Source organism: Pezoporus flaviventris, unplaced genomic scaffold (assembly GCF_033815535.1).
Source record: "Pezoporus flaviventris isolate CSIRO_AGI_PZ_B2104156 unplaced genomic scaffold, CSIRO_AGI_Pfla_v1 ptg000046l, whole genome shotgun sequence".
Classification (NCBI taxonomy): domain Eukaryota; kingdom Metazoa; phylum Chordata; class Aves; order Psittaciformes; family Psittacidae; genus Pezoporus; species Pezoporus flaviventris.
This window is the reverse complement of record NW_026892594.1, coordinates 1289820-1573246: the sequence shown is the minus strand read 5'-3', so window position 1 is coordinate 1573246 and position 283427 is coordinate 1289820. Positions and strand designations below refer to the sequence as shown.

General features: G+C 49.1%; 8 protein-coding genes across 10 annotated transcripts in view; 5 read left to right on the top strand and 3 right to left on the bottom strand.

Annotated features, from left to right (window-relative positions):
* The window catches only part of SLC35B4 (solute carrier family 35 member B4), a 17057-nt gene extending 413 nt beyond the window's left edge, over positions 1-16644 (bottom strand). Inside the window, exons 1-10 of the mRNA XM_061467974.1 lie at positions 16452-16644; positions 11011-11124; positions 9911-10013; positions 8523-8572; positions 7313-7394; positions 5949-6009; positions 4884-4993; positions 4590-4665; positions 3588-3663; positions 1-2360 (exon numbers count right to left, since the gene is read on the bottom strand). The exon at positions 1-2360 is cut by the window's left edge and continues 413 nt beyond it. Of these exons, the coding sequence (XP_061323958.1) occupies positions 2114-2360; positions 3588-3663; positions 4590-4665; positions 4884-4993; positions 5949-6009; positions 7313-7394; positions 8523-8572; positions 9911-10013; positions 11011-11124; positions 16452-16528 (996 nt within the window). The 5' untranslated portion in view covers positions 16529-16644 and the 3' untranslated portion in view covers positions 1-2113. The remainder of the gene's footprint in view (positions 2361-3587; positions 3664-4589; positions 4666-4883; positions 4994-5948; positions 6010-7312; positions 7395-8522; positions 8573-9910; positions 10014-11010; positions 11125-16451) is intronic.
* A 26518-nt stretch (positions 16645-43162) lies between these two features.
* LOC133276786 (collagen alpha-1(VII) chain-like) lies at positions 43163-165070 on the top strand. Its single transcript, XM_061467946.1, has 84 exons — positions 43163-43376; positions 54904-55039; positions 63691-63851; positions 64970-65099; positions 66533-66649; positions 67113-67268; positions 67545-67661; positions 70768-70914; positions 71091-71210; positions 71829-71987; positions 72865-72993; positions 73719-73868; positions 74280-74417; positions 74860-75006; positions 75932-76051; positions 79252-79398; positions 79683-79877; positions 80205-80344; positions 81541-81664; positions 82547-82690; positions 82983-83173; positions 83653-83784; positions 84932-85006; positions 85339-85419; positions 85508-85534; positions 85825-85869; positions 86562-86630; positions 86747-86833; positions 87498-87524; positions 87684-87737; positions 87955-88026; positions 88404-88463; positions 88648-88683; positions 90322-90357; positions 91297-91332; positions 91616-91651; positions 92486-92518; positions 93596-93667; positions 94906-94965; positions 96015-96050; positions 97149-97229; positions 97979-98014; positions 98933-98977; positions 99189-99260; positions 99907-99942; positions 100365-100406; positions 101083-101136; positions 102457-102495; positions 102669-102704; positions 103146-103280; positions 105577-105705; positions 105979-106095; positions 112181-112261; positions 112362-112412; positions 113503-113547; positions 114294-114338; positions 114903-114938; positions 115735-115770; positions 116356-116415; positions 117146-117271; positions 118114-118200; positions 118375-118410; positions 118665-118724; positions 120539-120583; positions 121537-121572; positions 122477-122512; positions 125444-125500; positions 125642-125713; positions 127859-127930; positions 128437-128472; positions 134485-134565; positions 135713-135766; positions 136434-136487; positions 137197-137259; positions 137681-137743; positions 139168-139284; positions 141759-141836; positions 143020-143073; positions 143919-143967; positions 144802-144840; positions 146563-146730; positions 149773-149844; positions 150873-151043; positions 164970-165070. The coding sequence occupies exons 2-84, from the start codon at positions 54904-54906 to the stop codon at positions 165056-165058; spliced, it is 6933 nt and encodes a 2310-aa protein (XP_061323930.1). The 5' UTR covers positions 43163-43376; the 3' UTR covers positions 165059-165070.
* Positions 165071-170646: 5576 nt separating this feature from the next.
* Positions 170647-175605, top strand: UCN3 (urocortin 3). The gene is made up of 2 exons (XM_061467886.1): positions 170647-170959; positions 174937-175605. The coding sequence occupies exon 2, from the start codon at positions 174946-174948 to the stop codon at positions 175414-175416; it is 471 nt and encodes a 156-aa protein (XP_061323870.1). The 5' UTR covers positions 170647-170959; positions 174937-174945; the 3' UTR covers positions 175417-175605.
* A 3313-nt stretch (positions 175606-178918) lies between these two features.
* On the top strand, positions 178919-181173 carry LOC133276738 (tubulin alpha-3 chain-like). Its single transcript, XM_061467875.1, has 3 exons — positions 178919-179127; positions 179317-179465; positions 180196-181173. The coding sequence occupies exons 1-3, from the start codon at positions 178947-178949 to the stop codon at positions 181171-181173; spliced, it is 1308 nt and encodes a 435-aa protein (XP_061323859.1). The 5' UTR covers positions 178919-178946.
* A 3927-nt stretch (positions 181174-185100) lies between these two features.
* LOC133276784 (tubulin alpha-3 chain) lies at positions 185101-192212 on the bottom strand. The gene is made up of 4 exons (XM_061467943.1): positions 192056-192212; positions 188884-189127; positions 187278-187426; positions 185101-186524 (listed from the first exon to the last, which is right to left on the bottom strand). Exons 1-4 carry the CDS (start codon positions 192056-192058, stop codon positions 185541-185543), a joined length of 1380 nt encoding a protein of 459 aa, XP_061323927.1. The 5' UTR covers positions 192059-192212; the 3' UTR covers positions 185101-185540.
* Positions 192213-205682: 13470 nt separating this feature from the next.
* Positions 205683-261384, top strand: NET1 (neuroepithelial cell transforming 1). Of its 2 annotated transcripts, XM_061467950.1 has the most exons (12): positions 205683-205877; positions 233231-233297; positions 239009-239068; positions 253013-253120; positions 254132-254299; positions 255069-255131; positions 255585-255681; positions 255796-255872; positions 256329-256586; positions 257070-257240; positions 258604-258790; positions 259552-261384. In XM_061467950.1, exons 1-12 carry the CDS (start codon positions 205753-205755, stop codon positions 259941-259943), a joined length of 1773 nt encoding a protein of 590 aa, XP_061323934.1. In that variant the 5' UTR covers positions 205683-205752; the 3' UTR covers positions 259944-261384. The 2 variants fall into 2 exon arrangements, with proteins under 2 accessions (XP_061323934.1, XP_061323935.1); XM_061467951.1 differs by lacking the exons at positions 205683-205877; positions 233231-233297; positions 239009-239068 and adding an exon at positions 248662-248827.
* A 4819-nt stretch (positions 261385-266203) lies between these two features.
* LOC133276749 (calmodulin, striated muscle) lies at positions 266204-267074 on the top strand. Its single transcript, XM_061467885.1, has 2 exons — positions 266204-266792; positions 266989-267074. The coding sequence occupies exon 1, from the start codon at positions 266303-266305 to the stop codon at positions 266750-266752; it is 450 nt and encodes a 149-aa protein (XP_061323869.1). The 5' UTR covers positions 266204-266302; the 3' UTR covers positions 266753-266792; positions 266989-267074.
* Positions 267075-277665: 10591 nt separating this feature from the next.
* The window catches only part of ASB13 (ankyrin repeat and SOCS box containing 13), a 10977-nt gene continuing 5215 nt past the window's right edge, over positions 277666-283427 (bottom strand). The window contains exons 4-7 of one of the 2 annotated variants that reach the window (XR_009745991.1): positions 283407-283427; positions 281884-282075; positions 279691-279870; positions 277666-279346 (exon numbers count right to left, since the gene is read on the bottom strand). The exon at positions 283407-283427 is cut by the window's right edge and continues 114 nt beyond it. Coding sequence is in view for 1 of the 2 variants with exons in the window: in XM_061467942.1 (XP_061323926.1) it covers positions 279743-279870; positions 281884-282075; positions 283407-283427 (341 nt within the window). In the remaining variant the exon portion in view is untranslated. Of the gene's footprint in view, positions 279871-281883; positions 282076-283406 lie in introns of both variants that reach the window. The other variant, XM_061467942.1, reaches the window with a different exon arrangement.

Below are 283427 nucleotides of genomic sequence, written 5' to 3'. Positions count from 1 at the left end.
CAGCACATGGTTCAAAGGAGGGAACCCAAGTAGCCCCAAACCTACCAGGAGGACAGGAATTGGAGACAAGATGTGATCTGGAAACGAAGAGTGACCTGGTGAGTGGCTATGTACAGGTTACTCTCACTCAGGCACTGCTCAGCTATTGCTCTGCTAAAACCCCACCAGTTACTCAGTCCCTGATGCTGAATTTGTGGTGCCTTCCCCTCCCTGCCCATTGCAGCTGAAGCTCTGTGTTAACAGCTTTGAGGAGCAATATCCTTCATCCTGGAGCCCACGCAAGGAGATGGAAGGGGGAGCTGACCCACAGGAGGTGCTGGGAACCACTGTCCCCCTCTACTGAATCCTTGGAAACATCCCATGTCTGACACTCAAGAACCAAGAGGTTTTCCAGGCTCAGGAAAAATCAAAACCCTTCACAGCACCTCAGGAAGGAGCCGTGGGTCCCATCAGCATCATACCACTGTTGGGATGGAGTCAGGTCACTTCCATAGTGGTCCATAGACTGCTGGGCTCTGGGTCGGTGGCTAACACCATGCTGACAACACACCAGTGCTTCAGCACTTGCACTGCATCAAGGCTTCCCCTTTTCCACTCACCAGTGATTAGACTGTGGTGAGCAAGAAGCTGGGAAGGGGCATGTCTGTGACACAGGTAAAGAACAGCAACAAAACCACCAGGGAGGAGGTTTTGGAAAGGTGGCCATTGCTCAGGATGGGCTGGATATAGCTCTAACAGTGGGAGATGGGTTGGAAAGCTGTTGGGATGCTGGGTGGCGGAGTAACAGTCTGTCCTTGGCCAAGCTGGATGTGAATGAGGTTGACATTCTGGATGCTTTAACTATCACAGCAGAGCAGGGACAGCATCACGAGGATGGGAACAAGGTGCTCCAGGACAACTGAGGCAGCACAAAACAGTGCTCCTCGTGCTCCAAAGCTGAGACAACTTGCTCTGCCCAACACTGAGCAGCTCCCAGAAGAGCTGCAGCTGCTGCTCCTCAAATCTCTGGCCACACGTTGCCTGCACTCATTGGGACACACACCCAAAGCTCTTGGAGGCACCAATTCTGCACCAGTTGGATGCTGCTATGATGCACAGAAATGCCACAAGCGATGCTGATGCCCAAGGGGCAGGAGAAGAGATCCAGGTGACGGGAGAGCAAAACCAGCCCCCAGCAGAAGAAATAAGCTCAGCTGTACTGGCCCTGAAGTTCCTTGGCATCATTTGAACCCTGAGGTGGGGCTGGATCTGGGGGTGGGGGGGAATCATGGGTGCACTGGGGGCTCAGCACAGGCTGTTCTTAACAAAACCCACTGCACATGACTGGGATGAGGGGAAAAGTAGGAAGTGACTGGAAAGTGACCTCTACTGAGGACCTAACAGGGGCAGGAAGAACCCAGGACACCCTCTGGCTGGTGGAGTATTACAGCAACACCTGAGGACTCTGATCTAGTTGAAGATGTCCCTGCTCACTGCAGGTGGGTTGGACTTGATGAGCTTAAAAGGTCCCTTCCAACCCCAACTACCCTATGAATCAGCAAAGCCTCAAAGCACTTCAGCTACTCCCTGCTGCCACTGATGGGAACTCGTTGGCTTGGGAATCAGCCCCCTGAGTCACTCCCCAGTGAAGGACCTACTGGGCAGACTGGAAGGCTCTACAGGAGCAGAGCACAGGGGTAATAGGATCAGGTTAACAGCCAGGCCTGGAATCTCCAGTGTAACCAACAACCTGCTGCACACACAGCAGATCCCCTGGACATTGAAGGACGGCACCAAAGAGGCTCAGGGCCCAGCTCACTGAAGGTGGAAGAGTGGACAACAGCACCACAAGAAGGCTGGGCTCCTAAAGGAGAACTGAGTCAGCTTTTCCATGACTTTCAAAGGGTTCTTCAAATGGGAAAACGGGGAGAAGTTGGAAGCGGAAAGGGTTGCAAAAATAACCACATTGTCTCTCCATGATCCGTTTCAGTAGGTTCCCAGGGGAGGCTCCACGCTTCCCAGGAGCTTGGCACAGCCAACACCTCCCCTGTGTTATAAAACAACCCCTTCTGGGGCATTCCCTGCTGCTCTGCTCTATAAAACAAAAAGGTCCCTGCAGAGAGGTCCCAGGCTGTTACTCTTCCTTTGACCTCCTCCTCCAGTGAGCCAGGAAGGGCCCGAGGCTGTTCCACACCTCGGTGTACATGAGAGTCCCCATGAAGACGAAGGCAGTGCCCAGCCAGTGCCAGGCTGTGAAGGGGTTGTGGAAGTAGAGGATGGAGAAGATGAGGCTGACGAACTTGCGGAGCGTCACCACCAGTGTGACCGTGAGGGACGTGCACTCCGTGGTGAGGATGAACACGCCGCGGATGCAGACGTACCTGGAGAGGTGAGGTAAGGGGACATCAGGGATGAATCACAGAATGGTTTGGGTTGGAAAGGACCTTAAGATCACCCAGTTCCAACCCCCTGCCATGGGCAGGGACACCTCACACTAAACCACATCACCCGAGGCCTCATCCAACCTGGTCTTGAACACTGCCAGGGATGGAGCATTCTCAACCAACCTGGGCAATCCATTCCAGTGCCTCACCACCCTAACAGGAAAAGATTTCCTCCTTACATCCAATCTATGAAGAAGGAGGACACCTTGGAAAGCCTTTGGGAATGAGGACTGAGCAATGAGCAACCCAAGTGTGGTTATAGAGGGAATAAGGTTCCCGTCTCCACACACCAGTGTTTCCACAGCTGTGAACAGCTTCACTGCAAACCCCAAAGACACCCCAAATCTCCCACCAGCCCTGCCCAGGAGCCTGGTGAACAGTTGGTGGCACACAGGGTTTACAGTCCCTGCCATAGAGTAAGGGAACCTAAATCCAGACTAAGGAATGGTTTGGGTTGGAAGGAACCTTAAAGCTCCTCCAGCTCCAACCCCTGCCACGGGCAGGGACACCTTCCACTAGAGCAGCTTGCTCCAAGCCCCTGTGTCCAACCTCTGGCCTTGAACACTGCCAGGGATGGGGCAGCCACAGCTTCTCTGGGCACCCTGTGCCAGCGCCTCAGCACCCTCACAGGGAAGAGCTTCTGCCTTACATCCCATCTAAATCCATCAGCAGAAGTTCCCTTTCCCCTTGAGGGGTATGGGAAAGGCAGATTAAATAAGGGGGTTTCATGGAGGAGCCTGAGCAGCAACTTATGTTCTCTGAACAGTGAGAGGAAAATGGTAAGAGGGTCTCAGATGAAGGGTCCCTTTCTTGAGGGCATCTCAGCTTCATCAGACTTTCAGACCTCTCCTCTCTACCTGGAAGACTCTACACTGACGTATTCCAGGTAGCTCCTGATGTGTCCCTTCTACCTAGAGCTGGCTGGCAGAACTGTAGTGAGTTTACCCCAGTCAGCCTGTCCCTGGGTAGGCGGTGCCAGATTTCAGCTACCCTGGAAAAAATCATAAGCCCCAGGTTAAATTCCATTCCCTATTATCCAAGTTACACACACATCGGCTCCCAAGCGCAGGGAAGACCCCAAGGACTTTATATCCCCACCCCATTGCTCCTCTCCCACCCCAGTGCCATCTCCGTGGCGTCTCAAGCTGCGCTTTCAAAGGATACTGAGTGATGACGTTCATGAGGAGGTAGAACCACATGATTGGCAGGGTCAGGCCGATCACTGGGACCTGGAACGGCTCTGCAGGGAGAAAAGGATGGAGCAAGGTCACTGCCTCCTACTGCTTAAAGATGATGCACAGAGAAACGGCTCTATCCCATCCAGGACTGGCCACTGCAGCTTCAGGAGGCTGTTGTTGTGTTAGGCAGGATGAGGTGTGGGCACAGTTTGATTTTGGACAGTTATCTTGTTCCTACTTTGGTAAATGACAAAGGCCATTGTTTGCAGATACACTTTGTCTCGGTTTCTTCAGGGCTGTCCTACTGTTAAAATTGGATGAATCAACTGTGAGGCTCTGAGAGGGCTAACACAGCAAAGCCAGTGCAGCACCAGCAAAAGAAGAGTCAATGGGTCTCTGTTTACACCTGGGTCCTGCTGCTCCCACTCCCAAACCCTCTCACAGGGAAGAGCTTCTGCCTAAGAGCTCAGCTCAGTCTCCCCTCTGGCAGGTTAAAGCCATTCCCCTTGGCCTGGCCCTACAGGCCCTTGTCCAAAGCCCCTCTCCAGCTTTCCTGCAGCCCCTTTAGGCACTGGAGCTGCTCTCAGGTCTCCCCTTCAGGAGCCTTCTCTTCTCCAGGCTGATCCAGCCCAGCTCTCTCAGCCTGGCTCCAGAGCAGAGCTGCTCCAGCCCTCGCAGCATCTCCATGGCCTCCTCTGCACTCGCTCCAACAGCTCCACGTCCCTCTTGTGCTGCTGCCCCAGAGCTGGATCAGGACTGCAGGAGGGGTCTCCCCAGAGCACAGCAGAGGGGCAGAATCCCCTCCCTCAACCTAATGACAGGGTTGAGAGATACAGAAGCTTTCTGGTGCTGGAAAGCCTGTTGAATTTCACTTGAACACCCCAAGACAACAGTCTGATGTGCAAAACTGCTGGAATGAAAGCTTCCTATGGCATTTTCCAGAGGACAGAAAGGTGTGAAAGCAAGGATCCATCTGTGCAGCACTTACCTGACTGGCTGAAGAGGACTGCATGGTGGTAGATGTTGGGGGCGAGAAGCAGAAAGCCAGGGAGTGGTAACGCGTGCTGGAGAGAAAAGACATGATGTTAACAGGTTATGTGCACCCAGCCCACTTCTCATCCTGGGAAAGCAGCCTCACACATCTGGATGAGAGCACAAACTTCCCTGCTCCAGCTCTGCAGTGTGTCATCCTTCGGATCTGTGCTGCCTATGGGACGGGAAGGAATTCTCTCAGCGGTTCTATTTGCCCTCTAAAAGCAACAGGAAGGATGTGGTGACTCACATTGTAAAATAGGGCCTCTTTGGAGTGCTTCCCAAACCGCTTGTACAGGGTCTCCTGGAAAATCCCCATCCTGGCGGACATGAGGAGGGCGAAGGTGAGCGCAGCAATACCTGGAAGAGAAGCACAGCCTTGCCACACTGCTCTAGCATGGCATAGCTCAGGTCAATCAGCCTGCAGGCTCCCACAGGTTGGCTTTCAGTCAGTCCAGACTTGGTAAGACGGGTAACGGCCTTTGGGACACAGGCATCCAGTGTCTCACTCCCCTCCCAGGGAAGAACTTCTTTATATCAAACCTGAACTTCCCCTGTTTCAGTTTGAACCCATCACCCCTTGTCCTATCACTCCAGTCCCTGATGAAGAGTCCCTCCCCGGCATCCTTGTAGCCCCCTTCAGACACTGGAAGCTGCTTTGAGGTCTCCACACAGCTTCTCTTCCCCAGGCTCAACAGCCCCAGTGTTCTCAGCCTGTCTCCATATGGGAGGTGCTCCAGCCCCTGCTCATCCCTGTGGCCTCCTGTGGACTTGCTCCAACAGCTCCATGTCCTTCTTATGCTGAAGACACCAGAACTGCACACAGTGCTGCAAGTGGGGTCTCACCAGAGCAGAGGGGCAAGATCACCTCCTTTAAATACTGAATGAACACTTGAATCAGCCACATCCCATCTCCCTCTATGCAGTCTACCTCATAGCATCAGGTGTGTCAGGTAGGGCTTCTTTTGCAGAAAGAAGTCAAGAAGATACCTGCAAACATGCATGACTGCAGTCTCACTTTGTCACTAAACCACTACCTTGAAGAACTGCTTAGATGCCATATTTACCTCATTTGACAAACGAAGAGCATCTCCTTGCACAAAGCTGCTGATGGGTGCCCCAAAACCTATTTCTTTGCAAACCAACATCCACCAGATGCTCAGCACAACTTAAACCCAGCACAGGGACTCCCAGCACCATCTGCTTTACACAACCCACATAGAATCATAGAACCTACTAGGTTGGAAAAGACCTTTAAGGACGTCAGAGAGCTGAGTCTTGACCCAGCAAGCTCAGCTGGAGATGTGACACTCACCTAGCAGCCACCACAAGAAAACCTGGAATCCGTCCTCTTCATTTAAGCTGGAGTCAGATGCCTGGTGGAGGGAGACACAACACAGTCACATTGAGCCACCATGTCCCTGCTGCTCAACCTGCCTGTATCTCACTCTTGGTTTGTGTGTTGTATTCCAAGCCCTCATATTCTCTGAACAGAGGTGGCAGTGACTACAGCACGCTCTGCTTTCCATTCTGCTCAGGGAATGCACCAGATTCCAGCAGAAAGTGTAAATGCCTGACCAAGAAAGCAGCTTTTCTGAAGCAAACGCCCTAGCTTAGCAAAAGACTGAACTCTTCAACCACAAAATTGATCAATGACACTTAGAAAGCTCTCAGACAGCCCATCAGCTCATCTGTCCTCATCTCAGAGATGAGGGTGCAGGAAAGAACAAGGGGTTTGGGCAAGCCCCAGTCAGGTATTAAACCAGGGCTCCAACTTGCAGTGAAGACACTGAGGAAACCAGGCCTGTAGAGGCTGTTAGCTGAGGGCAAAACTCCAGGTAACATGACTTGGCTCGACTCTTTTCCACTGTAGTTTAGGGCAAATTAGATTAAATCACCTTTGCCACAACTGCCCGTGCTATCCCACAACCCCATGACTGCACATGGGTTAACATAGAGCAAAGCTGCACTGCACAGACCTTCTCAGACATTCTAAGGACATGAAAAGCAATTCAGTAATGAGGAACTTGGAGCTTTGACAGCCCTGGTTCACTCCCAGTCTCTCAGAGCTGGATAAAGTGCAACCAATTTTCACTTGACCACCACTTTATGCCATCTTCCTGTCTTCAGTTGACAAGATCAGGCTGTAGGTGCTGACCCAGGAACAGCCCAAAGTGGTGTTACACAGGGATTTTTTTCATTCCTCCTGTGCTCCAAATACAGGCACTTTATTTCAAGGGTCACAGAAAGTTACACTGGATGAAAGCAAGCCTGGAATAATCTAGCCTGAACGCTGACAACCTCTTTTGGGATAAAAAGAGCAAAGGATTAAGATGGATGAGTTTTGTTTAAGATTCACTGCTCCTACTGCAACACATCACAGTAAAACAGCTGCTAAGTGTTATAAATAATGGTTTAGTGTCAGCAAAAAGCAACCTAAACAGGTTAAAAGGCACCTGTAATTAAGCTAAACCACACATATGTGGGTATCCCTTCCTTCCAACCCACATGAAAATTAAACCAGGAACAAGAGCTTTTGGGAAGCAGATTTAGAGCCAGAATACATTTTATCTTTCCATTAATAGTCAAGCAAAGGGAATTAGTGATGAAGGTGCTGACAGCAGCTCCTCCTGTCAATAAGGTTCACAGCTCTGCCCTCAGGCCCTTTCCAATCCTTACCACTTGCTTTGCAGACATGAAAGTGCAGGTGAAGATCCCCAAGGACACCAGGGCTATGGATGTGTATTTAGATACGCTGTATCTGCACAGGGGGAGAAGAGAAATGTCAATGACCCAGCTCAGCCTTGTGTCATTCATCTCCTGCTCTCTTGCATCACATTTAGCTCCATTACACTGGTGTGAACATGGAGTAATGGGCACATATCCATTACCTAACACTGGAGGGAAGAGGGAAGGTCAACTCACTCCAACAGCAACAAAAAGGAGCATTTGGACCAAGATCTCCTTGCCTGTGGCAGAGGATCCCTCTTGGACATCTACGTAGTAATGGAGTGGCAGGGGATGTGCTCATGCTGGTCCAACAGCCAGACCCTAAAGTACTGGGAGGACCCTCCTGACCTGATGTGGGTAGGTTGACCCCAACAGCAGCCAAGCACCTACACAGCACCTACTCATTCCCCCAACCCCATGGGATGGGGCAAGAACACGAAAACTCATGGCTTGAGCTAAAGAGTTTAATAGGTGAGGGAGGAAACTAAAACCCCCAAAACATGCAAAAGCAATCACTCATCACCTCCCACAGGCATGGCCATCTTGAAGCCAATTCCTCCCAACCCTTTTCTTCCTCCACCCTGGTTTCTATTGCAGCACACATTAAGTGGCACAGAATATCCCTTTGGCCACGTTGGGTCATTTGTCCCAGCTGTGTCCCCTCTCAACTTGTTGTCCACCCCCAGCCTATTTGCTAGGGATGCAGAGTGGGAAAAACAGAGCCTTGACACTGTGTTAGCACTGTTCAGCAACAGCCCAAACATCAGTGCTATCAACACTGTTCTAGCCACAAATCCCAAACACAACACCATATGGGCTGCTATGAAGAAAGTTAACTCCATCCCAGCCAGACCAGTACAACCATCCATCAGGAGTGGTACTGGCCTCATTCAAGTGAGAGGAAAGAAGAGAACTAACACAGAAGGCTGCAGCAATGTGTTGATCTCTCTTTTCAATCCATGCTTGACTTAAATGAAGGAGTGAAGGGTGGTGGGAATGCAACAGGGAACTATTCCAGCCTCTAGTTCAGGCATACCTTTATGTCCCCAGTTTCCCCACCAGTAAACCAAGAATATTTAACAGGAAAGGGCACTAAGCAGTCAGGATTAAGTCAGTGGCAAAGCATTCCCTGGTGATGTAAAAAGAGGTTTTAATTTACCTTTTCTTCAAAATGATGATACCTAGAGCCATGCTTGCTATGAGAGAACCCTGGGGAGGAAGAGAAAGAGGATTAAAACAAAAGAGAAGGTCAGCATGACAAAATTCCTTGCACTGGGATGCAGAGAAACACCACAAACTCAATATAACTAATGCCAAAGCATCAACAGACGTGCCAGAACAGGATCAGCGAGACTGGCAAGGCGGGGACAAGACACAACAACTTCAAGTTGTGCCAGGGGAGGTTTAGATTGGAGATTAGGAACAATTTCTTCACCCAAAGGGTTGTCAAGCACTGGAACCTGGAAGAGGCTGCCCAGGCAAGTGGTGCAGTCACCATCCCTGGAGGGACTTAAAAGACATACAAGTGGCATTTAGGAACATGGTTTAGTGGTGGACTTGGCAGTGCTACAGAACAGTTGGACTTGATGATCCTAAAGGTCTTTTCTAACCTAAATGATTCTATGAGTCCCACTTCAGCTAGGAGGAGGGGAGAACTTGAGCTAGGTGGTTTGGGAACAAGGATGCTGGGGCAAACAGGCTATTAGGATCTTCCCCATTTTTGGCTCCCTCGTGACATTCAGTGTGTGCTACAGATCAGAACCTGCTGTGGTTTTAATGGGGAACAGGACTATGGCTCCACAGATTGAGTGCAGGGCTGCAACACAAGAACCATCCATTATGGTTCATGCAGGACAGGTCTCTGAATGTTGTCTGGTTTTCTTCTTTTTAACCTCTCCTTACTTCAGGTATCTCAACTCCCTGGTGTGTTGTGGGAGAACAGTAGATCTGCCCAGCAGATTCTGTTATTCCAAATACCTGGGACTTCATCTTCTTTGGTTTTAACAGATATTATACCCTGGTGCTCATCTACACTCAAGTAAAGATGCATTTTAATAGCACTTTCCAAAGCAAAGACAATGCAGTAACAGTGGAGGTGGAACTAGGCCAAATCCATGCTCTCTGACCTTGGGTGTTTAACCAAGACGCCTACACTAGGACATGGACCACTTGTTGCAGCTGTGTGAAGGAAGGGAAAGCTGGATGCCCTTGGCCAGGATTCAGTTCACTCAGAGGTGACAGCCAGAGTCTGGGCTTGGTTTTGTCACTTACTTCCCCATCACCTTTGGAAATATAAAGCCTGGTTGAGCCCCCTTCCTTGTCTATCCATTAAGCTGAAATATAATGATCAACACTGTGAAAGTTAGAACTGGAACTGAGCCTTCAGAGGAAAGTTGCTCTCCCCACAAGTTACATGGAGTTTACTATTTGCATAGGAGTTTGGTGCCCTTAGAGAAAGAGAGGGTGGCAAAACACATGCAGGGACAGTGCTTGCAGAGATAACCAGAAGAGATGTCACAGGAGGAGGAAAAGGATGACAGTACTCACTGATCTGAAGATCATGTGCAGTGGCATGGCGATATTTAAGTTCAGGGCATAGTTATTCACCACACTGACAGTGAAGAACATGGCCACCATGGTGAAATAGTACCTGAAACACAGAAACAACATAAGCCAGCTGGTAGCTGTGCATATACCTCCCTGGGATGCTGGGAGTCACCTTAGGAACAGATTCTGGGTTGCAAGGAAAAGTCTGGAGCTGAGCAGGAGCCCTAGCTCTTGGGGCTGTGACAAGGAGATCAGTCCCCTTTGGATGTAACAGGCAAGTACTTAGGACAGGAAGCAACCTGACCTGCAGTGACGCAAGCTGTGCTAACTCCAGAAGCAAAGGGGAGCTGAAGATACTCCACATGAGATCTTTTAGCAAGGACTTCCTCCGTACCCCTCTTTTCTGAGGGCAGTGGCATAAGACAAGGCTTGATCTGAGGGGATTCAATGTCTGCCAGCAGACATCATTACCCTGAGTGGAAGGAGAAACCATTCAAATCCAGGCTGAACACCACCTCCATGGTTCTACGCCTCCACAGACTATAGTTCCTCGTTGTGACACAGCCATGAATGGCACTAAACTTGCCCTCAACTTCCTGTAATGAGGATCTCTGTCCCAACACTCAGCTGCCCCAGGCAGTCTGCTAAGGCACCTCACTAAACCTCTTCACTTCATCCACTGAGTGCCAGGGAGGAGAGCAGGAACATGCCAGGCCATTGCCAGGACAAGATCAGCCCTGATGGAGAAATGCAGAAGTGAGTTTGTGTTTCCAGTAAACCTTTCCCTCCCACACTCATTGCACCAAGTCCCAAAGTCACAGCAAAGCTCTTCAAAACACAGACAACTCTTCAGTGTGCAAAACACTGCCCTACTGCTTGGACAGGGAGGTATCTGATGGCAATTTCCTATTGAGAATTCTCATCAAAAAGAGGAGTTCATCTTTTATCAGGCACGACAGGTTCTCAGTGTGGCTTCACAAATACCGCAGAATGGTGGGATTTAGACAGGATAAACTGATAAGCCATTTGATTCAACACTTTTGGAGATAACAGATAACTAGACAATTTGTGCCTAACAAAAGTGTTCAGAACAACTATACCTTATTGGTATGGCTGGCTTCTTCCTCCCAAAGTTGGTTTCGAAGATAAAGCCTTCCACTGCAATAAATAGGAACTGGGAGAATGTCACTATGTTCCCACATCCTGGAAACTGCCTGCAGAAAGGGGAAGAAAGACAACCATCAGAGCAATGCCATGGAGAACAAACACTGCATGGGGTTCTCATAAAAAGAGGCTCTCAGTTCATAATCACAGAGTGAGCATCAGCCTGGAAGGGCTTTACTGCTTTACCTATCCAGGTTCTCACACTGCCTTTGTTCAGCACCTCCCTGCAGGTATTATTCATCTGTGCTTGTAAATACATGTGCAGCAATCTCTTCCTCAAACACTACCAAAGAGGTAATAAGCAGCCACCCCCACTGGTGAGGCTGCACCTTGAATCCTGTGTTCAGTTCTGGGCCCCTCACTACAAGAGAGACATTGAGGTGCTGGAACGGGGCCAGAGAAGGGCAGTGGAGCTGGTGCAGGGCCTGGAGCACAAGTGTGATGGGGAAGGGCTGAGGGACCTGGGGGGGTCTCTGGAGAAGAGAAGGCTCAGGGGGGACCTGATGGCTCCCTCCAACTGCCTGAGAGGAGGATGGAGCCAGGAGGGGCTGGGCTCTGCTCCCAAGGAACAAGGGATGGGACAAGAGGAAACGGCCTCAAGCTGCACCAGGGCAGGTTTAGATGGAGCTGAGGAACAATTCCTTCCCCAGAGGGTGCTCAGGCATTGGAACAGGCTGCCCAGGGCAGGGCTGCAGTCACCGTCCCTGCAAGTGTTCACACACTGTGGAGACGAGGCCTCAGTGCCATGGGTTAGTGGTGGCCTTGGCAGTGCTGGGAATGGTTGGACTGGATGAGCTTAAAGGGCTTTTCCAGCCTGGTTGATTCTGTGACCATGGGTCAAGTGCTAAATTTGGTTTGGAAGTGAAAGATGAAACTGGTCGCACCTCAGAGCTCTGTATAACATCCTGCAGGGTGCAGAGTCTGAATGAGCAACATCACACACTTGACTTAACCATGGTTATGGATCTCCCCCTTTCTCATAGAGAAGTGGCTCTGATAGGGCTCTCTCCATACCTACAAGCTGCTGTACTTTTTAGAGGCCAGGTGAAATGATGAATCCACCCAGGAGGAAGGCAGCAGGATTTCCAACAGTGCTTACTTCCACTGCATGAGGGAAGTGCCAAGTTCAGGTCCGTGCCTGCAGAGCAAGGTGTAGTATCTGTGGTTCTGCTTGTATCATAAGCCACAAAGCAGTGTCTGACCTTAAAAGAGACCTTTTAGCTGAGCATCCTTCTTCTCCCCGAGACCCAGGCACTGCAGCCATCACTGCCTTTGTAGTGGAAATGACACCACCTCTGAGCAAACCAACCTCGTGTTTATTCTGAGGGAAGAACCATAGAATGGTTTGTGTTGGAAGGGACCTTAAAGCTCATCCAGCTCCAACCCCTGCCATGGGCAGGGACACCTTCCACTAGAGCAGCTTTCTCCAAGCCCCTGTGTCCAACCTGGCCTTGAACACTGCCAGGGATGGGGCAGCCACAGCTTCTCTGGGCACCCTGTGCCAGCACCTCAGCACCCTCACAGGGAAGAGCTTCTTCTTTATATCTAACCTAAATCTCCCCTGTTTAAGTTGAAACCAATTCCCCTTTGTCCTATCACTACCATCCCTGATGAAGAGAAACTACATACAAGCCCACAACAGCTTGACAATCCCTGCATGGTGATCCTACAGACATGTCCACTGCAGAGCCTGCCTCCTTCCTAAGAAGCTTACAGGCAGCAGGAGAGGATTTTGTGGAGACACACAGTCAGCTGTGGGCTCAGAGGAGGCAGTGACATGTCACATAATCAGAAAGCTCCCTGTTATTTGCAGCAGGAAATGGGAATTTAAGTGAGTACTTCCCCTGTCTCTGCTGCAAGACAGAAACTGAGGCCAAAGACTTAATGGAGAAGCTGCACACCACTGAGTTCTGATCCTCACCCTGGTGCACAAGCATGCAGCTTGCTCACACAGCACCCCATCACAAGTAGTTAGAGGCTGGGTCTAGACACAGTTTTGTAGAATCACAGAATCCCAGACTGGTTTGGGCTGGAAAGGACCTTAAGATCATCCAGTTCCAACCCCTTGCTATAGGCAGGGACACATCACATTAGATCATGTCGCCCAAGGCTCTGCCCAACCTGGCCTTGAACACTGCCACAGATGGGGCACTTACCACTTCTCTGAGCACCCTGTGCCAGCGCCTCAGCACCCTCACATTAAAGAACTTCTTCCTTATATCTAGAATACAGAATGCAAGCTGAGGGATGCACTGGAAAACCGGAATAAGCAAGCTGTCTCCTGGGTAGCAAAGCCAAAGGCCTGATCTCCAAAATCTCCTCTGTCACCCCCCAAGACTTCTCAGAAGCAGCAGCACTGGATAATGCAGAGCTGGCAAGCAGTTGCCACCTAAGAGCACTCACAAAGGCCACCTTCTCCCTGCATTTTCCATGGGGTAGGCACTAGCCTGAGCCCCTCTTCTCTACCCACCCGCCAATATTCACATTTTTCAGAGCTCAGTCCCCCATAAGACCTCAATTCCCGCTGTGCAATGAGGTTAAGAGGTTCGGAAGTGACTTGGGGAAGTGAAGAGATACTGAACAGTAGAGAGAGGCCAGGCTCCAGGATTGTAAACTTTATCTCTATAGGGGAATACAGAGCACGTGTAAACTTGGAATAAACCCAGACTGTTCCCATGCACTAGACTTTGTTTCCTCCCCATTTGCTGTACATATACCTCACATTATCAGGGTTATACGTTGACTGATAGTAAAAAGACAAACAAAGAAACCTCCAGGCTGTATCTGTATCTTTGACTCACAATCCTAACACACTGATAGACCTCAAAGGAGAGACAAGATGTGTGGCTGTATCAACCACAAGGATCCGCTTTAGCTGTAGCTAACTGATAACACGTCCTCCAGAAGCAACATGAAAACACTGGAATGCAATTGTCAGCCTGCCTACTAGGATGGGATTGCCTGGGCTGTCTCACAGCCCCAGCAGATGCTGGGATGAAAGACAGTGTAGAACATTCCATGCTCTGTAGGGAATTCCTTCAACAGCCGCTGCAAAAGAGCAACCTCCCCATTTGCACCACACAGGGAAGAACCCCCTGCATTGATATCCACCATGCAGAGCCTCAACTGGTCTTACAAAGGAGGCACCTCACAAGGACACAGCTTCAGGTGGTGAAGAGCAGATCATGGATCATGGGATGAACTGGATGGTGTTTCCTGCCCTGTCCAGGACTCCTTGGTACTCAGGGACTTAAGTTTAACTTGCTCTTTAAACCCCCCAACAAAGGCTTTTCCTGCTCTTTCTCTCACAAACCCACTTCACTACACTGAGAAGGAGCAAACCTGGTTTTGGCCTCCTTCAAATCCCCTTCATAGCAATTTAAGCCCCTTATTTCTTGTTCTGCCTCCAGAGCCTAGCAGAAAAATTTCTCTCCTCTTCCCTGCAGCCATTCTCCACACAGTTAAAGTCTTCTGTCTGTCCTCACGCACCTGTAGACTAAACACTTCTCATTCCTTTGCTCTATCCTCATAAATCCTTAACAAATTTCTCCCAATCCCCCTCACTAGACTTAGTCTGGTCACCACCTGTTCCTGTGATCCTCTTCCAGGACTTGGCTTGTTAGGAGAAGATTCATTTCCAGGAGAGACTTTTCCCTCCAGGTAACCCCAAGACCTAAAGAAATAATCAGTGTAACCCCAACTCAGGGACCAAAGGTGAACAGCACAAGTGAGGGGTACAGGAACAGAGCTATTAGGAACAGGGGAACGAGAGGCATTGCTTAAGAGAAGCTTTTATGTGAAAAGCAGCTTTTCCTTGAGGTCTGCAATTGAATTTCTGGAATTTGCTGCTCAAAATCCCTTCTGGGGTTCAGACACCTAATTCTGAATAGGGCAAAACGGCTCGGTTTTGTTTTAAGGTCTGGCTTCAGGATATACAAGCCTAAGTGGCAAGCAAATGGAAGAAGCCAGATCCAAAGCTCTCTTCACATTAGAAGGGCCCATTCCTCCTCCCTCACTGATGCTCCAGCACAAGCCAACAGGAAATGCAGAGGTCAGAGAAATCCCTGAGAGGAAACAGAAGTCATCACACAAGGTCTGTTCCCCCAGGAACCGCTTCTTGATTTATACAGGGATTGCTGAGGGATTGTGCAACCTTGTTTATGGTACCTGCATCCCAGCCTCCCACTTAGCCTCAAATACCCCCACTGCTGGCTTACAGAGGCAGGCTTCCTCTTGCACTCCCTTTTTCTCTGATCAAGCTGGGATGACGATGGGTGGGCAGGAAGTAAGGGCAGGTTTTACCTATGAATGATTGCCCAGAGAAGCTGTGGCTGCCCCATCCCTGGCAGTGTTCAAGGCCAGGTTGGACACAGGGGCTTGGAGCAAGCTGCTCCAGTGGAAGGTGTCCCTGCCCGTGGCAGGGGTTGGAACTGGAGGAGCTTTAAGCTCCCTTCAACCCAAACTGTGATTCTATGATGTGAACACAGTACGGAGCGGTCAGGGGACGCAGCTCCACACTGACTTACTATGACTGTAGGCACAGAACCAGTTTAATCATTACTTTCTTCCAGTTAGATCACACACTTTTTGCCTTTAACAACTTGCTGACCGACCCTGGACACAAAACCCCCGGACCATCACCTTTTCCAAGCCATGTCAGCCTTCCTCCATAAGGGCAAGGAAGGTGACACAGCACTTACACAGCACCCTAAACATCAGCCCTCCTCTCTCTGCCACCTGGGAATTCTCCTTGGCTCCAAGCCCCACAGGGACTCCTCACCATCACCACCTCGGCTCTGCGGCTGCATTTTGCTACCAAAGATCACATTTCCAGATGAACAACGTCCCCTCGGCCCCGCCTGCTGGCCCCAGGGATCCCTACCCAGCTCCTGCACGTCTTCTTCTTGGGATTTCAGATGTTACTTGGCATCAAAGTGGGGTTTTGGGCCGGATTGATGCATGTGGTGGTCCCTGTGTCACCAAAGACATGAGATTCCCAATGCTGGGACCATGACGGGACCAGGCTCGGCCCAAGCTGGGGGGGGGGGGACGGACGGACGGACGGACGGGACAGCCCCCCCAAAACCCCACCAGACACTGGCACAAGAAGGCCAGGGCCTGGCAATCCACACCCGGGCTCCTTCTGGCACCCTGGTGAGGAACCCCGGCATTCCTAAGCCATGAAGGGGACCGGCCACGCCACGGGGGCCACAGAGCCCATCACCCCAGACCCCACCATCACCCCAAATCCCTTCACAAACCGCTTCCATCTCCTGGAGACCCTCAGGGCCACCGCTGCCGCTTCCTCCCCTCACAAACCCTGAAGCCGGTGGGGGACACCGTGCCCCGACCCCCGATCCCATCGCTGCCCCCGCACCTGGCCAGCAGCTCCAGGAACACCACGTTGCTGCAGCAGCCGCCGAACACCAGCCCCACCGCCACAGCCGGGTGCATGGCGTTGCCTCAAGCAGGGAGACACCGTCCCGGGCCGCCACCGCATCCCGCTCCCGGGCCGCGGCCCCGCTCTCCGAGCCCGGCCCCGCTTCCTCCCGGCCGCGGGTAGTTCGGTCCCCGCCCGCTGCCCGTTCACCGACACCGCCGCGGCTGCAGGGCCGGGACTACAACTCCCAGCGTCCCCCGCGGCGCGTCTCCGCAGCCTCCAGCCAGGGGCGCTGCGCCGCGGGGCATGATGGGAGTTGTAGTTCCGCGGTGGCGGCGTGCGGTAATGGCGGCCGAGGGCTCTGCGCTGAGGTGGCTGGAGGAGGAGGGAGGGGGGCAGCTCAAACGCTGCTTCCCTGCGGAGAAACAGCCGCTAATTGCCGATTTGGGGTTTAGATCATTAAATTATCGCTTTGATGTGCAATCGAGCTTGTCTGAGGCCTGTGGTGGAGCCTCCCTGGAGGTCCTTCCATGCTCTCAGGGCCGTAGGCAAGTCCCGTATCAATGGCACCACGGCGGAACCAGAAACACGGGATACTGAGGCACCAAAACTGGGTTTGAAAAGCAATTGTGTGCTTGGAAGGAGTCGAGGGAGACAAGGAGAGTGTTGGGAAGGGGAGAAGGGAGGGAAAGGGACACAAATGGTGGCACTGGGGTGGTTTGGCGACTCTGGGGGTCTGACAGCACCAGAAGCAGCCCACTGCTTCAATGGGGAGATGGAGGAAAACACAGCGCGTTTAGAGTGATGGGTGAGGTGTTTCTGCACACATCAGGTGAAAGAGAAGGGCACTGCGGTGCTGGAGATGGAGGATTTGGGATTACTGGTGTGGGGACAGACTGCAGCCAGAGGCACCGATAGCATGTGTAATGATGCGTTTGTTAATTTGCTTTCATGGCAGGGTACTTCAGCTTCTCTTGTCAAGGTGAAGATAATGTCCTGTCTATCATGGTAAAGACATGAATTAAAACACCACAACAGCTCGCAAGGATCCAGCCCTCACATGGATCTGGCGTGGACTTTCCACAGGGCTTAATACAGTGTCTGTGGCACCTTCAGTTTTACTTTGTCCCTATTAGTTTTTGTTGTTTCCTTGTTACTCCTTATCCCTGTTACCTAGAGAGTGATTTTGCATGGAGTTGGAGCAGTTCATGCTTTCTGCTGTTAATGTAGCTACATATAAGTCAGCGGTGAACCATCTTCTAAGCTTGTATGGAGAGCCCTTTTAAGCACCTGCCAAAGCCCTCTGGGATCAAAAGAAGCCAAATTGATCAAAAAGTGGGATTTTCAGGCTGTAAATATTTCTTTTTGTTTTAAATAAATTTGTATCTGAATCAGACCCAAGTCTTTCTTTGAATACAAGTGTGAAATCCCATGAGCACGCTGCAAAGAACTATGGTCAGCCCCAAAATGAAGCACTTCCTTTTATGATTTCAAGCTCTTTCAGGGAATGTGACAGCCTTGGCAGCTTCTCTGCTGCTAAAAGCAGCTAATGACAGGGGCAGAACTGCCAGGAGTACCCATTTTTTCAGCTCACTGAGAGCGTTTCTAGGCTCTTTGACTCCAAGCTGGTGATCCCAGACTCCATGCATGGGGGCTGGAAACTCAGGGTGGATGCAGCATGTGTCCTCAGGGCTTCCAGGAGCTGAAAACCTGAAAGCTAAAGCAATGACACCTGGGAATCCTTGGCTACCTCGTGTGCTTTGGCTGCAGATAGAAACACTGAGGTGTCCCTGCCCATGGCAGGGGTTGGAACTGGATGATCTTCAGGTCCTTTCCAACCCAAACCATTCTGTGATTCTTGATAAAAGCATCATAGATCCAAGGGCTCTGGAGCCTCCATTGTGATATTTCCAGGAGTTTCAGCTTGGACATACCCTCTAGGAGGATGGTCTGCCAGAAAATACAGCCTTGGGGGTCCAAGCATCTTGGAGACCCTATTGGAATCCAGTAGTTGTGCTGAGGTCTGGCTCTGTATTTGGCAGAAATTCATTTTTCCCCTGTTTCACAAAGCGTGTTGGTGCTTTCTGAGCTCTGTCTCAGTAGAAATGCTTCCACTGCTTTCCTTGGTCTTCCCATCAGGTCCTTTTAAATGGTTTATGTATTATTAAAAAGCACCATGGCTCATTAGCAACAAACAAAGACGATGGCTCAGGCTCACTGGCACATTGTAACGTCTCCAGGGTTTCCTGCTTCCACATCCTCAGCTGCTGCACAGGTCAGAATGATCGATTCCTTTCTCTTCCCTTCACTAATAAGCTTTTCCTAGCTTGGGTGCTCACTTCTTCGCCTTTATTCACTTGCTTTGTGCTTCAAAAGGAGGGGGGAGAAAGGGCTGAAGTTGTTTTCCTGCCACAGTAAACTCACCGCACCTTAGTTCCTAAATGCATTAAGCCACAGAACAAATTGCTTCTTTTGAACTGCTCCAGTGTAACAGTAAACCCCAAATGTCAGCTCATAAAGCATTTCCAGCTGGTCATTGTAGCCTGGCACCTCTGGGAGGGCAGTTTTGTCTGGGCTTGTGAGTACTTAACATCCTTTCTAATGTTACAGCTAGGAGGTAGGTTCTGAGGACGCATTGTCTGGCTGAGGGAAGTTCTCAGTCTGGTGTGTTCATGGTCTAATTCTTAGGGGATGGGGGCTTTTATCGCTGCAAAAGCTTCCAGGTCACCTAAGTGTGAGCACAGGGATGTGGTTGCCAGACTTGCCTTTTATCCTTGGTGTGAGGTTGGTTTATCCTAGCTGTGATGCTGGACCAGCTCCTCGTTTGCAGGTTGGTGTGTTCTTCACAAGTGATCCTAATCACAGATTAAAGATTAGTAGTATCATTATTCATTCCCGTTAAAACAAAAAATGAAATCCATTCCAAATTGGACATCAGCTCCATGATATCAAAATGAATGACAAAGGTCAGAAAATAGAAAAAAACATTAATATATATATAAAATACCAGTTCAGAAGTAATTTAAAATCAGTTCACCTTCACTGTATCAAAAAGCAGACACCCAGCAGTGTGTCTATGAACATCCTCTGAGTAGGAGAGATTTCTTAGCCCTGTCTCTCTACTAGGAATGACAGCTAACACTTGGCAGTGCAGCCAGGTTGTCTTGCATACCGTGAACAGACAGCAATGCTCTTGAGGCCATGTTCTTGCAGTCAGGATGCTCTAAGGGCACAGACAAGATGAGGTTTGTAGGTTGAAATAATATAGCTGGAAAATTAAATAAGCTTTCAGCTATAGGACAAAAGCTTCTCTATCCTGCCCAGGGCTTATTTGTTTTCTAACAACAGCAGATGCTCTAATAAAAGATATTACTTCTACCTACAAACATCATCTTGCTTCTGCCAGGGTTATTTTGACTTTCTTCAGCAATGGCTCAAATAAAACAAACCATGTTTTCACATCATGGAAACATGGGGGAGTCTGTTTCTGCCCAAAAAGCAGGCTGGCTGGTGGTGGTGTCTACCCTTAAACAAATCTGTAGCACTTCAAGGTTTGAATAAGCCCTGGCAGCATTTTGAGTTCCTGACTTCTAAAATACAGTTCAAAGCAGACTGGGGACTCAGTCTGCTGAGTGAGGGGTGTTGTGTTGATTTACTGAATGCATCTCAGAATCAGTTGGGTTGGAAAAGCCCTTTAAGCTCATCCAGTCCAACCTTACCCCAGCACTGCCAAGGCCACCACAAACCCATGGCACTGAGGCCTCGTCTCCACAGTGTGTGAACACTTGCAGGGACGGTGACTGCAGCCCTGCCCTGGGCAGCCTGTTCCAATGCCCGAGCACCCTCTGGGGCAGGAATTGTTCCTCAGCTCCAGCTAAACCTGCCCTGGTGCAGCTTGAGGCCGTTTCCTCTTGTCCCATCCCTTGTTCCTTGGGAGCAGAGCCCAGCCCCTCCTGGCTCCATCCTCCTCTCAGGCAGTTGGAGGGAGCCATCAGGTCCCCCCTGAGCCTTCTCTTCTCCACACTGAACCCCTCAGGTCCCTCAGCCCTTCCCCATCACACTTGTGCTCCAGGCCCTGCACCAGCTCCGGTGCCCTTCTCTGACCCCAATCCAGCATCTTCCTTCAGCTCTGCCCTAGAACTGCATTGTGAGAGATCTTTCTCATGCCAGAACAAGGAATTCAGGAAGCCAGATTTTTTTCATAGCTGCCAGACAGTCAGGCCTTGATTCCCCAAAGAATTGTAGGTTTTGGGCTTTGCTTTGGGGCTGACTACAGTGATGGGGAAAACCAAACAGCGGTAAGCTCCTGCATTAAAAGTTCTTATGTTTCATTTCCAGACAGACATTTTTGAGCCTGTTAGGTGTGGCAAAATCTGACAGAACACCAGGGACTTTGACATTCTGACACGGGCAAAAGCTTGTTTTTCAAAGTTGAACTTTGCCAGAAAGGCTTTCTTGCTCTCTTGTTTTCTAAAGCATAGCTTTTTCTGAGCAGTAAAACCAGTCATGTTCTTAATGCATGGGAAGCAAATCAATCAAACCAATCTTGGCTGTTTTCACAATCAATACCCATGTGATGCATGCCTGGAAAAGGCAGGAGATTCTAACACAACACCTATGTGCAGTGGGTTTCCATAGCGCCTGGTCCATGGAGGATGGGAATCTGTCACAGAGCAGTTCCTGACCTTTGGCTCAGCTCGAAACTGCTTGTACTTCTAGTGCTGCAAATGCCTTTTCAAACCACAGGGTATCAGTGGCAGTGGTGCTGTCACACAGGTATTGTGTGGCTGTCTCTGAAGTAGATCTGCTAATGTTTCAGTTAAGTGTCTCAGAGACAGTGAATTCTGCAGCCAGGGCAGATTCTGAGAGATGCAAACAGAGCAAGCTAATGAAATGCCTCATTTCTAACTGCATCAAATGCATTATTTCACCTTAGATTTCACCTTTGGCTTCAGCTGTCGCTTCACCTCTGACTTTGGGGTCAGATGGAGATGCCACAGGTAAAAAGAACTCGTTTATTAGTCAGAATTACTGAAAATGGAGACATGAACAAGTTTTAATACATCTAAGCTCCACCTTGGCCTTCCGTTGTTTACCAGCACCTTTGGTCTATCTATATATTACACTGTTAATTCAAACTTCTCCGTTCCAGCAATGGTGTCTCTGCTCAAATGGAGTGTGATGTGTCATCTCCAATAACATCATTGTGACAGTTACATTTTTCCTGATGGATGATCCAAGAAGGGATTCAGAGCTGCCAAACTGGACTCTCTCCAATCCACATGGATTTGTGTTTCTGTGTGCAAGGCATTTCCGAAGAACATGAAAACTGGTGAAGAGGGAGATTGTGTAGTGATGGGTGGTGGTGATGGACTCACTGCCTTTTAACTGGCACCTGGGTTTAAACTGAAATGGGAGAGGTTCAGGTTAGATATAAGGAAGTTCTTCCCTGTGAGGGTGCTGAGGCACTGGCACAGGGTTCCCAAAGAAGTGATAAATGCTCCATCCCTGGCACCATCCAAGGCCAGGTTAGAAAGAGCCTAGGGCAACATGGTCTAGTGTGAGGCATCCCTGCCCATGTCAGGGGGTTGGAACTGGATGATCTTAAGGTCCTTTTCAACTTAAATCATTATGAGATTCTATGATTATTATTAATCTCATTTTATAGGAACAGTTACACTGCAGAGACAGAGACTTGGTCAGATCATTTGGGGTGAAAAGAAGGGAACAGATCCTGGGATTTAGATTTCCCTCTTCCAGTATTATGTATCACTATGTTAGGTGCATATTTGTGGGAGAGCAATGATAAGGAATAAATCCTTTTTGTATACCTGAAACCTAAACTCACCTAACCCAGGTATCAATGAGTGCTCCTAAACAGTCCTTACTGTGTCCTAAACCAGTCTGCTCTGCCAGCAGCCAGCTTGTTGCTGCGCAGCTCTCCCAGCCTTTCTATGTCAGCTCCTTCACCTTTGTTTTGGGAATGTGCCGCAACAGCAACTCAAGAAGTGCTACTCCACCTTCACCAGCTTTGTTTGAAGTGCCCCAAACCCCTGGACTTCTGCAGCTTTGGCTGAGGGAGGAGTCTTCTGCTTCTCTGTTGGGAAGCTTTGTGTGGTAGTCAGCGTTAGCTTGCCATTTCTTTTATGGTATCAGGTAACTTTAACTAAAGTCACTGATGTGGTTTTAGGTGCATTACAAGGGGTAAGTCTCTCTCCTCAAATCACTGCATTCTGTTCCATCACAAACTTCCAGGTGCCTCAGATATTCTTCCCACTCTCTCAGTAGATCCTTTCTCAGCAATCTCAGTTATTTGCTAAATGCATTGTGCACCTTCTCAGCTTGGCATTCAGAAATGGTCCCTGTTTCTGGATGGAGCAGGAGACATTTCTGCTGTCTCAGATGCTTTCTGAGAGGCACACACGCTGCTTTTCTCACTACAGATGTTTCTGTCCCTCACTAATGTAAAGCAGCGGGGCTCCCATGACATAGTAGATGCAAGAAACTCGCCTCCTTTCTCCTCTTTGTCACTTTTTAAACACTCCCCCCCCCCCCCCCTTTTTGTTTGCCTTCATTTTTCCTCTGCCAAGTTTTATTTGGGTGATTTCCAAAGCAGATCTCTCTGATCAAGCAGTGCTGGTGCTAGAACTGCCTATGTGCGTTGCTACTTGTCAAAAAAGGCTAAAAACTCCAGGCATGTTTTGGGGGGAGAGAAGGGGAAAATTGGAAATAGCTTCTTTATTCTTTTCTCTAACCATCTCCCCCTTCCTTCTCCTCATTCCTTACAATCGTTAAAGTTGACATCTCTTTAAATGAGCTGGAAGAACTTCAACCTCAAGCGCTTTTCCCTTCTGAAAGCGTCCCCGTGTTGGATATGTCTCTCCATGCTTTAGGCAAGTGAGCATGACTTTGCAGAGGTGATTGATGGCTTCTCATAGAAATGCTCTTTCAATTAAAGTAACCCAAATGCACACAAAGAGGAGAAAAAGAGGTTCTTTTTTCCTTATTTTACTCGTTTTATGCTTGTCCAGAATGTGAATCAGTTATCTTCATTAAAACCTGGGCATGTTTTCTTCTTTGCAGCCTAACACTTAACTGGCTTCTCTCTGTACGCTCAACCCTGATCCATGTTGCCCCTGGAAAGCAACACTGCTGAGCTCAGCTTGTTCTCCCTGCTCAGCTGTGCCAACACTCCCTCCTTGCAAAGCTTTCCATATTTCCTATGATTTAAGGCTGGGTTTGCCCCCTCCTTGTGCCTGGAGATGAAGAATTAATGCACTAATTCACTACACCCTCAAGGTATCAGAATCATTATCGTTAAACATCTAAACTATGCGTTCACCCCAGGTAGGTCTTGTTGCTTTAAAAGCCCTTGGTGACAGGGAAATTGAAAGGGAAATACATCTTTAGGTATTAAAGAGCTTTGCAAGCTGCAGCATCGCAGTCTGCCTCCCACCTTTGTTCAGCACTGGGTTTTCATTCAGTGTGTTGTCAGTTTTGCCCCCAAATTCACTTTTCCTTCAATGAAAGCCAGGGAAACGGTCACTAACATGTTTTTATCTAGATATTGTGTCCATTATTCATTTTACTCCAACCGTTGTTGCTTTTGGCTCCCACAAGCATGGAAATTAGAGTTCTTCCCAACCTCGTGGCACCAAGCTTTAGTTTCAGTGCGCTGCAGGATGTGGGATTTGGGAAATGGGACCTACCTGTCTATTCAGAAGTCTCATGGTCTAGCAAAGACCTTTGGAACCACAGCACTCCCAGAGTAATCTGTCATGACTTCACATGGGCTCCAACGAGGTTTTGGGAAGTTGCTCCAAGATCCCTTCTGAGAGGGCTGGAAACCTTCTACAATGCTATACATTTCCCACATGAAATATCCCCATGTCTGGTTCTTACCCATCTGTTCTTGTGTATTGGTCTTGCTTTCACTTTGCTTTTACTGTCTCCCAGAGTGTGTTGAGAGAACAGACATGGTGCCTAGGTCCAGCAGTTGTATTGCTCCACCACTGTGACTTTAGTTCCCCCCTGTTGTGGGGGATCTTTGAAATATCATGCTATAAGATTTGGGCTCCTAGATGAGTAGTTGGATAGTTTCTTCCACTATTAGTGGTGTCCCTCGGGGGTTGGTAATGGGACCAGCAGTGTTTTAACATCTTTGTCGGTGACATGGACAGTGGGATGAAGGACACCTTCAGCAAGTTTGCCCATGAAACCAAGCTGTGTGGTGTGGTCAGCACACTGGAGGAAAGGGCTGGGATCCAGAGGGAACTGTTGGAGCGAGGCCAGAGGAGGCCATGGAGATGCTGTGAGAGCTGGAGCAGCTCTGCTCTGGAGCCAGGCTGAGAGAGCTGGGCTGGGTCAGCCTGGAGAAGAGAAGGCTCCTGAAGGGGAGACCTTTGAGCAGCTCCAGTGCCTAAAGGGGCTGCAGGAAAGCTGGAGAGGGGCTTTGGACAAGGGCCTGTAGGGACAGGCCAAGGGGAATGGCTTTAACCTGCCAGAGGGGAGACTGAGATGAGCTCTTAGGCAGAAGCTCTTCCCTGTGAGGGTGCTGAGGCGCTGGCACAGGGTGCCCAGAGAAGCTGTGGCTGCCCCATCCCTGGCAGTGTTCAAGGCCAGGTTGGACCCAGGGGCTTGGAGCAAGCTGCTCTAGTGGAAGGTGTCCCTGCCTGTGGCAGGGGTTGGAACTGGAGGAGCTTTAAGGTCTCTTCCAACCCAGACCAACCTGGGATCCTATGAGATTATTCTACCTGTATCATTCTTTCCCTGTGACTAATGGCCTGTATCTCTGCAGGGAAATGCAGATTTGCCTGGCAAATACTGGTGCGTGCTGGTGTTCTCAGGCTACGGGTCTGGGGCTGTAATAGCACAGCAAGGCTGCTGCAGAGAGGACAGCAGGTTTCCTGGCACTGTCATAACCTAAACCCAAGAGGCCTTGGAGGCAGTAGATTGCTGCAAACCCCATGAATGCAAGTCTGGGTAGAGAAATGAAATGTTCTCTGGGCCCCCACTGACAAAACGATGCTGATATCTCGGCTGTTATTAGACCCAAGAGAATGTGAGCCCGAGAGGAAGGGCTGGGGATGACTTGGCTCTGTTTGCTCTGAGAAGACTCATTTTATTCTCTAGATGCTCCCTTGCCTGGAATTTTTCTGTGCCTGGGTCCTGTGTTCACTTGTGTGGGTTGGGGTAATAAAAGGGGCAGTCTAGATAGAGGTGGTCTCCTGAAGGCATCAATCCTCATTATAGAGCCCAGCAGCTGGGAGATGAGGTGGGAAAGGAGCTATCCCTGGGTTGCACCACATTTAACCCTTCAGCTTGCAGTGCAGCAGCTCCCTCCTATCTTTTTTTATGCTGAAATTAACAATTTAAGGTGTGTTTCCTCTTTCTGATAGGGCAGTTATGGTGGGGCTTTTGTGCTGGTGAGGGTGGATGGAATACGGATGATCCTTGTTTGTCTCAAGGTAGAGAACTGGGAGAGTGGTTTGGAGGCAGTGGGAAAGCTTGGGGGAATTCTCAGCAGGGATGTGATTGCTCCTAGCACAGAGCAGTTGCTCTCATCTACACTTGTACATGAATTATACTTTGCTCCCTGTCCCCAAGACTCATGGCAAAGCTTCCTTGCAGCTGTACCACAATGGAAACCTATTTTCTGACCACTCACCCTCATCTCTGACCCATGTGGGAGGCTGTTGAGCTCAGCTCTCTTGGGGCACCAGCCACACTGTGCTCTTATGGGCTTTTCTTAGCTGCAAAGGTCCTTGAGAAGAGGCTGATGCCAGGCAGACACTGGGGACTGGTTGGCATGTTCTTGTTGTGTATGGCTTCATGGAAGGAGCAGGACTCATTGTGTTGAGTTTATGGTTTGACTTGATGTTCTGAAGGGTTTTTTCCAACCTAAATGACTCTATGTTTTATTGCTGGGCCAAGGTCTGGGTGGAACTGAGCTGCCCTCTGTGTTAACAGATGCTCATGGGGATCTTCCAGGTTTCTTCAGTCTCTCCTTGGGCACAGTACTATGTAGGTTGCACCGTTAGTGCTTAAATGTGTTTCTGATATTGCCTCTGATGTACAACAATCATGTTCCCTAACCTTAGAGATGGTAGGCATCATATGGAAGAAATGGGCAATGTTTCTCCTAGGTTTTAAAACCTTTAATGTTTGTTGTCATACAAGAATTGAGTGGCACTATACGAAACAAGCAGGATTGAAGTTGAAAACTAGTGAAAGGATGTAACAACTTCACGCAGCACTTGGTAAACCTGTGGAACTCATTGCCACAGGACGTTGGGAATGCTAAAAGTGTAAATGGTTTCCAAAGTAAGAAGTTTCTTCAAAGTAAGAAGAAACATTTGGGAACAATTCCTTCCCCAGAGGGTGCTCAGGCATTGGAACAGGCTGCCCAGGGCAGGGCTGCAGTCACCGTCCCTGCAAGTGCTCACACACCTCAGTGCCATGGGTTAGTGGTGGCCTTGGCAGTGCTGGGAACGGTTGGGATGGATGAGCTTAAAGGGCTTTTCCAACCTGGTTGATTCTGAGATTCATAGAAGAAAAAATCATGCAGGGTATTAAATACAAAGACATTTCCGAGGTGCACTCTGTGCCTCACATTGTCCCTGCGCTATTGGTCACTGGAGACTGGAAGGATGGAGGTATCTCCATGTGCTCTTACACTCTGATGTTGGCCATTGTAGGAAGCAAACCCTGCACTGGATAGCAAGTAGGAATCTGATGTTGTCCATTGTAGAAAGCAAGCACTGACCTAATACAGCAGCTCTCATGTCTCTCTTCATACTTTGCTCGCAACATCTGCTATCTTTGCATAAATATTTCGCTGGCACCAGCTGCAGCTCTCTGGCAGAACGAGTCAGCAGGGTTGACTCTCAGCTTAGTTTTCCCAGAGTCTGCAGGATTTTCAGTGTGTCCTCCACAGAGGCTGAGCTTTTCATCTTCCCTTTTCCAGCTCCGTCTCGATCCTTGGTGAGGCTTCAGAGGAAGAAGCAAGTGTGAGATGCGTTACAGGTGCCGAGTCTCAGGTGCTTACATTTTACCTCTTATTGACAAGGTAAGTGAAAATGGAAGAGTTATATTATACTCACTGTGGGTCCCGGTCCGAAGTGAAGAGATAACATAACTCTGATTTTGATTTAGACTACAGCAAAATATATTGCAAAGGGGAAAGTGAGGGGCTATTCTGTACCTTGTTGTTGTCTCTGTGCTGGAGTTTTACCTTGTGACCTTCTAGTGAATTTTGGGGTTTGTTAAAATCTACTTTTAGCAAAATATATTTGGAAAAGGACAGAAAAGAGGAAATCTGTGAGGTTCCCTCAATATCCTTTGGGATGTTTGGATTCAGGAGATGTGTGCTGCGTATGATGCACATTTAGGGATAATTTGCCCTCCTTCCGCATTAGTTCTAATCCTGTACCCTAATATCTAAGGGATAGATAAAATCTGAAGTGGAGGCTTGAAATCTCATATATAGGAGTGGCTTTTATGATTTTTAACGATCCCTGGCTATTCTTTCTGTTCACATGTGTCAGATTGCAATCTACGTGCAGATCTCAGCTGCACTTGGCTTGCAGTTGGGGTCCTATACTAATGCTGTGTTAGTTAGGTGGCTGTCATCAAGGCTGTAATAGCACAGGGTTGCCAAGTAAGCAGGGTCCCCAGGGGGCAAGTCAAACCCATCAGTCTGCCCAGGAGCCTTTGGCATGCCCAATCTACCTGTGCCCTACTGAGGAGTGGTGGGAGGCCGGGGAAGATGAAGCAGTCTCCCACTCTTCAGCCATGTAACCTGTGTAGTCAAACAGCTCTTGACCATGTGGAGAGCTGGATACGTGGCACCTAGTTTTATACTGACCCATTTTTTTCTCTTCTAAAGGAGCAGTCTCATCCTGATGGTGTTTCATGACATAAATGTCTTTTATCCATCTTTTCATATCTACTCTCCTTTTAATGCACTGCAGAACAGCCACAAACGCTTCTTCCCTTGGTAGAGCAACACAGCAGTCTTTGAATACCTAAAGGGGGCCTACAAGAGACTTGGAGAAGGGCTTTGGACAAGGGCCTGTAGGGACAGGCCAAGGGGAATGGCTTTAACCTGCCCGAGAGGAGACTGAGATGAGCTCTTAGGCAGAAGCTCTTCCCTGTGAGGGTGCTGAGGTGCTGGCACAGGGTGCCCAGAGAAGCTGTGGCTGCCCCATCCCTGGCAGTGTTCAAGGGCAGGTTGGACACAGGGGCTTGGAGCAAGCTGCTCTAGTGGAAGGTGTCCCTGCCCGTGGCAGGGGTTGGAACTGGATGAGCTTTAAGGTCCCTTCCAACCCAAACCAACCTGGGATTCTATGATTCGATGACACCAGAGCCCTGCAATGATCCCGGAAAGGTTGGTAACAGAGGACACCCTTTCTCTATTCAAGAAACATAGACAAGAAGGCAAGAAGTCTATTAATATTCTTCCTCCCAGCTTCTTTTAATTCTGACAACATGATCCAGAACAGTGAGATTTGACCACATGCAGATTGGAAGGAACATTAGTTTTGCTGAAGGGTTTTGGGGCCCTTTTAGAGCATGTCCTCATCAGTCTCTGTGTTACGGCACCACTACTAATAATTTAACTTCTTGATGCTGTAGACATGCCATTATGCAGGGAATCTATTCACTCCTGCATGAGGGAGTGCAGCATTTGTCAGTCCACCTGATAGCTGACTTGTAGCCCTCCTTGCCAAGGTAAATTATCTGTAGATCGATCACTTTGAGTGTCCTGTTACCTTTATGTGCTTCCACAGCATCATTCGGTTGCTGGTGTGTATGTGTAAGTGTGAAACAGAAATGCCAGCCCTGGTGAAAGGTGAGGATTTGATCCTTTGGAGAGACACCTCGAGGGAATGCAGCTGTGGCAGGAATCTGCTGTGCTTTGGGGCTCCTTTTTGCTCCTGGAAAAGTTAATAGTGCCAAGCAGAGCTACCCAATGCGGTTTACTTGGGCATCCTTTCCTGAGTTAACACCTTGTCAGGCTGAGCACTGAAGGCTCTTTGCTCACTTCATAGGGGCACAAGTATTGAAGTTGCTCTTGGGATGCACTAAAAAGCTTTTCCTTTTCTTCCCTTGTAAACATTAGGTACTCTCCTGTGAGAAAAAAATGATGATGGTGGTTTTCAGGTAGATCTTTCTTTGCTTTTTAGAATACAAAGGGTTGCAAGCACTGCCCTGTACCCTCACTTACTCCTGCAAGGGCCTTGTACGCTCCTGATGCCCACAATTTTCCCTCTTTGATCCCACTTTTAAGTCTGTTATCCCACATCATTTGTGCTTCCAGATTCATAACCCCTTATGGAAACATTTGTCCTGCAGACACAGTTCTTGGACAGTCTTATTACAAGAGCAAGAAGCTTCCTGCTAAAGACACAGAATCCGCCTTTATTACACCATGGAAAGAAGATCCTTTGTTAACTCCTAGACTGCAATGGTGTTAGCTCCCAAGTACCTAACGGTCTGGGAAGGATGCTTCATAGCTGCAAAATGTAGTGTTTTATCCTGATTTGTTGTCATTGCCACCAGGTTAGACACCTTCAATCTGATGCTTCATGGAAGGGTCTTCATGGTTCATACTGTGACATAAGCCTGTGGTCAGAGAAGCCCATAAGGAGCAGGGATGGGACATCTGGACTGTGGTGCAACTGTGTCATAGAATCCCAGACTGGTTTGTGTTGGAAGGGACCTTAAAGCTCCTCCAGTTCCAACTCCTGCCACGGGCAGGGACACCTTCCACTTGAGCAGCTTGCTCCAAGCCCCTGTGTCCAACCTGGCCTTGAACACTGCCAGGGATGGAGCAGCCACAGCTTCTCTGGGCACCCTGTGCCAGCACCTCAGCACCCTCACAGGGAACAGCTTCTGCTTTATATCCAAACCCTGTTTCAGTTTGAACCCATCAGCCTTTGTCCTATCACCACAGTCGCTGATGAAGAGAAATGTCTCATGATGTATTTGCTGTGGTTGCCATCGGTAGTGGTTAGGGCAAAGTCACTCCAAGGTTTTCCAGGTAAATCTGTGACTGAGTGAAGTTCAGCGGGTGTTAATAGAGAACAAGGGTATGAATTGCTAGGATGCTAATTACCTATTTGTGGGATTGTATTTAGCCCAGTGGCTTCCAGTGCAACACCCTTGAAGGGTGAAGGGTTCTGTGCGCTGTCTCCCTTCAGATGAAAAAGACACTCATTTCTTCTATGCATGTTCTCAAAGTTGCATAAACCACTGGAACTTACCTAAAAATGAGCTGAGACACAGATTTTTTACAGAATGTGCTCTAAATAATGAAAAATTATCTAAATAGTGATCAACTTCCTTGGGAAGGCTTGTGTCTGAGGCAGCTCCGCAGTGCTTCCTGCCTGCCACCTTCCAGCCTTGGACTGATAGTTTTAAGCTGAAAGGTCCGTTTTTGAGTGACCAGGCACGCTACATTCATTTCAGCTTCTGCTCATGGTAGAGACAAGGTTTCCTTCATTCACCATTCATTTTGAGGTCTTGATGGATAAGGTCAAACCATCAGAGCTCTCACTAATATCTGGGGGGAATTGTGTGGTCTTGGTAGTCCGTATCACGTTGGAGATGTTTAGAAGTTGCTTCTTTGTGTTAAGTGAACTCAGGAAAGTGCTCCCCAAGCAAACCATGACCTACTGCCTTTTTTTACCCCCTGCTGCCTGTTGCTGTCATTTTTAAGACCCCTGGAGGTTTGTATTGGCGACCACAGGGAACTGAAAGGTGGTGACTTTCTGGACTTGAAGCACCTTACAAGACTGGGACAAGTGTTTGTATCTGAGTTAGAGAAGGTCTTACTTCTGCTTCTACCAAGTGTGTCCACGTTGGCTTGCTAAAAGCTGGATGAACAGTCAGTGCTATGCCATAACGACATCCTTATCAGGTGAAAACCACCCAACTGCTTTAGATTAGGTGTCCCTAAGAGAGAACACACCAGTAGGAAGCACAAAATGCTGTCATCACATGAGGAAACATCATGTAACGCTCCCTGCACTGCTGTCCCTGTGTAGTCTTGGGACTTCACTGCTGTGTTTCCTGTTTCCATCTGCCCTGTATCCAGTTGCCTGACGTGAGAGTGAACTGGGCAACCAGACGGTGCCAGTAATTGAAATGGGATGTGTGACCAGGACAACAGAGACTCCAGCCCAGCTTTCCCAGTCCCATCCTGCTGTGGTATCCTGATGGCAAGGGATATATCCCAGCAGGGTATTTCGTTGTACCTCCCACAGAGCATTCAGCTACGAAGAGGGAAATGTGTTCTGTGTTATTTCCAATGGGGGGAGGTCTCTGTTGCTTCTAATCGGGCTTAATTTCATTTATTTAGTGACTTCTTGTTTAGAGGACTTGGCTTGGTTTTAATCTTAAGGCATTTCTCCAGCCAGCATAGACACATGTGACTTCCACATTGTGGGATTTGGTGGAACAATTGGTTCCTAATCCATCTCTAATTTAATAAAGGGTATTTGCCCTCTGTGGTGTTCCAAGTGATATTGCCTTTGCTGTTGAGTTTTCCCTTCAGTCTAGTTTCTCTGGGACCTACATGCTGATTTTTCCTGTAGTTGGGATATCTGGGACACAGCACTTTACAGACTCTCCCTGGCTGTTGATTTCTGTGAGATTTGGCTTGGAATCTTGTTGGGAAGATGGCAAAAGCCCCAAGCTACAGATGTACAGATAGACTGACCACAGTTCATTTGTTTCCACAGCCAAATCATGCAGAGAGTGCTTTCAAAGATTGTGGTACTGAGGAAAGACTTGGACAGACATCAGGAAGGGATGGATAAGACATATGAATGTGTCTTTGCAGGTGTCTTTAACAGAAAGCAAAGGGATGGTCCCTCCAGCCCCAGGTGACACTGAAATAATAGGGCAGAGGTTGAGACAGCAAGCCTGTGGTGGGGAGGGAAGTGCAAGGTTGCCCATGGGAAGAGGGGGATCATGCTGGAATAGGAGCTATAGAGCATCCTGATGGCTTCCAGGCAGCATGTGGGTATCATCTCCAAAACCAGCCATATGCCAATCTGGAGATCTGGTTTAGTCCTTTTCTCTCCCACTGTAAACTCAGCAGCACCAAAAGATGCCTCGCGTTGCTACCCCAGGTAATTCACTGGAGGCCTGTTTAAGCCAGTGGCCCTTCACACTTGTCATCTCTCACCTTTCCAGCAAAAGGAGTGCTTGTGGTGACACTGGTTTGAAGGCAGAAAGCATTTCCCTGTGTTCCATACATTGTTCTAGGGGTCTGCTTTGGTCATTCCTGGTGGTCAGTGCTTGCTGGGTTGGTGTCATGGAATACGAGACGAGAGAATGTCAGTGCCCAAAGGTGCCTATAGGTCTGGCACTGAAAAGAAGGCATCTTTAGCTGGGTAACTATTGAACCTGATATAAGTGGAAGTTTTCAGGTGAAGTGTACCCACAAACCCTCCATAATGCTGTATTTTAGGCAGGAAAAAATATCCATGCTGTGTGGTGGTAGCCTGGATCCAGAGGTGACAATCCATCAGAGTCACTGATGGTTCAGGAAGGTCTGGTTTGACCCAGCATGCACCCTACTGGTGTGATAATGCTTTTGGCTCTTCACAACAAGGTTCTGCCTGGGTCCAAACATCATTTAGATGGAGAGCAGGGTGACCTCCCTTCCCCTTTCAGTGGCTCTGCTATAAGATACTGGGGGACCATTCCTCCTTGGTCCAGCACCACCTATATGCAGGTAGTATCCTAGCCACTGGATTCCCCTCCCATAGGGCATCAAATAGCTGATAGATGTATATGTATTTCAATTTTGAGAGGAGATGTTTCATGCCCCGTTATCAGCCCCCAAAGCCACGCTACAGTTGCTTTAATAGCCTGAACCTCAGCAGAAAGCTTACAAGAAGGAGCTATGTACATGCTGTGTTTTGATTGCTGCCTGTTGAAAACATCTTGGCTTCCCTGTGCCCTGGCACAGGCTGGAAGTGGTTGATTTGGTTCATGTGCTCCAAACAATGCCCAGGGCAGATCTGAGATACTGAGATGTTGAAACTCCCATTTTTGGTGGGTTTCATTCTGCTGCTTTCAGCCATCATCTCACCTCACCTCCCCTGTGCAGCGTTCCTGTGGACTGGAAGATGTGGTGCGTTGCCCTGAGGTGGGGCTGGGTGTGATTCCAAATATCTGGAGCTTTCCAGCCCTTTCTTCCTCAAAAGCAGAGCTCTGGGCAGGGATTACCATGAAACTTGGCAAAGGAATGGTAGAATTTTGGTGTTGATGATGAGGAAAAGTGGGGTATGAGGAGTCGAACCTGGTGGATGTTGCTGGGAGGGGGTGTGCTCCTGCTTCCAGTGGGGATTATACCCTCAACATCTGTTGGTTGCAGTCAGGATGCACCAGGCTGTGGGTGCTGAGTTAAGTATGAGGTGTCTCTGCACATGGCAAGGGGTTGGAACTGGATAATCTTAAGGTCCTTTCCAACCCAAACCATTCTGTGATTCTATGATTCACTGCACGAATTTGAGGGCAAATGCAGCTGCCCTCCCCATCCCACAAGGCCTGGCTTCTTGGTGAGTCAATTCCATCCCTCCTTCATATGTGAAGAAAGTGAGAGGCGTGACACTTCCCACCACTTCCATCCATATATGCTGGAACGAGAGGAGGCTATGAAGTCTCGGAGTATTCAGATGTTTAATACTTCCCTTTTAGGTGCAGGAATGGCACGGGCTGTGTCCTGCTGAGCTGTGTGTTTTGACAGGGAAGATAAATGAACTTGCTGAGCAGCATTAAGTATAAAGAAGCCCAGGAGCTCTCCTATTCCTCCCTGCATCTCCAAATTGAGTTTTGAAGCTGTGATTTTCAGCTGGCGTGGGACAGGAATGGATGGGAAGCTTGTCAAGTACAGGCAGCATCTGCTGCTCGAGGGGGAAGGAGCTGATGTAAAATGTGATCTCTGTGAATGAGGAGCCCTGGGCTGACATATAACACAGCAGCACATGCCTCCCTTCCAAGAAATACACATTAAAAGGTTGAAAAACCACCCTGCAGAATGAGCAAGGAGGGGTGGATGCTGAGCTTAGCAATGTGTCCTAGAAGCAAATGAGTCTAATTTCATCTTGGGCTGCGTTTTTAAGAGTGAAGCCAGCAGCTCCAGCTGATCCTTCCCTCTGTCTGGCACTTGTGAGATGGTATTTGGAGTGCAGTGACTGATTTTGGGCTCCCCAGTATGGGAAGGTTATTGATACACTGGAGTGAGTCCAGTGGAGGCCACTGAGGTGGTTGGGGGCTGAGATGTATGAGGAGATGCTTTGGGTCTGTTGAGCTTGGAGAAGGCAGTTGGCCCTCCAGGGCTCCTTTCCTGACCTAAACTGATTTTACCACACAGTGACAACCAATCCATCCTTTGGCTGTGCTGTATTGTCCATCAGAGCAAGCGCTGAGCAAGCAGAACCATGTACAGTCTCCATGTTCAGCCTGGAGAAGAGAAGGCTGTGTGGAGACCTCAGAGCAGCTTCCAGTATCTGAAGGGGGCCTATAGGGATGCTGGGGAGGGACTCTTCATTAGGGACTGGAGTGATAGGACAAGGGGTAACGGGTTCAAACCTAAACAGGGGAAGTTTAGATTGGCTAGAAGGAAGAAGTTCTTTACTGTAACGGTGATGAGGCACTGGAATGGGTTGCCCAAGGAAGCTGTGAATGCTCCATCCCTGGTGTTGTTCAAGGCCAGGCTGGACAGAGCCTTGGGTGGCATGGTTTAATGTGAACTGTCCCTGCCCATGGCAGGGGGGTTGGAACTGGATGATCTTAATGTCCTTTCCAACCCTAAGTGTTCTATGATTCTATGAGCTGTGTGTCTGCACCCTCTCCCAACTCTTTGGATGACTTCTGCTGATGGAGCCTAACGGGTCCCCCAGCATACCCAGTGCCTTTCCTTCTCTTCCCTGTAACTGAGTCTTAGTGGCTCCCAGACATCCCAAAGTGTAGCTCAGGCCACCAGAGATGATGAGATTGTCTTTGAAGCCATTCCTTTTCAGAAATGAAGGTGGGTCTGTGACACCTCAGAGCATCAGGCTCAGCAGTTTAGATGCTGTAAAGTGAAAGAGTGCTGCATGGCTGCTTTCTAAAAGGTTTGTTTTCATTTATTTGCTTTAAAATGACTTCAGTTGGCAGTATTTTATCAGATAGGAGAATGGATTCTGTTCTTCCATAAGAAAAACAAACGTTTGAAGTTGTGCTCCATCTGCTTTTGTTTGGAAAACTCTGGTTTGCAGGCAGGGAAATCTTGAAATGGCTCAAAATATGAAACCCTCCCAAGGAACAGGGTGGGGATAGCACTAGGTGAAGAGGCTGTGGACACTGCTCCTGTATGCACATGTATGTGTGGGGACACCAGGGGTCTGCTTTCTGCAGGAGCTCTTGCATGTCGCAACATCCTGATCTCCAGTGACCATCCTTGTTGCTGCTGCTCAGTCATTCACATTCAGCATCCAATGGCAATGGTTTTATTGGCAACATGGGCTCCTCTGCTTTTATTTTGATGACTTAAAGAGAAATGAAGCCCACAGCAATATGACAGACACCCGTGATCCATCCTGTGCTGGTGGTATAGGACATGCCAGAAGGGAGGATTAGCTGTCAGCGATCCCAGTGCCACAGGGATCAGACATGGGAATGGGTTCAGTGGCCTGAAGATGTGAATCCACTGTATTTTCAGGTTCTGGATTATCTCTTCAGGCCTCCAAAAGCCTGTTCAGGAGGAGAGCTCTCCCTTTTCCCTGATTCCTGGTGACACCTCTTACAGCACTAAATGCCTGGTTTTAGGCAAAGGCATCAAACCCATGGTGTCTTAACAAGTTGTTGGGCATCAGCTGGGCCTATATAACCATATGTGTTCCCATGTACATGATCCTACACTGCCCCTGGCCAGTATGATTTCACACCTCTTCCTCCCTCCTAAAAATAACACTTTTCCCCTTGCACATATACTGGCCTAGGAGCATTTTCTTGCTTGAAGGCTTCCTCTCTGCTTGTGCATTGTGCCTTGTTAAACCACAGTAAGAGCTAAGCCCTTAATCTCCCCATCTATACAACACACAGCTATTTAATGCTGTTTTGCTTAAAACACATGACATTTGTGCCTATTTAAAGCAGGTAACACTGCAGTGCTTGCATAAACATGGGGCAGAGTCAAGGGGAAGTTTTTGGCTGAGTCTCTGCACTTCATTGTCTGGCTGATACTTAGAAGCTTAACTTATAGGTACTTAGAGGCTTAACCACAGTGGGGCTCTTTGAAGGCTTTTCTTTGCTTTATTTCCTCTTTGATTTAGTAAATGGTGAAAAGAGGCAAAATTTGAGCATGGTTTTTGAGTCACTGCAAACGGCTTCACATAAACGGCTGCTACAAAAAGCAGGGCAGGCAAAAACGGCTGCTGAATTGGAAGCAAAGGGTCACCCTGGTCTGCAATTACAGCGGTCCCTAATGCACTGAATTGCAAATCATACCCATTCCTGGGGTGTAACACTAGCTGGCTCTGCCTGCTGGACTGAAATGAGCTCATAGAGCAAAGCAGCCTGAGAAAACAGCTTTCCCAGTGATGGGAAAATGGTCTGAGTCTCCAGCCTGAGTGGGAAAGTAATCAGGCTCCATTCCCTAACTCCGCAAGGAAGACCTTAGTACAGCAAGGGGCAAAGGTACCACTTGCAATTAGCGCTGTTGTAACAGCTCCTGGGCTGCGTGTTGCTGTGCTACACGAGGATGTTTTCAGGTACCCCAGTGGTTTCAGGATGGGAACATCTACAGATGAGGGATTTCACTCTCCTGGACTCCAAAATGTGCTTTGAAATGACAAATGGAAGTGATCACATGGATCGAACTTTAAATATTCCAAATCTTCTGATGTTTTTTCCTGCAAAGTTACATTATTTTGACAGCAGTTTTGCCCAGATTTTTCCTGCCCCTATGATGGAGTGACCCAAAGTGAGCAGCAGTCCTGGCAGTAACTAGGCTCCTCCACTGGATTCCTCATTGGAATGGGATGAGTCCCGTTGGAACGGAACGGCACACTCTGGCAGCATCTGTGGGTTCTTCATAGCTGTTTCGAGATCACAAATTCTCTTGAACTTCTCTTTTTATCTGTTATTTTGCTTCCCATGGAGGCCATCCCGAGAGGGCTCCACTGGGAGCACGCATCGAGACTAAGGCCAGGACCTCTTAGTCTACGAGCATCGCAAGCTTGAGAGGGCATGATTGGCTTGGACATTGAGAGCTCGGTCTGCTTCTGTCATCAGTTAGCAAAATGAGGTCTCCTTTTCATCCCTGACAGTACTTTTGCCACCTGCCCACTATGGGCATGTATCTTGGACCATATTTCTGGGTGAGAGGCTAGAAAGCTGCACACCACCACTTGGACCATATCTCTGAACTGCAATACAGCTCCTCAAGGGTAACCCCAGTAGATCTGGGCCTGACAGCAGCACATCCCAACCTGGCAGTCAGCGATGCAGATCTGCTGCTTCTTCTTCTGAAGTCAGTGCATCTGGATGCTACACCCTGATGTATCCACTGGTTCAGAGCTCCCAGGAGATTTGCCCTCTCTTTCTGCATGGTATGGTACAGTCTTGCCTTCGTTTTCCTGAATATGCAAGTTTGAAGGTTCCCTGTAGCACTGTAGAAGCTATTTCTGGTTCTTACAGAGAAAAACCACTTTTCCTGTGAGATTTATGTTGTCCTATGTTTAAAACACCTTAAGATGCACGAATGGTCGAAAGAAGATCATTTATATGATTTCTCTTTCTTTATTTTTAGGCTCATGAAGAATAGAGTGGGAACATTTAGTTGTTTGCAATATATCCTGCACAGGGCATAGGATGAGGGTCACGCTTTGATAAGTACCAGTGTCCCGTACCAAACCTCTGCCTCCTCTAGCTAATCTGTGCTCCCTTGCCCTGATACCCTGTGGCTGAGCTTGGTTTCACACTGCAGATCAAACACAGCTTGTTGCTGCCAACTGGAAGTAAGGTTTCCTCCTATCTTCTTGTTCTTTAATTACTTTTCCAAAGAACTGAAGCAATCCCCTTCTCCAAAACCACATCACTGCATGAAGGAGGAGTTGCTGTTGTCTCTCTGGGTACTGGTTTAATATTTCCTCTTGCTGCTGGTGTTTTCCTTTGCAAAATAAGCAAATCTCAGCATGGCAATGAATAAATGAAAGGGTGAAACGTGCATGCAGGGAGAACCAGGTTGAACTGCAGTGGTCGGGAGGACCCACTTCATGTAATGCCATTTACACCTGTGTTATGCTGGCTAGTGAGATTAAGTGTGTTCTAGTAAGCTTAAATAATAGGTTTTGCTGACCTGACTGCTGGAAAAGGGTTAACATTTACTCATATAGTAACTCCCCTGAGAGGATGGAGACAAAGAGGACTGGTGAAAGCAGCTCAAGGTAACAGCTTCCCCATCTGCCGGTGGAAGAGAATGGGAGCTGAGATACATCTACGCTGGCCATGGTCACTATAAAAGGGCTATAACCCTCCTGCCAGCTATGTGGAGGGTATTGAGTGTCTATAGGGTGTTAAGTGCCTCTCTTGTAGAAGTCCAGGGTCACCTCATGTCTCAGTGCAACCTCACGCTTTGGAGGTGATCCCACAAAGCTTCATCCAGAAAGGGGCAGACTTCAAGGTCAGCTTTTCTCCATTGCTATGTCCCTCTGCCTGCCTTTTGTTGGTCCTTCTTGAGAAAGGGGTTGAGGGTGAAATAAGGTTTATTCCCATCCAGGTATGTCTTAGAAGCACAAAGAATTAGGAAGTGAGTGACCAAGTCAATGTCCCAAATAGCTAAAGACATCTCAGGTGCCATTAGATGCCAGTCTTGCTTTCATCTGAATCAAGCTCAGGATGCCACCGGTGGCCTTGCCCTGGGGAACTATTTCTGCTGAGTTCAATGGACACAGGACCAGGTTAAGCTCTGGGGGACCTTCTGAAGGGCTCTGCAGTTGGGTGGGGATGTCGAAGTGCCCTGGGAAGCTGGGAAAAGGCAGTTAGAGAAAGGGAGGGAAAGGCCAAAGAAATGAAGCTGTTCAGAACCTTCATGCAAGAAGAGTGAAGTGGTGGATAAATAGGAAAGGAAAGGAGAGATCTGCAAGCGGTGATGGCATAATGGGAAAATTCAACAAGGAAAACAACTGGGAACCTGATTTTGGACAAGAGGAAAAGTGGCTCCAGTGATTTTGGGGCTGGGCTTCTCTTGGAGTGGGAGTGGTAAGAACCATCATGGCACAACTGGTCTGAATGAGACCTCATGTATCTTTATTCAAGCTCTCTTTTCCTCCAGGGACCATACCCAACCTCTCAGCCCCATGACAGCTCTGCTGTGTCTCTGCACCAGCCCCATCTCTGCTTTCTAGGCCTCAGGCTAAGGAAGGACAAGGGCATGAGCAACAAGGGCTGGTTTCCTTTCAATGGTTTCTTAAGGCAGAGGTGGTTGGGGATCAGCAAATACTGCTGGACCTCGCCCTGCCTTTATCTGATGAATTATGTGTTGGGACGAGACATTGTGCTAAATATTAAGCCTGAAGTTTAGAAAATGGAAAGTCTTTACTCCCCAGGAAGGTTGGCATTGAGGCGAGTGTGACTGCCCGTGAATGCTCCTCTTTGTTTGCCTTCCCTTACTCTCCCTTGATTGCTTTAAAATATTGCTGATTGCTTGAGTAGCTGAGAAGCCTCTCTTGGAAAGGTCCCAAATATGCTTCAGCACAGTTTATTTCTATGATTTGCACTTGGCCTTGTTTGATATTCCCCCCCCCTTTCCTTGGTTGACAATTAAAGAACCAATTTCATTCCTCAGCCCTGCTCCATCCCTTTGATGGAGGCTCTTTGGCTCTAGGGTTTGGTAACAACATAGTGGGTTGTTGAGCTCCAGGTGTTCACATCTACTGCTCAACAACCAAATATGAAACTACTACATGAACTGAGAACAGTTCCTTGGGGAAGGGTGGCACCCAAACAAGTTAGCAGCTAGATGGGCCCCATCTCTACGGCCCCACACTGAGATGGAGATGTTGGACACTTTTGGTTTCTTCTTGTTGCTCAGCGTGGTCATCCTTGCGGATTAGGACAGAGGAGCTGGATGTGGTCATGATGCAGGTGCCTGTAGATATCCCTGAGCCAAGCAAATTAGGCTTGAGAATGGGAAATTTCATTTCAGCTGTGCTGGCACAGGGCTGTGCTTGGTTATTAACTGAGCAGCACTGCTCTGCCACCCCAGCTAGCTCACTTATGTACCACATAGTCAGGTGTTAAAGATTTATCACAGAATCATGGAATGGTGTGTGTTGGAAGGGACCTTAAAGCTCCTCCAGTTCCAACCCCTGCCACAGGCAGGGACACCTTCCACTAGAGCAGCTTGCTCCAAGCCCCTGTGTCCAACCTGGCCTTGAACACTGCCAGGGATGGGGCAGCCACAGCTTCTCTGGGCACCCTGTGCCAGCGCCTCAGCACCCTCACAGGGAAGAGCTTCTGCCTAAGAGCTCATCTCAGTCTCCCCCCTGGCAGGTTAAAGCCATTCCCCTTGGCCTGTCCCTACAGGCCCTTGTCCAAAGCCCCTCTCCAGCTTCCCTGCAGCCCCTTTAGGCACTGAGAAGCCAACCAGGAGGTCTGGACACATAAGATGGCCAGCCTCATCATCGCTGTGACTTGGTGCAGGCTGTAGATGAGACTGACCCCCATCATGCTGCAAACTGCCTTATCATTAGTGACCCTGGAGACAGAAAAGGGCAAGAGAGCCCATTGGGTTGCTTCTTGTATTTCTTCTGAATACAGCAAGAAGCCACATACGCCCAGGAAGAACTCCAGTGGACCTGGATTAAAACCACAACTCCTGCCATAGTTTTGGGCACCTCCAAATGGCAATTGCAGCCCTGCTCTGCTGGAAAGGCACTTGAGCTGCATGGCACAAGCATCTCCTGATTGCCCCACTCAGGGCTTGTGAAAAGATTCAATTGCTGAATGCAGATACAATTGCAATTAAGCCTATTCAGCCTGATAACGAGGCATTCAGGGCTTTAGGGAGCTTTATATGGTTCAATTAGATTCAGTTGTTAAGCCTGAGCCTCAAGGAGTGCTCCTCTGAAGCCTGGGATTTGCAGGCAATCCTATTTCTTAAATCCTGCAGAGTTTTGGGTGATGTTCTCAGCCAGGAATGGTCTGAGTAGAGGGAAGAAGATGTGAGTATATATGGTCAGGAAGCAGTTAATTCCTGGGATCCTTTGCTGGAGTGGGAAAACGTCAACCTAAGTGTTCTCCCTGCGGGCTCAAGCTGGTGGGGAGGGATGGAAAGAGCTGCACTGCTCTATCCTTACTGTTAAACCTACACACCTGGAAGCAGACACTGATTTATGTCTTCTAGCAGCCGTTTGAGGGTACTCTTCTTTGCTGATGGGGCTGTGATGGTCCCAGAAGCAGTAATCAAACGTGGAGCCCTGGGGACGCTTTGTACATCCTCTTCATCTATCTCCCCATCCCCTTTGGCTTCACCTGGACCTCCAGGGTCAGGATGGGGCTGGGATTCCCTCCTGCTTCGTATCTCAACCCAGTGTGTTCCTGCTCACCCTGGGGGCTTCTGTCTTTCACTCTTCCCTTATGTCTTTGACCTCTTTGGCCTGTTTATTATCACTTGGCCAGAGGCTGGGAGGGATAGGACCTGCTGTGATATGACCTGTTCTTCACCGGATCTGGAGTTCTCAGGACCCCTGGCACTGCAAAACAACTGGTGGTGTGGGGAACAGCCCCTGTTTTGAGCACCAAAATCAGGATTTTGGATGTTCAGTCCCTGGTTCTTCCACTGGGTCTTTTCCTGAGCTGAAATCTCTGTTTATGTGGTGTAACCTCAAGGGGTGGCTGAAGGGGGTTTCACCCCACTACTGGACTGCCGCGGGGTGTATCTGGCTTTGATAGTGATAGATGTGGGAGGTGGTTGTGGATGGGGGTCCCTTATGCTCCATGAAGGTGATATGTTGCATGTGCTCCTCAGGCCCTCTTTGGCACTGATCTCCTTCCTAGTAGTAGGGGGCTTCGTCTTCCAGTCTCACCCATTCTCAGCCCTGCAAAGTGAGCCTACCCATCTCATCCAGAGCTCTGTGGTCACTCCACCATCCCCATGTGGTGCTGGTGTCCTTTATGGGGTCATTTCTCACATATGGTAAATATCATGGGGTCATTTCCCATATATCCAACAGGGTTTGCCTATCAAATACACCTGCATTCCCTTCACCACCTGTGCCTCAGTTTCTTAGTGTCACTGCTAACATCCTCCGTCTAAGAGACCATCTCTAAAAAGCTCTTTGCTGTTGTGAGATGAGACAGATAAAGTGAAATCATGATTTGAGACCTCTTGACTCAGGCCCCTCCATACCCTCCCAGCAATGTCAGACCCCTGAAGCAGACCCATATATCAGTTTTGCACCCCACTTCTGGCATTTCCCATCCTCTCCTGCTGCTAATATCAACCTGAGCTCTTTGACCTCCTGGAAACAGAGACTTCCCCTCCCCTCCTCCCAACCTTTTCCCCACACTGGCCCCTTCCTCTGCAAACATCCCAGTTATTTTATTACTATTTTGTGCCCACAAGGTAAGGATTTGTGTTTTCCCTCCCCTCCTCTTCACTCCAGCATTCCTATGGGGTGGCATCCCCTATCCCAGCCTCCCCTCCACTGCTTCCATCCCAGCTGCCGGCCCTCGGAGAAGGAGTCGGAGGTGGAAGAGGGGGGAACGCCCGGAGCAGCCCCTCCTCCTGCCTCATAACTTCTTCTTCCAAGCGTGCAGGGAGTTTCACTGCAGCCCGGCCGATGCTGATGCCTGTTCCTGGGGCTGTTGGACCCTCTCATCCATAGGGAGAAGCCAACGCGCGGTGGCGTGGCCCAGGTAAGCAGTGCTGTCTGTCTGTCCCTCGCTGCCTGTCTGCCCATCTGCCCTGTTACTGGGTTTTCTATGCTCTGTCATGGGTGTTTCTGCTCTCCCCATTCTCGGGTTGCAGTGAAATGAACCGTGGCATCAAAGGCGTGAGAACGGGATGGGGGGTGATGGGGAGGATGAGGAGGATGCAAAAAGCCTCCCAGCTTCCCTGTGCATGGCACAAACCCCTCGCTGCTGTTTCAGAAGTGTCTGAGATGCCCCAAACTTGCCTGAAATCTGGATTTTGGGGTGAATTTGCACTTCCCACGATGGGGGGTGGTTCAGGGGCATCAGCTGGTTGTGGAGGCAGGGAGAGGTGGTGAAGTGCTGTTGTGTGCAGCACATGGTGGGTTGGTTTTGTGGGGGGGGGGGTGTGATGTGTTGTGGGAGGAATTGGGTTCCTGTTGCTTCCTTTGATGCACACATGATGTCTGAGCATTGCAATGGGCAGACTCTGGCCCCAGTGAATTTCCCATCAGTGGAATAAGGAGCTATTCCTTAATACGGAGTTAGTTTTCTTCTAATCTTGTTCAGTTGGATTGCGAGAGGTGGATGGTGGTGAATAGCAAGAGCTGAAAGCAAATCCTGGATCAAAGCTTTAACAGCAGCGGGGCAGACCCCACTGGAACTGGTTATAACTCCAGACAGAATGGATATTTCAGTGGTTTATGGGAGAAGCAGCAGAAGGGGATGGTCTGGGACCATTCCTCTCTGGGAAGGAAGGATGATTTCAGGGGTGGGATTCTGCTTTCCTACATCTGGTCCCAGACTAATGGAGCTTTGCAATGAATGCAGTGATTGCTTGGGTGCAACCACACGTGTGTAGCTCCTGATTCGAGGGTCGTTACTGACCCAGCTTCAAGTCACACAACCCAGCTTTTCCTGCCTCAGTACTGGTTATGGTGACTGAGATCCTTCAGCACCAGCCCCCCCCCACCTCCCCCTGTAGATGCTGACATGATGTCTCGCAGGGAGCAGCAGTGATTACCAATTCCAGTTGGCTGCTCTCCATCATAGGCCCAAAATAATGTGATTTCTGCTTGCAATCAGGGATTACAAGAAAGTGCCTTTCTTCCGGGGAGAGGAGAAAATTGGCCACCAGGCAGATGATTCATGGGGTGTCTGCAGAGTCTTTGTGGCTCTAATGAAGTGATGGAGTCTGCAGAAGTCGCTCCATTGAATGGATCAGGAGGAGCAGAAATGGGATGGATGATGCTGTTTGGGCTCCCCAGTGCTTTGCAGACATCTCTCCTCCTGAATCTAGTTGAAGATGTCCCTGCTCATTGCAGGGGGGTAGGACTAGATGAGCTTTGAAGGTCCTGTCCATCCAAACCATTCTGTGATCATATGATTCAATGATTCCAGTGCTCCAAGCAGCATCATGTGCATGGGGAGATGTGTTGGGCCAGGAGGTGCTTAAGGCTGTGTTTGTGAATATGAGGTTGGCCCATGAATATGGGGCCGTGTCCCCACCTGCAGGTCCTGGCACTGTCCTCAGCCTGGTTTATACAATGGGAACTGGTGGGGTGGTATCTCCTCTCCAGAAGCTGTTTGGCACAGCAGCTACTCAGGGCTTTCTCACTGGAACAGCTCTGTCAGCTCTCCCTGGTCTTAAATATCAGTGCACTGGGGCTCATGACTGGAAATGGGTTTATGTGCGTGGAAGCTTGTCTGCTTTTTCCACCCAGCTTTCCCAAACATTGCTTATGTTTCAGTAATCCTCAGATCTTCCTGTCCCAAATAGTGCCTCCCCATCAGATTTGTTCTTCTGGCCCTGATAGTGGATAAGGGAAAAAGAGAAGAAAAGCAGCAGGCATCTCCAATTCCTTTGTCTGGCTACCTGGACCCTTGCTCCTGTTCATGATGTCCCCTTTCCCATAGGAAAGGTCACCCTGCCATGGTAGGGAGCAGACCTGCAACCACTGCAGGAGGAAGCCAGAGCTAAGATCTGGGGACCTTTCACACCTGTGCTTTGAAATAGAACTTCCCCTCTGCTCAAACAGGGAGCAGAGGTCTGTGTAAATGGGAAACCTGGGGAAGGATGGGTGAGTGCGACTGTTTGCTGGGGTGAATGGTGGTTTGAGTTTACTGTAGCACCAGGTGGTGGTGAAAGGTGGGTGATGTCTTCATTTCAGGCTCACCTTTGAGTGGAAGGAAGGCAATAAAGAAATGCATCTGAAAAATGAGAGATGTGGGCTTAAATCCTTCCACAGACCCCACTGGTTGGCTCCAGCTCATGGACTGGTTGCTCTTGCCCTGGCTGGGAAGTGGGTGCCTCTTTCCTGTTCACTGTCCATAAATCCTCCTTCCCTGTGTCTTGGGTGAACACAGACCCAGCAGCAACTCTGGGAGAGCGGGAGGAATAGAGAGGAATGTCCAAAATAGGTTTAGCTGCATCCATGGGAGCTTTGATTGGAGCATCCTGCTGAACAGGATGGACAGTTGGTCCATAAAACCCTGTCTAGATGGATACAGGGAGCCAGTTCTCAGTTCCTCAACCATTAACACCAGTTTATAGCGGGTATAAAATACGATTGCACAGAACAGCAGGTTTGTAGAGAGGTAAAAAATAATGGTGTATAGTAAAAATGGCAAGTTATGCCAGTGCTGTATGATCAGGGAGATGTCAGCCTGTCACAATTTGCTTCAATGCCGCAGCAATCCAGCCAGTACTGAACACGAGAGCTGGGAGACCAGAATAGTCCAAATCAAGATGTAAACCTAGTGGCACCATCTCAGCAGGATGCAAATGCCAGGGAACTATGGGTAGGTGCATTTGGGAAGGGTTTCACTTGCTTAATAGAACCTGAAGCTGAGATCTGTGGTGCTTCCATCCCTTTCAGCAGAGACTGTTAACACAAGGGCAGCTGGTACTTGCATTGTGACCATGTCAGGAGACAGCAGGGAACGTTCAGGGCCCATCCTCATCCTAGGAGGCTTTGTCAAACATGATCTGTAGGGGTCAGCTGTTATGGTGGGTTTGTGGTGCCCCGCTGAGGTTGGCTCCTGATCAGGGTGTAGATTTAGGTCGTAGGTCCTGGAGGGTGTCTGTGAGGTTGGATGGGGTTGAAAGAGTAGATTGGCAGGGTTAGGCTGCCTGCAATGGGTCCTGAGCAGATGGAGCATGCAAGTCCCATGCACAAGCCCTTCGTCCCTTGCTTGCTCCAACATGGTCCTTGTTCCAGCAAGATGGAATTGAATAGCCTGGAGGCAGTGAAATGGCATCAGCCCAGAGGCAACAGGGATCTGCTTGTGGAATTTACCCAGCCACAAAACCAAGAGGCTCACGGGGCATGCGGGACCTCAGGCTGGGATCTGTGTTTTCTTTGTCCCAGCTCCCAGTCCCCTCAAGTCCTGCTCAGCAGCACTTTGCAATGTGAATACTGTGGAAAAGATCCAGCCTAAGTGAGTAACCTGAGGAATGCAGCCTGGCTGCCAGCCCAGCAGTCAATCCCTTCATCAATTGACTTCCCAAGCCTTTCTTTCCCCACCAGCATCCCCACCACCATCTATTGATCTCCTTGTCTGGAAGTATTGCCTTTGACTCCATCAATACATAATCCCATGGGACCTTTCACCTGCTTTATGGGAAGACAGAAGCATCATCTCGTGCATGCCCCTGATGACAACAGGGTGAAAACCCCCCAAATAACACTTCAAACTGTGATACCCATTCAATGGGCAGCTCCTGTCTCTGTGCCACACGTGCTGAGGGATCTCCCATCACCTCACAGCCAAAAGCAGGGTGGCTCATTTAAAAGCTGAGCATTAAACTGAATGGAGGCAGCAGAAAGAAGCTGAAGTTGGTTTCAAGGTGTCTGGGAATGCACTCAAGTACTGTTTAACCACCATCACTTACTTCTCTTTCAGGTTTTTCTCTTCCAAGTGTATCACTCATTTTTAAGTAGGATTCACGTTGTGATGCTTCTCAGCTTGTGGATGCCCAGGTGATGCTATCAAAGGCTGTATTAGGATTGGAAGCCCAGTGGGGAGGTCTATAGGGTTGAAGCAGAGCCATTTGTTCCATGTAGACCTCTGATGAGCAGTGAAAACCCTCCTTCAGAGTTACCCACCCCGAACCTTCACTGTGCCCTTGGCATTGCTTGCAAGAAGGAGAGATTAGGGGTGAGCAGCAAACCCTCTGTTGCTGTTTCCAAGCAAAACCATCAATCCCCCTCAAAAGTGGGTCTCTGGGAGAGGAAGGAAGAGGCTTGCTGGAGATGATCTTCACAACCACCATCCAATTGTAACATTCAGCTTGGAAAAGTTTCCAAGTTTAGCTAGCAAGGTATTTTTCCCATTGTTAATCTGAAAACCTGACATGTGGGGAGTCACCGTGGTGTGGAGGAAAGGAGAGGAGGGTCCAGCTTTCCTTTACAGGACTCATAAGGTATCGTTGTGCTTTTCCCCTTGGTGCTTCTAAGATGCAGTGCTCCATCCAATGCTCCTGGATGCTGCTTGGGTAACTCCTGCAGGAAGAGGAAGGTGGCAAAACCAGCCCCGGTTGGACACTCCTCTGCAAGCTGTCCCATACTGGGGGAAGAGAACCTGCCAGTTACCTCCACCTGTTTGTCACCTTTCCATTAGCCTTGCTGCCCTCTCCCCAGTGGGGAATGGCCCAGATCCCAAGGAGCTCTCTCCTCCATGAAGTTTTGCCCTTAACTGTCTGTTTCCATCAGATCTGAGCAAATCCTAACCTGTGCTTTGCTCCTTGTTGTGTGACTCCAATATGAACGCTGCAGAAGCTGCGCCATAGGATATTGGAGCCTGATGGATGAGAAGAAGATGGGCACAAACCACCCCTTCGCCATGTCTCCCACCCTGGAGGAAAGCCATAGCCAACCCTTGCTGTGCTCTAAGGAGGCCTATTGAGATGTTAATCCAGCTGCTTTTATACATGATCCCCATCTCCCCACCACGTTTCCTATAGGAAGCAACAGCTCTGGGGTCTAAACCTCATGTTGGTGGGACTGGGAAGCCAGCAGCCCTTGTGAGTCACTGCCTTTGAACAAACCAGGCACTTTCAGATGGTTACCAAAGCAGAAAATAGGATTTCTCTGGGTACCACTTCATCTTTTAGTGAGCAGCCTCACCAGATATACCCCCATCATCTCTGTTAAACATTACTGCACAGTGCAGGCCATTTAAATCAGGAAATCAATGGGATTTATTAAAAAAGGAACAAACAAAACACTTTCTCAAAGCTTCTGCTCGAGGAGAGGGAGGGAAATCACTCGCCCCTTCTGCAAGGAGCAACGATTTCTTCTCATTGCTGACACTGCTGTTTAACTAGGCTTCACGCTGGAGAATGCAGCAAGGATGCTCTTTGGGAAGGTTTCCTTGCTTTAAAATCCTTGTGTTTCATGGCAGGATTGCCTGGAGCTGAGAAAGGTCCATCAGGAGAGGAAGGTGAATTGATGCGTCAATGAGAAGTGGGATGTGGCTATAGCTCTGAGGATGTGGTGCTTGTTGGATCTTCAAGGCATGCTGTTGGCCATCGAAGCTTCCACCCTTTGCACCACCGCCACCAGCTTCTGCTGTTTGAGCACTCTTCTGCATGAAGGACACCCAAACCCTTGTTTCTTTTGGGCACACCTTGACCCAGGATGGTGCTGGATAAGCAGTCAAGCTTTGGCTTAAAAAGCACATGCAGCCAATGCAGCCGTTTCCCTTCATCAGGGACTGTAGCAATAGCACAAGGGGTGATGGGTTCAAACTGAAACAGGGGAAGTTCAGGTTGGAGATAAGAAGCCCTTCCCTGTGAGGGTGCTGAGGCGCTGGCACAGGGTGCCCAGAGAAGCTGTGAATGCTCCATCCCTGGCAGTGTTCAAGGCCAGGTTGGACAGAGCCTTGGGTGACACGGTCTAGGGTGAGGTGTCCCTGCCCATGGCAGGGGGTTGGAACTGGATGATCTTAAGGTCCTTTCCAACCCAAACCAATTCTATGTTTCAATGGTTCTGTGACTGTGTTAGAATAATCCTGAGAGAAGGTGTCGAAGGGGCTTTCAGAAAGACAAGGGACAATCTCAGCCCTTTTGGACTTGATTTGAGCTCTTGCTTTTGGTACCATTTGCACCTCTGCTTGCAAAGGGACCGTCTCCTCCCTGCAGATCATCCCCTCTGGATGTTCCTGGAGAGCACCATGTGTTTCAGGAGTGTGCCTCCAGCCACCACCAAGTCGATGCATTCATGTTTCTTTGGAAACAGCTTAAACTTTGTATTCAAGGGATTTAGAGAGAAATCAATTACCATAAAAATCTATTAACTCCATTAAAAAGGAGGCTCTCAACTTTTGAATCCCTGAGGCCTATTGCTATCAAGCCCGAAACAACCCATGTTTAACCAGCCTTTTCCTGCCCTCCAAATCTACCATTGTCCTTGAGGCTTGAAAATGGCTTTAAATCCCCTGGTACCTAATCCCAGGAGAGGAGCTGCAGAGATGCCCTGACCAGGCTTTTCCATGGGAACATTTCGGAGCGAAAGGAGGGAACCAGCATTTCCTTGGCAGCAAATTGTGAACACACTTGCTTGGACAGACCCTCTAAACGACACCAGCTATTACATCTGCATCCTGCCTCCTGGATTTTGCATACATTGGTGACAACGTGCTGCTTTTGGATGAGCAACTGTTGGTAGCATTTGGGAGCTGACAGTTGTGATCTTTGCTCTCCATCTCTATGAGCATCAGTTGCATTTTTGCTGGTGTTTTAAGCCTCAAGCCCTTGGTTTTACTCTTCATCTTGCCACCAAAATTCAATGGTTTCAATGTGTCCTTTGTGTCAATCAGTGCAGTCTGTGCCCTGATTTCCCCCATCTAAATACCATGCAAAATTACATGTAGATGTGCTGGGATCTCAGTGACCTCTAATGCTGGTACCATCTCCACCTGAACCATCTCCATACCCTTTTTCTGCCAGTCTCTTTGATGCTTCCACATCCTGAAGCTCCCATCAGTTCACCATTCAGGCCAGTCTCTACATTTCAATTACAGATCTTTGCAGGGCTGCTGGGGTCTGTCTCCATAGGGTTTACCATAGAATCCCAGAGTGGTTTGGGTTGAAGGGACCTTGAAGCTCATCCAGTTCCAACCCCTGCCACAGGCAGGGACACCTTCCACTAGAGCAGCTTGCTCCAAGCCCCTGTGTCCAACCTGGCCTTGAACACTGCCAGGGATGGGGCAGCCACAGCTTCTCTGGGCACCCTGTGCCAGCTCCTCAGCACCCTCACAGGGAAGAACTGCCTTATATCCAGTCTTACATCTGGTCTTACTTTGTGATGGAGCATGGCAGTGCTCCATGAACAGGAGCCGTGTGGTGCTAAGTATAGTAAGTTGAGATGTAGCTGAAGCCTTGGCTTCAGCTGGAGTGTTCATAAGGAGGTGCCCTGTTTATTCTCTGCTGGCTAATATAAGGCTGTGCTCAGCCTGCAGTCTTTCAGAGGGAGCTGCAAACAGGATATCTGTCCAGTCCAGCTGGCTGCTTTCAGGAGGCTTGTATGAACACACTTGAGACCTGCTTCCCTATGCCAGATTTAGCTGATATTGCTAAGATCTTGTGAGGCAAAGGAGCTGTCTGCTCGTGCAACATATGGCACAGTGGTGGGATGTGGGTCTGCACAGATCCTCTGGGAAAGCTCTGCATGCCCAGATGCAGCTCTGAAGTGCAGTTCTTGTGTCTGTATGCAACAGGGATAGTTATTTGATAGATGGACTTAGCAGCATCTGGTGTGGGTGATGCTGGGGCAGTAGATGTGTGAGATCCAGCTGGACCCACAGGCAAAGGGGAGGCAGGCACCAACCAGATGAGGCTGCAAATCCCTTTCAGACAGAGCTTGCTGACAGGGGGTAGTTATTTATCCCAAAGGGGTTAGTTATTTATCCCCAAATTTGGTGGGAAATTAAAAGGAAGAAGAGTTTAATGCAAACATCTACCCAGGAAGAAGAGATGGAAGGGAACAGCCCAGCTGCTGGCATTACCACAACTGTGTAAGACATGATTTTCTTCTCATACCCTCTTGCATCTTGTCAGGCTTCCCCCAGCTCTGTCATCTGATCCAGACGAGGTAAAGGGAGAACCTGGTCCATCAGCTTTATAGGGTTTGAAGGCAATTTGTTCAAGGAACTGTAAACCCCGGAGAAGTTGCGCCTATAAATAATTTACCAGGGACAATAAAAGATCAAGGGAATTACTGAGATTCCTTGCAAAACCCTGAGGTTTATGGGGTCGTTTCCCTGCCCCTACCAGGTTTCTCTAAAGATCTCTGTAGAGGTTTTAAGACTTCTTTGATAGGAGCTGATGGCAGCCAGTGTCTGCAAAGATCAGTTAAGAGCTGCTGGAATGAAGGTCACCTATCTTGAATGTATAAAGTGAGCATCATGGTGGTATCTATGATGTGAACTGAGCTCTCCCAAGTTGGACAGCAATGGTAGAGCAACTGATAGTCCTCCATCAGCCTTATATAGAAGGCTATACCCAAAATATATCCTGAAAAGTGGAAGGAGGAAGCCCTAGTATGATCTTGGGCCACTTGTGGGCTGTGGCTGGAGGGAGGTGTTGGAGCAAGTATTGGAAGCTGCAGAGGTTATATACCTTATATACCTGTCTCACCTAGGGATATGTTCTCATCTAGGACTGGTATTTGATACCCAGGTGAACACTTAAATGCAGTGGAATTTGGGAAAGAATAGGGAAGGGCTGTGCTCACAGCCCAGAAAGCCAACTGTATCCTGGGCTGCATCAAAAGAAGCGTGACCAGCAGGTTGAGGGAGGTGATCCTGCCCCTCTGCTCTGCTCTTGTGAGACTTCACCTGGAGCATTGTGTGCAGTTCTGGGGTCCTCAACATAAAAAGGACATGGAACTGTTGGAACAAGTCCAGAGGAGGCCACGAGGATGATCAGGGGCTGGAGCAGCTCCTGTATGGAGACAGGCTGAGAAAGTTGGGGCTGTTCAGCCTGGAGAAGAGAAGCTGTGTGGAGACCTCAGAGCAGCTTCCAGTGTCTGAAGGGGGCCTATAGGGATGCTGGGGAGGGACTCTTCATTAGGGACTGTAGTAACAGGACAAGGGATGATGGGTTCAAACTGAAACAGGGGAAGTTTAGATTGGATATGAGGAAGAAGTTCTTTACTGTAAGGGTGCTGAGGCGCTGGCACAGGGTGCCCAGAGAAGCTGTGGCTGCCCCATCCCTGGCAGTGTTCAAGGCCAGGTTGGACACAGGGGCTTGGAGCAAGCTGCTCTAGTGGAAGGTGTCCCTGCCCGTGGCAGGGGTTGGAACTGGAGGAGCTTTAAGGTCCCTTCCAACCCAAACCATTCTATGATTCTAAGGGGAAAAACAAGAGACTCATTTTCAGTTCAGAGAACAGCGCCCTTGAATTTGGGATCATCTGTAACACGGATGTGCTGCAGCCATCCATTAAGGACCCACGCTGCCAGCGCAGCAGCAGGAGCTGGGTGGGTTTTCACCCTAAGCAAGCATTTGCAGCTCAGTGCTGGGAGGCAGAGCCCAGCTCTAACTATCCTTTGTAAAATGCATGTAACAAACAGAAATACTCAAGATGCTCAAAAATTGAGCACGCAGAAGTTCAGCATCCACACACATGAGTTCATGTCTGCCAGGAAACGTGCTCAGTTTGTGGCATCCAGGTTATAAACCCCTTTTGAACCCTCATCCTCAGCTTTGCGATGTGAATTCCAGGTGTGACTGTTCTGAGCTCCAGCCTTTCTGCATCCACATGGTCTTTGCTTTTTGTGACTGTTAACATTTACTCACTGAAGGCCTGTGGCTACTGTGCTTTCTCTTTGCCTCTTCAGAGCCTTGTAGGGTTTACTCCTTATGTGACCATTTTCCTGTTGCCTTCTTAATGTGCATTTTGCACTGTAGTTAGAATCATAGAATAAACTAGGATGGAAAAGACCTTTAAGATCGTCAGTTTTCCATGCTGGAGTGTTGAACAATAGCAGAGCTTTTAACCCATTGCTCAGATACCCATTCAAAGGGTTTGCTGCCTTCCTACTCCATGAAGGGTTGGTTATGGCGCAGGACAGACTCTGCCCTATGGAGTTGAGGATTAGGGTTAGGGAAAAGGATTGGGAAGGATTAGGGTTGGGAAAAAGGATTAGGAAGCGAAAAGGGGATGCTGGCAGGTTGGTATTGAAGGATGCTGGGATCTGAAGGGCAATGGGGTCATCTTCCCAAAGCTTGTAATACAACTCCTGCGAGGGAGGTGGAGGTAAAACCTAGTTTTCTTCAGCTCCGCACTTTTCCATTACTTTTTTTCCTAGAATCTTGTTTACTCCTGTTGTTTAAAAGCCTGAATTTGTTTGGTTTGGGTTTTTGTTGGCATTTTTGGGGTGAATGGGCTGGTTTTGCTTTGAAGCCCTCTCCGCAGCAACTAATAGCAGCACCACATAGAGATTTGGATGGGAGTTACAAGGGAAGGACACAGCCCAGGTTAACCACTGCACAGCAGAGATTCCGATTGCATCCAGCAATTAGAAGAGAGAGGGAAAATCAGGGACAGGAAACACATTCAGAGAACTGAAGTCCTGAGGGTCTCAGACGGGTGTAGGTCCATGATGGGCAAGGTGACCACAGCCCTGGTGCCCCTGCAGCCTAGATGCACACAGGCTCCCCTTATTTGTTTGGGGATTCATTTAGATGGGGTTATTCCAAGCTGGGCACAGGAACTCAGCCTTGTTTTCCAAAGAGGATCTGACCTATAACACAATGTGATTTCAAGGTTGCATGTTGTTAACTGGAAGGAGCAACCCAACCCTGGCAAAGAACTGGGTTGGGTGAAGTGGAGCTCATCTTTTCCCCACATCTGTAATTTGCAACCTGGAAGTAGTCCATGCTTCCCTGGGCAATGTGCTCAGCCCAAGATGAGCAGGAGAAGAACATTTTAATGCCCATTAAAAAGGATAAAGCCCCTTCTGGCAATGCCACTTCTGTTACTGTTGTTGCTTCGCAGAGGGTAGTCCCTTCTTCACAGAGGGAGACTTACAGAGCAATCTGGGGGGGTCACTAAACCACCTATGGGCGACAACCAGAACTTTCAGCCCCCTTTGCTCCATGATGGTGAGGTGGATTTCCAAGGGGAGCAGGTACAAGGCAGTTAATCCTGGATCTAGAAAACTGCAGGTTAGTTGCAGGGCAGGGTAATAAAGACTAAATGCAGTGATTGCTGTCTGCAGTGATGATCATTCCTGCATCACTGAGGCAGCAGATGCTTCCCTCTTCCCTCACACCACTCGTATTCACATTGAGGTGGTTGTTGCTTGAAGAAGGGTGCTGTTAGGGAAAGGCACTGTGGAACAAAGCCGAGCTCTCCCCTGTAGCATCAGCAAAGGGATGAAGGAATTAGTGAGTTTATGGACTTCAGTGCCAATAGTGTAAGCCAAGATGAGCCTTTATAGCTGGAGAAAAGCTTCTCTTGCCTCTGTAGGCAAATGGGATCATCATACTCAGGTGGCTTGTCTTAAAGCCTCTCTTCTCCTGCAGATGAGTGACTCTCCAGGCTGTGTGCCGAGTCCAGGAACCAAGAAGAATTTCTTCCCAAGGAAAAGAAAAATGTATGCCCAGATCCTTGTCCTGGCAGCAGCTGCAGTGCAGTACGGATCTCTGGCCATCCATGAAGGTATGGGTTACTATGAATACTGCATCTGTGGGTGATGGTGAGACACATCAGGGAGGAAAAGACCTTTTCCAAGCAGCACTTTCTGCTCGTGTCGTGGATACACACACACGGATACTGTAGTGCTGATGCCTTTAACTTCTGCATAGGGTGCTTTTAGGTTGGGGTCATCTGGCTAACAGAGCATCTCAGCTGGCCCCAAAAGGGAGGCAGGACCTGACTTGCTGCAGCAGAGTTTATGGGGAAATGAGGGCTTTGCTCAGTGTCCTGCCTTTAATCCTGTTGCACCTCAACTGCTCCAGAGGAAGGTGGAGAGAGAGGCAAAACGTGTCCCCTCCTGACTCCTCTTCTGATCTCCAAGGCCTGGTACAAGCCACCACACAGAGGATACAAGAGTAAAGACCTCAAGGAAGCCTTGAATTCTCTTGCTACTGTTTAGAGATGGTACAAAGGTTCATTTCCTCCCTGAGAAGCTCATTAAGAGCTTTTGGGGAGGAGAGACCAGAGCCAAAAGGCAGAAGGACCCCAGAGAAGAGCCTCATAGAGTTACAGCATAACCCATGGCTTATCTCTAGCGTGAGGATGGGGAAGCTCCTTGTGAGCATCCTACAGAGCTAATCCAGAGCTCCCGGGACTGTCCTGAGGCTGGGTATGAGCCAGTGGATCCTCCCTTTTCATATCGTTCTGCAGCAACAAGCCTCCATGTTTTGAAGGTGTAAATTCACCTGGACTAAGCTCAGTCAATTCACCAAGGAGTTAATGGAAGCTTTGGTGTCAGCTACAAAATTAACCTGATTAAGTTCCTGTCCATCAATTAAGCTGATATACTCGACTATAATGCTCTTTAATTCCAAGCTGGGAACAGGGCAATAAATCACCATTTACAGATGTCTCTGGCAAACCTGTGATTGATGGAACGTGGTAATTTGGGAGGTGTCTGGAAAATTTCAACTCAAGTCATATCCCCCTGTGATTAATAGAGCTGTCTGTGGTGGTGTTCTCTCCAGAAGGTACCAATCCAAATATGCTTAACATCACATATTTCCAATGACAGCTTCAGGTATCAAACGCTCTCAGGGTTCACTGCCGAGCTGGAAAGGTGCTGAGCTCCTGGCTCAGTGTCTTGCAGAGTGGGCTCTGGTTTTCCTGGGGTAATGGTTGGACTTGATGGTTGGTTTGTGTTGGAAGGGATCTTAAAGCTCCTCCAGTTCCAACCCCTGCCACAGGCAGGGACACCTTCCACTAGAGCAGCTTGCTCCAAGCCCCTGTGTCCAACCTGGCCTTGAACACTGCCAGGGATGGGGCAGCCACAGCTTCTCTGGGCACCCTGTGCCAGCGCCTCAGCACCCTCACAGGGAAGAGCTTCTGCCTTTTATCTAACCTGAACTTCCCCTGTTTCAGTTTGAACCCATCACCCCTTGTCCTATCACTACAATCCATGATCTTAAAGGTCTTTTCCAATCTAGATGATTCTGTGATTTGATGGCTGCCCCTTTATGGAGAAAGGAAACCATCCTGCCCTTCCTAATCCCATGGAGCTCCTGCTTATTGTCTTTCCTCTCAATATTCCCTGGGTGCAGATGAGGGCAGGAGCATTGTACCTGGTGAGCAAGACTCAGGCAGCAGGCACAGCTGGAGGAGGTTCTCTAGGAATTTGGGATATGGAGAGGAAGGTGTAGCAAACGTCTTTTGATATCCATGGCATTTTGTGCATGTTTCCCAGATCAGGGCCAAAAATGCAGGTCTTGCATAAAAGCTGCACTGCTTTGAGTTGCTCCAAGAAATGGGTGATTTGGAATGATTTGAGTGATTTTTACTTGGCAGTGCTAGGTTCATGGTTGGACTTGATGATCTTAAAGGTCTTTTGCTCTCTGCAAATTGCTCTCAGCCTTAATGATTGTATGGTTCTATGATTTTGGGAGGGCTGGTGGATGGTCTTCTCCACCTTACTGAACCTTTATTGGGATTTCCTTGTGGTAATGCAGGTTGTGGTTACTCTGAGAAGCTGTTGGATGCTTTACACCAGTTCTGAGCTCAGAGCCAAGAACTGGCATTGCCTCTGATCCAGGTCTTTCTAAGGGAGCAGGGAGATCAAGGGCCAAACTAGGGAAAAGGGGTAGATCCAAAATGGAACTGGCAGTAGGGCAAAGAGCTTGTGATCTGCTATTAGCAGCTGAGGTGCCTCCAAGACATCCTGACAGGGAGATCTCAATAGGGAGCTTTAGAAAGGACAATTTAAATCACTGTCTCCCATTTTTGTCAAGGGAAAGTGCTTTATATTCCTATCTGGGTATGAGTTACACCAAACTCAGTGCCACGGGTTAGTGGTGGTCTTGGCAGCCCTGGAATAATGGTTGGACTTGATGATCTTAAAGGTCTTTTCCAGCCTGGTTGATTCTATGATTCAAAAAGAGCCCAGTCATTATTTTTCTGCAGTAACGGGATTGTTTAAGTCTTCGGGAGCTCAGTGTCAAGAGGCACAAAGAAAGATGAAGAAACCAAAAGCCTTGGATAGCAAAGACACTTGGACTGCCATCCATCTGCACCCAGCAAATGATCCTCTGTCCTGCTGTGTGCCCACAGGGGATTGATCAGGGACACAGCAATGAAGAAGAGCACAAAACCTGCATCTTTCTACAAGCACTTTGGGAATCCTGCTCATAGGAATAGGGTAAATGTCAGGTAAATTGAAGGGATCAAGCTAAAACAGGCTTTCCATTTGCAGCAGAAGCATTAGAAACCCACCCAACATGTCACCATAGCAAACCGGAACAAATGCTGCAGCCCGGTTGGGTGCCAGTTGGGTCTCCAGACCTGCAGCTGAAGGTCAAGGCAAGGGCTGGGTAAAATCCAAAGCAACAGTGGCACAAAATGCGAAGGGATTGAGCCCATTCCTGGTGAGCAAGATACAAAAAGCCCTCCTCCAGCAGTCTACATGGCAATAACTCAACATCTATCTGCGAAGGAGAGAAACACCAAAGATAATACACATTTTGAACATCCCTTGTGGGGCCTTCATTAATTTAAGGTCCCTAAAAGTCATCAGACTGCTGACCATGAAATGTATTTCAAGACTAAAGGAAATTAGTTTCAATTGAGCCTGAGCACTGTAAAGGGAAATATGCCTTGATGTTTGTTAAGCTCATTTCCGTGTACCTGCCTAATGTCTCTTCCCTGCCAGATGTCATCAGATAGCTCTGCTTGTATAGAAAAACACTGAAAGTGTTCATTCTTTGCACAAGATACTGATGCTCCTCATGTTTCCAGCATGTCCTACAGACCTGCATGCTTTGATGGCCGAGTGCAAGGTCCTGCACATGGGTCAGGGCAATGCCAAGCACAACCACACGCTGGGGGAGGCTGGATGGAACAGCCTTGAGGAGAAGGACTTGGGGGTGCTGGTCAATGAGAAGCTCCCCATGACCCTGCTTCAGTGTGTGCTTGAGCCCAGAGCCCCCTCATGTGCTGGGCTGCACCCCCAGAGCATGAGCAGCAGCTCAGGGAGGGGATCCTGCCCCTCTGCTGTGCTCTGGGGAGACCCCCCCTGCAGTCCTGATCCAGCTCTGGGGCAGCAGCACAAGAGGGACGTGGAGCTGTTGGAGCGAGTGCAGAGGAGGCCACGGAGATGCTGCGAGGGCTGGAGCAGCTCTGCTCTGGAGCCAGGCTGAGAGAGCTGGGCTGGGTCAGCCTGGAGAAGAGAAGGCTCCTTAAGGGGAGACCTGAGAGCAGCTCCAGTGCCTAAAGGGGCTGCAGGAAAGCTGGAGAGGGGCTTGGGACAAGGGATGGAGGGCCGGGACAAGGGATGGAGGGCCAGGCCAAGGGGAATGGCTTTAACCTGCCAGAGGGGAGACTGAGATGAGCTCTTAGGCAGAAGCTCTTCCCTGTGAGGGTGCTGAGGCGCTGGCACAGGGTGCCCAGAGAAGCTGTGGCTGCCCCATCCCTGGCAGTGTTCAAGGCCAGGTTGGACACAGGGGCTTGGAGCAAGCTGCTCTAGTGGAAGGTGTCCCTGCCTGTGGCAGGGGCTGGAGCTGGAGGAGCTTTGAAGTCCCTTCCAGCACAAACCACTGTGTGATAGATCTGTTTGTGCTTCAAATGGGAAACTTCCCCTGAGTGAGAACTACAACATGGGGAATTAGGAGGAAAATAAAGAGATCAAAGCAGCCTGTTGCTCTGGTAAGCCCATCATTACCCACTTCATTGGGCCTAAGCATGGTCTCATTTCTTTAGCTGCTATATCTCGGGTATTTACATGACCCAGAGGGGTTTATCTCCTGTCTGGCTTGTGGCACGGTTGGGATGAGCCTTCCTGCCCCTCTTCTCCCACAGCATGCAGGACGGCGGAGGTGGCAGATGTTTTGCTCCTCGTGGGACAGTCGCAGGGCACAGGGAAGGAGAGCTCCCGCCTGGTCAAGGACTTCATCAGCAGCGTGGCCCGTTCCTTTGAGAACATGGTGATGGGCAAAGGAGGCGTCCGGCTGGCAGTGGCACTCTATGGGGAGAAACCAAGGTAGGTCCACCAACAGCACCATGGTTTCTATAGCCTCTTAGTTCTATATGGGCAACCATGCTCCTTCAGTGAACCATTGCAAGAGCAGAGCAGGAGTCTAACCCTCAGCAGTGTCACCAGAACCGAGAGTGCTCAGCCATGGGGAACACTTTCAGGACAGGGAGGATGAGATTTAACACTGCTAACAAGAAGTTCCCCCCACCACCCAATGTTTTATGGCAACAAGGAGCTGGAGCTCATACCCTGGGCTCCCCTGACCACTGTAAAGAGGACTTCTTGCCTGTATACAAGCTTAGAGTAACCAGCTAAATTAGTGCTGGTTATTGCCATTATCAGTGCATCCTTCTTGTAATGACAGTGTTTTCTTGCTCTTCATTCACCCATATTCCCCTCTTCCCAGGATGATCATTGAGCTCACGGATTATGTGACCATTGAGGAAATGCTGGTGGCAATTCAGGATATCTCCTTCAAATGCAACACCTTAAAAACAGGGTCAGCCCTGGCATTTGCAGCTCATGCCATGTCTCGCCTGGACACGGTGAGAGAAGATGCAGCAAAGGTAAGTGACCTTCTGTGATTGACTCCCCTGGTGTCATCCTCAGTAGAGACCAGATCTCTAACTTCTTTCCCTAAAGGCATAAGGAGGCCACGAGGATGATCAGGGGGTGGAGCAGCTCATGTATGGAGACAGGCTGAGAGCACTGGGGCTGTTCAGCCTGGAGAAGAGAACCTGCATGGAGACCTCAGAGCAGCTTCCAGTGTCTGAAGGGAGCTCCAAGGATGCTGGAGAGAGACTCTTCATCAGGGACTGGAGTGATGGGACAAGGGGTGATGGGTTCAAACTGAAACAGGGGAGATTTAAGTTCAGTATAAGACAGAAGTTCTTCCCCGTGAGGGTGCTGAGGCACTGGCACAGGGTGCCCAGAGAAGCTGTGGCTGCCCCATCCCTGGCAGTGTTCAAGGCCAGGTTGGACACAGGGGCTTGGAGCAAGCTGCTCTAGTGGAAGGTGTCCCTGCCCATGGCAGGGGGCTGGAACTGGATGAGCTTTAAGGTCCCTTCCAACCCAATTCTCTGGCCACACTCCTCCCGAGAGGGACTCAGCCAAGTTCTGGGTTGTCAGTGTAAAAATCGTGCAACTCTGTGAGCTCCTCATGTTGTTCTCTTTCATTCTCTGCCTCTCACACTCATTCTTGAAGGTGGTTGTTCTGATCACGGATGGGAAATCCAGCGACTCAGTTGAAGATGAAGCCCAGGTCCTGCAGGATGGAGGGGTGACAGTGTTTGCTGTAGGTATGTATGGACACACTAAGTTGCACAGAGCATCCCACCAACACACAGTCTATGCACTGGGGATGATTTCTGATGGACAACACCCCCCCACCCCCCCACCCCCCCCCCCACCTTCTAAAACAGCACCATCCCCAAACTCAACCTGTAGCAACTACTTCAAGTCCAGGAAAACCACATCTGTGCTGTGCTTGGGTATTTTGTGGTGTTGTCAATAGCTGATTTATTCAGCGTAAACCTGCAGTTTTGCATCTGTCAAAACTACTCATGAATTCAGGAGGAGTTCAATAAATAGTCCCATAAAAGTCAAAATGTTTTGATGTGACATTTTTGCAAGTGAAATGTGTTTGCTTTTGAAGGTTTTTCTTAATGGGGTTCAGAGACTGACTTTAGCTATGTTAAAAACGTCTATCACAATCATTCTGTAGGCAAGGAGAAGTTTCAGCACCCCTCCAAGTCCTAAATACAGACATTTACAACAAGTCAAATACTTCCTTCACCAAACATTTCAGTGGAGAAGAAGGGAATGGTGGTGGTGGTTCATTATAGAGAGCTACCAGGTTGGTTTGGACCAATATGAAGTGAAAATTAGGGGAGAGTTGGTTTGTTGCGGGGGTTCTTTCTTCTTTAGTTCTACACATTCTTCACAAATTCTGCAATTTCCAGACAGCCTCCCAAAGTCCTGTTGTCTGCCCATCCATCAGAAAAGCAGAAATGCCTCGGTATCCAATGGGAAGGATGAGGCCAGGTCCTGCCCTGCTCCTTTTCCCTCTCCACGTCAAGAGAGCTTTCCAGCTCTCAGCCCATAAGCAGCCAAAAACCTTGGGGCAATCTCTAACATACCTCTGGAGGAAACCTCCACCTCTTCTTCCTGATGGAATAGGTTTCATCTGCTTCACCACTGCCCATCCAGCTTGAGACTCCATTCCTTGTTTCATCCTTTGCTGTGGGCAGCAGGATTCCAAAGCTGTTTTATACCAGCACACGGCTCCCACTTGCAATTGACAGCCCTTGCCAATGCCTTGCCTGCCCTATGGATGGTGTTTGATGTCCTACTTCCCTCTTCTTTTCTTCATCTAGGAATTAAGGATGCTGACAGGAATGAACTGAACAAAGTAGCTTCAGAGCCCAGTACAGAGCATGTGCTTTATGTTGAAGATTTTCACCTGCTCAACAACGTGGCCCCCAAACTTTCCCGAAGACTCTGTTTCACTGCCTCAGAGCCACCACGGCCCATCAAGCAGACAGTGCAAGGTGCGTCAGGGTCTCCCTTTATTGTGCTTTCTGAACCAGTCCCTTCCCAGTCCCTGGATGTGCCAGCCACGGAGACAGACCTCCTACATCCTGTCTGTTCATGCCTCTACTCTGCCTTTGTGAGACCCCATTCGCAGCACTGTGTGCACTTCTGGTGTCCTCAGCATAAGAAGGACATGGAGCTGTTGGAGCAAGTCCAGAGGAGGCCACGAGGATGATCAGGGGCTGGAGCACCTCCTGTATGGAGACAGGCTGAGAACATTGGGGCTGTTGAGCCTGGAGAAGAGAAGCTGTGTGGAGACCTCAGAGCAGCTTCCAGTGTCTGAAAGGGGCTACAAGGATGCTGGGGAGGGGCTCTTCATCAGGGACTGGAGTGATAGGACAAGGGGTGATGGGTTCAAACTGAAACAGGGGAAGTTTAAATTGGATCTTAGGCAGAAGTTCTTCCCTGTGAGGGTGCTGAGGCGCTGGCACAGGGTGCCCAGAGAAGCTGTGGCTGCCCCATCCCTGGCAGTGTTCAAGGCCAGGTTGGACACAGGGGCTTGGAGCAAGCTGCTCTAGTGGAAGGTGTCCTTGCCCGTGGCAGGGGTTGGAACTGGATGAGCTTTAAAGTTGCTCCAACCCGAACCATTCCATGATCTTATGAAGAATCACAGGGGAGCTTTAGGGGTTGGATGACCCTAGAAGAGCAGCCAGCCCATGGAGCATCCATTGCCTGGGAACAGTGGTCCTGTGTGTTTGTGTCTGCATCTCTATGGTTTGTCTCGTGATAGTGGATCCTGAAAGTCTTGCAGATGGTTCAAACAGAAAGAGCAGCAATGGGCTGAGGCAGCGTTTATGCCTCTCGGGAGCTTTCGTGATGGGCTTCTCGCACAGTTCAGGGTCTCAGAATCACAGAACGGTTTGGGTTGGAAAGGGTCTTAACATCATCCAGGTCCAATTCTCTGCCGTGGGCAGGGACACCTTCCACTAGAGCAGGTTGCGCAAGGCCCTGTCCAACAGATCTTAATTCCTTACAAAAGATGTGAAGGGCGGCCAAAGAAATCTACAGAGAGATCTAGATCTGCCCCCTAAGGGGATATTGATGTTGGAGTGAGTCTGGAGGTGATGGCAACAAATTCCCGCTTGCCTCTTGGCACACAAAACTCATGAGAAGATGAGTTAAATACCTGGGGCAGAGAACTCCATCTGAGTCCTTCAAGGGTCTTCTTCTGCTTCCTCTGTGGTTCTGTAGGGGCTTCCTGTGACGTTTCATGTAGAGTTCAAGCTTTCTGGTACCCTTCTCTGGTGTCAGTAAGGAGAAAGGCAGGAGGAGCTGATGCCCTATGCATTAAGGAGGTCTTCACAGGAGGAATGTAGCCAGAGCCAGTTTGGTTTTCCCTCCTTGTGCTGTCAAGCAATTTGCCAAGAGAAAACCTGGTTGTGTGTCTTTGGCATGGAAACAGATCCCAGTGCCCCTGCGCTCTCAACATAAGTGAGTGTCATCTACACCCAAGGCTTTCTCTGCGTTGAACGTGTTGACTCCATCCATGACCAGCTTGCACATGTGCAACACTGGTACCATTGTAGTCCAAGCCAAAGGCCTTTCTTCTCTCTTTTTACAGCTGAGAAGATCTCTGGTCCCCAAGATCTGCACGTCAGTGAGCACAGCCACAGCTCGCTGCGCCTCACCTGGATGCCAGCTACAGGGAGGGTGATGGAGTACCATGTCCATCTGCATCCCTTGATGCCTTCGGGACAGCCGGTTTTGGAGGACCAGCAGCAGGTAGAGTTGCATTCCCACTTTTCAAAGCACCAATTACAGGTCCCAGTGTTCAGGTTTAGTCCTCTGGTGAGGCTGCTGATGGCTAAGCCTGCTTAGGAGATGGCACCATGCTCCTCAGCCATCCTTAGTCACAGCCCAGTGCATTGGCATGGATTCCTGAAGCTTGAAGTGAAGGTCTATAGATAGACCATTGGATTTGCAGATGTGTTGGTTGCTCTTGTGGTGAGGTGCAGTTTCTTGGAGTGACAGGAAAAGAAGGGGTGGAAGAAGGATATGGCATGAACTGGCACAAACTCCATTGGGACTGATAGGAACAGGTCAATGGGGCTCACTGCTTTGCTTCTGTCTGTGATACCACCTCTCAAATAAGTCCATCCAGCTTCCCTACCGTCATGCCCTGTTTCTCTTGCTGCCAAAGTTGTTCATCTTGGTAAGATCTCCACGGGTTTTGGTTTGGGGTTTGTCATGTCCTTGTGTGAAGGATGCTGCTGTATGTGCCAGCTCACTTCAGTATTCAACTTGGCCACGGCACAAACTTTGAGAGCAAGATTGAAGGATAGAAGATGTATGCCCAAGAGCTTTGATTCCTAATAATAGAACAAAGAAATGAAAGCATTAATTATTAAGGTTAAGAATATTTATTCTATTAATTATTAAGATTTAACAAGAATGATTATATTTGGCTGCTTCAGAAGCACATAAGAATATAGTGAAAACACAGACGTTATGTCTCCACTTCTCTTACCCTCAGGTTACACTGAAATCTCCCTTTATAAGCTTAAAAGAAACTTTCTTTATCAAAGGTGGTTGTCTTTCCTCCATGATCTTCAAGGGGATTGTGACCACTCTCACCCCTATGTCTTTGCCTTTATGGAGTTTTTCGGGGCTATCCCATGAAACCCGCTGTTGGCAATGTCCTGTGTCAGTCCTATGTCCATTGTGAACCTGGATATCCTTTGAGAATCACCATGTTTTGAGTTAGTGCATTTTAAAAGGCTTATGGTCATGGAACTCACCTTGCACTATATGTGAAGCCTTGTACTCCTAACTTGTTGCCAGCGTGGGGGTCTTCTATGGTCATGGAGGTGTAATGATGTCCTTTGTCCCCTCTGTGACAGATTGTGGTGGATGGTGACAAAAGCACCGTGCTTGTGACTGATCTGAAACCCAGCACCAAGTATGTCTTCAAGGTGAGGGCTGTCTATGGAGATGCCCTTGGGGAGTCAGCAGCTGTCAAGGGGAAAACAAGTGAGTGTCTCTTCTGCAGTCATCTCCATGTGTTCCTTGTCTGTGAGCAGAGGAAAACTCCCTCCCAAAACCATGTATGAAAGGAGTGAGGGATGGATGAGTAGGAAGGGGTCTTAGGAACATTTGTGTAGATGTCAATGGTGTGGGGTGAAGGGTTGTGAGTGGGTTCAGAGTAACCCATGTGGTTAACCCACTTCAAAGCAGAGGGTGCAGCCTGCTGGATAGCTCTCATCCTCTCATTAAATCAGGATTTAATGAATCCAAGCTGGGGTTCAGTTCGTGTAACACCCATGTACCTGGGATAAGAAAGCTTTTGAAGACCATAAGTTGAGAAACAGAGACATGAGTTTATATGGAGAGAAGTACATTCTAAATACCTCATTTCACAAGTGGATGGTCTAGAAGGTTTGGGTTGGCATATGCATGCTCTTAGGGCTTCATTTCACTCAGGTTAAACACCAAAGTGGTATGAACATGGCCTTTAGGAAATGCCCCAAGCAGTGATGTCTGGACCAATGAAAATGATGTAAGGTTCTTCTGGTTTTTAACCTGCCATGCCAGTTTCCTTTGCTGTCACATGGCTGGCTGTAATGACAAGGTTCTTGGAAGCAAAGGAGCAAATTCATCTTTGGCCAAACCCTGGAGTGTAAAACGCTGGGTCAGATGTGATGGATGGAGCAGGTTTTGTCCCAGAAGCCTCTGCACTGATTTGAGAAGGTTTAAGAGTTTAAGGGGTGGCTGCTTCCACTCCCTGGTTTGGATGAAGCATCAAATCTGCTTTGCCAGAGGGGTTTTGTAAAGAATTATTCCCTTTTTCCCTTGTCTTCTGTTTCTTCCCCGCCTCCTGCAATGTCTTAAGCTGTTTGTCTTCTTGAGGGACAATCTCCAACAGGATGAATAAATCTGAATGGGGTTGACTCATGTGGACTTGCCAGGAATAAGATTTAATGTCTTTATGGGTGGAAATGAAGTCATTTGATCTCTTCTCTTATTATCCCCAACATGAAGCCAGAGGCAGAAGCTATAAATCTGTCTGCCATGGCTGGCTGGACCAGAATGGGTTCCTCATTATAAGAGTGGCATCCATAGGTGCAAGTAGTGTTTGATTCACGCGTCCTTGCTCAGTCTGCATGAAACCACTGCAGAGTTTTCTCTGCTTAGGAGGAAGTGGGTAGATAATTCAGTTCCAAACACCATTCAAAGAGGAAGCATTGTGCTCTGAGGGGGTGGGGGGGGTTCATCTCACTTCTTAAGTGGACAAGGGTTTGGTAGAGGGTGAATGGTGGCATTTAAGGAGACCGCATGGAGAATTGATGCTACTCAGCTTTGTGTCTCCCTGACCTTGAAGACAAAACATTTCCCAAGGCTCTTTGCCATGGTACTTCATCCCAGCACTGTCACATCTATTTCTGCCATGTTTTTGTACCCCAAAGCCCCTTTGCCTCCGGTCACTAATTTCCGTGTGATAGAAGAAGGACTTTACAGCTTGAAGGTGGCTTGGACACCTCCACTGGGCAAACTGGAGGGCTACAAGATCTACATCTCCAAAGGTGAGTTCAGGTTGGATTCTTTTCTCTTGGAGTTTGCTTTAAAAGGAGCAGTGACCCAAGGACACGAAAGGTGCCGCAATGGACCACAAAGAAGTGTGGTTCCTCCAAAACAGGGCAGAGTTCATTGGAGGACTTTCTGTTGAAGAACAAGGTAGGGATGATGCTGAGGATGCCTTGTACCCATTTGCACTGTCACATCCAGACCATGGATGTTTTTCATGCTCAAGTGCCTGCTTTGGTGTGGATGGGGGTAACTTCAAGCCTTTCATATGGTCTGGAGGGCTGAAACACAGCCTTCATATATGTTTGGATATAGCTGCAGACATAAATCTCAGCAGCATCACATGGATTGGGGGACTTCAACCACACACTTGAACCTGCTCCTGTGCACACTTTTCATAACTATGGGATGTAGACAGGCAGTGGGAAGGCTTCACCATTGCTTTTCTCCTTGACTTTGCAGCCAACAGACCAGGAATGACCTACAAGAAGGTCCTCCGGGGTGATGTCTCTTCCCATGTGCTGGGTAACTTGCAGGAGGATAGAGAATACAGCATCAGCATCTATGCAGTGTATCCCCAGGGGCCAAGCCAGCCTGTGGCTGCTGTGGGGAGAACATGTAAGTGGTTTGAGGCTGTTGGTTGGTCCTTTCATGCCCTGGGTGCTGTGAACACCCCTTTGTTGTGGATGAGCACCTTACTGTTGGTGAGTGCTGCAGCTACATGTGCATCAAAGGGGCAGGGTTCAACTGATCCCTAACTCCAACCTTCACATGCATGGACTGGGACACCTTCAAACACCATTGTGCTCTTGGGAGGAAAGGTGGGAGCTCTGCAAGAGCTTTGCTTGCCCTCCACAACTCCACTGACAAGTTTGTTCCCTGTCCTCCTTCCAGTGAAGCTCCTGCCTGTGAAAAGCATCTTGCTGCAGAATGAAACCACCAACGCTCTCCAGGCAAGGTGGAGCCCTGTCCGGGGAGCAACAGGATACAGGCTCACTTGGACATCAGCAGGTAAAGACACAGGGATGGGGTGCATGCATCAGTGAGCAGGGGGATGGAGAAATGGGAGCTGTGAGGTCCCCAAGGTACTGGATGTACCAACACACTCTTTGTCCAGCCACACAGTTAAGAAGCTGGAGGGAAACAGGTTTTTGGGGATCCATGAATGAGGGAGTTAGAATCATGGAATCAACCAGGTTGGAAAAGACCTTTAAGCAAATCCAGTCCAATCTTTACCCCAGCACTGCCAAGGCCACCACTAACCCATGGCACGGAGGGCCTCATCTACACGGGGTGTGAACACTTGCAGGGGCCAGAAGGGTTCCAGCACTCACTCCATCCTCCTCTCAGGCAGTTGTAGGGAGCCATCAGGTCCCCCCTGAGCCTTCTCTTCTCCAGACTGAACCCCCCAGGTCCCTCAGCCCTTCCCCATCACACTTGTGCTCCAGGCCCTGCACCAGCTCCAGTGCCCTTCTCTGGTCCCGCTCCAGCTCCTCAATGTCTCTCTTGTAGTGAGGGGCCCAGAGCTGAACACAAAAACCGTTGTCTGTATGTGGGGATAAATCAGCAGCTTGAAACCAAGACCTGTGTCATGGATGTGGATGATGAACTCTGCCGTGGATGCAGATGATGAACTCTGCCATGGATGCTAAGATACCTGCTCTGGCTCTGCGTTAAGGCAGCCTAATGGGTATCCAGCCTTTTAAACATGGGATTAGTGCTGGATTTACTGGACCTGAGCAGTGTTGGAAGGGGTTAACAGCTGGATTGAAGCTTGTGAAGTGCTCCATGCAGAGCAGCACATTACACAGCCCCTGAGCATATGGGTTACCCCCCTGTTTGGAGGGACAGGTACTACATATTATAGACTGGAAGTGCCCGTGCTTGTTGCTTTTCTCTCTGCAGCATAAAGACCTGGCTTCATCCCCCAGCATCCCATAATTCATCCTTATTCTCAGGCAAACTTTGCTGTTTGAAGGCAGATCTGCCTCTGCAGCTGGAGCTTCTCCCATGCCCTGAACCCAAACATGTTTTCACTGCTGGTGTGGGGGAGCAGGAGTTAGAAATTCAGGTTTGATGGCATGTTTTGGCCTTGGGAGATGGATGTTTCTGTGGTTCAAAGAGGAGATGGGATGTCAGGACACCTGGGCTCCATCACAGGCTTTGAATAAACAGCACAAACCCCTCTGGCTCAGCTCCTCTGGTTATGAAATAAGGAGACATCTCCCACCAGGGGAGGGAGGATTAGCTGGAGAACAGCTCCAGAGGACATCAGAAGGGAAAAATGTTTACAAAGGAGATATAAAACTGCCTTTATTGCTTTGTAATGAATATCATTATTCATTAAATGGATATGACAGGGCCCTGAGCAACCTGGACTAGGAGGAGGTGTCGTTGCCCATGGCAGGGGCTTGCAACTGAATGAGCTTTAAGGTCCTTTCCAACCCAAACCACTCTGTGATTCTATCTCTTCAGTAAAGCCATATCCCACCCCAAACTTCACTCCTTGTTCAATGCCCCAGCTAGAAATGGAGCACACATGCTCATCCTGCCATGTCTTTGCAACAGGGACATCCCTTCTTGAGGGGACAGTGCAGGACATCCTCAGATGAAGCAACAAGAGCACATCACCCCATATTTGCTCTTTCTGAGCAGCTCTTTAAACCTGGTAGCACTTCACCACAAATCCAGGGGTGGCAAAACCCCAAGGAGCATCCCCCCCTAACTGCTGGGCCCTTTCAGGTCCTCCTCCGCTATTCCATCCCATCCTGGGCCTATGTGTTAGGATGCAGTAGTGTGGGGATCCAGGTACCTTCTGCCCATCCCTCCGCAGCCGTCCCGAGCACTGGAGGGGGTTGATCTTTCTTCTCTCGCTTTTAACAGAGAATGGATGAATATAAACGGCTGATGTAGGGGGAAGGTCCATGGCTGGGATGGGAGAAGGGGGATGGGGCTCAGGGTGCTGATGGAGCAGAAGATGGGGACATGGCACCCTCCAGTGACCAAACTGCAAATGGCAGCCTCTCCCCAAAACCCCAGCATCTGCTCCTTCACATCTCTGCCCGTCTGAAGCAGGGTGTGATCACAAGGGATTAGGTTTTAACTCTTTTCCTGCCATGCTGAGAGGTGTAGCTGAGCAGTTCCAAGTCCACAACAAGGATATATCATATGCTAGAGCATCTCCCATGTGAAGACAACCTGGAGAAGAGAAGCTGTGTGGAGACCTCAGAGCAGCTTCCAGTGTCTGAAGGGGACTACAGGGGTGCTGGAGAGGGACTCTTCATCAGGGACTGTAGTGATAGGACAAGGGGTGATGGGTTCCAACTGAAACAGGGGAAGTTTAGGTTGGAGATGAGGCAGAAGTTCTTCCCTGTGAGGGTGCTGAGGCACTGGCACAGGGTGCCCAGAGAAGCTGTGGCTGCCCCATCCCTGGCAGTGTTCAAGGCCAGGTTGGACACAGGGGCTTGGAGCAAGCTGCTCTAGTGGAAGACCCGTGGCAGGGGGTTGGAGCTGGAGGAGCTTTAAGGTCCCTTCCAACACAAACCAGTCTGGGATTCTGTCTTTTTGGGCATGAGTTGCCTCCAGTGTCCTGCAGGGAAGGCAAAATGACTCCAGCATTGAGTCACCCAGGGCTGAGGGGGGTGTGGACCCTCTTACGGGACTGCTCCCAGACCCATGTGTGGCCATTTGTGTGCTGCTACCTGATTTATCTTCTTTGGCCTCCAAAGCCCTGAGTGGCCTTGCTCTATTGGTGATCCCAGAGGTCTGCCCCAATGGCTGTGGGTTATTTCTACCTGCTTGTACATTAGCTCTTCTTCCAAGATTTGTTCTTGGAATCATAGAATCAACGGGGTTGGAAAAGACCTTTAAGATCATCATGTCAACTGTTACCCCAGCACTGCCAAGGCCACCACTAAACAGTGTCACTAAGGGCTGCCCTTTCCCTACCATCTTTGGCCTGAAGACCCTGCTGGTGCACATGCAACCAGGAGGATGGAATACTATTGAGTCTCACACACGGTGTAATGGTTGTTTGCATGATTGCCCATTGCCCTCCCAGACAAGGAGACCCAAATAGGGTGACCCAAAGGAACCCAGATATCATTTCCCTTTGCAGAGGGCAGCATCCAGGATGTGAACCTCAGCAGCACCTACAACTACTACATGATCCAGGGGTTGCAGCCTGGCACAGAGTACACCGTCACTGTCAACCCCATCTTTGGGGATGTCGAGGGACCAGTGGTGAGCAGTAAAGCAATGACAGGTGAGTAACAGCCCAAGTAGACATGGATGGGGCTGGCAGCATAGAGCTGGTGTCATTTGTTGTCACCACTCTGCCTTTCATCTGGTGCAGAAGGCAGTCTGGGTCATTATAATTTTGGGGGGCCACACAGATGCTGTTGGGACCTTGAGCAACTGGGCAACCCTGCTCTCTTGCAGTGGCATCAAGCACAGTCCAGATGCTGAAAGTGAGTGAGATATCCATCAACAGTGCTCTGGTTTCCTGGGACTCGGTTGCTGGGGCCACAGGGTACCGAGTGGCTTGGGGTCCTACACCAGGTGAGATCCAGCTCTCCTTCAGTCTGCATCACCTCTATCTCCTTCTGTAGCATGAGAGATGAGGCACTGGGAACCTCAGCGGTGGTGGGTAAAGGGGTGCAGATGCAGCTCATAATTGCTCTGAGCAGCCTCTTCCACACCTTCAGGCTATGAACTGAAACCGGAATGGACTTGACCTACAATGCCAGGGGCAGGGTGCCTGCAGAAACTACATTCAGCTTGATCCTGGCCCAACACAGTCTTACATCACCTTGCCTGGTCCTCAGGGAACAGGCGGAGCAGATGATCTAGCGCAGGAGCTTTGCAATGCCCTGCAGATGCTGGGGAGAGGCAGAGCACATGCCCATGTTAATGTGGGCCCTGGATGTGATAGCTGGTTTGGTTTCTTTGGTTCCTCTGAGCTGGTTTTGATCCTGTAGTCATTCAAATTCCCAAATAAATAGCCACAGGAAAACTCTTGCCCCAGTGCACACATGGGTGGTGTCCTTCAGCTGAGGTTCAGCTAAGTTGGAGATGGACTGCCAAGGAAAGCATGGTGTCCTTCCCAGCGTGCAGCAGAGCTGCTCTCCAGACTCTTCAGTCTTCACCCATTCCTAATTCATTTCCTCTCTTCCAAAGAGTTCTTTGGCAAAGACCGTCCTCACCAGCTGGCCCTCAACAAGTCAACCACAGCCTACACGCTCCGCAACCTGGCCCATGACACCGAGTATGTGATTTCCCTCTATGTGCTTTTTGGCTCAGTGGAGGGACCAGGGATCACAACTTCAGCCAGGACATGTGAGTGTGGGCAGGACCTTCAAGTAGCTACTACAGCACACAACAACTCTTCCACCTCTGGTTCAACCTTGTGTAGCCCTACAAAGGTCTTACACTGTACTTCCTGCATGCTGCTCCCATCATCTTCCAGTGCCTAAAGGGGCTACAGGAAAGCTGGAGAGGGGCTTTGGACAAGGGCCTGTAGGGCCAGGCCAAGGGGAATGGCTTTAACCTGCCAGAGGGGAGACTGAGATGAGCTCTTAGGCAGAAGCTCTTCCCTGTGAGGGTGCTGAGGCGCTGGCACAGGGTGCCCAGAGAAGCTGTGGCTGCCCCATCCCTGGCAGTGTTCAAGGCCAGGTTGGACACAGGGGCTTGGAGCAAGCTGCTCCAGTGGAAGGTGTCCCTGCCCGTGGCAGGGGTTGGAGCTGGATGATCTTAAGGTCCCTTCCAACACAAACCATTCTAAGTTCTCCTTCTCATGTTTAGCAACCCTGGAATACAGTATGGAGATAAGGGGCTGGCCTTTGTGAAGAAGAGCACAGGCAAACACTGATGTTCAGCACCCATGGGAGCTCTGGGCAGATCTTTCACTCTGCAGACAGTGTGAGGGCACTGGGATTTGGTTCTCACATCTCCCTGGATCACTGTACTGCCTGTCCTGGGCTTCCAGAGGTGTTCCCATATGCATCTAGAGCAGAATGTGCTCCTTGATGCCAAGGGAGGTAGGTTGTGCATGTGTGGCCCAGGCTTCAAGCAGGGTGTGATGATGAGACACTGAGGACAAGCAAAGATACCACTTTTAACCCTTTTATATCATTTTGGCCTCATTATACTGCCAATGAGGAGCCCCCGTTTCACAATAGTCAGGGCACTGTCTAATTCTGTCCTCACCTTGCAGCTCCTCTTGGCTATGTGTCCAATTTCAAGGTGACGTCCTACACCAGCACAAGCCTGTCTATAGCCTGGAGTGCCACAGCAGTGGCCACCAAATTCAAAGTCACCTGGAGCCCTGTTGGGGCAGGCAAAGGTGAGCAGAGAAAGGGTGAGCAGAAAGGTTGCATGTGTCTATGGCCATGGTAGACAGCTTTCCAAACTCCTCATCTACTGCCTGGGGTAAGAAAGTGATCTCACTATTGAGAAACATGGGCCTCAGCCTGCACCCACTGGCGATGGCACCTTCTTTCCTTGTATTCATGTACTTCTGTTTATGAAGATAACCCCCAAGTTTGTGAAGCAGTAATACAGCAAGGAATGGCTATTCTCATTACAAGGGAGACATTGGGGAATGGCTGAGGGACCTGGGGGGTTCAGTGTGGAGAAGAGAAGGCTCAGGGGGGACCTGATGGCTCCCTACAACTGCCTGACAGGAGGATGGAGCCAGGAGGGGCTGGGCTCTGCTCCCAAGGAACAAGGGATGGGACAAGAGGAAACGGCCTCAAGCTGCACCAGGGCAGGTTTAGATGGAGCTGAGGAACAATTCCTGCCCCAGAGGGTGCTCAGGCATTGGAACAGGCTGCCCAGGGCAGGGCTGCAGTCACCATCCCTGCAAGTGTTCACACAGCATGGAGACGAGGCCTCAGTGCCATGGGTTAGTGGTGGCCTTGGCAGGGCTGGGAACGGTTGGACTGAATGAGCTTAAAGGGCTTTTCCAACCTGGTTGATTCTGTGATTCTTGATTCTGTTTCTTTTGGAGGGATGCCACCAGCCTCACTGCAGAGCTACAAGCTCTGAAATATCCCTTTTCTTTGACAGAAAACCAGGTTGCCAAGACTCAATACCTGGGCAGTAATGTGTTGTCTTATCGGATCAACCACTTGCTGCCCAACACCCTGTATAAAGTCAGTGTTCGGGCTGTCTTCAGCAAGGCCGAGGGGCCAGAGGTGACCCTGACTCACCGCACAGGTATGTCCTGGTGGAGCAACCCTCTTCGTGCTGCGATGTAAAGGTTGGATTCATGGTCTTGTGCATTGCACGTTGATGGTGGAGTGATATGAGCAGCCCTCATAGCTGGTAGCAGTAATCTATGGCTCTTCTCATGAGCAGGAGTGGACACATCCTTCTGGCACGTTAAGCAGGCTCCATCCTTGGCAGTGTTCAAGGCCAGGTAGGATGGGGCTTGGAGCAACCTGCTCTAGTGGAAGGTGTCCCTGTCCATGGCAGGGGCTTGGAACTGGATGATCTTAAGGTGCTTTCCAACCCAAACCAGAAAGTAGGTGTTGCATAAATACCCAAATCTTTCTTCAGGGCCGTGAACCTTCTGTTGCGTAACTTGAACTGTTACTTCAAACATCTTACCCTGGATCATTTTTCCAGCATCTTCTGGAGACTCCAACCCCATCCGGACCATCCAGGATCTGAGGATTACTGACACTAGCATAAATAGTTTGAAGCTGTCTTGGAAGAGGCTTCCTGGAGTAACTCACTATAAGATATCCTGGGTGCCATTCAATGGTAAGCAACCTGGTCTCTCTGTCAAGCGTATTATAAGGACAGAGCACAAGGAACCCCCAAAATAGGAGCTTAGATGAGCTCATTCCTTTTCCCACAGATAATCAGGGCAGGTAAGAGCCATAGTGTTTACAGAGCCAGGTTGCAGCCCTGTCACTGAACCAGGTTTTAGTCACTAACAATGGTATCCATTGGACATAGGCATAGTTGGGATTTGGGACGTCAAAGAAGCGGATCCCTTCCAACAGCTCATGTGATGCCTTTGTGACCATATCTCTTACCTCCCTGTGCCTCAGTTTCCCCGTATGCAAAATGAGCTCAGACACTCCTCCATGGCCAAGTCCCATAAACTCTGTATGAGGAAGCTGCTGTAACAATGATTGTTAATAGGAATTACCTTGTCCTTTCTATGTACACGGTGGGGTTTTGGAACGTCTCCTCTCAGGTGGCTTGGAAACCTCCCAGCTGGTTGCAGCAGAGACAAACTCCTTCACGATCCCCAAACTGAAGGAGAGCACCACCTACACCATCTGTGTGTCTGCAGTGATCAGGGGAAAGGAGGGAAGCCCCACGCTCCTCACAGCCAAAACCTGTGAGTATGGGACCGCAAGAGCACCTCTCACACATCTCTATGGGGCTGTCTCTTCCTAGGGGCTATGATGAGAGGTGAGGATGGAAAAGAGCAACATTGGCTGATAGACACCTTATTACTTCTCAGGTCCCACTAGGAGCATGCTAGAAAACATGCATTGGTCCTTTCTCCTTATTACTGAGAAACCATGGGACTTTGCCTGTCTTCCCCTGTCAAAAACCACCACAAGATGTTATTTTTGTGACTCATTATCTTGGAATTATCTCTTTAGTCACGGCATCTTGACCATTTCCAGTAGAAAAAGACAAACATCACTCACGATGCTGTGGCATCATGCGACCTGGTTGGTGCTGCAGATGAGATGGTGGAGAGGGTCAGGGGAGTAGATCCAGTGCTGTGGCATCAAGGAGCATTAACATGTGGCACACACGAGCAGGCAAGATCTTAATTTCCCATGCCAGCAGTTCAAATGTCACAATCAGTTTAGAGAAACACCCAGCCAAAGATCTGCCAACAGTTACTTGCTAAAACCCCACTGATTCCCACCAGTTGAAGATCTGATTTGATCCAGCTTTCTGGAAAACCCTGGAGTGCTGCAAGGGTTCTTCCTCATACCAGGCACATGGTGTTTTAGGAGGCAGAAGATCTCCAAAGCTGTTTGCAGGCTAAGATGTGTTTCCTGGCGCACACATATTTGCACCCTAGGGTAGATATATCATCAGAGATTCACCAACAACTGGAGCTGTGAACAAGTGTAGCAGAGATTTGCTTCATGTTCATTATTTCTATCTGGACTTTTTCCTTTGATTTCAGTGGGGTCAGGATGTACATCTCCCAAAGGAAGCATCAGTTTCTTTCTGGCTCAACCAAGCTTTCAGTGGTAGCTTCTACCCACCCTAAGCTTTGTTTCTTTCTCTTCCAACAGTGGATTTACCCAAAGTGACCGAGTTCACAGTGCAGGAGGCTGCAGAGACCAGCATTGTGCTGACTTGGAGGGCTGTTCCTGGAGCATCCATGTACATGTTAATGTGGCGCTTGTCCTCAGGTAATGTGGTTTTGGTGGGGGGAAGAAGGGTGGCTTGGAATTTGATCCCCTCTTGTGTGAGCTTCCCCATGACCCAGGGGGAATTGAGGATGGAGCATGGATGTATCTGGCTTGCCCTCTGGTCTGTACCTGGTCTTGGAACCAGCAGATGCTGCAGAAGATGCAAGTGGCAGGTATTAGCTAGGAAACTTCTTCCCACCGCTACCCTTAAGTGGCTGCTGCTACCTTCAAGTCTCATGACTTGTGTCTGTCTCCCTGCTACCCAGTTTGACCTGGGATAGATGATGCTGTCACTGTTGGCACCAATACAGTCCCTTCTTTTGGATCCATCTGGACTTCGTTCAGCAGAAGAACAGAGGGTTGGCCTTGGAGCCTTCCATACATCATGTCCCTTCATCTCAGCTTCTTCATTTGGCTGAAAAAGAAGGGGAAAAATAGATGCTGGCCCATTGAGGAGGCTCACAAGATGATCCATTTGGCCATTGCAAAATCCTCTGTGGAAGAGAAAGGAGACATGAAAATTACTGCTCTAGTGGATGATGTCCCTGCCCATGGCAGGGGGTTGTAATTGTATGAGCTTTAAGGTCCCTTCCAACCCAAACCACCTTGTGATTCAATTTAGGAAAGCTCTGCTGGTGGGCATTATCAGTATCTCTTCCTCTAGGGTAACTACCTGTCCATCAGGGATAGTTGCAGTGAACCAAAACATTGGGCTTTGTCATCCATAGAACCTTAATGCTCTGTTTAAAAGCTTTTCTCTATGGTAAAGAGCTTTCAAAACTTCCTTAACCATTGCTCACAACTTCCAGTGTATCTTTCTTTTTCCCATTGGTTTGCCCTTACAGGGTTTGCCCTTTTCAAGCACCAGCTGTATCATTTCTTTCCTGGAATGGGCTTAAATCTCTTTGAATATAGCAACTTCCCTGCCATTGCTGCTTCAGCCTCTGACTTTTTGCTTCATCTTCCCAAGTCAATAAAGAAAAGGAAACCTGACACAACTCCCCTGTGCTCCCTGCAGTGCTTTTTGGAGTTACCAGGTCTTCAGCTTTCATTCTTATTGTAATTCCAAGGACACTTTGGTATTGGCAGCTTAAGACTTGCAGCATATGTCACTCAGGATGAAGTCTCCTGTGGTAGCATCAGTTTGTTGCTCTACATATTATGGGTAAGTGATTAAGGAAGTGAACATTCAGTTCTCAGAGGGTGATTTAAGTGATCTAATGCAACCGTTCCCCTACTGTGCCATGCTGTTAAAGTATCGACCCCTAAGTATCCAAAAATCATTGCTTTCAGCGTTGTCAGGGGCTCAAAAATGGATATCACCATGTCTGACAGTCACCCTGTGCCCTCCCTGGATCGATCCGTCTGAAATAGGTTTATAACTATTGATTTCACATTCCAATCAGACGAATCTTGCCACCACGTTTCAATAGTACCACCGAGATCAGATTTATACTTATAAGTGGGTAATTCCAGTTTCTCTTGTTTAATTACCCAAGCTGCCAACATTAGTGCATAAAGGCAATTAAGAATTCCTTTCTTTTGGGTCTCTTGGTGGCTTAATTAATTTTCTTGTCCACAACTTGATTTTTTCCTAAATGACTGCTCATACATTACACATGTTCTTCCCCCCCCCCCCCCCCTTTTAAGCTCATATAATGCTCTCCTCCCTGCTGGCTCATTCTAGCCAGCCTGACCTATAAAAGATTGGGTCCCCTTCTACACAGCTTGAGGTTGTCCCAGCTAGAGACCTCCTCTGTCCAGTGTTAAACAAGACCAACCATATGTATGGCTCCATCCAGAGCCAGCCTTCATCTCCCATGAGACAAGAAGGACTTTGAGCTGGCCTGGAGAAGAGCAGGCTCCTGAAGGGGAGACCTTAGAGCAGCTCCAGTGCCTGAAGGGGCTGCAGGAAAGCTGGAGAGGGGCTTTGGACAAGGGCCTGTAGGGACAGGCCAAGGGGAATGGCTTTAACCTGGCAGAGGGGAGACTGAGATGAGCTCTTAGGCAGAAGCTCTTCCCTGTGAGGGTGCTGAGGCGCTGGCACAGGGTGCCCAGAGAAGCTGTGGCTGCCCCATCCCTGGCAGTGTTCAAGGCCAGGTTGGACACAGGGGCTTGGAGCAAGCTGCTCTAGTGGAAGGTGTCCCTGTCTGTGGCAGGGAATTGGAGCTGGAGGAGCTTTAAGGTCCCTGCCAACCCAAACCAGTCTGGGATTCTATGTGAAATCCCTATTACGTGAATCAAAGGGGTTTAGCACTGCTCAGTGGCGTAGCTGGAAAAGGAAAAGTAGCTGAACTTGCCTCTTTGGGAGTCTAGAGTGGGTGGTGGACTCCTGTAGGTCTGTGCTTCATCAGTGCTGTCAGCTTGTGTTTCACACAGCAAATTTCTTTGGGCAAGGTAACAGGCATCTTAAACCAGTTATTACTATTTTAACTACCCAAAGGGAGAGAAGTAGAGTGCTTTGAGTCAAACTCCAAGAAGGAGCAAAATCTCCCTTCCAAAATTTTGGGGAATAATTGAGAACATTTAATGAAAATGGAATAATCATTTACACTGATTTAATTTCTTTCCATAGGAATTGAACTTTTTCCTATTTTTGAAGGGAAAATGTTGTTTCAGAAAGAAAAGGTGCGAGTTCCACTTTGAACAGTGCCAAAACGCTTCGATCAGTATTTCCAAAATGAGACACTTCTAAAAGGTCAAAACATGATTATGACATTTTTTTGCAGCTTTTTCCTATCATTATTTTAAATCCAAACCATCCATTGTATTTCTCAAGTAAGTTTGATTCAACTTTTCATCAAACTTCCCATTCATCAACAAAAAATATCCTGTTTCTAACCATGCCAACCACTGCAAACCATTGGTCTACCACAGAGCTCAGCCTCAGGCACCATTTAAAGCAAATGCCCTCTCTAAATACTTGTACAAATTCCAATTTTCTTTTCCTGTTCATGTACTCAAGAATTCCCTTTTTGCATGCAAACAAGCTTAGTTCATCTGCTTTAGGACCTGACCATTGCAGTTTGCAAACATGTCTTACCAAGAGCCTCCGCTCTGAAGCCAAGGACTCAATTTATGCCCAAGCTCCTGGTTTGTCCAAGTTGATGTTATTGGAAGATGGATGCTACAGAAATGGGAGTTACTTTGAGTTTCTCTGGCTCCCAGTCAATGCATGGTTTCTTTTCCCTTTTCCACAGCTTCTGATGTTTCCCAGGAGCTGTTATCAGCAGCTTCGAGGTCGTATCGAGTGATGGGACTGAGCGCCAAGGAGATGTATTTGTTTTCTATAAGACCAATCTTTGGAGATACTGAGGGACCAGAGACAACTCTCCTTGGGCAAACAGGTATGAAGGCTGGAGACTTGCATAGCATTTTTGTCTATGGTAAATGCTATTGAGGCTAATTTCTTGGCTTCTTTACCCTTCTGACTTTTGGTAGATTGTGGCATCATAACTAAAAGAGGTTTAAAACATAACTAAAAGAGGTTTAAAACATAACTAAAAGAGGTTTAAAACATAACTAAAAGAGGTTTAAAAAATAACTAAAAGAGGTTTAAAACATAACCAAAAGAGGTTTAAAACATAACTAAAAGAGGTTTAAAAACACCTCTTCTGTTTGTCTCTTACAGTGGGACCTCACATAGGGTCACCTGCACTAATCACGCCAAGTGAATTGGATATGATGAGATCTACATCCATATCTCCCAGCAATGTGGGGACCGCTCCTCTTCCACTGGCCACCAGCACAAATCTACCACCAACCCCAGAGACCCCACTATCAACCACTGCAGTGTCTGCACTGCTGACGACTGTCCCTGGACCAAGTGAGTGTGTACCTGTGTGTGATATGATGATGATGTAGCAGTGGGCCAAAACCACCAGGGACCATGGTCTTCTCTGATCTCAGAAGCAAAACTAGCCTTTATTCATTGAGTAGTGAGAGGGGACAATATCAGGGAAAGGGAAGACACAAAGCCTATAAAATGGAATGAAGCTCTTAGAACTGTGCAGGTGAAGGTGCTGCCTGCTCACTCACCAGCTGTGGGCATCACAAGAGGTATTGGGTTTGTTTTGTTGCTCTGAACATAAAGAAACATGCTTCTGCTTTAGGACCCCCTCCAGTTTACAGAGATCCTCTCTTCCCTCTGCAGTCTGTGGCAAGCTCAAAGCAGACATCGGGTTCCTGGTGGATGAATCCTCGAGCATTGGCCAGAGCAATTTCAAAAAAGTGAAGGATTTCCTCTTCCGGATCATTTCCTATTTCCCTAAGATTGGGCCTGAAGGGACACAGGCAAGATTCTGTGCTTCTCTCTCCTGGAGGTGTTTTCCTTCCAAGGGTTCACCGTTTGCTCACCCTTACTCTGAGAGCAGTCTGTTTGCTTACATGTTGTGGATCAGAAGGACTAAGTGCTCTGCCTAAGGACATGTATTTGTCCTACAAAGACACAAATAGAAGTTTCCTAAATGTCAGCTTACTCGTTTGGATCTATTTCCATTTCTTGGTTATTTTTCCAAGACCAGAAATTCAACAGGAATAAAGCAATTCCAGACCTACTGAAATGGTGTCTAGGTTATGGAGTCCAGGGATGTGTTAGGGGCATGTACCCCTTTAGTGCCCCATTTCTGCCGGCATCCACACTGCTGATGGTTAGAGACCCAAGCTGGGGCCCAGATGGGAGACAAGGCACATGCCAGCAGAGGCCTCCTCTAGACAAGCAGAGGATGAGATCCCCAGGCCGTGCTGTGAAACACCCCAAGGACAAATGAAGCCTACAGCAAATGACAGCAAAGCCAAGGGAAGACTCCGTAGATCATTTATTTGGGGTCATTTGTGCTTAATTAATGTAACATTTGAACTAGCTCTTCAAAAAAAACAGACCTACGTAGCTCACTTTCAGTTGATCAGGAGATGGGAACTTCTTGCACTCTTTGTTTTGCAAGCAACTTTGAAGCTTTAGGTACATGATGCAGTTGCCTCAGCTTATCAGACAATTCTGGGGTGATGAAAGCAATTTAGGTCCTATAATATGAGCTGAGTAGATCCCTGTTGACTGCAAAAGGAAGCCAGCAAGGGTTTCATTCAGGAGGGATGGTGCTGCCGTAGGAGGTACTGCAGCAGGAGATGCTCCCAGCCAGCCATGAGCAGCCCAAAGTGTGCCGGTCTTCTGTCGGTCCTATTCTGTATCCTCCAGCCTGTGCAGAAACCTGTGATGCCCTGGAGAGTCAGAAAGAGTATCTTACCTACCCTTAAGCATATGGACTGTACCCTATGTGCCTGCCAACCTGACAGACATTTTTGTTCCTGGTTTCAGTCTGCAAGAAACACAGTCTCTTGTCTCTGCTCTTTTTCCGCCACAACTAGTTATCATCTAACTAGTATTAACTATCTAATTAGTGTATCATCTAACTCAAGGCAGTTTACCGAGTGATGGCACGTTTATTGTGTGCCTGAGCCCTCCATGGTTTTAACCCCCTTCTCTTTGGCAGGTTGCTGTTGCTCAATACAGTGAGGAGCCCAGGACAGCCTTCTACTTCAACCAGCACCATGACCGCAACAGTGCCCTGAAAGCCATCAAGGGCCTGCACTATACTGGAGGCAACACAAGAACGGGTGGGTATGGCTGAGCTGCAGACATGGGGTTGACCTTCTAGCCCCAAGACAGAGTCTGAAGGCCAGGGAAAGCATCTGAGTGTTTTGAACCCATTTACTTGGTTAGAAAGTTATGGCCCAAAGCTCTTTAAAGTTTGAGGACAGAGAATTGAATGCAGTTTGATTGCCAGGGATGGTCTGTCCAAGCAGCCTGATGTCCTATATCTAAATACCAGGTTTACTGCTGGGTTCCCCTTCATAATTTTATAACCTTGCCTGCACTTGAAGGGGGTTTTTACGTCTGGCTTGGAGATAAACCCCATAGACATTAGGTGAGGAGAGCGGCTGCTGAAGCATCTTTATTGCTCTCTGTATGCACGTTTTCATCAGCAAATTCTGTTATTGCCTTGTATAACCCAAGCAACAAAACTACGTGCCCCGTCCTATTTTCATCACCTAATGTCCTTTGTTCCCATTTGTTGACAAGTAGCACAGCTCTTCATTAGCTCAGGGTCTCAGAAATCCAGACACTTTTGGTTTATGTAGTTCAAAAGCTCAGAGACAGGCAGGACTTTCCAAATGCTTATTCCCAGCGGAACAGTAGAGTTTACCTGGATCCCTGAAGGTCCATGAGCAGTAATACTAAGTTGAAAGTAGCTTGTTTTAACCTTGCCATTTTCAAATGGCCCAAATAATGTCTTCCCATCAGTCAACATAAAGGGAAGCTTTATGTGTGTTAACTGAAGGCTTAAATACCTCCTCCTGGCTCAGTAGTATTGGTCAGGAACACAAAAATGAGGCTGATCCAAATACAAGAGCAGGTCAGAAAAAGCAGGGGTGAAACTGGTCAGACTGCAAATTCCTGGGTAACCCAGCCTCTGATCTTTCTTTTTGTTTGCTCAGGTCTTGGTATAACCTACATGCTGAAGGAGTTATTTCAGTCCTCCAAAGGGATGAGACCAGATTTCCCTCACATGATGGTGCTTGTGACTGATGGGCAATCCCAGGATGATGTGTTGCCACCAGCCAGAGTAGCCCATGCTTTGGGTAAGAGTTGCCCCGTTGCATTTCACTGAGCCCTTGGTTCTCCATGGATTTCCAAGGGGTGGAGTGAGATACACTGTGTGATGTGTGTGTTCTGGCTTTTCTCACTTCTTTCTGTTCCTAGCTTGTGTCTCTTGGTTTGCTATAGCTCACACATGCTGCTTTCAGGTCTGTGCTCGTGTTATCGGAGTAACTGATCCCAGCAGAGGATATTAACGGGAAAATGGTGATGATGGGGTTTGTAAACTCTGATCTCAAACACTTTTACTTCAGTTGGGTGATCAATGTGTTTCAGGGATCCGCATCATTGCTGTGGGTGTCTCAGGAGCTGACCCCATTGAGCTCAACAGCATCTTGCTGCAGCAGAACCTCCAGAATGTGTTCTACGTCAGCACATTCGATGACCTACCTCATATCCTCAGAGAGCTCATAGAAGTCATTTGTTCTGACCCTCAGCCTTCAGGGACCCAGCTACCATCTGGGGAGGTGAGATCCTTCATAGAGCTTTGACTATGAGCCATCTCTTTGTGTGGGTCATGCACACAAAGGGCAATCTTCTTCCTTAGGCAAAGTTTTAAAGCAAAGTTAGAACAGATTTAGGACACTGGGTTCAATCCTGACCTCATTGTCCAACCCTAGAGATAAGGAACAAAGTTTGGTATCAAGGGGGTAGAATTGGGGAAGCCAGAACATGGCTTTGGAAGTTTTGTTGAATAAAGCCACTGCAGAGCACTTGGATGTGTTATAAATTCATTGCCCTCTTCTAACTCCGGTTGCTGGGTCATTGGTATGGATGTGAGCTCTTCTGCAGAGTATCTCCAACAGTGATATTTTACGGCTGTTTCAATGAAAAGGTTGGTGATATAAAAGCACAGAGACCTCTTGAGACCTGCTGAAGGTTGGTGTTTGATGTCTGCTTCCAAAGCCTGCAGGATCACTAATCTAAGCCAACCTCCATGCTGTAGGTTGCCAGGCATGAAGCTGACAAGCGGTTGCTGTTTGGTGACACAGAGAGCAAGCCACACGTCCCTGATCCGTCATCAACCGAGCCACATATCCAAAGAGAAGAGAAGGCTTGCGGTCCTTGGTGTTTAAAGGTGAGAATTAGTTCATTGGTGTCTGCTTAGGGGACTGTATTTAAAGAAACACTGATGACTGCTCTGATCAGGTCACTTTATCGTATCTGTGTGGTGTGGAGTTGTGTCAGTGTCAAGACCCTTCACTTTGGAAACCGTGTCCGTGATTGGGAAGGTCATCCTAGAAGCTGCCATTTCAGCATGGGAAATGCAGCAGCCTCCTGTGCTCCTTCCCAGCAAACCAGTGAGCCGCAGGCCTTCCATAGGGCCCACATCATATCTGCCCATGCAGATGCCCCAGAGGTTCTGTGGCATCTCGGATAGCTCTAGGCTCCATGGGAGCCACTGAAAAGACCAAGCAGCTGCCACTGCTCCTGACTTCAGAAATAAAATGGCAGGAGGCAAATCTACCCACTCCTCCCACCAAGCAGAAAGCCCAAGGATATGAAGAACAGTAGAACAGACCCAGAGCCTGTGTGCTGGTCTAGTGAGTTTACTGATGTGGCTTGTAGCTAACAAGATTGAGCAGTCTATGTTAGCTTTACTGGAGAACATGGGGGTCTCCCTAGTAGCTTGGTCAGTGTGGTCAGCCAAGTCTGATCATGTTTCGGTTCACAGGCAGGTGTCCACACTGAAGTGAAGTTGATGCTGTGGCAGTCTAAAATGAGGTGAGGTGAATATTGTCCGTGGATGGTTGAATTAGGGTCTTTATTTCATCTCTGCCAAGCTTATTTCTACAGTTTCTTCCATGGTGGGGGAGAAGAATTGCATTGACACTACCCTGAAGTCTTGCAGATATGTAACCAAGAATACTTAGAGTGTCACTGAGACAGAAAGAAGATCCTGAACTGTAGATGTGACATGGGCCAAGACTTCTTGAGGCATCAGAACATCCCCTGACTGCATTTTGGCCTCACACAACTGTGTTCTTCATCCTGTTCTCCCAATTTTGGTGCAAACCAGAGACAAAATAAATAATGTATGACCTCCAAGGGACTTTAAATAGCCTGAGGATATGAACAGGCCTCCTGGATGGTCAGCTCTGCTTCTTCCTTTTGTTGCATAAGCCAAGCGTGCTAGTCTGTGTTTCATGATCACTCTGGTTTGATGCTGTCCTTTGGTGGATAATAATTCCCTGATCATATTCTATTTTTCTTTTCCTTCCCAGAGCTCCAGGGGCTCACCAGCTCATGGTGGCTATGACCCATACAGCTTTACTACAAAGGGAGAGAAAGGAGAGCGGGTGAGTTCACCAGCATGAATCATCCACTCAATAAATATGTATCTAAATGGTTAGAACCAAGGAAGAGATTAGAACCATGGAAAAGATTAGAACCAAGGAATCATCTTCAGGTCTTCCATGTTGGTGTTTTGGTATATCCTGCTCCATGCTGGCTTTGAAAATTGGGGAAATGGGAACTAATATGTGTACATATGTGTGCTGGCAACTGCAGACTCACAAGAGGTGGTTTTTGAGAGGTACATCACTTTGGGTTATACCTAAAGCTCTTGAAGCTCTTTGGGTTTGCAGGTCTGGGCCCATAACCCACATGCTGTTACTTTCCCCATGTTTAGGGTCTACCTGGGAAGGATGGCATTCCTGGACTGCCGGGCAGACCGGGGCGGACAGGTCCTCCTGGTCCCCCTGGACTCATGGTATGTATTTGCTCTAACAAGCTTTGTCCAAGTGCCATTGAAGAGAAGAGTAAGCATGGCTCTCTAATCTTCCTCTCCTGTTTTGCAGGGTCCTCCTGGCATCCAAGGAGCCATTGTAAGTAAAAATGCACAGCATCCATTGGTTCTTGGACATACTATACTGTTACTGCATTGGGTGTCCATCCTACGTGCACCCATCACTAGAGAAGGAATTACAACACATTGGCCCCACAGGTGACAAATACATGATTATCATCAATGTTGGGACCAAAATCTATTTTCGTATTCGCTTTAAAAGCAAATGAAATTGCTTTTAAAGAAGCAGGTCTGTAATTTGAACATTCCACAGTGATGGTCTTATGGGTGCTTTGCTGTTCAATGCAGCAGGATTTGTTTTAATTCCAGGGATCTCCTGGCTATCCGGGACCAGCGGGGCCAAAAGGAGACAGAGTGAGTTTCATTCCTGGGTTTCAGTGGCAAAAAGCTGTTGTATTGCTCTGATCTCTAATTTCCAGGCATCCCCAGTGACCTTGGGTTAATATGAGCTTTTGAGCTCCATTAACAAGCCCTACACAAGTCTCCAGCTTGGGGAGTTGGTCTTCAGCTTTGCTAGGGGGAATCTGATGTCTTTATGGAGACAAGTGCTCAGTCCTTGTCACAGGCTCTTGGCACATCTTGGCTATTTGCAGAAGGAGGTAGCCCTGAGTTGGGTCATTCTGCCTTTTTGAGTTTCCATTATGAGCAAGCCTGTTTGCATACATTTAGGACACAGAAAGGTAAGGCTTCACGATCAGTTGTAAGGCAGATCCCAGGAGCAATTGTTCTGTCTTTCCCAAAGCCCCAGTGCACATTCCTCCTTCTTCCTTGCATCCACCTGTATGGCTACAGATCATGGAACAGATCCTGCTGAAAGCCAACCTTTTATTCTTCCCCTGGGATTAATTTTCTTCCATGCCAGTAAGCAAAGCTCATGTCATGGCCATTCTGGTATCTCTGCTAAGGTGTTGCTGCAAGTAGGTGGTTTGAAAAGGGCTATTTGGCTTTAAAGTTGCTTTTGTGCATCACGAAATTGCCTCTTAAGTCATGATACTGCCTGTCTGCTTGATGAAGCCAAGAATGTATCCTTCTCCTTTTGTGCACAGGGTGAACCAGGCTATGTCCTGGGAGGAGTGGAGGTGATTCCTGGACAAAATGGGCAGCCTGGACCCCCTGTGAGTATTATACCCAAGGTGTGCTGGACCCTTCAGCCTCCCAGGGGCTTGCAGAGAAGGGAAGGGAGCTGGGAGGGCGCTCACATCTATCCCTATCCTGGTTTTCATTGTTGCAGGGAGAAAAAGGACAGCCGGGGGTTCCTGGGGTAACAGGACCACCAGGTTTACCAGGGCCACAGGGGCCACCAGGGATCCCCATCAAGGTGAGTGTGGTGATTTGAAGCTTGGTTCTGTGATAGGCCACAGAAGGAGGAGACCCAGAATAGCCCATAATCTGGATACTCTTCAATCAGGGGCCCTGGGGATGCACATTTCTCCTCTCCATCATGGGATTCTCCCATTGAGATATCAGAGGAGGCATTGCAAAGTGTGTCTGTCATCAGGGCCCTGCTGTTGAACACAGTGGGAATTGATGATGGAACTTGGAATGGTTACAGTCAGCCTCGTCTGACATGGGACTGGATTCAGTGGCTGCTAAGCCTTTTCTAGCTCCGTATCCCTAGGATGGTTGTTCAGTGATTGGAGTGGAATTCACAGGATCACTTGTGCTGTGCCAAAACTGGCCTGATGGTCATCACCAAATGACTCCTTGCACTGGGGATGAGTCAGAAAGACTCAGCAGACACCAGGAGACCTCAGCTCCTCTGCTTTACCCAAAGGGATGAGGGGTTGACACCAGATATTGCAGGTTGAGGTGTCTGGACCATGCAATGTAGCAGAAACCTCTGCTAAAGCTCTGTCTTCCCTTGGGGATTTTGGTCTCTGGGTTTGTCAACCTGCAGGAGCTTTTTACTAGGACTAAATTTACAAATGACCCCTCTCTAAATTACCACCCTATGGTAATTCACATTGTCCTTTGTGTTTCAGGGTGAACCAGGGGATTCAGGAATCAGGGTAAGTACTTGAGATTGGCTTTTACTTCTGCATGTGATGAGAAGCATTTATTAGTAGTATTTCTAAGCTGGCAATAGGCTTTCATACCTATTAGATGTCCATCAAGGCTCATAAAGGGCTGCTGGGACATGCAGCAAGACTGTCCTGTGCTCCATGCAGGACCCTCGTGGGAGGAATGGCCTTAAGGGTGACAGGGGAAGCATGGGAGAGCTGGTGAGTGGTTCACCAATGGCCAGTTCATAGAATCACAGAATGGTTTGGGTTGGAAAAGGCCTTAAGGTCATCCAGTTCCAACCCCCTAGATAGGCACATCAGGGTATATATTTCTCTGCTGGTGTTTCTGCAGACTTGAAACTAAACCTTTTCTTTAGTAGGATTGGTAACAACCAGTTTGGAAGAGAAAGATTTGATGCTGTATCTTGCTTTTCAGGGGAAACCTGGCTTGCCAGGCCCTGTGGGGCCACATGGTGTTCCTGGGCTGCCTGGACCAAGGGGAGAAAAGGTCATTACTTAGATGCTTGCTGAATCCATCAGCTAGGAATAGCTGAGACAAAAGTAATAGGAAGGTAGACATGTGGGGAGGCACACTGGGATCTTCCACCATTCCCCTTCTCTGCCTGCTTGTATGGGTTGGAGTTGGTGTGTGGTTGAGTAGATGCTCCATCTCCATCCAAGTCTATCATCCTCTGCATCCTCTTGTTTCCACTCAGTGGAAGATCTCCTCTGTGGTTCCTGCTCTCAGGAACAGTGTTTCCTCCCAGACATGGCCCAAGCCCTGCATGCTCCCTGTCCCCTGGATATAGGGTTGCTCCATTGAATGCCACATTCTGCAGCCTTGGGGACCAGCTTTCCTGAGTGAATGCTGTGCTTTCCTTATAGGGGATTGCAGGAACTGGCATTCCCGGCACTGCTGGAATGAAGGGGGAGGAAGGAGAGCAGGTTTGTTGGCAATTTTGATTGGGATTTGCAGCTAAAATCCCTTTGGAGGGTTCAGTGTTTCCAGAGTCCCCTACCACTACCAATATCAAGGTGTTCCTTGGAGGGCACATCCTGGGGTTGCAAACTGAGAAGGGAAGACATTGGGATTTAAAGTCTGGATTTTCATTGTTTCTCCTGTTTCTAGGGGGTTATGGGACCTCCAGGAGCACCAGGACCAAAGGTGGGTACTGAACTGCTGAACCTGAGTCCCTGTGCGTGGTACTCGGGTACCAAGGAAAGCGTCTGGCTCTAAGCATCATCATAGACTGCAGGAATATTGAGGCAGCCTTAGATTTATAGATCACGTTGCATCATCATAGGCTGTGGGAATATTGACCCTCTACACAAAAGCTAAGAGGGAATGATTCTACCCATCAGCAGTCCCTGGTCTGTGGGGGTCATTGCAGCTCAGACCTGGAATGGCAGCAAGATGTGGGTTTTTTTAATCAAATAATAAATGGCGTTTCTGTGGCCAGTGGAACTCTCCAGAACTGTGGGAATTCACATTGAACGTGTTTTGGGAGGAAGGCGTAAGGAGCAGGTTGTCTCACGTCTGCGTTTTCGACACCTTCCTCCAGGCCAGATTCATTCCCAGATTTGCAGTGGAGAAAGATCACCCCTGTGAGGGGTGATAGATCCCATCCTGAAATTTGATTTTTCTAATGGAAGTGCCCATTTTTTTTCCAACTCTTGGAGGAAAAAAGAACCTTGACCAATTCTCTCACCATATGTAAGAGCCTCGCGTTGGTGGAGAGGAGTGATTTTGGCTTCATGGTGCTGCCAGATGAAAGAGACTGGACAAATACAGCTCCAGTTTGAATCTGGTAACTCTGCTGTGAAGCCAAAGATGACACAGGACAAGGAAGGGACTCAAGCAGGAAATAAATCTGCAAGAAACCTGGAGAGGGGCTTTGGACAAGGGCCTGTAGGGCCAGGCCAAGGGGAATGGCTTTAACCTGCCCGAGGGGAGACTGAGATGAGCTCTTAGGCAGAAGCTCTTCCCTGTGAGGATGCTGAGGCGCTGGCACAGGGTGCCCAGAGAAGCTGTGGCTGCCCCATCCCTGGCAGTGTTCAAGGCCAGGTTGGACACAGGGGCTTGGAGCAAGCTGCTCTAGTGGAAGGTGTCCCTGCCCGTGGCAGGGGTTGGAGCTGGAGGAGCTTTGAGGTCGCTTCCAACCCAAACCACTCTGGGATTCTGTGAGATTTTAGCAATTAAGATAAAAAAGCAATATGTAAATAGAGAAGCTGTCGTATCATAGACTCAGAGAACTGTAGTAACTGTGCCCTGGACCAGTATCTCACTTTACTCCTTTTGGTTATGCTCAGTCTGATCAAGCTCAGGGCAGCCCATATGTACATGTAGTACTGTATGTGTATTATATGGTAGATAATTATGACATAACTATACAGTAATTATGTATTACAATATGCATGCATTTTGATATTAGGCATTATAGATAAAGTATGTTTGATTATACAAGAAACCTTAATATATTCTAGATACTCTGCAGGTAATTAATATGCAATATAGCATGGACTATACATATAACATGCTATATATGATATATAACATGCTATATATGATATATAACATGCTATATATGATATATAACATGCTATATATGATATATAACATGCTATATATGATATATATGTGATAAACTTAATGTTTTCTTTTATTTCATTTGCTTTCCTTCCTGCTTTCACAGTCTCCAGTGGAGGGAACATGCTCAGCGTGTTCTGCAGCATGGGAGCCTCCAGTCTCATCCTGCTCTGCCACTGGGGCTTTGCCTTAACTAAAGCATCTTCTGTTTTCCAGGGTAACAAAGGGCAAGGAGGTGTTAAAGGGGAAAAGGTGAGACTGGCAGCACTGGAGTGCAGAGTAGGGGGGAAGAAGCTCTGGCTGGTTTTGGGCTCAGGACAGAGCAGTTGAGGTACCTGGCTGGAGATCCAGAGGGAGGGATTTGAGATCTCCCCTAAAGGTTCTCCCAATTTGACCAGATATAACTGGACCACGTAGGTACATGCCACATAACTGTAGGGTTCAAGGAGCTTGCAGCTTGAGGATAGACCTTGCCCCAGTGGCAGATCCCCAGGACAGCCTGCAGCAAGCAAACACTGCCAAACCAACCTGGAATTCTCTCTGACGGTCCATGCTGAGTATCACAGGTTGCTTTTATTGAGCTGTGTTTCAGGTTTACAGCTCCCGCAGCTGCACTTGCATTTAGTTATCACCTCAAAGATAAAAAATCACCTCAAAGATCAAAAGAGGCAGCAATATTTCTTCCTAAGAATAGCTATAAAAGTAGGCTGAGTGCTCCCTGAGTCAGTGCTCCTTGCAGGAGCTTACAACAGGTCCATATACTCACAGCTTCCAGTTCTGAGCAGATTCATGGGGCTGGGTTATGGAAAGCACTGACCTGGTCTTGTAGCTCCCATGCATCTCATGAGTATCTCCATACCTTTTCTTGCTTGCAAAGGACCATCTTTGGTAGCTTTACCTGGTGTGAGAGCTTGCAGCTCTCCGCTTGGTCTCCTGCTAGATGGCAATAAGGCATCCTGGAGATAGGCATCCAATCATAGAATAGTTAGGGTTGGAAAGGACCTTAAGACCACACAGGGATTTCTGTCTCTCACCTAAGAGTCCTTATAGCCAATCTGTCTTGTAGTGAGTGAAAGACTGGGGTGAAGATCTCCTTCTTCTCTCTGGCTGGGAGCTTCTCACTGCAGAAGAGACCAGAAGTTGCTGACTCTGATTTCAGCCTGATGGAAATTCTCTTTTGATGTCTTACAGGGACTCCCAGGACCTCCAGGGCAGAAAGGAGACCAAGTAAGCAAAGCAGTAAGAGCACAATATGTTTCAGTAGCTCAGGTGAAGCTGTCCTGACTGTCCCAGCTTGTTCCATGGGTGCAGCTTTTGCAAGCACTGTTGAGTGTGTTTGTACATGGATGAAGCCAGCAGGGAGGTGCTTAAGCTCAGCATCTCCTCTCTGTTTTGCCCTTGTGCTTCTGAGATGAGTTTTGAGCCGTTTTAAGGAACAGATGGGGGAAGGCAATGGGCAGATATTTTTCATTGCCCCTGATTGTTCATTTTATGTCCTTTTGCCTTGCAGGGAAACCCAGGATTTCCAGGTGCTCCAGCTATGGGGGTAACTATGAACAAATTACAGCCCTTCTCGTGATATAGCTATAAGGCATCACCACCAGCAGTGCCCGTAGACCAAGAGAGATGTGTCCCACTGAACTGCAGGAAGAACTAACAGACCCTTTCCCTGCCCCTCCAGCCTTCTGCTCCCTTGATCCACTTCCTGTATTCCCAGCCATTGCACCCCAGTCGCCCACTGTCTTCTCAAAGGAGCTTCACTGCTATTCAGGAAACACAAGGATAAAGCCTCCCACCACTGAAACACTGTGCTCCAGGCCTATTCTTCTGCTCTAGCTCCTCATTCCCTATGGGGATGCTTTGGTCCCTGCTGAAGAAGCACTGCTCTTCATGTCCCTCCAAATGCTAGGGCAGCTTTGAGGTGAAACCTTGGTGGTGGCCACCTCTGCGTGCCCCATGGCGTTGCTGCAAGGGCTGTGGGAGCACATGAAGGTTGCACTGAGGACTGAGATCCATCACCAGGACAAACTGATGTGTCCTGGAGGATGCTGGAATGAGCAGGGACGTTGCTGTCTGAAGGTTGGTCCTTGGTGTGTGTTAGAGAAGGCTACAGCAGAGAAGAGAAGGCTACCAATAACACACATGAATGATCATTCAGTCCCATCTCTGGAGCCAAAACCTATTGAAGTTGGTGGGGTTCCTCACAAGCTTCACTGGGATTGGGATTTGGCTTGTTTTTTCTAGCCATAAGTGTTGGTCATGGGTTTCCTATCCCATAGCAAGTCTGAGATTCTCTTGCGTTGGAAAAGGTAACATGAATAGACCCACCTTTGAACATCCTTGTCCTAAATAAGGGAGCATTTCTGTGATTTATCCTCAGGTTTTGGGACCTCCAGGAAAGAAAGGTGTCAGGGTAAGTCCATTAATCAGCACTGCTTGAAACTTAGGTGAGATCTTTGCCTGAAACAGGGAAGGTTGTACCATGCTTCACCATCTGAATCATATCTCCCTTGTGATTGACTAGGAGGAGAGGTTGAAATAGTAGCAACAGTCTTGCCCTGCTGGTATTTCTTTGCTTTTATGAACATTTTGTACCTGTCATTCCCTTCCTAGCCCTAGTCTGCAGGGAAAACTGGGATTTCCATGTGCTAGTTTTGGAAGGGAAACATCACTCAAGTGCAAATCCAGCCACTCACGGAAGCTGGTTTCCAACCAAGGGAGGCATTGACATAAAATCAAAGCAGAACTGAGGCTGGAAGGGACTTCTGAAGGTCTCTAATCCTATCTATTGCTCGAAATAGACCCCACTTCAAAGCAGGGTCGGGTTGCTCAGGACCTTGTGTGCTGGGCATCCCCAGGGATGGAGATTTCTCCATGTCTTTAGTTCCCTCAAGCAGCATTTGGCCTCCCCATGACTGGAGGGAATTGAATTTCTCAACCCAAGAAGATCTCCTCCATACCCCCTTTACTCCATATGGATGAGTTTTGTACTTTTCCTTGTGCTTGGATGTTGGAGCAATCTCCCTTCATTAGTCTTACTGCCCAGACTGCTTAACATTGGTTAGCAAAGTGTCTCTATTCCTTCAGACTGGCTGCATTAGGAAGTGGGCTGGGTTTTTTGCAGTGGCCTCATGATGGAATGTGGCCTGGATTATGTTACATATTTAAGGTAATGATAACCTCGTTGCCAACCTTCAGAGAAATAAAAGATCTGGATTTTATCCTGCTTATGCCACTATAAATGTACATTTGGTGCTTTACAGCATACCAGTTGCATGGCTGGGGAGGGTCTAACTCCTGTGATGAGTTTTGTATGGCAGAAGACCAGGTACCACAGAGAAAGCTTCAATGTAAACCCAAAATTGAGTGGATGGGGTGATGGAATGGTTTTCAGAGTGCATTGGAAGTGCAAAATGCAGCTCAAGGGAGCCAGATGAACAGGGCTTCCTGCACGGTATTATTAACTTTGGGAATGCCTTTATGTATGTAGGGAGACATTGGACCAGCTGGGGCCTTGGGACCACAAGGAGACAAAGGAATCCAAGGAGACAAAGGAGAGAAGGTAACGCACTTGCTTTTCTTGGTGCATCCTTTACGTGTAGAAGGGTTTATTTTGTTCATGTGCACAAAGGAAACTCTGAGGCAGATGGAATTCCCTCCCAGCTCTTGCTACCAAGGAGCACCCATGTGCTGAAAGCCAAGGGGGGACTTGTCCCATGTAGAAGTCAAAAGCTCCTTGAAAGGATGTCAGCGAGAGATGCAGTCACCAGAGCTCAGGTCAGGCAGCTGCCCATGGTTGCAGATGAGTAGGATCTGCTCTGTCCTTTCCTGAAGCTTCAGGTGTGGAGATTTGTGTCCTGAGCTTGGAAGCTGCTCTGGTGCGATGCTGTTACCTCCTTCTGAATCTTGCTTAGCACCAAACACAGTTACAGGAAGGATGGGAAGCAGGCTGACCCTTGAAGGGACTGCAAAATGGTGCTGAGGTTAAGACTGCCAACAGTGAGCTTGGCATAGGATGTGTTCCCAAGAGTGCAGTAATGAGCAGAGCAGGGTCATGTCACCACACTGTGTGCATAGGGATGGAAGAATTGCAGCCAAGATCTGCAGGATCAGGATGGGGAAAGTGAGGCACGTGCTGGATTCCTCAAATAGAACTCTAGTGAAGGTTGGATATCCACAACAGCATCTCTCAGAAGCAGCAAGAAGTGTGGTTAGGAGGGAAGAGGGACCATGTTGGAGCAAGTCCAGAGGAGGCCACGAGGTTGATCAGGGGCTGGAGCACCTCCTGTATGAAGACAGGCTGAGAACATTGGGGCTGTTCAGCCTGGAGAAGAGAAGCTGTGTGGAGACCTCAGAGCAGCTTCCAGTGTCTGAAGGGGGCTACAAGGATGCTGGAGAGGGACTCTTCATCAGGGACTGGAGTGATAGGACAAGGGGTGATGGGTTCAAAGTGAAACAGGGGAAGTTCAGGTTGGAGATAAGGCAGAAGCTCTTCCCTGTGAGGGTGCTGAGGCGCTGGCACAGGGTGCCCAGAGAAGCTGTGGCTGCCCCATCCCTGCCAGTGTTCAAGGCCAGGTTGGACACAGGGGCTTGGAGCAAGCTGCTCTAGTGGAAGGTGTTCCTGCCTGTGGCAGGAGTTGGAACTGGATGAGCTTTAAGGTCCCTTCCAACACAAACCAGTCTGGGGTTCTATATGGTGGCCATAAAGGCAGCACCAGCACAGGATTTATCTCTTGCTGCGTCTCTGTTGTACATAGAGTTGCATTACGCTGATACACACATCACCATTGATTTTTGCAGGGAAGTCCAGGTTTCGGCATTCCTGGTCAACCTGGTCTAAAGGGAGACCCAGGCGACAGGGTGAGTGGGGCAAGAGGCTGGATGTGGAAAGGGGAGGGCAAAGAAGGCAACTTGGGAGCTTCAGAGACAGAATCTGTCACTTCCATGTATGTGAATTTGCTGGGCTTCATTCCTAAGGGAGTTAATACTGAGGTGGTGACAAGGAGCTGGGCTCCCACCCTGTGTTTGATGAGCCCATGGTGGTTTTGTGTGATGGGGTTTGTCTTCCACAGTCAGTGCAAAGGGGTGCAGAGAGAGGATCACTCATGAGCATGCAAGAGGGCACAGATGGTCAGTGCTCAGCTGGTAACTCTGCAAACAGCAGAGCCAAGGAAGCCCCATTTACAAAGGTTTCATGTCCTAAAAGAGAACTTGAGCTTTATCTTCCTACTTTTGTGTCCAAGAAGGTGCAAGCTTCTGTTGGCTCCCATGTGAGTTTGCTGATATCTAGTAAGGGTTGGGTTAATGCCTCGGTGTGCCCTTCTTACATGGGCATCAACAGTCCCATTGATTTTAAAGCAGCAAAATGGTGCAAAGCTAACATCTTTGTGGTCCTCAGCCTTCTATCAAAGGTGGGCAACAAAGTATTAATGGTTCCAAAGAGCAGCTTTGCAGCAGTGAGCCTGATGTTTGCACCCTTTAGATACAACAGAAGGACCTTCATCTGAAATCCGGTACCTAAATTCCAATACCTAAAGGGGTTACAGGAAAGCTGGAGGGGGGCTTTGGACAAGGGCCTGTAGGGCCAGGCCAAGGGGAATGGCTTTAACCTGCCAGAGGGGAGACTGAGATGAGCTCTTAGGCAGAAGCTCTTCCCTGTGAGGGTGCTGAGGCGCTGGCACAGGGTGCCCAGAGAAGCTGTGGCTGCCCCATCCCTGGCAGTGTTCAAGGCCAGGTTGGACACAGGGGCTTGGAGCAAGCTGCTCCAGTGGAAGGTGTTCCTGCCTGTGGCAGGGGTTGGAGCTGGAGGAGCTTTAAGGTCCCTTCCAACCCAAACCAGTCTGGGATCCTATGAGATTATTCTACCTGTATCATTCTTTCCATGTGACTAATGGCCTCTATCTCTGCAGGGAAATGTAGGTTTGTCTGGCAAACCAGGGCAGAAGGTGAGTGTGTGCAGTGATTGCAACGTGTAAAGCATTGCATCAGACTGATGTCTGTGTCACCCAAGGCAACTTGAGTCAGTGGTGGTTTATCATTGCCATGGGGCTTGTGTCGAAACACGGGGAGGGCTCAAACACTGAAAGATCCAAACAGGTCCTGCTTTGCTCGAGTCTCTGTGTGACACACAGAGCCCTGCATAGAATAGCAATGAAAAGATGCTCTTCAATCTTTAACAAGCCCTTAAAAAACCCTGCAAATCCTGGCTTTTAGGATTCCTCCTTGCAAAGGTTCTAAAACGGTCGAGAGAAGCATCCCTAATGTGGTGTTCAGTGAATCTGTCTCGCTGTGAGCATTTCTCAAAGAGCATTGCTCCCCAGGCTTGGCTGAAGGAACATATGGATCTGGGACATGTTACAGCGTGATGCATACATAGCCCAATGAATAGGATATCCAGTCTGGATCAGCTTCATGGGCATGGAGAAACTGGATGTCAAAAGAAGTAAAGGAGAGACATCAAAGACAGGATGTGTTAATGCAGTTGCAAAGCAGAAAAGGCAGCAAAGGGTATTTTGGGTTGGGATGAGGCATGGTGAGGTGGTTGAGTGATGAGGAAGGTGACTTTGACAAAGATCAGTCAGGACAGATGTGTAAGTACCCATCAATGAGAGCTCAACTGGTTTTACACTGGAATACTTAAAACATGGAGGGGGAGCTGATCCTGTGTCCACACCATGCTCTCAAGACAGGACCCATCTCCTGGGTCTCTGCTAATGGGCCACCTCAGCTGAGCTGCAGAGCTTCCTGGAGGTGGAGAACCTCACAAAGGTCTGTCCTGCAGTGTCTGCCAAGGCTGGTTGTGTAGTCTGGATGGACTGCATTAGAGATGGATGCTTTCCAGCCTAACCCACTGAGCAAGCACTATAAACACAGCCCATCCTAGCACAGGGTAATGCTCTGAGCCCAAACTTCAGTCAGGAGCATGGAAGCAATTGCATGGCTATAGGACCTGGGCATGCTGTCTGAATCTGCCCTGCAGTGTCTGAAGTATGAGGACAATGAAACGCAGAAGAGGAATGTAACAACAGTCTTGTTTTCTTTAGGGGGATACAGGTCTGAAGGGACAGAAAGGTGAACCAGGATTACCTGGGAAACCAGGCAAGACCGGACAAAGAGGTAAAGATGTAAGTAGAAGCTATCAATCCAGTCAGATTGATGTCATGCTGAAGGCCTTGGTGTACTGCTCTGCACCAAGCTAACAAACCCACGTTATGCCCTTGCAGTAGCAAGTAGGAACAAGTGACAAGATGGGACCACTCATTCATCTTCTACAGGTTGGGGAAGAGACAGGTCTCAACACAACAGTGGTCAACAAACAGGAGTGGACAAACTGCCTCTGATTAGACGTGGTGGTTTGCTCATCAAGGGTTCTAATGTCTCCTTTGATCTGTCTGCTCTTCCATTGCAAGTGAGGAGGCAGATCCTTTGCAGGTTGTCATCAGGGTGTGCTTTAGGCCATGTTTATTCATGATGTTATTCAACATCATGTTTTTTCATCGTTGAGTCATGGAACTAGGGAACTAGCACAGTGTGCAGCCACAACAGCCCTCAAGGGCTTGCTTGTGGTTTGAGGGCCTAATAGGATCAAACAAGGTGGCCCCTCACAAATGCATCATAACTGGCTTCTGGAAAGCCTCTGCTAACCACAGGCAGTGAAGACGTCTCTTTAGTTCAAAGGACTGAGTTGGTCCCTCAACATCAAGTGGAATGGGATCATCAAGGGAAGCCACGTTTCTGATCCTGAGGCTCCACATCCTGACTTCAGTCACTGGTGATGTCAAAGCAAGAGCTCTTAACCTGAATAGGAAAGGAGGGTAAAAAGGACTTGGTCACAGGTGGAAGTGAAACCCGGCACTTGTGCATTGTGTTGTAGGGAGAAGCAGGGAGGAAAGGCACCTCTGGGACCAAGGTAATCAATGGGGAGCCCACAACTTCCAGAGTTATATGGGGACCAAATGCAGCTCAGAGCTGGAGCTGTGGGTATAGTGGTGTAGAGAGGGAATGCACTGAGTGAAGATCCATCCAGCCCAGCATCTCCGAGGGAGACCAACATCCCTGGACATCTTTAGAACAATACAAAAGCAGGATGTCCTCTGTGAGAGGTGATGTCTCATGGGTTGGATAGCCCTTGGAAGACTTTGCTTCCGTTAATTCCCAGCCCACATAAACCTTTATCACCCTCAAAACCCTGGGCAAGGCACTGCACACGTTAATGAAACAGCAGCTGGAAAACAAATCACTTTGGTTTGTTCTGAAGCTGACCCTGCTCATCATATTCCCTGTTTACTTGTACTTAGGTTAGATGAGACCATGAAGAATCCCCTTCATCTTGCCCTTGGCTTTTCTTTCTCTTTCTTTAGCTTTGGTTTTATCTTTCAAAGCTGCAGGCTGAAAACGAAAGGCCAAAAAAACAGCTAAACTGTGCTTTCTTTGGGAGATAGTTCTTTCTGCTCTGCAGCTGATGTAGGAAACAGACTGCCATAAATAACAGTGGGGTTTGGTGGAAAGAACCGCATTCTGCCTCCAAATATGAACACTCTACCGTCACCCTACACCTTCCGCCCCATTTACTTCATTTATGGGACTGCTGGAAAACACCATCCCTAACTTAAGACATCCCATAAACCTGTCTTTGTCCTGGCTTTCCAAACATTAAGAATGCCAAAGAGGAGATCTAACCTGCCTTAGAGCCACTGAATGGTAGGTGTGCTCGGTTGCTTCCCATTAAACTTTTCCTCCGGGTTTAAGTGCAGTAAAATTAGTACCACCAATGAAGGTTCAACCTGATGGAAGCGAGCTTTTAAAAGCTATTACTCCTCTCTTTTAGGGGGAAGCTGGTGTCCCTGGAGAGCCAGGAAAGAGAGGAATCAGGGTAATAATTGCTATTACTATCATTTTCTGACCAGATTACAATGGAGCATCAGAGGAGGTTGCTCCTTCCCTCTCCATCCCAATGGAAGTCCCCACTTAGAAACGTCCATGTGCATGAAAAGCCACGGAGGGGATAACATTCTTGTTGGATTTACTTTCCTGAGCTGCTGGAAGCTCTATTTCTGTTTGCTTCCCCAAATCCTTTCTTACAGGGTCCACGAGGGCTCCCAGGACGGCCTGGAGAGAAGGGGATAAAAGGCGACACCGGACAACCTGGAAAGGATGTAAGGCAATCCCTAAAGGAGCAGTTGAGAGAGGGTGGACTTGAGATAGTGCAATGCCAATTGAAGAAAACCCTATTCTTCTTCGGCCTTACAGTCTGCAAGGCACAGAAAGCTCCCTCCCTGTCTTTTGGGGAAGGGCATCTCCTCTTCATAGGGAAGATCAGTGCTGTGTTTCCCTCTTGCTTGATTACCTAGAGCACAGATTAAAGAGCAGGATGGGCACTGGGGGGTTCTGAGAGTACAAAACCTTCCTCAGACCCACGCTGTTGGAAACAAAATGCTTCTCACTCTGGTGGGTAAGGGAAGGAAATTATGCACTTATGCATTGTGCGATCTCCCTCTCATAGCTTTGGGAAGCCCTAAGACTTTGGGAAGCATTGTCAGAGGTCTCAAAGACATGGTGTTTCTGCAAACGTTGTGAAACTGAGTAGAGGGAAGTCCCTGCTGAGCCTTCCCACCGAGGCAGAGGTTCATAATCCCACCCCTTATCACGTATCAGAGAACCCTTCACAGGAGAGATGTTGAAACCCAGATTTCATTAGCTCAAAGATGGGCTTCTTAATCCATCAAATGCTTATCTGGCAAGAGGCTGCTGAGACCTCCTGCCATGGCTTGTTTTTATCCTGTTTCTTTCTCCACCTCCTAGGGAATCACTGGAGAGAAGGGAGACAAGGGTGAATCTGTAGGTTTGCACATTCCCATTTATAACCTTGCATGAGAAAGAGTCTGTTTGGGGGCTCAAATGTTGAATTGCACCACTCACTCTTGGGTTTTGGGGTGGGGGTGTCTTCCTAGGGTGAGCCTGGGCTGCCTGGCACTCCTGGAAGCACTGTGAGTAACACCTGCTGCTGTTGACTTACACGTTTGTTCAGGGAAGGGATGCACTGGGATTTATCATGAATCGTGGGTACCACAGAGGGCACATTGCCATGTATTGCTTTCAACCATGCATGTTATGACATGGATTTCCCTTCTAGCCTTATCAAAGGTGCAAAGCGATGCAGCTAGCTCCTCTCAGCATGAATCCCTCCACAAGTGGTGTGTTACTGATGCTGCAAGAAGACTGTGACACAGAAACACCTAAAAGCTTGCTTTTCTTGGCAGGTATCTTCTCTGGAGACCACCATCACCCTGAAAGGTGACAAGGTAAGAGCTCCTGGCTGGAGAAGATGGGTGTTGAAGCTCAGTGTGTGATTATTTTCCACATGTTGTATATTTTGTAGCTTCGTTACTTTTGTAAGACAGGGTTTTCAAACATAGCCTGAAACTCCAAGTTTCTTAAGCAAATACTCGCAGTTCCCACCACTAGCAGCAAAGATCCTTCAAACACAAAGCATCATCCTCTTCATCAGGGACTGCAGTGACAGGACAAGGGGTGATGGGTTCAAACTGAAACAGGGGAAGTTCAGGTTGGAGATAAGGCAGAAGCTCTTCCCTGTGAGGGTGCTGAGGCGCTGGCACAGGGTGCCCAGAGAAGCTGTGGCTGCCCCATCCCTGGCAGTGTTCAAGGCCAAGGGGCTTGGAGCAAGCTGCTCTAGTGGAAGGTGTGCCTGACCATGGCAGAGGGCTGGAACTGGGTGAGCTTTAAGGTCCTTTCCAACCCAAACTGTTCTGTGATTCTAAGAGCAGAGCTGCTCCAAATTTAACTTCATTGTGTGAATTAGTGTGATAGTTACAAGACAAGGCTGGTTGGTCCATCTGGAAAAGGTGCTGTTAGTCTGGGGCCACCAAGCAAGAAATGCCACAATGTATGATGAAACCACCGTCTCCACTAGCAATTGTAGAGGGATCAAAGAACTAACATGTTCCTTCTGGTTTACAGGGGGATCGTGGGAGGGATGGATTGAAAGGCGAAAGAGGTCCTCCCGGCCCAAAGGTATGTTCTGATTGCATGGATCATCTTTGTGTTGATGCCATTGTGTTGGGGAGGGGTAGAGCATCCATCTCACATCTCTTCTGGCTCTCTAAAAGGTTGGGTTTTCAAAGCAGAGTTTCTGAGATGGGCTCAGAAGCGTGTGCTCACACTGATGATGTAGTCCTACAACTCGATTAAGCAGATACACAATATTCAGGTCAGAAGATGTTGTTCGGGAGTTGAATGGAATAAAGTTCTAAACTGTTCAGGAATGTTTCCTTCCTTTCCTCACCGCTGCAAGTTGAAGAACACATCAGAAAGGGATGGAAGAAATGGCTTCTGATACCACACACATCTAGGGAACTTTAGAGGTGGGACCAACTCCTTCAGTCAATGGAGAGGAAAAGGGTACAGAAAGCAGCACCAGTGGGTACAGGTAGATCTCCTGACTGGCATGAGATCCAGCTCATTGTAAAGGCAAAGACTTATCCAGGAGCCTCAGATGTACCCAGTTCAACCGGCACACCACTGTGGTTCCTGCACCTCGTGGAGATGCATCCTTAACCTTGGCATGGAGCTGCAGCACCACCGAGGCCTTCCTGGTGCCCTTCATTCCACCGGAATCTGTCAATGCAGACACCAGATTTCAGTGAAATGAAGCCCATCAGAGGGGCAGGTCACCCCCACCTCAGCAGATGTCCCTTGCTGGACCTCCCAGGCCATTGCAGCTCATCTGTAGCTTCATCTTTGATGGTGGCCCAGGATCACTCACATAGAGAGTGTCACCATGAGGGCAAGGAGAGATGGACAGCCTGACTATGCGACTTGCTCTTGGGTATCCAACCCATATTTGACCCAGACTGCATGTGAAGTAGGGCCACCAGCACCACTGGCCACATCCAGAAGGCACTGTCAACCATGATGGCACCTTGGCCACCCTTCTCTTTGCTGCTACCTCTGCACTGCTGCCACCACAGTGACAGCATTGGTGGCACTGAGGGGCCTAAAAACCTTTGCTTCTTTACGTGTTGAACATAGCCAAGAGTTGGAGAAGGGGATGTTGCAAAGCTCTGGTTCAAACCTCACTTTGATGATGCTCTTGTCTGGCTCTGGTCCATGCCTGCCCTATGTATGCAGCCAGCATTTGTATCCAACGGAGGAGTGAAGGAGCCCATTGACCAGGGTAGGATTGAGCCTGATGGGGCTTAATCTAGGGTTATAGCATCAGCTGGTAGCAGAGTAAGGGCCACATATGTGACTCTTGCCCCTTCTCAGAGCTTCTCTTCTTGCTGCTCATTGGGATAATGACTTAGTTAATGAGTTGTTCTTGTTCATTTGAAGGGAGAACCAGGTCCACCAGGCAAAGGAGTGGAAATGCAGGTAAATAAGATTTATAGAGCATATTGATGTTGGAAACACCTCCCTCTGTCTGGGGTTAGGGTGCCAGATGGGACCCGGTTTGGGTCCATCAGCTTAGCTGTCAGCCACCCCCAGCACCAGCTTCCTGGTCTGGACAAGAGAGGAGAAGTTCTGACCCTTCTTTCCTCTTGCAGGATCTGGAGAGGCTTTTTGAAGCAAATGGTATCAAGGTAGGAATGCTTTGACCCTCTTCTGACAAGGTGATTGTAATTGAGCTTTTCCATCTACTCCCTCTGGCCTTCTGGAGATGATGTGTGCTCACCTGGGTCCAGCACTGCACTCACAAGAAGGCAGGGTTATTGCATGTCCTTTTACAGCTTGCCATGCTGTATCGCAGAGATGCTGCGAGGGCTGGAGCAGCTCTGCTCTGGAGCCAGGCTGAGAGAGCTGGGCTGGGTCAGCCTGGAGAAGAGAAGGCTCCTGAAGGGGAGACCTGAGAGCAGCTCCAGTGCCTAAAGGGGCTGCAGGAAAGCTGGAGAGGGGCTTTGGACAGGGGCCTGTAGGGACAGGCCAAGGGGAATGGCTTTAACCTGCCAGAGGGGAGACTGAGATGAGCTCTTAGGCAGGAGGGTGCACTATGCTACTGCCTTAATGGTCTCTACTGATTGCAGCTGGCACTGCTGAAGGACCTCTCCAACGCGCTCCTGCGGGATGGGCTGGATGTGCTGGTGCAGCAGCTCAGCGGCTCCAAGACAAGCCAGACCTCCATGAGAAAGCCAGCAGCTCTGCATGTCATTGAGCACAGTGTGAGTATTGTCATCTGTCAGCCTTGGGGCACACAGACCTTGGAGGAAATGAGATGCAGAAATGAGTCATTGAAGGATTCAGGGTCACCTCTGTCATTAAGCAGGTTGTGGTGACTTGAAGCCACTTTAAGAAACAGTTAAGCTGGAAGAGGCTAATGGCCCATATCAGGATTTTGGATCTTCAGGTTAAACTGATGGGATTGCAAAACACTCTTTCCAGTGAAAATAAAGGAATCAGTCTACCGTTATTGTTGATGGAAGTAGCTAGAAGCCATGGAATCGTAGAATGGTTTGTGTTGGAAAAGACCTTAAAGCTCCTCCAGCTCCAACCCCTGCCACGGGCAGGGACACCTTCCACTAGAGCAGCTTGCTCCAAGCCCCTGTGTCCAACCTGGCCTCGAACACTGCCAGGGATGGGGCAGCCACAGCTTCTCTGGGCACCCTGTGCCAGCGCCTCAGCACCCTCACAGGGAAGAGCTTCTGCCTTATCTCCAACCTGAACTTCCCCTGTTTCACTTTGAACCCATCACCCCTTGTCCTATCACTACAGTCCCTGATGAACAGCCCCTCTCCAGCATCCATCTGTTCTGCTGTTTATTTTCACCTCGGGGAGTCTGCAGACCCTGGCACCCTAAACTGATTCTCCACCTGCAGGCTCTGTGCTGCTTCTGTCACTTCCATGCTGACTGGGGCATCATGAGTAGTATCAAACACCAGTGAATCCTGCAACATCAAGTGGGAGATGTGGTGATGACAAACTTGAGCTCCAAGGACTCACATGTGATGAGCTCATTTCAGTGTTTAAAGGATGGTTACAAAGATGATGGACATAGCCTTGGGTGATATGGTCTAGTGTGAGGTGTCCCTGCCAGTGGCAGGGGATTGGAACTGGGTGATCTTAAGGTCCTTTCCAACCCAAACCACTCTATGATTCTATGAAGTGTAGATCTATGCTCCATCTGGTCTGGGGCAGAAATAATATTAGGAGATTGCATATCAAATGTGTACAAGCTTCTTGTGAGCTTCTGTGTTCCAGGGATACCTTCTCCTGATCCTCATCCTCCCTTCCTTTCTACCCTTGTCTTCTGAGCAAAAAACAGCATAGATTTGGCTGGTTTCAAGCCATCCCATGCTGGTTACATGCTGAACACACCCTGCAACTTCTCCTCACTTGGAGGCTGTAATCAAGGTGCATCTCTCCTGCCTTGGCAAGAATAGATCCAATCCTGCTGTTAGATTGGATTGAGACTGCACAAGAGAAGAGTCCTTCCCATGACTCCGCAGCCCTCATTTGCTTCAGTAACCAGGCTAACTGCTATAGATGATCTAGTCACCTGCATCCTTTGCAACTTCAAGCAACAGATTGTGTTGATGGGAATTAGGAATTTGTTAGCAATTTAAAGGCCAATTCTCCATGCTGGACCCAAACTGCAGCACACCTCCATGAATGACATCATAGGGCTATATCCAGGTCATCTCATAGCTGCTGGAGGAGTCATGGATCTTAATCTGCCTGATCAGACAGTCCTGATAAGAGATAGTCCAGGAAATAGTGCCTGCAGCAGTGGTGGGGCTTTGCTCATCCTCTTCAGGACAGCCAAGAAGTGACTCACTCTCCATAAGCCCTTGTGGGTCACTGGTGGGAAATGCTGTCTCTAACTGGAGCACAAGAGCTGTTTGGAGCCAGCTCCTGGTGCTTTTCTCTTCCTCTGTGGTTGGTTCAGTGATGACCCTGTTGCTCAGGCACTTAGGCAAGGTGAGACAGGCTCATCCCTTCTCAGCTCCAGGCTCCTGCTGCGGTCTCAGGTGAGATGTGTTGCTTGTCAGGATCATTGCAACCTGGATGATGGTAGCACTTTAGGAGCTTGAGAGGGCATGAAGTGCTCACCAGTAGATGTGTTTGCACCAGGAGACACAAACTGGATGTATACCAGCACCCCAAACTGCTGGGATTTGAGGTACAGGGACACCAAAACTGTCTCTGTTGGGCTTTAGGAGCCCATCTCAACTGGCAGAAAAGGTTGGGGACCATGTGGGCCAGCCTGTCTAGGTCTTCATGCAGAGAGCAAAGCAGATCAAAGCAGCTCTATGACCCCTGGGGGAGCCTTGCAGCCTGTCCCAGGCCATCCTTGGTGGCACTTGCCAAAGTAAAGTGCAACAAAGGTCTTGGCATCTTGGTTCTCCAGCCTTGTCTTGCTGGCTCTGAGCATGCTGTTGAATAAATGGCAGTGTTGATAGTGTATTGTGGATGATGTCTTGGCTTAGGAAAGGCAGTAACTTGCTTTGGTCTCCACAGAGTCCTTCTGCTGGTGGTTCTGAACCTGAGCATCAGTCCCTAGGAGACCCTCCTGAGCCCTTGGAGAAAACACCTGAGGAAGGAAGGAAGCAGAGAGACTCAAAAGGGACAAACACTTCTCTCAGCAGTGTAAGTAAATGCCTGTTCGGTGACTTTTAATTAGGTTTTCATTAGTGCTGGTTTAATAGAAGCAAAGGAATTACTCTTCTCAGAGCTTGATTGGACAAATCACTGCAATTCTGTGGGGTTTGCCCTATTTTACTGCAGTGAAACACTAAGCTAGAGAAAGGAAAAGGATCTCTGCATGAATCAGTGTCAGAGCTTGGAAAAGGGTCTGGCTTTCCATCTTCTGCCCTGGTTATTAGTGATACCACGTTGTCACTTATCCCTCACCCTCTGCAGAGCTTGGCTGCGCCCCCATCACACCCAGAAGATGATCTACAAGGAAATCAGTCCGTGGAGCTTCAGGAGTCCTTGGAGGACAGGGTGGAAGGACAACCACAGCAGGACACCAGCCATGTAGGTCTTCCCCAGCAGTTCTGGGCATTAGACCACTGTGGAGATAAGTAATGGCCTGGGAGTGACTGGGATGCACATCTCTCACCCAGTGCTCTGGGGCTGCTCCTCCCACATCCCTGCAGGACACTACTACTTGGACGTGGGACCTGGGCTGGAAGCTCATGGCCAACCGTGTCCACTGAATACAGGCAGAGTCCTTGGCAAAGGTTTTGTGGGAAAAAGAAGGAAAATCTCTTCCTAATCCAAATCCGTCTGACCACAGCATCCATCCCATTATCTGGGCTTGGCTGACTGAATACTTGATGATTCTCAATACTATTTCAACTCAGATTTGTAATACTCCAGCAACAACACAGACCCCGGACAGTGAAGATATGTCCTGATAAGCTATTTCCTTTTCCTTTTCCTTCTTACTTTCCATAGGTATCTCAGAATAGTCCATAGACCCTAAGGCTTCCCTGCACAGTTATTTAGACCCTGGTATGCACCCTCCTGAGCCCAGCTGTGGAATACAGATTGACTCTTTTAAAGAAGAGGATTTTAGGGTCTAAGCAGGAATTTGGGACTTTCTCCTTTTTAAGGACTCACCAACAAGGGCAAATTGTCATGTAATGAGCCTTTGTGCATCACCTGAACCAAGGTGATGTCCCAGTTGAAACACGATGCAGAGTGATTCACTTTACCTCTTCCTTCAAGGTCTGCAGTGGTTTGTTGCTGCACTTTAGCTACAGGACAGCAGCAAAGTAGAGGGTTCTTCCATAAGCAGGAGTTAGAGCTGGTTTACAAGTGTATGTGTAAGAGAGATTATATCATTTTCAGCAAGGTTAGAGGGTGCATCCAAGCTGGTAGCAGCAGTTACCACAGCTCAGCTGATGGGCAGTAAGTTGTGGTATTCCTGCAGTGTGGTTGCCTGATCCCTAGCATCCAGCTTCCCTTTTGTTTTCCACCCTCCTTGGCATGGATTTTGTCCTGCCATGCTCCTCTGCCCTGTACCAGACCCAGCACCCTCCACTTTGAACATCGTTGTAACAAGTGCACAGACCCCAGCATTGAGTGACACCATCCCCAGTGATGGAGAGGGAAAATGCCTTCATCCGGTGCTGGTTTAACACCTTTGCACAACGATGTGCTGCTGTGTGATGCAGGGAATGCTCTTTTTGGGGATACTTGGAGACAGGATCCCAACAGCCTTAAGAAATGAACTGGAAAAGTCCCTTTGCTGTTTGCTTACAATTACAGCCACAGTTATGGATAGGAACAGCATTAATAAGTGTATAGGCATAGCAATGAGGGAGTAGCTCACAGTGGGGAGATGCTGTTGGAGGAGATCTCACTCTGGTTTAAGTCTGCTGAACCCTTGCTTCTGCTTCTATCACTTCCGTTGTCTCCGGCTGGTTCTGCATTAACACACCTTGGATCGCGGAGCTGGAATAAAGGATGTGGCAGCAGCCACGAGAGGGCTCCCAGCACAAACACACGTTCACACACCCCACATGTCTCTATGTGTGTGAGCTGTAGCTCTGGAGACCGTGGCCTGTGCCATGAGCATCCATCAGCTTTGTTTCTCCTCCTGGATGCACCATTTCCCTTGGCTGGGAATAGTTAAGCTGGAGAAAGACCTGGAAGAACAAATGGATGGAGCCTAAACCCCCTCATTTCTTATGGGATTGGGCTGAATGATGCTGAGGTGGCAGCTTTTTGCTGTCCTGCTCTTGAAAGCAGGTAGAGCTCAGTCCCTATGGACCTGCACCCACAGACCATGCATTTGGGGGTATCCCAAACCTGCTGCTCCATTTGAAACTGTGGACATCCAGCTGTGCTCGATGCCTTTTGGGAGCAGATTCCTAAAGGCTTCACATACATCCCTGTGTGGCGTTGTTTAATGAATCAGACTACCTCGCGCAGCATCTCCTTCCTCAATGAAATGGGAGCGATCCCTGTTTGTTGGATGTCTGGAAGCTAAGTGCATCTCTGTGCCCAGACACCATGGCCATTGGCACTGGGAAGGCAAAAGGACTGCGTGGCCCTGTCAAATGTGACATTTGGGCAGGAAGAACTGTCCTCATTCATCAGTATAAGTGGTTCATTTAATCCCTGCATCCCAAGGACCAAACCCAATCTCTGTGTTCTGTTTGAAATGCTTTTGTTATTAAATCCCCATGGGAAGTTCAGAGCAGAGCCCCAAAACTGATTTGTAGGTGGCTTTCCGGCTCATATATCACAAGAGACCCAAGACTGGCCATTTTTTAGCCCAATTCAGAGTGCCTGAGATGACTTGATTTCTGCATCAGAGGTTTTCACAGGGAGAACATATCGAATGTTAAAGAGCTTTTTAATCTTGTGGTGAAAGGCAGAGGAGAGCCAGAGGGAGGAAGCTGAAAACTTATAATTCAAATGGGAAATTAGAGCTCAAGTTGATTAACCCTGGGAGCAGGCTGGAGGGAGATGGGATGAGAAGGTGATTCCATGTCCATCAGTCCCTGAGTTATCAGGAGCAGAGCAAATGGGCTGGGAGAGGGAAAAGCTTTCACTTTGGGTTGACAGAGATGATCTGCTGCCCTTTTGGGGCTGCTGGTGAGCAGCCCTATGGATTAGTGGGTGCGATATCAGTGCTAACCCACAGTGATGCTACATCAAGGTGTTTGGCAGTAATTGGTGCAATCCTGAGCCCTGGTGTTATCAAACACCTTTCCCTGAATCCCAGCCCAGAGAGTTCCCTATCAAATGAAGAGCTATTGGAAAGACAGGCAGATAGCATCACCCTTCCTGCTCTTGTGTGTGATGCTCATAGCAGCCTTCCAGTATCTGAGGAGGGAATACAGGGATGCTGGAGAGGGACTCCTCCTCATCAGGGACTATAGCAATAGGACAAGGGGTGATGGGTTCAAACTGAAACAGGGGAAGTTCAAGCTGGAGATAAGGCAGAAGCTCTTCCCTGTGAGGGTGCTGAGGCGCTGGCACAGGGTGCCCAGAGAAGCTGTGGCTGCCCCATCCCTGGCAGTGTTCAAGGCCAGGTTGGACACAGGGGCTTGGAGCAAGCTGCTCTAGTGGAAGGTGTCCCTGCCTGTGGCAGGGGTTGGAACTGGAGGAGCTTTAAGCTCCCTTCCAATCCAAACCAGTCTGGGATTCTATGATCCCCATTTTGGTAAGGGTGTTTATAAAAGTGGAAGGGCTGCCACAAGTTTAAGGCACTTCATCCCCCCCAGTATGATGGGATCTGCACCCCAAGAGTGTTTTCCTCACTTGCAGTTGGTGTAAAATCTCTTTTATCCTCAGGAGGATGCAAAAGTATGGTCCAAAGGCATGGGAACAGCAGCAGCCCCTCTCTCCCTGCAGCTCCTGCATCCTCTCAGCTCATTTAGGCTCTTGGAGTGAACCCAGTGATGCGAAGGGAGCGGAACAGAGCCCGTTGTTTTCCTGTCAGCAGCAGCTGTAATCACAAATTTTACCTGTTAAAAGGTTCATGAGGCCCTGGAGAGAAGCAGCTGTAATAGCCCAAGAGCTTCATCTCCGAGGTGCAATTACTGCCTGGCAGGAGTTAATGGGGAAGCAAGCTCACTGATAGACAGAGGCAGGATGAGCCCCGGTACACGTGTCTGTGCGAGGAACGGTGACTGGTTACTCTTTCGATGGGTGAGCCGCTTCTTTGGTGTTCCAGGACCTTAACAGCCAACCCCTGCCTCCTCCGTCTGCCATGCAGTAAAGTTAGTTCATTTCCAGACTTAATTCACATAAATGCCCCTGGTTATCCTGGTTATCTCCATGTGGATAACCCCATAGTCACGATTTTCCTACCTGGTATCTGCTTGGCCTCTTCTTTTTCCCTTTTTCCTGTGTATTTTTTTGGCATGTTGTTTTATTCTCCTTTTATTACCATTTTTCTCTTCCCTGTTCTAATTTCATCTGTTCCTTTTCTCTTCCTCTCTTTTCCCTTCTTTTTCACACTATCACCCACCCTCAGTAAATCATTCCTTTAGAAAGCAGCAGCCTCCCTCCTTTTCTTAGAGGTGCCTCGTTGCTGGGACCTCCAAGCAGGAAACTGCTGAAATTGGAGAGGAATTGCAGTAGGAAGGCAAGTTATTACCCCCTGCAATTTCCCAGCACCCCAGTAAATGGCAGCTCTATGAGATGAAAGGCACACGGGTCACCTCAGTAAGGTCTCAGCAGCCCATTCTTGCTTCACCGCTGCCTTGTGATGCTGTTCAGCATGTCTGTGAGTTGAACGTGGACCCGTGATGAGAGAAGCAGCTTTTTAGAGCTAGAAGTTCTTTGCTATAAGTACAAAGAGTTGGTTTTTACAACATTTAAGAGTTAAGGATGAGCTATCATGAGAAATCCACGTGGTCTCGTCTGATGGGACCATCTGACCCATCTAAGTTACCTCGATGTAAGCACTGGAGATGTTCCTCTTGCTTGTCCCATTAGAAAACACACCCTTGATGGGCCCTCCCCTGAACAAGCTGTACCAGCACATCCCCATCCCTGACTTGGCTTTTATTCCTCCTTCTGTCACCCTCGCCATCTTTCAGTAAAGAATTTCCATTTTAATTGGACCAAAATACTATTTTTTTTAATCCTTTACGTATTTTGGTGACTCAGAAACTTCCTGGGTTCATTTGCCATTAGGTAAAACTTGCATCCAGCCGGTGAATATCCAGCAAAACAGGATATTTCACTATCATCCCTGAAAACCTGACAGCGTAATGTCCAGGGCTGCACCAACCAGCATTTCCTGGAAGCCCTTCACTTAGGATTTACTTTCCCTTAACTTTAATCATCTAAAAGCCTCAACACATACTTTTAGGTGAAATTAATTGAGATTAATCCTGCTCTTTGTTTCTGCAGCAAAAAAAAATGTGGGAATAGTGCTAAATAACTAGTGATTTTTCCTTCTCCTTCGTGTCCTTCTGGCAGGGTTGAGGTTTGGGTGCAAGGAGATGCCAAGCTTTCATTCATATATATATCTCTCATATGTATTTCATATGTCTATAATATATATTTCATTATGTATATATATATAAAGATCTATATCTATTATATATTAAGATGTTCACCAGAACCACACTGCAGTGCTCTCACTGTGTGGTTCAGGGAATCGCTGTGGTACACAGAGATATCCAGCAGTGAGGAATATCATCGTCTTTACAACAGCGAGTAGATAATTTACCGTTGCTAATATGAAGAAGAACAAACCATGCCAGTAACTATTTGTACAAGCTTTACTGTGTGTGCCTTACAAGTTTATCAGCCTAAATCGTGAGCACTGCAAATATCACCAAGTGGCAGGTTAACGTGTAGACATTAATGGGCATTAATAATGGGTTTATTCCAATCGGGTGTGTTAAGGTACAGTAAGTGTATAGCTGGTGTGTTACTCGGGCACAGCTGGGGCAGGGAGGCATCTGAAGTCCAAAGTTGCAATATTTTAGGTGGGTTTTATTTCTTTTAAATGGCAGAAAATGAATTGCTTTAATAATCACAGAATCACAGAACCCCAGACTGGTTTGGCTTCGAAGGGATCTTAAAGCTCATCCAGTTCCAGCCCCTGCCACAGGCAGGGACACCTTCCACTAGAGCAGCTTGCTCCAAGCCCCTGTGTCCAGCCTGGCCTTGAACACTGCCAGGGATGGGGCAGCCACAGCTTCTCTGGGCACCCTGTGCCAGCGCCTCAGCACCCTCACAGGGAAGAGCTTCTGCCTAAGAGCTCATCTCAGTCTCCCCTCTGGCAGGTTAAAGCCATTCCCCTTGGCCTGGCCCTACAGGCCCTTGTCCAAAGCCCCTCTCCAGCTTTCCTGCAGCCCCTTTAGGCACTGGAGCTGCTCTAAGGTCTCCCCTTCAGGAGCCTTCTCTTCTCCAGGCTGACCCAGCCCAGCTCTCTCAGCCTGGCTCCAGAGCAGAGCTGCTCCAGCCCTCGCAGCATCTCCGTGGCCTCCTCTGCACTCGCTCCAACAGCTCCACGTCCCTCTTGTGCTGCTGCCCCAGAGCTGAACACAGTGTTATGATCATTATTATTATTGTTGTTGTTATTACTACTGATACTATATAATATTAGGTGCTCAGAAGGATGCTTTTTCCCTTCCCACAGGAAGATGTGAATTCAGACGGTGGCTCTGTGCTCCCAGGGCATGTTAGAGCCAGGAGATCTGCTGAGCACAAGACACACAAGGTAAGCACCCCATTTCACTGCAGCAGCTTTGGACTTGCCTACGTGCCATCAGTGTGATCCAGGAGGAAGTGGTGACCTTCCCCTGTTGGTTCCATTACAGATTCATCCTCCTGGTGCCTCGGGTGCTCGGAAATCACTGCCTGGATCTGCGGTGAGTGAAGACCCCATGCAAGGGTGTCTTGTACGGACACAAGGGGAACACTGATTGTGCAAAGTGACAGTGAATGTAGAGGGTGGGGTGAAAAGTTAGTGATAGATATGAATAAATAAACCAAGAAAGAGCTGCTGCAGAAGCATCTTTCTTGCCAGAGCAGATTGTTCTCCCTGTATCTGGCAAGGGCCTTGGAAACAGAAGTGGGGAAAATCAAACTCAGACAATGAGGGAACGTAATAACCTGGTTCATGGGGAAGGCAGCATAAGTGAAGGGTGTTTTGTGTCCTGAGAGCTTAGATGATATCTGTATGTGGGTTTAAATGTGCAAAATATGTTCATAAATACATCCCTGATGTACCTGCATCATTACATTGTCAACTTATAACACAATATCCCAGGAAGGGGAAGTGCAGAGAGTTGATTTTCATATTTAAGAGTTGAGGATGAAGGATTCTGAACAGATTTCCCCTAAGTTTCAGTGAATTCCTTTAAAAGCAGTGAGTGGCCCCTCACCCTGCATTCCCAGGGGAATGGCAGCACTGAGCTAAGCTCGTCCACACCATCCATCATAGCTCTCCATGAAGGGACAGGGTTAAGGTCTATTGCCAAAAGCCTGGTTCTGAGGCATTTTTTGGCTCGTGATTTCATGGTTCATTTCATGGTTTCCTGGCAGCCCATCTGCAATGGGCAGCACCAACTCTTAGATGTCCCATCCATGCTGTAGCAGGTCAGAAGGAGCCTGGAAGCCACCCCATATCCAACCAGAAGCCTTTCAGTGGGGTTCTTGTGATCCCATGGCTTCCCTGTGAGACGCCTCCAGCCTCTCCACTTGCTGCCTAGCATCTTGCTGCTCAGAAGTGTCTTTTCCATGACTCAAGGGCAGAAAGTTTCGCCAGCTGCTCTCACACTTTCCTCCTTTCTTTTCCATTCAAGGCATACCTAGGGCCTCATCCGTCAAGGAGAATCAAGGTACAGCATCATGTCATACTCCTCTTATTGCAGCTGCGCACAGTGAGGATGCTGCTGGTCCTTTCTCCTGTCACACCACATCCCAACCCCATTCCATATGTGCATTTTGTCCTTACAGAAGGAGGGAACTGGCCCAGCAGATCCACCCTCCCGTGGCCAAAAGGTCAGTGCTTTTGCTTCACCTTTTAATGTTGATACCAAACAGCACCTGAAGGGAGGCAGGATAGTGATCATCTCCCAGAACAGATTCATCTGGTGGCCGAGGAATCACTGGTGCCAGTAGGTTCAAGAGGCAGTAATCAACAGTTTTGGGCACTGGCAATGAGCAGAAGTTCCCTGGGACACTGGCACAGGGTGCCCAGAGAAGCTGTGGCTGCCCCATCCCTGGCAGTGTTCAAGGCCAGGTTGGACACAGGGGCTTGGAGCAAGCTGCTCTAGTGGAAGGGGTCCCTGCCCGTGGCAGGGGTTGGAACTGGAGGAGCTTTAAGCTCCCTTCCAGCCCAAACCATTCCATGACTCCAGGCTTGAATTTTTCATAGATGATCCAAGCGTGGGGTTTGTGTTTTGGGGATCCTCAATAGTTTTGTCCTCTGTGGACTTCTCTGTCTCCCCCAGACTAATGGCATCCTTTAACATCTGCAGTACCCTGGGGCAGGGAGATCCTCAGCTTACCACTCATATCTGCAAAATGTATTTTCTCTTCCTGCATTTCCACTGCACAGGACAGAAGGGATGGGGTCAGGGACATCCCCAGTCTGGTTGGGGTTACAAGTGATGGAAATGAGGGGTTCCTCCACAGTTGTTTGCCAAAAGCTGATGCAGGAAAGAGGGCAGCACCCACCTGGTCTAAAGAGGGATCCTTGCGTCGATGCATGTTTGCAATTGAAAGAGTTGCCTGTTGTTTTCCAGGGAGAAATGGGAGCTCCAGGAGTCCAGGGAGACAAAGGAGAAAAGGTAGTGATAGTGTTTTCTCTGCCTGAACCTCTGAGACCAGGAGAAGGCTCTAGGTTTGGAAAAGGAGAAGCAGCTGGGGATGTGCTGGTGGAGATAACATTCAGGTGTATGGGAGACTGTGCCCATATAAATTAGGATTGTCACAGTTCCACCTTTATCCCTGAATCTGGCTGTGTGATTCTGTTCCTCCCCTTACACCAAATGGAAAAATCCAGGAGGTTTTCCTGATGCTCTTTTTCTGCTGGATCAATGAGCTAAACCAAGTGACAGGCAAAAGCCAGCCCTTGCACCAGGACAGGGATGGAAGAAGGGCCATACAAAACACTGTTTCATGGACACTTCTAGCAGCAAAGGCTTATAGGGACCTAATGGCAGATCTGGGGTGATGGGACCCAGATATTCAGGAGGAAGACAAGGCAGGTTGTTGTTGAAAAGCCCAGCCTGATGGGGAAGGGATACTTTGCATGGGCTACCCTTTAACCACCTCTGTAGTGGAGAATCCTGGGTACACAGGCATGAGGAGGGATGGAGGGAGCTGGAAAGTGGATGGTTTTTGTCTTGCAGGGGCAGCCTGGGGAGATGGGAGAACCTGGAGCAAAGGTGAGCTGTGGATCTGCATCAGCAGCTGGAGCAGGGCAGCGTTACCAGCTGAGGGGCCCAAATCCAGCAGTGGAGGTTGCCATAGGAAAGCCCATATTGATGGGGTCAATCCAGTTCTCCATCTCCTTCTCATGAGCAGTGTGCTCTGCGTGAGGGCATTTCACTCTTCCCTAGGCACACAGCTACTGCCTATCTCCCCCAGGGAAAAGAGGTGGAGACCAGAGGGTCCGGTTGTTCTGGCTGTGAGTCCAGAGGAGGCCGTGAGGATGAGCAGGGGCTGGAGCACCTCCTGTATGGAGACAGGCTGAGAACATTGGGGCTGTTGAGCCTGGAGAAGAGAAGCTGTGTGGAGACCTCAGAGCAGCTTCCAATGTCTGAAGGGGGCTACAAGGATGCTGGAGAGGGACTCTTCATTCGGGACTGGAGTGATGGGACAAGGGGTGATGGGTTCAAAGTGAAACAGGGGAAGTTCAGGTTGGAGATAAGGCAGAAGCTCTTCCCTGTGAGGGTGCTGAGGCGCTGGCACAGGGTGCCCAGAGAAGCTGTGGCTGCCCCATCCCTGGCAGTGTTCAAGGCCAGGTTGGACACAGGGGCTTGGAGCAAGCTGCTCTAGTGGAAGGTGTCCCTGCCCGTGGCAGGGGTTGGAGCTGGATGAACTTTAAGGTCCCTTCAACCCAAACCATTGAGTGATTCTATGAGCACAGCTGGAAACCTTAGTTCTTGCTCAGGGCTGCACTGAGGTGATACTTCACACGGCTCCTTGCACAACCTTGGTAACTCTCCCTTTATTTCATAGGGCACCAAAGGAGAAAGAGGTGAAAATGGTCAAAAGGTAAAGAACAACGCTGGTGCCACAGTGAGGGGGGTCTCTTACACTCTGGGAGCTTGTCTGCTCTTTTTGCCACCCTAACCTTTCTGCCTCAGGGGAAGGTGTTCAGGTAACTCCTGAGATGTGGGATTAGTGGCCAGCCACTCACTAGGGACCTGGTGTCTCACTGTTGACTAGGCAGGACTCAGATCACATAGACAGAGCACCTACCTCATAAATGAGTAATGTCAGAAGACAAGAGTCTCTTCCAGAGTCTTCTGATACCATCTCCAGTCATATAATAATTCATCCCTGCCCATGGCAGGGGGTTGGAACTGGATGAGCTTTAAGGTCCCTTCCAGCCCCAACCATTCTGTGATTCTATAATATTCCCACAACTCAATTCCTTCTTTTCTAGATGCTCTCAGGAGCTTTTTCTCTCCAGGTTGGATAAGACTTCACATCATCTAGAGCAGATGTGATGGTCAGTGAGGGCTCTGCGGAAACCCTCAATGTAGGATAAGCTATGAGGGGCTTCAGGGAGCAGCATGAAGCAACCTCTCATTCTTATGGGCCTACAGTCAAAGGGTGATCCTAATTTCTTCACAGGGAGAACCAGGAATTGGGTTCAGAGGTCCTGTTGGTCAGGCTGGGCCACCTGGACTTAAGGTAAGGCTTTCTTCTCTTCTATATAGGATCTCACTTGGGTTTTATCCGTGTCTTTCCCTTTGTAGTCCTTGCTTTCCACCACTGGATGTGGAGCATGGATCTGTCTGGGGCTACGAAGGTAAAGCACCAAAAGCAGTCCTAGCCTGGGATGGCAAACACCATCATATGTGTCTGGGACAGATTCAGTGCTCTGTGCCCTCCAAAGGGGCATTTCAAAGCAGGTGAGCTCCAGAGGATAAACATTATAGGATCATAGAGTGGTTTGAGTTGGAAGGGACATTTAAAGGTCATCCAGTTCCACCCCCCCCCCCTGCAGTGAGCAAGAACATCTTCAACTAGATGAGGCTGTGAAATAAGGCTGTGAAAAATCCAGGGAATTGCAGTCTCAGCAGATACGTGTTCCTGTGATCCCTTGGGATGCTGCAGGTCTGCAGGGCTTGAACTCACTGGAGAGCTCTGAAGGTCTGCAGGTAGGGGCTCTCTGCTTAGGAAGTCATGGTACAGCCCTTTCATAGAATCAATTAGGTTGGAAAAGACCTTTAAGATCATCAAGCCCAAGGACTCCAGCCCTAGGACCTCTCTTATGGACCAGTGATAGAGGGGTGTCCTGGTACGGGTGTTCTGTGTGTGGTCATGTGAATTCAAGGGGACACCCCTGGCTTTCTCCAGGACCTTTAGGGGGGCAGTTAATGCCACCTAAGACCCAAATTCTTTGTGATCCACTCAACAGGGTGAGCCAGGGGCCCCAGGAGCTCAAGGAGCTCAAGGCATCCAGGGCATTCGTGGCAACCCCAGCATCCCAGGGTCACAGGGAGACAGAGGGGCTCCAGGTCTGCCCGGGATGCCAGGACAGAAGGTAGGTGATGTGAGGTGAGGGGACAACGTGTGTTGTGTCAGCCACCCTATGGTGAGAACAATGATAACCTGACTGTGCTGGGTGTGCACTGTGGGTCAGGCTCCCACTTATCCAGGTCTCCTGTATATGCCTATATGTAGTCTGTATGTAGCCTATATGTAGTCAGGGAAGCAGGAGCAAAGCCTGGTTGCAGAAGGAGAGGTAACAACACTGATTAGACCAACTGATGTTGTTAGGGAATAAAGAGGATGAGATTTGGTGCAGAAGGATGTCCTTCAAGAGGGAAGGGAAGGGAAGGGAAGAAAAAGGAAAATTGAAGGGAAGGGAAAGGAAAGGAAAGGAAAGGAAAGGAAAGGAAAGGAGACTGGGAAGGAAAGGAAAGGAGACTGGGAAGGAAAGGAAAGGAGACTGGGAAGGAAAGGAAAGGAAAGGAAAGGAAAGGAAAGGAAAGGAAAGGAAAGGAAAGGAAAGGAAAGGAAAGGAAAGGAAAGGAAAGGAAAGGAAAGGAAAGGAAAGGAAAGGAAAGGAAAGGAAAGGAAAGGAAAGGAAAGGAAAGGAAAGGGGTGATGATAGCACAGGAGTTGTCAGCAAGGCATTTTGGGGTCTTTAGCCCCTGGAAACAAAGGAAGCAATGGGTAAGTCTTATTTCAGGGACATGGAGACTTAGGTGGAGGTGGGGTGGTAGACAGCAATTCAGGTCTCCATGTAGCTGGAGTCCCCTCTCCTCAACAATAAGAAGCCCATGCAATGAAGCTATTCCAGAACACCTGAGGGCACCAGCTCCTGCTCTCTGTGTGGATGGGGAAAGCAGAACCTTTCCCATCAGGGTGTTCTCCTTAAAGGGTTTTGTTTTCAAGGGGGAGCGTGGGAAGAGAGGCCGGAATGGACTTGCTGGACCCCCGGGACCATCAGGATCCCCAGGAAAGCAGGTGACTTCTGTACCTTGCCCCTGTGTCTTCTGAGCATCAGAGGGATGGCTGGTGGTGAAGTTGAGGCCCTGGGACTGGGCTGAGAGTGCATTCACCCTCTTGGGACACCAGGACAGGAGAGCATTGAGAATTGCGAAGCAAAGCCCTTTCTGTTTTGTTTCTCTTGCCCTACAGGGGATTCCTGGGACACCTGGACCCAAAGGCAACAAGGTCAGTGCCAGTCTGCCAGGGTGGAAATGGGAGAGCCCACTGCCCTCCCCTGGCTCCTTATCCCTGACCCCATCCAGCCACTTCATCCTTCTTTCTGCCTCGTGCCCTTCTTCCCAATGGTTGATGGAGCATCTTCCAGAGCAGCAAGTCAATGGAAGTGACTCTGTGACTTAAATCATGGCCAAACTAATCAGCAACCGTGCGATGTGGTGTCCTTTCTCCAAGTGAGACCTCTGGGCTTCTGTGTTCTGCAGGGAGAAGTTGGCTTTGGAGCAGCTGGACCAAGAGGACCTCATGGACTGCCTGGCCCTCAGGTAGGTCCCTCTATAAATGCTCCTGGCTTGGCTTCTTGCAGCCTACCCTCTTTTGGAGGCAGCTTTATAGCATCACTTCCACTCCCCCATCTTAGAAGATGCCTAAAGGGCTGATTTCAGACCCCTCAATTTTTCACCAGTCAGATTCGGAGGTGATGGACACTGGTCCACCAGGAGCTGGAACTGGCACAGACCAGAATCTGTCCATAGATTGCAATTAGCATCTCCTCCACACCCTCAATCACTGCAGGTCACACTGGCCAACTGCGTGGCCAAATGAATCCCACCCCTCTGACTGTGTTGGCTGTGCTCTCACTGGCTAGATGGGAGTGCTGAAGGCAATATCTACACCCCAATATCTGTGTGTTTTAATCCCAGTGACTTGTTGAGGAACCACCTTGGGTTTGTGTGCTTTGGGGATGCTACCTGGAAGCTTGTTCCTTCAGAAACCTGCCTCCAGCTTCTTTATCCTCATTCCCATCTTCCCTCCTGTTTTCCTGGCAGAAGGAAACCAGCTCCCATCACTGGGGCAGCAGCAGCATTCCCTTTTCCTCATGCTGCTGAGAAGTTCTGGTCTCCTTCTGGCAAAGCCCCTCTTGAGCTGTAATCAAAAGCCATGTTTCAAGTTGCTCCTTCTGTGGCTGTTGCACAAATAAACTCATTTTATGCTGCAATCCATTTAGACAAACTCCACATCTGCCAGAGGAAGTGTTCAATGAGGCCCCTGAGGCAAAACACTTACTGGGAATGTCACCAGCTGTGAAAGGTCTGGGGTGAAGCTTCATTACGTGGAGGAAATGGTGAAACGATGTTTCTGCTCTTCTGACTCCAGTGTAAATCTAAAGTGAATCACAGAATCTCAAACTGCATTGGTTTTGTATGAGATCTAAATGGGCCTCGTAGGACAGTGACAAAGTTCAGGCATCTTAAAGACATGTAAGTCTTGTAGCATTTACCTTGGGAGGTCATAAAAGGACTTTGTAGACCCACCAGCACAACTATACCTCGTAGCAAGGTTTATAAGGAGCTAACAGGACACTTAAAGGGAGGCTCAGGACAAGGTCTGGCATCTGGAAACCACATCTGGGTGTGAAGAAGAGCCTCACGTTGGTCTCTAAAGGTACTATTGCTGTTGAGCAGTTGACTGGTGGCCTCTTCTTTCTGAAAGTCAATGGAATGAGTTTCCAGGCTGCCTTATTCATTGTGTGAGTCCTGCTGGGATCGTGTTCAACAGGGAGATATCAATGTGCAGAAACGCTACTGAGCTCTCTAATAGCGGGGGATAAGCCTCTGTATCCCAGAGGCATCTCACAGCTCTGTCCCTTGCCTTTGTCAGATGTAAGTACAACTGGGGAGGGACAGACCAGGTCATCCAGCTTCAAACAGCTTCTGAGCTGGTCCTACCAGGGCCTCTCTATACCAACAGAAGGAAGAGACACCTTTTTGGAGTGATTTATGTGATGCCAAATCAGATGCAGATTATCTCACAAATGCCTGTTTCTCTCAGGGGCTGAGGAGAAGCTGAAGCTTGAAGCTTCAACCTGACCCAAGCATTATTCTCTAAACACTGCAGTGCCTACCTGCAGTGACATGTGGCTGTTCTCAAGCCCTTTAGGCTCTTTGATCCAGATCCGTAGGAGCATTATGGCTCCTAATCCTGATGGAGATACAAGTGAAGAGATTGGACAGCTCCTTTGAGGATCTCAGCTTCTGCTTAATTCCTGTTGTCCCCAGTGGGATGGCTTGCAGAGTTGAGACTGTGTGTTGCATTTCTTTTTGCTGATGTCCATCACTACCCTTCTCCATCCTAACAGGGTGATGAAGGCATTGTGGGAATCCGCGGTCCTCCTGGCATAATGGTGAGTGGTAAAATAGAATAAAGGGGGGATTTCTGGTGTCCTCAACGTAAGAAGGACATGGAGCTGTTGGAGCAGGTCCATAGGAGGCCAGGAGGATGATCAGGAGCTGGAGCACCTCCTGTATGGAGACAGGCTGAGAACATTGGGGCTGTTGAGCCTGGAGAAGAGAAGCTGCGTGGAGACCTCAGAGCAGCTTCCAGTGTCTGAAGGGGGCTACAAGGATGCTGGAGAGAGACTCTTCATCAGGGACTGGAGTGATAGGACAAGGGGTGATGGGTTCAAACTGAAACAGGGAAGTTTAGATTGGATCTTAGGCAGAAGCTCTTCCCTGTGAGGGTGCTGAGGCACTGGCACAGGGTGCCCAGAGAAGCTGTGGCTGCCCCATCCCTGGCAGTGTTCAAGGCCAGGTTGGAGACAGGGGCTTGGAGCAAGCTGCTCTAGTGGAAGGTGTCCCTGCCCGTGGCAGGGATTGGAAGTGGATGAGCTTTAAGGTCCTTTCCAACCCAAACCACTCCATGACTCCATGATTCTATGATTTTGCAAGCCACATACTGTGATTTTCATGCCCTTAACGTTAACAGAGGCAGCTTCCAGCTCTCAGACACCGTAAGGGAAGGGTTGCTCCCAGAGGGCTCTTCCAGGTGGAGGTGATGGGGATCCCCAGATGAGAATCAGCCCTTCAGGGATGAGATCCTGGGGTGAAACCTGGTACTGGAACCACCCTTGGTCTTGTGAAGAATTTCCTAAAGGCCCATCCTGTTCATAATAACAGATTCACTCCAATAGAGAAAACAGCCTAAGGAGGGTAGAGGCTCCTGTGCTGATCCTACCAGTAGCTTCTCCATGGTGGGGCCCATCCTCGGCGCAGCTCTGCCTTTGAGTGTTGTCTGCTCTTTCCTAACACCTTCCCCATGCTAGCATTTATCTTCACATGTTGTTTTATGTTCCTGCAGGGTCTGAAAGGCTTCCCGGGTCCAAAAGGCGAAAGAGTAAGTAACAGTCATCTTATCTACACAGTGCCTTGGAGGAAGGCACCATTGTGGGAGCCTTTATCTGCAGCAGCACACATTGATGATGCCCCTGTTAAACCAGTGGGGATAATCCAGGCATTTTATGGAGTGGACTGGGAGGGGACCTCAATCAGTGTGTAGAGACATTAGCAACCTCCTATAATGGCTGGGCTGAAATGAGATACATGCTGTCTTTATGCATGCCTAGGTAGTTTTGGATGGAAATTTGGGATTTGGGGCAGAAGGTGACCCCAGGTATAATCTGGTCAATCCCAAAATGTAAAGGCTTAGGGGAAGAGGGCTAGAGAGGACAAGAAGTGCCCAACAGGCAGCGCATAACCTTTCATTCTCACCGATGAGCGGGAGTCTCCTTGGTCTCCTGCTGCATCCCACTTGCAACCCATGGAAAGTGCAGTACTGAGAACTGCATCCCAAATGTAAGGGATTGTAAAAAACTTCCAGGAACAGCTCCTATTCCATGCACTTATGGTAAAGCTTGCCAGATTTGAGGTTGAAATGTGGGAAATCCTGTATTATATAGGATGCCATCCCACCCTAGATGCAGTGCATGAACATGCCTGCAGCATGGAAGTGCTACATCCCATTGGGAGGTTGAAATCCAGCAACAGCTCCACATTGGGGCTGTGTTGAGCGTAAAGTCAGGCAAATCACTTCAGTTTTCTGGGTCTTTATTTGTTGCCAATGCAACAAATTCTAGTTGTATGGATGTGGAGTGCCCAGAGGAGCTGTCTTCCAGCATAGATAGAGCTTAGTGGCTTGGAGTGTGAATCAGTGGACTGAGCAACACAAGAAGAGTTGTGTTAAGGCATAAAGGTGTGGTAAAGGGAATCACTCACTGTCTTCTTTTCTTTCCTGGGTGCAGGGTGATCGGGGACTTCTGGGACCCAAGGGAGAAAGAGTAAGAGCATTCCAGGTTGTGACTTTCTGGGACAGATGGGGTAAAAGGTTTTTATTCAGGATTTTATAGTTACCGGCGATCAGGTGGACAGTGAGCAGTTATTTTAATGAGTCAGACATCATAGAAGGTAAAGATGTAAATAGTAAATAATATTTATATCTGCTTTCAAATATCATAGAATCATGGAACGGTTTGCGTTGGAAGGGACCTTAAAGCTCCTCCAGTTCCAACCCCCTGCCACAGGCAGGGACACCTTCCACTAGAGCAGCTTGCTCCGAGCCCCTGTGTCCAACCTGGCCTTGAGCACTGCCAGGGATGGATATCTGAGGTCTTAATGGTTTTATAAGTATTCATATCATTACATACATACATACATACAAGTGCAGAGCACTGAGCAAGGTTCCCAGATGATGGGGTGCAAATGCCCTTCATTGAAGAGGACTTTCTACTTATTTCTACTGATTTTCGCTTTCGATCCATGGAGCTTGGAGCTGTGTGCAGTACCATCCATGTGCCTGGATCAAGGTGTCATTGCCAGTGATACCCTCAGGATTTGAGGCTCAGGGACTCGTGTTCTTCTGTGTGCCCCTTCTCAGGCATCTGGCCAGCTCTAGTGTGAAGATGATTTTCCTTCTATTAGGATTTTCCCTTGTTGCAACTTGTCCTTTCACTGTGTGCCCCCAAGAAGAGCCTGGAGAAGAGAAGCTCTGTGGAGACCTCAGAGCAGTTTCCAGTGTCTGAAGGGGGCTACAAGGATACTGAAGAGGGACTCTTCATCAGGGACTGCAGTGACAGGACAAGGGGTGATGGGTTCAAACTGAAACAGGGAAGTTTGGATTGGGTCTTAGGCAGGAGCTCTTCCCTGTGAGGGCGCTGAGGCGCTGGCACAGGGTGCCCAGAGAAGCTGTGGCTGCCCCATCCCTGGCAGTGTTCAAGGCCAGGTTGGACACAGGGGCTTGGAGCAAGCTGCTCTAGTGGAAGGTGTCCCTGCCCGTGGCAGGGGTTGGAGCTGGATGAGCTTTAAGGTCCTTTCCAACACAAACCATTGCATGATTCTATGTTCCATCCTCTCTACATTGTACACCCATGTAGGTAGCAGAAGACAACACATAGATGCCCCACTCCTTTTCAAGTCTCCACCAGTTTCAACCCGCTTCATTAATCCCATCCTTGCACTGAACGCTCTGGATTGAGCTTGAGTTTTGATGGGATCCTACAAAAAAAACAGGAAAAAAATAAAGTAATTTTGGCCGCTATTTGCTGGGACACAAAAAGGTTTCCTGTGAATTAATGGAGAAAGAAAATTGCCACTGATTCTGGTATAAGCAGCTCACCCAAAGCATCCAGCGATCTTAAACAGCCTGAGCTGGCTCATAGCAGGTAATGTGGAAATAACTCCCCGAGCACTTCTGGATAATGCGGAGAAACCGCTGAACTCCTGCCCAGTGTTTTGTGAACTTCCTTCCTGGCTGCAATGCCTTGTTAGAAAATGAGGTTTAGAAACCCTACATGACGATTCTGCCTTTGAGTCATGCTGTATGAAATGATTAAGGCCCATTTGTCTCCGAGGAAGTTACTTGCAAACGGGGACTTGCTCTAGAGATGAATCAATTCTTAATCTGCTTCATGAAGATGCCCCAAAACACTTTGCAAGCTGCAGGAATGTTTAATGCAGTTTTCAAAGAATGGTTAATAAAAGATAAGGTGGAGTACAAGATAGAATAGAAAAGGGGGGGGGGGGATAACTGGCTTGGGTTTGTTCACATGATTGCAGCTTAACTTTCTTTCTGCTTCTCCCTTGATGAATACAGGAGTAACTGTGAAATCCAGGCCCTGTGCTGTGTACTGGGTTAAGCTACAGGGTCTTTATTCTCCTTTTTGTTCTCCAAATTCATTGAACCCATTCCTGTGTCCTGAAAGACCCTCCTGAACAGGGAGACAGGAGGGTATATTAAGCCAGAATTTAGTCAGGATCCTATGGTGATGGTTGGATAAACTGCAAGAGATTGTCTAAGTCTGGGGAATATTGGTTGTTTTGTGGTTGTTAAGACACCAGCAGCAAGGCACTGTCACCCTGAATGGGGATGTTTGCAACACTGAAGAGAGCCGGTGTGAAGGGAGCCAAATGGGCTACAGTTGCCCATCAGAAGGTGGCTTCAGCCCTTTTCCCTCTGTGCTATAGACAGCATCACCACTTTGGAGACACAACCATTTCTTGCATAGGAGTAGCCTTGTCTTCACTCTCTGAGGAGCAAAATGTCCCTCCTCAGCTGCTGGGCTGATAAATAGACTTGGCAATGATGTGTCCATGGGGTTACTGTGTGCCTGTAGCTACTGGATGACAGTTTGGGGGTCTGACCCTCCAAAACGTACCTCTGAGGAGTACCCTAAGTGCCAGTCCTGTTCCTTAGCTCCAGCTACATATCTATAAATGAGGACACCATGAGCAGACCCCCTCACCATCCTGCCTATGGCCAGCTCCCACACCTGGGAGGCGATGACATCCTGAGTGACCCACAGTGACAACAAAGCCAAGCCACCATGTCAGATACAAATCAATCCACCACTGACAGCCTCAGATCAGGAACTGGACCTCAGGGTCATGCCATGCACAGCTCCATTTCCAGCCATGACATTTAGACTGAGGTAATGCCACCGGACCCCAACAGTTTTTGGAGCAAGAGGTCACTGTCAAACCTCACTGTCAAACCTTGTTTTCTGTGCACATTCATCATCCAGCTTTTAGTTAAGGACAGCTGTGGAGCACACGTGCCTTTCCCAGCATAGGGACCATAGTTTAGGAAGTGCTCACCCATTCCAGATGTGTTAATGACCATTTTGCCCATCATAGCAAAGGCAGTTCTATCTAGTGGGACCCATGAGTTGATGCATCACCGGGTGTCCACATCTCCCTGTGTCTCCTTTCTCTAGGGTGAGCCCATGACTATTTTTGGACCCCAGGGCTATAAAGGCAGTAAAGGAGATCCTGTAAGTTTGACTTTTCTTGACTATTTAAGTTGTACTTTCCCCACTGTTGGCATCAGCATCAAGCACAGCTTCAGATAAGCACTGAGAAGTAGAACTTGAGTGCTGCTTCTAACACAGATTAATCCCTGTCTTACCTTTCAGGGGGAACAGGGCCTGCCAGGTTTTGATGGAGACAAAGGAGAGAAGGGAGAGGATGGGCCTGTAGGAGAAAAGGTATGAACCTCCCAATGCAACTGAGAGACACAGCAAAAGGTCACTGGTGGTGGGATAGCTCTGCATCCTCCCTTCCCTCGTGCCTGCTGGAAAACACAGTGCAAGGGCACACTCACAATCCCTTACCAAAGAAAGGGAGAGGAGGATGCTGGGCTGGAGCTTGGGAATGTGATACACATCCGGTTTAACAAGTGATAAGTTTTGGGACCACATCTGCAGTACAGATGTGGTGACCATTCAGTTACTGCAGCACTGTAAGAGCCCACATCTCCTTCTCCCTCCACAAGTTGGCTATGCTGCTTCAAACCCTGCAGCTCTGGTGGCATTAAGGCTTGGTTGGCTCCTCTCTTCCTCTTCTTCGCACAGAGCTGTCCCATGGGTGGTGGCAGAGCAGGTTGCCGCTCCTCCATCTGCTTTTGCTCTTTGAGGTCTCAACCCATCACCATGATGCTGGGAGGAATCACGTAACTCTCCCACTCTCAGACTGAGTCACGGATTAAATCTCCATGTACTAATCATACCTATTTTCATATTATGTTAATGCTTTTTGCTCCAGAAGCCTGACCCAGGATGGGGGCTCTGCTGAATAAAATACAAGTATCTACAGCAGCAGCATCCCTGTCTGAGCTGGACATCCAGCTCCTGGAGGACCTGGAGCACAAGTGTGATGGGGAACAGCTGAGGGACCTGGGGGGTTCAGTGTAGAGAAGAGAAGGCTCAGGGGGGACCTGATGGCTCCCTACAACTGCCTGAGAGGAGGATGGAGCCAGGAGGGGCTGGGCTCTGCTCCCAAGGAACAAGGGATGGGACAAGAGGAAACGGCCTCAAGCTGCCCCAGGGCAGGTTTAGATGGAGCTGAGGAACAATTCCTGCCCCAGAGGGTGCTCAGGCATTGGAACAGGCTGCCCAGGGCAGGGCTGCAGTCACCGTCCCTGCAAGTGTTCACACAGTGTGGAGACGAGGCCTCAGTGCCATGGGTTAGTGGTGGCCTTGGCAGGGCTGGGGTAAGGTTGGACTGGATGAGCTTAAAGGGCTTTTCCAACCCGGCTGATTCTGTGATTCTATTTCCCATGGGGACCTGTACAATCAGTGTAGGTCTGGGTGGGAATTGTGTGACCCAGTGTGGGCATCTCCCGTGTGAAAAGGCAGCTCATGTTCTTGCCTTGACTGATTGCACTGATCAGGTCCCCAGCTACCATAAAGGAAACCCATAGAGATGTTCCCACTGGGGGGGGGGGGGGGGGGGGGGTTGAACTTGTTTTTTTTTAAGTCAGATGAAAGCCCATGCATGGTATCTGTCAGTTTGCTTTCTAATAAGAAAATACTACATGATCATCTAAGAACACTGGGGCTGTTGAGCCTGGAGAAGAGAAGCTGCGTGGAGACCTCAGAGCAGCTTCCAGTGTCTGAAGGGGGTTACAAGGATGCTGGAGAGGGACTCTTCATCAGGGACTGGAGTGATAGGACAAGGGGTGATGGGTTCAAACTGAAACAGGGGAAGTTCAGGTTGGAGATAAGGCAGAAGTTCTTTACTGTGAGGGTGCTGAGGCGCTGGCACAGGGTGCCCAGAGAAGCTGTGGCTGCCCCATCCCTGGCAGTGTTCAAGGCCAGGTTGGACACAGGGGCTTGGAGCAAGCTGCTCTAGTGGAAGGTGTCCCTGCCCGTGGCAGGGGTTGGAGCTGGATAAGCTGCAAGATCTGTTCCAACCCAAACCATTCTATGACTCTATGATTCTATCTCTTAAAGCAAGAACATCTCTCAGCCAAATACCTGAGTGACTTTGACAGAGCCCCAGAGTAGTACCTCCACCATCAGTAAGTCCAGCAGGGTCTTGTACCCAAGTGTTTTCAGGGAGGCAGCTCACCCAGAGGCATTGAGGCCCTTTTCTGCTTCTTTTCCTTCCATGCCCATTTCTGGGCTCCAGCTTTCTTACAGGACAATTCACTGAGGTTTCTGCCAAGCTGGTAGCTTCCTTCCCCAGCAGTGGCTGCCATGCAGACCTTTGGGCTCCCCAGGGCTGAAATCTGCTGTAGAAACAATGCTTTTATTTCATCCTCTCTGTCATCTTCATGGGTTCTTCTTCTGGCCTCTCTTGAGGGGAAACAAGTGTATTCAATATGTATTTGACAAGGATTTTATATTTAGGGAGGCAAGGGTGAAGCTGGCTCCAAGGGAGTGATGGGGCTTTTTGGAGCAAGAGGACCAGTGGGACAGAAGGTGAGTACAGTGCTAAGGTATCCCCCAGTAACTGGTGTGTAAAATCACACAAGAACTGATGGGTAAGATCCCACCACCGTTTTATTGCAGAATATACATCTGCATTCCCTCTCCAAGTGTTACAGGGCTACCAGGGAGCAGAAGTAGCTGCCCTTTTCCAGGAGAGCCCGAGAGACATCTCCCATTCTGTGAGGCAGCAGCGTGCTCTGGCAGCTTTCCTGGGCTACAATGGTCATAATGACCCAATGAAATGTCAATATCCAGGTGTGAGGTGAGAACTGCTGTCCAAGCCCCAGTTATAGCCAACGGAGATGTAGGGCTCCGTTCAGTTGCCCAGAGATGTTTGGGTTATTCTACTTGTCCCCTCCTTTAGTTGCTGCTGCACAGGGCTCCCCAAAGGTCCCCTTGCCCCTCTTTCACAGCTGTAGGTATCTCCCACAGCAGTCCCCGTTTCCAGAGGAAATGCAGCTCTTTGCCATGGTAACTCATCTCCACTTTCCTTCCAGGGGGAGCCAGGAGAACCAGGCTTGCCGGGCTCTGCTGTGAGTTGGAGCATGTTTCTCTCTCTGCCTTTTCATTGCTGGTCTTCTGCACACCACTGTGTGTGTGGGTCACAGGGTGGGATGAGGTGATGCTGGCTTGGTGCTGCTCCACAAAGCCCACCTTCAAAGAGGCTTTGGTGGGAAACCAGCCATGGGCATGGGGTGCCACAGTCAGAAGTATGCTTTAATAGGTGTTGCATTTTGCATTAAGGAATGCATGAAATATGTGTTTGTTTACTATTTGTAATGCCTTTAGTGTATTAGGGGCATTGCCAGATATGAAAACATGATGTTTCATGTTCAGATAGCTTGAGAATTGCTACTATAGGCTGTATACCCGATGAGAAATGTGTCTGTTCTTAAGAGACTGGATTAGAAGTGTCTGTTCTCAGTGGGTGCATGTTGCTGGCCAGAGGGAACAGTTATGTTGGAGGATCTGGATAGTCTCCGAGTTCACCTTATTTCATGATGTATGTCAGTTGGGAAAACAAAAAGCAAAGCAATTTTGGGTTTCACAAGTGTTCACATGGCCTTTGAACCTCCCCATTTCACCTGGAAGTGAACAAATGGTTTCCAAGCTTGTCCAAAGTGAAGTCCCCCCCCTCCCCGTTTTCTTTTTGTTTGGGAAAGGAAGGAATAGGAGGGGAGGAAACACCAAAAAGTGACTGGGACTTTTTCCCAGACCATGAAAATAGGAGTCTATGCAATTGTTTGGTTGCAATAAGGAATACCAGTGTTTTCTATTCCCCAGTTATGCGTCTTTGCGTTTGAGTGGGGGATTCTTGGCAACTATCTGTTGCTGTGGAAGTCCATAGCCCTTCAGTGCTGCCCACTGATTACTGCTCATGGCTGTGTAACTATTTACAAGCCCATAATGCAGACTGGCAATTGTTACTGATTAAAAAGCCCTCATTCCATTAAGTATTTCAACCCCTGCCTAATTGCAATCAGCACTTTGCAGAGCGCTGTAAAGACCTCAGCATCTGGCATCACTGCACGTAGGCATTGCACTGAAATTGCTCTGTAGGGAACATCTGAATCCATAGGTGACAACCAGTAGTAGTGCAGGAGCAGAGCAAAGGCGTTTGTTGAGGTTGCTGAGTGGAAAGGAAGCACAGGGGGAATCCACCACCCAGGGACATTTAGTGATAGGACCAGGGGAATGGCTTTAACCTGCCAGAGGGGAGACTGAGATGAGCTCTTAGGCAGAAGCTCTTCCCTGTGAGGGTGCTGAGGTGTTGGCACAGGGTGCCCAGAGAAGCTGTGGCTGCCCCATCCCTGGCAGTGTTCAAGGCCAGGTTGGACACAGGGGCTTGGAGCAAGCTGCTCTAGTGGAAGGTGTCCCTGCCTGTGGCAGGGGTTGGAACTGGAGGGGCTTTAAGGTCCCTCCCAACACAAACCAGTCTGGGACTGATTCTATGATGTGCTGTTTTCTACTAGCACCCACAGGCATTGACACGTAACACAGTTAACTACCAGAAAGTGGTATCTTGTCAACCAGTATTTGAGGAAATCCAAGTAATCTTTCTTTTGGAAATATTATGGGATGCTGCTGGTGTAGGTTGATGCTGTCTGTGCTGCGCTTGAAGCTAGATGAGATAATAGAGCTTGGGTTTGGTCCTTCATTGCATTTCTAAAATTGCAGAAGTCAGATCAGAGCTGGGGCCTTGTTGGAAGAGCTGTGATATACGACATCCTGGGTGAAACTCATCTGATGTCTGCTCTGTTCACTGCTCAGGCTTGGTTTATTGACAGCTTTAGGGTACTCTTAGTGCATGATTCACATCATCTATTTCAGAAACCTGTGTTAGGATGCAACATCCTGATGTGACTCGTTCTTCACAAACATGTGTCTCACTTTATCTTCTAAATACTTGGATTATTTTTCCCTCAAGTTATTCTGCAGATCTAGACTGTCTCATGTATCATTCCCCAAGTCCTCTTCTCCCATTTTCTTGAAGACAGACACTATTTGGTCCAATCTACCTAGACCAAATCTGTCCTATGCAAAGTCATAAAGGTAATGGGGTAGCAGCTCTCATTTTCCTTCGACTCCCACTTATTCCCTCTTTCGTATCCACAGATTGCCACCAACTTTCTGCAAGCATGTGCTGGTCCCTTTCTGTCCTGTTGAATTCCCTCTGAGTAATTTAACCAGCTTGTAGAAAGTCTCATCCAGTAACTCTTTTGATTCGGTGATCTATAGGAGTTCCCAACCAAGCTGACAGCATTTGTGTCTTCTCCCTGTAACCATTACAATAGATCTAGTTGACTTTACAACTGCACCTCGAGGCACACGAGTGTATTCTTGATATTCAAGACACCTCCTTCTCCTTTTTCCTCCTTTCTAAAAGTGCTGCACTATTTTACAATGACATTCCTGCCACTCTTCACCCTTTTATATTCATGTTGCAATCTGTGTTATGCCTATTAAATCATCATCTTGATCAGATATTAGTGTTTCCAGCTCCTCTTCTTTATTTCCCATGCTTTGTGGATTAATATACAGGCAGATTAACCTACTATTCTCCCTAAAGCAGTACCCCAGTCCCGCTCTCTTGCCATTATCCCCTATTTGGGGTTTCCTGGGTCTACAATTACCAGTGTTCCTTGGCCCTCCCCGTCCTGGTTTGCAGTCCTCCTCATTAGGCGTACAAGCTGAAGCTCAGAGATGATCTTCGCCTCCTCTTGTGAGCTGGGCTCTGTATCTGGCCAGCAGCCTGGTGCTGCTACAGTGAAAACCAGACACCACTCTGAAGGGTCTGACACTGAGTGATAATCAAGGCCCTATAACCTATGGTAGGTGTGAGAATTGCTATAACCATGACTTCACAATAGATATTAAGAGTGTAAGACCTTGAGGTATCCCAGCCCATGGCAGGGGGTTGGAACTGGGTAATCCATTGAAAATGGATGAAACCATTCTGTGATTCTATAAGCTCTTGATATACGTAAGAGTGGTGGATAGACAAATCTGAAAGGTACCAACAAGAAAGGTCTATCTCCCTCATCTGCATAGGAACTTGGGTGAATCCATATGGCACCCCAGTTCTCCTGCCTGCTGAGCCGTGGGCTGTTTCGAGACAGAGGAGAGGGAAGGTGCAGAGTGGGGTTCTGCCCCAGGCTTGACAAGAGGTGCATTTGGCCACTCAGAGTGGAAAAAGCCATGTCCTAAGAAGATATTGCCCTGGGAGGGTGTCCTGCTGCTTCCTGAGCACTTCTGATGAGTCCAGGCTGGCCAAAGGGAAGTTTGTCAGCCAGATCTTGTGGAATCTCTGCCCAGGGTACCTTGGAGTCTTTGCAGGAGGGTATCAGGCTGACCCATCTCTGAGATGTAGTGCCTGAGAACGAAGGCACATTGTGGCTATGAGGGCCAGTGACATCAGGAAAGGATTCTGGGGGGATGATGCTCAGAACTGTGTCAGATAATTGTGAACAGGACAGTCTAGACAAAAGACACAGCAGGGAAGGATAAAAACACAGATGAAACTCTGAGGTTGAGACTCCCAGCTAATTCATATGCATCATTCCATCAAATATTGAGCACGGAAGCCCAGGAGGTGGGAAACCTTTAAGCAGAGGTTGCAGCCTACACCAGGGTTTGGGAATGCATCAGTCCTTTGATGTGCATCTTCAATCAGATCCATCCTTTCAGGGCATGCCTGGAGGCGATGTTTCTGCTGATGAGTTTCCCCCTTTCCCAGGGTGTCCCAGCTAATTCCCCAGCTTGTTCCTCTGAGTGGAAGCGAGGAGCCTGCAGACCAGGCAGGCTCCTCCCTGGCTCCAGCCCAAAGCTTCGCAGGAATTTGTGCCTGGAAGCATTGATCCTCGGCTGCTCCAAGACGTCTTTGCGTCAACAGGCAACGCTCAACACTTATGACTAAGCCTCTGCGTTGCTCTGCCTTCGTGGTACCTGGTGCCTCTGCAGTTAAATGAAGTCTGTTCCAAGCAACACTTTAATAACAGAACCAAACAGCAAGAGCCATTTCCAGTACTCCAGTAATTGCCTTTAAACTACCGTTTGACGAGCTTTATTGCCCAGCAGAACATGGGATGTAAATCGGAGGGAACAAATCTTCATTCAGCTTCTTTCCCTTGCTTGGTCTCAAATGTTTTGCTCTTCCTCTGTTTGTTTTGTTGGTTTTTTTCCTTCTATTCCATCTTTTTCTTCTCCTTGGTGCAGATGGTCTTGAAAAGCATCACCCCTCTGACCTGCTTCCCCCCCAAGATGAAGCAGGGACAGACCTGCTGTCATGTCCAAGCCTTATTATAAACCTTCTAGTCCATATGACAAAGTCTTTTCAGCCCATGATGAGTAGGAGTCCACCTACAGCAAGAGAAGACCCAGGTCAAAAACTTGCTTATGATTACTGGACCAAATAGGTATGGCGTAGACCCAGCTGCCTTTCAGCCTACCAGCACATATTGTGAGCTTAACTCTTCCTAAAGCCATTTGAGCCCCTCTCACGTCAAGAGCAGGCAAGAAGCCTCTCATGATCTAAGGCAGACAGAAAGAGTTGGACACATGCAGGTAAAGAAGCACAGGAAAACAAGGAAAGGAGAGACCTTTTCACAGTAAGCACAGGAAAACAAGGAAATGTCTTTCCTTTCCTTGTTTTCCCTCTCCACAAGACACTGGGGTTAACCTAGAGGAATACTAAAGCAAATTTGGAACTCTCTATTTAGTGTCAGGTTCCTTCAGGATCAAACAGTGCTCAAGAATAAGCTTTTTAGCCCATCCCCTTGAATACAGGTGTATAAATCCCTGGCCAGGTGGATCTGTACCCAGTTCACAGCTATCTCAAAAGCATGAGGCACTTGAAGGTATCTTGGGCTGGTGAGGTTTAACCATCAAACCAAAAGGTTTATTACCTTCCTAGCAAACAGAGAAGCTCTGGTTAGCTGGGATTTTATGATCCATTTACTTCCTCAGATGGAACAATATATTGATCATGTGAATAAATAGTTACCAGTAAATAAAGAGCTTACACAAGATGTTTATGCCTGATAGTGTAGGCAGAGCTTGAGGAACATGGACTTTTATACCTGGGAATGAGAAGGTAATGGATCTGTCCTTGTGGTCTGGTACAGCACCATCCCACCCGGGGTCTCTGGGATGTTTGCTTGTCACTGTGGTTGTGTTTGAAGTGTCCATTTGTCACTAAAAGGAGGAGTAATTTGGTGCACAAATCTGGTGGCTGATTTTTTTACTATATTTTGGGGTAATAAATGTGTTTCCTTTCAACAACCAGCTGCAAACGAATCCCAAGTGGAGAACGTCACTTGTTCATCTCCCTATCTGCTTAAACAGCCAATTCATTCTCTGAATTAGCACAGCCCTGTGCAATCAGTGTCTTAAGTGGGGATAAATCCAATTTCATCTCGCATCCAGGCTCTGAAAACTACCATCAAAATTGGCCAGAATGGATGAGTAAACTGTGGGAACCTTGCAGAAACAAAAAGGGCATTTCCAGTTGCTTTCAGTTTGCTACCAAAGCAGTAGGAGGCCCCTTGCAAAGAGGCCCCAGTGCTGGATGTGGCTCCAATGGCTGGGCTGGGTGAAGATCTCTCTTTGGACTCTCAACTCTCCAGATGGGAGATCTCTCAACTGCAGCTGTGAGCAACATCATGCTTGGGTCCCTCATTCACCAAACCAGATTTCACCACCCAGTGTTGCTTGCCTCGCGTTCAAAGCCATCACCACCTAAATCCTCTTGGCCCAGGACTACTCTGTAGCTGCTACATGCCTCTATTTCCCAAGCTGTAATTATATCAATTCACAGGTTGCATTTGCTAGTGGCTTACAAGCTTACCAGTAATGGGTGCTAAATCCCAGCCTCAGGTCTTGGTATTAATGTATTAAGTGTTAGTATTAAGGTATTAAGGTAGTTTCTGACCGCTGACTGCAGGAACATGCAACCCAGGCTATTGAGTCTCCATCCTGATGACTGTCCTCAGCCACCTTCCCTGCAAGAGCTGACACAGAATGCATTTCTCTCCTCTTTCTGGCAGGGTGCAGCAGGTCTCAATGGGCAGAACGGACACAAGGGAGCCAAAGGTGACAGAGGTCTTCAGGGGGAGAAGGGGAAGCCGGTGAGTAGCAGGGAGGGACGTGGTTCATTTGGGATGTGGAAAGAGGCTCTGTGCCTTTCTTGTATCCAAGTTCATTTCTCCTTCCATACCCTGCGTGCCTCAATACTGCAGTCAAGCTCTTGCTCAGGGTCTTTCCAAAGCAGAGATGAAATCACTCCCTAAACATCCTGGAGAAGTCTGTAGTGCACATCCTGGCCTGATGTTTAGGAGGAACCATTCTCTGGATGCCAACAGAGAATCCATGTCTCTAACAAGAGACTTTTAAGTTTTCCCATGTTTTCCAGCATGAGTTTTCCTTTGTTACTTACCAAGGCCTAAATTTCAAGTTCCTTCATGTACCAGGTCCAGTTCTCCTCGATGCTGACCTGCTTGGTGCAGGGAGCAGTTAACAAAGCAATCATTTGCTAAAGCCCTTATGGAAGAGCTGGCTGTCTCTCATGACAGAAGGCCTCCCTTGTCCCCACATAAGTTCCTGCACATGGATGGGACTTAGCCCCCTGAAAACACATCTCCAAAGGGATTCCTGGTGGGAACATGCCTTCACTCTCTGGAAACGAGCTGAAATCTGCTGGTGTTTTTCTCCTTTGTTTTCCCATGAGAGAGAAGAAAACAGTAGAAGATTTTGGGAGGGAGCAGGAAGGAAAGACCTCACTGAAAGTAATGAGCATCCTCTAGATCGTTCAGGTAGTGCCTGAAGGATCCAGGCTTTGAGTGGCAGCCTGTATTTCCACAGGCAGTGACCCACAGAACTGCTGAGTGAGACCATCTTAGCACCTCCATAGTGCAGGTCCTTGTGATTGGAGCCACTCCATTAATTAGCTTCCAAGCCTCAGTAGCAGCCACTCCAACACAAAGATCCTCAAGGGTCATTGTCTAAATGTTGCCCATTGTAAGCTACAGACCCAGTGGAGACTCATCACAGCACTTGTCCCACTTCACTAGCAGCACTGTCGCAGTCATCCATCTTCTGCAAGGTCATTCCCCATCCCACCACAGAGCTGGTTGCATTACTAACGTCATCTGCTGATTTTCAAGTTGCTTCTGGTGATTAAAAGCACAGTATAAGTGCAATGTGATGCTATCACCAGGGCCGTATCCTTTACCTTTCAGGCTGTGCATGGTACGTTTGTCTTCTTTTCTTATGCAGGGAGGAAAAGGTGATGCTGGGACCACTGGTGACATGGGACAGAAAGGAGCAAAGGTAGGAGATGGGTGAGATCCTGTAAGTTCTCCATCCCTGGAGATAATCAAAAGCTGTCTGAGCATGGTCCTCATCAACCAGCTTTAGATGGCTCTGCTTGAGCAGGGGGGTTGGACAAGATAGTGTGAGGTATTCCTGCCCATGGCAGGGGGGTGGAACTGAGTGATCTTAAGGTCCTTTCCAGCCCAAACCATTCTATGAGCCTAAGATGTCCTTCAGAGCTTCCTTCCAACATCAACCATCCCATGATCCTGTGAAGCAGAGGTTTGGGCAAGCAGGGAACAGAGCTCAAGCTCCAAGCTGCAGTGAGGCTGATGAAGAAGGATGCTTTGAGCGAAGGAACAGCTTGCAGCTTGACTTAGAGCAACCTGCTCCATTGTGCAAGCACACCAGGGATGCTCTGGGCCTCCAGCCTCATCCAGCATCCTATAACTACAGCTAAATCCCACCCGGTGCTGCACCACTGACAGGGTGATTATAGGAAGGACTGCCCCAAGCCTTCCCTGTGGGGTGCAGGTGTAGAAAGACCCTTCAGAACAACAAGTGGTCTGCTACTTCAGACCATAGTAGCAGCTACATTGGAGTTAATCCTGTGTACACATGGAGTCCCTCACTCCTTCCCTCACCTTGACTGAATGTCACCACCTATGATCTGCTTTATCCTCAGGGCTTACGAGGGCTTCCAGGACGCATCGGAGCTCCCGGAGCCAAAGGCATTAAGGTGAGCTAAGCCCAGCTTTCCATCCTGCTTTGGCTGCCCCACTTCCAGCAGTGTTTCCCACTCATCCCAGGAAAGCATTGTGCACGAAGAAGCCACCCTCACTCTGGCCCAAGTCCCACTTGGTGGGATACGGCCATGCGGAGCAGGCAGCAGTGGATGGAGAGGTTTTAAGGCTTGAAGGGAACTTAATGATAATCTGGACTAAAAAACACCAGACCTTGCCCAAATCCCCTCCTGCCCTGTGGCTTAGCAACTGCCTGGACTCAGTTTGCAATCAGTGCTGGGCACATCACTCCGGCTGTCAGCATCATTAGACCTTCCTCTATAAACAGGGATAATGGTCCTTTCATGAAGGGCTTTGGAAAGCTTGATAAGAGCTAAGGGAGCTGTTAACAGCTGAGCTGACGGGATGTGGTGGTGTTATTATTGTTGCTGTTATTAGTATTTGCCTTCATTGGCCTATTGGGTAAATGAAGCACTGTTCAGTGGGTTTGCCACCTACTTTCATGTAGGTGGGCTTAGAGTTGGGACAGTCTACCATTTATACTGGTCTGAAGTAAGGCTTTGCCTATATTTAGGCTTCTGTTACCAGCAGTGTCATCCTGTTCCCCCTCAAGTAGCACTTGACCATGGCTTTTTGCAGCCAGTTTTCCCAATGTTGGAGGAGTTGTTTGTGCTTACAACACATTCTTTGCTGTTTCATCCGCAGGGAGAACCTGGCAGTCCTGGAAAACCAGGGATCCCAGGATCAGATGGACTGCATGGACCAAAGGTATCTAAATTAGGCATCTCCTACAAGAGGTTTCAAAAAGCTTTGCAAATGCTGCAAATCCACCTCTGCAACATGCTAATAACTTTCAAAGGGCATAAATGGGGTTATTCTAGATCTGTTCCTATAAGCCAACATGGTTCTGGGTGAAGATGCTTGGATACTGAAGTAGGGACCCCTTCACTCACCTCTGCAAGACTCAACTGTGTTCATCCACCCCATCCCTGATGTTCCACAAGCATCACTGCACATGCTGCATAATGGAGCTTCTTAATGTGATTTCCTTGTTTCCTTGGGTACCACCAATGCACAGGCTCAGAGACCCAGTACATAATAGTGTAATCTGAAGAAAAGCTGGTTCATGCAGCAATTTGCAACCTTGCCAAGTCCACATTGGCCATGATTTTATCTTGGCTCGTTCCAGGGTGAACAGGGAGCATCAGGGGATGATGGTGCCTCAGGGATTCCTGGAGAGAAAGGAGAAAAGGTCAGTGCTCACCAGGCTGCATCAAGCTGCCATTTATAGAAGGATAAATCTGACATCCATCAGGTGGAGTTAACAACGTTATACACTTTCTGCATCATAGGTACCCTTTCCAGTGGTCAAATGTCAACTGGCTGGAGCATTAAAGGTCCCTTCCAACCCAAACTATTCTGTGACTCAATGATTAAGGCTGGAACTGCAGGTGGAAAGGGCAGAAGAGGGGAGGTTTCCTTAAAATCACCTTCTGCCCAAGTATGAAACCCCAGGAGGAAGCCTGCTTAATGTGAGGAAAACCATCCAAACCCTTCTTGGGATTAGTTGTTGGAGTTTATTCAACACCACCATGCCCAGGGTAAAGGGTGCCTGGGATGCTGTGGGGCAGAAAAGCTGGATAATGCTGGACACATTGACACAGTAGTGGGAAAGGTCTCCAAGCTGACCCTGGGCTCTGCTCTCAACTGCATGAGGAATCCCCACCATGATCATCCCCCTCCAATCTTCTTTCTCTGCATTGCTTCATTTTCCATTTTCTTCCCTAAAAGATCAAGTCTAAAATTTGTGCCTTTCCATGGAGGGAAAAAATAGGGTTTCAGTTAAAAAAGAAAACTAGACATTAATCCCAGCAGCCTCCATCAAGTGTTCTGGCATTTTCCAGCCCCTCAGGCCCTTGTCTCATTCAGCTCCACCATCTGGTGTCCATCTGATTTGGGATCTTAAAGAATTTATTGCTTTTATTGATAACAACGCTTCTGGTCATCACTCCGCAATAGTCATCTGTGTTGAACACTAAGGGTTCTTCTGTTGTCAGGCAACCCTTCTAGCTCACTGAGTCTCTGAGCTATGAATGGTTGGAGGCTGGGAAGTCATTTCCTGGTTAATCTCACTCCCTACCTCTCCTGTTCTTCTCCTCTCCCACAAACATCTGCTTTCAGCCACTGCTGCAGGTTGGGTGTTGGGTTAACTGGAGGGCTTTCCTTCTGCTGTGGTTAATGGGAGCCTTTTCCATTCCTACACATCCGTGCCATTCACAGTGGTGCAGGTGATTGGGAAATTCATAGGCCAGCTCATGGTAACTTCCATTCTCCTCCTTGGGAGTCGTTGTTTTTCCCAGGGTTGCAGACTAGAGGATTCTGCTTACACGTGCAGGGAGAGTTGGGCATTAGGTGTCATTAAGCATCATCCCAGAGAGAGGGTGCCCATGTCTTCCCAAGCAATGAGATGCCTTCTGGACAAGTAAAGGTGAAGAGCAAAGCTGAAGTGATCTCTACCATACAACTGGTGCCCTGTTAATAGCACAACAATAAGAGATAAAGTAGGATACAAGTGGTCTCCTCTTATTGCCAATGCCACGGGAGTATTTGGGTAATACTTGGCTGGCCTGTCTCTATAACCAGCTGTGCTTCAACTGCTCTGTTGGTGATCCTCAGGGGACCAAAGGAGTTCCTGGCTTGGGAGGCTTCAAAGGACAAATGGGATGGCCTGGGAAGACTGGAGTCCCTGGACCAGATGGGCCTCAAGGGCCACAGGGTGAGCCAGGGCCACAGGTGAGCATGCCCTGAACCATGGTGAGATCAGCGCCTTACATCCCCATGCGACACAGCATCCCAGATGTGCCCCCACGTCACCATGTGCACATACATCACCCCTGCCCTTACAAGCTGATGTGTCCCACATTGAGGTGGCTGCAAAGTCTGTTGTATTTCTGTGGGATCTTGGCCAAGTTACTTCATCTCTTGGTGCATTTACCACCGGAGATTCATTTCTTTTTCCTTTCCTCTCTTCTTTGCCTCTCTGCAGTGTAAGATGTGACCTCTCAGTCAAGAAAGGAAGGCTGATAATTTCAAGTTAGCTGGGCATTAAGTGCACCTTTCCCGTTGTTAATTATGTGGGATCAGGATGCCAAGGCTTTGGAAGGAGCTGGTGGCTTTCAGACCCTGTTTGCGGGCCACCCTTAATGAGTGTTTTTGCATGCAAGACATGCTGTGCACCTTTTAAATGTGACAAAAAGACTTTGAAACAAAACACGTTAATGCTGTTGATGAGCAGGAACACTCTGCCCCCAGATCCTATGGTAATGAAGAGTGTCCTGCTGCTGCCAGCACAATGCAGAGGGGACGATGATAGAGATTAATGCTAAACACCCGCCCTTAGATAGCATCCATTAAGTAATGAAGGGCTCGTCAAGTGAAAGAGGACTGGAAATGAAAATACCCTTCTGGTCTGTGCTGAGCTTCAGGCTTGGACAAGAGAATACATAAATAACATGAAAGAATTGAGAACAAAAGAAAAGCTGGACTTGAGTACCTACCTGAAAGACCAGCTGCTATCCATAGTGTGAGGGATGGCCCTGGTTTAACTCCTGCCACCCTCTGAGTCTGGTAGGTATCTGTCGTCCCATGTTTCACCCTCGAGTGATGTATCCCTATAGAAATATGTGTATGGTTTGTAAAATACTTGAGTTTTCCTATTCTGAATGGGAATTAGATGGTGCTTTGAAGACAAGGGAAGGAGGTAGAGACTCTGGAAGGATTTTCCTGTTATGCCCTGCTGAATTATTCCAGCCAGATACTCCAAACTCTAGTCACCAGTGAATACCCTTCACCAAGTGAGAAGCGCATGCAATAACATGGAGAATTTAGGTGATGTGTAGCTGCATCTGACAGCTCAGGACTGTGCTGGTAGAGGTACACCAATGAAAATTGCTTTGGCTTTTGAGGATTGAAGTTGGGACCATTCAGACCCAGTCTGAATGAGTTTGGACCTCATCAGATCAGCTCTCCTGGGTCTCAAAGGTCTCCCTGTCTTCAAGGCATTTGCAGGACTTGGGTGGTGTAAAGGTGTCTATGTAGGCTATGTATGGGGGAAAACCTGGTTTTCCCCCATATGGAGAAGAGCATCACATGCTGGGAAAGCTGTTACCCTGCTCTTTGGAGCCACAAACCAAAATACTCAACACCAGGTTTTAAGTCTTAGGGAAGAAATGATTAAGGAAGGGAAAATGCAGGTGGTGCAGCAAGTTGCACTGGTGGTCAAGCTGAACATCTGTATTGTGTCCTGAGGCACCATCAAATAAAGGCTTGACCTAGAGCAATCTGCTCCATGGTACAAGTGCACAGGGGATGCTCTGGGCCTCCGGCATCCTGTAGCTACAGCTGAATCCCACCCAGTGCTTCACAGGTTGATTATAGGAAGGACTGCCCCAAGCCTTCCCCTACAGGGTGTAGGTGTAGAAAGACCCTTCCAGAACAAGGAGTGGACTAGATCCAGCTTCAGACCATAGCAGCAACATCATTCTTCTTCCCCTTGCTCCCCAGGGCATACATACCTTGCAATGAAAAATGTATCAAAGGAATCACAGAGAGGAGGAAGGAGTCAAAAGTGTGAGATCCCCTCATGCATCTTTAAAAAGGCTGGAAGTTTTTACGTTAGCAGCTACAAGCACTGCATGCTCAGAAAGCTGTGTATGAGATAACAAATGGCTTGCTCAGAAAGCTGTGTATGAGATAACAAATGGCTTTTGTTTGGATGCTGATTAAAGAGGGACTGTGAGATGCTACTTCCTACACCCACACTGTTAGTGCTCTTCTCCCTATATTAAAAGAGAAAGTCCCTGGGTCTGAGCTGCAGCAGCGAGGTTACCCTCATTTCTAATGTGGGAGGGGATTATCTCCATCTGCAAGGCCTTCTCCTCCTGCTGAGGCTGTTTCTTAAATCAGTGCTGGGACAAACAGAGTGTAAGAGGGAAAACTGCCTTCTGCCCCTGTAGCATCCATTCTTTCTGCAGGGAGGGACCACAGGAAACACTATGTGGTTGCCCAAGGTAGAAGGGACAAAGCCCAGGGCTGTGACCCATCATATCTGATCTATCTGGGAAGCATCTGAGATCCAGAGGGCTCTGAGTGTCTTCTGCTACTGATGCCCAGGTTGGGCTTTAGGGGGGAGAACCCCAGCTGGTGCTGTGGGGTATCTCTAGAGGGTACTTAGACATCGCTAACTGAGCTCTGCTCTTCTTCTCTAGGGTCCACGAGGGAAAAGAGGGAAATCTCAGCTCTGCCTTAGGGGACCACCAGGCATGGATGGGCAGAAAGGAGAAAGGGTCGGTATGAGGATGAGCTTCCCAGCGGGGCTTTTCACCACCCTGCAGCAGTGCAGAGCTCTGCACTGGGGCTGGAGGGACCACGGATGTTCAGGCTTGTGTTTCTTGCAACCACAAAAGCACAGAGAGCATTTTACTCCCAAACACCAGGATACTGGATATCCACCAGGCATTGGATCTGGGCAGTGCTGACCACACTTCTACCTGGAGGTATCTCCAACAGGGGCAACTGCTGTGAGCCCTGTGGGCTGCCTGTTGTTTTATGTAAGACTTCCATAAAACATCATATTTTGGGTCAGCACTATGCTTACCATGGCAGAACAAAACGATACTCAGTGCAGGACCTCACTGCAGAGGGGCAATGCTCAGCCTTTTAATACACATCAGAGAATACAAACGAGAGTTTAATCTCCAGATCCCAACCTGCAACCCATGTTCTGGGTCAGTCCTTACAGGCTGCCAACACTGACTCAAGGGCTTTTTGCATCAGGACATGGCATTGTATTAGCTCCATGGGTCGGTAGAGGGTAATGTGATTTCTCCTCGGTTTCCAGCCCCTGTAAGCAAGCGTGGATTGAGAAAAATGACTATTTAATTTAGATCGTGCTTCCTGTGCTCCATTTCCTTTAATATTTTTTAGTGTTTTTAATCAACAAATCCAGTTTCTGGCAGTTCTGAGAGGAAAATTGCCCAAGGTATTTTCTCCTAAGAGGCAGAAAGCCCTGTTGGCAAACCTCAGCATCTCCCTCTGTTTCAGTACTGGGGCTGCAATCCCAGCCTGGTCTGGTTCCCAAAGGTTCAGATCCTCTCCACACCTCCACCTCAGCCTTTGTGGTCCTTTATAAATAGCAGAGAAACCTGACTTCAACTGGAGCTGTTTGCATCCTTACATAGGATGTATAAGGATGCTAACACATCCTTATGGATAAAGCAGCGCTCCCCAAAAACATGGGAGCCTGCACCCAGCTCTCTTCTGTTCGTGTTGCCTTGCACATGGATGAGTCCATTCCTTTCTGCTCAGTGAGCTACTCACAGATATCCCTAAAACTTATAGGAAATCATGTAAGCCTTTCTGCCCATCTCCCTTCCTAGCTTGTCTTTTCCTCTCTAAGGTGCACTTATTCTTGGAGCATTTAATGGTCAATCTGCTGAGCTTTCGTAATGACTTAAGTGTTTTTAACAGGGTGAAAATGGTCCCACTGGCCAGAAAGGAGAAAAGGGAGGTCCTGGTCTTTCTGTGAGTACTTTAGCTCAAGATCACATCCTATTAGACAGGTTTGAATAGCAAAAATAGGACAAACTGCCCCTAAGAGGTGTAGGGGAGGAGGGAGATGCTGAGAAACAGATTAATTCAGAGAGTATCTGGGAAATGAGAGTGTTGGCCATTACCCAGGACATCAGAGGTGCACAGGCTGGGGTGGGAGCAGTGCTGGGCTGGAGGATGCCAAGCCCAAGGCACATTTCTCCTCTCCCATCCTCCGTGTGGTGCTTCAAACTCCTTGCAGATAAGATCAGTGCCCATGCCCCAGGGCTGGTAACAGAATCCCAGCCTGGTTTGGGTTGGAAGGGACCTTAATGATCATCCCGTTCCAACCCTTTTCCATTGATGAAATACAAAGAAAGAGCAGGGGGGAGAAGTGTGCCACATTTTCAAGATTAGCAAGCTGGCATTGCTGCAAAAGCTGTTCCTTTGCTTATAAATCCTGAAGGAGAGGGTGACCCACATGGGTCAGGACAAAATCCCTGTTGCAGCTCCATTTAGGGTCTCCATCCTATTGCCCAAGAAAATGTGTTTGGTGCCATTTGACTGATACGAGGTACTTCCATCTTTCCAGTGTATGGAGGCAAGGCAGGATTAGTTCTAGCATGGGTGTTGTAAGTAAAGATGTCCTACATGTGGGCTGCTGATGATCCCAGATCCCTATGTAGAAAGTGGCCCAAAAGGGCCAAAAGGCTCTAAGGTCTCCCCTTCGGCAGCCTTCTCTTCTCCAGGCTGACCCAGCCCAGCTCTCTCAGCCTGGCTCCAGAGCAGAGCTGCTCACTGCTAATCACTGCTAACTCTGCTTTCCCCCCATGGCACAGGAGGACGAGGTGAAGGAGGTGGTGAGGAGCGAGATGAGAGGCAGATGTGGTAAGTTGGCCCCTGAGCCGTGCTTGGGGCCACCCTCTGACACACACCAGCAGCTAAATTGGAGCAATTTGAGTGCTGGCACATGCTGGCTCTGCAGAGCAAATATCACCCATTAGAAGCAAGTGGAGACGCGTCACCTCTCCATGCTCCGAGATCAGTGTGGGCCTCTGGGCTGCCAGGGCTCTGCCATGGTCCTGACTTCCTACTCTAACTCTTAATTCTTTCCCTTTAAACACTATTCCCTCTTATTCCCCTGTTGTTTTGTCAGCAAAGCTTTTCCTCCCTGCTCATCTGCACTGCCCCATTGATTGGTGACAGGCACTGAGTTACAGGGGAAGTTTAGAGCTGCATTTTGTCTAATCACAACCTTTCAATTCCTCTCTACTTCTTGACACACAAACCTCTTCATTCTGGTGGTGAATAACTGTCAACCAGCACCATAACAGTAACAAAACCCACCACGTTAAGGGATGTTTATACCCCAGAATCCCGATATCACAAGGATGTCAGGCTTGGGGGATCTTGCTTTCCTTGCCCTGCAGAGTCCAGCTACCTGAGAGCCATCAGAGAGCTGCCCAGCTCCTTGTGGTCTACCTATGGCCAAGGAGTGTTTGGGTTCACCATCACTTGCCATTGAGCTAGCGCCACATTCATTTCTGCCCAGAGATGTTAGGGGTATATTTGAATGCTTTGAAGAGGAGAAAAAGGATGAAAAGCAGTCCATGAAAGCATGTGCTGCCTATAAAAAAAATAAGGATTTTGCTGGAAAATCTTATTTACATAGGGAAAAAGAAGTAGCAAACAAACTATGTCCTGTCTGTCTTATGTTTGCAGGTTGTGGAGGTGAGTTGGGAAGGATGCTCATCGAAAGGGGTAAGGCTGCTAATAGCTATAGAAATGCATGTGAATTTGTGCAGTAAAGGATATTCTCCTTGTTTCACCAGCCTGAAACTGTAGGTGAAAAGATGTTGCTAAGAATAAGTGGTTTTTCTTGTGATTCAGTGCAGAAAATGACCCTGGATCACCAACTGCTTTTAGACCCTGGCTCTGGAGGGTATTTCTTGAGAGGAATAGGAGAAAACAGGACTGAAAGGGACACCTAGAGGTCTCCTGCTGTTACCCTCTACTGCAAGAGAGGATCAAACTATTCTTGACACCCATCTGCACCCATGGGAACACCTCTCCCATACGTGGGATCCTGCCCTTGCCTCAGCCTCCATTTGTTTCTGTGATGTAAATAAATCAGAGCAAGTGAATCCTGCGCAGTGAGTGCTCTTGGACACAGCAGCCTCCATGCTCCTGCAAAGAGCAACTTTGGTGAACCCTTCATGGCTCAGGTGTTACCCAAGGGCCCTGTTATCTGCCTGGTTGATCCTTCAGCCGGGAGCATGTGGTCTTCTCCGTCCCTCATGCTCAGAGCATAGAACCACAGAATCCCAGACTGGTTTGGGTTGGAAGGGAACTTAAAGCTCGTCCAGTTCCAAGCCCTGCCACAGGCAGGGACACCTTCCACTAGAGCAGCTTGCTCCAAACTTGTCCTTGAGCACTGCCAGGGATGGGGCAGCCACAGCTTCTTGCATCATTTAGATAACACAGTGAGTTAGCAAAGGAAAGTAAACCCAGATCAAAGCCACAGTGGACACACCACAGAGCATTAATCTGGGGTGGATTCAGTCCGCTGGTCCACAGTGCTTTGAAACAGGTTTCTGGGTTAACTTTGCTTTGCGTTTGTTTAACTTTTAGGTGACATGGTCTAGTGTGAGGCATCCCGGCCCATGGCAGTGGGTTGGAACTGGGTGATCTTAAGGTGCTTTCCAACCCAAACCATTCTACGATTCTATGCAGTCAGGCTCCACTATATCTACTGTCCCATAGCTGCCAACTCTGTCCATCCACCATAAAACAGATCTCCTAAAATACCTGCTTTGCTAATGTGCTTCCAGCCTTGGTCCAGATCACGCTTGTCCTTCAAGACACTGGGCATCAGGCATACCCAGTATGAAGGATGATGGAACCACAGCTTCAAACACATCCAGACGTAGAAGCTGGATGTGTCTAACTCAGCTAACTCTTTTTGTGGACTCCCAACCTTTGGGTAAACAAGTCCTACCTGAGAAGACAGGCAGTGCTCATCTCTATCCCATGGAGATGCTGATCCAGCAGCATTTCTTTATCCATGTAGTTCTGATTATGACTCCATCCCCACTGACACTGAGGTCCATGCAGTCATGGAGGTCCCAAGGAAGCCCAGCACACTTCTAGGGAACCAATTCCTCAAAACCAGCTTTTATTATTACTAAGTTTAGCATACCCCTTGATGCCTTCCTTGAGAAGACAGTAGATGGTACAATGTCTCCTTAACTGCTTGCCTTTCTCTATACCATATGTAATTTAGCAATAGGTTTCCTACTTTGACCACATACCCCAATGGTCTATAGGCATTGGCCACCCAAACACAGTGTTGTGACTTCTCTCCCACCCTGTGTTGTGCAGTGACAGTCACTTTGTTGAGCTACAGCCATTTATCACACAATGGTGCCTTTCAAACTATGGCACCAGATCTCATCCTCACTGACCCAGAGATTAAACCCACAGGTCTGGAGGCAGCTGAAATCAACAGGCAGCTCCAAGGGGATTTTCAGCCTTGGGAGCAGACCAGAAGGGATGGTGAAAGCCAGGAGGAAATGCTTAACAAACCCCAGAACATGACCACATTGGTGACCTCCCTGAAGCCCTTCGTGAAGCCACCTTCACTTCTTGCAGGTAAGTGCAGCAGAATAACTGCATGTTTCCCATCATTCCAGTCATGGCAACCAGAATCTTCTGGAGCATTCCAGTGCTAAATCCTCTTCCCTGGGACTGGGCAGAAATAAGGGATTTACAATGGGGGGGGGGGGGTCCTATGCTGTGATACACCTGTGCTCATCTGTGCTCAGAGATGAGGTGAGCTAACACCTCTGGAAGGGGTGGCAGGTGAGGAAAAGCCAAAGTGTGTGGCCTCAGTGATGGTCATCACCTTCAAAAGGATGCATTTGAAAGGCTGGGAGGAGGGTGTTGTTTTCAGGCTGATTTTGTCCCTCTCTTCCCATTGTGTCCTTTGCAATCTCTAGTAAAGCTTCCTATCAGCCAGAAATTACATCTCTGAGACCAAACACTCGAACTATTACAGACTATTTCTGCCCAGAGCCTCATGAACCCTTTAATGGGTAAAACTACTGATAACAGCTAATGGGAAAACAACCAGCTCTATTTCTGTCCCTTTGTGTTGCCCAAGAGACAAGGGGGAGAGGGAAGGGCCAAGGTCCTGCCCTGAAGACACATGCAATATAGATCCATCTATACATGAACACCAGTGGGCTTGTGGCATCGCCTTACACTGCATCTACATCTGCACCAGGCAACTGGAGAGGGCAAGAGCATGATCCAAGACTGGATCCACATGTATTATCAAGACCCCAGTAGGATCTTGAGCAGCAGCAGGTAGACAAGCTGCAACCATCATTTTGGGGATGAAGACTGTTCAGCCATAGGGAGGTAATCTGTGTCCTGCTATTTGCCCATGGGCTGGAGGGAGGTTCATGGCTCACTCTGTAGGCACAGCTGATGTTAGCCTAGGAAGCTCCAGGACCACCTTGGGATGCAGTGGGTGTCATGGTGGAAAAGCCCAGGAGATGAGAGCCTGATGGATACAGGCTGATGGATCCCTTAATGTCTGGCTGAAAACAGCCATCTTTTCAGGGAGAGGATGGGATGGGGCAGTTTTAGCTGCATTTCAGATCACCTATCCTTTCTTCTGACCATGAACCATGGTGAGCATTACAATGAGGGAATTCTTGGCCCAGCTTCATGCAGACCTGATGAGCACTATGATCCCATTGGCACAGAGGAGCTACTGGTCAGGCATCCTCCTTCTCCTGTCCCCATGGGATAATGGCTTGTGGGTGGCTTTCACTGGCCCTATGGGCCTGCCCACTACCTGGGATGCTGATGGAGGCAGCAAGCTGCCTTTGGATGCCAGAGAGGGACTCTTCATCAGGGACTGTAGTGATAGGACAAGGGGTGATGGGTTCAAAGTGAAACAGGGGAAGTTCAGGTTGGAGATAAGGCAGAAGCTCTTCCCTGTGAGGGTGCTGAGGCGCTGGCACAGGGTGCCCAGAGAAGCTGTGGCTGCCCCATCCCTGGCAGTGTTCAAGGCCAGGTTGGACACAGGGGCTTGGAGCAAGCTGCTCTAGTGGAAGGTGTCCCTGCCTGTGGCAGGGGTTGGAGCTGGAGGAGCTTTAAGGTCCCTTCCAACATGCTTCTCTGCGTCGGAGCAATCCCAGGCACAGCTACAGGTTGGGCAGAGAAGAGATTCAGAGCAGCCCTGCGGAGAAGGACTTGGGGGTGTTGGTGGATGAGAAACTGAACATGAGCCGGCTTCAGTGTGCGCTCGCAGCCCAGAAAGCAACCGTATCCTGGGCTGCATCCAAAGGAGCGTGACCAGCAGGTCGAAGGAGGTGATCCTGCCCCTCTGCTCTGCTCTCGTGAGACCTCACCTGGAGCATTGTGTGCAGTTCTGGTGTCCTCAACATAAAAAGGACATGGAACTGTTGGAACAAGTCCAGAGGAGGCCACGAGGGTGATCAGGGGACTGGAGCACCTCCTGTATGGAGATAGGCTGAGGAAGTTGGGGCTGTTGAGCCTGGAGAAGAGAAGCTGCGTGGAGACCTCATAGCAGCTTCCAGTGTCTGAAGGGGGCCTATAGGGATGCTGGGGAGGGACTCTTCATTAGGGACTGGAGTGATAGGACAAGGGGTAATGGGTTAAAACTTAAACAGGGGAAGTTTAGATTGGATATAAGGAGGAAATTCTTTCCTGTGAGGGCGGTGAGGCACTGGAATGGGTTGCCCAGGGAGGTTGTGAATGCTCCATCCCTGGCAGTGTTCAAGGCCAGGTTGGACGAAGCCTTGGGTGAGATGGTTTAGTGTGAGGTGTCCCTGCCCATGGCAGGGGGGTTGGAACTGGATGATCTTAAGGTCCTTTCCAACCCAAACTATTCTATGATTCTATTCTATGATTCTATGAATATAAACCATTCTATGGTTACCTTTCCCAGAGCCTTGGGAAGAGATTTAAGGCAAACCTGTCGATGATGACCTTTTCTCCCATGTAATCTCCTAAGGACTAAAACGATCCCACAAATCCAGCTAAGCATAGAACTGGACTGAAATCACCACCACCCTCCTCTCTCCTGATGTCTGTGTCGTACATCGAAGACGTCATCCATCTGGCTATAGCCTCACTTTGTACGAAGGCAGCGTTTGGGATCGGGGCGGTTTCAGACCAATGGGATGTACCGCATCTGATTGAATCAGAGCTGCAGCCGTCGCCAGCCGACAATCCCATTACAGCCCAGATCCCAGGCAGGAGGGCTCATAAATCCCTCTGCTAAGTGATGAGCGCAGATAGGAGCCCCAAATGTTAACAGGATTCTGCAACGGGAGCGTTATTGCTGCCAGATTACAATCTTACAATCGCTCCTGGCTTCTCCAAGCCAAAAACTCCAGCCTGACATTTATCTCCTGCAAACAACCACAAATACTTCCATTTTCTCTGACTAACACCCAACCTTTCGGGGTTGTTTAACACCATTAAGACTTTTATTGCCGCCCCTTTCTCCCTCCCTTTGCCTATTGCTCTGTGACATTTATTAAGAGGACTTGTTAACTGGTGGAAAGGCAGGTGAGGCTCCAGCGATCTCTATTTAAATGGTGCCTGATTTGCTTGTGTGCCCTCATTACTTGTGGTTTCCATTTGCTTCCCCAGTGGCTCCCCGGGCGCAGCAGGTAACGGGTCCCTCTCAGCACCAGCGCCAAGAAGCCCACTCTCAATTACCAGGTGAGATGCGCTGAATTAAGTAGCATTTAGGGAAGTCACTTCCTGGTGGGAAGTGTTTGTTGGCGTTGACATCAAGGGGATGTGGTGCTGAAGGAGTTACACATGCCAGCAAACAGTTCAACTCATAACACGGGTTTGGAATGGGCTTAAAGGAGCTGGTTTTGCCCCAGGGCATTGAGGTAGTGGTGAACAAACTGGAGGGTCTCTGGTCCCACCAGTGAGAGTCCCCCAAGCAACACCCCAAATACAACCACCCCTGCAAAGACATCACCCTGCCCAGGACACAAGGGTTAATCACCCCCTTGCAAAGGTCAGACACCACCATGGTGGGCACCACAGGGATGGACAGTGCCATGGAGCAACAAGGAGCTGAGGGACCTGGGGGGTTCAGTGTGGAGAAGAGAAGGCTCAGGGGGGACCTGATGGCTCCCTACAACTGCCTGAGAGGAGGATGGAGCCAGGAGGGGCTGGGCTCTGCTCCCAAGGAACAAGGGATGGGACAAGAGGAAACGGCCTCAAGCTGCACCAGGGCAGGTTTAGATGGAGCTGAGGAACAATTCCTTCCCCAGAGGGTGCTCAGGCATTGGAGCAGGCTGCCCAGGGCAGGGCTGCAGTCACCGTCCCTGCAAGTGTCCACACAGCGTGGAGACGAGGCCTCAGTGCCATGGGTTAGTGGTGGCCTTGGCAGGGCTGGGAACGGTTGGACTGGATGAGCTTAAAGGGCTTTTCCCACCTGGCTGATTCTATGATTCTATGTTGGGGATTGCACTAGAAGACCTTTGAAGGTCCCTTCCAACCCAAACTATTCCCTGATTCTATGCTCATCCCACTATGGAAATCCAGTGCCAGATGCCTCACCTTGGTTCCTGTGACCCTTTGCTCTGCCAACCCCATTGCTTTGGGGTAAGATGTTGACTGTGTGGCCGTGGAAGTCCTTGGACCAGCCAAGGGGGAGGATGTAGGTGGCAAAGTGTGGCCTTTTTCTGCCTGTGTCCAACACATGGGTGGATGGGGGCTGTTCCCTGCAGAACCCTGCCTGCAGCCGATGGACGAGGGCTCCTGCCAGCACTACACCCTGCTCTGGTATTACCACGCAGAGGCAAACGCCTGCCGGCCCTTTGTCTTCGGGGGATGCCGAGGGAACAGCAACCGCTTCGAGACCAAGTGGAGATGTGAGCAGCAGTGCAGAACCTCGGCAGGTAACGCAGCCCTGAGCCCTCCAACCCTCCTCCTCCTCCAGCCAGCGCTGAGGCCAAAGCAGGAAACCCATCCACAATGTACCCACCTCCTCTGGATTTGGTCTGTTGCTGTTGGAGCAAGTCCAGAGGAGGCCACAAGGATGCTCAGGGGCTGGAGCAGCTCCCGAATGCAGACAGGCTGAGAACACTGGGGCTGTTGAGCCTGGAGAAGAGAAGCTGCATGGAGACCTCAGAGCAGCTTCCAGTGTCTGAACGGGGCTACAAGGATGCTGGAGAGGGACTCTTCGTCAGGGACTGGAGTGATAGGACAAGGGGTGATGGGTTCAAACTGAAACAGGGGAAGTTCAGGTTGGAGATAAGGCAGAAGTTCTTCCCTGTGAGGGTGCTGAGGCACTGGCACAGGGTGCCCAGAGAAGCGGTAAGTGCTCAGTTGTGTTCCCATTACCAGGTCTATGGGTTGTGGGGTCAGTGTGTGAGGCTCTTTCTCATCTCCATGCTCATCACAGGGGAGATGAGCTCCTGCTGGCCCTGGCAGTAATGCAAACACTACTGCTACCAAGCAGAGCACGAGCTGTAGCAGAAACCAGCCTCCCTAGAAAGATGCTCCTCTCTCAGCCTGTCCTCTACATGGACACAACCCCTCTGGGCATCAGGAGAAATGAATTAGTTCTCCATAATACATTATAAAAACCCCTCTGGTGTGGTTCATTTTCCCTGTTTCTGAAGAATATTAAAAAATAGAAATTAAAGGTGGAGATGTATAATTCCAGGTTCATTTCAGAGTTTTCAGGTGGTTGGTTTTCACACAGGCACCTATTATGCATAAAATCAAGACCATTGCACACGCTGTTATCATCATCCACTTGAATCTTTCTGATACACAATGGACTTTGCACAGCCCAGCCCTCCTGTCTGCAAGAAAGGAAGCAGCGCAAATATTCACTGCTCTGCTTCCAGGTTAGGACAGGCAATGCCACCCTGGAGAGCTGAAGTGCTCTGTGGGGAGAAGGAGAATGCATTGTTTGGCTTAGGAAGGAGGGCTTTGCTACCCCAGTGCAGCCAGCCCAAACTGGGTGCCCTCTTCTGTCCATCCACTGCAGAGGGTAACATCACACCTTGGGCTTCATGGGGAGCCCATAGAATCATGGAATGGTTTGTGTTGGAAGGGACCTTAAAGCTCCTCCAGTTCCAACACCCTGCCATAGGCAGGGACCCCTTCCACTAGAGCAGCTTGCTCCAAGCCCCTGTGTCCAACCTGGCCTTGAACACTGCCAGGGATGGGGCAGCCACAGCTTCTCTGGGCACCCTGTGCCAGCACCTCAGCACCCTCACAGGGAAGAGCTTCTGCCTTATCTCCAACCTGAACTTCCCCTTCTTCACTCTGAACCCATCACCCCTTGTCCTATCACTCGAGAGCCTCTCCAGCATCCTTGTCCTATTGACCATAAGAGCAGCCAGGGTAGACCAACTGGCCCAATTAACCTGGTCAGTGCCCACTTTTGCTCACCTGTTTCTTTGCAATGTGCTCTGTGAGGGGAAGCCACTTTTGGTGCTTTAAATCCAGTCCCAACATCACCAGGCAATAAGTGACCCTCTTCCCAGCCAACACTTTACCCTTGGCAATAAGCATTAAGAGATAGTGTAGGCTTCACAAAGCAGCTGTAGATACCTCCAGCTCTGTATCTGCACTCTGTTGTGGGGTGATGGCACCCCTTGGGAGTCATCCAAATCCAAGACAGGCCCACGTGTCCTCTACATGCCCACTCGTCCTGGCTGAGTCTAAATGCTGCCAGGAGCTGATCTGGATGGGGACATTTGCTTTATGGATGTCATGACCTGGCATAGACAATCCTATAGTGTCAAATACCTCCTGAGCCACAGTGAGCATGGGAGGTCCAAGAATAAGCCCAAACTTGAGCCAACCTCCAACATCCCCTTTGTCTTCTCTTCCCTTGCTTATGAAAACCAGCCAGAGGGAGGTGATGAGCTGCAATTGCCTTGTTTAAATCCAAGAGGAACGAAGCTGGGAGAAGCATTACCAGGACACCTCAGAGGCTAGTCAAGCAAAAGAACCCATTTAACATGAAGAGGCAAGGAATGCCTAGAAGATGGTGCTGGAAAACTCATTATGAGCAGGAAATAAAGTGGTGCGAGGAGAGGGAAGCATCTGATTGCTCAGGAGAGCAGAGATGTCCAGAGGGTCACAACAGCACCACTCATCCATAGAAGTGCTGTGCAAAACGCATACCTGGAGTTTATTTTTGTAAAATAAAAGTGGTTTAATGCTGTTGTGTATAATTCCAGTTCATCATTCACCTGGAGCAGAAAGGTAGAGAGAAAGGTGGGAATTTCTACATCCCCATGTCAGGGATGGGTGAAGCCACATCCCATGGCCTTTCAGCTTGAGCCTAAACTCCCTATGGCCTCTAGCAAGTCCCAGCTTCTCCTTCACTTGAGCATCCCTGGATAGGTTAAGAGGAGCCATCCCAAATTGTAGAGTACAGGGTTCAGAACCAGGCTTCTCCATGCAAAATGCCACCCCAGGTCCTCAAGGCATTTGGAGCTGCTGCTTGGAGAGGTGTGGACATCCAAGAAGTGGGAGGCTGAGCTTCTGGGTTTTGGTGGCCACACGGACCCAGCTGAGAGGAATCATATCCTATTGGATCTCCTCCAGGTATGCCGGCCCCTGGGAATGGTCACAGCAGCTTTGATGGCACAAAAGTCTCTCCTGGCTTTTGGGATACTTGTAATTTGCCAAAGCAGCAGCAGAAGCAAAAGGCTTTGCCTTCCCCTGTTGTGTTGCAACCAGGTAGGAAATATGGTGTCTAAATATGACACCTCTCAGATGTGGCATGTGCTGGTTGACCATGGCATGTGCTGGTTGACCATGCCATTGCTGCCCACGGTACCAGCTTAGCAGGAATCTCCCCAACATGGGAGCTAGCATTTTTGGGCTCCTTGCCTTTGCCTGGGCTGCCCTGCTGTGCCCTGGAAAGTTGAGCATCCATGGATGCAAGCTGCAATTCCTCTTGCCACACCAGGTCCCCAAGAGACATGCCCAAGATGTCTATAAAGGGTCATTCTTCTGCCCCATATAGTCAAAAATGCATCCATTAATGAATGTACATTGTGTTGCATCTTCAAGGGAATTGCCTTTCCTCCTCATAACGCCTTTGGTGGGATCATAATAATGAGGATCCATGGTGCAAAGGGATTGCTGGGGAGTCAGTTAGGAAACCAGTGGGGTTTATCAGAAGTTTTCTGCACCATTTGGTAAGCTTGAGCTCAGATTTCCCTGGTTTCAAGGTTGCCTCATTGCTACTGGTGGTATAAAAGGATTCCTCTTACCCTCAATGGGTAATTCCCACTTAATGTGGTTACCAGAGAGGTGGTGGATGCCCCATCTGTGGAGGCATTAAAGGCCAGGCTGGATGTGGCTCTGGGCAGCCTGATCTAGATGAAGATGTCCCTGCTCATTGCAGGGTGGGGTGGAACTGGATGAGCTTTGAAGATCCCTTCAACCCAAACTATTCTGTGATTCTACCCACGTGTCCCAGGCACCGAGGAGGGACAAACAGAGATGTGGGGCATTTTTATTCCCCTTCATAGCTAAAAAAAAGAGCTTTTTTTGCTAAAGAAAGAAAAGGAAAGAAAAGATGAATTTGGTCAATGCTGGCAATGAGACATGTGCCATTTTCAGCCTGATATTTCCATCCTGTCCTCTCGCAATAATGCTCTGTATCAAAATGTACTGCAGCATGAAAAACACTCAGGTTTTGTTTCATGGCAAGAGAAATACTCCCTGAGACAAGAAACAAGATGTTCCTGGCTGAGCCAAACAACGGAGCAGCACCATCCAAAGGAAAGTGTTTATTCAATCCCAGGTGAGGCCACAGTGTTTATTGTGAGAAACACCCCGACTTCCACATTTCCCTGGTATCACAGTGATGGGAGCACTTTGGAAGGAAGGAGGCAGGATGCTGATGTCTGCAGAGCCCTGGTTGGGTTAGGGAGCTTTCAGGGTACCCATCTATGCAGATGCTGCAACCTCTGGCCCTCAGCATCCCAGGACACGTGGAGTGACTTGAACTTCAGCTCCTGCATCAGCCCAGGATTGTTGACAGCATCCAAGGGAGCATTTGCAACCAAGAGGAAAAACGTTCATTCCGTCGTGCTTGATGGAAACCATCACTGTGCGCAAGAAATCAGAGACCTAACGGAGCGCATGGCCCACAGGTTCAAGTGTCACCTTGGTATGAAGATCTTTATTTAGGTGGGACCTTGCCCAGGGTCACAGGTTGTTGAACTCCTACAACTGAGCACAAGTGTGATGGGGAAGGGCTGAGGGACCTGGGGGGTTCAGTCTGGAGAAGAGAAGGCTCAGGGGGGACCTGATGGCTCCCTACAACTGCCTGAGAGGAGGATGGAGCCAGGAGGGGCTGGGCTCTGCTCCCAAGGAACAAGGGATGGGACAAGAGGAAACGGCCTCAAGCTGCACCAGGGCAGGTTTAGATGGAGCTGAGGAACAATTCCTGCCCCAGAGGGTGCTCAGGCATTGGAACAGGCTGCCCAGGGCAGGGCTGCAGTCACCGTCCCTGCAAGTGTTCACACACCTCAGTGCCATGGTTTAGTGGTGGCCTTGGCAGTGCTGGGAACGGTTGGGCTGGATGAGCTTAAAGGGCTTTTCCAACCTGGTTGATTCCATGATTGTGCAAAGGAAATGGCATCTCAGAACACTGGAAGAGTAGGGCAAAAGGACCTCAGCCATGTGGAGAGCTGGGGCTGCCCTTCCAGAAATGTTCACTCAGGTTGATTTGATCTGGGACATCTCTGCTTGCAAACCCCTGTGCCCCAAATGACCCTTCCTGATGCACATCATCCCAAGGCTGGACTGGAGCAGAGGTATTTGTATGGGAAAGGGGGACATATTGGAAACACACTGCTAAGAAACAACCGGCAGCCCCGTTAACAAATTCACAATGTCACAGTTCTCACTGTTTAATTAATAAATACATAAAAACCTCATTAATAACATTAATTATTATAAGAATAACTCTCCTATCACCTTGCTTCTCTCTGGTATGGTGATGACCCCACCAGCATCCCTCCAGTGAAGGCACCAATGGCTTCCAGCACAAATATGGGGTTATCATACTTGAGTGGCCACCACTACCTGACCCAAGGTGTAAAGTCATGTCAAAGCCTATGGTGTTTTATTAGCAATGGCAATCATAGAATAGAATCATAGAATAGTTTGGGTTGGAAAGGACCTTAAGATCATCCAGTTCCAACCCCCTGCCATGGGCAGGGACAGCTCCCACTAAACCATTACACTGAATCATTCCACTACTACATGACTGATAAATTTCTCCAGCACTGAAGTGTGTTCAGGGATTGAGATTACCAGAAACTTTGTTATGCGGGCCTGATTGTATCAGTTTTTCCTCTTGTTCTCTTTCCTTAGCCACTTCTCCCTATCCCATCCTTTTCTTCTTGACCTGGACCCTTAAAGGCTGTTCATCACACTAATCATAATACTCAAAGCCATCTCATTGACCCTCTTCAAATCATTTCATAGAATCATAGAATAGTTTGGGTTGGAAAGGACCTTAAGATCATCCAGTTCCAACCCCCCTGCCATGGGCAGGGACACCTCACACTAAACCATCTCACCCAAGTCTTCATCCAACCTGGCCTTGAACACTGCCAGGGATGGAGCATTCACAACCTCCCTGGGCAACCCATTCCAGTGCCTCACCACCCTAACAGGAAAGAATTTCCTCCTTAGATCCAATCTAAACTTCCCCTGTTTAAGTTTTATATATATATATACACACAAGCATATATATAATTTTATATATATATTATTTTATATATCTAAATAATGCATGCATGTATTTATGGGGCTGCAGTAACTCTGGACCAGCTGCAATGGTGAGTTTCCACCATGACAATGGAGATGATAGATATCCCCAGGAGCCTTTCTCCAGTTGAGGGTGCACAGCATCACCTCCTGGGGACCACTGCCACCAGCTAGCTCAGTAATAACTCAAAGTGGCACTTATTTACCAAAATCCAAGAGGAGAAAGAGACTTCCTCCATCTTCTGGAGGTTGTTTCCCCAAGGAGCTCAGCCCCACGTTTCATTGACCCACATCAGCTGTCAGCTGCATCAAGGCATTAGGGAACAGGAGGTTGCATCGCTCTGGGCTGGTGAATCCATTCATGCAGTCATGTTAAGTTGACATCAAGTCTAAGGAGACAGTAACAGCAGTAATTGCATGAAGATTGGTTTTATAGCTGTGAATCAGCAGCACAGTGAGGGTCTGGAGACAGCAGTAGGTGAGTAAATGGACCTGGGGGACCTGAGACCTGCCTGAGAACTTGAGGAATTCACCTTTCTGCCTCCCTGTTCCCAGACACCAAAGAAATAGGATGACACCTTCATATTTTCCTTTCAAATCACTTAAAATAGGTCTTACCCTCCCAACACGCACACCTTCTTGGCAGCTTTCGGCTCCAAAAGCTTGGTGAGGAGAGCAGGAACCCCAAAGCCAAACCTTGGGGACAAATTCATCCACCTTCATGATGAAGATATAGCCAAAAGGAGAAGGGAAGAGTCTCGAGAGGCGATTTGACTCAAGACCCCTCACCATAGACCAACCCAAAGCAGCATCTCACCCGGGAGTCACCAATGGACTTAATTCAGATGCAAAGCATCTGGATGGCTTAAGTGAAACCCAATATTGCGGCCGAGTATCTCAGCTGGAGCTGTGCAGGGCTCTGGGAGGTATATTAAATGCAGCTTGAATTTCCCATCAGTGCTCTGGGAGCTTCGGCATAATGGGAAATGGATAACTTGATTGGTTTTTAACACGGCTACCATTAAACGGTCACTATTGATTTGCCATCTGAACCGCTTTGGCAGGGCCAAAATATTCCCGGAATGCATCCTTGGAGCTTCCTTGGAAATGTCATGTCACCCTAATTGAGTTTCTTGACGTGATTTGATTTCAGGGCAGGGAGGGGGGTGACTTTTAGGACTTGGCAAGCCGGATGCTTTCCAGGCGCAGGGAACCGGGGATGCTCCAAACCAGGCTGAAACCAGAAGATTCCTGAATACACATTGCATTAGAAAGCAAAGGACATGGCTATGAGCATGTGGAAAGCTGGGGCTTTAATGCACCTAAAACCAGCTTCCTCGTGGGGTCTGCAATGTGGAGGGTGATTTTGGAGCATGAGTGACCCCATCACTTGTTTTGTCTGGCTCACACAGCTCCAGAGCTGAGCACACAGGTCTATATCTATGTATATCTATGTATATCTATGTACCTGTAGCTTAGGGACACAGGTCTGTATCTATGTATATCTATGTATATCTACATACCTGTAGCTTGAGCACACAGGTCTGTATCTATGTATATCTATGTATATCTATGTACCTGTAGCTTGAGCACACAGGTCTGTATCTATGTATATCTATGTATATCTACATACCTGTAGCTTGAGCACACAGGTCTGTATATCTCTGTATATAGGTGTACCTATAGCTTGAGGACACAGATCTCTATGTATATAGGTGTACCTATAGCTTGAGCACACAGGTCTGTATCTCTGTATATAGGTGTACCTATAGCTTGAGCACACAGATCTCTATCTCTGTATATCTATGTATATCTATGTACCTGTAGCTTGAGCACACAGGTCTGTATATCTCTGTATATAGATGTACCTATAGCTTGAGGACACAGATCTCTATGTATATAGGTGTACCTATAGCTTGAGCACACAGGTCTGTATCTCTGTATATAGGTGTACCTATAGCTTGAGCACACAGGTCTCTATCTCTGTATATCTATGTATATCTATGTACCTGTAGCTTGAGCACACAGGTCTGTATATCTCTGTATATAGATGTACCTATAGCTTGAGGACACAGATCTCTATGTATATAGGTGTACCTATAGCTTGAGCACACAGGTCTGTATCTCTGTATATAGGTGTACCTATAGCTTGAGCACACAGGTCTCTATCTCTGTATATCTATGTATATCTATGTACCTGTAGCTTGAGCACACAGGTCTGTATCTCTGTATATAGGTGTACCTATAGCTTGAGCACACAGATCTCTATCTCTGTATATCTATGTATATCTATCTACCTGTAGCTTGAACACACAGGTCTGTATATCTATGTATATCTATGTACCTGTAGCTTGAGCACACAGGTCTGTATATCTATGTATATCTATGTACCTGTAGCTTGAGCACACAGGTCTGTATCTATGTATATAGGTGTACCTATAGCTTGAGCACACAGGTCTGTATCTATGTATATAGGTGTACCTATAGCTTGAGCACACAGGTCTATATCTATGTATATAGGTGTACCTATAGCTTGAGCACACAGGTCTATATCTATGTATATAGGTGTACCTCTAGCTTGAGCACACAGGTCTGTATCTATGTATATAGGTGTACCTCTAGCTTGAGCACACAGGTCTGTATCTATGTATATAGGTGTACCTATAGCTTGACCACACAGGTCTGTATCTATGTATAGCTATGTACCTGTAGCTTGAGCACACAGGTCTGTATCTATGTATATCTATGTATATCTATGTACCTGTAGCTTGAGCACACAGGTCTGTATATCTATGTATATCTATGTACCTGTAGCTTGAGCACACAGGTCTGTATCTATGTATATCTATGTATATCTACATACCTGTAGCTTGAGCACACAGGTCTGTATATCTCTGTATATAGGTGTACCTATAGCTTGAGGACACAGATCTCTATGTATATAGGTGTACCTATAGCTTGAGCACACAGGTCTGTATCTCTGTATATAGGTGTACCTATAGCTTGAGCACACAGATCTCTATCTCTGTATATCTATGTATATCTATGTACCTGTAGCTTGAGCACACAGGTCTGTATATCTCTGTATATAGATGTACCTATAGCTTGAGGACACAGATCTCTATGTATATAGGTGTACCTATAGCTTGAGCACACAGGTCTGTATCTCTGTATATAGGTGTACCTATAGCTTGAGCACACAGATCTCTATCTCTGTATATCTATGTATATCTATGTACCTGTAGCTTGAGCACACAGGTCTGTATATCTCTGTATATAGATGTACCTATAGCTTGAGGACACAGATCTCTATGTATATAGGTGTACCTATAGCTTGAGCACACAGGTCTGTATCTCTGTATATAGGTGTACCTATAGCTTGAGCACACAGGTCTCTATCTCTGTATATCTATGTATATCTATGTACCTGTAGCTTGAGCACACAGGTCTGTATCTCTGTATATAGGTGTACCTATAGCTTGAGCACACAGATCTCTATCTCTGTATATCTATGTATATCTATGTACCTGTAGCTTGAGCACACAGGTCTGTATATCTATGTATATCTATGTACCTGTAGCTTGAGCACACAGGTCTGTATATCTATGTATATCTATGTACCTGTAGCTTGAGCACACAGGTCTGTGTCTATGTATATAGGTGTACCTCTAGCTTGAGCACACAGGTCTGTATCTATGTATATAGGTGTACCTATAGCTTGAGCACACAGGTCTATATCTATGTATATAGGTGTACCTATAGCTTGAGCACACAGGTCTATATCTATGTATATAGGTGTACCTCTAGCTTGAGCACACAGGTCTGTATCTATGTATATAGGTGTACCTCTAGCTTGAGCACACAGGTCTGTATCTATGTATATAGGTGTACCTATAGCTTGACCACACAGGTCTGTATCTATGTATAGCTATGTACCTGTAGCTTGAGCACACAGGTCTATATCTATGTATATCTATGTATATCTATGTACCTGTAGCTTGAGCACACAGGTCTGTATCTATGTATATCTATGTATATCTACATACCTGTAGCTTGAGCACACAGGTCTGTATATCTCTGTATATAGGTGTACCTATAGCTTGAGGACACAGATCTCTATGTATATAGGTGTACCTATAGCTTGAGCACACAGGTCTGTATCTCTGTATATAGGTGTACCTATAGCTTGAGCACACAGATCTCTATCTCTGTATATCTATGTATATCTATGTACCTGTAGCTTGAGCACACAGGTCTGTATATCTCTGTATATAGATGTACCTATAGCTTGAGGACACAGATCTCTATGTATATAGGTGTACCTATAGCTTGAGCACACAGGTCTGTATCTCTGTATATAGGTGTACCTATAGCTTGAGCACACAGATCTCTATCTCTGTATATCTATGTATATCTATGTACCTGTAGCTTGAGCACACAGGTCTGTATATCTCTGTATATAGATGTACCTATAGCTTGAGGACACAGATCTCTATGTATATAGGTGTACCTATAGCTTGAGCACACAGGTCTGTATCTCTGTATATAGGTGTACCTATAGCTTGAGCACACAGATCTCTATCTCTGTATATCTATGTATATCTATGTAACTGTAGCTTGAGCACACAGGTCTGTATATCTATGTATATCTATGTACCTGTAGCTTGAGCACACAGGTCTGTATATCTATGTATATCTATGTACCTGTAGCTTGAGCACACAGGTCTGTATCTATGTATATAGGTGTACCTATAGCTTGAGCACACAGGTCTGTATCTATGTATATAGGTGTACCTATAGCTTGAGCACACAGGTCTATATCTATGTATATAGGTGTACCTCTAGCTTGAGCACACAGGTCTGTATCTATGTATATAGGTGTACCTCTAGCTTGAGCACACAGGTCTGTATCTATGTATATAGGTGTACCTATAGCTTGACCACACAGGTCTGTATCTATGTATAGCTATGTACCTGTAGCTTGAGCACACAGGTCTATATCTATGTATATCTATGTATATCTATGTACCTGTAGCTTAGGCACACAGGTCTGTATCTATGTATATCTATGTATATCTACATACCTGTAGCTTGAGCACACAGGTCTGTATATCTCTGTATATAGGTGTACCTATAGCTTGAGGACACAGATCTCTATGTATATAGGTGTACCTATAGCTTGAGCACACAGGTCTGTATCTCTGTATATAGGTGTACCTATAGCTTGAGCACACAGATCTCTATCTCTGTATATCTATGTATATCTATGTACCTGTAGCTTGAGCACACAGGTCTGTATATCTCTGTATATAGATGTACCTATAGCTTGAGGACACAGATCTCTATGTATATAGGTGTACCTATAGCTTGAGCACACAGGTCTGTATCTCTGTATATAGGTGTACCTATAGCTTGAGCACACAGATCTCTATCTCTGTATATCTATGTATATCTATGTACCTGTAGCTTGAGCACACAGGTCTGTATATCTCTGTATATAGATGTACCTATAGCTTGAGGACACAGATCTCTATGTATATAGGTGTACCTATAGCTTGAGCACACAGGTCTGTATCTCTGTATATAGGTGTACCTATAGCTTGAGCACACAGGTCTCTATCTCTGTATATCTATGTATATCTATGTACCTGTAGCTTGAGCACACAGGTCTGTATCTCTGTATATAGGTGTACCTATAGCTTGAGCACACAGATCTCTATCTCTGTATATCTATGTATATCTATGTACCTGTAGCTTGAGCACACAGGTCTGTATATCTCTGTATATAGATGTACCTATAGCTTGAGGACACAGATCTCTATGTATATAGGTGTACCTATAGCTTGAGCACACAGGTCTGTATCTCTGTATATAGGTGTACCTATAGCTTGAGCACACAGGTCTCTATCTCTGTATATCTATGTATATCTATGTACCTGTAGCTTGAGCACACAGGTCTGTATCTCTGTATATAGGTGTACCTATAGCTTGAGCACACAGATCTCTATCTCTGTATATCTATGTATATCTATGTACCTGTAGCTTGAGCACACAGGTCTGTATATCTATGTATATCTATGTACCTGTAGCTTGAGCACACAGGTCTGTATCTATGTATATAGGTGTACCTCTAGCTTGAGCACACAGGTCTATATCTATGTATATAGGTGTACCTCTAGCTTGAGCACACAGGTCTGTATCTATGTATATAGGTATACCTCTAGCTTGAGCACACAGGTCTGTATCTATGTATATAGGTGTACCTATAGCTTGACCACACAGGTCTGTATCTATGTATAGCTATGTACCTGTAGCTTGAGCACACAGGTCTGTATATCTATGTATATCTATGTACCTGTAGCTTGAGCACACAGGTCTGTATATCTATGTATATCTATGTACCTGTAGCTTGAGCACACAGGTCTATATCTATGTATATCTATGTACCTGTAGCTTGAGCACACAGGTCTATATCTATGTATATAGGTGTACCTATAGCTTGAGCACACAGATCTCTATCTATGTATATCTATGTACCTGTAGCTTGAGCAGCCCCTTTGCAGGAGGGGGTTCCTTGTGCATTGAGCCAGTAAAGTCTTGCAAGGAGGAAAAGAGAACGGAGAGGAGAGGGAGAGGGAGAGGGAGAGGGAGAGGGAGAGGAGAGGAGAGGAGAGGAGAGGAGAGGAGAGGAGAGGAGAGGAGAGGAGAGGAGAGGAGAGGAGAGGAGAGGAGAGGAGAGGAGAGGAGAGGAGAGGAGAGGAGAGGAGAGGAGAGGAGAGGAGCTCCCCTCATCGCGCATCCATGTCCGCGGGCAGTTCCTTAGCAACCCTGACAAAGGAAAATGCATGGGGAGGGATGAAGAGAGAGGCCGGGCCAGTGTAATTTAGTAATTTGATAATGATAGAGCCCCTGAAATGTCTGCGAGCGCTGACAGCAGGGTCCTGAGCATCATCCTGCATCCTCTGCCTGCGGCTCGGAGCCAACAACAGCCCTCACCTTCACTCCTCCAGAGTCAAAAGCAACCCAGTGTTCATCACTGTGGCACCAGCCTGAGCTGCACTGGGTTAATTATTACGTGGTATTTTTAGAGCAGGAGTAATTTAGGCTCTGGAGGTTAATGCAGGGCTGGACCTGAGCACCTCTGTGGTTCTGTGGGAGGTGGTGGAGGTTTGAATGCTGTCCACAGCCCTTTTGGGTGATGTCCATTGCTATTTGGAGCAATAGGAATCACTGCATCAACGTATTGGGATATGCAGTCTCTTGCCAGCATCGCTGGGAGGATGCTGGTGAGCTCCATCCCCATTGCAAAGGTGGAATTGCAACCCAACAGCCACAATGCCCTTGAGAAAGGAGGGGGAATGGTGGAAAAGCCTGGAAAACTGTGCCAACAAAGCAGCTCTGCTCATCTGAGCTGGCACAAGCAGGAGCAGAAATGGGGCTGGATTTGCCCAACATCGTTGCTGTGTGTGTTAGGATGGAAACCCAAGGAGAAACTCTCCCATCCAGGAGGCAGTGCTCCTGCAGGAGCTGCCTCAGGCTGTCTGTCCTGCCCCATTTTGCACACCAAAGCACCCCGGTAAATCCCATTTGATCTTTTAGGTTTGCTCTGGATGACTCCTTGCCCATCCCTGGCCTTGGGCATCCCCTAGCCCAGCACCCTGAGCCCTACTGGTGGGCTCTGCATCACCCAGATGTGTCCCACTGTGTCCTGAAACCACCGCAGGCACCTCCCCATGGATCATGAAGCCAAGGGGCCAACGCATGGCCACAGTCCCAATGGCAAGGATCAATATAACCCATCCATAGAGAAGGAACCACCACACTTACTGAGAACTGTCTCTCCCACCAACCTCATCCAGCTGCTGCAGCCTCACAGTGGGAATTATCCCTGCGGACAGAGGCAGGAATAAGGAGAAGCATCTCTTTTTATGCTCCATCCCGCTGGGTATAAATAGGTTTTATGTTTAAATCCACTGTCAGGATAAGTGCCCTGAGGCCAGCACTGCTCCTCTACACGGACCCAGGCTCCTGCTGACTCCTTTTACCTTTTTTCTTCCTTTTAGATGTTTCCTTCAAAGCGGAGATGTACCAACAATATCTGCAGGCACCATGTGTGCAGGTAGGTGCAAACACCCCTTTGGCCAAGGCGTAGAGGTGCAAGGGAGAGGCAGCAGATAAAAGCATGGCAGCAAACACTTGGGGGAGCCAATTCCATAGAATCCCAGTGTTATTTGGGTTAAAAGGGATCTTAAGACCATCCAGTTCCAACCCCTGCCACAGGCAGGGACACCTTCCACTAGAGCAGGTTGCTCCAAGCCCCTGTGTCCAACCTGGCCTTGAACACTGCCAGGGATGGGGCATTCACCATTTCTTTGGAATTTAGAGGATTTAAGATGGTTTTTTTCATTTCCATTGCTCTTTTCTTCCTTTGGAGGGGAAGCATCAAGAGCCAGGCTTCATCTCATGCCTGAAGGCTGTCAGTGATGCAGTTGCTCTTTGGGTACGGCCCAGCCATTCTTGCAGGAGCACATACAGCAATCTGCAGAACAGCCCCAGCCCATTTTATCCCAAAGAGGCTTTTTGCTATTACACTCGTATCAGAAGCTGAGGGCAGAGCTGATGAATTGCCAGGAGCATGAAGCGCTGATGGTGGGGTGGGTAACTGCTCATTACAGGCAGCCAAGTGCTTTGCATAAAATCAGGGCTGTAAATCCCCTGTGACCCTGCGGCAGCAGCAAAAGACTTGGGGCTCAAGGGGGTGAAAGGAGGGCAAGAAAGGGAAAATGATAATTCAAGCTCTGCAAAGCTAACTCCATGTCCCTGGGTCCTCTTCTCCCTCTGCTCGTGTGCCAGCTTCAAGAGGCAGGGCTTTCCAAATCCACTATATGGTGGCTTTGGAGAGACGTGCAGGGATTTGCTGCTGCTGAGCTGTTGGAAGGAGTGAAAATCACCCCCAAATGGGGTTATGGGAAGAGAAACCCCCAGAAATCAGCCTCACTGGAGAGGGAGGGCTGTTTGCTGTAGGGTTATGGGAAGACAGGCAAACCTTCCCTCCACAGCCTTGAAAGTGCAGATTGAGTCTTAGATTAATAAAGAAGGGGCAGAGTGAACCAGAAAACTCCATTCTGTGCCTCTATAGACACAAAGTGCATCCATGTCTGACTTCTCTATGTAATTCTGGAGCTGCAAGCAGTAAGCAGGACATCACATCACATTCCCTTTGCTTCCCCAGGCCAGGCAAAACTTCCATGCTGCTATTTAGGATCATAGAATCATGGAATGGTTTGGGTTAGAAGGGACCTTAAAGCTCATCCAGTTCCCTGCTCATCCACGGGCAGGGACCCCTTCCACTAGAGCAGCTTGCTCCAACCCCTGTGTCCAACCTGGCCTTGGACACTGCCAGGGATGGGGCAGCCACAGCTTCTCTGGGCACCCTGTGCCAGCGCCTCAGCACCCTCACAGTAAGGAATTTCTTCCAAAGATCTAACCTAAATCTCCCCATTTGGGGGATGTTTTTTGCTCTCAAGGCGCTGGTGTTGCTCTGCCTTATTTTTCCCAGCAGTGGAATGGTTGTCATGATGAAACTTTAATAAGATCCTGTTCATCTGCCCACATTTGGGCTTTAAATGATTCACAGATGGAAATTGAGCTCAGCAAGAGCAAGAGAGGCTGTGGAGAGGTGGGAAGGTGTCCTGCTCCTGAAGAGACAGAACCTAAGGGAGATGTGCGAGGACACGAGGGACAAAACCTGCATTTATCGTAAGTTTGGTCATTTCCAGCAAAACTTTGGGTACTTTGAGGCCTTTTGGCCATCACCCAGCTCCCGTGGATGCTCCGGGCTGTTCTTAGGGTCCTCTGGGGTTATCCAGCTCCCATGGGGACCTCAGGATGTTCTTAGGGTCATCTGGGGGTATTTTAATGCTGTGACATTTCCAGTTGTGCAGCAAAGTCTCCTCTCTGATCCTTTGTGAAAGCAAAGAGGAAGCAGGGATCTACACACTGTGGTAGCCAGTGAGAGCTGGAACTCTGCTTTGCTTTTGAAGCAGACTGATAGGGATGAGCCAAGTGATTTGACTTCTTCCATCTTTCTTTCTTGGGCGCTGCCTTCTCTTTCCTATTTTCTCCTAATAAAATCACTGTGGAGACTTCATGGCTGGCATGTGGATTTGCTTCCTGCAAGGACATTGTCCTGCACCAGCCCTTCCTAACAGCAAGGCTTTTATAGAATCATAGAACCATGGAATGGTTTGGGTTGAAGGGACCTTAAAACTCACCCAGTTCCAACCCAAGGGAAGCACATTCTCCTCCGTGTTTGTCATTCCTTCAAATTCGATGTGTCTTCAAGGTTGGTTTGATTGCTTTTCATCTTTGCAGCCATCGGATTCTCTGTCTCAGGCCTGGCTTTAAGTCCCTCCCTGCCTTTTAGTCTGCGCTTGTGCCCTGCTCCCCCGAGACCTTTGGGATCCACTGGCACCCAGCTCAGTCAAATGGGGTGAGGTTCAACTCGATCATGTGAAGATGGACCCCTTCTGGAGGTGGGTAACTGCACTTGTCACCCTCCTGTGCAAGGCTGCAGCAGTAGCCACAGACACCAAAGAGCCCAAGTAGGAGCTGGCACTGACAAACACCTCCTCAGGCTCCCACGGCACCTCCTAAATCCCTTAGGAATGTGGATCAGCCCTTTCCTAATGTCCCCAAGCTAGCCGGAAAGCCGGGAAGGGCTGAGCACCCAATTTCCAACCATTCAGATGCACAACCCATGGGGACAGCCTGAAGCAGTTGCAATGGATAAAAACTACCTCAGACCTTCTCCCTCCATCCCACACCATCTCCTCTCAACCTCAGGAAAGCTTCAGTGAGAAAGGATGAACACCCCATCACAAGGGGTGGGATGGTTGCAAAGGTGGAGCAGCCATCTCCTATGCGACCTTACCCGTCCCAACCTACAGTCTTCATATAGTTCAATTCACCTTGGAGATGCACTGAAACAAGCTAAAGATCCATCACCTCTGGAGGAGAGTGGGCTTTAGGATGGATTCAATAACCTGCTTTGATATCCACTTTTCCCTAACCTGTGTTCCCTTCCCCAGGTACCAGGATCCCAGCTTCCCAGTGATGTTGGCAATAGCAGAGCTTCAGCTTTGGCCTGAAGATCTGAAACTCTTGGAGGTGCTCAGGGGCACCGGGTCTCTGATTTCTGGGGTACCAACCCCAATGGGATGTGATGCCAGGGCACAGGATGGAGACGTCCCCCTTGGTAGGCAGAGGGGACCTACTTTTAGAGTGCCAACACAACTTCCATAGGATCATAGAACAGTTAGGGTTGGAAAGGACCTTAAGATCATCCAGTTCCAACCCCCTGCCATGGGCAGGGACACCTCACATGAAATATCCATTAGCCAGGTCAGCACCTAGAGCTCCCATCCATGTGTATTTACATGCTCAACCCCCTTCTTCCATCCCCAGACCAACAAAAGCAGGGGAGGTGGGTCCCTAACCCACCCTGAATCATGCAGGGCTGTCAATGGTCTGAGTCAAACAGGGTCCAAAGATCTCCTGAGTGCTCCACAAAGACCACAGTCAACACCTGCAGCCCTTAGGGAGCAGGAGGATGCAAAACACACCTCTCCAATAAGGCGTGGTGGTAGAGAAACGCTGGTGAAGCCCTCACTGTGCACCCCAGCCATGAAGCCTTCTTCCTTGGGTAGTCAAAGCTGGGTTGAGTCAAACCTGGATGGAGTTTAGCACCACCCAAGGAACTGCATGTACTCTACAAAGCTTTAGATACCTTCTGGCAAGCTTCAGGCCTTGCCCTGCTGTGTTATTTGATCAACCAGCACTAGTTAAGCTACTGGGTAATGGTGCTACTCAAGCCCATCTCACCCTATGGAGGTCAAGGGAAGGCAGGACACAAGCCAAGCTGGGGGAAGCTGAAGGTTGTTTGAGAATCAGCACCTACAGATCTGAACAAGAGCAAGGGGAAACCGTTTTTGGGTTGGAACAGGATGATCTTAAGGCCCTTTCCAACCCAAACCATTCTATGATTTCTAATGGACCTCCATCATCGGGGACAGGTTGGGAGTAGCTCTCATCTATCACTGCTTCCCCAAGCAGTGAGTTCAAGGCTTTCATCAGCTACAGGGACCGTGAAGCCCTTAGAGACACCTCATCCCTCTGCAATAAATGAACCCATGAGAGCAGAGAGGACTATGGGCCAGATGATGATTTACCTCCCTCCTGGTGTGGAGATGTCCTTCTAATGGAGTTTCCTACCCAGCTCTTCGTGTTGAAAATGAGTGTTCTTGCCCCAAAATACAACTGAAGGCTCCAAGGACTGGGATAACCAAACCATCTCCCAGGTCCCAGTGAATGAGGGGAAAGAAAACATCGATCCAGGAGGTGAAAGCATGACATGAAAATGGAAGAGGAGTGAATTGCTGGAGCAGGGGATCCTGATGTGGCCCAGCCAGCAACTGGAGGTGATCAAGGGCAGAACGCTCCACCTAGGTTAGAAGCCAAAGGGCTGTCACTGCCTTTCAGACACCAACCAGCATCTTCAAGGCCTGGGCAGGAAGCTCAGAGGCTCATCCAAGAATATCCACAGTCACAGCTCCGTGTGCCCAAAGGAGCTGCTGTGTCCATTGTCTGTGTGGTCCAGGAGCAGGAAAATCTCCCCATTCCAACTCAGAGCCCATCCAGGGTCACTGCTGGCTGCTGTTACCTTTCATGGAGGGGTTCAGAGGGTTTTGCCCACCTACAGCAGGATATGTCCCTTCCCAAGGATGACTGCACCACACCAGTCCTTTGCTTGGACAGGGTGGTGATGCCATCTCAAAGCAGAGAGGAGCTCTGATCAATAGGCAGGGCTGAGCAGGTTCCTGGGGCCACAAACCCACACTGACCGTCAAAGGGAACCCTATGCCGGGGACCTGACCCCTTTGGGTGTCAGCCCATGGACTAATCCCTGTTCCAGCAAGGAGATATCCATCCCCATCCTCTCTGTAGCACAAAGCACTTTTCCTTGCAAACCAATGCCATGGGACACTGCAGGAGACCTCCCTCTGACCACCCCAGAACCAGAACCAGAGGGGGTTTTCCTGCCTTGCTGCTGTCTTGGTGCAACCTGAGTTAATTCTGCTGGATCTCAATGTCTTTGGGGAGTTTGAGGGGTTTTTGTCCCCAAGACACGCATAATCCTTACAACCACCCCTCTTCAAATGCTGCCTCTGGGACTGGGCAACCCCATCCTGCAAGAACTTCCCTGTATTTCCAGTCTTCCACAGGTTTTCCTGACTGCATGGAAGGAGAAAAGCCCCCCGAGATGGGAAACTAGGCAGAGAGCAGAGCAGTGTGAGCAGGGCAAGTCTGTCCCTGCTGCGGGTAGGGGTTATAACACCATAGAATAGTTAGGGTTGGAAAGGATCTTAACATCATCTGGCCTGGGGTAAAACCCTGCTGAGGTCCTCCACCGGCTCCACTCTTCATATAGAAACACATTAATTAGGATAAGACTTAATCAGAGCTGAAAACCCCAACAGGCATCCTTAGGGGGCATAAAACCCTTTGCATTTAAAGCATCCTTGCACCAAGTGCCTTGCTACCTGGAGGAATGGGGGGGAAACGTGTTTGTGTGCCCCTGCAATGTCCCAGCGTTGGCGACAGCCCCGTTTTGGGATGACTCCCACCAGGTTGTCAGGTTCAGACGTCTGGTTTTGCCCTTGTCCCCCCTCCTTTTTGGCTCCTGTGAATGGGGAGCGGCGCCGCAGCCCCGTGACGTTGCCAGCTCCCTCTGATTTCAGCTTAATGAAATCATGCCCAAACGAAGGCTCCACGTCTGGAGTTACGACTCCGACCCCGTGATCACTCACTTTTATATATACACGAGGGAGGGGGAAAGCGTTTCCATAGAGAGAATAAAACCAGCTGAGCCCTCTTTAAGAACAAGAAAAGCAAAGCAAGGGGCGCAGAAGTTCAGGGCAACGCGCCTGATGCTTCTCTCCTTGGAGTGAGCCCACAGCAATCCCTTCCCATCCCGACCACTGAGGACTACCAGGTGAGTGCCTGGGTTTCATTTATTAACCATAAAGCAGCTTTATTTGCACAAAGTTGAAGTGTTTTAGTGTTTTCCTTGGGAGAGCACGTCCCGCTTTTCTCCACGACAAAAAGGCAGGATAGGGAAAAGCAGTTTGGGATATTGTGTCGAGGCTCCCCACATCCTCCCTGCTAACCAAAGGAATCTCTTTTTTATTGTTACATCAGTTCTTGGATGCTGGGGATAGTTGGGAAATCTTGGGAAATGGAAAAGTGGGCAATAAATCACTGCTGCGATTACAGAGATGGGGAGGAGAGGAGGGCACAGCCCCTGGGAATCAGCATCCTCGGGAGGGATTCATTAGGAAAGTGGAGGTAGCATCACATGAAGGGAGTTTAAAGGGTCTAGAGGTCTTACCCACAGCATTATTTTATCCCAGACTTACTTTTTGATGGGGAAAGAATCCGTTTTATCCAGTGCCTCCGGTGCCGATGAGCAGCTTTGATCCCACTTTGCCAGAGCTGCCTTCCCGAAGTGATTTTCTCTTTTAAATCCAAGAGGCAGCTCCTCAGCTGAGCAGGTCCTGCTGTGCCTGTCGGCACCATCTCAATAAACACCTATAAATCCCTCATGGGCATCCCAGCAATTCCCATCAGCAGGAGCAGCACCCGCAGGTCACCCGGAGCAGCAGCAGATTTAACTCCGACTTCCTCAGATCCACCACATGTGGGTTTTCTTCTTTTCCTGCTTTTTCTTTTTTTGGGGGGGGGGGGGAGAAAACCCCAATTCCAGCTTCTTTCCTTGCTCCATACAAACTTCCTGGTGTGCCCAGGCACAAACCCACCGTGTAAATAGAGACAAACCCTGCAAAATCAGCTTTTCCTGCCCATCCAGCAGATCCGGGCGCTGCTTTCCTTTGATTTTTGCTCTTTCCACCGGGATATACACCACAGCCAAAGACCAGGAAAACAGACACAGGGTGGGAATGTGTCTCCCCCTTGCTCTGCCTTCCCTGAGGTCCCCAGTGGGTTTTCCTAAATGCCACTGGTTTCAGACAGCTGTGGATTAGCTGTTGGGAAGCAGCTATTGGAGATGCTGCTCTGTGGCTTTAGAGAGGGCAGCAGCAGCTCCAAGCAGAGCAATTGTCTCCCAGCAGCTTTGGGTACCATTCTCATTCTCCATCTGGCAGCTTGGGCTCATGGAGGAGAACAGGGGCTGCAGATAGGGGAGCAAAAATAAGCTATTTGTAAACCCACATCCCACCTCCTGCTAGCAGGGGATGCAAAGAAATTCCTATGGGAAATGCTTCATCTGGGGCTGAAGCACAGCAAAGGGGGAGGCTTTGGAGAGGGAGAAAGATCCTGTTGAGCTCTTGCAACCCAAAACTAAGTGCCAGGATTTAAATGTCTGATTCGGGGCTGAAGGAAGGAGAGTTTGGGGTCTCCAAACCCGTGAGGGTTGGGTGTCTGGAAGGGTTTTCTTCCCTTATCCTACAGGGATTTGCTGGTGTTGCCTGGGTTGTGCTGCGGCTGCTGCATATCCTCAGTGCAGGGCAGGGTTATGGGGATGGTTGGTGCCTGGGGGAGCTCTGTGGGGCTCTGCGCAGGGGCAAGTGGAAATCATAGGATCATGGAACCAACCAGGTCGGAAAAGCCCTTTAAGCTCATCCAGTCCAACCTTACCCCAGCCCTGCCAAGGCCACCACAAACCCATGGCACTGAGGCCTCGTCTCCACGGCGTGCGAACACTTGCAGGGACGGTGACTGCAGCCCTGCCCTGGGCAGCCTGTTCCAATGCCTGAGCACCCTCTGGGGAAGGAATTGTTCCTCAGCTCCATCTAAACCTGCCCTGGGGCAGCTTGAGGCCGTTTCCTCTTGTCCCATCCCTTGTTCCTTGGGAGCAGAGCCCAGCCCCTCCTGGCTCCATCCTCCTCTCAGGCAGTTGTAGGGAGCCATCAGGTCCCCCCTGAGCCTTCTCTTCTCCACACTGAACCCCCCAGGTCCCTCAGCCCTTCCCCATCCCACTTGTGCTCCAGGCCCTGCACCAGCTCCGCTGCCCTTCTCTGGACAGGATTAATGGGATAAACCCGTCCTCGTCTCCCCATCCACAGGACAGAGTTCAGGTGACAGCCGTTTGAGGGTCTGTGGCTCAGTGGCAGAAGAGCAGCTCCAGGGTGAGAGCCACTGGGGACAAAAGGGTTGAATTGGTTTGATTTGGATCAGTCTGAGGACATCTCCCCCAGCAGCCGCCCCTCCTGCAGCAAGGCACAAACCCCATCCCAAGCCCCAAGACACCGACATCCACAGGGACTCCCAGGACATTCCTCTTTGTCTCCTCCGTATTCCTCATGGGAATCACATCAGCATGAATGAATCCTCATAGGAAATAACATCAGCATCTCACTACCCCACATCAAATGTCGGGTCCCCAAACCCCTGGGGACGGTCCCCAGACCAGGGCTTGCCATGAGATGTGCTTGCCACAAGATGGGGCCCGAAGATTGGGAATGCCAACGCACCTCCAGGCTCATGCAGGGTCTGTGTGCCCTTAGGGCTGGCCCAGGGGGCACAGGTCAGTCCTCAACATGGGCAAAGGCACCCAGCAGGAGACCCCATGCAGCCTTTTTGGTGGCCAGAAGGGCATACACAGCGGTGGGTCACATCCCAGATAGCCTGGCCTCAATGACGGGAGGTTTTGCAGAGCTGGAGGGTTATTCCAAGGTTTTCATCCCTCCCCTCAAGACCCCAAAATGACCGCATTTCAAGCAGGGAGGATGCTGCTGTGCTGCAATTTTTGTGGTCCCCTCAGCTCCCCAGTCAGGGCTGCCCATGAGGGGACTTCACCCTGGATGTGCCATCGAACAGGACAGCCTGTCCTGAACCCGGGGTAAAGGGGACTCCTAGGGATGGAGGACAGGGAATGGGCATCCCTGGAGCACCCAAGGCAAGGGTTGGAGAAGGGGCACGGGGCCATCACACTGGATGGGCGGTAGATCACATCCCCAGCACTGAGGATGGCTGTACCCCATTCTCCATGCCCGTTTTGGACCCAGTTGCATGAGCAGGTAGATGGGCAGTTACTGGCTTGAAGGAGCACAGAAACATCTCTGGTGGCTTCAGGCTGGGAGAGAAGCTGAAAGGAAACCCCACTTCTGCTGATGGTCCTCACAGTTACTGTGGGGAGGCATCAGCAAGGTGGAGATGGGTGCATGGGGACTGACATGAGATTGTCCTGGGTAAGGAGGGACCCTGGTAAACCAGCGCTCCTGCAGCAGGCACTTGTGTTTGACAAAGGGGTGACCAAATCCTCCCCTCCGTGGAGGCTGCAGCTTTCAAAGCATCTTGGACATCCCAACTCCCACCCAGCACTCCAAAACCAAGGGCTGAGGGGCTGTCCCTCTCCATGACCTTATAGAATCATGGAATGGTTTGTGTTGGAAGGGACCTTAAAGCTCCTCCAGTTCCAACCCCTGCCACGGGCAGGGACACCTTCCACTAGAGCAGCATGCTCCAAGCCCCTGTGTCCAACCTGGCCTTGAACACTGCCAGGGATGGGGCAGCCACAGCTTCTTGCATCATTTAGATAAAGCAGTAAGTTAACAGAGGAAAGCAAACCCAGATCAACCTGTGCCAGGGTCTCACCACCTTCATAGTAAAGGATTTCTTCCTTCTATCCAACCTGAACTTCCCCTGTTTCAGTTTGAACCCATCACCCCTTGTCCTGTTGCTACAGTACCTAATGAAAAGCCCCTCTCCAGCATCCTTGTAGCCCCCTTCAGACACTGGAAGGGAGAAGGAGACCCCAAGACAGCTCATTCCCACTCATCCTAATGATTAGATGCAACTTAGTGGGGCTGTGGGAGATGAATCCACACTTACAGGACCTAGGAGGTTGAGCCAGCTTCCATGGAAGGGCATGGGGATGACGATGCTCTGCTGCGGGCCCCGCGGGACGCTCATGCCCATCTCTGCCCTCCCCTTGCTCTCTCCATTGGACAGGCCACCGTAATGTCCCACTCCAGGCTGCTCCTCCTTCTCGCCCTGCTCTGCGCCACCGAGAGCAGCCGGGCTCTCCGTCTCTACAACCCCACCTCCATCCTCAGCTGCCTCAACACGGCCCTCGCCGAAGGCCAGAAGAGCCTCCCGGAGGAAAACACCGTCTTGGACAAGCGCGGCTTCGAGTCCCCGTCGCTGGAAGAGGGCTCTGAGGAGCAGGAAGGGGATAACATGGCAGAGGAAGAGATAGGGAAAAGGACGTTCCCAGGGGAAGGCCATTACAAATACGTGTCCCAAGCGCAGGTGAAGGGGAAGTCGTACCAAAACCGAGCCAAGAGCGACCGCCGCACCAAGGTCACCCTCTCCCTCGATGTCCCCACCAACATCATGAACATCCTCTTCAACATCGCCAAAGCCAAGAACTTGCGGGCGAAGGCGGCTGCCAATGCCCACCTCATGGCGCAGATCGGGAGGAGGAAGTGACCCTCCGTGGGCCAGAGGGGACTGATGGCCGTGTACGATAGCAGTGTTGTATAGTTTTGACCCATCGAGCTCACTTTCATATCTCTTCTTCGTCCTTCTCTCCTCCCTGCTCTCCTCCGTCGCTCCTCCTGGACATTTCCATGCACGGGGAAGAGGCTCATGTCTGCTCCAGGGCAAGGGGACGGGTCACCTCGGGAAGGTCCCTATTAAAGCTATGATCTCTTGAGTTTCCCATGCTTTGTTGTCCCATCGTCTCCACTGGGTGCTCTGTTGGGTCTGTCTGGGCCCTTTGGGTATCCAAAACCTCCCTCCAGCTCAGCCTCATGGCACTGTCCCCACCACAGTCCAATCCCTACTCCATCCCCATACACAAGCTGTCCCTATACACAATCCTCAATGCATTGGGAAGGGAAAACAGAACTGGCCAGGGGACCTCAGGAGGGATAGAGTCATGGAATGGGTTGGAAGGAACCTTCAAAGCTCTTTCAGTCCAACCCCCTGCAATAAGCCGGGACATCTTCAACTAAACCAGGATGCCCAGGTGAGTTTGGACCCCAAGAGCTGCAGGTGCTTCCCTGGCTACTCCAGACACACCTATGGGGTCTGTCCATGTTGTCCAATCCACCCCTGCCCACCTTTCTACTGCTCTCCATCTCCTGGGAAACCTCTGCATCAGCTCTTTAGCTGGTACAGTTTCACCTCCCCATACACAGACCATCCCCATTCACCCTCCACTGAGCCCCAGCTCACCGAGCTCCCACCCCTTCACCTTGGACTATTTATCCCTTCCTCTGAACACCTCAGCACAGCTCCAAGATGGAACTTCATCTCTGGTCTCCATCCCTGCTGTCCCTCTTTCCCCATTAGATGCTTACCAAGAGCAGCTCCCAACAGCCCTATCCAGGTCCTGGCCATAGGTAGCATTCCAGGTGGGACATTAAGAAGGATCAGGTCTCCAAGGTTTGGCAGATGGACCCACACGGCTGCAGAGGTGTAGTTGGAAGCATTTTCTCTCTGTCTCATTGGGCACCCAAAGGAGACAACACACAAATTCAGCCCCAGCAAGCCCACGCTTAAGTGGCCAAGGCTCCTAACTGACCCACAGGAGGGGGACTCGGGACCCAAATTCACCTGAAGCCCAAAAACCAAACCCAAAAAGGGTCCTTCAGCATCTTCCCAGCATAGAATCAACTGGGTTGGAAAAGCCCTTTAAGCTCATCCAGTCCAACCATTGCCCAGCGCTGCCAAGGCCACCGCTAACCCATGGCACTGAGGGCCTTGTCTACATGTCTTATGAGCACACCACACATCTCCAGCAGACAACTCACCAACATGCCCACAGCATCTCTGTGCAATGGCCTTCTCCTGCCTCAGCTCCAAGGGTGTACCTTTCCTCATGGCAATCTCCTGTAGCCTTGATCCTTTACACCATTTTAAAGCCCAACACCCTATACGTCCACCCCCCATTGGTATATTGAGGTTTCATTCAGCAGGGCATAGGCATTGTCCCCATCTTACACCCAGGGAAACTGAGGCACACACTCCTGCTCCCATCTGGTCAGGCAAAGCAGAACAGAACAAGTCAGACCTGGGCAGGCATTCTCATCACTGTGTGGGTTTGGCCATAGGTGTCCTCACATTGTCCAGGCTCAGCCTTTCTGATGCACAGGGCTCTCTAGAGGAGTCGTAGCACATTAGAACTGCTCAGAGCCAAAGCCATTGCTTTGAGCAGAAAATGGAACAGATTTCCCCTGTTCTCCCCATTGAGCTCCAGTAAATCCTTGGCCCAGGCTTGGAAGAGGCTTTACCCCACCATCAGCTGCTGGGGGCATGTGCACCAGCCCTGCTTGGGTTCTGTCCCAGCACCACGTTAGACAAGGGGAACAGCTCAGCCCCATGCTAGTGCCTGGATCAATACACCCCATGACTGAATCTTTCTTCTGCTCCCCTTTGATGAAGGCCATTAACATGGTTTGGGTAGGAAAGGGCTTTCATGTGATCTGGCTCGAAGCCCCTGCCATGGGAGGAGATGGGCCAAGGTGTTTGCTGGCACCAGGCTGTGCTTGTACGTGAAAGCTGAGATGGGGACAGCAGATACCAGCTGATAGTGAGTGATGGAGAAAGCAGAGCTGCTCCTTCCCCAGCTGTATCCCCATGGGGAGTCTCACACAAGCACTGGCTTGGACAAACCTTTCCATTATTAATCCTCCTTCCCAAGCTCTGCCAAGCAAGAGCAGGGGTTGATTGGAGGGGCTGAGACACAGGCAGAGAGGTTGGAGGAAGCTGGATGGAAATAGGAACAGTGAAATCTCCATCAGCACCCAGCTGGGTTTGGGAGCATGATGAGCAGGGATGAAACCCAAACTCTTTTTGAGTTCAATAATGAGTTTGCTCTGGTGCACACGGCCCGGTCATGTGGAGCTTCTCATCACCCAACACCCCAAGTCCTTCTCCTCAGGGCTGCTCCATCCAGTCTCCCCCAGCCTCTATTTACGCTTGAGAGGGCCCCAGCTCAGGGGCAGAACCTTGCACTTGACTTTGCTCCCCTTGTCACGGGGAGAGCAAGGCTAAATGTGTATTTAAAGGCCAGATAAACTCCAAACCCCATGGATCTGCAGGTGCAAGTCCTTCAAAGCCCTTTGACGAGCCCCCATTCATTGTTCTCCATTGGAAACACCCGAGCCCTTTGCCAGCAGATGCCAACACAAGGAGGGGGCAGAAGGAGGGAGCCCTTTAGCAGAGAGCCCAGCCCTACCTGATGAAAGGTGTAAGAGGGAGGCATGTAGGGCAAGCTCTCAATGAGGTGATTGTGTGAGGAGCCTGAGTGGTTCAGAGCCATGGTGAGTATGGCTCACTGATGGCCGTGGCTGGCTCTTCTATTGGTTTCCTTGGGGTGAAATTGGCTATGGAGGAGCATTGTGAACCCTGGAGAAGGGGCTCCTAAGGGTACAGAGCTTGTACTTGGGGGTGTCCAGAGCTGGGCTGGCTTTGCAAGGACAGTGTTTCTTTCCTCCTGGCCTGGGGAGGATTTTCCTGATTGCCTTCGGGTTTGCCTGTCCCCCTGCGTGAAGATGCTTTGAAGGTCTTGCTGGTGGCATGTAATACAAGACTTAATCCTGGGCCCATCTAATGCTGCTGTGGGGCTGAGGCAGACCTGGAGCACGAGATGAAGGTCTCCTTGTGAAGACTGGCTCAGCATCCCTGCTCTGTCCCTGGTGCATTGATGCTGTCCTGGGACTATTTGTGGTGGCTGAGGGCTGGCACGTTAGACCCTAACCCTTGGGTAGGACCCTCTCTTCAGTTGTTGCCCTGTTTTTGTGCTTGGTAGGGCTAGGCTTCTGCCAAGATCATCTGAGGCTTGCTGGGCTGGATCTTCAGCCTAGGCCACAGGTAAAAAGCAGGTTGTAAGGGCCATATGCTCTATAAAGACACCCAAAAACGTCAGTGTGAGCCTGATTCCTTAGTGTGCATTCCTAGCCCCCTCTTCTCTCCCATCTGTTTCTGTCCATATTGGACAAGCAGGCATCCAGATGGGCAATTACTGCTGGGAACTGTATTGCCTAGAGCATGGGATCGGGCCGGATGGCATCATCTCCTCCAACACATCCTCAGGGAGAGCAAATTCTTCCTTTGGGACCTTCTTCAGTGCGGTGAGATCAGGGAAGTGTGTGCCCAGAGCACTGTTTGTTGACCGGGAGCCCACTGTCATTGGTAAGTCATGGAAGGCCTCTTGGTGGGGTCTGTGTAGGGCAGCACCTTCTCTGACCTCAAGTGTTGGCCACCTAAACTGCTGGTGGGGCTGGCAGCTTCCATGTGAAACTGCATCTCAATCAGTGCAAGTCTCTTGGTAGATGGGGGGTCTTGTGCCAGTGACACTCATGAGGTCTCAACCTTCTCCAGATGAGGTCAGGACTGGGACCTACTGCACACTCTTCCACCCAGAGCTTCTCATCAGTGGCAAAGAAGACACTGCCAATAACTATGCTCGGGGTCATTACACCATTGGGAAGGATACCATTGAGTCAGTTGTTGAGAGGGCTCAGAGTATGGTAAGAACCATGTGGAGGGGCTTCTGCATTAGGACTCTGGTTGTGGTTGAGCTGACCAAGAGATGTGATGGTGGAGAAGGGCAATTGGTTCGTGGTCAGCTTGACCATGCCACTATGACTAGAACATGATGGAAAGCATATGGGTGTATATCTTGCTGACTGGGACTGGAGGAGAAAACAAGGGGTTAAAGATACCCCCAGCTGAAGCAGGAGAACAAGCAGTGATTTAACTGTTCAGGTTAAGTTGTTTTGCCCTACTCCTGTGTCAATCCTGATCCAAAATCTTGTCCCAGCTCAGCTTCTGGCTGAATGTCTCCTCTTGGGCCTCTCCTCCCTTGTGTGGTTGCTTTTGGAGCACAAGGTTTCCCCCTTGTAGACTCTCATAAGTGCTGTACTAACACAAAGATGGTTTTAGATTAGGTGGAACCTCTTAGTGGCCTTCAGACTCTTCATAGTCTTCATGATTGTTACTATCATGAGTCTACATATAACCTGATATGTGACTTTTAGGGTAGGCCTTGCTGCTAAAGCAGGAGATTATTTACAAGCTGTATTTGCTCTGTACAGCAGAAATCACCTGTAAGCAATTGAAGGTGTATGACAGCAGGAGTAAATATGGCCTTAAACTTGATGGTGGACCATGGTGCTTTGCCTTGGTTCTAGTCCAGTGAGGCCACAATAACTTGGTTATTGTAACTTGGTCCTTACGGTTCTTTCCCTGCTGCTGCAGGTTGAGGAATGCAGTGGCCTCCAAGGGTTCCTGGTGTTCCACAGCTTTGGAGGAGGCACAGGCTCCGGGTTCACCTCCCTACTCATGGAGCGGCTCTCCGTTGAGTACAGCAAGAAATCCAAGCTGGAGTTCTCTGTGTACCCAGCCCCACAGGTCTCCACGGCAGTGGTGGAGCCCTACAACTCCATCCTCACCACCCACACCACCCTGGAGCACTCGGACTGCTCCTTCATGGTGGACAATGAAGCCATCTACGATATCTGCAACCGCAACCTGGACATCGAGCGTCCCACCTACACCAACCTCAACAGGCTCATTGGGCAGATTGTCTCATCGGTCACCGCCTCCTTGAGGTTTAACGGCGCTCTCAACGTTGACCTGATTGAATTCCAGACCAACCTCGTGCCCTACCCACGGATACACTTCCCCCTCACCACCTATGCCCCCATCATCTCGGCAGAGAAAGCCTACCACGAGCAGCTCTCGGTGCCAGAGATCACCAACGCTTGCTTTGAGTTCTCCAACCAGATGGTGAAGTGTGACCCGCGCCGGGGCAAGTACATGGCGTGCTGCCTGCTGTACCGGGGCGACGTGGTGCCCAAGGACGTCAACGCGGCCATCGCGGCCATCAAAACGCGCCGCTCCATCCAGTTTGTGGACTGGTGCCCCACGGGCTTCAAGGTGGGCATCAACTACCAGCCTCCCACCGTGGTGCCCGGTGGGGACCTGGCCAAGGTGCAGCGCGCTGTGTGCATGCTGAGCAACACCACGGCCATCGCCGAGGCCTGGGCACGCCTGGACCACAAGTTTGACCTGATGTATGCCAAGAGAGCCTTTGTGCACTGGTACGTAGGGGAGGGCATGGAGGAGGGTGAGTTCTCGGAGGCCAGGGAGGACCTGGCTGCCCTGGAGAAGGATTATGAGGAAGTTGGAAGGGACTCGGCTGACAAAAGGGAGTTTTGTGGTGAATTACTTTAACTGTTGCATGGTGGCTTGGATGAAGCTTTCGGGTCTCCTCATCTTGCAATTCCTGCCAGAAGAGGCAGTTGTGGGATGGGTCTGAGGAATTGTGGCTTTAGAACTTAAAGCTTGTCCAAAAGCACCTCTTGATCCAAGTCTTGTGTATGCACAATTGACTGAATAAATGGTGACCTGCAAAACTATCTCCTGTCTTGATGTGCTGCCAAACCACTTCATAGTGGGGTGCTGGTGGTGGCTGCAGGGTTGTGTCCATGTTGCCTTGGTCAGTGCAACCCTGCCTAAAGGGCTGTCTTCCTTGTAGATGCTTGGGTTGGTGACATTAGGATGGATGCCCTCTGCCCTGGGGTGTTAACATGAACACTGGGGTGTTGATCCCACTTGTGCGCCGGCTCCCAAGGCCTCCGTGCGTGCTTCAATATGCCTGGCTCTGGGTTTCTGTGCTGCTCTCTGCTCCAAGGCATAGAATGGAGCAAGATCAGGTTTGTCTGGTCCCTTGCTACCATGCAGGACTCTGCTAAAGCAATCCATGTCCCGCTGCCAGCCCTGGAAGTTGAGATGGGAATTCAAATACTTCTGTCTGTTGGACCCTTTCAAATGCACCCAAACAATGTCTGATCCCTAAGTCCTGAAGTCTGGGATTGTCTTCCCAATCAGACTTCTTCCCTCTTGGCTGTTCTTCATCATGATGCTGAAATCCCTGCAAGCAGCTAATGAGCAGAAAAAGGGGATTTAACTTGATCCCTGCACTGCAAGAGGTTATTTCCCCACTGGGATCTCTCCTCCTAGTCAGTGACCCAAGGAAAGGAGCTGGCTGGGGTGTGATGGGGATCTGGATCTGCAGCCAGGCTGTAATTGAAGGGCTCTTGGCTCTGGGCTGCACTGGAGGAACCTTAAACACCCTGAAGCAAGCGCAGGGCTCTATCAAAGCCTGCCTGCACTTGCTATTACTCAGCTGGGCTCCCAGGGGTGGTAATGTCCCAGCTCCAACAAGGTGGGAGCTACTGGGGCTGTGTCAGCTCCAGCTGCCCTCTGCTTGGGGGAGCAGCGCTGCTTAGACTGGTGGTGCTGGTGATGGGATGAATGGGCTCTCCTCTGCCTGCTTTGAGGCTCCTGGCCCCACCAGATGCAGTTCTACGTGCCGGGGAAAGCCTCTCTGTGGGGAGCTGGTGTAGATCCCAAAGTGATGTCCAAACTTCCCTCCAGAGGGGAAAAAAAGGGGGGACAAAGCAGGAAGTAGCTCTGGCACCTGCAGTGCCAGCTCTGCCTTACCCATGTGGGTGCGTGGACAGGAGCTGAGTGAGGGTTGCCCAATGGTTTTGGTGGGAGGAGCTATTCTTCTGCTCACCACAGATGTCCTGGGATTGGGGTCCTGGTCTGGGGTTCATGGGCTGTCCGCATGGCCCATAGGGCTGCAGGAGGGAGGCACAGCAGCCAAAATGGTTGTACCATCACTGGCAGCCTGAGGTCACATCTAGAACCTCATCTTATGATACTGGAAAGGTTTAATCTCCATGGATCTACTGAACACTGCGCTCTTTGGGGGTCAACTTCCTGCTTGGAAAAGGTACTGTTGGTATTCATTCTTCCCATTTTAAACCTTCTGGTGTGCCTGATGGCTTGAGTGCAGAGCTGTATAGTGTGAGCTGCTGCGCAGCCCTTGTCCATGCTGGGAGTGCAGGGAAGGTCTGGCTGCTGGACCACTCGGGACATGTTTGTCTCCTGCCTGCTCCCCAGCAGCCTTGCAGCTCCATCAGGGCACTCTTGTGAATGCTCATGGGCTTCAGGCTCACCTGCTTGTGATGGACCCTTTCTATCACATCTCTGTGTAATGGCCCTAAACGGAGCCCAGAAGTGATGGAGTGAAGCAGTTTGTCCCCCAGCCATGTGAAGACCACATTGCCCTGTGCTGAACTACAACCTCCACTAAGCATCCTTATCACCACTGGCCCCAGGAGGACCAGGCAAGGCTCTTGGCTTGTGTCAGGCCATGGGATGCAAGCAAGAGGCAGCAGGTGATGCTGGATAGAACCAAGGAGCGTGAACTTGCCCAAGACCTTATAACAAGTCAGTGGCAGAACTCTGCAGGCACCTTGAGCCTCCTCCCTGCAGGATAAGGATGAGCAAATCCACCCTGACCCCTGTGATCCACCCTTATTGCAGTAATGGAGCAGTGAATGAATGGTGGTGAATTAGCTGGAGCAATGTGGTGGAAACACAGACCTGCTGCTCCACGTGATGCTGTTCAGTGAACTTCTTTATGACCAGCTTTGGTGCTCCAGCACACAGGTAGGGAAAATAAAGCTGGAGCTCTGCAATAAAGCACTGCTCCACTGCTCATGGAGGGGCCAAAGCATTGCCTATGGCCATCAAGCTCCAGAAGCCATAGGATTGCTCCCCCTGCAAGCAAAATCCTTTCCTTCCCTCCATTCGTGGGAGGGCAGGAGCAGGTCTGTGCTGACCTATGCACCAAAGTGATTGATCCCAGCAACAATTCCATCATCCCAGTGCTGTGCTGGTGCCTTTCCAAGCTGCAGGAGCACGTGGCTGCGCTCCTGCTCTTGCTCAGCCACACTGGTTGGCTTGTGGCTCCAAGTGGGAATGATGCTTAACCCACGTCCCCACCAGGCTGCTGGCCCTCCGTTCTTTGGGGGGATTGAACCAGTAGCTATTGGGAAAGGTGGTAGCCCTCAAGACCATGCCTGGAAACATCTCAGCATGTTTACCTATGAGCACAGAACCAGAGCTCACCTCTGTTCTTTTAGAGCATCTTTGAGCCCTGAATAGTCTTATTTCTGGCAAATGGAGCAGCTGCTGTTCCCCCTGTGAGGGTTATTGTCAGTGTTAGGGATGTGGTATGGAGACAACCAACGGGAAACCCAGGAGATGGAAAGTGACCACCTAAGGTGGATAAGAGGAAACCTACTCAGCCCCAAGGTCTTTGGGCTCATCAGCTTTGGGATGTCTCCATGTGTTGCACCACCCTAGCAGAGCTGAAGACGAATGAGAGGACCCATCAGATGAGGCAGGAGCTAGTGACCATCCCCAGAAGGACCAGCCAGAGCACAGAGGAGGCTTCAGCCCAAGAGGGATCTTCCTGAGGTCCATCTACTGCCCATTCATGGTGTCAACACCCAGGCTTTTCAGGCTGACACAATCCTCTGGTCTCCTTCCATCTCCCAAGTATAGGACACAGCAATACCTCCCATCCCTGCTTGTACTTCCCAGTGCATCACTTTAGGACCACCCCCAGAATCATGCCTCCATCAGTGGAGAAGGCAACTGTAACTACAGACTGACTCCACTTTGAGCCCAGCATTGAAATAAAGCATGGATGGAGGCTATGGTACACAACAAGCACAAAGTGTAATGCAACGTAGAGACTCAATGCAGCATGGAGCAGCCATGATCCTATCCCACAGGCTTACAAACACTCCCTTTCCATATCTTATCGTAGGCAATTCATTGCTTTTCCTCCTGAGTCATCACAGGGCCTGGCTCAGCTCCTCAGGGCAAACTCCTACCCCATGCACATGGTGCTGGTTTCATGCTCACACCAACCCCTGAGCAAGACCCCAGCACTGCCCCAATGCCCAGGAGGTGCTCAGGGAACAACCAAGCTCTACCATAGATGGGAGGAGGCAAAATCCCACCAGGACATTGCTCTTTACCCAGGCACAATCAAACTGGGAATTCCCTGCCTGCTCCCAGACAAGGTGAGAAAAGCAGCATCCAGCTCCCACATCAAGTTCCTGCAGGATACAGGACACTTCCATCACAGCAGGCATTATGGTTGATGATCCTCACAGATGGCTTTATCACACCCTGATCATCACTTGCTCTTCTCCCCAAAGCAACACCCATGCAGTAGGGCCATCCCCATACAAAGACCTGGGTTAAATCCAAAGAACTAAAAGCAAAACCCCCCCAAAAAAGTCTTTTTTTTTATTTGAATAAAGGCAGTTGCATAGAGGTTTACAGGTGCTTTTCTAATTAAAAGGTGCTTTTACATTAAAAGCCAGAGCAAGAGTTTGCCATTTCAAGCCAAAGCAGGCAGCTTGCAACATCCCCCTGGCCTAGGGACCAGGATCCTCTGCCTATGTGTCCCCAACACAAAGTCAGGCACTTATTCAGCTTCACTCATCAATCAACAGCAGTGTGATAAAGCACGAGACACCCATGCTACAGCCGTGCACTATGAGCACGTAGACTATGCAAGCAGGAAAGGTTTAACACCCCAAACAATAGCGCTGAGGCTCAGGACAATCCTTTGGCACCTCCAGGCACTCAGGACTAGTTTAAGGCTTCTGACAGAGGGTTTGGTTTCATCTGAGGTTTGCCTTCATTAAAGACCAAGCTGCAGTTTGTTAATACTCATCCTCATCAGCCTCATCCTCTTCTCCGTCAGCCGAGTCCCTTCCAACTTCCTCATAATCCTTCTCCAGGGCAGCCAGGTCCTCCCTGGCCTCCGAGAACTCACCCTCCTCCATGCCCTCCCCTACGTACCAGTGCACAAAGGCTCTCTTGGCATACATCAGGTCAAACTTGTGGTCCAGGCGTGCCCAGGCCTCGGCGATGGCCGTGGTGTTGCTCAGCATGCACACAGCGCGCTGCACCTTGGCCAGGTCCCCACCGGGCACCACGGTGGGAGGCTGGTAGTTGATGCCCACCTTGAAGCCCGTGGGGCACCAGTCCACAAACTGGATGGAGCGGCGCGTTTTGATGGCCGCGATGGCCGCGTTGACGTCCTTGGGCACCACGTCGCCCCGGTACAGCAGGCAGCACGCCATGTACTTGCCCCGGCGCGGGTCACACTTCACCATCTGGTTGGAGAACTCAAAGCAAGCGTTGGTGATCTCTGGCACCGAGAGCTGCTCGTGGTAGGCTTTCTCTGCCGAGATGATGGGGGCATAGGTGGTGAGGGGGAAGTGTATCCGTGGGTAGGGCACGAGGTTGGTCTGGAATTCAATCAGGTCAACGTTGAGAGCGCCGTTAAACCTCAAGGAGGCGGTGACCGATGAGACAATCTGCCCAATGAGCCTGTTGAGGTTGGTGTAGGTGGGACGCTCGATGTCCAGGTTGCGGTTGCAGATATCGTAGATGGCTTCATTGTCCACCATGAAGGAGCAGTCCGAGTGCTCCAGGGTGGTGTGGGTGGTGAGGATGGAGTTGTAGGGCTCCACCACTGCCGTGGAGACCTGTGGGGCTGGGTACACAGAGAACTCCAGCTTGGATTTCTTGCTGTACTCAACGGAGAGCCGCTCCATGAGTAGGGAGGTGAACCCGGAGCCTGTGCCCCCTCCAAAGCTGTGGAACACCAGGAACCCTTGGAGGCCACTACACTGGTCAGCCTGCAGCAGAACAATGTATAGTTACCTCTCTCAATAAAGGACTGGAATAACCATCCCAAAAAATACAGCGATAGTTCTGTTTAGAGCACTTTGTGACCAGAGTGAGGCCAAGCCCTGGAGCGAATTCACACAGTAATCACCCTGCTGAACATCTGAAGTACACCTGTGTTCCTCAAGTGCTGCATTTCTATGGTACTACCATAGGTAGGTCTGTCTGGTCAGATGGAAACCCTTGGCAGATTGCTCCCTTATCAGCTCAATGCAGAGCTCAGCACCTGAGAGGGGATTTGAGGTAGTATATGGGTCCTACACCCTTAGGAGACATCCCAAAGACATCTCACTGACAGGCATCCAAGTATGCTACAATCCTGCTTCACTCTTATCAAATATGGAGTTTGATCTTCCCAGCCCTGTTACCAATCGTCCATTTAGAACATCTCCAATTGCACAACCAGGGTGTGTTTGCCCTGTGGTCAAAAGTCCTCCTCTCCTATCTCTTGGGCCTAGTGTTGTGCAACTTCATACACGTATAGTATGCAATGACAGCTGCTTTTGAGCAGGTTCAGATGGCCCCTTGCTTTACTGAGCACCAAAGCTAATCACAGCAGAAGCCACCTTTTGAGCTCACATAAAGGGTTTATTTTTCCTCTGAAGACTTCTACCACATCCCCAGAGTGTAATTGTGTCGTCCATGGTGTCCATGGACATGTCCATGGTGTGTTACTTTAATGGAAAGACTCTCTTTTCTCTTACCATCTTACGAATTCTGCTGAGTACAGTGTCTATAATCTCCTTCCCAATGGTGTAGTGACCACGGGCATAGTTGTTGGCAGCATCTTCTTTGCCACTGATGAGCTGCTCTGGGTGGAAGAGCGCATGGTAGGTCCCAGTCCTGATCTCATCTACACAAGGAGGAGCAGTCATGAAGAGCAGCACACATTTACAGGTTCTGTGACAGTAAATCACACAGCAAACCTACCAGGAACCCATGAGAGATGAAGGTCATGGCATGGTTAGTTCAGACTGGGAATAATGGAAGGAGCAAGGATAATCCCGTCCAAGGTCCTACTAAACCTCCTTCATCTTCACCCAGCAGCTACCTCGGGTTCCTAATGTAATTTAGCTTAAAGATGTAGGACATTGCCCATGTTTCCAACGTTACTGTGGGATTACAGTTACCACATAGAATGGTTTGGGTTGGAAAGGACCTTAAAATCATCTAGTTGGCTGGAAGTATCCCCTCCATCCACTGCTCTACACCCTACTGAAGAGGAGACAGAATGCCTCCAGGGTTGATATTCCTGCTCAGTGTATCTGACCCAGCTTCAGGCATGCTATGAAGACAGGCATTAGGAGCAGTTCCTCTAGGTTCCACGCAGCCAATGCAGTTGGAGGCACCTCCAGGGGGTATTTAAACCCACTCAGTCTCAATGTTGGACACGTTTCATATTCTACTGGCTCACTAAGTTCTCAATGCCTTAATAAGGTGCCTAAAAATGAAGTGGAACCAAACCAAATGTCTGCATTCCTTTCATTAGATGAAATAATGAGTCACACATCCTGGATGCAAGGTAGGAGCAAACACTCAGGAGAAGCCCTGAGGGCAGGAGCAGGTAGATGGATGCAGGTGGTTGGGAATAATTCCCACCAGTTCCTTGAGCAAAAGGGGATTTGGATTTTGGAAGATACTTGAAATCAAAATGCCATGACCGAGTCAGACACCCAGGGATCACTAAAGGGGGTGGAAAGGGAAGTAGAAAGCTTACAGTAGCAAGAGACCCAGCTTCCACAGAGCCATGATCACCCTTTTCTTCACCTAAAGGGTGCTCAGGCATTGAAACAGACTTCCCAGGGGAAGTGGTGGAATCACCATCCATGAAAGTGTTTAAAACCCATGTAGATGAGGCCCTCAATGACATGGTTTAATGCTGGGGTAAAGGTTGGAATCAATGATCTTAAAGGTCTTTTCCAACCCAGTTGATTCTATGATTCTATGGTATGTATAGCACCAATTTGCCCAAAGATGCTTCACCGGTAGCATCAAAACCAGATGTGCCACATGTGATGGTGTAACTCGGTCCAGAGCCACCGAGGCTGACAAACTCATTCCACTTTGCACCTCTGAAGATCCTGCTCAAGAAAGCAGCTCTCTTTAAAGGAGGGATCAACTAAAGGCAAGTCAGTGTAGTAAGAGCAACAGGTCTGTCACCCCCAGGTCCATTTGGAAACACAAACTCTATTTCCTTCTGATGGCTGGAGAGGTTTTACTAAAGCAGAGTGAGAGCTGGCACGAAGAGCAACACGAACCCCAAGTAAGAAGGGTCAAAGGCACCACAACACGCCGTTGCCCCACTCTTACCTATCACGGTGGGCTCCAAGTCTATGAACACTGCCCGGGGCACGTGCTTGCCAGAGGCTGTCTCACAGAAGAAGGTCTCGAAAGAAGAATCCACTTGTTCAGCCTTTGGTTCCACAGGTTTCACCTGCTTGGGGCCAGGAATGGTCCCATCCGCCTGGATGCCATGCTCAAGGCAGTACAGCTCCCAGCAGGCATTGCCCATCTGCACGCCAGCCTGCCCGATGTGGATGGAAATGCATTCCCTCTGGAATGGGAAACAACGTGTTAAGGTGGCTTTCAGACATCCTGTGACTTAGCACTAACCCCCGTGGTTCTCTGTTGGAGATGATGAGGGAAACAGGCTGCTTCCTCCCACCGCGGGGAGTTGGAGGAAGGATCAAGCCGTGATCTGCAGGGCAGCTGGATACAGCCGAGCTGCACACACAGCATTCCTAGGAAGGGCTCTTCCAGCCCGGAGGAGGAGGAGGAAGGAAGGAGGTGATGGGTTTCCCACTGAGGCAGGAAGCAGCTGAGCAGCGCTGGCTCTGTGCTCAGCTGCCATGGAGTGGAGCAGCTGCCGATTCACCAGGTCCCAGAGCAATGGGACCTCAGACAACAGCTCCAGGCTCCTGGATCCAAGCTAACAACCTGTGTGCTAAGCAAGGAGAAGCCAAGCTTGGGAATTCCCCAGCCAAGCTGGGAGTCACAGCAGGAAACAAGCATTTGCCCGGAGCCAGAACAAGGGCAGGATGACACCCGGGGGGAGGCTCGGAGTCCTCATGTAACCAGGTCATCCTCCAGGAGCCTCTAACTCACTCCAGGGCAGTACTGAAGGTCCTGGCGTCTCCTGGAGACGCTCTGATGGTTGTGTGCTCCCTGGGTAATAGGCATCTCTGCTGCTTCCATCACCCTGAGATCAAAGCAGTGCTGCAGCGATGACAGAGGCTCCCATCCCAAGCAGAGTTCCAATTACTGCCATGCATGGCATGGGGCAGTGCTGCTTCCCAAGGGATCACCATGAAAGGGAGCTGGTGATTCCACCTGGGGATGACAGTCCCACTGTTTCTAGTGTTGATGGGCAGCTTGCTTTAGGTCTCAACTCATTTCATCCCACCTACCCAGAGCTGGGGTCTGCATAGATACGCTCTGTTCCAAGTAGCCCACGTTGAGCAGGGCGTAACAAATGCCATTGACAACCCAGTTGTCTCAGGGCTGAGAGGACATCGTGTGTGCACAGCCCTACACATAACTACCCTGCCAGAGGGATTCCGTCCGTGGAATGTCTATGCCCTGTAAGTAAAGCTAGACAGCCCTGGGCACCAACCACTTGTGGCAGGAGCCATCAGAAGAAGGATGCAATGCAACCTTTTATCAGGGCCTGTTGCAATAGGACAAGGGGTGTTGGTTTTAAACTAGAAGAGGGGAGATTCAGGACAGACATGGGGAAGAAACTCTTTACAATGAGGGTGGTGAGGCCCTGGCCCAGGCTGCCACCAGAGAGGTGGAAGATGCACCACCCATAGGGACATTCCAGGCCAGTATGGATGTGATTCTGAGCAATGTGGTCTAGTTGAAGATGTCCCTGCTCATCGCAGGGGTTGGACCAGATGGGCTTTGAAGGGCCCTTCCAACACAAACTAGTCTATGAACTCCTTTATCTCCAAGCATGGATGTGCCAAGACATTTCCTAGCCCTCAGTGGGCACTGCATACCCAGGTCATCCACCATAAAACCAAACACCAACTGGATGAGCCTCCCTGGTACCTCGGAGAGACACCAACCCCCTTTACCCACACCTTAATCCCAGTGCGAGCCCATCCTGCTGGGTGTGGAGGCCGTGTTTAAGCCCTCCCTGTCCCAGTTGATATTTGCACTATGTGGGAAATGCTGGCTGCCATTTGCCCATCCCTCTCAGCAAATGGTTGCAATAGCTCCTTGCCACAGCTCGCAAGGGTCAGCGCTGCGGGTGCTTCTCCAGCACGGGCTGGGACAGCTGCTCCGCTCACTGTCCTCTCCCAGCTCCATATCCCAGCACCTGCTTCCAGGGAGCACTGGAATTTTCAGCCCAGAGCACAGGAATGGGAACAAAAGAGGAGGAAAACTAAGATGGAAAAGAGAGGGGGCTGCTGGAAGGAGGAAAATGCAGCTTTTCCTGCAAGTTTCCCCCCCCTTAATGTGCCAGAAGGATTTCTTTTGAGATCCCAGTTCTCCCACATTTACATCAGGACAAACTGCATTTTACAGGCTCTGCCTATTGTTTTGTCCAGCTGATTTTCCCATTGGGAACACAATGTAAACCTTTAACCGTTTTCTAGCCAAGGCAGGCTCTAGGAGTCAGCAGATAAAAGGAGAAGTTCAAACGCTGCCTCGCCGGGAAGTACTTTGAAGTTTTCTTCCATTCACAACATGCAAAGGGAAACCATTGGATTTTCCAACAAGTTACTCTTTTCATTCGCAATAAGGCGTAAGTTAAGCTGCTCTTTACAACAGGTTTCAGCTAAATCAGCCAGAGCTACTCAGAGTTGAAGGGGTTTTGGTAACCGCGTTAATCCAGCTCAGTTTCACTGCTGCAAACTCTTTAGATCGAAGATTCAACTAAAAACCTAGAAGGAAAAGGGGCTTTATTCATTTCACAGCTAATCCCAAGGGTTTGCAGCAGACAAAGGCAACATGGCAGCTCACTCCTAAGGAAGGAAAAACCTAAAGGTCTGTGGAAGTTGCACCAGTTCCCTGTGGCAAAGCAAAAACTGAAGTGTTAAACTTTGGGAAGCCGGGAAACAGACAGGGCCAGGAGCATCAGAACTTAAACCCCAGTTTACCGCACAGTTCTGGGTTAAGGTACTGGTTCCCCCCCCCCGCAAAAGTAAACCCCAACTTGCATTAAAGAGCCAAAAACTTCCCAACTTTCCAGCCCCCACCTCAGGAGCTCCAAACTCCCAGTGAAAAAGCAGCAAGAGGCCACTTAAATGGTGCTTCTCCAAGCAAATCCTTCACTTTTCCCTTATAAGGAGCAAACACTGACTCAATAACCCATCAGGTAATCAGCAATTCAACCAAGCTGTTCGGAATTAACATTCCCAAGCTAAAGGAGAAGGGGGAGGAAAGGAAATCAAGGGGTTTAACTCATTACAGTGGAAAACACACAATCTCTATGTTAAGTTTAGACCAAGACAAACACAAGGCATGCTCTTACCATGATGAGACTGGAGGCTCGCTAAGATCTAAGTCAAACAGCTGCTGCCCTGCCTCTCCCTGCAACTTTATAGCCCAGGAAGGCTGGACTCCACCTGAATAGAAAGAAGCTCTCTACTAGCTTAAAGGAGCAGAGCTCCTTTTCCTTTGCATCCCGGGAAACAGCAAGGGATAAAAGGATCTCTTCGTGTCCAGCTGGTGGGATTGCTGTGATGGAACACACCTGGGGAGGGTACAATGGGAGATTATTTCTTTTCTTTCTCCAAAGAGCCTCAAAAGGGAGGGAAAAGGGGGAAAAAAAAGTGGTGGTGGGGGGAAATAGATGACAAATGTGGGGTTTGGCTAAAAAGAAGGAAACTCTGTGGAAGTTTGTGTCCCCCTTATATGGATTTTATACAGCAGAAGGAGTCTTCCCCTTATTATTCCGCTGATCTGCTGCATCTTTTGTCTCTTTTTAGACACAAACCTGCAATATTTGGGCTGTGTTCCAGATGCTCAATGACCTTAATGGGAATCTGCTGACTTGTGCACCCCTGGGATGCAGGCTCAAACCCTCATTTGCCCTTTCTGTTGGTCATTACAGGGTCATTCTGCTCCCCTGCCAAGAGCTAAAACTGAGACAGTTTTGGCCCCATTGTGCAAATCACAGAATCATGGAATGGTTTGGGTTGGAAGGGACCTTAAAGCTCATCCAGTTCCAACCCCTGCCATGGGCAGGGACACCTTCCACTAGAGCAGCTTGCTCCAAGCCCCTGTGTCCAACCTGGGATGGGGCAGCCACAGCTCCTCTGGGCGCCCTGTGCCAGCACCTCAGCACCCTCACAGGGAAGAGCTTCTGCCTAAGAGCTCATCTCAGTCTCCCCTCTGGCAGGTTAAAGCCATTCCCCTTGGCCTGGCCCTACAGGCCCTTGTCCAAAGCCCCTCTCCAGCTTTCCTGCAGCCCCTTCAGGCACTGGAGCTGCTCTAAGGTCTCCCCTTCAGGAGCCTTCTCTTCTCCAGGCTGAAGATGGGTAAGTACATCTTTAAGACTGCTCTGCATCCACCCCTAGGTCTCAGTAGTACCTGTGCGGTTACAAGCAGCCAGTAGACAAGAGCAGTTGGTGGTGACCTGTTTCCTAATTCCCATACATCCCTCTTCATTTTCCCACTGCAACGTTCCCAAACCTTCTTTGGTTCTGCCACAGTTGCAACAGGTTAGAGGGATAACTGTGTTACAAACTGCATGGGTACAAGCCTCAGGCAGTCAAGGGCAGGAATTTCCCCCTGTTCAGTACTGGTGGGACCCCTCTGCTTACTGGGTCCAGTTTAGGCTTCCCAGTACAAGATAGGCATTGGTATAGTGAAACAAGTCCAGTGTAGACCGTTGAGTTGGTTGCATTTGGAGTACAGGCCATAGGAGGAAAGAGTAATTCAACCCTCAAGAAGGGGAGACCTTTCAGCTCACCATGAAGGGGGTCACGCATTGGAGCAGGAAGGTAACAATGGGGTAATTTGGGATGTATTCAAAGCTCGCTTGCGCCAAGTCCTCCTCAACCCATTCTAAGGGGACCGCAAGGTCTTCCCAGGAGGCAAAATTAACCCTCTCCAAGGACCTGTGTGCACCAACCTGCTTGTAAGGACACCCTCATCCAAAGGGTGAATTTCTTTGGGAAGTTTCATTTCCCTGCTGAGCCTGCAGCATGGTGGGTGCTCAACCTGCTGAGCCCTGAGGATGTGCAGCCTAGAGGGACAAAGACATGAGCTGACCTGCAAGAGGATGGTATCCACGGAAGAGCTCTCCTCCATTGGCATGTTCAGCCCAGCATCTGCCTCTGAGGGCACATGGGAGCATTACCCTGTGTCTCCTTGTGGCTATGCCATGGGTTTAGGGAGTTCAAGCCAACTGGGCACATGGCTATGCCTGTGTTGGAAGTGGGGCAATCCAGCCATCGTTGGGTTCTTCTGTTAGGTAGAGCATCATGCAAACACTGCTGTCAGCGCTGTGGCCTCCAAATGTCTGCTGGAGGAATAAAGCTGTCCTCTAAGTAGAGAGAACCATAGAATCATGGAATGGTTTGGGTTGGAAAGGACCTTAAGATCATCTAGTTCCAACCCCCTGCCACGGGCAGGGACACCTCACTCTAGACCGTGTCACCCAAGAAGCTATTCATACCTGGCCTAAACCAAGAGCCTCCCAAAATGTGTGCACCAAGCCTGCTAGTCAGACAAGATCTTCTCTTTCCAAAGGGCACACGTTCCTCCATGAGAAAATAGGGAATTGGGGCAGTTTGGAGCACGAAGCATTTGTTCCGTAAATGATGAGGGTTTGGTAAACCCCAACTCAAAGAATTTGAGGTCTGATTTCTGTCTTTCTTGGCAAATGGAAAGCAAAAGGGGGAATTGCTGCAGTGTGGTGGTGACAGGGACAAACCTGCCGTGATCTCAGCCCCAAGACATATTTAGAACAGCAGCAACAAGAAGGACAGAGACCACCCCCCTAGAGAACCCATTGCAGCAGCTCCCAACCTTTTTATAGCCAGACGCACAGCTGCTGCTGCTCCTTCTTCCCACTCCCACCTCCTAAATATTGCCTCCTTGCTCTCCCTGGTCTTCCTATGGCTGTCCCTGCCGTGTGGTCTGGCACCAGCTGCTGTGTGCCTTTACACAGCAAATCCTTATCCATGAGGATGCTGGATGAGTGCTAAGACTGGAGAACTGATCTGTGGCCATGCTGTGGGCAAGCACTTGGCTCCCTAGGCTGCTGAGGAGCAGAGAAGGTGCTGCTTTGGACAATGGCATTAAAATCATAGAATGGTTGTACAGGACCATATCAATGGTTCTTTGGGTTGGAAAGGACCTTGAGAGCAGGCAGTTCCAACCCCCTGCCATGGGCAGGGACATCTCACACTAGACAGTGTCACCCAAGACTTCATTCAACCTGGACTTCAACATGTCACTCCTCAGGCCAATTGCTTGCCTTTATTAGAGGTGCCCCCATGGAATCAAAATAGCTTGGCTCTGGAAGAGAAATATTTCATTCGATATTAATCACTGGTGCTGCTGAAGCAGGAAGAAGTGGGGGGAAAAGTCTCATTTGCTTCAGGCTGAGCCAAATGTGGGATTTCTCAATATTTCTGGCTCGTTGGCTGAAGTGAGAAAACAGTGATTCATGTAGTTCCAACATCCACAGCTTCAGAAATCACTTGCTCCCATGTTTAATTGTTCACCTAGTTAAATGTGCTCCCTGTTTCACATTCCCAGGATCAGCTTCCAGCCACTGGCTCTCATTATGCCTTTTTCTGGGGAGTAAAAGCTGCCAAATTTCCACCCCCTCATCCCCCTGAAGGCATTTGTTGTCTTTTCAAGTGAATTCAGCTCTGGCCTAATATGCAGAGGAACAGTCCTAGAGATCTCCATCATCTGAACTGCCGGATCCTGTTCTCCAGCAGGTCTCCCATCTGCCTCCGTTGCTCTCCAGAGGCATAAAGCCACATGTCATTAATGGTAACTCCTCGCTGACCTGAGCAAACCTGGGCTCATCCCACTTACCATCACTATCCAGTAACAGCTTCTGGTAGAGGAGGAACCAGTGGCTGGGCTCTGCTCCCAAGGAACAAGGGATGGGACAAGAGGAAACGGCCTCAGCTGCACCAGGGCAGGTTTAGATGGAGCTGAGGAACAATTCCTTCCCCAGAGGGTGCTCAGGCATTGGAACAGGCTGCCCAGGGCAGGGCTGCAGTCACCGTCCCTGCAAGTGTTCACACAGCGTGGAGACGAGGCCTCAGTGCCATGGGTTAGTGGTGGCCTTGGCAGTGCTGGTAATGGTTGGACTGGATGAGCTTAAAGGGCTTTTCCAACCCAGCTGATTCTACGAGCCTTCCTGGCGAATGCAGAGGACATAACTTTGCACCATATGGGTGGATTCCATATCCAAGCTCCTTCTGGGAGGGTGATAACCACCAATACAGCCAATCCCCTGGGGTGGTGAGGTGCCTGCACCCTCCCTGCACGTCCTTGAATGCCAAGAGCAGGTTGGTCCCAGAGCCTCTTCATCATCAGGTTCTGCTGTGCGGCCGTCAGCCTCATGTCTGATGGGCAAATGAGGAACCTCCCAAGGGGCACTCACTTGCTCATAGACCAGCATCCTTTGGACAGCCCCGCTTCTCCTTGTAGGGAAGCCTCAGGCCGCTTCTACCCTAATTTAGGTTTGCCAGGGCTGACTTGGAAGCGCTGCTCCTGATAACAGTTGTCCTTTATCAGGCAGTGAGGCCCCATCCTCAGCTCAGGCATCTGCTGCTGATAACCAGAGATGATTTATCCACGTGTTACCCTGCATATCTCTATGCATTTCTGTCCATGCAGGGTTTGTTTTCATACTCCAGGCTTTGTGTCCGCTCTTCCTGCTTCGTGCATGTGAAGGATGGGAGCAGGGATAACCCCACTGGTTCTACTTATGCTCCATCTACACGTACATCCACACACAGTCTCCATCTGCAAGCACATCCCTGCAGTGTGAGACACTGGAGCAATGCGGATGCAGGGGTTTATACTCACAAATAAAGAATTACTCTTGCCACAAAAGTCAGTTAATGATGTAAAAGCCAAAGGAAACAATGGGCATCAGTAGGAGCCTTTGATATTCTCTATTGTAATGCAAAAAGTTACAGGAAAAACAAAGGTGATTTAAACTGGAAACCTTCATTTCAAGGCTATCAGGATGGAGTATTTTGCCAATCCAGCTTCTCCCCCGCTCTCCTCCTCTTTCTTTCCAAGTAAACCCTGGCAGACCCATCCCGTTCTGCAGACGGCTGGAGCGGAACTGCATATTTCAGCAGAACACAATTCCAGCAGAATTCCCTCAACCAGCTCTGTCTCAAAGCTATTCCTGTAACCCGGGGTGGAGAAAGCTCCACCTCTGTATTTGTGTCTGCACAGCTGTGCTTCTCCTCTGTGTTTCTTACAACAGATAGGAACCAGCTGTGGGATAAGGACTTCTTCGCAGCAGGTTTAGGCTGTAGCAGTACTGAGCACACAGGGATGTATTTTGACTTATTCTCCAGTTGCAAAGCGTTGTTTCTACTCTCCTGCCTTTAATTGCCTTTAAGAGTAATTTGATAGAAAACAGGTTAGACTCTGAAGAAGTGCCTTGAATAGCTCTTGAATAACCTGGTGACTCACTAGTGCTGAACTCTTCAACATAAACCTCATGGAGCAGCTGATTTGCTCTTCTAACCTGTTCATAATGCAAATGGAAACGGTGTGTAGACCACTCTCAACAAATGGGCCAGCCACGGCCACAAGCAGCTGCTTGGAGAAGTGTAAAGGGCTGGGAAATATATATATAGGGTCCCCTGAAGTGTTTATTCAGCTGAGTTTTATTCAGCTCCGGGACTTTCTAAACTCCATGTGGTTTCAACATACTCAATAGCCCTCAATGCATTTCCCCGCCATCAGTTTGTCTCGTGCCCTTGAACGCTGTCCAACGTTAGAGTCAGTGCCCAGCTCATGGGCACTTTTAGTTTCAGTTTGGTCAGCAGGGCTCCAAGTCACCAACTTCCTCCTGCCTCCCTTGTTTTCAGCTTTCCAATGCCTTGGTAGTGTTTAATTGTAGTATTTTTATTTTCAGCTTTCCAATACCTTGGTAGTGTTTAATTGGAGTATTGGTATTTTCAGCTTTCCAATGCCTTGGTAGTGTTTAATTGTAATATTGATATTTTCAGCTTTCCAAAACCTTTTCTTTTCAGCTTTCTAAAGCCATTTTTTGGTTCTTCTTGATCAATCTCTGCATTTCCCTGCCTCCAAGGCTGAAACCATCCCATCAATCAAGAGTGTGTGTGTGTACATTCCGTGAAGAAACTGAGTTGTGTCTTTCCCTCTGCCAATGAAGCAATTTTATCTGGTTCTGCAGAGGATCATAGAGTCATAGAATGGGTAGGGTTGGAAAGGGTCCCAGCAGCTCCCTGCTCTCTTAGTAGCAGACCCTACTATTGGTCTTGCAAGTGTTTTAATCAGAGACTGAGCCAGAATCCCCATCATTAAGTTGGGTGTTGCTGTTAGTCCTCACTATGGAACTGCCTGGTGCCTTTCAGCAATGACTCAATTCATTACTGACCCTCTCAAAGGGCCCTTCCCAGTGAGACTTTTCCTTTCCACCTGTCTGCATATGGAAAACTAAGATGGGATTAGAAGAGCTCTTGCCAAATTCATTACCAGTTTAAGAACTCAATCCTAGCTCTTTGTGATTAATGTCAGAGCTGCCAACGCTGCCTTTAGTGGGCTTAAAAACTGAGGCTCTGCAGCAAGTGGTTTTGAAGAATCCGGTTTCAGCACCGAGGCTTAATAGGAATTATTGGGATTAATATGTATATGTGGTGGGCAGGGATCTGCTGCGTGGGTGGAAAAGGCAGGTAGACACATCTGATTGTTCTGGCTGTTCTTGGCTGCATGGGATCATCTCATTCCTGCACATAACACTCCTCCCTTATGGAAAAGGATTGGTTTGGAGTTGCCAAAAGCAAATTCATAGCAGTGTCAAAAGGGCGTTGTAATGTTATAGCTAGAGACCTCTTCCCCTGCTGAGCTATGTGGAAGAGATTTGAGCAACACCTTTTCCATCTCCACAGGTGAAGCTCATAGATGACGTCAACTCTGATTGCAGTTCATGGAGTTTTTCTAATGGTCCTAAATCTCTGACAATGCTAAATGCTGTCATTAAACCTACACAGAGAATTGTTTTGAAGATGTAAAAGCAAAACACTTCCGAAGTTGGAATACATTGTGAAAATACATGTGGGCTGAGCTGTGGGTAAAACCGGGGGTCTTACATTGGTCAGGTCTGTGGTGAAGGCAAAACACAAGCAAGGCCCAGCTATAATGTCTGTAGAAGGTGCAAGGAGGGAGAACAGAAGAGCAGAGTGGCTTGGATTATCCAAACTAATCTCCTTTATTTTTCCTCTAAAAGGAATCCATTCTACCTGGAATTGGAATGGTTGGGAAAAGCATCACTTGAGGCTCAGGGTAGATGGGCCAGCTTGGGCATCTCACGAGCCTCATGGAAGAGCTCTGAAACCTTTCATGAGTGGATTGTGTCACTTGGCAGAGTTTGTGAACCACGTGCATTATCTACCCTAACGCTTGCTGACTGCCTGGAATGCGAGAGCAATTTCCATCTAGTTTTATGGCACTTATTTTCTAGGGATATTTTTCCTAGATGAAAATACAAGACAAGTTGGTGGGGTTTTTTAATGGCTCTAAATACTGATGGTGACACACACCCTCATCATGTGTAATTTATGGCCTGATGTTTTATGGCACTATAAATGTCTAAGCTGCCTTGAATCCTCCAGATGACTACTTTGGAAGTGCTTAAATGAGTAAGGCTGCCAAGTGTATTAAACTCTATGAAATCACTTGACACTTTGAATCCTGAAAGAGGTTGATGTCAATGAAGTGTGCTTTAATCTTTGCCTAATGAAGTCTGCTTGTTTGAGAGCCACAAGTCATTAATATATGTGCTACTAATCCCCTGCCTAATCCATGAAATCTTTCCAAATAAGAATAGTCCTGACAAGACAGACATTTGGGTCAATAGAGTCCTGCTACTACTTGGTGAGAGCAGGGAGGAGGAAGCCTTAGCAGGCAAAACCCTCCTTTGGATGAAATCTTTTCTGGCCTCAAAGATGAAGTATGGAGCGAAGCTCAAACTGAGATGCTATGCTCCCTCAGTTCCAGTTGTGCACCACGCATGAGATCCCACAGATACCATGTGGGCACAGTCTTCAACCCTACTTCTCTCTGATGGGCACTGGGCTGCCCAAGTCCATTTTTAATGGTGTGAACAGCCTCAGTCATTACCAGGGACTCAGCCATAAAGTGAGGATGTGGCTTGAAGCAAGGCAGAGCTTCTGCCTTGACCATCATAAAAGAGGCTGGTTGTACCAACCCCTGTTGAGACCAACGCCTGTCTTTGGGATAATCTCTTTATACAGCATCCTAAATCAACTTATGCTTATTAAATTCCAAGCTCTGGCGAGTGTATAAACTGCACAAGTAGCAGTTATCAGGGCTGTGCAGCTGGTAACTGTCTTGCAGAAATGAAGGGAAGGCGGCAGAGGGTGAGGCTGTTGTGTCTTGCTGAAGACTCTTGCTTATGTATGTGATGGTCAAGAGACCCTTTTGTGCCTCAGAACAACTCAAAAGACAGAAGTAACTGAAGAAATTCAATGCCTGTTGATGGTGATCAGCATGTTATCACTTGGGCAAACATCAGGGAAGCAGAACAAAGTCATGCTCCATGAAGATGAGGATGGTTTCCTGTGTTGGCTGCCCTGCGGCCATGGAGATCAACTGTCCTAGCACCAAACTGCCTAGAGACAGGGCTACACTGTGCCTGTGCCCATCAAAGCACAGCATTAACTGGGCCTGGGGGTTCACCAGGTACCCTTGCCACCATCTGGAACGTTCCAAAACAGCTCATAATGCATGTGGAAGCACACAAAGGAATCTCCACCTGTGGGAAGATTCCAAGAGAACCTGACTATTAGAAGGCAAGCATCATTCAGCTGTGTGGCTTCTCCATCCTGGACCTCAGCAGAGTCGCTGACTAAAAGGACTTCAACTCACTGACCAAGAAGACATCACTGGATCCCCGGGGTGGTGATCCTATCTTATTGGTTTCTCTCCTTTCTTTTCTTCCTCTTTTCCTCCCTCTACTTCAGATCTTTCATAAGAATAAGAACTTGCTAAGACTTTAGCTTCTCCGGACACAGCTTAGGGAAGTTTACAATAAAAGTAAGTGTTGTTTGGTTTCAACCTCTGGAGAGCCTGTGGTTTTTCCTGTGAACCACACAAAGAATGTGAGAAGCTGCTGATCCCCTCGAACACCGTGGATCCAGACTGATAAGCACTGCCGTTCGAGGAGGAATGCGAGGGAGGAACGCGTGAGAGGCAGATCTCCTTAGCATCAGGAAGTGTTAGCTTCTGCAGCCCCCGATGAAATCACTGCTGTTGCTACCACCTCTCAGCAGGGAGTGGAAACTGTTCCTTACGCAGAGTCTTGGTTTACTTCTTCTCTGGTCTGACCCAGGGGTTCTTCTTTCTCATCTCTGACAGATGGGCTGATGTGCCAACGGCCAATGCAGTACTGCTTCTAACATAGGGTCCAACTACAAAGCACTGTTTCAGTAACTAAGCAAATGAACAAGCTCCTCTGGATGCTGTCTAGAGCATCCTTCTAGCCCAGAGTCTAGCTCCAGCCACTGGAGAGATACCAAAAATCAATGGAAATCTAATAAAGAGGATTACAAGAGCCATGAGAAGGATCCCTGAAGTCGACTGGCTTCTCATCTTCCTAAGACGTTAGCACCAAGAATCCCGTTGCCCACAATGGGAGGTTCTTCCCTCTTCTGAGCCGTGGCCTGTACAGTCAGGTTCCACTTTGTCTTCTCCTCTTGTTCAGCAGATCCTGTGAGGCTCTGTGGATGTGGGTTTGAGGTGGTGTAGGTGAGTGTCTCTAATTGAAATTCATTTAATATAAAGACTTAAGCCTCTTCCAGAGGAAGGTAAGGGTGACTCTGATTTTCAGTCTACTTCTCCCTCTTTCCACTGCCACTTGACCTCCCTTTTACTACAGCGTGGAGTAATGGGGGAAATCAGACACACACGCAAACCCTCCAAGTTATGTTGCAATACTAAAGACATTTTAAGGTAAAATGCAGCTGGATGGAATGTGGTTAACAGGCACAGAATCTACCCTATGATAGTTCCCCAGGCAACCCTGAGACCTTGGCACACACTGAGACAAACTGAACGTGGAGCTCAAGCTCTATACACACATGTTCAAGCTCTGTAAGTGTTTAGTTTACGCTGAGCATACATTTCAGCTCACAACCATATACAGTTAGAATTCCAGAGGTGTTTAGTTAAGAAATGAAGACCTGTAACAGATACAAGGACCTCTTAAAGGGTCAGGAGACCTGAGAAGAAACAGTGATTTACGATGGGAACTGATAGCTGGAGAGGCTTTGGCCTTGTAGGCAGACTGAGATAAAACAGGACTGAGAAAACCAGGCTGGAGGAAAAGCAGACTGAAACCCTCCCCTGAGCTAGTGTAGTTGGGCATTTAATTCATCCCTTTGCATATTAGTTGACCAATTGGTAAAAGGTGGGCTATGAGGAGTCACTAATTCCAATCAGATCATTTAAATATGCAAAACAAGGGGGGGGGGGGGGAATGAAGGAAGACTCTGAATGGGATAGGTCAACTGGATGAACCTGTCTTTTCCGCTCCATAAGGATGCCTGTTGGGTAAGAATTTTACTCTGTGCACATTTAATGGTTGATTTTTAGCTGGCTTTATGCATTACTTTCACACTTATTCTCATAGTTGGTATATTATTGTCAGCAGCGATCTTCAAACCTTAAACTGTCATGAAATGACATGATTAAAAAACTCAGTTAAGAGTTGTTTTATGTGAGTTTCTGGAGAGTCAAATCAACTTAAAATTGGCTTAAAAACTTGCTTTAAAACCTTGCTCAGTCTCGGATGTGAATGTGCTACTGTGTACCCCAAATAGGATGGTCAAATCACTCTCTGATAGGATGTATTGTCCAATGGAGTGCCTGCAAAGAGGTTCATCAGGATCACGGGTCCTGGGGTGCCGACCCCTTTAATGTGACATATTGTCTTCAGCAAACGTATTTCACTACAGCTGGAATTCAGGTCGGTGTCCAGTGTTCTACTCCTACCGTGAGTGTGTGTCAGTGGGAATGGAGACTCCGCCAACAGTCTGGGACTGTGGCACCCAGGGAAGGTAATGCTGGATTTGGGCACTGGTTGATGAGGCAGTGATTTGCTCTTATAGCCTGTGTGTAAAGCGAGTGGAAATGATGTGGATACCGCTCTCAGCAAGCGGATGGTCCTTCAGCTAGTGCCTCTTGGAATGGGTCTTTGAAACAACGCTTATCTGAAGCTGATGCCTGGTTTGCCAGCTGTAGAGATTTTGAGGATGGCATTGCATTCCTGGGATCAGACCAGGGGAATGTGTTCCTGTCAGTGTTTCCACTGGCCATTACAGTAGGTCATCAGTGACTTGGCATCAGCCAGAATTACTGAGATCCCTTAATGCCCTCAGAAGGGCTGTCCTCTGCTCACAAACAGCAGTGGTTTGCCATGCCTAGAGCAGAACAAGACAATGATACCGGGACTCAGGGAACTGGGGTGATGGGTTCAAACTGAAGCAGGGGAGATTCAGGATAGGTCTTAGGCAGAAGCTCTTCCCTGTGAGGGTGCTGAGACGCTGACACAGGGTGCCCAGAGAAGCTGTGGCTGCCCCATCCCTGGCAGTGTTCAAGGCCAGGTTGGACACAGGGGCTTGGGGCAAGCTGCTCTAGTGGAAGGTGTCCCTGCCCGTGACAGGGGTTGGAACTGGATGAGCTTTAAAGTCTCTTCCAACCCAAACCAGTCTGGGATTCTATGCTAAGTCCATGGCTCACTGCCTGCTGCACTGTAGGGATACAGTGCTCAGGAATGCAGCTCTGGCCACTTCAGAATGCGAAAACCAGGTCTTGAAAGACTGGAAGCTTCTCAAACCCAAGAGGACACAGCAGTCTGTGGATGGTTCCTGCAGAAACCAGGGTCCAGCTGAGCAGGGCAGGTCTATGAGGTAGGAGACAGCTATGGAGGACTACAAAGCATTTGGCTGGAAGAGATGAAGTGTATGAACATCTGCAGCCTACTGAATGTCTACCAGCTACTATAAACCGATATAAATGAAATAGCAAAACAATACAACTTACTAAACTGTTTAGGTTTGAGCAAAAATAGAAACTTCAGGTTTGTCATGTTAAGTTTGCACTGGAGTATAAGAAGCAAACTTAATTCCCTTCTCTTTAGCATAACAGCAGCGCTGAGCCTGACTCCCCTGCACACTCTGCTGTGAGTAAGCCCGGTGTACCAGGTATGCTTGCTCCTCTCTCCCATCCCAATGATGTGTTTCAAAATAGAAGCACAGCTTCTGTCTAAAACCCTCATATTTTGTCTTACAGATGGTTATGTTAAACCCTTTGGGAGTCTTCTGTATCCAGCTTAAAGATGGGGCATCTACCTCTCTGAGTCCAGTTGCAGGTTCCACTTCAAAAGCTGGGCTTGTGTTTTAGTACCTCTGAAGAATCCATTTCGGATTCGTTACTGAACTACAGCCAAGGCAGTGAAATGCCTTGTGCACATGTGGGGTTTTAATGGGTTTCAAGGAATTCCATCCAACTGCTGCACACGAGTTGAGATCAGACTGAAGTGAATGTGATCCACTGTAAAAGGCCATTCCAGCATCGCTGCCTGGGATGCCAGCATTGTTGAAGGGAGATCTTTCTGCCAGGTATGTCTGGTCTAAAGGCACACTTGCACTCGAGAGGAGATAGAATCACAGATTCATACAATCATAGAACGGTTTGGGGTTGGAAGGGACCTTCCAAGCTCATCCAGTCCGACAATGAGCAGGGACACCTTCAACTAGATCAGGTTGCCCAGAACCACATCCAGCCTGGCCTGGAATATCTCCAGGGATGAGATACTTCCCATTTATAAGCAGTGCTAAACCATAATCCACCCTTTCTCATAGGAGCAATGAAGGGAGAGACCCCATCTTCTCCATGATAGACTTTCCACAGCAGGAAAGGGCTGAAAAGGAGGAAAATGAAGATCTTAGCCAAGAGGGATACATTTCCCATTAATACCCGCATGGAGCGTGTGTAAACGTTCACCTGGTGCCTTGCTCAAAGCTCTGCTTAACCCAAAGTGGGACGTGAGGAACCGTGAGGGCTCCTGATTGCTTTCCAAGGCAGGGTTTCAGGGGTTAGTCCCTACTGTCTGCCATAGCCAAGGCGTCTGCTTTTCCCCAGTACCACTGGAATTGAAGACTCCCGCTGCAAATGGTTTACGCAGCGGTTTCGCGCTGGGATGTGGCTCAGGGATGGGGGACCACAGCCTGCGAGACCCCATCCTCTGCACATCGGCCACTGGGAGAGGAACAGAAGGTGCTGCTTCCTTTGTGTGGCTTCACGAGGCCACACAGCGATGGCTCGGTCCAGGCACATCCCGGGTTGTCCGGGCGGATGGAAAACCCGGTTAAAGTGAGAGGAAAGGGGAGGGATGCTCCACGAGGGAAGCCGCTGCCTCATCCTCACATGCGATGCACACCCCAAAGCTCACACCCCATTTAAATCGCTTATGTGTGCTTTGAGGTAAATTTATATCATCGGAGCCGATTTCTGCCCAATGAGGCTTTTATCTTGGGGAGAGAGCTGTTTCTGCTCCAGCACCATGGTGATTCCTGCCTCGGAGGGGGATGAGGACGCTGCTCCCCTCTCCGGGAAGCCGTCCTGGCATCAGCTTCGCGTTCGCTGAGGAGAAAAGGCTGAAGGGAAGGTCGGAGAACGGGATGAGAGGGAGCACAGAGCGCAGGGACGGGAATTCGGCAGACATGGACGAGGGCGGCCGCGAACCCGCGTCCCGCGGGCCGGCTTCCTCCTCCCGGCCCCCAGAGCCACAGCCCGCCCCGCCCCGCCCGGAGCCCCTCCCCCGTCTCCTAGCAACGCGCCCCTCCCGCCGCTCTGATTGGCTGCCGCCTTCACCGCCGCCATTTTCAAACGGGCCGGTTCGCCGCCGGTACCGCCGCCGCCATTACCCGCCGAGCGCCTCCTTTCCCGGCGCGACGTGTCACCATGGAGGCAGAGCCCTCGGGCACGAAACCCCCGCAGCGGAGACGGGGCAGGACCAGCCCTGGGGCCCGTGCCAGCCGCTCCCCCCCGGCGGACGGCACCCCCGGTGTGGTCGCCTCCTGCAGCCGGTAGGAGCAGCGATCCCCCCCCCCCCCCAGTCCCTTGCAGTGGCCGCGGTTCCCCCTGGGTTGTGTGAGCTCCTCAAAGGTGGATCCCGTCCTTCTCCTGCCTTAGCAGGGAGCGCTTCCCTCAGCCTGCAATACGCTGTATGCCCTCCTGTCCTTTAACGTGGAACCGCGGCAGGTTAAGGTGGATTCCTCACCCGTCTGTCTGACACGGGACGTTCCCTCCCTGTGGCTGTACCGGGTCCCCTTCTATGCTCAGGCATTGGAGCAGGCTGCCCAGGGCAGGGCTGCAGTCACCGTCCCTGCAGGTGTTCACACAGCGTGGAGACGAGGCCTCAGTGCCATGGGTTAGTGGTGGCCTTGGCAGTGCTGGGTAATGGTTGGGATGGATGAGCTTAAAGGGCTTTTCCAACCCTGTTGATTCCATGATTCTATCTTATAGGGAGATTTCTTCTCCTTCAGGCTATAGGGGATCCCTTGCCCTCCCTTATAAGACAGGAGAATGGCAGGATGTACCTTAGGAGATGGACACTTGCTTCCTTCCCCCTCCCTGGTTGTATCCTATAGGATATCCTCTGTATCCTATAACAGAGGATGCCCTCAAACCCACCCCTGGCAGCCTTTCCTTCCTGTCTAAGGTGAACATGTACCTTGATATTAACCAAGGGGGCCCCTGCCCCCCCAGCTCGCACATTAAGAGTGAGGAGAGGGTGTTCCTCAGGCCAGAACTGGTTTCCCTGCCCATTCCTGCCCTGCAAGGTGGAGAAGCCGCTCCTGTCTCCACCCCTGGGTGCCGAACCACCCCTGGGCTTGCGTGCAGAGGCTTTCCCCTTCCCCTGTCTCTTGTGGGGGTGTCTGGCAGCTGCCTGCAGCTTGAGAGCAAGAGGAGAGGATCCCCGTTGTTCCTCGGGGTAGGAATAATTGAGGTGCTGCTGTTTTTACATCCAATTACATTGGATCACCTCCCTCTCCTGAGTATCGGGAGACCCTCCTCAGCTCCAGTGTAAGCCTTGGCTTTTACTCAGCCTTTTAAATCCCTGTGCATGCCTTTCATTGCTGTTACTTTGATATATTGAACGTGGGAGAAGCTCCCAAGACCACCCAGTGAAAGAAACTGCTAGTTCTTAAGTGAACCTGAAGCTCAGCTTATCTGTGTTGACCCCAATCATGTTACCTGGATGTTTTTATAAGCAGCTCCTGCACTATCAGCAGCTGGCCCTGGAGTGACCCATCTCCTGCTCATTCCTATCTACACAAACCCACACTGATCAGCAGAGGTTTGTGTTTTCTGTTGCCCTCAAGGTTAGGAAATGACTTCTCCAAGCATGCAGGTGATGTAGAAACCACCCAGTTTTGACAGATGTGGCTCTGGTTACCTCAGTTTCTACTTTCAGGTGCTGTATTTGGGCATGTTCACTCCTAGATGTGACCAGGGTCTTTTCCTCCTTGCCCTGGTTCATTGTGCCTGGTAGGGATTTCAGCCTGTTTGCAGCCCTTTGCTTCCCTACCTGGCAGCTACTTGGGTTGGAATGGTGAAGGGTGCTCCTGCTCTTCCTCCAGCTTCATTTGTACCATTGGAATGAGTGAGAGGAAGGTGCTTGTTTTGAAACCCAGTGAAATTCCCCACAGGAGTGGATGCTCTTTCTTAGGTGACTTAAAATGGGGCAAACACTGAGCTTGGCTTTCTTAATGGTGGGTTTAGGAACCAGTGTGTGTTCTGGATGGCAGAATGCTTTAATGACCTTTTAAAACCAAATGTTTTCATAGAAACATAGAAATCATCCTGAAGATCAAATTAGCTCCCTAATCACTGCACTTGCAAAGCAGAGCATAATTGAAGGCTTCAGTGATGAAACACTGGCTCAGGGTCTGGGATGGTCACACATTCCTTTGTGAGGCTTGTCTGTGTGGAGAGGCCCAGGGGAACTGTGCTAAAACTGAGTTTATGCAGGTAAGACATGTATGTGTTAAACCTTCAGCTGGAGACTCACAAGCAGGAGGATGCCAGCTCAGCACCTACATGTGGGTTTGTGGTGTAGATGGAGCAGTTCAAGAAGTCACTGGCTTGAGGCCAGTTTAACTGGAGGTGACTTCTGGGAGGTCTCTGGTCCAAAGCCTTTACATTTAGGTCAGGCTGCTCAGAGCATTGGCCAGGTAAGCTTCACAAACCTCCAAGGTCAGAGATTATCTTACATCTTTGGGTCTCTGTTCCAGAGTTTGACCACACTCATTGTGGGAGGAAATATTTTTCCTTCTATCTATGCAAATATTCCAAGCTGCAGCTTGTGTATGGTGCCTCTTCATTCTACCCTGTGTGCCCAGGAAGGGTTTGTGTCCGTCTTCTCTCTGTCCTCTTGTTAGTCAGATGAAGGCAGCAGTTTGATCCCCCTTTGCTTTCTCTCACCTGAGTGAACCTGCTCTTGGTCTCTTCTCGTTTATCCTGTGCTCTAACATAGTCCTGTTTGCCCTTGGCTGGGCATGGTTCAGTTGTTTCTTGTACTGGGAGGCTTAAAGCTGGATCCAGTATCCAGATGAGACCTCACAGATACAAACTGGCATCATTTGACCTGCTTGCTGTGGTGTTGCCACCCAGCAACACAGATCCAACCGTTTTGATGCAAATTGCTGATAACAGAATTCAATTGTTTAATCCCTTCAGCTGTTGTGGAAGTGGCAAACTGGGACAGAGGGACAAAACCTGGAAGCGGTTCTGGGGGTTTTTAAACCACTTTACTCACTCTTTATTCACAGTGCAATCATCTTGAATGTGCCCAAATTCAGTTTCAAGCTCTCTGCTCAATTCCTGAGCTTTAAGCCAGTCTAACCTTGCATGGGCTGGTATAGTGATAGGACAAGGGGTGATCAGTTTAAACTGAAACAGGGGAAGTTCAGGCTGGATATAAGGCAGAAGCTCTTCCCTGTGAGGGTGCTGAGGCGCTGGCACAGGGTGCCCAGAGAAGCTGTGGCTGCCCCATCCCTGGCAGTGTTCAAGGCCAGGTTGGACACAGGGGCTTGGAGCAAGCTGCTCTAGTGGAAGGTGTCCCTGCCTGTGGCAGGGGTTGGAACTGGATGAGCTTTAAGGTCCCTTCCAACCGAAACCATTCTATGCTTCTATAGGTTAAAGTGTGATTTAACACTTGCTAATGGTGACTGTGTTTATCCACGTGCAGTGAGCAGGAACTATACTTGACTTTTAGGGCTAAGACAGGCAAACGCTCCAACTGTTTGCAGTGTCTGTGGTCTGAAGATCCATCCTGCTGCACAGGGCTCCCCTTAACAGCAAATCCATCAGTTGGGGGGTTGAATTCAGCTGGGCCTCCAGGACAGCCATATGGAGCACTTAATGAAAGGCCCCTATTCCCAAAACAATGGCTTTTGCACTAGAAGAGGAATGTATTTAAACATATGGAGAATAAATTACCTCACTCTCCTGCTAATTTGTCTTAAGCTTGTGAGTGTGTGCACACATGATGAAAAAGTTTTTGTCTCCAGCCCTGAAATGTGACCCTGGAGGAGGAGCCCTCTGCTCACCAGCCTGATTTTAGTCAAGTATCTGTCCAAGCAGAAGGGGAGTTCCAATTGAAGCCTGAGGCCTCTGGCTGAGAGACTCTGAATGCACTAAATACGTTCAGCAGTGTTTGAGGGCGAGGTAATATCCTGTATTAAACTTGTCTTCTTGCAGACCCTATCTTGTTTTTTGTACCCTTCCACTCTCACGGCTACAACGCACCTGAGTAGTCTCAGATCTGCTGCTTCAGTGAGGGTTTTTTATTAAGTATTAGCTTGACTTTCATAGGAAGCATCAAGTTTCACTTCTGTGATGCTAGAGAATTCCTGACACTTCCAAAAGAGGGCTATGTGGCCAGGGAGGTGTGAAGGGATGTGGTTTGGGAGAGAGTATTTGTAGTCGGTCTCTTGTCTGTGTAATCCCAGAGTTGTGGCTAAAAAGAGAAGAGACAGTTGACAGCATGCTGGAGACAGTGACTTCACACAGTTATGAACTATTTCTTCTGATAGTTCTAGTCTGGGGACTGCTTTAACATCTTGGAATGTTCCATTCTTCCCTTTCCTGCGCTGACAACACCCCTGTGGCTCTTGCACAGCAAGGCTCAGGTTTAAGATATAAACATGAGGTAATTGCTCATTGAACAGTGGGAGAAGAAGCTATAGAGTGTGCCCAAAGAAGAGCAGCCCTGAAGGGGGTTCACCAAGAATGTTCTCCCTGTTGCCAGCTAGTTTCTGACCCAGAATCAGACAGCGTTCCTGGCTGCTGGATGAGTGCTTCTCTGAACCTTGTTTCCCCCCAGCTCTGGCAGGTAGAAGATGACATAAAGATTGCAGGAAGGCTTCTGAAACAGATAAAAGCAGCTTTGTCTGGGGGGTTGTTTGTAATCTTATTCCCAGCTCGATAGTTTATCTAGTCTGCAGGTGAATCCAGGTGAAGCTGGCAGTTCAGAGACATGTTATCTCCTTTGAGGAAACACAAATCAAACAGTGAGTCCTCTCTCCCACTGCAGACACGCTGCCTACCCCTGGCTTGCAACTTGCATGCATCTTATGCCAGTTTATGCATGAGCTGGTGTCGCTCGGGAGGAGCTCCTTCCAGCTGGGATGGCCCAGGAGACTTGTGCCCTAAACTTCGATAAGTCTGGAGCTTCCAAATGTGTTTTTATCTTTATCCAGTCTCAACTGTTATCTCTATCTGCAGCTTTCACGTTACAGACGCACCCTGAGGTGATCACACATGGTTGGATTCCTCCTGTGCTGAGCTTCTGAGGGCAGAGATGGGCTTTCACACATACAATTAAAGCCCTACCTCACACTCACCTTCCCGAGTGTCTGCATCTCTGGTAGTGCAGAGCCACAGCTCTTTTCAACTGCTGATCCTATGACTCTCATGCTGTGCTGTGCCTATGCTGTGATCTGTTGGTACTTGCTCAACACCTGGGGTCCCAGACCTTGTAGACAGTCACTTTGGGACTCTCTTCCCACTGCAGATAGCTTGTCTCAGCTGATTGTGCATATTCATGTGCTTGTAAATGTTTTAATTGCAACCATTACTTCTTCAGTAGTTATTCAAATGGGACTAATCCCAATTAACTGGCTGACTTTGTATGGAAGGATTAAAAGAAACTAGTTTATGTAGGCCATTTTAGGATGGAGGGTGGAAAAGATGCTCAGTTGTTGAGTTGGGTGGTGTCACAGTGAGCCCCTGAGCAAAAGGTGCTCTGGAGCAGACTGACTGGTGTTGACTTGAGAAAGCCAGGACAAACAGCTTCTGTCTGGTGTCCTCAATGGATAAGGCTGACAAAGGAGTAGCAGATGCTGGAGAAGAGCTGAGTCTGGTTTTGTTTTCTCACAGATGGTGCAACTGTGAACCTTTGCCAGGTTCTACCAGCTCTATCTATCTACCAGCTCTATCCCTGCTGCTTTGCTTGCAGCAGCCCCAGTCACTCTGTGCCTGCAGGGTCAACTGGGCAGCTGGTTTTCCATTAAACCTGTACCCCAAAAAAGTGACAATTTACACTTAACCAGCAGCTGAACCACTTTTCCCTATGACCACAGGATTGCTGAGTTAGGCTTGCAGGGAGGAAGAGGAAGGATGGCCTGTTTTGGTGGCAGCCTGCAGTCACACTGGAGAGGGGTTATGTGAAGCATGACCTTTCACTGCAGCCTGTGCAGGAGGTTTGTCAAAAGAGGAGGTAGAGGAGGATATAAGGCAGTATTTCCTCCCTGTGAGGGTGCTGAGGCGCTGGCACAGGGTGCCCAGAGAAGCTGTGGCTGCCCCATCCCTGGCAGTGTTCAAGGCCAGGCTGGATGGAGCTTGGAGCAAGCTGCTCTAGTGGAAGTTGTCCCTGCCCATGGCTGGGGTTGGAACCCCAGGTCCCTTCAACCCAAACCATTCTATGATTAAGAGGTTTGTTTCTGTAACAGAAACAGGAGCAAAGAAGCTGGTTCTCCTCACGGGAGAAGGGTGGGTTTAAGGCATCTGAGAGGAGAGTCCTTTTTGAACTGTATGTTTACCTCTTCTTTTAAAAAGAAGCTTTCTAAAGTCTTTACTGATCATCCATTGTTCTGCACAATCTGCTGTGAACTCAAGTGGCTTTTCTTTAGTCACTTTACACCTTTTTCCGATTTCAAGTCAGTTGTTTGTTGGCCACTGACCTAACATTCTGCGTGAAGGCCAAGTGGTTCTGATGCTGGTGGCTCTCTTGCCTTTCTTCTCCCTAATTATGGCTCTTCTGAAATGAATGTTTGCTTGCTCTTGATGTTTGTGGGGATTAAAGCCTATATTCCATCAGACTTTCTTGGGCTGGTAAAACAGTAATGAAGAGTGCAAGCATATTCTTTTCCTTCCTATTATCACATCAAAGTTAGCACAAAGGGAAACTTTTCCTCCACTGAAGAAGGTAGCTATTAAAATGCATCATTTGAACATAATTGGAAGCTCTGGTGTAGCTCTCACAAGATGTTTAGAGGCTCTCACATTACCACTGGCTTTTATTTCAAAAGCAGCCTCTGAGTGTGCTCAAGGCACAGTAGGTCTAGATGCACCCACTTCAGCCCAGTGTCCTTCCAAATGCACAGCTCCCAGAGTGTCCTAAATTGGGTGCTGGTACTTTGGCAATTGCTCATAAAAATCAAATAGTGGTTTGGGTTTTAAGTGTTAAAACCTCCACTTATGAACTTTACTTGTGCTTCTCCTCAGCTTCCCTTTGCACAAGAACTCTGTGATGTTTCAGCAACTAGGAGAGAGCTACAAGTACCCTAAATCTGAGAGGCTTTACACTCATTGCAGTGCTCCAACACTGCATTTTCTTCTTCTATAGGCTGTTTTTCAGTGAAATAGCTAGTACAATTTTCAGGTCATCTTTCTCTTTCCCTATACTGAGTGTCAGAGGGTTTATTAAAAATCAGTTTATTAATATCCAGCAAGCTGGAGTGAAATCCTGACCTTACTGGGCACCTATTAACTGCTGGTGCAGGAGAACTGTCTTGTACCTGGTGTTTTTCTGCAAGGTACTAAGAAGGTGTAAACATACCTGAACATACACAGCTCTGGAAATATTCCCTGTTTTCTTGTTGTTAGGACATGCAAAACGTGTTAAAATGGGCAGAGTAAATTAACCAAGCTGAAGTATAAACTTCATATACTTTCAATGGCCTCTGAACAAGTATCTCTAGGAAATAGTAGGGCCTGTGGAATGCTCTTCTACCCCCAGTGTGCTTTGAGAGCAGTTTGGTGTTTCTTAGTGCTTGGAGATGCTGGAAATGGATGAAGAAGGCAGGAAAGAACTGTAAAATCGTTCAGACCTTGCTTTTTCTAAGCTGTGGTACTGCTGCTTCCCCAGTCTACATGGCAGGTGCCATTAACAGGTCATTAAAACCTTCCAGCAGTCTCAACATCCCTCTGTGTGAGTGCTGGTTGTGGGTAACACCAGGCTCTTCATTACTCTATGCTGATGATAGCCTGCATGTTATTGTCTTGTAAACCAGAAGCCGTCCTGCACTTAGCAAATAATTATCTTCACTCATAAATCATTATCCTCAACATCAAGTTGGTTCAGCTTTGCTATTACTGCTTCCATTCATATTTACAGGGCAAGCTCATCACCAGTGCCTTGCAGAGTGCTCCTTCAGATAAGTAACTTGTAGTGGATGAAGGTATAGGATATTACTGCTGAGCTCAGCTAACTTCAGTTCTCTGAGTCAAAAGATAAGGACAGCATCATAGAATGGCTTGGGTTGGAAGGGACCCCAAAGGTCCATGGGCAGGGACACTGTCCATTAGAGCAGGTTGCTCCAAGCCCCTGTGTCCAGCCTGGCCTTGAACACTGCCAGGGATGGGGCAGCCACAGCTTCTCTGGGCACCCTGTGCCAGCGCCTCAGCACCCTCACAGGGAAGAGCTTCTGCCTTATCTCCAACCTGAACTTCCCCTGTTTCAGTTTGAACCCATCACCCCTTGTCCTATCACTACAGTCCCTGATGAAGAGTCCCTCTCCAGCATCCTTGTAGCCCCCTTCAAACACTGGAAGCTGCTCTGAGGTCTCCACACAGCTTCTCTTCTCCAAGCTGAACAGCCCCAGTGTTCTCAGCCTGTCTCCATACGGGAGGTGCTCCAGTCCTCTTATCTCTCCTGTAAACATGGGCCCTTGATGATGGCTGGGGATTGGAACTGAGTGAGCTTCAGGTCCCTTCAAACCCAAACCATTCTGCGATTCTTTGCTAGCAAAAGACAGCTTATATCTTTAAATCTAGCACAGACCTGGAACCACATAATTTCCTATGGACATTGGTTGTACTGGGAAGTTGTCATTACTGCTTGAGTTCCTGGTCTGCAGGTCCTTTTCTGTTGGGCTTTTCAGCAACAGCTTTCTTTGAAAACACTTAGCATTTAAAAGCAATATGACCTCACTGTAACTGATAGCAAAATTCCAAGTAAATTCACTGATTTTTCCATAGTATTCCTGGATTTTACCCTAGGCTGCTTTGTACAATGGATTAATTTCAAGTGCCCATCAACTTGCCATGGAAGCTTCCCATCTCAACTGACTTGCAAGGGTTTCCTTTCTGGATACTGGAAAAATCTCATCTTTGCCGTTGTTCCCTGCTATCAGTTGGCTGATGTCACTTGTTGCTTTCTTTTTTTCCCTTTCCTCCCCTTCTCCTCATTTCCTGTCAGTATATTTTACACTTTCATTTTTGCATCAGCTTTAAATCTGGTTTCATCTGAGGTGTTGCTGGAAGAAATAGCAGGAAACATGGCTTCTGGTAAATATCAAACCACTGCAGCAATGAAACTTAAAGGAAAGCTTGGAAATGCCTGAGAAAGGAAAGCAGAGATAAGGCAGCCCTGACAATAATAAGTGGAAGGAAGAGCTCTTCCCAGAAAGAAATGTGATAGTGAGGAATGAACAAACATGGGGTGAGAGAAACAAAGTGATTCTATGGAAGTTTCCCTAAAATATAATGTATAAGTGGGGAGGAAACAGCTGCTGAGGTAAAGAGTGAATGAGAATGGGAAAGCCCCTTCCCCAGCGTAGGTCAGTTGAAGATTAGACAGTGTTTAAGCTTTATACGGACAACTCCCAGAGAATCTAATGGAATTTGAGTACTTGTATTCCTTTATACTGGAAATATTTGCCTGCTTTTTGAGTTAAAAGGTGTGGACATTCAGAATACACTGAATTCTTATTTAAATCTCAAGATTCTGCTCGCAAGTAATGGGTATTTGTGTTGCATTGGAGCTGTTAGTGAAGACTTTGTCTCTTGTGTAATGTGGGTTGTATTTAGTGTGATGTCCCTAACAGAGGGCAGGTACCCTGATGCCTTCTGCTGCTGTAACTGTGAAGGGCCTTCTAACAAACTGAACGTAAATGAAATGGAGGAATTCCTTCATCTGTTGATCAAGATTTGCAGCTGAATATAACTGTGTCCTGGGCTGCACCAGAAGTGTAAGCAGCAGGTCAAAGGAGGTGTAGATGAGGCCCTCAGTGCCATGGGTTAGTGGTGGCCTTGGCAATGCTGGGGAATGGTTGGACTGGATGAGCTTAAAGGTCTTTTCCAACCTGGTTGATTCCATGGTTCTATGTCTTCATAGCCACCCATGGGCAGTGTCCATTTCAGCAAGACACCGCCTGACAATCCCTGAGCACAAAGGCTTCAGGCATGATTTTAGGACTTAATCTTAAAAGCTAATCCATGTCACACTATTATCATACCCAATGAGCTGGAAAAAAGTAGCCAGTGAACGTTTGTGACGTGCTTCCAAATAGGATTTTAAGCTGTCATTATCTTTGTCCTTCTCAGCTGCACATCTTCCTCACTTATAGAATCCCAGACTGGTTTGGGTTGGAAGGGACTTTAAAGCTCATTCAATTCCAACCCCTGCCACGGGCAGGGACACCTTCCACTAGAGCAGCTTGCTCCAAGCCCCTGTGTCCAACCTGGCCTTGAACACTGCCAGGGATGGGGCAGCCACAGCTTCTCTGGGCACCCTGTGCCAGCGCCTCAGTACCTGGGGGGGTGCTGCTCATGCTCGGGGTCCTGGGCTCAAGCGCACACTGAAGCTCAGTTATGTTCAGTTTCTCACTGACCAACACCCCCAAGTCCTTCCTTTGAATCCCATTTTATTCAGGCTTCCTTTGAAGTCTTCCCAGAAATCAAAGCAAGGATGGAGGCTGTCCCAGTAATCTTAACAGGGAGGAAAGAGGCAGAGATCATTTCAGACTTCACTATGAGATGTTTGAATGTATCCCAGGTGGACAAGGCAGTGTCTGTGTTCCTTAAGCATGACCCCATGCTTGTCACACATTCTCCGAAAGGACTTGAAGAGGAGACATCAAGTGCATCTGTACAGCCACAGGCTTCATGCTGCAAGCACCACCCCTGCTCCATTTGATGGTTCACTGTTCACCTTTGGTCTTGATCTTTATTTGGGTGAAGCCAAAGAAAATGCAGACTTCAACAACAACAAAAACAAGGCATAAAGCCAACAGTGTAGTTAGAATTGCAAATCCAGGTGGGGCCCACCTTCTGTGGAGGAGTAGTAACACCCTTGGCTGAAGTTTCCTGCATGTTTTAGCAAGCAGGCCAATACAGGCAGTAACGCAGCATGAGTTCCTATGGAGCTGGCTTCTGCTTGGATTCTCTGATGTCTGATGTTGAGGTGTAACAGTTAATGCGCAAAGCTGAGAGAGCAAGGCTTAAAGAAAGGCATGGGGAGATTGAGTTCTTGAGTCTGGGAGTGGAGGGCAGGTCTATTAGGGATGGCATGAACAGGGTCATCTGCTCTTGGGGGCCTGGGCCATGATCCAAGAGGTGGCTGAGCATGATTTCCATTGAAAGTACTTTGCTCTTCCTACAGCGTAAGGGGTGGCTGAGCAGCAGGAGCTGCTGCAGGGGAGCTCTTGGGACCCTCTTCCATATGGATGCTGCTCAGGCTTCTTCCTTTTCCACGCCATCTTTTTTATGTGCCTTCCTGCAGCACCGATATCTGCCAGGAGCTTTCTTCTTGCTGTGTCCCCCTGTGTTGGATTACACAGAGGGAACTCCAGAGGATGAAATGAGGGATTCTAGAGTCACTGCTGGCTCAGACTGAGCTTTGTGACTCCCTTTCAGTCCCTGTAGGAACTGCCAAGCCCACAGTGAAATCCTCTCCCTCTAGGTGTCACCCCTGCATTGGGAAAGGGATCTTTCCCTTTCAGCTCAAGTTTCAATCTGAACGTTAATATTTCACTTCTTTGAGCTTAATATTTACAATAAATTGACCAGTTGGGATATATTTGGGGTTAATTTCATTTAACTGAGTCAATATTTAGTGCTTCCCCCTTTAGGATGAAAGGAAATCACGACTATTAGAGGCTGCCTTTTCCCTTTCCTGCACTGAATTAATATTAGTTCTCTACTGACCATGTCCTTTTCCTAAACCATTTAAACTCAGCTTAAAGGTGACTTTGGAGGGGAAGAGGAGCAAGCAGGGACCCAGAGCACACGAGCACATCCTGGCTGCCCTGGGCTCCCAGCCTGTGGGTGGCCTGGGAGCATTCATCACCTGCATCTTCACTTGAAAGTTGTCTGGGTGGTTCCAGGTTTGTTTCTGAAGAGTCTTTGGCATCAGAGAGACCACAAAAGTCTGTTGCATAAAGGTACAATTAAGCTGCTTTCCCACCTCCACATACATAAAGGTCTTTGTAACTGCTTTTGTACCTTGCTCTGTGAGAAGTCTCAGTGCTTGGCTTGGTTTAAACCTCTAGATACAAGGTTTTGAAGTGATTTCATTCCCATGGGTGACTTTTAATAGAATCACAGAATCCCAGACTGGTTTGGGTTGGAAGGGACTTTAAAGCCCTCCAGTTCCAACCCCTGCCACGGGCAGGGACACCTTCCACTAGAGCAGCTTGCTCCAAGCCCCTGTGTCCAACCTGGCCTTGAACACTGCCAGGGATGGGGCAGCCACAGCTTCTCTGGGCACCCTGTGCCAGCGCCTCAGCACCCTCACAGGGAAGAGCTTCCTTATAGCTAACCTGACCTTCTGTAATGCCAGTTGTGTTCATGACTCCCTTAAACTAGTTGGAAACCATCACCCAGGGCACTACAAAGGGCGCTCATGAGCTGTCCATACTCAGAGTCCTTGGCAAGTGACATTGCCGTTTGCTTAAGGGACTTTACACCTCATCCAGTGATCTTTCAGAACAGCAGCCCTGAGCAGCTGACTTTGCTATAACCCATTTACAGAGGGGTCAGCTTCAATCTCAGCAGTTCACAAGAGATTGATGCAGATCTGCCTTTAAGCAAGGTATCTCTATTAACCACAATGCAGCCCAACCTCTGCCTTGCCCTCCTAGAAGGCTGCAAACTGCTGGTGGTGTCAAGTCCCCTTCTCCCCTTCCCTAAGGTGATTTATCTCAGTCAAGTAAGCTGGTGTTTTAACTTGTGCTGCATCAAGTTAGGAAAGAAGCTGCTCTGTGTAGTAGGTGAAATGTTGAGATACGCAACGTTGGCTTTGCAATAGCCCTTATCGACGCAGGTTTACATATGTAACACCGTGTTGCTGCTTATTTCGGCTGATTAATGTATCTCCTACTCGGGTTTTGACATTCATTTTGCTTTGTTAGTGATTGTTTAGTGCTTTGTAGTCCCATGCAGAGGAGCTGCTGCAATACCCATTCACACACCATGAGGGGGCAGATGTGAGATGGTGCTGGAGCCTAAATCCATTTCCTTTGTGTGAAGAGTTGCTTCAGGATAACCTTTAAAAGACACACAGTCATCTCTGTACTAACTGTCCAAGAATGTTCTCCTGAGCACGACTAACCACTGCTTGAGCCGAGTGAGCATTAATGCTGGGTTTCCTGTGGCTGTGTCTAGCAGACTTTCTCCTCTACAGACTCCACATTGCTTCTGGAGAAGTGCTATTTTTCCCCTTGCACTGAGTTTTCTTGTCTCTGTGGGTGGTTTGTTTGTTTGTTGTAAGAACTGGAAACATCTCTAATGCTTTTAATAAAACTGCATTATTACTCTGTTTAATACTTGCAAACAGACTTCAGGTGTATTTACACTTCTCCCATGGAAAGAGATTAGAGGCTCATGTCTGAACTCTCCTCCCTTTCTCATCACTCAGATGTCTTCCTTGGCCCCCAAGCAGCTGCCTTTCCCTGCCAGCCTCCATAAAGTTATCCCTGGAGGCAGCAGTTCCTTGTCTGCTGCAGTAACTACATTTTCCCTCATTTCTTGATCCTTCATCTGGATTGTTTTGTCTGAGTTTCAAGCTTCTTTTCCTTTCCTTGCAGGCCTTTCTTTACTCTCTTCCTTATCTACTACTCCCTTTAAACCTCTATGGTCAGATAGCCAAATAACATCTCAGACTGTCATCCCCATTATGAGCGTTTGACTTCTAGCCTGAGGTCTGACTTGATTTCTACCACCATCCATGTGCAAATTGAGCTAAATTGGCCAGATTAGAATGGAAGGTATCTCAAGATGAAAATTGTCATCTAGGACTTCAATCAAATAACCTGAGAGCTGCTACCCCTCTAATGCTTCCCCACCAGCAGCAGAGTGGAGGATCTCAGCAGGCAGACCCATGAGGTTATGTTCTAAACACCTACATGGGCATGGAGCTAGGGAGGACTGAGAAACACTGACATGGGTTTGTGCTGGGGTCCTGTGACTTACAAGCTTAGGTCAGACACAGGTACCAGCCATTTGGAACGACTTCAGTTGGGACCCACCTCAGAAGCTCACACAGAAAGAGGTAGGAGGTTAAAACAGCATGAAGAAAGGTAGTCATAGTGAAAGGAAATGGTTTTCTTGCCTAAGCACAGCAGTTAGAGTGCCTTAAATGAATATAATTAAACAGTGCAAGCCCTGTTTGAGCAAATGACTTCTCCTGAGGTGGTTACTGGCCTACGTCAGCTCAGCAGAGGTTGCTCTATTACTGGCTTGCAGAGCTGCCTGGGATATCAGCACTAACTGTGTTTACTTCTTTTTACATTAGCAAGGAAAGACTGAAAGGGACTATGCCTTCCAAAAGCAAAAGCATTAAACAACCTTTTGTCAGAGCAAAGTACACCTTCAAGTCCTTGTAATGTTTAAATATTTAAAATATGAAGTCACTCAGTGCTGCTTTACCACCCACCTCCTAAGGCCTGTTCCTCTTCCCATCTTACCATTAAATTATAGAGACATTTCATTACACAGCTCCACCCTGCAGCCATTTCCTGCCTTGGTATTTTCTTCTCTTGTCTCCTTTTCTGTGTTCTCTACAGCTCCATTTTAAGCCATGGTTCCTATCCTACACTGCTGCTGCTGCCTTTCTCTGCTCTCCCCAAACCTAACCCTGCCCCTGCTGCTTGTTTTCCTGCGTGGGATAAGTGCTAATCTCCTGCAGCCTGCAAAGCAATTCAGAGGGCATCTTTTTATAACCCTGCCAAAGATGAGAATGAGGTGAACTTTCCCAAGAACATAAGAGCTGGTTCAGAACAAGGCTCCCTCTGACCCAGTGCACTGTTTCCAAGTGATCTGGGTGCTAAGTAAGAACAAAAATGACATTTATGATCATAGAATCCCGGACTGGTTTGTGTTGGAAAGGACCATAAAGCTTCCCCACTGGCAGGGACACCTTCCACTAGAGCAGGTTGTTCCAAGCCCCGTCCAGCCTGGCCTTGAACACTGCCAGGGATGGGGCAGCCACAGCTTCTCTGGGCACCCTGTGCCAGCGCCTCAGCACCCTCACAGGGAAGAACTTCTTCCTTGTATCTAACCTGAACTTCCCCTGTTTCAGTTTGAACCCATCACCCCTTGTCCTATCACTCCAGTCCCCGATGAAGAGTCCCTCCCAGCATCTTTGTAGCCCCCTTCAAACACTGGAAGCTGCTCTGAGGTCTCCACACAGCTTCTCTTCTCCAGGCTCAACAGCCCCAATGTTCTCAGCCTGTCTCCATACGGGAGGTGCTCCAGCCCCTGCTCATCCTCATGGCCTCCCCTGGACTTGCTCCAGCAGCTCCATGTTCTTCTTATCTTGGGGACACCAGACCTGTACACAGTGCTGTGAGTGGGGTCACTCCAAGTGACGCTCCTTTGTCTGCTCTCAGCCTCCACCAGTCTTCAAGTTGGCTGCTTAATACCCCCTAATAAATCTCTTCCAAGGTTTTATCTATTCTTGTCTTGATCCCCTGTGGACATTGCATCCAGGACAGCTCTGCTGGGTAGTCCTGCAGGTGAGTTGTTTACTTGGGATGCTCCTGGTAGTACTGTGGCCAAGAAAGCCTCTTCCCCACCAAAAAAGGCAGGAAAAGGGATGTGACCTGCCTCTACCCCAGTCACACACTATATTTTACAGCTTCTGCAGAACTGCCTTGAGCAGGAAGGAAAATGCTGGCTTGGATTATTTCGAGCCAAAGCCATCCTGTGGCTTGGTTTGTTTGTGGTATGAATCATAAGTAATAATTACAAGCACATTATTGTAGTGCTGAGTTCCCCACTCTGGTGCTATAGCAAAGGCTCCCTTTAAATACCCACGTGGCAGTACCACTGCTGTTCCAAATCCTCCACCTCCTCCAGTTCTGAGAGCCTTGAGCTGCAGTTTAGTCCTCTATAACAGGAAAAAAAAGCTCTTCTAAAACAAGGAAGCAACCACATTTCAGCTGCTCTTTAATAACCTTTTCCATGCATGTGTTCAGCCTCAGCAGACGATGACTGTCCTTCACTGAGCACAAGCATTGCTTGGACTCCCTTGTGTTTGCTGCTGGTTTCAAGGATGCCTGTGGACTCTTAGAGTGGTTCAGCTGGTAACTCCTTACACCACATTAAGTTGCTGGTCCAGTCCTTGAGCCCTACAACTGGTATAACTGCATGCATACCAGCATAAAGAAAGAAAAACACAGCCAAAGAGACTGTTTGCATAGCTGCTTAGACTTAAAAAAAGAGGAAAGTTTATGCTTGTCAGCACCAAAATGTATGTTTTCCTGCACGTTCTCTTGTGATAACTTCTAATATTTGTTGGATCAAGACTTGGTTCCCACAAGAACCCAAAATAGTTGTCTGGATTTGGAGCAGCACAGTCTCCCTCAGCTGGCATGGCTGCTGAGCAGCACAGCCTGCTCCCATGGCTTCTGGGCACTTGGCATTCCTCCATCCCAACTGCTCTCCCTAGAGAGTGGTCCAAATAGGTATCACAGGGGAAGGGGCTCACAGGGGTGACACTCAGTGGAAAGAATGATGCTTAAATACAACTACTTTCAGCTGAACTTGGAGCCTTTTGCCTGCCTGGAAAAGCTTGAGTAGTTTAAAGTTCACTGGGAGCCCTCAAGCGTCTGGATTTGTGGGAATTAGAGTCAGGTAAAGTCAACCCAAAAGGGTCAGTGGTTCATTAAAGCACCCAGAGACAGTGGCCTTCACTTTGCTACATAAACACACTGAGAAGACAGACTTGTCTTCAAGTGTAGTCTCTATGAGACAGTGCTTTCCTGTGAGCAGGGCTGTTGTTTACAACATTTGCTTCCTTTCTCTTTCATCCTTGAATGTGGTACAGATACCCAAGCGTTTATTCGTGGTGTTTCTTGTGCATTATCAATGTGAGGTTTAATATCTTTGCATTGAGAAGTCTGCTTTTCTGTTTTAAATGGTGCTGGTTTCTCTAGAGCACAGCTCAATCCTGACCTTGGGACCTAAAACTGCTGAAGAGGATGTGAACTAGTTCGAATAAAGCCTGACTAAAGGTTTCTCTAAGCCTTTAGAGGTACCTGCTATCAACTGTGCAGCAAAGATGACATGAGCAAGTGAGTCAAAAGTGTATTTACGAGTATTGCATCTGAGCTCTAACTGGAGTTTTTCTTAGCTGGTATCTCCCAAGCATTACATGGAGGATTAATTTCAACTAACTTTGGCCAACTAAAAGCTGATTGCTTATATTTGAGCTGCACACAAGGATCCTTTATAGCCTATGCAGAAGGAGAGGTGCCATTTAAAGCCAGCTTAAAATGCCTGGCTGGAGGTGTCAGCCTCTCTGAGGAGTGACAGGGGAGCCTGGACAACTCTTCCCCCATCCCAGGGCTGACAGATGGGATGAGTCCTATCCCAGCTATATACTCCACAGGATAAGGGGAGCCAAGGTTTGGCATGCGGTGGTGATGTGGTTTCCCTTCTGTTGCTGGTTTTTGATGGTTAGGATTATCTTCTAGCTCATTATTCATGGGAGAAGTCCTGACAGGCCTGATTGACAAGGGCCTGATGGATGAAACTCGGTGGTTCAAGAGCTGGGGGTGCATTACCTGATGTTTGAAGCTGTGTTCTTCATCCAGAGATGATCTGCAGCAGTGAGAGCTCTTGCAGGGCTGCTGACAAGCAACATATTTAGTCAGCAGCTGCCCTGCTTCTCCCTCCAGTCCTCCTCCCCCTCTGCTTCAGCATTTACATCATATCTCTGGGAAGAAGAGTACAAATAGCTCTGTGAAGTGGGCAGAATTACGACACACAGCATGTGCTTAATCATGGATCAGAAGATGTTAGTTCTGTCAGCAGCTTTCATTTTCCTCTTAATAAAGAGGAATAAAGTTCTTACTCTTCCTACTGATAGATCATTGCCGTAATCCTCCCTTCCATGCTTGCAGGCAAGAATACCTGCTTGCAGAACTGGAGCTCTTTGCACAGCTCTGTCCCTGCGTGCTGAGAGGCTGTGTGGGGAGAGTCTGCTTTTGCTGTTTTCCAGAGGAAATGGTGGATGGAAGCAAGGGCAAGTTCCCTGGATGAGGAACAGTCGGGTGATGCTCTGGAGCATCACTGGCATGAAGATGTTTACGCTGATGAGTGTAGGGACCCAGCTCCCTCCTGTGCCCCGTAAAGAAGGATGGTACTTCAGGAGCACCATGGCACTATAGAATTATAGAATTCCAGATAGGTTTGGGTTGGAAAGGACCTTAAAGCTCCTCCAGTTCCAACCTCTTGCCATGGGCAGGGACACCTTCCACTAGAGCAGCTTGCTCCAAGCCCCTGTGTCCAACCTGGCCTTGAACACTGCCAGGGATGGGGCAGCCACAGCTTCTCTGGGCACCCTGTGCCAGCACCTCAGCACCCTCACAGGGAAGAGCTTCTGCCTTATCTCCAACCTGAACTTCCCCTGTTTCAGTTTGAACCCATCACCCCTTGTCCTATTGCTACAGTCCCTGATGAAGAGTCCCTCTCCAGCATCCTTGTAGCCCCATATAGAAACTGGGAGCTGCTCTAAGGTCTCCCCTTCAGGAGCCTTCTCTTTTCCAGGCTGACCCAGCCCAGCTCTCTCAGCCTGGCTCCAGAGCAGAGCTGCTCCAGCCCTCACAGCATCTCCGTGGCCTCCTCTGCACTCGCTCCAACAGCTCCACGTCCCTCTTGTGCTGCTGCTCTAGAGCTGCATCAGGACTGCAGCGGGGGTCACCCCAGAGCACAGCAGAGGGGCAGGATCCCCTCCCTGAGCTCCTGCTCACGCTCTGGGGTGCAGCCCAGCTCATGGTGGGCTCTGGGCTCAAGCGCACACTGAAGCTGGGTCACTGGGAGCTTCTCAGGGCTGCTGTAGATCACTTCTCCACCTAACCTGTATCTGTGCCATTGATGCTTCTGTCCTTTCAGCTCGGGCATAGCTTGGACTCGGACTCCTTGAGACATCCAGGTTTTCCTTGTTTCCTCAACACTGTGGCTTCTCTGGGATGTTTATGATGTTCCCATTACGATGGCAACTGAAGATGCTCTGTGCAGCTGCAGAGTTGCCTCAGCAGGTCAGCCCACAAGCAAAGCAGACCAAAGGTTTTTCCTACCCAGGCTGATGTTTGCTGGCAGCACAAATGTTTGCACAGTGGTGTTGTAAACTAAATCACTGAACTGGTTCCCTTACAAATAACCTTCACAAAAGGCTGTTGTTACCTGTTTCATTTCAGGTGATAGTGTGCTCAGTGTGTCATTCCACCAGAAACCTTTGAAAAATGCCCCTGTGTGTGCTAAGAATAAACACTGAAATAACTTGGAACAGATGGAAAGGGGTTGGAGTAGGGAAAAGAGGAGGTTTGACCATGTGCTCTTGAAAAGACCTTCTCTTTCTCCTGCAGAAAGCTCTGCCACCCTTAGTGTGAGGGAGCTCAGTGCTTATGGAATTGACTTGGAGCAGATCCGCAGATGGGAAGTGTGAAGGCAAACTGGAAGGAAGATGCTTGGGTCATAAGGGAAGTGTGTGGTGAAAAGATATCACTCTGATCCTCAGCTGAAGCTTGGTGTTGCTGTGGGGAGACTGCTAATGCGCAGCTCTGCAGAGGTCAGGCATGTGATTGTGCGAAGATATCAGTGCATGTTTAATCTCCTCAGGGCTTATCTGCTCCTGTTCAGTGCTGCTGATGGCTTCTGCAGGCTAATAGCTCTAATATTCCCGCAGTGCCCACGAGGAGCAAACCCTTCTGAAATGGAAGCTGGCTCATCCTGTTCAGTCTGTGCTGAACTCCACAAAACTGCTTAAACCCAAATTGAATGTTCTTTGTATAATCTAAACCTGCCCAGAGTGTCTGAAAGCGTTTCCTTTTAGAAGCAGAGGTTGTTCCAATGTGAAAGAACAAACTAATGGCAATTCCAGAGTGTCTGAGCAGCACAAGAAGTTCCCAGCTCAGCACTTGCGCTGCTCAGTCCTGTAAAAGCGGAGGATGGATCAAGGTGGGTTTGATCCTTGTTTAACTCCATTGCTGTGGGTTTTTATGGCTTTGCTATTAGAAAGCTGAGCCTGCTTCAACTCCTAATTGCACTAGTGTTGCAAATCCTCCTGCTGCTGCTGCCAGAGGGTTATTGCAGTTTCTAAACCACATTTCCAGAGAGTGACCCCTCAGTCTTTTGCTCTCTATATAATTATGGCTGTATCCTGCTTTCTTTTGTGTGCTCCTGGCAGCAATAGCATTAATGAGGCACCATTAATGATGGAGAAGCAGTCTGCAACCTTGAACTCCAAGTGGAGTTCACCAGCATTTTCCTCTCAACCATATTGAAGTACTGAGTCCTCTCTTGCTTTTAGATATATCAAATGTCTGTCAATAGATTTTTCTTCAAGTAAAGCTTTTACCTGGAACTTTTCAAGATAAGGAACCATGACAAGCAATGCAGTAAGTGCCCTTAGAGTTTGTTTGCACAGTGTTTGGGAGGCCTCTTATATTAGCCAAAGCCTCTGGATACTGTTGAAATGGAATTATTCACTATAGTAAGCTAATGGAGAGGCTCTTTTTTGGTTCCTCCACTGCAGAAAAGCTTTACATTCAAACTGTAAAGACCCCTTGTGAAACTTTTCTGTTCTTGCCATTCAAACCAGGATTCCCCAGTGTGAATTTGGGGCAAGACTTTAAATCTGTTCATGTTGCTGTTAGTATTCACCATCCTGGGACTTCACTGCTGCAAGTGGTTTAGATTGAAGGACAGCTTGCTCTGCAAACAGCAAGGGGAAGGAAGCCCAGAGTAGTTGCCCAGGCTGAAGAATGTATTTTGGAGCTCTCCGAAGAGAAGAGAGCTGCCTGATCAAAGCATTTCTGCAGTTCCCTGGATAAGTCATCAAAACCAAAGGGAACAGGAGTGCAGACTGTGACTGATCCTGACTGGGCGGGAGGGTTTACAGTAAAAGGGGAGAAAACTGTTTCAAATAACATTAATGGGGATTTGCTGCAACTGATGAGTGAAGCTGTTCTGAGTCTTGTTCCCTCATCTGGCTAATGGGAATCTGTTCTAGCACAGCCTTTATGGATGTCTTTTGGATTTCTCTTGACCCCAAATCCTTATTTATGGCTTTATTAGTGTTTGACAGAAAGTTTTGCTTTATGCTGAATTGATTTAAGATCAGGTGTGTTACTTCACTGCTGTTCCCTCTTCCCTTCTGCACTTCCAAATGTGTCCAGGTCTGCAGGCAAACAGAATCCCAGACTGGTTTGAGTTGGAAGGGACCTTAAAGCTCCTCCACTTCCAACCCCTGCCATGGGCAGGGACACCTTCCACTAGAGCAGGTTGCTCAAAGCCCCTGTGTCCAACCTGGCCTTGAACACTGCCAGGGATGGGGCAGCCACAGCTTCTCTGGGCACCCTGTGCCAGTGCTCCAGCACCCTCACAGGGAAGAATTTCTGCCTTATATCCAGCCTGAACCTTCCCTGTTTCAGTCTGAACCCATCACCCCTTGTCCTATCGCTACAGTCCCTGATGAAGAGTCCCTCTCCAGCATCCCTGTAGCCCCCTTCAGACACTGGAAGCTGCTCTGAGGTCTCCATGCAGCTTCTCTTCTCCAAGCTGAACAGCCCCAGTGTTCTCAGCCTGTCTGCATACTTGACATGAAATTCTGAGGACAAATTTGGACAAGTGCTCCCTGCTATTGCTACATCCATACCCGATCCTGCTGTTTATCCAAGGAAGGCCAGGAACAATGACTGTTTCCTTAGTCTGGCTTCAATGTGAAACAATTGAGCCTGCCCACTTACCTTTATCAATCTGTTATCTACTCAATTGCCCAAACTTCCTCTATTAAGATTATTGGGGCCCCATCTCCTCCTCTGCTATGTTGCTGAGCAGGTTTTGTGTTCAGGACTTCCCCTGCCTCTCTCAGGGCTGGTAGCTGGTTTTCTAAACCTGTTTGCAGGCCAACTTGGGATTCCAAATGACAAATAACCTCTTTTAAGGTTAAAAATACTTCATAGCTAATCTCTCTGCGGACCATCAGCATGGCAATCTCTATTTTAACAGGCTCTGGAAAGATTTACTCTTGGCAAGACTTGGCAGTCTCATCATTTGCTGGTAAGCAGCCTGGAACATTTCATTTCTTGAAGCAAACAGAGGGTACCAAAACAGAAGTGTTTGTTCCTTCTGTACAATCTCAACAACATTGCCCTTCCCCTGCTCTTACTTGGGGGAGAGATTTGCTTTGCCAGGGTGTTGCCACAACATTTTACCTCTTGAAAGTTGCTCTTTGTGTGCTCATAACCCTGAAGCTCTATATCACTTTGAAAGCAGAGTTGCATGAATCAGCCAGCTGTGATTAACACTTTCTGCTTGTCTTAAGCTTGGTAAGATAAGGAGAATAGTCTGAATCTGCTCATCCTGTCTTAAACCAAGGACATTATCCCCGAGACAGTTTATCAAGAGGAATCTCTCTCAAGGAAGTGACTGAGCACGCTTGGTTTGGGTGACACAGCACAGATAGCTATGGATGTCCCTACAATAGGGCTGGGCCCTTGGAACAGCTTTGTGGTAAACACATCTATTAACTCTATCCCACTGCTGGCACCAGCACAATGCTTTACTCTGCTGGCTCCAGGTACTCCAACATTACACCCAGACTACTCTGCACTTGTCTGAGTTCATCACACAATGTTTTGAGCCATGACCAGCAGCGCTGTGCTCTGTTTTTCCTCACGCTGCGGTGGGAGATGCATTAGGTAAAACCTCTTACGGTCATCGCTGACCTTTCATTCACCAGCGTTGCCTTCACATTCCTGACTGGCCTTGCAAGGGATGCCCGTGTGAGCACTGCAATCCTGAGTCACCCATCTGCACGTAATAGGGGTGGTGGTAGTCATGCAGGTGACTAAATTTGGCTCTGTGCTTTTGAAGGGCTTTGCAAGCTCTAACAGAGCAAAAACCCCATCGGTTCTGCAGGCAATGATTCCATTGCTTAAATGGTGCCTCATCATGGCTCAGTTACACGCAGTGACTGGAGAGGGGCCATAGATGAGGTGGGATGAAGCTTTGATATGATAGAGGCTGCTTTCCTAAAGGTCTTTCTTCCGTTTAGCACAAGTCTGCTTCCCTCTATGTCTCTTTGCCACTCCTGATGCTTCCTGGCAGATCTCAGCTCCCCATGCTTGCCCAAAGACTTGGAAAGGAAGGAGGACCAGTAAGATCTCTTTAAATCACAAAACATGGCTGGGAAGTGTCTGTGATACCAAGATCTAGAACAAATAAGAGAATTCCTACTCCTAGGATACTGTTGATGTTGGTGGCATGTAATAAGGAGCAGTTCCTGATTCCTGCTTACTCCTCTTGAGTCCTCTTACTAGACCAATGAACAGGAGGAAAGAGCTGCTGATCTATAACAGGCTCTGTTGGTGCAGAAGATGTGTTGGGTGTTTGGAGAACTCAAGGGAATTTTTAATCTGGGGCAGGTATTTCTCTATTATAAGCCTTTTAAGGGAGGGATTGGCTGCATTTCTCCCCACAGCTAAGTGACCAAGGGAGAAAGCTCAGCTGATGGGAGTCTGAGATGGAGAAATTTCTCTCCATGTCTTGGGGGCAACTGAAAAAAAAAGCTGTCTGGGGAGTTTTTATCCATTATCCTGTTGAACTTCCCATCCCTACAATTCATTTTATAATTCTGAGGTTTCCAAGTTAATGCTTCTCATGTGAGCACCTCTTCTATGGAGCCAGGCTGAGAGAGCTGGGCTGGGTCAGCCTGGAGAAAAGAAGGCTTCTGAAGGGGAGACCTTAGAGCAGCTCCAGTGCCTAAAAGGGCTGCAGGAAAGCTGGAGAGGGGCTTTGGACAAGGACCTGTAGGGAGAGGCCAAGGGGAATGGCTTTAATCTGCCAGAGGGGAGACTGAGATGAGCTCTTAGGCAGAAGCTCTTCCCTGTGAGGGTGCTGAGGCGCTGACACAGGGTGCCCAGAGAAGCTGTGGCTGCCCCATCCCTGGCAGTGTTCAAGGCCAGGTTGGACACAGGGGCTTGGAGCAAGCTGCTCTAGTGGAAGGTGTCCCTGCCCGTGGCAGGGGTTGGAGCTGGATGAGCTTTAAGGTCCCTTCCAACCCAAACCAGTCTGGGATTCTATGAAATGGGCCAAACTCATGGCAGAGAGGCACAACTTGGGGTGCTGCCAGGACCCCAGACATTGCAGCTGGGGCAGCTACAAGCAGCCCACATCCATACCAGGATGACTGGGAGTTACTGTGACCAGTTTTCAAGCCCTGTGTGGCTTCCAGGCCACAATTTGGCTGCTTCCCGTGCTGGAGATCAAGATTCATGTAATAAAACTGTGCTCCTGCTTCCCAAGCTCATGTCTGCCTTTAGAGACTGAGCCTCAGTCCATCCCAGTAGCTCTTTATAGTTGTGCATGGCACAGTTTGGTACCCCTTCATTCTCTCTTTGGTTTTCTATCTGTATTCAAGGAAGGTTTCATCAAACTCGTACGTTTTGGTGTGGGCAGGTTACATGTTGGGATTAAACACCGAGGATTTTTCTTTCTCATGAGAAAAAATGCCTCTAATTTAAATTTCAAAGAAATCTGATGCTCATTCCCAGATTTTCTTCCCGAGCAGGATGTACTTTTCAAAATCCCAAAGAATGTTCCCTTCCAGAAGTTTCTCTTCCATGTAGCAATCAGTGTACTGGTATGCAGCTCTTGGAAATGCCGCTTTCCTTCCTGGAGCAGTGTCACAGGCATAGGGATTGTATTCAAAGGGTTAGGCTGATCCAAAGGTACCTGAAGGTCTTGCGGTCAGAGGAGCAGCTTCTTCCCATTTTAACTGTCATAATTCATGCATATAGTACTTTGAGCAAGCTTATTTATTATATATCTTAAAAAAATAAGGTATTCTAGTTAAATATATATTTAGATATCTAAGTCTATATGTGTATATATATAGCACAGATGGCATATTTACTGTTCTAACCACTTGGAAGCCCATGGCAATGTTCCTGCTTCCTGGTTTTCCACTGCAGATTCTGCTTGCTTAGCATTTTCACTGCTCACATGAGAGCTACCTTGTTTGAACCCTTGGAGCAGGTGAGATGCTCCCTCAATGATCCTCAAGGGACATCAGCCACCCCAGAAGCCACAGGGAAGTATTGCTCCTATTCCATGGGATCTATTGAGGTGGTCAAGCAGCTCTTACGCCATGTCTGGATCAAAGTCTATCACTTTCTGCTAAGGCTGCTTCAGCTTTTCATGTGTATCAGACACATTCCTTCACCATGAGTGGGGAATGAAGGGAATGTGCCCTTCCTGCACATAGTGCTCTTGTCTTTTTGGTACCTGGTGCCAAGTAACAGTTTTGGGTCATCTGCTTGGGTCATCCACTGCCTGGACACCGGTCCTTCCTAGAGAGAGGAGTAAGAACCAGTTCAGGCATTCAGCAGCTGGTTGGGTTCCTTTTCAGAGCTGAGTTTGAAGTAAATACAGTGTCCTGTGTATTAACAGACACGTGCTAAGCAAACGGTCAGCACAGAAATGTGTTTCTGGAGGAAAAGTGTTAAGAAGCTCACCTGTGTAGTCTACATCTGCTGCTTTACCTCATCCCCAAATGTACCTTTTATTCCTTCACATCTCACGTCCAGTAAGATCCACTTCATAACATATTTCTCTATAAATATTGTGTGGAGACCTCAGAGCAGCTTCCAATGTCTGAAATGGGGCTACAAGGATGCTGGAGAGGGACTCTTCATCAGAGACTGTAGTGATGGGACAAGAGGTGATGGGTTCAAACTGAAACGGGGGAAATTCAGGTTAGATATAAGGGAATTAGATATAGGAATAGATGTGAGGGTGCTGAGGCGCTGGCACAGGGTGCCCAGAGAAGCTGTGGCTGCCCCATGCCTGGCAGTGTTCAAGGCCAGGTTGGACACAGGGGCTTGGAGCAACCTGCTCTAGTGGAAGGTGTCCCTGCCCGTGGCAGGAGGTTGGAACTGGATGGTCTTAAGGTCCCTTCCAACCCAAACCGTCCTATGATTCTATGATCCTTGTTGGTCTGCACTGGTTGGTAGAACAACAAAAGCATTTTCTAGGTGCTTGACTTGTATTTTCCAATCACCAATCCAGAGCACCCCACCCTGCCCAATCCATTACAGACAAATGCTTTTCCTCTCCTGATCCAGAGAGCTGCTGATGTGAAACACCACTGTAAGATGGATTTTCAGGAATGCCTGAGCAATGCCTAGCGCAAGTCTCCTGGAAGCCGGAAGCATTTGCATTCCTACGTTATATCCAGGTTTTTTGCTAATCCTGTGGGATCTCAGTATGAAGAAGAACAGTGCAGCTGCTGCGGGATGCTTCTTCTGTCTGAGTTTGAGACAGCAGAGGAGAAACCTTCTCCCCTTTAGGTGCTGCCACTGCCTTTGACAGAGAAGTGTGTGGCCTATTTGGGACTCGCATTCCACATGCGAAAACTCAATGAGAGACAGAAAACTGTTTCTCCATACTATGGCCAGGATAAGCTTTCAAAAGTCACTGCTGGAAACATACCTTAAGTCCAGCAGACAGTGAAAGCTGGCACACAGCTTGTTTGCTTAACTGGGTGCTAGTACAATAAATGACTTGCAGAAGGCAATTCGTTTAGCATTGTTCAAAGAGCAAGGATTATACAAACGCCCTATTGTGTGTCCTGCTTTCTGGTGGTTTAACTTTCTTGGATCAAAAATGACTTAATGAAAGACCACAACTCAATTCCTGGTTGTAATTTGATGGGAAACTACAAGGCTCTATTGTCAAAGGTACAGTTTGTTGCCTCCTTTCCTTTCAGCTTCATTAACCTTAGAAAATGAGGCCACAATATTAGTGGTTTATATTATTCAGACTGTTTTATCCTCCCTCTTGGTCAGATCGGCAGCTTTGGGGTCAAAAAGAGCCTTTTTTCTTCCAGGTCAGCCTGCAGGGCCCAGTGGGAGGTTTTTTGCTGCTTCTGCTGCACATTTATTGTAGTAAAGCAGGGGTTTAATGCAACACCTGCAGTTGTGGTGGGGAATACTGGCAATCCCTTTGGTCTCTCCTTCCCAGAGACTGTGCTACATAGATTCATAGAATGGCTTGGGTTGAAAGGACATTAAGATCATCCAGTTCCAACCCCCTGCTGTGGGCAGGGATGCCTCACACTAAGCCATGTCACCCAAGGCTCTGTCCAACCTGGCCTTGAACACTGCCAGGGATGGGGCAGCCACAGCTTCTCTGGGCACCCTGTGCCAGCGCCTCAGCACCCTCACAGGGAAGAGCTTCTGCCTTATCTCCAACTTGAACTTCCCCTATTTCAGTTTGAACCCATCACCTCTTGTTCTATCACTCCAGTCCCTGACAAAGAGTCCTTCTCCAGCATCCCTGTAGCCCCCTTCAGACACTGGGAGCTGCTCTGAGGTCTCCATGCAGCTTCTCTTCTCCAGGCTCAACAGCCCTTATATTCTCAGCCAGTCTCCATACAGGAGCTGCTCCAGCCCCTGATCATCCTTGTGGCCTCCTCTGGACTTGCTCCAACAGCTCCATGTCCTTCTTCATTGTCTTTCCCAGCTTTTGCGCTGGAGCTGAAGATGTATGATACCATCCGAGCTGTGGAAAACAGATGGGGTTTATCAATTGCTACCACGACCTATAAGTTATTTACCTTATTCCTTCTTTCTCCTCACAGGTACCCCCTGAGACGAGGCAGCTCTTTCACATTCCTCACGCCAGGACCACACTGGGACTTCACCCTGGTGAGTAAACCAGCTGGGGGTACAGATTGCAACAGCATGCAAACACAAGCTGGAATACAGAGGTGAAGGTCCTTCTGTCTGAAGGAGAAACAAAACCAACACATTCCTCTCTGTCTGGCTAGACACTTTCTGAGCCTCTGAGACTTCTGAGCTTTAGCTAGAAGGTGCTTTTTGCACGCAGGGATTAAGGAAAGGCAGGGAATCCTGGACACTGTGGTTTCTTCATCAACTTATTTTCTGATGTGTTTCAGCCATCTTAACTAAGCTGACAATACAGTAGGCAAAATATAAAACATGGGGTAGAAATGAACCTTTATTTTTTCTTAAATAAATGAATCTGTATTTCATTCGGTATTGAGAAGCTACCTAAAGCAAGTGCATGGCCTCACTGCTATAAGCCTTGTACTCTCTTCTCTTCATCCTTTAACTTACATCCCTTGCCAGGGAAGTGGTTCACATCCAGCCTCTAGAGCTGGTTGACAAAGATGAACCACTCTCCAGAGAGGGCTTAGGGTGGACATAACTCATTTGTGATCATTTAACTTATTTGGGCTGGTTTTAAAGCCACATCTAAAGAATGTTTTATGTTTTAACCATGTTTATAGGAGCAGGTACACTGAGATGAGCTCTTAGGCAGAAGCTCTTCCCTGTGAAGGTGCTGAGGCGCTGGCACAGGGTGCCCAGAGAAGCTGTGGCTGCCCCATCCCTGGCAGTGTTCAAGGCCAGGTTGGACACAGGGGCTTGGAGCAACCTGCTGTAGTGGAAGGTGTCCCTGCCTGTGGCAGGGGTTGGAACAAACCTGTTTGGGATTCTATTCTATGATTTCTGTTCTGAAGTGCTGCTTCATGAAGTCTGTCCATCTTCATACGCTAAGGATTACAAGGCAGTTAGTCAACTGAAGTAGGTGCATAGTGCTTGGTGTGCTGTATACAGATCTTGTCCAATCTTAAATCTCATCTCCATGAACTGCCTGCTCTGATTTGCCCCCACTGCCCATGGAAGTGTTGATCGCATCCTCAGGCAGCCTGAAAACCTTGCCTTGCCAAAAAGAAAACAGAGAGTTTGGTATGATCCAGCTGCCTGCACAAGCCATGGGACTCCTGTGCCAGCACAAGGAAGGGCATGAGAACATGGCTGGCAGTGGGGAAAAGGACAGGAATACCTTTTATGAAGGAAATCCCATGTAAAATCAGCTGGAGCTTCTTGTCAAACGTGTTTAGACTGGCACTTTGCTGGCTGTGCCTTGAAGGCCAACCATGTGCACGTTTGAGGCTGCACAAACACCAGGTCAGTGTGGGAGTGCTTTAAAACAAAACCATAACCTCTTGTAGACTTTGCTTTTGCTTCGTTTTAGAGACTTTCATCTGGTGACAATGTGCATCTGAATATAACAAAGCCCATGAAATTATATTCTTTGCCATTTGAAGAGATTGTTCTAACATCACAAATTAAAAGCATTTTGATGGAGTTTCAAGTTATTCCTGTTCTTTGCATGGTTTTCTTTTTTAATCTGCTTTTATTTGGCTATAAGCATAGTCACTTCAACTCTGAATTGCAGTTAGAACACATTGTATGTCGTGGCAGACTGCAAATCCCAAAGGAATTAGGTTTGGAGGATTTAATTGCTCATCTGCATCCTCCGTCATGTCTCTCATCAGCCTAATCCACCTCTACTTCTCCCTTCAAGCCCAAATAGCTTCATTTGCTGGTACAGACAGTGGGCACCTCTGAAATCCAGCCTTCCTCTGGAGATCCAAGCTTTCCTGTGGCTGGTTAGAGGTTAGTCTTGGACACCTAACACTGGAAGAGAAACAAATACAGGAGGGTAGGGATACTGAAGCAGAGTGCATAGCTGTTCAGCTGCCCAGCAGACATTCCCATTTGCATTGCCAGGGACCAGGTCTCTGCTCAGAGGCTTTGCCAATGTAGTTATGCTGACATGCATTGAGCAGAGCTCTGTGTTTTGGCAGCAGCCTGTAGGCAAGCCAGCACTCTCCTTTTCTAGGTGTCATGTCTAATGTGCTGGAATAAGAGCGTCCCACAAGGGGTTTTATTTCCCCCATGGCCACCAGTCACAAATAGCATCGTTTCATGCCATAGTTTTGGCAGCTGTTTAGCCAAAAGTCCTTAAAGTGTACCTGGTCTGAGCCTTAAGGGAAGTGGGTAAGGAAGCCAAGTGTCCTCTTCATGCCTGCAGAGGTGGGATGGGTTGACAGAGGATAACTAGTGCGTGTTCTGCATAATTCTAAGAAAAGACGGTTCAGGTTAAAGCATCCTCTGTTGGCTTCTGACTGGAAGCAAGGTTACTCATGGATTGTTTTCCTTTCTCCCTTTTCATTAAAGGAGGATCCATCTATGAGAAACAGGCACTTGAACTTTGTTGACTTAGCTGTCCTGATGCACATTCCTCACCTGAAGCCTTAGTGGTGCTTTATGACTTCAGGTGGGCAATAAGCAACAAAACCCCAGACTGAGCCCTAAAGAACTAAATATCCTGGGTTTAGGCAAAAGCTACAGTAGGGAAGATGAAAACTAAATCATAGAATTATGGAATGGTTTGGGTTGGAAGGGACCTTAAAGCTCCTCCAGTCCCAATCCCCTGCCACGGCAGGGACACCTTCCACTAGAGCAGCTTGCTCCAAGCCCCTGTGTCCAACCTGGCCTTGAACACTGCCAGGGATGGGGCAGCCACAGCTTCTCTGGGCACCCTGTGCCAGCACCTCAGCACCCTCACAGTAAAGAACTTCTGCCTTATCTCCAACCTGAACTTCCCCTGTGTCACTTTGAACCCATCACCCCTTGTCCTATCACTACAGTCCCTGATGAAGAGTCCCTCTCCAGCATCCTTGTAGCCCCCTTCAGACACTGGAAGGCTGCTCTGAGGTCTCCACACAGCTTCTCATCTTCAGGCTCAACAACCCCAATGTTCTCAGGTGCTTGTTTTCAAATGGAAAACCAGCACTTCTTCAAAAAGCATTCCCAGAGCTTTAATCAGAACCCTTGAAATGGAATTCTCATTCGTGCTCATGGCACCAGTTAGGTTTTTCTAGCAGCAAGTCACAGAATATTTAGATTTCCCCTCCTGATTAGAATCTCTTTATGCTTCTCCTTTACAATAAATACCTCTTTGAGAGCCTCAATCAGCTCTCACAGTTTTTACACTTTAATAACTCTCATAGAAGTAACTTGTTCCACATGACATGAGTTCCGTGACAAGGTTCAAGTATCAGATCTCCCCTCAAAGATGTGAGAAAGCAGCACCATAGCAGTTGCTTTTCTACCGTGTGCCTTTAAACCCCCAGATTTGAGCAGTCTGAAGAGGCCTTTTTCTTGGAATCTGTTCTTTTTCTGGCACCACACAGGAATGACACAGCTGGCTCCGTAGTGAAATGTCTATGAAACTACATTGGGCAAAGGAAATGGGCTCCAGCCAATGCAATACTTATTGCATAAGTCTAGCCAGTTTAAAAACAAAACCTTGGCCTTCCTTTCGTGTCTGGGCTTTGGGCTGGAGCTGTATGTTAAAGATGTTAATGTGCTTGACTGCATAAGGAAGGAATAATATTCAGACCAATGAGGCGTGGTTGTCTTTGTCTTTTATTGCAAGTTTCTGCTGTTAAAGAGACGCTAAAACCCTTCACTTCCAGATGGGAAAAATAAGCTGCAGACTGAAAAGGTGTGGTTAGAACAGTCTTTTATTGCAAGGGTTTGATAAATAACCAAGCCTGAATATTTTACTCAAGCTTAGAAAGAGCCAAATGGCTGCATTTGCATGTGTTCTCCAGCCTGCCAAAGGTCTGCTCAAAGAGTCTGGAGTGTGCTGGGACATTAATTCAGTGTCAGTGCTATAAATATGGGAAGACATCATGTCTAATGTGAGAGATTTCTCCTCTGTGGTTAGCAAGTCTCACAATGAAGGGCCTCATGTGGCAGAGTCAGTATCTTATCTCTGCACATACAGTAGAAACTAAGCAGAAACACTGAAATTAATGGGGAACTTTGGACTTGAACCCACTTCTGTCGTGAGTTTGACTAGCTGAGGAGAAAACAGCACCAAAACCAAGAGCATAAAACACTAGTGAGTACAGTTCAGTAATACCTCACCATTACATGTGTGTATGGTAGAGTCAGCATAGCGTGGACAGGCAAAAAGGCACATTGGAGCATCACACAAAAGGACCAGCAAACAAGACAACAGGTTTGAAAACCCTCATGGGCAGCTGGACATCCCCTCAGCAGCATCAGCTTTCCAAAGGACCCATGGAAACTGCTCAGCATTGTAAAGTAATTTGAATGAATACTTGTATTCAGACATCTAAAGACACTTCCAACGGTGAGAAACCTCTATTAAAGCAACAACTTTAATGTGAACGTATTAATTTCTAAGAAAACAGGATTCGTGTATGTCCCTGCCCATAGAAGCAGGCTGGAACTGGATGAGCTTTAAGGTCCCTTCCAGCACAAACTCTTCTATGATTCCCTCTGCAGCTGCAGGGAGGGTGTTTTCCTCATTTGACTTAGTTCAGCGTCTGATGAGCTGATAACCAACGTGTAGACCAGTATAAAAACACAAAACAGTTTCTTTGTACTTAATGAAGTGGAAGAGGGTGAACTTGATTCATTCTGAAACGTTGAAGGACAAGGGTCAAACATGGGATGAAAATCAACTCCTTGCTTTAGGGATGACCAAACACTTTATGCTCATGATCTATGTTTTCCTAGACCAGGTGATCTCCAGGCTGGCCCAACTTAGCAGGATGAGTCCACGGTTGCTTTTCCACTATCTGGGTAATGAAAACGCGCTGTAGAAGCCCAGGTAGCGCAGAACCAGTGGGAGGTATCAGGAAGCTCAGGGCAGATGGCTTTGATCATTGTCCTGTTGGCTTCTGCTCCTCTCTGGAAAGGAAAAGAACTGCAAGCTCCCTGGCCAAAGCCTCATTATTCTTCCCTAAAGCCCCTTATTCTTTCAGCCCATTGCATTCCTAGCAGGAGCACTTCAGCCACAGCTGTCTACTGGCCACATCCAACACAATGAATTAAGTAGGTGCCCAAAATTGCCCTCACATACACATGTTCAGCTGTTTAGGGAACTGCACTATAAAACAAATCCCTGATACAGGAAGAATCCCCTAAATAAGATATATTTGGGTATTAGAACATAGCCAAGGAACAGGAACAACCAACCCAGTGCAAAACAGCTTTATGCTGGCACTGTCTCAAGGCGAAATCAGTAAACCTCTTAACTCTAAGCCCCCTGCCCAAACCCACCCATGCTGGTGAGCAAGAATTAGGTATGGTGTCTTCTGGTGTCCCCTAGAGACCTTGGATCCTGATGCTCCCCAAGTCTGACCCTCTGAGTACCTCACTCTTTCAAAAAGCCCAATTTTATTGCTGGTTTGCTTAAAAACCACAAAAAAAAATGTTTCCTTTAACTAAAGGAATCTCAATTCCACAGTGGTAACCACTGCGTTCTGTCCTGCTGCTGAGATTTCCCACTTAAGGCTTTACTCACAACCGCAATTATGGGGTGTGCAGAGAAACCAGATTATAGACATCTAATTTATGGGTATCAATCAGGTGACAAACCTCATGAAACTGCATAAACATACTTCCAAAGCTTTAGGGGTTTTGAGTTATTGCAGTTAGATGGGGGTGTAATGGAAGAAAATGTCTCTAGTTGCTTTAGAACAGCTCTGTTTCATTTCTTACAGAAGAGGAAGCGCCGAGAGAAGGATGATGATGCAGTCAGTCTCTGCAGCCTTGACTTTAAGGTAACCAAAACACTTTGCTTTACAACATTGGGCAATCAGCTACTCTGTGGAATGGCTTCCACTGGGAACACAGTGCTTTCTGTGTTTGCATTTCCTCACCAGCACTTCAGATGTGTACAGCTGTGTTTGCACTTGCATACACCTCTGGGGTGGGCTGAGGCGTGCTCCTGCTATCCATAACGCTGTTTGTGATCTCCTGGTTTAATCATTCGTATCCTAAATGGGCCACAGTTTTAATGCTGTGTGAAATGAATGTGTGTAACCCATAACTTAGCAAGAACATAAGCACTTGCAAGTGCCAGGAAGCAAAACTGTGCAAAGCCCCTTCAAATGCTGCTTTTGTTTGACTTTAGTTAGTGCACTTCAGTGTATTGCAAACAAGAGGGACTGTCTGGGAGGTAAATTGCTCTTAAAGCTATGGATTAAAGTGATTTGGGGAAATGAGGGTGGGAAGGTGCAAAGCTGCATCATTTTCAAGCACTGTCCAAGCCTGGCTTTCTGAAAGAGAAACTGCTTCAGGGCAGTGTCCATCTGCCCTGAAGGGCCCACTGCCAAACACTTATCCTAAGAAGGGAAGGAAGAGAAACAGGGTTTCTCCTAGGAAGGCAGCTATTGAGTTGAGAGTTAACCAAGTGGGGCTTAGGGTTTATTTGACTGGGATTAAAAGTCATTTGTTAGTGGGGAATTTCCTGTTTGACCTCTGTTGTTGTCACTCACTTTGCATTTGTGCATTATTTATTAGCCTCACTTAACCTGGCTATTGCTGAATGCTTTCCATGCCCAGTTGTGGTGTCCAACAGGCTGACTCTGAGCTTTGGCCTCTCCCGACCAGATCTCCTGTTCCAGATAAGGCCATCCCAGTAATTTCCCATTCAGGGAGGGGGAAAAGAGTAAAAAAAGATTATCTGCAGTGCTGATGCCTCTGAAGTGACTGTGTTTGGGGCTTGTTTTGTTTCTGAGCTCTTTCTGATGCAGATGGGAGTGCTATGGCAAGGAAATCTGCCCTCAGGGAAGAGGGGTTTCTTTTTCTTTTCCTTTTAATTGAACTACCTTTTTATATGCTGGAGGAAATTGCCTGAGGTTTGTCCCATCGAGCAATCTCATTAAGGTGAAGCCAGCACATCAACAGTCATTTATGTACTCCCCTCTAAAGAGTTTTAACCCAAATCTGCCAGGGAAAAAGGGAAATCCCTGGGCTCACACAGTCAAAGTTCAAGCTGCAGCTTTTGATTAACCTTTTTAACTTGTTCTTTTTGAAGGGTCAGGCTTTCCTGGACATTAGAGAGTTTGAAGGACACCCACCACATACACTCCAATGTATTCTTGTTAAAATACATTACCTAGACTGATTGGGTTGTCATTTTTATACTGTTTCTCAAGGTTATTGAGATTTTCAGAAGCGTTAAGTCAGCCATTTATAGTCAGGTTTTCAAAACACATCACCAGGGCTTCAGAGTCTCATTGAGCACTTATGCTGTAGTCCAGATTGTACTTTGCTCTATCTAGGTTTTATGAGGGTGAACCTATAGCCTAAATTTGGCTCCACCAGACCCTGATGTATCTATTTCATTGATGAAAAAAGGTCACAAGAGAAGACCAAAATTAAGCCTATTATGGTCAGACCATACAGTTTATTATCTGGGGAGACCCCCCACCCCTGCAGTCCTGATCCAGCTCTGGGGCAGCAGCACAAGAGGGACGTGGAGCTGTTGGAGCGAGTGCAGAGGAGGCCACGGAGATGCTGCAAGGGCTGGAGCAGCTCTGCTCTGGAGCCAGGCTGAGAGAGCTGGGCTGGGTCAGCCTGGAGAAGAGAAGGCTCCTGAAGGGGAGACCTTAGAGCAGCTCCAGTGCCTAAAGGGGCTGCAGGAAAGCTGGAGAGGGGCTTTGGACAAGGGCCTGTAGGGACAGGCCAAGGGGAATGGCTTTAACCTGCCAGAGGGGAGACTGAGATGAGCTCTTAGGCAGAAGCTCTTCCCTGTGAGGGTGCTGAGGCGCTGGCACAGGGTGCCCAGAGAAGCTGTGGCTGCCCCATCCCTGGCAGTGTTCAAGGCCAGGTTGGACACAGGGGCTTGGAGCAAGCTGCTCTAGTGGAAGGTGTCCCTGCCTGTGGCAGGGGTTGGACCTGGATCAGCTTTAAGCTCCCTTCCAATACAAACCAGTCTGGGATTCTACGATCTGGCAGATGGGATCTGATTTTTGAGACTTTGTCTCTATCAAGTGTCTGTGTTCACAGCATAGCTGTTACTTCAGTTCCACTGTTTCCCCCAGTAAATATAGCTCAGCTGACAAGCTGTTGTTTTGTCACCATACTTGCAATAACAGAGGAGTTTTGCCAGCATATTGCATTCACACTCCTTCCAGGCATCCTTGTGCTGACAAAAAGCCATGTAGATGGTGATCCCATGAAGGGCTGCTATGGAACAGGGAGCTGCACCCTCACATCCCAGACTTGGCACCTTATCCAATGTATGCTTTTAACATAAAGGGAGGGGGAAGTGAGTATTGAACTTGGATGTGTACTTGTCTTTCTGAAGAGGTGGAGCAGCCCTTTACTGATGTTTAAACTTCACATATTGCAGCTCATCATTCCGCATACCAGGGAGACAGTGCAGAACATGGCCGAGGAGATCCTGCCAGCCCAGAGGGACTGCAGTTCCCTAGCTATTCCTGTTTAGTTTGTCTTGTTAACCTTCCTCTTGCTGCCCAGAGTCCTCCTCAAAAGCCAATCAGGTCTGTTGTACCAAAACACATTCTCCTTTGGGGAGAAAGAAGCTATTTTCTCCCCAGGTCTGGTCTGGTGCCGTGCTACAACGTGAGCTGTTGACAATTGGGTAAGACAGAAGGGAGTGTGAGTTGCATTTCAGGGATAGAAACAAGGAATTGGGGCTAGGAATTTATTAAGCAGATGTTTATGCTTTAAAACTGAGTTATTTGTGCATTTCAGGTGGGGTTATGGCCAGCTTTTTAAATGATGACATATGAAACGGCTCCATATTCTCCCCACACTTATGTAAGGTGTTGAGTGATTCATGGGAGGAAGCAGTGCTGTGTTTTCTAAAGGTGTGTGTGTATATCTGGATGTTTGTTAGCAACTAGATAAATACTTTTCACTCTATAAGACAGGGAAGAGACGGATGCGATGGTGTATTTTACCCAGAGGCAAAATGAAGCCAGACTGAGTAATGTGTTAACAATCATGTCTCGTCTTGATGGTGTCTTCTACTGGTTATGGGATGTCCTGGTAAGGCTTTAGGAGCAGGGATTTCACAAAGGAAGTAAAGGCACAGTGAGGACCCCTTTGATGAACATCCATGCTGTGTCCTCTCGAAGCCTTTGCTCACTTTTTGGGACCAAACCTGTGAATACCACTCAGCCTGGGTAGGAGTCAGGCCAAGAGTTGTCCTAGTTTTGGCAGCAGAGACACTGATGCTAAAGCTGACAGTGACAATCTCTCCTCAGAAAGCAGATAAACCCTGATTATTATATATTTTTAATGTAAAAATTACTTGGATAAAAAGAAGAGGCAGAGGGAGAATCTTCATGTGTCTGCATTCTTGCTGGTCATCACTTGAAGCCATCCAGAAGCATCTTTCCATGGTCGGTATCCTCACAAGCAGCTTGGCTCCAGGGAAGGGATAACACAGTGTTCAAGGCCAGGTTGGACAGCGCTTGGAGCAACCTGGTCTAGTGGAAGTGGGTTGGAATTAAATGAGCTTTAAGGTCCTTTCCAACCCAAACCATTCTGTGGTCATATCTAACACAGCCTAAAGACCACCACTAAACATCACAAGACATTGCAGCGGTAACTTCTTCCTTTAGAATATATAGCCACAAGCTTTAAAGAAACACCAAAAGCCCTTCCCCCTCCCAAATACAACTGCTCCAGAGGACTTTTACAGGAATTTTATTGGCGTGTCTGATTCATGCAGGAACGTGCCCGTGCATAAGGCACTGATTTGTCTTTGGAAACAGCCTTTGATCAAAACGAATATCTCTGGCATCGGCTCCAGACACACAACACTTGGCACGTGAGCAGCCTGGGAGCTGAAGTCAACTGTAGCTTCTCGCTCCATTACTCTGTTGTTAAGGTGGATGTTGTGTTGAGTAACATCACCACATCGGATGGTCCCTGTTTGCTGGTGTTACATTCATATTCATAAGAGGGAAATTGCTTTTCTGGCCTGAGCGCACCAATGTGCACTGGTTGATGGTTGAGGTGATTTGTTTTCTGCAGAGGTCATAGGTTGTATTACAGTAATAGTACATCTACACTGTGGATTGAGAGGGGTTTTTTGTCTTGTATTTGTAAGTGTATCATGGAATTGAATGGCAGCTAATTATAGCAACCTCCCACCATCCAAAATAAATGCTGGATTCCAGACTGGCTTGTAAACCTTTCAGATGACCCAATAGTCCCTGGATGGGTCATAGCCTACTTTTGCTCATTTTCCAGAATACAGCTCTGCATTTGGCTCTCAATATAAATATCTGGGAGTGGAATGTTAAACACAGCTCATGGAGAGTAAACAACTTTGTGTACTGGGGTCTGACTGCCCTGCTTGCATGAACATGGATGGGAGGAGATCTTATTTATGCCTCTGGCAATCATATTTATGCCAGTCATGGAGTGTTCTTCATGTTACACTATATATAGTACATTGAGAGTAGCTGTAAAGCAAGTTTTTAGGTGGATTTCAGTTCCTAGTAAATAGGATTTCAAACATACAGCAGTGGAAAGGAATATGCTGTGAGTGTGATGGATGCTTTCGTTTTCCCTGAGACTCCGAGCCGCCAGAGGGATTAAAATTTCGCAGGTTCTTTCTTTGAAGAAATTGAATCCAGATGTCAGGCATGTTGGAGGGATCCAGGATCTGGGAAAACTGGGAAAACTGCCTGCTGAGGAATACCCCCCAGCCTCTGGGCTCAGTTAATGCACCAGCTCAAGTCTTTCCCCGTCTCCAGCCAGTGGTAGAACTGAGAACATTTGTCGCTGGCTCTTGTCAGCAGCAGCAAACGTCCTTCTTGTGGGCTTAGGTATAAAATAAAGCAACCCTGAAGCGTCCTGGCTGATGGTTGGGGTTGTGTAACTTGGTCAGACCTGAGCTATGAGGATATTGAGGATGCTGTATTGATTCTCTTCCACCGATGGTAAGCTGAAAATCACGTCCAGGCCTCCTAGGGTTCTGTATTAACTGTGTCTGCCTGCCCTTCTCATATGTGATTTATCATGGAATGGATTGGGTTGAAGGGACCTTAAAGCTCATCCAGCTCCAGCCCCTGCCACGGGCAGGGACACCTTCCACTAGAGCAGCTTGCTCCAAGCCCCTGTGTCCAACCTGGCCTTGAACACTGCCAGGGATGGGGCAGCCACAGCTTCTCTGGGCACCCTGTGCCAGCGCCTCAGCACCCTCACAGGGAAGAGCTTCTGCCTAAGAGCTCATCTCAGTCTCCCCTCTGGCAGGTTAAAGCCGTTCCCCTTGGCCTGTCCCTACAGGCCCTTGTCCAAAGCCCCTCTCCAGCTTTCCTGCAGCCCCTTTAGGCACTGGAGCTGCTCTAAGGTCTCCCCTTCAGGAGCCTTCTCTTCTCCAGGCTGAACCAGCCCAGCTCTCTCAAGCACTGCAAAGAGAAGAGGCAGGATGAGGTTGTGAGTGCTGCCCACCCTGGACACCGGTGCTGGAGGAGATGTTCAGCTGTTGAGGAGCATTCCTACATGCCACACTTGGCAACCCCTGGCACTAGCCAGATGCCATATGTCGCTTAAACAACTGAGTATTTTTAACTGTGAAAACTTACATCAGTCTGGAATTATACACTGGAATTTGGGTGCATATTTCCTTAGGAATTCATCATTTGTTAATCTAAAGTTTATTTGCTGATGCTTTGGGGCTGAAATAACAAAATGGCATGTCAATACTCCAGAGAGCATTTTAATTTAGTAGCAGCCCAGAATAACTTGCAGGAGAAGGAATGTCCCAGGTATGAGGCTGCTCAGGACTTGAGGCAAAGAGCTCTGTATAACAACAGTCCTCCCTTCTGTGTGGAAAAGAAAACCCAGGCTATAAATAAGAGTTAAACAATGAGGGCTGGGTGACTCCTATCACTTGAACTCTTTTCAGCTCCCTTATTTGATAATAGGATGGGAGTCACCAAGGTATTTTGCTCCTAGAAATGAAAATCCTCCCTGAGTACAGGGGAGGAATGCTATTGATACCCACTGGCAGAGAGCAGGAAGAACTGGTCTGTTATCCAGTGCAGGGACTGGCTGGGCCAGGTTCTCATGGCTTCAGGGCCACTGCAGCATGGGTTGATCCCTGCCTGGAGGGCTGAAGGGAAGGGAAGGGCATGAAGGAGGCTGGGGCCAGGGCAGAGGAGCTGGGCTGGACAGGGCTTAGAGCAACCTGGTCTAGTGGAGGGTGTCCCTGCTGTGGCAGGGAGCATGGGGAAGGAAGGCAGAGGGAGATGGACTTGAGTAGAAGAATACGGCCTGAGTTAGAGGGAAGCTGGGATTATGGTGTAGAATGTATAGGGTACAAATCCCAGTCCGGCATGGGTTGGAAGGGACCTTAAAGCTCATCCAGTTCCAACCCCTGCCACAGACAGGGACACCTTCCACTAGAGCAGCTTGCTCCAAGCCCCTGTGTCCAACCTGGCCTTGAACACTGCCAGGGATGGGGCAGCCACAGCTTCTCTGGGCACCCTGTGCCAGCGCCTCAGCACCCTCACAGGGAAGAGCTTCTGCCTAAGAGCTCATCTCAGTCTCCCCTCTGGCAGGTTAAAGCCATTCCCCCTGGCTTGTCCCTACAGGCCCTTGTCCAAAGCCCCTCTCCAGGTTTCCTGCAGCCCCTTTAGGCACTGGAGCTGCTCTAAGGTCTCCCCTTCAGAAGCCTTCTCTCCTCCAGGCTGACCCAGCCCAGCTTTCTTAGCCTGTCTTTCTTGCCTTTGCTGCACAAGGAACAATTCTTTCTTTTTCTCTTTGTTTTGGCTTTCCTCAGAGGGTTCCCCATTACCACAGCCTTTTCAGGATGGTTTGCACACTGCAGTGGTGTTTGCACTACAATTAACTTTACTAAAGGTCATACACTGCCTCTTGCATGTGTCGTAAGTAGAGCAGAGGCAGATAATGTGCAGGTATCGTAATGTGCTCAGAGCTGCTCTAGGGCTGTAGTGATTATATTGCAGTAAAGAGGCCACCTTGGGCCTGGGGCACAGTTATTCTACCTGTGCAAGATCACCTTCCACCCTTATTGTGTTCAGGCTTCTCCAGATGGGATCTTAGGGTGGGTTTTGCCTCCAAACGGCACTTAATGATCCATACAGATGTATCTAGTGCATGGAAATCACCTCATCTTTTACAGGGGCAGCAGGGAACCACTTGTCTAAGGGAGGTTTTGGTCGCTTTAAGGCCTTACCCATCCTTTGCTTTGAAGGACGGGCAGTTGTCCACGTAACCCTTCCCACGTGCCATGCCAGGAGGCAGACAGGGAGCCCTGTTGCCAGCTGTTTCTACAGCATGACATCAGTAGGCTGCATCAGCCCTGTTGCATCACCATGATGTAGGTATCCTCACAAGGTGTCACACAGAAGGTCAGGGAGTCCCTGTCTCGATGAATCATGTGCTTCTATGACAGCAGGTCCCTTCCCTGAGGGCTTGGGATGGAGAAAGACTATGGAACACGTCACAGAAAACACTTCACATGCCGTGGAGTGCTCCTGGATGCAGGACATGATGTTCTTGTCCTACCAAGAGCATTTAAATGCCACTGTTGTGTATGTGGCTCTGCTTCATGCCTTCCCTCTCGGTTCCAGGTTGTTCATCCCTACTTTTAGGTGACTCAGCATAGCCTCTCACTGAAGAGAGATGCGATCTTCGGGTCCTGAATCTTTAATCATAGAATCATGGAATGGTTTGGGTTAGAAGGGACCTTAAAGCTCATCCAGCTCCAACCCTGTGCCATGGGCAGGGACACCTCCCACTAGAGCAGGCTGCTCCAAGCCCCGTCCAGCACTTCCAGAGCCAAGTTTAACAAATGTTTGACCTTAGATCATAGGAAAAATGTTTGATACTCCCCAAAAACGATCAAAACCCAGTGGAGGGTTTTTTCCTGGTCCTCCCCTGAGTCATCATCCCTGTGCTCTTCTGTTGTCTTAAACTGGTTGACTTCAGTAATCCTAGAAGGAATTACCTATATGTGGAAGAGTCACGGCCTGTCCTTCCAACAAGAGCACAGAAACTCGCTGTATCCCGAGTTTCTCAGAATCCTGCAGGACAATCCGAAACCTCCTGCTCTTGCATCGCAGAGGTTACACAGGCAGAGATGTGCTGAGAGCAGCTCTCCAGGGAAGAGAAGCAAATAAAGATTAAAACAGCCCCCAAAACTCCAGGGAATGGGACAACATGTCCCCTGCATGGGATGTTCCTGTACCCCACGATGAAAAACACCACTGCAAATACCTCCTGCCTCCTCCAAGCAGGCGCTTGGTGAGCACAGGTAGGCAGCAACACAGCCCCCCTCCTCTCACCACATCAACTCAGTTTATTTTTACCAGCACAAGAGACCTTTTCTTTTGGAGATCTGTAGCAGTGCCAGGAATAATATGACTTGAACAAACAAACACCAAACACAAACCTTTACATCTCCAGCTGGGCCTGCTGGGACAGGCTCCTCTGTTAGAAGAGGGGGAGAGGCTGAGCCCAGCCCCTGGCTACCAGAGCGGTGCCAGCACAACCTTTAGAGCAGACTGAAAAGCACAGGTCTAGACAAGAATTCTTCCTCTTTTTTTGAGCAAGGAGGGCTGAGGCTGGTAAAAAACAACCTGTGGAGGCAAAGACGCTGTCAGGAGCATGTCCCATCGACACACTTGTGAGATGGTTGTAGGTGGTGGGGGGTCCCAGTGCTGAAAGTGCCAGCACCAAAACAGAAGGGGATGCCCCCCCCCCCCCCCAAAATAAACCACACATTTAGCTTCATAGAGTCATGGAATCAAACAGGTTGGAAAAGCCCTTTAAGATCACTAGGTCCAAGAGCTGCCCAGCACTGCCAAGGCCACCACTAACCCATGGCACTGAGGCCTCGTCTCCACGCTGTGTGAACACTTGCAGGGACGGTGACTGCAGCCCTGCCCTGGGCAGCCTGTTCAGTATCTGAATGGGGCCTACAGGGATCTCAGAGAGGGACTCTTCATCAGGGACTGTACCGATAGGAGAAGAGGGAATGGCTTTAAGCTGCCAGAGGGGAGACTGAGATGAGCTCTTAGGCAGAAGCTCTTCCCTGTGAGGGTGCTGAGGCGCTGGCACAGGGTGCCCAGAGAAGCTGTGGCTGCCCCATCCCTGGCAGTGTTCAAGGCCAGGTTGGACACAGGGGCTTGGAGCAAGCTGCTCTAGTGGAAGGTGTCCCTGCCCGTGGCAGGGGCTGGAGCTGGAGGAGCTTTAAGGTCCCTTCCAACCCAAACCAGTCTGGGGTTCTATGAAATAAGGGCTCGGAACGGGGCACCCCGACCGCTCGGCCGGTGGGCGGGGCTTAGAGCCGGAGGAGGCGTGGTCTCTGCTGTAGCTCCGCCCCCTGCGGTGAGGTGGCGGAGCGGCGGGCCGGCGGGCGCAGAGCGGCAATGAGCGCGGGCTGAGGTGGCCGCGGGTTTGGAGTTGAGGGGACTCCGCGTACTGCGGCCATGGTGGCTCACGACGAGCTCGGGGGGCTGCTGCCCATCAAAAGGACTATCCGGGTGATCGACGCGCAGAACCAGTCCTTCAGGGAGCAGGAGGTGAGCTGCAGACCGGGAAAAAGGGGTTGGGGGGGGGGGAAAGAGGTGGATTTGAGGGGCTCCCTCCCTTCCCGCGCTCAGCACCTGAGGGGAGGCGATCACCCAGGCAATGAGTTGTTAATGTATATATATATTTCCTTTTCAAAGACGCTTTTCGTAGCCCCTGGGGGAGTGGGAGCAGGGAGCCGACCCCGAGCTCCTGACCCCGCTCTTCCCAATGCGATTTTCATTAAGAAATCGCTTGTTGCTCCATGCGTTCTTTCCACTGACAGGATTTTTCCTAACGATGTGCTTGTTCGCTGCATAAACCATTGAAAACACGTAAATCCTGGGGGTTGGGGTGGGTTTGTGTTTTCTTTTTTTATTTTTTTTGAAGTATTGTTATTTTTATCATGCCTTGTTATGTAGATGGCAATGATTGCATTCCTGGTTGATGCTCGCATGCCTCCTGCTGCGACAGGAGGCAAAAGGTCAGCAACCAGGTAGGGACCGGCTGCCCTGGGCAGGGCTTTATTGCCGAGATCGGCGGTGAAATGAGGTGGGGAAGGGAAAACAAGGCGGTTCCGCACAGCTCCGGGGCTTTTGAGGGCTTCGGGCTCGTCAAACCCTGCCTCTCAGACAGCCAAACTTGGGCAATTTCATTGTGCGAAAGGGGAACCAGATGTTGGGAGAGGAATAACATGAACCAGATTGCTTCAAGGAGAGCAAATCGCCTCTAATTCTTAAAATATGTATTTTCTGTAGGGTATAACCAGTATCTGAGTTAAACTTGGGTCTGGGCTTGAGTAATGCCTCTTAAACCAACACTATCAGTGCCAGGTACTGAGTCGCTATAGTGAGTTATCTGCAGCGCAGCTTTGGTTGCAAAGAGCCGGTTGGATATGGGAATGGGCTGTAATCTACCAACGGGTCAAGCCAGAGGCTGGTTGTTCACTTTGAGTACTGAGAACACAGGTTGAGCTTCTGCAATCCCCTTGCGCATGAATTTCAGTCAGGTGATGATTTCTGGCAGGAGCTGGTGACTAAAATCCCTTTTTGCTTATTTGGCTGCTTAGGAAAAGTTTGGCTGTGCGTGGTTGTTTGCTTTGTCACCGTGTTTAGTGGTGTGGGACAGGCACGTAGGACATTGCTCTCTAGTAAGTGATCCTTGTAAAACCCACTAATTATTACCCAGCACAAGGGCGAGGGGAAAGGTTGTAGCCGCTGCTGGATGGGCATTGCTCAAAAGCAGATCCTGGTTTTATTTCCAGTGAGGTGCAGGCCTTTCACAATCAAAGAATTAACCTGCACATTAAGAAATTCCACCAGTGGGAAGTGTTGCCTTCAAATTTAGCTTTTTGTGTGTATAATATACTTATATTCACTTCTAATAAAGAGCCTCCTGGAAAAAAAGAAGTCATTCCAAACGGAGGCAATGCTGTTGGACTCGCTGGGCTTTTAATCAGTGCTTAACACCACCATTTTATTAGAGGAACCTTGCAGGCTTCACTAATCTGGGCTCCTGTAAGTAAGACACGGTGGAGACAGGGCAATCATTGTTTCAAATAAAAACTCCAGCCTGAGCCAAAGTTATCCATAGCATGAACCGCTCCGAGGCTCAGCTTACACCCAGGCTGGCTGTAAGGGGAGTCCATGACCTCAACCTGAAACGCAGATCGCAGGGAAGGTGAAGTTTCTAAGAGGAGGGGTTTTTTTTCCTCCCTTGGATCAAACAAGGAGGAAAAGAAGAAGAAACAGATGCTTGATTTTGGCAGTCGAGCTGTTCGTGTCTGAGCACTCGCAGAACAGAAAGTGGGATTTGCTTAAGAGAGGGGAAATGGCCTTTTGCTAAGTGAATTTATAGTATACACAAGTCTTTCTGTTGGCCAGACACCCCAGGGAGGCACATTGCATGTACAGAAATCCCTCTGGTTATGTCTGATCTGTGTGAAATTCCTCCTTCCTCAAGGCAGAGGAGGGCTGCTCAGAGCCCTGCTCCCTCCTGTTATAATGGAGCAGTGTTTCCCATCAATCCCATCTTTGCACATCTCACTATGTATCAACTGCTCAGAAAAGTGGTGATTTATAATCCCAGGGAGCCCTTGTGTCCCAAAGAGAGAGGCAGGAATGCCTTCAGCCAGACCTTGTGCATATGCATGTGTCACTTCAGCCCAGCGCAGATGTGGGGGAAGGCATTCACACATGTCCCTCCACACAGATAGTGTGACATGGCAGCTCCAATCTGGCAAGGCTGCAGGGTTGACCCCTTTACCAGCGAGCTGTGAAAGGCTGTACAAGCATCCTAAAGCCCTGAGGTTTCTTGCTATTCATTTTCAGTGCCACATTTTTTCTTTGCCACGCTATTTATATCACTGGCCTTGACAGAGCTGTGTGTGGCTTATGTCTCTGTGTTTTCTGCTTACATTCCTGCTGTGTCTTAAGCCTCTCTTGGCTTGTATCCCTTTATTCTAGTACACCGATATGTTGTTTTCCAGAAGTAAATCACCTTTCCTTTTCCTCCACTCTGAAGCGTCTGCAATTCATTAGTTTCTTTGTTTTCTTTTGAGCCAGGCCTGACTTTCCAGCCTTCTGCATAATCCTTTTCCTGACTGACTCTGTCTGGAGCCTCATGGTTGGCAAAGAAAAGGACTGCAGTTCCCAGTGCTCTACCTAAACTCAGCTCAAGGTTGAGGACTCTCTTAAAACTTTCCACAGTACCCTCATAGTTCTGAGGGCTTTAAGCACAGCTTTGAACACACTCTGTGCTGTGCCAAGAGGTCTTTCTGTCCTGCATCACTCGTAAATTGTTTCTTTTCATGTTTCCCCCCCCACACCCCTGCAACTTTGAACGCTTAAATCAGTGTGAGCTCAGCTCCTCTGTTGCCTAACACTGCATGTAGGCAGACAGAGCGACGGCCGCTCCTCGGGTCATGTTGCTGAAATCAGATCTTACTTACAGAGCTCTTCTGCTTCCTCAGTCTCCTGACTGGAATCCAGCTCTGTGTTCTTACTCCCCTTATTTTGGTTTCCAGCAGTTGTCACTTCACACAGAAGCAAAGAGTTTGGGGCACCAAACAGGAGTGGAGACAGCAGACAGCTTGTCCTAAGCCATCATCTCAGTCTTTGCCTTTGGAAATGTGAGAGGAGATAATGAAATGTGATTAACCAAAAATGAGTAATGGTAAAATTTCTACTGAAAGGAACTCAAAAAAGAGTCTGTTTCTATCAACTTAAATGAATTTCACGCTAAGAAATTCCTTGTGATGATGAGTCACATCCAACCATCTGCCAGATATTGAAGGGCACCAGGGCACCTTGTCCAGCCTTTCCCCTATCCTTAAGCTCTGAGTCCATCTTTCCCTGGCTTCCCACTGTGCACACCTTTTTTGTACAGTCCTTCCAACACAATATTACTGGTATAAAATACATATAGTTGCCAGCATAGGTTTCAAAAGTGATGTAAGCTCAAGCATCAGGAGGTTTCCATGGGGTGTTTCCTCTTTCTTGGCAGCGTTTTGGTCAGCACAGAACTGAAAACACTCCGTGTTCCCAGCAGGGATTAGTGGTGTAGAAAAGCAGAAGCTCTGTCTTTCAAATCTAAATAAGAAAAATGGTGATGACTTGTGGGGGGTGAAGGGAGAGTCAGGAGTGGAGAAGAGGCTTTGGAAACTGAGCGGTTTAAACTCTATCCGCTTCATGTGTTCGTGTCCCTTGCAGGAATGTTCAGCATGTGGCCATTTGCTGTTTGTTACAATAGCTTCTGGGCTCCGACTACTCCTTTTCTCTCCAAAATCAGATGGAAAAACACATTCTTTCTACAAAGGAAGACATGATAAAATGGAGAAGCTCATCACAGCTCCATCTTTAGCTGACAGGCACTTGCCTTGTGGAGGAAAATGCTTCAGGCTATTTATGTTCAGACCATAACAGTCCCTATTCGAGCCCTATTTTGACTTCTGACTGATGTATGTGTTACCTTGTCTTTTTTACTGGGCAAAGTGTCTGCAGTTTAATTGCAACCTTCCATTTCAGACAAATATTTACAGCCTCTGCTTTCCTTGCAAGATGAATGGCTACTTCAAACCACCCTCTTTGCTGTGTTTCCCACTCCTTAAGTGGGTTCATGCTTCTTAAACTTCCCTGGGCAGCTTGAGAAATTCAGTGGGAGTCACAGGCAGTACAATTTGTTCTCTGCTTTATTTACAGGAGCCAAGCAACAAGAGGGTTCGGCCTTTAGCACGGGTCACATCCCTGGCAAACTTGATCTCTCCTGTAAGAAATGGTGCTGTTCGGCGCTTTGGACAGACCATACAGGTAAAAACCAAAGCTTTCTAGTCATGGAATCATGGAATGGTTTGTGTTGGAATGGAGCTTAAAGGTTCCAACCCCCTGCCACGGGCAGAGACACCTTCCACTACAGCAGGTTGCTCCAAGCTCCTGTGTCCAACCTGGCCTTGAACACTGCCAGGGATGGGACAGCCACAGCTTCTCTGGGCACCCTGTGCCAGCACCTCAGCACCCTCACAGGGAAGAGCTTCTTCTATAGTTCTAGAAGCATCAGAGATATGGGGAAGGTATTGCCTGTATGGGGGTAAAACAGGCACTGGGGTTTCAAAGTGTCTCTTGAAAATCCGCTATGTAGACTCATAGAATCAAGTAGGTTGGAAAAGACGAAGGACACAAAGCTTATTTGGGAGTTAGGGTGTGAAGAAGAGTTCAAGAGTTCAGAGGTAGCTTGTGGGATAATCAGGTTATTAAGCAATAAAAATGTTAAACTGATTCAGATAGAGGGAATTAGTTGACAAACTGTTCTAGCGCTTGAGATAGGTGCATTGGAGCACGTGCACTGACCCTGCTGCTCAGAGATCTTTTACTCATGTTACATAAGTGTTGTCTAAGGAACACAAACCCCATGCGTGCAGATAAGAGAGTTTCTGTGCCTGGGTTCTAGTAGTAACCTTGCAGATCACGAGAGCAAAGTTCAAGTGGTTCCTGATTACCCCCTAATAGGTAGAATTATGATCCTAGTTTATTTACTTCCTCATACCTTGAAAATCAACCCAAGCTTTACATTCCCATCCTCCTCCCAAGTGCTGCTGCTAGATCAGTGCAGGGAGAGGTGCATGGAAAAGCTTGGCAATCTCAGGGCTTTCTCAGCAGCTTGATTAGTGTTCCTTTATCTAAGGAAAAGTGTCTGGGTGTGTTTTCCTGCCCTGCACAACAGAGGAGATTGGGAGGGGTATGGATAATACTATAATACTCCTGTACTTCTGAAACTGGCTCTACATATTCTTTTAACTTTCTTTGTTCTCTTAATCCCTGCAGTCATTTGCCCTCCGCAGTGAGAGCAAATCTCCTGGCTGTGCCCAGAAGTCATGTAGCAGATCTGCTGCTCCTACTCCTCCTAAAAGAAGAAACAGTGTTCTTTGGTCTGAGATGTTAGATGTCAACATGAAAGAGTCCCTGAGCACCAAAGAAATCAAGCGCCAGGAGGTACGATATCCCTTAAACAGCAGGATTGGTATAGGCAGTGAAGACCTTGGCTTTGGCTGTTTCTTGGTGGGGAAAGGAGTAATGAGCATCTGTGGGTGGCTGTATCTTCCTGTGCACCTCTTGTTTCTAAACCACTAGATTTATTTCTACATTAGTCATGGGAAAAGGTAGGTTTCTCTCTCTGGAGTCTCCAGGGAGTTCATCTCCCCAGTTTGACCCTTCAGAGATGCCAAACTCTTCCCACAGGGGTGCTCAGCATTGCTGAAATTCAAGACCCAGGCATACTGGTTGCTTTGCAGCAGACCCAAAGTCGGGTTCCTTGTAAAGCAAGCTGTCCTAAAGCTCTTGACAATTGGTTGAAAGCCAAATAGCAAGGCCTTGGCTTGCGTTTGTCCGTAGTTCTTAGACAAATCTTCTAGTGACAACACAGAAGCTGACTAAAGAGATTTGACCTCTGTGGTTTTCTGGGGTTTGTTCTTTTTCATACTTGCCTGTGTAAAAGCAGTGATTTAAAAGGCACTACTATTTAATTTGGCTTGTGCACGAGCCTCAGAGCTTTCACACAGTTGTAACTTTGCTTTCTGGGAGCTGGGAAAGCCAGCAGATTTAGTAGAGGTTGTTGTGCCCAGGTGGCATACAGTGAATCAGATGGCAAACCGCCCCCCTATTCAAGCTGCAGAGACAGGATGTACTTTATGTGAGCTGAAAAGCTCTTTTAGAAGAAAACTGGGATTAAAAATCACTGCCTAATCTATCACTTTCCTCACAGGCAATCTATGAAATGTCCAGGGGAGAGCAGGACCTAATCGAAGACCTGAAGCTTGCCAGAAAGGTGAGTGGGTTGTTTTCCCTGCATTCAGTAGTCAGATAATAATGCGGTTTCTTTACACCTGCAAACATTACACATGAGCTTTATCAGGCTCAGAATCCACACTTGGAAAGCTGGCCTGGAAAGTTGACGTGAGCAATCCTATGGTAGTGATTTACTTGCAGCAAAGCCAACCATAAAAGGATTGTTCTTTGCAGCCCTGCAGAGCCAGTTGGGGGTTCCCTCTCCTGGATGAGAACAGCTCAGACAGGAAAGTCCTTTTCATCTGAAGGTCTCAAAACCTTCCAACAGAGGGGAATCTTGTGGCAATCAAAGCTGATGTTACTGTGGGCTTCACTTCATATCTGCCCTGCATGTATCATGTCACTTCATATCTGCCCTGATATATCCCCTCATACTTAATGTGTCAGCTTTTAGACTTAGGAGATCTGAATATATTCTGCCATTCTTTGCCAGGCCTATCATGATCCCATGCTGAAACTCTCCATCATGTCTGAGGAGGAGCTCACCCACATATTTGGTGACTTGGATTCTTATATTCCTCTGCATGAAGGTAAGAGCAACAGGATCATTTCACAGTGTGCTGACTAAGAGTTAAACTCTTTCTTGTGTTAGAGCAGCTTACTGGGGCATTGTTGCAACTTCTATTTTTGTGTTTGAATTCCAGACTTGTTGGCAAGTTTAGGAGAAGCAACAAAGCCAGATGGAACAGTGGAGCAGATTGGGCCCATTCTTGTGAAGTGGGTGAGTACATAGAGAGAGAGTAGGCTACAAATGAGCTTAAAGAACATGTAAGCTAAAAGCTGGGAGCTTTTGTGGCCTTGAGTGAAAGATTGAAACGGAAATCCTGTCTGTACTGAAAACAATGGGACTCTGTCAGACACAAGGGCCCCGATTTCACTCTTGAGACTTGGGCTGGTGTGACTGCAATTAGTTGCTGATTTATGTTTGAAATGACTATATCTTCTGGACTGTGTGTCACTAATGTGATTGCAGTCGTGTTATCGCTGCTAATCTCCAACATCTGAACTTCAAAGGCCTCGTGTGCCTTGTTCTACTCACAAAGGACTAGCTACATATACTAGATAGTCTGTTAGATGTTGCAGCAAGGGAAGTAGAACTCCCCGGGCTTGACATGTTAATGTGATTTGCCTTTCCTACATGGAATTTAACTCTGGAATATCGTTCTGTTCTCTACAGTTACCACGACTCCATGCCTACAAAGGTTACTGCAGCAATCAGCTGGCAGCCAAAGCACTTCTGGATCAGAAGAAGCAGGACAGGAGGGTGCAGGACTTTCTTCAGCGCTGCCTTGAGTCTCCTTTCAGCCGCAAGTTGGACCTTTGGAGCTTCTTGGACATTCCTCGAAGTCGGCTCGTCAAATACCCACTGCTCCTGAAAGAGATCCTGAGGCACACTCCCAAAGACCACCCTGATATCCAGATTCTGGAAGAAGCTGTAAGTAACAGTGATTTCATGATCCCTGTTCTCACATAACCATCTCATCATAAAAGACTTGATGATCTGAAAGGTCTTTTCCAACCCAGTTGATTCTATGATTATACCTGGGCATGCATTCCATGGGCTGAAGTTCATTAAGGGGAGCAAACACATGGTACATGTTAACATCTACCTTTAGACTGCCAATGCTGGGCTTTGCAATTTATATTTGAACTTCATATATGGTGTTTTGCTGGTTCTCAGATTAGAAAACACCCGTTTCAACTTGTCCATGCTGGATGGTGAGGTTTGGGGGGATTAGAAAGCTTTCGAAAACCCTCGGCAACCTTGTGGGGTGGTTTTCATGGTGGATGCAAATCAGTGACTGCAGCAAGCCAAGCAAGAGATCAGTCCACATGGATTCCATCATCTGGCATCCTAAAATAGGGAAGATACACAAGCAGAGGTGACTATTTGATGATTTGTTATTTTGATTTCTAGATATCTATAATCCAAGGAGTCCTCTCCGACATCAACCTGAAGAAGGGCGAGTCAGAGTGCCAGTATTACATTGACAAGCTGGAGTACCTGGATGAGAAGCAGAAGGACCCCAGGATTGAGGGCAGCAAAGCCTTACTGTGCCATGGGGAGCTGAAGAATAAAAACGGACATGTAAGTCCCTCACGTTCATGGTGATTAATTCCCAGGTTTGAAAACCTTCCCTCAGAGGTACTTAAAACTGATTGTCTGTTCTAGCAGGACCAGGAGCATTTCCATCCTTCAGGTTAGTTTAGACAATTAGCTAAGTATAAAAAGCAGAAGAGAAAGCACCTGATGGCAGCCCGCATTGCAGAGTGTAAGGAAGGGAAAGTTTCCTGCTGACAGCTTTACAATTGGCCTCCAGAAGCTGGAAAATAATTAGCACAGAATTACCATAGAAAGTGTGCTCTGTGCCCAAGCACTCCATCAAAAGGGATTTCCTGCTGGCTGTTTACTTTCAGGTGCTCTGACATTCCCCATTATGAGCCCTGGCTCACAGCTCTTCCAAACAAAAGTGTTCCTGCAAAAGCCTGTTTGGCTTTGAAATGAACTGCCAGAAGTTTATCTCCCGCTGCAGCAGTGCTGAAAGACCTTGTTCTACTCCAGGGTTTGCTGCCTTTTGTCCTGGCTTGCAGAATTAACCTCATTGTAAACATCAAATCTTTTCTATTTTCTGTATTTTTCTATTGTTGGTTGGGGTCAGGTTCTTTTTGTTTCATTTGGCCACTACATTTGTGTACACATGAAGCATCCGGGGCCCCTAGGGACATGGAGCTGTTGGAATAAGTCCAGAGGAGGCCACAGAGATGCTGCAAGGGCTGGAGCAGCTCTGCTCTGGAGCCAGGCTGAGAGAGCTGGGCTGGGTCAGCCTGGAGAAGGCTCCTTAAGGGGAGACCTTAGAGCAGCTCCAGTGCCTAAAGGAGCTACAGGAAACCTGGAGAGGGGCTTTGGACAAGGGCCTGTAGGGACAGGCCAAGGGGAATGGCTTTAACCTGCCAGAGGGGAGACTGAGATGAGCTCTTAGGCAGAAGCTCTTCCCTGTGAGGGTGCTGAGGCGCTGGCACAGGGTGCCCAGAGAAGCTGTGGCTGCCCCATCCCTGGCAGTGTTCAAGGCCAGGTTGGACACAGGGGCTTGGAGCAAGCTGCTCTAGTGGAAGGTGTCCCTGCCCGTGGCAGGGGTTGGAACTGGATGAGCTTTTAGCTCACTTCCAACCCAAACCAGTCTGGGATTTTGTATTATCAGAAAAGAATCTCCTACTGGTCAACCTATTCCTGGCATCGTAATTCACTTTTTAAGGGTCTTTAAAATAACAAACCTGTTGGTGTGTGGTCTCTGCCACCTCTGCCAAGGCTCTACATTGTTGCAACAGGGAACTTGGGAAGTTAACAGGGGTGAAACTCCAGATAATATGGCTTTGAATCCCAGAGGGGATGTGACAGCTCTGAATGCAGAGTATTATGCTTTGCTCATATTCAAATGTCTTTTCCCTTTCAGAAACTCTATGTCTTCCTCTTCCAAGACATCCTGGTTTTGACCCGGCCAGTCACTCGCAATGAGCGTCAGGCCTACCAAGTGTACAGGCAGCCCATCCCTGTCCAGGAGCTGCTCCTGGAGGACCTGCAGGATGGAGATGTGAAAATGGGAGGATCCTTCCGAGGAGCCTTTGGCAATTCTGATAAAGGTACAGAGCAAAACAGTTCATCTGCATGGGAGTGTGTTGGTGAGAGATTTGTGAGGAGTGGCTGAGGGACCTGGGGGGTTCAGTGTGGAGAAGAGAAGGCTCAGGGGGGACCTGATGGCTCCCTACAACTGCCTGAGAGGAGGATGGAGCCAGGAGGGGCTGGGCTCTGCTCCCAAGGAACAAGGGATGGGACAAGAGGAAACGGCCTCAAGCTGCACCAGGGCAGGTTTAGATGGAGCTGTGGAACAATTCCTTCCCCAGAGGGTGCTCAGGCATTGGAACAGGCTGCCCAGGGCAGGGCTGCAGTCACCGTCCCTGCAAGTGTTCACACACCATGGAGACGAGGTCCTTAGTGCCATGGGGCAGTGGTGGCCTTGGCAGTGCGGGGCTGTGGTTGGACTGGATGAGCTTAAAGGGCTTTTCCAACCTGGTTGATTCTATGATTATACTTGAGCACAAATCCCCATGGGCTGAGTTTTCTTTACGGTATCAGCCACATGTTAACATCTACCTTTAGACTGTCAGCGCTGTGCTTAGCAATGTATTTGGTGGCCATGAGCTTCATATATGGCGTTTTGCTGGTGCTCAGATTAGGAAACACCCATTTCAGCATGTCCGTGCTGGGCTGTGGGGTTTGGGGTTGGTTCTGGTGGGTTTGGATGCTTTCCCTGCAGCAGAGCAGCCCAGGTCTCCTGTCTAGCAATGCAATCTCTAAACACTGAGCTTGAAACTGATCTGCTTCTTCCTATGTTTATCCTCAGCTAAAAATATCTTCCGAGTTCGCTTCCAAGATCCCTGCCCAGGCCAGTCCCACACGCTGCAGGCCAACGACGTCTTCCACAAGCAGCAGTGGGTGAACTGCATCCGAACAGCCATCGCTCCCTTCCAGCGGACTGCAGCCACAGCCGAGCTCAAGGAGCTGCCGGAGCTAAGTGAGGAGCTGGAGGAGAACAACCCCTCCGTGCCCAACGTCAGAGCCCAGAAGAGGCAGTCTGGCATATCCGAGATGGAGCTGGATGAAAGCACATCCGAGTGTGGCTCCATCCTGGACTCGGAGGAGGGCAAGGGAGGGAAAGCACAGAGATCATCGACTGGGCACAGGACAACGCGGGAGAAGCAGCTCAGTGGGAAGCGGAAAGAGACGCTGGTGTGAAGGGGCCCAGCACCATCCTGCTGGAAGACTGTTTATTTATAAATACTGTGTACATTTTCCTCTGTGAGCATGATTGGATTCGCTCTGCTGAGCAGGACATTCTTGATGGTGTAATGGCAGCTACTGGTATACAGTTAACACTGTTGAGCTGGAGTCTGGTTTTACCAACACGGCCACTTTGAACCTGGTTTTAAAGCTGGGAGGGGTTCAGAAACCTGCTTATGGCAGATTGGAGGAGCAGACTTGGCTTTCTGAAAGCTTGCTGTTTGAGGCTGAAAACCAGTCAAGCTAAAGCAGGAGCATGGGCTGGCAGCACATCCTTGGGCAGGGGCATTGGATCCACACACAGGAGTCCCCCTAAAGGGCGCTCAAAACCTGAATTCCCATTTTCTCCTTGCCGTGGTTCCCAGAATCCAACTTTTCCATGGAAAAAAAGCAAAACCAGACCCCAGGTTCAACAGGGTTTCAATTTACCTACTGGAATCTTTCATCTTCCTGTGTCCTTTGTACATTCCTCATTTCCACTCTCAGAACCTGCCAGCTATTTAATTGTTTTGTAGTAGTTTTGTTCAAGTTTGGGGGGTTTATTTTGGTTTTCTTTGTGTTTTTCCCTTTTTTTTTTTTTTTTTTTTTTTTTACTTTTGTATTTTTGTTGTGGTTCACACTTGGCATTTCCTTTCAAGTACTTGATTCCTTCTCTGGGGTGTCCGTGGCAACGCATCACCCCACACTTCCATGGGGCACTGATGAGCTGGTTGGCTGAGAGGAGACACTCAACCTACGCCATCACTGTGAGCCACAAAGGCTTGTGTTTGCCCTGGACTACTGAAAGAGAACTGCATTTCTGGGGTGTAGGAATGGTTTAGGCAACGTTGTGTAAAGGGTTTGGGGAGGGAAGAGGAGCAGCAACTAGAGGGGAATAGCAGGGAGCGGTGGTAGATTTACTTTTGTTACCTTTGCCTTTTGGAAATGAAATGCCTTTCTCAGGGAGGCAAGACTGGAGGCAACCAAGGGGTTATTGCATGTGGTAGAAAGATAGAGAAGAGAAAGTGAAGCTGAGGTGTAAAGCCAGAGATAGAGGTTGTATATACTCATAACGGCAACACTGCCATGTTCTAGAGGTCCAAAGATTTGTGTAGGAAATGCACTGCAGAGGGTTGTAGGAAACGACGTGGTGACAGCTTTGAGCACAGCCAACAACGGATCCTTCAGCTGGTCCTTCCTGCCCTTCAACCGGTGATGACAGGGTGAGGACAGCGCTCCTGCGTACCCATCCTTGAGCATTACCCAGAATTGGGCTTGAGGAGCCGTATCTCACGTGCAGAGGGTCGGTGCCTGTGCTGCTGGGATGGAGGAGGGTGTACATAGACACGGACGTGTGGTTCTCTGTAAATGTGTTGTACAGTTGGAGTGCCAAGTACATTAAACTCCTGAGAGCCTCGCGCCTGCCTCGACTCAGTCACTGCCGGGGAGGGACGTGCTTAGGGCTCTGCTGCACACGGAGTGCCTGCCCCATCCCTGGCACTGTTCAAGGATGGGGCTTGGAGCAAGCTGCTCCAGTGGAAGGTGTCCCTGCCAATGGCAGGGGGTTGGAACTGGATGAGCTTTAAGGTCCTTTCCAACCCAAACCATTCCATGGCACCAGGTGGTTACAGCTCAGCGAGCGGTGCGAGCAGCCACCACCCCTGTAGAACAGGGCTCTGCTGCCTGACTCACTGCAGCTCCTGCAGCACCCTCCTCCCTTTCTGGGGGAGAAGGGAGCGGTGCGGATACTCCTTGTTCTCCTGGGGCACTGAAACCTCCTTGCCCTGGGAAACAAACCACTCCCCGCTTTGCAGGTAGAAATCCTCCTGGATCGACCTTCAGCCTCGGCACAAAGGGGGCTCCCCTCTGCTGGGACAGCTTCTGGGGAGCACCCGGTTATCAGCACCACAGTAACCCCATCAGCTCTCCCAAGAAGCTGCTGCCTGATCACGTAGTGGGGTGTTTGGGCACGGCAGCAGCTCCTGGATGGAGCCCCATGTCCATTCCTTCATTTCCCAGGCTCCCCACTGCATCCCAGTGCCCAGGGAAGGCCCAGCTCGGGCTGCAGGGATGGAGTTTGAGGCTGAGCTTTGAGCTGGAGGAGCCTCAGCCCTGTCCAAGCAGGGAGAAACTGGAAAAAAGCCTGGAAGAAACAACCCAGGCATTAGGGAGCACGCGGCTCATCCCAACTGGAGAGGAAATCCTGCGGAGCGCCTGCTTACCCTCATGTGCGTCAGGCCGGGGCTCAGCCTTTGTCTCGTCATCCAGTAGCCAGCAGCAGATCAGCCAAAAACCTGATTTCCCCCTAAAAGTCAGTTCCCCCCCCCCCGCCCCGCCCTATCTGCCGGTGGTTCCTATCCCAGCTTGTCCCTCCGGCAGGAATGTGCAGCCCGCAGCCACCTCCTCAGCTCTAGACTAAACAAGACGGGTTTTCCTGGTTCCTCCCATGCTGAACTCCAGACCTACAACTGCTGAGCCAAGACCCCCCATCCCGTGGTGGTGGGGGGGGACCCGGGATGCAGAGGGGGGAAATTCCCAAGGGAAGAGAGGGGAAATTCCTGAAGGCCAAGAGGGAACTGGTCCCCACTGAGCCCCTATGGCCTTGGTTGCAGCAGCATCCCTGCTGTGTCCAAAGGTGTCCAAAGGGAAAGGGAAGGTGCCTGTACCCAGGGGACGTGTGGGCACCTCCACCTTGGGTAAGCAGCTCCCTGGACCCATATTTACCTTTAGGGATCCCCACCCAGGCGGGGTGCTACGTGTGGGATGGAGCCAACACCTCCCAGGTTGTAGGTGCGACTGGCCTGGAGCTGGGATAGAGTGGGGTGAATCCCTCTTCCAACCACAGTGGGAAAGGCCCAAAAGTGGGATTGGGGTCCCTTTGCTTGGCCTGGAATAGCCTGGCATTAGGAGCTGCCCAGTTCTGGCAATGGGTGCTGGTCATGGGGAGGTGATGGGTGCTGGCAATGGGTGCTGGGCATGGGGAAGTGATGGGTGCTGGCAATGGGTGCTGGGCATGGGGAGGTGATGGGTGCTGGCAATGGGTGCTGGTCATGGGGAGGTGATGAGTGCTGGCAATGGGTGCTGGGCATGGGGAGGTGATGGGTGCTGGCAATAGGTGCAGGGCATGGGGAGGTGATGGGTGCTGGCAATGGGTGCAGGGCATGGGGAGGTGATGGGTGCTGGCAATGGGTGCTGGGCATGGGGAGGTGATGGGTGCTGGCAATGGGTGCAGATCATGGGGAGGTGATGAGTGCTGGCAATGGGGAAGCACATCTCCCAGCACCATCTTCGCTCAGCACCAAGGAGCACCCAGCACAGCTCAACCCCTTCACCCTTCCCCGAGGGACCCCAGGTCCCCCATCCCGCTTGCACACCCCCAGTTCACCCCCCAGCTTTGGAAACCTCCATTAAAACCACATCTAAAGCAACCCCCAAGCCACTGGATCCCAAACTTTACGGCCTGCTGTTCCCTGGAGACCCCCACGGCCGCCATGGGATTATTCCCAAGCTCAGCCTCTCCAACATCCCATTTTCCACATTAATCCTTACCGTGATTCGCGCCGTGGTTCCTCCCCATCCCCAGCACATCTGGGCCCCACGGAGGATCCTGATTTCCCGGTTTCCCTCTCCGCCTCCAACTTTCCCTTTTTTCCATGAATTCATCCACCTCCCCCCTCCTCCTTGTCTGCAAATGCAAACCCAGACGTCGCCGCGCACATCTGCACGCATCTGGGCTCGCCTCGAGGCGGGATAATCCAACTGGATGCATTAAACCATCTGGGTTGGGGGGGGGTTGTAGCCATTACCTGGATCAGGCTGCCCAAAGCCAGAACGGAGCAATCCCACCTGGAAAACACCACGTGAGGCTTCATCATTGGCTGCTTGCACCCTCCTTCGTCAAAGCATCACCCATCCACCTGGAAACATCCCGGGAATACGGGATGCCGAAGGAGGCGTCAGTGGTGGCTGCGTGCTCCTGCCGCCCGCTGTGGTGGCCTCACTGCATTCTAGTCCCATCCCAGGACCCAACTCGGGTGTCACCAGTAGGACTGGGCCAAAACATGGGACTGTATGGGATGATTGGAAGTTTGATTGGGTTCATTATCCTGCCATGGTAATGAGGGTGTTGTTAAGCGCACACACAATTAAGGGCTGGCTTGAGCTTCTCCCAAAGTAAACACAGGAGGCAATGGGTGCCGGTGATGGGGAGGGGATGGGTGCTGTTCATGGGGATATGATGGGTGCTGAGGATGTGGAGTTGGTGGGTGCTGGTGATAGGGAGGTGATGGATGGAGAGGTAATGGAGGGATAATGAGTGCTTGTGATGAGAAGGTGGCATGGAGGTGATGGGTGCTGGTCATGGGTAGATGATAGGGAGGTGACTGGGCTGGCAATGGGTGGTGGTCATGGGGAGGTGATGGAGGGATAATGGGTGCTGGTAATGAGGAGGTGATGTGTGCTCATGGGAGGCGATGGGTGCTGGCAATGGGGAGGCAATGGGAAAGCAAATCACTCAGCACCAGGGGCACCCAGCACAGCTCAACCCCTTCACCCTTACCCAAGTGACCCCGAGTCCCCCTCCCTCTCCCTTAGAGCTCAAACAACCCCCCCATAGCTTGAACGAACCCCCACGGCTTTGAGAACCCCCATTATCCATTGGTGTTCCCTTCTCCCAGCTGGCTCCCAGCCAGGCCCCTCCTGCCGGCTCCCTGCTCCTCTCCCCACGGCTCTTTCCCAGCATTTCTGATCCCATCTCCCTAAAGCTGGAGCAGAACGTGGGCAATGAGACAGACAACGTGGGAGCAGCTCCTTGCGCAAGAGGAGGTGCCGGGACCTCCCCTGCCCGCGAGGCTCTGCCTCTCACCAGACTGGTTCCAGCACAGCTCAGCCAATTCCTGCCGGGAACAGCAGTGATTTAATGCCCAGTGTTCTCCAGGTGACGTTCTCCTCAACCGCTCCCAGACCTCATCCCACCTGGAGGCCCCGTTTCCCACGTGTTCCTCAGTTGTCCCACGGTTGGGTTCTGCTTTGGGACCTTCTCTCTGAATGCCACAGATCTGATTCCTCACTGGGTTAAACTGGGGGAAACTGGTGCTGGTTTGGTGTAGCTGGGGAGGTCAGACTGTCTTCTGCTGTGGAGATGGGTCATCTGGTCCATGAGATCATTGGTGCAGCTGGTGAAGGTCACTTGACTGTTACAGGGACATAGGAAAGAGGGATGGATGATGGATGGATGGATGGATGGATGGATGGATGGATGGATGGATGGATGGATGGATGGATGATGGATGGATGGATGGATGGATGGATGGATGGATGATGGATGGATGGATGGATGGATGGATGGATGGATGGATGGATGGATGATGGATGGATGATGGATGGATGGATGATGGATGGATGGATGGATGGATGGATGGATGATGGATGGATGGATGGATGGATGGATGATGGATGGATGGATGGATGGATGGATGGATGGATGGATGGATGATGGATGGATGGATGGATGGATGGATGGATGATGGATGGATGGATGGATGATGGATGGATGGATGGGTAGATGGACAATTGGACAGAGAACCAACCCCCATCCTCTGTCCCTGCCCCCTCCTTGCTGTAATAGATGAGTAAAACAAGCGCAGCACATTACAATGAACCTCCCTCAGCCCCGGGGTTAACCCCTGTGTAACCAGGGCAGGACCCACGCCTCCTCTCCTGCACCGCCTCTTGCACCACCACATCGGCTGCCCCGGGGGGGGCCCTCAGGAGCCAGGGGAGCTGTCAGGGCTGACTCAAGTCTCCATCAGCACCGATCACGCTGGCTCTGGGCAGCCCGGCTCTGCCTGGACCTGCACAAGGGAAACCTCCCTCGGCAGCACTGCCAGCGCTGCCAGCATCACTACAGTGGCCCCGGGGTTGGGGACCCCTCTCAACCCCCCCTCCCCCCCATTCCCCAAGGATGGAGGCCAAACCGAAACTGCCTTAAAATAGCCCCAAACAGCGTGTACCCCCCTTCCACCATCACCCCGCCTCTCCCCGAAACCACAGGCAAGCCACAGCATGAATCCCTTCATTAGGAAGTTCGTTAGGAGCCAGCCCTATGGAATGCCACCCATGGAGCAAGCAGGACAGCAGCCGGTGTGGGCCAAAGGTGGTCCGGCACCCCAAAGCTCCTCTCCATGGGGGTCCGGCTGACCCATTCCCAACTGATCCCATAGCTTGGCCTCTCCCACACGCTCCAATCCTGCCTCCTCCTCCTCATCCGGGGAGCGGCCGCTCGGAGGGAGGAGGCTCCACGGCGTGCCGGGACAGCGCCGGGAGCAGGGAACGCCATGGCGGAGCGGCTGTCGGAGGAGCAGATCGCCGAGTTCAAGGAAGCTTTCTCCCTCTTTGACCGGGATGGGGACGGCTGCATCACCACCAAGGAGCTGGGCACCGTCATGCGGTCCCTGGGGCAGAACCCCACGGAGGCCGAGCTGCAGGACATGGTGGGAGAGGTGGATGCCGACGGCAGCGGCACCATCGACTTCCCCGAGTTCCTGTCGCTGATGGCGAGGAAGATGCGGGACACGGACAGCGAGGAGGAGATCCGGGAGGCTTTCCGCGTCTTCGATAAGGATGGCAACGGGTACATCAGCGCGGCGGAGCTGCGGCACGTCATGACCAACCTGGGCGAGAAGCTGACGGACGAGGAGGTGGATGAGATGATCAAGGAGGCCGACTGCAACAACGACGGGCAGGTCAACTACGAGGAGTTCGTGAGGATGATGACGGAGAAGTGAGATCCCACTGCCAGCAGCAACCTCCAGCCCCATCGCACAGGTAACGCGCTGGGATGCTGCTCCGTGCCCAATGAGGTGTCCATGGGAAGCCCTGGACCAGGGGGTCCATCCCGTCTATTGCGATGTCTTGCATCTTCCCCCATCCTGACCACCTCCTGCCCTGCAATTCATGCTGGTGGTTGGGAAAATCCATGTTTATGGTGCCCTTCTTCATGTTTTGCTTCGTTTTCTCACAGGGAACAGAGGTTTTGGTGGTCTCCCAACCTTTCCATCCCCTACTGCCTTCACTCCACCATCCAGGGCTGGAAAACCCTCTTCCATCACCAGCCTGTGCCTGCATTGGATGCAGGCATCCTCCCTGGCAGGATGGGGCTTGGGGAGCAGATGGACATGGGGGGGTCCCCATGGGATGCACCTCTTGTGTCTATAGAGGTTCTGGTGGACACCACACCAAGTCCAATAAAGAAATGTCCCCCCGTATCCCAGTGGCTGCCAGTGCTTCATTCAGCTTCAGTTTGGGGTCCCAGCTGAAAAGAACCCCCCAAATCACTGACTCAATGCATCCAGGCCCCACATCACCTCCATCCTCTCCCCTCCCCCCCATCCTTTTCTTCCCACAAGCAGAAAAGTTGCTCCTAATGGGTGCTTGTTGCAACCCCCAAGTTACGAGCATCCCCACCCCAAATCCCACCACTTTTGGGGTCTCCTCTCTGCACCATCATGGTGTCGGGGCCCTTTTCTCTCCCTCCACCCCACAAGCTAAGAGGAGAAGCTTCCAGCTGGATTTAGCCCTAATCCCCATCCCAAAGAGCAGGATCCGGGTCTCCCGGCTGTAACCACCCCGTGACTCAGTTTCCCTATGAAGAGAGGGAAACCCGATTGCAGGAGCTCCCCCAGCCCCAAGCATGGAGGCTTTGAATGAAGACCAACTGTAATGGCCCTGACTGGTGCTCAGTCACTAATGGGGCGGTGGCAGCAGGACACATGAGCAGGGCATGGCTCTGGGATGTCCAAGCCACCACAAGGCTTCACCGCTCCTCCTCCAGCCCATCCCTTGGGATCTTTGGCAATCCCGGCTGTTTTCCCGGTGCTGGGAAAGCCGGGCAGGTGCCTGCACGCCACAGCTCCACCCCAGCCCACAGCACAGCGCCTTCACCCATAGCACAGAGCCTTCACCCATAGCACAGAGCCTTCACCCATAGCACAGAGCCTTCACCCATAGCAGAGCCTTCACCCATATCACAGAGCCTTCACCCATAGCACAGAGCCTTCACCCATAGCACAGAGCCTTCATCCATAGCACAGAGCCTTCACCCATAGCACAGCACCTTCACCAATAGCACAGCACCTTCACCCATAGCACAGAGCCTTCACCCATAGCACAGAGCCTTCACCAATAGCACAGCACCTTCACCCATAGCACAGAGCCTTCACCCATAGCACAGCACCTTCACCCATAGCACAGCACCTTCACCAATAGCACAGAGCCTTCACCCATAGCACAGAGCCTTCACCCATAGCACAGCACCTTCACCAATAGCACAGAGCCTTCACCCATAGCACAGCACCTTCACCCATAGCACAGCACCTTCACCCATAGCACAGAGCCTTCACCCATAGCACAGAGCCTTCACCCATAGCACAGCACCTTCACCAATAGCACAGAGCCTTCACCCATAGCACAGCACCTTCACCAATAGCACAGCACCTTCACCCATAGCACAGAGCCTTCACCCATAGCACAGAGCCTTCACCAATAGCACAGCACCTTCACCCATAGCACAGAGCCTTCAGCCATAGCACAGCACCTTCACCCATAGCACAGCACCTTCACCAATAGCACAGAGCCTTCACCCATAGCACAGCACCTTCACCCATAGCACAGAGCCTTCACCCATAGCACAGCACCTTCACCCACAGCACAGCACCTTCACCCATAGCACAGAGCCTTCACCCATAGCACAGCACCTTCACCCATAGCACAGAGCCTTCACCCATAGCAGAGCCTTCACCCATAGCACAGCACCTTCACCAATAGCACAGCACCTTCACCAATAGCACAGAGCATTCACCCATAGCACAGCACCTTCACCCATAGCACAGCACCTTCACCCATAGCACAGCGCCTTCACCCATAGCACAGCGCCTTCACCCATAGCAGAGCCTTCACCCATAGCACAGCACCTTCACCAATAGCACAGAGCCTTCACCCATAGCACAGAGCCTTCACCCATAGCACAGCACCTTCACCCATAGCACAGCACCTTCACCCATAGCACAGAGCCTTCACCCATAGCACAGCACCTTCACCCATAGCACAGAGCCTTCACCCATAGCACAGAGCCTTCACCCATAGCACAGAGCCTTCACCCATAGCACAGCACCTTCACCCATAGCACAGCGCCTTCACCCATAGCACAGAGCCTTCACCCATAGCACAGAGCCTTCACCCATAGCACAGAGCCTTCACCCATAGCACAGCACCTTCACCAATAGCACAGCACCTTCACCCATAGCACAGAGCCTTCACCCATAGCACAGCACCTTCACCCATAGCACAGCACCTTCACCCATAGCACAGAGCCTTCACCCATAGCACAGCACCTTCATCCATAGCACAGCACCTTCACCCATAGCACAGAGCATTCACCCATAGCACAGCACCTTCACCCATAGCACAGCACCTTCACCAATAGCACAGAGCCTTCACCCATAGCACAGGGCCTTCACCCATAGCACAGAGCCTTCACCCATAGCACAGCACCTTCACCCATAGCACAGCACCTTCACCCATAGCACAGAGCATTCACCCATAGCACAGCACCTTCACCCATAGCACAGAGCCTTCACCAATAGCACAGCACCTTCACCCATAGCACAGCACCTTCACCCATAGCACAGAGCCTTCACCCATAGCACAGCGCCTTCACCCATAGCACAGCACCTTCACCCATAGCACAGAGCCTTCACCCATAGCACAGAGCCTTCACCCATAGCACAGAGCCTTCACCCATAGCACAGCACCTTCACCAATAGCACAGCACCTTCATCCATAGCACAGAGCCTTCACCCATAGCACAGAGCCTTCACCCATAGCACAGCACCTTCACCAATAGCACAGAGCCTTCACCCATAGCACAGCACCTTCATCCATAGCACAGAGCCTTCACCCATAGCACAGAGCCTTCACCCATAGCACAGCACCTTCACCCATAGCACAGCACCTTCACCCATAGCACAGAGCCTTCACCCATAGCACAGCACCTTCACCCATAGCACAGAGCCTTCACCCATAGCACAGCACCTTCACCAATAGCACAGCGCCTTCACCAATAGCACAGAGCATTCACCCATAGCACAGCACCTTCACCAATAGCACAGAGCCTTCACCCATAGCACAGCACCTTCACCAATAGCACAGAGCCTTCACCCATAGCACAGCGCCTTCACCCATAGCACAGCACCTTCACCCATAGCACAGCACCTTCACCCATAGCACAGCACCTTCACCCATAGCACAGCGCCTTCACCCATAGCACAGAGCCTTCACCCATAGCACAGAGCCTTCACCCATAGCACAGAGCCTTCACCCATAGCACAGCACCTTCACCAATAGCACAGCACCTTCACCCATAGCACAGAGCCTTCACCCATAGCACAGCACCTTCACCCATAGCACAGAGCCTTCACCCATAGCACAGAGCCTTCACCCATAGCACAGCACCTTCACCCATAGCACAGCACCTTCACCCATAGCACAGCACCTTCACCCATAGCACAGAGCCTTCACCCATAGCACAGCACCCAGGGCCTTCACCCACGTGCTGGCCTCTTGCTCGCACACCCAACGCCCTGCAGCTCCATAGGGGACAACAGTGGAGCAAAGCCCAGGCGAAAGGGCCCCGAACCCAGTTAAACCAAGGCCAGGGGTCACTCCAGGTTGCTGAATCCGAGTCCCTAAATACACAGTTCCCAAGATGTGATTCCTTGTTAATGCCGTGTCTAAGCACAAACCCAAACCTGCTATTTTTGGCTTTGACCTTTTCTCCTTCTATTCTGGGCTTGTTTAATTAATGGAGTGTTTCCTTCACACCGCTTGGCCTGAGCTGGGTTTGTTTCATCATGGAATCACGGAACGGTTTGGGTTGGAAGGGACCTTAAAGCTCATCCAGCCCCAACCCCTGCCACGGGCAGGGACACCTTCCATAGAGCAGCTTGCTCCAAGCCCCGGTGCTTCTCTGAGCACCCTGTTCTCACCCCAATGTTCTCAGCCTGTCTCCATAGAGGAGGTGCTCCAGCCCCTGAGCATCCTCGTGGCCTCCTCTGGACTCGCTCCAGCAGCTCCATGTCCTCCTTATGGACCCCAGAACTGCGCAGCTCATGGACATCACCCCTAATGTAGGACCAGAGATGCTGCTGCTGAATCAGGCCCAAATTCTCCCCATTTCCTGTTATTTCAGGAATTCTGAACTTAGGGACTTAAGTTGGGAATGCTGGGACATTTTGATAGCATCTCAACAGCAGGGCTTTAAAACACGTTAACTAAACACTGAGGAAACAAGACTGAGACCCCCCCCAGGAGGGGCCAAGGAACTTTTCGGAGCCCTCCAACAGGATATGGAAAAGAAGGGCAGGATTTTTCCCTATTTCCCCCCTCTCCCACAGCTCTCCAAGGCCACAGTTCCCTGGCTCCTCCCTGGCAATAACTGTGCCCTTAAGCACACATGATGTATTGCCTGGGAAGTGTCCCTGTACACTGGAAGAGGAGGCCCATCCACACCCCGCTTCCATAGGAAAAGTGGGAAAAAGGGATTTTGAAGTGGGATTGATGCAGGTTGGTGGCATGAAGGGTTGGGAGGTACCATACAGGAGAGTTGCACCAAACCAGGTTCAGCACAGGGGGATAAAGAACTAAACAGACACACACACACCCCCCCCAAACCCCTTTCCAACTACATCTCCCCACTGTTCAGTTTGGTGGGAGCTGTTTCCTTTCCGTGGGGTGATTTTTAACCTGTTTTAAGTGTTTTTCTCACTGATTTCCCACTTTCAGGTTATTTGTGGAAGAAAAAAATCCAAAAGAAAGCAAAAGAAAAAACCAAAAGAAGTCACAAATCACCCCAGAACCAGGTGCAGGCCGTGGGGCTCTATGAGCCACAGTGCCCGGGCATGGCCAAGGTGATGCTGAATGGAGCAGTTTGGTGCCAGATCCAGCTTCTAAGCATGAGGTTGCACCAGTTGGGGCATTGCTTTGGGGCAAAGAGATTTGAGCACTGGAGCAATTGGTTTTACCCCTTTTCCTTTGACATCAGCCCCTCTGTCCCATGCAGGACTCTGGGTACCACCATGATGAAGATGCTCAAGAGTATCCGAGGCACTGAGCTGCTTTGATGACATGAGTTTCCTTGGATTCAGCTCAGAGATGAGCCAAAACCATGTTACCCCCTTGCCAGGGCATCCAGTGATGGGACTTTGGGGACTGTGTTGGGCTTTCCCAGTGGAAAAGGCTCTGGACCCAACAGGCTCCATTGAATCCCACCAGGTCTGCACCAAAACTGCCTCTGCTGCCCCTGAGAGCAGGGCTTCGGAGGGGACAAAGATAGGGGACAAGTGGGACAGGGAGATAGGGATGAGTAGGAGAAGGAGAGGGGAGAAAAGGTACCAGGAGACCAACAGGACCAGGAGAGAGGGAAACAAATGAGACCAGGGGTTGTGAACAAGCCTGACCGAGAGAGGGGACCAGTGAGACCAGGAGATGGGAACAAGAACCAGGAGAGGGGTAAAATGTGACCAAAAGATGGAACAAATGAGACCAGGAGATGGGGACAAATGGAGCCAGGAACAGTGGGACAAGGGGACAAGGACAAGTGGGATCAAGAGATGGAGATGACTTGGACCAGAAGAAGGAGCCAGTGGGACATGGGGACAAGTGGGACTGGGACACAAGGACAAGTCTTTTGGCTGGGGCTAAGTGGGAACAGGACACAACTGGTACAAGAAGAGAGGACCAGAACAACCAGGAGATGGGGATAAATGGGACCGAGAGAGGGGAGATGGGGAGAAGAACCAGGAGAGGGGTAAAATGTGACCAAAAGATGGAACAAATGAGATCAGGAGATCGGGACAAGTGAGACCAGAAGAAGGCAACAGTGGGACCAGGGGGACAAATGGGATCAAGAGATGGGGACAAGTTGGACCAGGAGAAAGAATCAGTGGGATGAGGGGACAAATGGGACCAGGAGACAAGGACAAGTCTTTTGGCTGGGGCTAAGTGGGAACAGGACACAAGTGGAGCAAGAAGAGACCAGAACAACCAGGAGATGGGGATAAATGGGACCGAGAGAGGGGACCAGGATGCTCTACAAATGCCAGGTAGTTTGTTAGGGCATGAGATGAGCCAAGAGCATCCCCAGGGCTGCTCCAACACCCTGTGCCCCTCTCCAAGGACTGGGGGACACTTCCCCACCCTCTCCATCCAGTTTCCTCAGCGTTCCCAAGGCTCAGCGCAAAGTCCAAAGGGATTTGGTGGAGACGCTTGGGGCTCCTCATGGGGACACTGGGAGCCTCCAGCTGCCACCTCTTGTCACAGGGCTCCTCTCCCGAGGGCTTTCCCAAGTTCCAGTTACCAAAATAAGCCCCTGGGTCTCACCCAGAGGGAATTCTGAGTGTGAAATGCAACCGCTCACTGGGTTTCCAGCACCGAGGGATGGGCAACGCGGCTCCAGCCGGGCTGCCTGGTGTGGGGTTGAATCAGATGAGCTCTGTGCCGGCACCAGGAGGGTTTCATGGATGTCTGAAAGGATCCTGAGTCCCTCAGGACCCAGATGGAGACCCTTGGCATGGCCGTAACATGATGGTCCCTCTCCAGCATCCCTGTTCCCTGCCATCAGCACCGTGGGATGTGGTTGTCTCAGCCCAGACCCTCGCAGGGGTTAACTGCAACCGGAGCCGCTTCATTTTCCATCCCTGCAGTGCTGGAGCCGTTGGGAATTTAATAGCTCCATGACCTCAGCCACCACGCACGCAGCCCCACGGAGCCCCATAGAACGGCTGTATCCCTTCCAGAGGAGGTTTTGGGGTCTTCCCCCTCTTTTTTCCCCGAGGGTAGGCAGGAGGATGATGCCGTAGCTCTATAAATCACTGCTGGCAATGAAAGAGGACTATTAACCCCCCCCATCCCCATCTCCACAGCGTCACAGCCCAGCACCTTCCCCTTTTTATAGCTTAATAAAGTCCCTTTAATGTCCCATTTTGGTCCACATTAGCCCCAAATCAACCCTTGCAGGAAGAGATGCCCCCAAAACTCAGCTCACACAAAGGAATAACTGCTTTGCAGCCCCTCCATCCCTGGTTTTTGCCCTATTTTCACCCCATCCATGGAGGCATAACCTGCCCCATGCTCCCTCTCTCCCCTCCCCGCACCGAGCTGGGTTTGCAGCCTTTCCCTAAATCCCTGGTTTTCTCCTTAAAATCTCACCCTGAGGGGAGATCAGAGGGAATTTTGTTACCGACAGACCTAAGGAATGGGAAAAAGCTTTTTGGGATGTGGAGAACTGAAGCCTGGAGGTGGGAATTGAGCCGTCTGGAGGCGATTTGTTATCCCTATTCCCTTCTAACCAGGATAAAGTGGGGGACACACACACACCCCCACACCCCCCCCAATCCAGGTGAAATGGGGCCCATGGGAGCTTTGCCGGAACAAAGGAGCATCGTGGCCGGGGTGGCGGACGGGGACCCGCGTTGCCTTTGCCTCCAATCCACAAAACCCCGCCCGGGGTTGTTTTGGGAGCAGAATTCCAAAGGTTTTCCAGCGTTGGGCTCTGCTCAGACGGGGCTGGAGCAGCCGGAGCTGGTTCCGCATCTCCCAGGCGCCAGGGAGGATGAGCGGCTGTTACTAGGGGCAGCAGCACCTCCAAGCGGTGCCATGGGGGGAAGAGGCGCCCACAACCCCAAGAGCACCAAAACCGCTGCGTTTTACACCCTGATTCACTCTCACATCACAAATCGGTGCCAAATCCCCCCCACCCCATCCCAAAACCCCACGGGAACCTTTCCATCACCAAAACCGGCTCCTCTGGGGCTCAGCGAGCGGGTTGGTTGGTGCAGAGCATCTCTTAGGGGAGAGATCGGCTGTCCCTGTGTCCCCAGCAGCATCACCTTCCTCCCACTTGCTCTGGGATGATGTTTCCAGCCGCTGTTTTCTTGCAGGACACAGGAATTCCCCCAATGCCTTCACAAGCTGCACAGGGGAGGAGTTTCCCCAAGCCCTAAGAGCTCATCTCGGTCTCCCCTCTGGCAGCTTAAAGCCATTCCCCTTGGCCTGTCCCTACAGGCCCTTGTCCAAAGCCCCTCTCCAGCTTTCCTGCAGCCCCTTTAGGCACTGGAGCTGCTCTAAGGTCTCCCCTTCAGGAGCCTTCTCTTCTCCAGGCTGAACAAGGGGACAGCTCAACACTTCCTGAACCCAGTGCCTTGGCACCCGAACGCAGAGGAACATCAGGGTATCAGTCATAGGGCACAGTGAGCTGAATCTATGGGTTTGGGTGGAAAAGTGAGTTGGTTTGGGGTTCTTTTGCAGGACACATGAGGTTTTGTTCCCTGTGATACGCAGGGAGGAGAGCCTGGGGTTAGCACAGCCCAGGCAAACGTAAAGGTGCCACATAGAAGCAAAGGTTGCCAGAGGTCCCAAGGAATCAATAGGGATTTTTAGCTCCTTTATGCTTCACTTCCTTGCAATAGATTCAGTTGCTGGCTCTAAGTCTGGGTTCAAACTAGAACAGGGGAAGTTCAAGTCTAATGGAAGGTGTCCCTGCCCATGGCACGGGTTGGAGCTGGATGAGCTTTAAGGTCCCTTCCAGCCCAAACCAGACTGGGATTCTCCTTACACCATCACACCACAGGTACGGGTTGGGACAGGCCATTGTGGCTGCCCTGAGAGATCCCTGCTCTGGTTATGTTTGCACTGAGTGTGTTCTGTCTCTTACATGTGTAAGGTAAAAGGTCTCAGGATGGCCTTACCTTCTGGAAGTCTGACACACCTGGGTGATGAACTGGCCATGCAGGGTTGACCTCTCTCTTTGTGATGTGCTAGAAAACACGGAGATCCCAAGCTCCCAATTCACATTATGGGGAACTGGGTGTCTCTGCGGCTTTGGTGGCAGCAGAAGGACCCATGGGTCTGTAAGGAGGTGAGGAATGGTTGGGAGTGAGAGTCCCTCTGAGCCACAGGCATTAAGTGAAACTCCTCCATTGGCTTACACCCTCTGCTTCAGTTCTGTGTCAGGTTCTGGCTATTATTTCACTTCCTGAACACTAAATCACAGCAGGAATCCAACCCAAAGCAACCCAACCCCACCAGGCCAGCCCTGCTTCCACCCATCCCCTTCCCATGCTCCCCAAGCTGCCCATTTCAGGCCACTTCCCTTCTCCTGTGGGTTTCTTTACTACAGGCCCAGCAGCACAAGGAGTGCTCTGAAATAACCCCATTGCTTCGGGGAGTCCATGTGGGGACAGGGCTTTGCTTTCATCCATGAACATCATCTCCGGGACACGCAGCCTTGCTCCTGGTTGCTGCTGGCCAGGCTGCTTTAAGGTCGGTTATGAGCGAGCAGCTTGGGCTCTGCTCCAGCTTTGTGAAGCTTGGCCAGCAAAAACAAGGTGTGACTGGAGCTGATGCCTTGGGAGGAAGCCTCGTGGTGCTCAAGGATTAACTCCTTGTGGTGCCAGCAGCCTGGATGAGGTGGAGAGGAGCCACCCTTCCCCACCATGCATAGGAAGGAAGGGTTTGTGCCCTTGGTTGCAGCTCAGTGTAAAGATGAAAGGGTCACTGTGGTTATGCTTTAGCATCTTCAAGAGGCTTTGTACAAGAGGGCAAAGCCCAAGGGCTGCCCTAACCTTAGCAAGCAGCAGACAAAGACCTCAGTGTCCTCTGGAAGGTGAGTAATGAGTGGTTGCATCATGTTTAGAGCAAGTGTGAGCATGAAAGATCTGTTCGACCTCTTGATTTAAAGCACAAGACCCAGGCTGCAGACACTGGGTATCCACATGAGCATTCAGACCCCCTGTTCATCACTTTCTTCAGGGGAACAATCAATCTTGCAGCTAAAACTTCAGTGCCATGGGTTAGTGGTGGCCTTGGCAGTGTTGGGGAGCGGTTGCACTGGATGAGCTTAAAGGCCTTTTCCAACCCAACTGATTCAATGATCCTATGCAGGCAGTTGCCACAGGACTGTGGTTGTCCCACAGAAGAGCCTGTGTAAACCAAGATGGGGAGTCTCTGATGGCTTGAGTCCAGCCTTGGGCAGCTCAGAGGCTGGTGAACATTCTGTTCCTTGGGTTGAAATCAGAGATTTATGGCCAAAGTTGTTACAGGATCATAGAATCCCAGCCTGGTTTGTGTTGGAAGGGACCTTAAAGCTCCTCCAGCTCCAACCCCTGCCACGGGCAGGGACCCCTTCCACTAGAGCAGCTTGCTCCAAGCCCCTGTGTCCAACCTGGCCTTGAACACTGCCAGGGATGGGGCAGCCACAGCTTCTCTGGGCACCCTGTGCCAGCGCCTCAGCACCCTCACAGGGAAGAGCTTCTGCCTAAGAGCTCCTTGTTCATCCCTGCAGGCCTCCTGGCGTTTCTGCCTCACTTCGTCTTTGTCAGGATGCTCCTGGGCTTGGAAGAGGAGATCCCTGGATGTTATCCAGCTTTCTTGGGCTCCTCTTCCCTCCAGGAGAACGAGTGGATGTCTTAAGCAAACAGCTCCTGAATGACTCTGGCTATTGCCACCAAGTCAAAGATGCTCAGCTCTCTCCATCAGTCCCTCCTGGCTGCAGGCACTGATGAGCAGGGCCTCTTAAAAGAGATTTAAGTAAAAAGAATCAAACTTTAGGACCTATTAGGAGATTGAAAAGAGAGGAAAGATGTCATAAGTAGGAACTTGTCATTTTATTCTTGGTTGTCTGAGGAATCTTTTGCTTTTACATTGGAAACTTGGACTCGACCATTTCATCATCTCACCAGCCTTGTGTTAAAAAGCAACCTAATAGGGATTTGGATTTGAACCAAAAGGGATGGTTTTCGCCCCACGTTACCACAAGATGCACTTTCCTAATGCGTATTTATCCAACAGGACATGCATGTTGGGCAGGGGAAGCTTTCCTTGGAAGATCCAACACAAAACCTTTATCCCATCAGTCACAGGGACGAATCCCACAACCAACATCTCTTGGGCTTCTCTGAGCTTCTTGGCAACTTCACATTTAAACACAATAATCACAATTACCCACAGACAATTCCCTAAAGAGCAGGATCTTGAGCTTTATTCTCTATGACACAGCACAGCAGAACGCAAAGCGACAACACAGGAGGGTTGTGGGGACTGAACCTAATCAAACATGAACACACACACAGTGATTTGCTGGTCACCATTAAAGTGCATTCAGCTCCACCTCAGCTCTTCGACCCTGTGCTGAGGCTGTTTGCCCCTCTCCCAAGGCTGAGCCCCATGCTGGTGGCTGGGGGAGCATGAGATGTTGCAGGCAGGAGGCAAACTGCTCTCATTAGTTCACAGCATGAAGGATGTTGGGAGCCCTGAGTTAGCTCCATGCCACGTTAGACAGGGGATTTCATAGCATTTGCTGTCATTCAGAAGGAGGGATTTGTTCTCATCACAGTGTTAAGACTTGCTATGGGGGCATCAGGGAGCTCCATCCCCTTAGTACCATGTACCCTGTGGGTTCCTGCCTTCAGACAACACGTAATGTCTGAAAGGCAGGTGATGATTTGGGCTCTGCTCATACAAATGTCACCCTGAAGGTTTAAATCACCAAAGGACAGAGCTGCTGCTGTGCCTGCTGAAGCCAAAGGATTCAAGCACAACGCACAGCAGCACACGGCGCAGGGCTGGCTCCTGCTGCCAACCCCTGGAGAGGCTCCAGCACTGAGACAGGTACTCAGAGAGGGGGGGAAATGCAAGTTAAGAACCTCAAAACCCAAAGGCAGAGCCCTCCCATTGCCTTGCACGTGTGGGTATACACCACTGCTGCACAAGGGACATGCCTCGCGCTGTGCTTCGTGCACAGCAGCTCTGCCCCTCATTGCACACAAACCCAACAGAGGGGCCACGGTGGCTCAGAGCGAGGGGAGCAATATAGTTTGGGACCAGCCATCTGGAGGGCAGCATGTTTGGACGGGCAGAGAGACCTGCTTCCTGCTCGGCCTTGAACGTGAGCCTCGGTGATCCCCTAGAGGAGTGCTGCAGGAAGAGCTGGCTCACCTTCAGAGGGCAAAGTCACCCCTGCTCTGGCAGGAGCTTGTCCTCACTGTTGGTGCAGAGCCAAAGCCTTCCTTATGCTCCTGGGAAGTCAGTAACCAGTGCCTCTAATTAGTCCTGAGCCTGCTGGGGGCTTCACTTGCCTCCAGCTATAGCATGCAGGTCTCTCAAACCTTGTCCCTTGGCATTAGGTAGCTGTCATTTGAGTTATTAACACAGAGGGATCCACTGCAGAAACACAGATGTCCATATCTAAGGGTATCACCTTCAAATCCCTTTGCAGTCAGTGGAGGCAGGCATTCCGGAGGCATACTGTATCATCCCAGCACTGGCATCTAAAACAGGACAGATGAATCATGCTCCAGAAGTATCTGTTTCTCCTCACTGACTGCAAAGGGAGCCTGGTGAGATCATACACAGATGCCTTTAGGCTAAAGACAGGTAAAATTAGGCAAGATGAATCCTGTTCCAAGAGTGGATGCTAAAGCCTTAAAGACAGTGACAGTCTAACAGATCACCCCAGGAGACATTACAGCTTCTACAGTGCTACACGTTGCCTGAGCCTGTCTTTGCCCACGGAGAAGAGGAAGTGCTGCCTCATAAATACTATTTACACCAGTTTGCTTAAATTACGATGAGTTTGGGGCTGGGGGGGGAGGTAGAAGAGAAAGAGACATACTTCACGCTGTGGGAGCTAAAGGTATTGTCCTTCCCGGGCCCCTTCACCCCTGTCAGTTGTAGGACAGGTACTGGATTAACCGTGGAGGAATATTGAGCTTGGCGATCTTCTCCAGCGCCCGCTGCCCAGCTGCTTTCCTCACGGTAACCCTGCAGAGCTGGGACAGGCTCAGGGGTGTTTCTGAAGGGAGAAAAGAGGATCCAGAGTTAAGAGCTGCAGCTCAGGAGGTGACTGATCTTCCCATGGACCTCCCAGGGGCTGATGCCTGGAACTGATCCTGCTGGGGTCACAAGGTTGGCTCTGCTTGCAAGTGCTAAAGGAAGGCATTGCAAAGTCATGGTTGTGACCTCTCCAGGCTCATCCCAATGTAAATCCCACTAGGAATAGTGAATATAGGTGCACTGCACTTCTCCCAGCTTCCTCCCTCACCTGCATCCCCCAGAGGCCAATGGTGACCACCGGATCATCTGTTCTAATCCACTGGGATCCAAGACTTTCATATTTCCCTTAGTGATGCTGTATTAGGCCTCAGCAACACAGTATATAGGAACAAATCCTACTTCCAACACTTCTCTACAGCTGTTTCTCCATCTAAGGACCACATTAATCCTTTTTGCTCAGCACTCTGCTGACAGCAAAAAAGGCTTTCCTTTTCCAGCCCTCAAACTGCATCCAGGAGTTGATGCTCATGCATGGATGCAGAGGTACAATCAGGCACATTGCTCTAGCCTAGTCTAGTCATCAGTCATGGAATCCCAGCCTGGTTTGGGTTGGAAGGGAGCTTAAAGCTCATCCAGTCCCAACCCCTGCCACGGGCAGGGACACCTTCCACTAGAGCAGCTTGCTCCAAGTCCCTGTGTCCAACCTGGCCTTGAACACTGCCAGGGATGGGGCAGCCACAGCTTCTCTGGGCACCCTGTGCCAGCGCCTCAGCACCCTCACTATAAAAAAGAAACAAACATTCTTCCTTATAGAAATCATTCTTCCTTATAGAAGTATTTTCTGCCTTTACAATCCTTTGTGTGGTGAGCACCCTACAGCCCGTTCTCCTTCTGACCTCATTGCCTGTAGCAGCCTCTCCCCTGAACTCCTCATCGCCCTCACTGCAGTGATGTGGGCTGCTCTGCCTGCAGCTGAGGCTAAGGAGATCGAATCCTACGTGCCTGTAAATACTCCTTGTATCTTGCCAGAGTTTGCTGCCCCCTCTCAACCCAGCTGGCAGAACTGCACGTGTAGTGCTTCTCAGCACAGCCTCTTGTAAAAGTGCTGTGACAGATTTAGTAGGTTTGGGCTTTTTCCCTTTTTACTCATATCATTAAATTTAGAACTAGATCCAGGACAGATGCAAATCCTGGAGGCTGGTGACTGTGGAGGCTGCAGGGGATGGCAGCATCTTAGGACTGGGGGGACTAAAAGACATCTGTCGAGGGGCTTTGGAGAAGGGCCTGTAGGGACAGGCCAAGGGGAATGGCTTTAACCTGCCAGAGGGGAGACTGAGATGAGCTCTTAGGCAGAAGCTCTTCCCTGTGAGGGTGCTGAGGCGCTGGCACAGGGTGCCCAGAGAAGCTGTGGCTGCCCCATCCCTGCCAGTGTTCAAGGCCAGGTTGGACACAGGGGCTTGGAGCAAGCTGCTCTAGTGGAAGGGGTCCCTGCCTGTGGCAGGGGTTGGAACTAGAAGGTCCCTTCCAGCTCAAACCATTCTGAGTCTCTGACTTCTAGAATCATCTAATGCAGTGGCGTTGAGCAGGGGTCTGCAAATGTTTAGGATGATCTGTGAATTACTCCTCTGAGGTTCACTATGGGTAACCAAGACAAAGACTGATTTAAAGGCATCCTCAAAGGTCTCCTCCAAACTCAGTGCAGCTAAAGCTTAATGTGCTCCCCACCCTAAATAAAATGAGTTTTCAACTGGGCCATTTTCTTGACTTGACTTACACATCAAAGCATAAACACTCATGCTGACACATGAGAGGGACCGCAGTTCAGTGAGAGCATGATTTGGAACACCTTATCCTGTCATTCAACCACAACTAAGCTTAGCTAGCCAAGGCCAACTGCTGTACATTTGCCACAAAGAACTCTATACCTTCATAGGAAGATGATCAGGGATCTACAACTCCAAGTGGGCTGAGAATCATGTAAAGGAGCTGGCAGTCACTGAATTCTAGGGGCAGGGAATCATCTCTTACTTACTTTCATAGTACTCAAAGCACTTTGCTGTGGGACTGCTGCTCCAAGTGTAATCCGACGGCTTCTTCCCTCGGTTGTCCCTTGCGTAGATGTTTCCTCCAAACTCAATCAGCATCTCCACCAGGTCTACGTTCTTCACCTTGGCTGCATGGTGCAGGGCTGTCTCGTGAAGTTTAGCAGCATTCACATTAGCCCCTGAGGATGGAAAGGCAAACAAAGCTGCTCATGAAAGCCTCGCCTGACCCAGCCTTAAGGAGTGGTTTGACTGGAGGAAAGAAATGCTGCTAAAACACACACAAGCAGCTAGAACAAGATCCAAACATAACAGCAAACAGGAAACCAACCACTGAACACGTTCTCAGTGCTGGCAACACAGGAGTTTTCTTCTCTGGCTTCATGTTTTCCTTGCAGAGGAAGGATATGAGTCCATGGTAGCGGGTAGATAGGCTGCGGATTGTGAAGTTCAGAACTGCTTCCTGAATCTGTGCTATCCAAAGCCATTCCCAGTCATCTCAATGGAGTATTCCCACTCAGGATAAACACCTTTTTCATCTGTTTTAACAGAAATACCTCAGCCCTATGGGATGCTGCATCTCACCACCAGACCCTGCTGCAGGAACAAGTTTTAGTTACACACATACTTGCTAAGGAAGTTTGGCTTTTATAAGCTCACAGCAAAACATCCTGCTCATTCCCCCACAACTGCTTGTATTTTATCAGCTGACTTGTTCAGCAGAAGTGAGATGAACCTCACTGAATCCAAACAACTGACTTTTAGACATGTGGGGCCACAATGAACTCCCATTACAATAACCAAGGAGAAACAGTTGTTTCTGGGGAATCAACTAATGGATGCCCAAGACAGGGAACTGGAGTGGCTGGAAACAAACTACCTTAGACGTGTGATTTTAGACAACCACTGTAATGAACCAAATCTCCATTCCTGAGCCCAATCCCCTCCTGGTTAACACAAAGACAAGAAGTCCAACTCCAAATGCCCCCCAGGTAAGCAGCATGAAAGCTGGGATGTGAAACCTGGAGCACAGACCTTGAACATCCTAACAAACTCATCTGGGCATTACACGAAGCAGATCCCCCTGAGGTATGAAGTGACTTCATCTCTGGTTTTCTGTGCAACATCAAACCCTAACATCTCTCCCAAACACCTAGGCAGAGCCACAGGACTGTCCTACCAAAGATGAAAACATGCTCACAAGTTGATACCACTTCTGGGAAGATGCTGAATCTTTGCTGAAGAATTCTGAACTTTATTAAAATAAGAGAATAGGAATACCCATGGGAACATCACAAAACTGGATACTGACAGGCATACACTGGAAAGAAACGCTTAAGCATTAAGCTTTGCATAGGGAAAGGCAAAACCTTTCACCTTTCTCATCTAGATGATGCTGTGAATGCATAAGCTCTTTGACAAGGACGCCACTGAGGAGCACTGAAGGAGATGCTGCTCACACCATCACCACCGTCTCCTGTCCCCCCAGAAGCAAACCCTGTGGCTGCCATACCTGCCTTGAGCAGCAGCTTGG

Bases quoted from the DNA above. Each gene is read 5' to 3' on its own strand.
- LOC133276786 (XM_061467946.1), top strand. From the start codon at position 54,904: ATGAGTGACTCTCCAGGCTGTGTGCCGAGTCCAGGAACCAAGAAGAAT. The intron at 79,399-79,682 runs GTATGAAGGCTG...TGTCTCTTACAG, and splicing joins AACTCTCCTTGGGCAAACAG to TGGGACCTCACATAGGGTCA. The intron at 91,333-91,615 runs GTAAGCAAAGCA...TTTGCCTTGCAG, and splicing joins CAGGGCAGAAAGGAGACCAA to GGAAACCCAGGATTTCCAGG.
- UCN3 (XM_061467886.1), top strand. From the start codon at position 174,946: ATGTCCCACTCCAGGCTGCTCCTCCTTCTCGCCCTGCTCTGCGCCACC.
- LOC133276738 (XM_061467875.1), top strand. From the start codon at position 178,947: ATGGGCAATTACTGCTGGGAACTGTATTGCCTAGAGCATGGGATCGGG. The intron at 179,128-179,316 runs GTAAGTCATGGA...AACCTTCTCCAG, and splicing joins CCGGGAGCCCACTGTCATTG to ATGAGGTCAGGACTGGGACC. The intron at 179,466-180,195 runs GTAAGAACCATG...CTGCTGCTGCAG, and splicing joins TTGAGAGGGCTCAGAGTATG to GTTGAGGAATGCAGTGGCCT.
- LOC133276784 (XM_061467943.1), bottom strand. The intron at 187,427-188,883 runs GTAAGAGTGGGG...CTCCTTGTGTAG, and splicing joins CTTGGAGCCCACCGTGATAG to ATGAGATCAGGACTGGGACC. The intron at 186,525-187,277 runs GTAAGAGAAAAG...GTTCTGCTGCAG, and splicing joins TCAGCAGAATTCGTAAGATG to GCTGACCAGTGTAGTGGCCT.
- NET1 (XM_061467950.1), top strand. From the start codon at position 205,753: ATGGAGGCAGAGCCCTCGGGCACGAAACCCCCGCAGCGGAGACGGGGC. The intron at 205,878-233,230 runs GTAGGAGCAGCG...TTCTCCTCACAG, and splicing joins GTGGTCGCCTCCTGCAGCCG to GTACCCCCTGAGACGAGGCA. The intron at 255,873-256,328 runs GTGAGTACATAG...TGTTCTCTACAG, and splicing joins GGCCCATTCTTGTGAAGTGG to TTACCACGACTCCATGCCTA.
- LOC133276749 (XM_061467885.1), top strand. From the start codon at position 266,303: ATGGCGGAGCGGCTGTCGGAGGAGCAGATCGCCGAGTTCAAGGAAGCT.